General features: G+C 35.6%; 2 protein-coding genes across 2 annotated transcripts; one reads left to right on the forward strand and one right to left on the reverse strand.

Annotated features, from left to right (window-relative positions):
* Positions 1-45,739: 45,739 nt before the first annotated feature.
* On the reverse strand, positions 45,740-216,162 carry ADAM32 (ADAM metallopeptidase domain 32). Its single transcript, XM_061177368.1, has 19 exons — positions 216,050-216,162; positions 213,270-213,348; positions 201,666-201,727; positions 197,973-198,048; positions 195,148-195,224; positions 193,621-193,798; positions 179,001-179,069; positions 175,706-175,777; positions 175,144-175,310; positions 148,251-148,332; positions 128,102-128,238; positions 115,947-116,124; positions 103,310-103,402; positions 101,452-101,650; positions 81,772-81,877; positions 81,233-81,413; positions 77,375-77,458; positions 47,036-47,135; positions 45,740-45,903 (listed from the first exon to the last, which is right to left on the reverse strand). The coding sequence occupies exons 1-19, from the start codon at positions 216,160-216,162 to the stop codon at positions 45,740-45,742; spliced, it is 2,217 nt and encodes a 738-aa protein (XP_061033351.1).
* On the forward strand, positions 118,213-119,462 carry LOC133081482 (L-lactate dehydrogenase B chain-like). Its single transcript, XM_061177622.1, is given in 2 exon segments — positions 118,213-118,881; positions 118,884-119,462. Coding segments are annotated over 2 exon segments (999 nt in total). The 5' UTR covers positions 118,213-118,253; the 3' UTR covers positions 119,255-119,462.
* Positions 216,163-221,691: the final 5,529 nt, after the last annotated feature.

Raw genomic sequence — 221,691 nt, forward strand, 5'->3', positions numbered from 1 at the left:
TGTGCCATACAGCAGGTTCTCATTAATTATCTATTTTATCCATAGTAGTGTATATATGTCAATCCCAATCTCCCAGTTCATCCCACCGCCCCCCCCCCCTTCCCCCTCTTGGTGTCCATACGTTTATTCTTTACATCTGTGTCTCTATTTCTGCCATTTACAGGCAACTCTGCAGGAGCTACATTATCCTGGATTCCATAGTACCTGTTCAGAAAACACATTTTTGCACCTGCTGTCTAGCTTTCGCATGGTATATCCATGTCTGAGGTTGGCAAGGCTGGACCAAGGGTCTAGGCAGCTCAGCTGGGTTCAGGAAACTATTCCACAAGCCAATAAACTGGAGAGGGAGATTTGCAAATGTAGTGGCTGGAAAAGCCACAACCCTTCTCTTCAAATCTTCCTGGAGCTGACCTACTGCAAGTACTTGTCACTCTGGCTGAAATGTGTTGTATTATAGCCATGCACTAGCCGCTTATATTATTGATTGTGAAATATCCTTTCATCTGGATCCACAGAGCGACATGCAAGAAAATAAAGAAGACATAAATAAATGGAAATATCCCATTTTCGTGAATTGGAAGATTTATTACTGTTAAGATCAATACTACCCAAAGCTTTCTACCAGCTAAATGCAGTCATTATCCCAATGGCATTTTTTGCAGAAATTTAAAAACCCATCCTAAAATTCATTCGGAATCTCAAGAAGCCCAAATACCCAAAACAATCAAAGAAAAACATGCAGGTATCACACAAGTTATTTCCGCTCATTCAAGCTTTCAGTAGTCTATTTTTCAAAGAGAACAACCTGTAGTACAAGATTGTTTAAGAAGGCCCAGTTTAAACATCTCTATGGATGAGAATGAAAATAATATGTACAGTACAAATTTAGTCACCTGCCATCAAAAGAAAGACAGTATTTGAGTTGGCAAAAATGATCCCAAACCACATGATTTGGCATCTGAAGACACCTTCTAACAAAAACTATAACCTCCTAATGATAACATTTCTGGGTACAAAGAGAACTACATAAAGCTTTCTGTAATAGTGGGACTTGGTAGGCACAGGCAAGACAGGAGAAAAACAAAGTGTCTCTCAAAAGCCAAATGCTAACTTTCACCCAGTACTCAAAGTTTCTCTCAACTTTGAAGTAAAGTTATGTAGCCAGAATTTTCTCTTCTAGGTTAAAGTTTTTCTCTCAGCTTCTTGGGAAGCTTTGGCTAGGCATCCAAACAGTTTTTAGATCACACTTGTGGTGGGCCTATTTCATGAAACGTAAATTATTTTTTCCTTGAGCAACCAAATAGGAGAAGCACCATTCCTGCCTCCAAATCTCTTCTAGACTTCAGGTGAAAACAGAAAAAAAGAAAAAATAAATGACCCCCAAACCCTGGAAAAGTTCAGTAAGCCCAGAATTATGGAGGATATTCCAATATAATTTATCAAGGAGAACATATAAACCATTGTACGTGAGCTTCAATATTGGAATGGAAGCAAACTTTCTGTAGGCATATTTGGCCAAAGAAGACACAGAGAAGCTAGAAGAGCACAGGGGTTTAATTGAATTTTGTGTGTTTAACAATTCCCTGAACCAAAAAGCCCAAGAAGAAGGTACTGTTACATCTGATTGGCTAAAAGAAAGCCTCGATTAAAAATCACCTTGTAATTAAGTGGTAGTGTTCTCAATTATAGGATTCACAGAGGCCATCAGTGCTGTAACCTAATATGGCCAGGTTAAGGACTGTGGAACTCAACTGATTCAATCATTTGAAAGAGTATTGTGTGAAATATCAAATCCTGAGCATTCACACAGATGCACGTAACTATTCAATTGGATATTCCAGGACTTCTCCAAAGAAGTTAAAATTAAAACCAAATATGTTGACTCGATTAAGGATTGTGAAGAAGCTACTTCCATAATACGTTAGTTAAATACTCAGATCCTATAAACAGAATTTTCTGTCACTGTTTAATTACAGAGAGAAATAATTAGAAAACTGATAGAAATGTCACAGGCCAAGATTCAAAAAGTCTACCTTAGACTTTCATCTTTTAAATATATACTTGGACAGATTCTTACAGAAAGCATTTCTGGGATTAGAGAGACCAGCTGAAAACAGAATAGAAAGGATCCTGATCCTCTTTACAGCCTGCTCATAAGCATCCAAAAAGCCCATGAAGCTCTTGGCCCTTGCTTGAACTTTTGAAAAGAAGACAAGATCTTGGATATTATGAAGTTATAAAGCTTACTAGATCTCCAGCGATCTGAAAACAAGAAGCAAATGCTTCTATAATACTTATTACATTTAAGAAACTATCATGGCAGTCTTTGCCAGTTGAAAAGAATGCAGTCCTCCTCAGAGTGAATATTACAAATGTGCCAAGTTCCAAGATAAATTCTTCGTCACTGAAATTAAGGAAAATGGATCGACGATAATTTTCTCCTCTTCCTTAAAAACTGGTTAGTGTATTTACATATATGTTTGGTGGTTTCATTTTAAAACAAAATTGGATACCTAAGCTTCTGCACCCGTTTCCAATGTGGGAAGGGGGGAAGTTTCCCCCCACCAACAAGCAGTTCTCTGACACCAGCTGGGTGTGCTACTATTCAACTCAATTCTAACACCATTTGTGTGGAGATAGTGCCAGACCCCATAGATGAAGGGTTCAACCCCAAAGGACTGCCCCCTCCCCTCATACTTCAGATACCAATCCCAAATCCACGTTGTCACCTGTGCTTCTGACAAACCAGCTGTCAGCTGGAGGTTCCCACGATGTCCTCCTTGAGTTTGCTACAGTGGCTCACAGAACTCAGAGATAACACATTACTTACTAGATTACCTATTTATTACGAAAGGACTTAACTCAGGAACAGCCAGCTAGAAAAGATGAATAGGGCAAGGTATGGGAAAAAGTCAAAAGCCATCTTGCCTTCTCCAAGTGCACCACTCTCATTGTATCGCCGTGTGTTCACCAACCCAGAAGCTCTCTGAACCCCATCCTTTTGGGTTATTATGGAGGCTTCATTACATAAGCATAATTGATTAAATCATTGGTCACTGGTGATTCAACTCAATCTTCACCTCCTCTCCCCTCCCTGAAGGTGTGGGGGGCGGGTGGTATACATTCATTCAATCACATCTTCTTTATCCATTTATCCATTGATTGACACAATTTGTTTCCATATCTTGCCCGTTGTGAATAATGCTGCAATGAACATGGGAGGGCAGATATTTTTTCGAGATCCTTTTTCCCTTTTATATGGGTATATACCCAGAGGTAGGACGGATGGATCATATGGTAGTTCTATTTTTAATATTTTGAAGAAACTTAATACCATTTTCCATAGTGGCTGTACCAATTTACATTCTAACCAACAGTGCGCAAGTGTTCCCTTTTCTCCACGTCTGTGCCAACACTTCTCTCTTGTCTTTTTGATAATAGCCAATCTAACAGGTGTGAAGTCTCACTTTAGCTTCAATTTGCATTCCCTGATTTGCGTTCGCTGATGATTAGCTATGTTAAGCATCTTTTCATATAGCTGTTGGCCATTTGGATGTCTTCTTTGGAAAAATGTCTCTTCAGGTCTTTGGCCAATTTTTTAATTGAGTTTTTTTTTTGGTATTGAGTTGTATGAGCTGTTTGTATATTTTGGATATTAACCCCTTATTAGTCATATCATTTGCAAATATTTTCTCCCATTCAGTAGGCTGTCTTTTCATTTTGTTGATGGTTTCCTTTGCTGTTCAAAAGATTTAAGTTTAATTAGGTCCCATTTGTTTCTTTTTGCTTTTATTTCCTTTGCTTAAGGAGACAGACCCCAAAAAATATTGCTATGATTGATGTCAAGAGTGATCTGCCTATGTTTTTCTCTAGGAGTTTTATGGTTTCTATTCTTATATTTAGATCTTTACTCCACCTTGAGGGTTGCTTTTTTTTTTTTTTTTTTGTATATGGTGTAGAGAATGTTCTAATTTCATTCTTTTACATGTAGCTGTCTAGTTTTCCCAGCACCGCTTATTGTCTTTTCTCCATTGTATATTCTTGCCTCATTTGTTGTAGATTAATTGACCATAGTTGTGTGAGTTTATTTCTGGGCTTTCTATCCTGTTCCATTGAACTATATTTCCGTTTTTGTGGCTGTACCATACTGTTTTGATTACTGTAGCTTTGTAATATAGTGTGAAGTCAGGGGGCCAGATTCTTGCAGCTCTGTTCTTTGTTCTCAAGATTATTTTGGCTGCTGGGGTCTTTTGTGTTCCCCTACAAATTTTTAAATTATTTGTTCTAGTTCTGTGAAAAATACCATTTTGTGTTTTGATAGGCATTGCATTGACTCTGTAGATTAATTGGTTAGTATGGTCATTTTAACAGCATTAATTCTTCCAATCCATGAACATGAACACAGTGTATCTTTCCATCTGTTTGTGTTGTCTTCAGTTTCTTTCATCAGTGTCTTATAGTTTTCTGAGTACAGGTCTTTTACATCCTTAGGTAGATTTCTTCTAGGTATTTTATTCTTTTTGATGCAATGGTAAATGGGATTGTTTCCTTAATTTCCCTTTATGATAGATCATTGTTGGTATACAGAAATGCAACAGATTTCTGTATATTAATTTTGTATCCTGCAACTTTACTTAATTCATTGATGAGCTATAGTAGTTTTCTGGTGGTGTTTTTAGGGTTTTCTATGTATAGTATCGTGTCATCTGCAAACAGTGACAGTTTTACTTCTTCCTTTCCAATTTGGATTCCTTTTATTTCTTTTTCTCTTCTGATTGCTGTGGCTAAAAATTCCAATACCACATTGAATAAAAGTGGCAAGAGTGGACATCCTTGTCTTGTTCCTGATCTTAGAGGAAATGCTTTCAGCTTTTCACAGTGAGTATGATGTTAACTGTGGGCTTGTCATAAATGACCTTTATTATGTTGAGGTATGTTCCTTCTATGCTTTTTGGAGAGTTTTTATTGTAAATGAATGTTGTATTTTGTCAAAAGCTTATTCTGCATCTCTTGTAATGATAGTACAGTTTTTATTCTTTGATTTATTAATGTGGTGTATCACATTGATTGAATTGTGAATATTGACAAATCCTTGCATCCCTGGGATAAATCCCACTTGATCACAGTGTATGATTCTTTTAATGTATTGTTGGATTTGGTTTGCTAATATTTTGTTGAGAATTTCTGAGTCTATCTTCATCAGTGATATTGACCTATAATTTTCTTTTTTGTGATATCTTTGTCTGGTTTGGTATCAGGGTGATGGTGGCCTCATAGAATGAGTTTGGGACTGTTCCTTCCTCTGCAATTTTTTGGAATAGTTTCAGAAAGGTAGGTGTTAACTCTTCTCTAAATATTTGGTAGAATTCACCTGTGAAACCATCTGGTCCTGGATTTTTGTTTGTTGGGAGTTTTTAAATTACAGATTCAATTTTATTACTGGCAATTGGTCTGTTCATATTTTCTATTTCTTCCTGGTTCAGTCTTGGGAGAGTGTACATTTCCCGACCTTGGAGAAATGGCCTTCTGTAGGAGATGTCCTCTTTGTTCCAGAAGCACACTCCCTTCTCGTCACCCAAGCTCTATGCTCTAGGGGTTCCCCCCTATGTGGGCTGCATGGGTCCTTCGGTTGTGGCAGGCTGATTATGTGGGTGGTCTGTTTGGCTTGGTTGGCCCCTGGTCCAGTTGGTTGTCAGGCCCTGCCTTGTGCAGAGGCTGTCAGCTGCTGGTTGGTGGGGACAGGTCACAAGGCAGCTGACTGCAGAACCCCAGGGGGCCCCAGGGCTAGTGCTGGCTCACTGGTGGGTGAAGCCAGGTCCTGGGGTTAGTGCCAGTCTACTGGCAGGTAGAGCCAGATCGTGGAGTCTGGTTGCAGGGCCCAGGGATCCCAGAGCTAGTGTCAGATTCCTTGGGGTGGGTCGGGGGTGTTGTTCCTGACACAGTTCAGTGTGGGGTCTGGAGTGTCCTGAAGCTTGTGTTGGACTGCTAGTGGGTAGGGCTGGGGCCCAGCTAGTCCTAGGGCAGGGTCTGGCCTGCTTTTGGAGGGCTGGATCCCCCATCTGTGGGATTGTGGTTTTCTTGCATCTAGTATCTGCCCTCTGGTGGGTGAGGCTGGTCCAGAGGCTAGAACAGGCTCTCTGCAGGGCAGGACCAGGGTCCAGGGGTTTCTGGGACTGGTACCTGCCCACTGGTTGGTGGAGCTGGGTCCTGGGCCCTCTGGTAGGAAGGGCCGTGTCTAGAGGGAGCTGTGGGCTCAGGAGATCTTAAGGCAGCCTGTCTGCTGATGGGTAGAGCTATGCTCCCTTGCCCAATTAGTTGCTTGGCCTGAGGGATCCCAGCACTGGTGTCTACAGGCTGTCGGGTGGGCCAGAGCTTGGCATTAATGAGGTAGAGGGAGGATTCAACAATGGCACCTGCCAGCACCAGCATCTATGCGGTAGAAGGAGCCCCTGAGAATGGCTGCTGCCCGTGTCTATGTCCCCAGGATGAGCTGCAGCTGCCCCCTGCCTCTCTAGGAGACTCCAAGACCAGCAGGTAGGTTTGGCCCAGGCTTCTATCAAATTACTTCTTTTGACCTAGGTCCTGGTGCACAAAAGATTTTGTGTGAGCCTTTTAAGCCTTTTTAAAAAAAATAAATTTATTTATTTAAACTATCTATCTATTTATTTATTTATTTTTGGCTGCTTTGGGTCTTCATTGCTGCACATGGGCTTTCTCTAGTTGCGGAGAGCAGGGGCCACTCTTCATTGTGGTGTGCAGGCTTCTCACCGCAGTGGCTTCTTTTGTTATGGATCACGGGCTCTAGGCATGCGGGCCTCAGTAGTTGCGGCATGTGGGCTCAGTAGTTGTGGCACACGGGCTTAGCTGCTCTGCGGCATGTGGGATCTTCCCAGACCAGGGCTCGAACCCATGTCCCCTGCATAGGCAGGCAGATTCTTAACCACTGCACCACCAGGGAAGTCCCTTTTTTTTTTTTTTTTTAAATGGGAAACATTAGTTCATTGGTAAAGGATTTTATTTCACCATAAAAATGCAAACTGGAATAAACACTATCTCTCCTAAGGCAGGCATTACAGCTATTTTTAAGTATTTCTGAGCTTCACTTGGAGAAGCCAAGTTTGCAGCCTTAAATAGAGAGTGAAGTCTCTATTTCTGCCAGTCCTGTGGGACTCCCAAAATTAATCCCTGCTGGCTTTCAAAGCTAAATGCTCTGGGGGCTCATCTTCCTGATGCTGGACCCCTGGGCTGGCAAGCCCGAAGTGGGGCTCAGAACTCTCATTTTTGTGGGAGAAACTCTGCAATATAATTGTTCTCCAGTTTGTGAGTCACCCCCCCGGGGGTATGGGACTTGACTATATCGTGAGTCCACCCCTTCTACCTGTCTTGTTGTGGTTCATTCTTCATGTCTTTAGTTGTAGAAGATCTTTTCCGGTAGGTCCTGGTCTTTTTCATCGATGGTTATTCTGCAGATAGTTGCGATTTTGGTGTGCTCGTGAGAGGAGGTGAAAGAACTCAGGGTCTTTCTACTCTGCCATCTTATAATATTTTTTAAATATTATATTTTGTTTTTGAGTTGTTTGAATTCTTTATACATTTTGAATATTAACCCCTTAATCAGGTATATGATTTGCTAACATTTCCTCCCATTCCCTAAGTTATCTTTTTATTTGTTTCTTTTGCTGTACAGAAGCTTTTTAGTTTGATGTAGTCCCACTTATTTATTTTTGTGTCATAAGCAAAAAATTGTTGCCAAGACCAATGTCAAGGAGATTTTCCCCTATGTTTTCTCCTGGGAGGTTTATAGTTTTAGGTCTTATATTTAATCCTTTAATCCATTTCATGTTAATTTTTATGAGTGGTATAAGACAGGGGTCCAGTTTCATTGATCTGCATGTGGTTATCCAGTTTTCCCAAAACCATTTATTGAAAAGACTATTCTTTCCCTATTGAGTATTCTTGGCTCCTTTGTCAAATATTATTGGACCATATGTACAAGGATTTATTTCTGAGCTCTGGATCTGTTCCATTGGTCTGTGTCTACTCTTATGCCTGTACTACACTGTTTGGTTACTATAGCTTTGTCATATAGCTTGAAATCAGGAAGTGTGATATCTCCAGCTTTGTTCTTCTTTCTAGGGATTGCTTTGGTTACTTCTGGTCTTTTGTGGTTCCATACAAATTTTAGGATTGTTTTTTTCTGTTCCTATGAAAAATGCCATTGGAATTTTGATAGAGATTGCATTGAATCTATAGATGGCTTTGGGTAGTATGGACATTTTAACAATATTAATTCTTCCAATCCATAGACATGGGAGATCTTTCCATTTATTCATGTCTTCTTCAATTGCTTTCATCAAAGTCTTACGGTTTTCTTTGTGCAGATCTTTCACTTCCCTTAGTAAATTTATTCCTAATTATTTTATTGTTTTGATGTATTGTGAATGAGATTGTTTACTTCTTTCTCATATATGTCATTTTTAGTACGTAGGAGTGCAACTGATTTCTGTATGTTGATTTTATATCTTGCAACTTTGTTGGATTTGTTGATCAGTTCTTTGGTTGAGTCTTTAGAATTTTCTTGTATAAGATCATATCTACAAATAAAGACAACTTTACTTCTTCCTTTCTGATTTGGATGCCTTGTATTACTTCATATTTCCTGATTGTTCTAGCTAGGACTTCCAGTACTTAAGAGTGGTGAGAGTGGACACCTTTGTCTTGCTCCTGATCACAGAGGAAACCTTTCAACCTTTCACTGTTGAGTATATTAGTCTTGTCATATATGGCTTTATTATGATGAGGTATGGTCCTTCTGTATATACAATTTGTTGGCTATTACCAAAAAGATAAAGAGAACAAGTATTACCCAGTATGTGTGTGGAGACATTGGAACTGTGGTACACTGTGGGAGAGAATATAAACTGGTACAGCCATTATGGAAAACAATATGGCAGTTCCTCAAAATTAAAAATAGAACACCATATGATCCAGCAATCCTATCTCTGGGCATATATCAGAAGTAAATGAAATCAGTATCTCAAAGAGATATCTGCACAACCATGTTCTTTGCAGCATTGTTCACAGTAGCCAAGATATGGAAACAACCTGTGTCCATAAAGGATAAAGAAAATGTGATATAATTACTCATCCATGAAAAACATGGAAATCCTGTTATTTGTGACAACATGGATGAACCTAGAGGACATTTGCTCAGTGAGATGACACAGAAAGATAAATACTGTATAATCTCACTTATATGTGAAACCTAAAATATATAGAAGCAGAAAGTAGAGTGGTGGTTACCAGGGTTGGAGGGTGTGGGAAATGGGGAAATGTTGGTCAAGAGGTACAAAGTTGCAGTTATGCTGGAGGAGTAAATCTAGAGATCTAATATACAACATGATGACCAAAGTTAGTAATTCTATAATAAAGACTGGAAATTTGCTAAGAGACTAGATTTCAGGTGCTCTCACCACCCAGAAAAGATTGGTACCTATGTGAAGAGATGGATATGTTAGTTAGCTTGACTGTAGTAATAGTCAAGTATATATGTATATCAAATCATCATGTTGTACATCTTAAATATATACAATTTTTATTTTAAAAAATAAAATATAAAGCAGGAAATTCTGGAAGCAAGAGAAAGGCTGAGATCCAAAATTTGAGAATAAACTCATCTAAATCCCTGGCTGACCACTAAACTAGGTATGTATGTGAAAGACCCCAGGAAGCCCGGCAAAAAAAGCAAACAGAAGGATGGGGGTTGAAGACGGTTATTTTGAGACTTTAGTCTGCCATCTTCTCAGTCTGTGGGCTTTCCGAATAAAGTCATATTCCTTGCCTCAAAAAACAAAACAAAACAAAACAAAAAAAGGCAAACAAAAAAGAAGAAAGATGGGGGTCTACTCTTAAAAAGGGCAGAACTGCTCTTGGTGGGATATGTGAGTGTTCTGCACTTTTGACTGAATTTACTCCCCAGCCTTCAAACAGGCTCAGGTGGCAGAAAGTAGGAGCTTTCTGGCTTGAGGTTTCAAAGGTCAAAACTTGGGGCTGTCAAAGAAACTGGAAATTAAAGGAGAAGGGAACTCTGAAAGCTATGGATCTGCAGACAGCTTAAAGCCCTCATATACATGATGACGTGTATATGAAATACTGTGAAAGGCAAGACTGTGTTGACAGAGAGATCATTGGTTGCCTTGGGACTAAAGGTGGAGGAAGGACTGACTGCAAACAAGAACAAAGGAATTTCTGTGGAGTGATGGAAGCATGCTATTTATTGGATGTAGTGGTGATCACATGACAGAATAATTAGCCAACACACATCCATCTGTACATAAAAAACACTCCAGAGAACTCTTGCAAAGAACTATCAGGAACATGTACAAGGCTGTCAGCAGTATCATCTGTGATAGTGGGAGCTGTAAGCAACTTACTTATTAATCACTAAAGAAAATGGAGAAAAATTTTAATAGATGTACAATATGAAATACTGTGTAGCAGTTTGAATGAAATATTTTATAAATATATATTTATAAATATTATAATGTATTTTATATTAATATGTATATACCCATGTGAATTAAATATTACAAACATCAGTATTGATTGAAAATAGTAAAAAAGAATGCATCAAATATGTAGGACGTTATCATGATAAAAATACATACCAAACAACACATATCCAAGGGCATGTATCAAGCACATTAAAATGGGGGTATTTGATTTGGCAGATCAGAACTTTAAAATAAGTGTTATAAACATGTTACAGAATGTGAAGAACAAAATAGACAAAAAGGATTTTAAATCAATAATTTCAACAGAAGAAGGGAAACTAAAAGAAGAACCAAATGGAAATTCTAAGACTTAAAAAAAAATCATTGGATGAGCTTACAGCAGATTGGACACAGCAGAAGAAGGAATCAGTGAGCTTAAGACAGGGCATCAGAAATTATCCAAACTGAATTAAAATAGGAAAAATAATTTAAAAAACAAAACAGAACTTCAGAGAATTATGAGACAGTATCTAATAATCAGGAAAATGTGTAACTGGAGTTCCCTAAGGGAAAAAGAGAATGGGTCAAATGAAAGATCTGAAGACATACTTAATGGCTGAGAATTTTCCAAAATTGTTGAAAGACATTAAGTAATAGATCCAAGAAGTTACTTGAATACAGATTAGGGTAAATTCAAAGAAAAACACCCTTAAGCATATCATGATCAAACTTCCAAAAACCAAAGATATGGAAAAATATCTTAGGAGTGCCTGGGTGTGTGAGGAGACACATTACAATCCAGTATACCAAAAATAATAATAACTGAATTCTCATCAAAAATAATGAAATCCAGAAGATAATAGATTAAATACTGCTGAAAGGGAAAAAATGGCAATTTAGAATTCTGTGTGCAATAATTGTATCTCACTGAAAAGAAAATGAAAAAACTTTTCAAGCAGAAAAAAAAAGATGAAAGAAATTGTCACCATCAGAAGCACATTGTAATACTAGAGAAAGTTATCCAAGCTGAGGGAAGTGATCCCATATGAAAGCACAGATTATAAGAAGAAATGAAGAGCAACAGAAAGGGTAAACGTGGGTAAATATAAAAAGCCATTTAAAAATTTTGAAAACACTATTGACTGCTTCAGGTGAAAATAACAGCAATGTATACATGGAATTTATAAAATATGTAGAATTAAATGTAGTAGCACCAAGGGCAGGAGGAGGTAACAGGAACCATGCTGTTGTAAAGTTCTTTTGTTGTTTGTTAAGTAGGAAAATACTAATTCAAGGTAGACTGTGATGAATTAAGGATACACATTGTAACCTCTGGAAGAGCTACCAAAAAATGTTAATAATATAAAAAAGGACAGCTAAAAACCATAGAAAAGAAAAAGTAGATTATTGCTCAATTAACCTAAAAGAAAAACAGAGGGGGAATAAAAAACCCCCCAAAAACAAAGAAATGTGGGACAAATAGAGAACACGTAACAAAATGATAGACTTTTTAAAACCAACAGTATCAGAAATTATATTAAATGTAAATCCTTTTAACACTCCAATTTAAAAACACTGGCCATAAAAAGAAACGAAACTGAGTTATTTGTAGTGAGGTGGATGCACCTAGAGACTGTCATACAGAGTGAAGTCAGTCAGAAAGAGAAAAGCAAATACCATATGCTAACACATATATATGGAATCTAAAAAAAAAAAAAAGGTTCTGAAGAACTACGGGCAGGACAGGAATAAATACGCAGATGTAGAGAATGGACTTGAGGACACGGGGAGGGAGAAGGGTAAGCTGGGATGAAGTGAGAGAATGGCATGGACATATATACACTACCAAATGTCAAATAGGTAGCTAGTGGGAAGCAGCCACATAGCACAGGGAGATCAGCTTGGTGCTTTGTGACCACCTAGAGGGGTGGGATAGGGAGGGTGGGAGGGAGACGCAAGAGGGAGGAGATATGAGGAAATATGTATATGTAAAGCTGATTCACCTTGTCATACAGCAGAAACTAACACACCATTGTAAAGCAATTATACTCCAATAAAGATGTTAAAAAAATAAAAACACATGAAATAAATACATGAAACACAAATAATATACCTAAAACAAATGACATATCAACAAAAATAATTGGCAACTTTAACACACCTCCCTCAGGAAATGATAGAATAAGAGGAAACAATTAAGAAGATTTTAAAAACAGTGTTAATAAGCCTAACTTGACATTTATATATTTGACAACTACAAAATGCACATTTTTAGTGCACGTGGAACATTCACCAAAAAAGACCATAGGGTGGATCATAAGCAAAACAATAATTTCAAAGTATTGAAATTATGCAGGTATTTTCTCTGACCATGACTGAATTAACTAAAATCAATAAGATTAAACTGAAAATATCCAAATATTTGGAAATGAAACAACACACTTCTAAGTAACTCATAATTCTGAGATCAAACTAAAAATTAGAAAATTATTTGACCTGAAGAATAACGAAAATACAACACATCAAAATTTGTGAAAAGAAGCTAAAGAGATTCATAAAACAAATATATATCTTTAAATGAATTAGAAAAGGTTTAAAATCAAGGACCTAAACATTCACCTCAAGAAGCTAGGGAACAAGCAAATTTAAAAAGGCATAAATCAATGAAACAGAAAACAGAGATGCAATAGAGTATCACCATGGTCAGGAACGAAGAGGGGACATAACTTTGGATCCTACAGACATTGAAAAGGATATTATAAACAACTTTATGTCAAAAGATTGACCATTAAATGAAATAAACTCCTTTAAAAATACAACTTGTGAAAAAAAAAATCACAAGAATAAATGGAAAATCTAAATAGTCCTTTATCTGTTAAAGAAATTGAATCCATAATTTAAAATCTTCCCACAAAGAAAACTCTAGCTTCATTGATGAATTTGGCCAAATATTTAATTGAAAAGCTGAACAATTTTATACACTCTTTGAGAAAATGGAAAATGAGAGATTTTTCCCAACTCGATTTATCAATCTTCATACCAAACTCTGATAAGGGATTAATCTTTGCCCCTGAGACCGAAGCCCAAGCTCTCTGGGTCCTTCTGCCTTCTGGGATTCACCCTGCAGGTCACCCAGCCGAGGGGCAAGAGAAAGGTGGTAAGCAGAGGGAGAGGGAGAGGCCTGGAAGGTAGAGCACAGTCCCCAGAAGGAGCACAGCTTCCCGGAGAAGCCCTGGTTCTGTGGTTGTGGGGAGGGTGAGGTGGTCAAATGACTGTATTAACTGAGATCTGCATGCAGCCAGCCAAGTCCAGTGAGCAGGACCCGGAGAAGGAACACAGTCCGCGCCCAGATCCTTTCCTGAGTGAGAGCAGTTGATGCAGATCCCCGGCATCTGGGGCCCCAGGCAGTAAATCCGAGTGGGTGGTGGAGAGAGCTGTGGAGAGGAGCTCAGGGAGTCAGTGGGAGTTGAGACTGACTATCTGCAGTCAAGGGCCCTGAAATGGCAAAACTGCGCCTCAGGGGAGGAGGAAGAAATAAAAACAGACGCTCCTGCAAATTGGTCCATCTTGGTTTATTGCTTCCTTCAGCTGTGACCAGGGGAGAAAAGGCTGCATTTTCATTTCTCAATGAGATCCCCAGTAATATCCATTGCCTTCTGAAGGAATTATTAGTTACTGTGGAAGAGAACAAAGACACATGTGCTTAGGTATTTAAGTATAACAAATAAATTACCTTCCACTGCAAAACATACAGTTGGCATACTGCCAAGTGAAAAATTCATATGGCAAAAAAAAAAAAAAAGAATTCTAGGAAGAATTTTTACAATTTTGCTTGTGAAATTATTTAGCTGGGAGTAACTTATTTACTAGCAATTGTGATTTCTGGGAAACCATTGTATTTAATCAGAAGTACTTGCAAATGAGAAAATTTAATATTTTTTCCACATGTAACGAAATGTTCTTGACTATAACAAGTCAAGTCTTTGTATGTTTTTAGAAGTTTAAATATATATCAATTTTACTTTTTCCATATCTTGGAGCCAATCATTTTTTTATTTTTTCATATAGTAAACAGCGCTTTGGTTTGGGCACTTGGAAACTCATAGGCCTTGAGCATTTTGCCTACAGTGCCTACTGGATAAAGTGGCTTGATTATGAATTCATTTAAAAGACTAATTTACATACCATATACCTTATTAGAGTCAACTCTAATTCCATTCTGTCCACAAGAGCAAGTTCCCAACAAACTTAAGAGAATTTTACTAAACTGAGGAAAAAAGACTAAAAGTCTTTAAAAAATGATTTAAATACTCATTAATAACAAGATTAGTAAAGATTAAAACATTATTTTTGGTGCAGTACTTTATGAACTCATCTAACCAATAAATATTTAGGAATTAGTTGTGGATTATAAATTTCATTTTAATTTAAAGCAAGTTATTTTAAGAGATAGTTCCTAATGTACTTGCCTACTGTTAAGTGTTTCACTGCTTTTCTGTGACTTGGAGCTAAATAAATAAGGAAATAATGCTTTTATCATGATACAATACAGTCTGACAAAGATATATTTATATGGCGGTTTCTTCTTTCTCTTCAAAATTGTGGTAAAAAAGAAATATCTGCCACATTTCTATTTTTATACTCATTATTACCAGAAGTCAAAATCAAATTCTTCAGCCTCTTTTCCATTTTTATATCCACAGATTTCTACTTCTGATCCCCCAACCAAAAGAATGAAAAAGAATACATTGAAGACAAATTAATTGAGTTTAATTGACAAAAAAGATAATACAGGTAGTAAGATTAGGGAGAGAATTCAGTGATAAGAGTGGCATAATTGTACCCCTCCTATCCTTTCCCTACCTCTGCTATTTTATGTCTTCAAAACTCATAGTAGATTTTTCCTACTATTCTGACCATGAAACTCCCCTATTTAATACAGCTAGTTCTCTCCAAACCAATAAAGGGATTTGTATACATAGATTTGTGAGTCTACTGGATATATAACCCATCGCATTTCTGGCTTTAAAAAAATTTTTTGTCGTGGTAGTGTTTACCCAAGGAGTTGGTTCTACCAACATCTCCCACTGGTTTTCAAAATTTTTTAAACAGGGAAAAAAGGAAAATATAATGGGTGCTATAACAGTAAAGCAGAGCAACTACGTCTGCCTAGCTTATTAAATTTAAAAAAAAGAATAATCCAAGAATGCTTTTTTTGGTATGTGCTAAACACAAGCTAGACTTATGGGTTAACACTCCAGATTACACTCTTCAAATGCAATATATATTGTCCTACGGATGATGACTATCCCTCAGTCTTGAATACCACTTCTAGAAGAGGATGACTGTGCAAATGACATACCCTATAATGAGAGATAATGTGAGGGGACAGCTGGAGTAGTTATAACATCAATTATGTGTGTATGTGAAGTTCAAGATGTATGTGATGTTCATTCACTAAGCAAGTATTTATTGAGCATTTACTCTGCTAGGTGCTAACTACAAATTAGTTCGCAAAATACACGTGGCCATTATCCTCAAGCAATTTCAGAGTGTATGGCAAAGTAATGCTTTATTTAGGTATACAGAAGTTTGGAAGTATTAGAGTGTTTGAGCACTATATCACAAATCCCTTGGTAATGGTGACAGAGTGGAGGTAATAAAGAAAATCAGCTTTTTCCTTCATCCTTCGTTTGGAGAAAATAATATCTATAAAAAGGTAATTATGTTAGGAAACATACAAAAACAACAGAATAAAGGATAGAGAAATGCCAATAGCTTCCCAAATGGAGGGGGTGACTTCATCAGGGACGACAGAAACTATATAATGTGGTGGGGTGTAGCCTGAAAACTTAACCTGTGGGTATGAAGGATATTCTGGAATATCAGTGGATTGAATGTAACTAAAAGAAGACACTTTAAGGAAAAACGCCAGGCGGGACAAGAAAACTAAAACTCTACAAGGGAGAAAAGAAGATTAGCAAATCAGTATATATTAGATGACTTCAGAAGGATCACAAGGCCACACGGGAAACTGAAAACTCAGAGAACCCTTATTAACACAATTGAGCGCTGTTGGACTGAGGTGGGGAATGTGGAAAACGTAGAATTTTAGTGTGTTTATGGTAACTGTCTCTTAGATAAACTCCTCCTGATTGGGGTGATAATTCACTCAATTGTTCATATTGAGTTTGTGGATATAAATGTAATCAAAACAAAAAAGTAATATTTCCCTTTGTATTTCATCATAAAACATGCAAAAATGCTCTATGAGTTAGTATCACAAAATAATTATAAATATCTTGTCTCTCATTAGACAACTAGCTTTTCCCTATGTATCAAAAGAGTAGGCAATCAATAAAAATTTAATAAACTGAAGAAAAGACTGAGTTAATTAATACTCATTCCCAGAATGGAAAATATTAATAAGTTGTTTTTAGTGTAGTACTTTATCAATTGTGGCTGCTCAAAAAATATTAAACAATTTTTTGTTCATTCTTATTTTCAACATATACTTACTTATAAGAAACATTTCCTATGTCGCTTACGTGCTGGTATTTGTTTGGGCACTACTTTCTGAACTCGATCTAAATAAAAATAAAAATGTCCAAAAGTTAATACTAAGAAACCTGCCTACTTTAAGAATGAAGATCAAGCCATTTCATACCAAAACTAACTCTTTTAACACCTGGAGCAGGAAAATAAGTAGCAATCTTATTTACCCAACACCAAGTGCAACACATAGTGCAAAATTTAAATCCTCCAGTGGGGTAACATATCAAGACAGCAGAGATGCATTTTTTTCTTTATCACCTCTAAGCACAGTATATAAGTTTGATTCTGAATGCCTAAATTTGGCCTTCTAGTTACAAGTTAGCTTTTTATTTGCTGACAAGTAAATTGCCACATTTTGCAAATTGACATTCACATTTACTTCTGGGCAAACTAGCAGACTTAACTGACAGAATAAGTTCCCCTTTCTATTCCACAAGGAAAGTTTCCCGTTTCTACTCTGCAGAAAAGCTGAAGATAATAGCGCAAAAATTTAATACCGAACTGAGATTGACAGCCAGAAAAGGCTCTTTGTCTGTCAGTAAAAAATGAAGAAACGAGAAATTCAGAAAGAAAACAGGAGCAAAAGCGGAATGACTACAAGGGACTCTGAATTACTTGTACCCTAAGGGATATGATTTTAATAACCCTAGCTTGGTAGGAGTTTAGGGTACAGATATTTAGATGTTAGAAAGCTAGAGTGAAGCCCAAGCCTGGTAGTCTTGAATGGAGTTAACAAAAGGTATGGCCACTGGGAATGCAATAGGCAAATTGTCTCAGCCATGTGGATGGAAAAGGATCACCTAGAGATGCAGGACCCCAGGCCTCCACCATCTATAGAGGCAGGACCACAATTCCTCAAATTCATTACCCACAAATATGAACTAGCCAGCATAGAAAATATTAAAACATTCATGCCCCAAGACAGGGAAAGCTGAAACATTTCCCTCTTCCTAACGTATGCCTCTACAACTCGGGGTGTGCAGAGTTCCCATGAGAACAATCATTGCCCCTGAGGATGAGCTTACAAGTCTAAATTACAAACAACTGTGTGTTAAGTGCCCACAGGCACAGCACAGCAGAACAAAAAATTCACATATTGAGATCGATGGATAATATAAAAAACCTTTAATAGAAACGTTTAGGATCTCCACAGAGATTCAGTCAGAAGTAAGGCAAGAAAAGGATAGCTGTTAAGAGAATGGGTGATTTGGAAACTAATATGAGGAAATCAGTGCCAGAGAGAGACATGAAAAAGCATAGCATATGAACAGCCTGGTTAACAACTATGGAGGATAAAGTGAGAAGACTCTCCCAAATATAGTCATTTCAGATGTAGAAAAGATAAAGAATGGAAAAGAGGCAATAATTAAAGAGATAATGACTGATTATTTTCCCAGAATTAATGACCTGAATGCTGGTATCTAAAGACTATATGGAATCCAGAGCAGCGTAAATAAAAACAAATTCTATCAGAACATATCATAATAAAATAACAAAACGTTCAAGACAAAGAGGAAATCTTAGAAGTCACTTAGAGTAAACACATTAATTGAAAGGGAATAAATAAGTTAATCAGACTGTCAACTGAGGTCTCATCAATGCCAGTAAATATCACATTACAGCAACACAATACTTTAAAAGAGCTGTGGAAAGTGACTCCCAACCACAAGTCTGTAACCATCTAAGTTGCCTTTCAAAGATGAGTGTGAAAAAGACATGTTCAGACATTTAACATCAAATGCTTATAATCACAGAAACTAAAACTAAAAGGGTTATACTTCAGGAAAAAGGAAATTGAAATCAAAATGAAAAAAAAAAACGGACTCAAGAATGAATTGTGGGAGTTCCCTGGCAGTCCAGTGGTTAGGACTCAGTGTTTTCACTGCTGTGGCCCAGGTTCAGTCCCTGGATGGGGATCTAAGATCCCGCAAGCCATGCAGTGCGGCCAAAAAACTAAAATAAATAAATAAAATAAAATACAGGGTTAAATACCATTTAAAAAAAAGAATGAATAGTGACCAAAGCAATTGGTAAATATGTTGTTAAACCCTAGTAAGTATTCATTTAATATAAAATGATAATAATAATAATAACTGACAAATGGAGGGGGAGTTGTGCAGGTGATCTAATATCCTTCTGTTGTTTAGAAGAAGACTGAAAATATTGAATTTTAGATATTTAAAAAATTAATTAGACCTAAAGTGGTACTAATATAACATATACCGGGATTCATCCCACCTCCCTGCCTTCTTTGACCTCAACAGTCTTTCCCACTGACTTTCTTCCAGAAAAAGATTATTCCAAAAATAAATGACCTGAAAACTATAGTGGATGTTATGTTAGTAAAACATAGCAGTAGAGTCAAGTGACATTCTTTAAATATAAATAAAATTATCCTAAAAATGTTTCCCTGGTGTATACCAAGCCTGAAGACTAGACCAGTGGATTAACATTCCAAATTATACTACTCTAGTTGAAATGTGCATTTACCTATGGGTAATTCTATCATCCCTTACCCAATGTAGGTGAATTAATATCCTAGGAGAGATGAATTATGTTGACAAGGTTTCAGGATGAGAGATAATATAATAAGAGAGGGAGAAATGGGGGCAGTTATAACATTATAGATACATAGATTGTGTGTGTGTCTGTGTGTGTGTGTGTGTGTGTGTATTTGTCTATGTACCTTTGTGTTTGTGGATTTTTTTTTGGTCTGGTTGCCTGTGTGTGGAAAAGATTAAGTAATCATGCATTCATTCAATAAATATTTATTGAGCACTTACCATAAACCAAGAACTCTGCTACATGCTGGCTATACAGTACTATCCTCTACGATAACAGAGTATAATAAGACATACGTCCAAGGTGAGGAAAAAGTAACTGTGTTTGAGGACCATAAGATAACTAACTCCCTGATACTGAGAGGACATAATAATGAAAATCAATTTTTTTAGTTTGGTGAGAGTAACTCATGACTCCATAAGTGTCACTAAAAGGAGAAGATCACAATGTCAAAAGAGAGATAAAGGATAAGAAAAGCAGGAATTGTAATGGAAGAGGAAGACCTCTTCTGGAATAAAAGAAATTAAACAACCCTGTTGTGCAGCCTAGACAGCTTATTCTGTAGATTTGGGTGTGTCTGCTAAGTGTACTTTGGAGGGACCTAGGTAGAATAACACCATCCAAAATTGTTGGATGTAGAAAACTAAACAATTATTGTATTATTATACAGACATATCCACCTTTCAGGAAATGGAAGGAGACCTAATTAAAACTACTTTGTAATCCTGAAAGGCTATGGAATACACAGAATTGTTATTCCTTTACAATCTTTTTCTTCAGCAAATTTTCCCTACGTGACCAGGGTAAGCCCTCATTCAGTTGTTCATGAGCATACATACTGGATTTCTAGAGTCTCCAATTGAAGAAGTAAACTTCCCCATTTATGAGTTAGCACCATAAACATTTCACCAATCATTTATTCCTTTGTTTCTCCAGAATAAACTCCCAACATACATAAACAAACTGAAGAAAAGAAGACATTGATTTATTTAGACAAATACTCACTACTTAAGTTAGCAAATACTAAGAGGAATTTTTTTGTGTGTAGTACCTTATCAATTGTTGCTGCTCAATTAATACTTAGCAATTACTTGTTGATTATCAATTTGTTCATCTTATTTTTTAACACATACTTATTTTAAGAAATCCTTTCTAATTTACTTACCTGACAGTATCTGTTTGGCTACTACTTTCTGATGTGGACCTAAAATGCAAGTGAAAATAATGCTTCTCAGTTAATACTTTAAAAAAGTATGCCTCCATAACAAATGAATGTCAGACCATTTTGTAACCTGTATTAACTCTTTTATACCACTAATCACCACTAATGCATCATTTCAAAAGATTACTAAGTTACAGTATGCAAATAAGTAACATTCTTATTTACCAAAATACCATGTCCATAGAGAATATAAATGTCAAATTCTCAAATAGAGGAGAAAGAAAACAGATTTGTCACTTCCCGGCTCAGAATATATCCTTGATTTTGAATGCCTGATTCTGGCCTTTAGGTTCTAACCTAATGTTTTACCCACTAGTAAACAAATTACTGCAGGTGGTGATTTAAAACCCTCACTGACTTCTAAACAATCAGGCAGACTGGGCTGACAGGGTAATTTCCACCTCCTATTTGACACACAGAGAAATAGTGAAAAAAATAACACAAAATGCTAATGAAAATTTAAGGGAAAGAAGTGACATTTCTAATGATAGTCTGAAAAAAAAAAGAGGATATAGAAAGCACGAAAGCTAAATAGGAACTAAAGCTGAATGACCCTAGAGGTCGGGGAATCAGTTAGGGAGTGGAGCCCACCTGGAAAACTGGAGCTGACCACCTCGTCTAACCTTGGAAGCCATGAAAGGCCATACCACCCACTAAGTGGAGATACTATTATCATGAGTCTTAGAGATGCTGCAGGGAGATTGCTTCAGAAGTATAGATGGAAAAGGATCACCTAGAGACACAGGAATCTTAGGTGCTTAAAATGCTTTAGGGATATGGATGGGAAAAAACATCACATACAGAAAGAGGAATCTTAAGCCTTTACTGTACAGGTTCAGGATACTAATTCATGTTTCCTATGAATTCTAGATCTCCATGTGTAACAAACACCTCAAAAGTTTATGACTGGGAGGGGAGTCTGGGGGAGAATGGATACATGTATATGTATGGCTGAGTCGCTTTGCTGTGCACCTGATACTATCACAACATTGTTAATCGGCTATACTCCAGCATAAAATTAAAAGCTCTTTAAAAAAGTTTATGACTTAGGAGGGTAAAACAAAATAATCTTGACAAGGAGGATTCTACAGAGCAGGATACGCAGAATTCTCATGAGACAATCATTGCTGCTTAACATGGCCTTACAATCAAATAAAAAAGCCAGTAAGAGGTAATGTCCACCTCTTACGGAGTAAACTAATGAATTCATACACTAACAATTATAGGTAACAGGAAAAACTAGGTAACAGGAAAAACTTCAAAAAAAAGAATGTTTAGGATTTCCACAGAGATCAATAAAGGAACAGAATTCATTAAACAAGTAATGACAGAATGAGACCGGCCAAGATGGCAGAATGAAGATACTGACTCACCTTCTCTCACACCAAAATCACAACTATTTGCAGAACAACCATAGATGAAAAAGACCAGAACCTACATGAAAAGATCTACAACTAAAGATATAAAGAAGGAACCACACGAAATGGGTAGGCGTGGCAGAGTCATAATATAGTCAAGACCCATATGTCCCGGATGGGTGATCCACAATGGGAAAATAATTACAATTGCACAGGTCCTCCCCAAGGTGTGAGGTGCCCCACAACAGGATGCCCAGCCCAGGAGTCCTGTGCTGGGAAGATGAGTCCCCAGAACATTTGCTGAAGGCTAATGGGGCTCACTTTCGGGAGACCAGAGGGCTGTGGAAAATAGACTCCATTCTTAAAGGGCACACACAGAATCTCACATGCTCCAGGACGCAGGGCAGAAGCGGTGAGTTGAATGGAGCCTGGGTCAGACCCACCTGCTGATCTTGGAGAGTCTCCCGGAGAGGCAGGAGGCAACCGGAGTTCACCCTGGTGACACAGACACTGACGGCAGCCATTTGGGGGAGCTCGTTCTACCTCGTGGACATCAGTACTGGCAAGTACCATTCTGGAATCCTCTTTCTAGCCTATTAGCCCCAGGACTAGTCCCATGCCCGCCCAACATCCTACAGGCACCAGTACTGGGACAGCTCAGGGCAAGGAAATAATTGGGCAGGGACACAGCCTCACCCACCAGCAGACAGGCTGCCTTAAGACCCCCTGAGCCCACGGCCGCCCCTGGTTATGGCTCTGCCCACCAGAGCGTGCAGGGCCAGGCCCCAAACAGCAGTGCACAGGCACTAGACCCAGGACCCCCATGGTTCTGCAGCCAGAGACCCTGGGACCCAGCTCAACTCCTAAGTAGGCGGGCACCAGCCCCAGAACCCGTAATCCCACCCACTAGAGAGCCTGCTCTAGACTCAGGACCAGGCTCACCCACCAGCAGGTGGACACCAGGCCCAGGACAAGTGCAGCCCCATAGCCTGTGCCCCCCCGACTAGAAGGCCAATACAAGCTTCAGGACACACTGGGCCCTGCAGCCAGCTGTGTCAGGATCTAGCCCCACCCACCAGTGGTCTGACACCAGCTCTGGGACCCCTGGGCACTGTAGGCAGACCCCAGGATTAGCTTTGTCAGTGGGCCAACACTAGCCCCAGGAACTGGCTTCACTCACTGAGGGGTTAGCAACATCTCCAGGATCTCCTAGACCCCAACTCCACCCACCAGTGAGCCAGCACTAGCCTCGGACCCCTGCAGGGTTTCACATCCAGCTGTCTTGCGACCCAGCCCTGCCAACCAACAGCCCACAGCTTCCACACAAGGCGAGGCCTGGCAACCAACCAGACCAGGGACCAGCCAAGCCTATAAAACCACTTACTGTAGCCAGCCTGCCACAACAGAAGGACCCACACAGCCCACATAGGGAGCACCCCTAGAGCATATAGCTCTGGTAATGAACAGGGAGTGTGCTGCTGGGATACATAGGACATCTCCTACAAAAGGTCACTTCTTCAAGATTGGGAAACATAATCAACATACCAGATACATGGAAATCAAAATAGCAAGTTAGGTGAAATGAGGCAACAGAGGAGCAAGTTCCAAACAAAGGACAAAGATAAAACTCAGAAGAACTAAGTGAAATGGATATAGGCAATCTACCCAGGAAAGAATTTAAGGTAATGATCAAAAAGAGGATCAAAGAACTCAGGAGAAGAATGGATGAACAGAGTAAGAAGTTAGAAGTTTTTAACAAAGAGTCTGGAAAATATAAAGAAAAACCAAACAGAGATGAAGAATATAATAACTGAAATGAAAAATACACTAGAAGGAATCAATAGTAGACTAAATGATACAGAGGAATAGATCAGGGAACTGGAAGAAAGAGTAGTGGAAATCACTGATGCTGAACATAAAAAAAAAAAAAAAAAAAAGAAATGAGAACAGTTTAAGAGACCTTCAGGACAACCTCAAGCATATTGACATTCACATGATAGAAGTCCCAGAAGGAGAAGACAGAGAGAAAGGGGCAGAGAACATATTTGAAGACACAGTAGCTGAAAACTTCCCTAACCTGGGAAAGGAAGTAGACATCCAGGTACAGGAATTACGACTGGGTGCTTAAACAGCAGACATCTGTTTCTTAAAATTCTGGAGGCTGGGAAGTCCAAGATCAAGGTGTCAGCAAATTTGGTTCTTGGCGAGAACCTATTTCCTGGCTTGCAGGTGGCCGCTTTCTTGCTGTGTCTTCACATGGTGCAGAGAGAGAAGGAGCTCTGGTCTCTCTTCCTTGTCTTATAAGAACACTAACCCCGTCATGGGGACCCCACTTTCATGACCTCATCTAAACCTAATTTCAGCCCAAATGCCCCAACTCCTAATACCATCAGATTGGGGGATAGGGTTTTAACATGTGAATTTGGGAAGGGGAGACATTCAGTCCATAAGACTACTTAAAAAATCATTCCAAAACTTAGTACCTCAAAACATTTATTATTAACTCTCTTGGTTCATTGAGTTGACTGGGATCAGCTGAGTAGTTCTCATTTGGGGTCTCTCATGCAGTTGTAGTCATGTGTCAGATGGATATCTAAGATAGGTGGATGTTCACATGCTGTCAACTAATGACAACTATCAGCTGGGAGCTCAGTTGGAGCTGTCACCCAAAGTGCCTGCATGTAGCTTCTCCATGTACTGGAGCATCTTGCAGCATGGCAGCTGGGTTCCAAGATGCAAGAGCAAGCATTCCAAAAGGCCCAGGTGACAGTTACGTGACCTCTGTATTAGCTATACATTGGTGATTACATACAGAATCATAAAGAGATTCAACTACTTCTTTTGGTAAGAATCTTTCTTAGGTGGTATTGTGCACTTCCAGTGGAAGGGACGTAATATCTGGTTGTTTGTTTGTCTTTTTATGATAACATCCATTGATGATCAAACATCTAGGTAAAGTAATTCATCAGGAGTTTAAATTTGCATTTTTCAAATACAGAAAGAGGAATTCTGGCTAGACTACAAGTTCTCTTAAAAAGAAATAAATGTCACAGTTATGTGCAGCTTTATGAGAATGGCAATCAAAACCAAGCCATAATGATATAAAGATTTATTGGGTATCTCATCCTGGTTTGGTCATTTTAATAGTCTAAAAATAAATAAGTTCAAAGGGAAGAAAAAAAGGAATAAGTTGTTTTGGCATACTCTTTCCCTGATGCTGTTCAATTACGTCAAAAAGAACCTCATTAAAAAAATTTTTTTGAAGTAAAACATCAGTCCTTAAAGGTTAACAAAAAATTCATTAACCCCACAACCAGGATAGATAACTGTAGTCTTAATCATTGGGTTGCAAGTGCTTGCTTTTTCTTTCCTTTCTCCTTTAAAAAAAATTTTTTTTTAATTAAATAACTAATTTTTTTGGCTGCGTTGGGTCTGTTGCTGTGCGTGCGTTTTCTCTAGTTGTGGCGAGCGGGGGCTACTCTTCGTTGTGGTGCATGGGCTTCTCATTGCTGTGGCTTCTCTTGTTGTGGAGCATGGGCTCTAGGCGCACGGGCTTCAGTAGTTGTGGCTCGTGAGCTCTAGAGCGCAGGCTCAGTAGTTGTGGCGCATGGGCTTAGTTGTTCCATGGCATGTGGGATCTTCCTGGACCAGGGCTAAAATCCATGTCACCTGCATTGGCAGGTGGATTCTTAACCACTGCGCTGCCAGGGAAGCCCTAAAATTTTTTTTAAAATTTAGGTATAGTTGATATACAATATTTTATAAGTTACAGGCGTACAGTATAGTGATTCATAATTTTTAAAGGTTATACTCTATTTATAGTTATTATAAAATATTGGATTTTTTTCCCTGTATTGTACAATATGTCCTAATAGATGACTATAAGGAAACAGAAATACAAATCCAGGAATCAGAGTGTCCCCAAAAGGATCAACCCAAAGAGGAACACAAGACACATTACAATTAAAATGGCAAAAATTAAAGATAAAGAGAGAGTATAAAAAGCAGCATGGGAAAAGCAACAAGTTACATGCAAGGGAACTCCCTTGTATGTACATACATATTAATAAGTACATATTTATTAATAAGTATGCACATATTAATAATTACTTAAATGAAAATGGACTAAATGTTCCAAACAAAATACATAGAGTGGCTGAATGGATACAAAAATAAACCCATATATATGCTGCCTACAAGAGACTCATTCAGTGCTAAAGACACACACAGACTGGAAGTGAGGAGATGGAAAAGGTATTCCATGTAAAAGAAAATTAACAGAAAGTTTGGGAAGCATTACTTATATTAGATAAAATAGACTTTAAAGCAAAGACTGTTAGAAGAGACAAAGAAGAATATGATATAACAATCAAGGGTTCAATCCAAGAAGATATAACAATTGTAAATATATATGCACCCAACATAGGAGCACTCAAATAATTGAAGCAAATTTCAACAAAAATAAATGGAGAAATCGAGAGTAACACAATAATAGTAGGGAATTTTAACACCCAACTTAGATCAACAAACAGATCATCTAGACAGAAAATCAATAAGGAAATATTAAATGACATATTACAACAGATCGACTTAATAGATATATATAGAACATTCCATCCAAAAGCTGAAGAATACACATTCTTTTCAGGTGCACAAGGAAAATTCTCCAGGACAGAGTTCATGCTAAGCCACAAAACAAGCCTCGGTAAATTTAAGAAACATTGAAATCATATCAAGCATCTTTTCGGACCACAACACTACAAGACTAGAAATCAACTATAAGAAAAAAAAACTGCAGAAAACACAAACGCGTGGAGGCTAAACAATATTCTACTAAATATCCAATGGATCACTGAAGAAATCAAAGAGAAGATTAAAAGAAAAATACCTGGAAACAAATGAAAATGAAAACACAACCATCCAAAATCTATGGATGCAACAAAAGCAGCTCTAAGAAGGAAGTTTATAGTTATACAAGCTTACCTAGGGAAACAAGAAAAATCTCAAATAAACAACCTAACCTTATACTTAAAGGAACTAGAAAAAGAAGAACAAAACCCCAAGTAGTAGAAGGAAAGGAACCATAAAGATCAGAGTAGAAATATATGAAATAGAGACAGAAAAAAAAAAATAGAAAAGATCAATGAAACTAAGAGCTGGTTCTTTGAAAATATACACCAAATTGATAAAAACTTTAGCCAGACTCATCAAGAAAAAAAGAGAGAATGCAAATCAATAAAATCAGAAATAAAAGAGAAGTTACAACTGACATCACAGAAATACAAGGATCATAAGAGACTACTAAGAACAACAATATGTCAATAAAATCAACAACCTAGAAGAAATGGACAAACTCCTAGAAATGTACAATATCCCAAGACTGAACCAGGAAGAAATAGAAAATGTGAACAGATCAATAATCAGTAATGAAATTGAAACTGTGATTTTAAAACTCCCAGCAAACAAAAGTCCAGGACCAGACGGTTTTACAGGTGAATCGGACCAAACATTCAGAGAAAAGTTAACACCCATTCTTCTCAAACTATTTCAAAAAATTGCAGAGTAAGGAATGCTTCCAAACTCATTCTACAAGGCCAGCTTCCTCATGATATCAAAACCAGTAAAAAGAAAGAAAGGAAGGAAGGAAGGAAGGAAGAAAAAAGAAAGGAAGGAAGGAAGAAAAAGAAAACTACAGGCCAATATCACTGACGAACACAGATGCAAAAATCCCGGACAAAATATTAGCAAACAAAATCCAACAATACATTAAAAGGATGATACACCATGATCAAGGGGGATTTATCCCAGGGATGCAAGGATGGTTCGTTATCCATAATTCAATCAATGTGATAAGCTACATGAACAAATTGAAGAATAAAAATCATATAATCATATCAATAGGTGCAGAAAAAGATTCTGCGTACAAAATTCAACTTTCATTTCTGATAAAAACTCTCCAGAAAGTGGGCATAGGGGGAACACACCTCAACATAATAAAGGTCACATGTGATAAGCCCACAGCTAACATCATACTCAATGGTGAAAAGCTGAAAGCATTTCCTTTAAGAAAAGGAAGAAGACAAAGATGCCCACTGTCACCACTTTTGTTCAACACAGTAACAGAATTCCTAGCCATAGCAATCAGACAAGAAAAAGAAATAAAAGGAATCCAAGTTGGAAAGGAAGAAGTAAAACTGTCACTTTTTTGCAGATGAAATGATACTATACATAGAAAATTCTCATCAATGAATTCAGTAAAGTTGTGGGATATAAAATTAATATACAGAAATCTGTTGCATTTCTGTATACCAACAATGATCTATCATAAAGAGAAATTAAGGAAACAATCCCATTTACCATTCCATCTAAAAGAATAAAATACCTAGGAAGAAACCTACCTAAGGAGGCAAAAGACCTGTACCCAGAAAACTATGGCACTGATAAAAAGAAATTGAAGATGACACAACAGATAGAAAGATATACTATGTTCTTGGATTGGAAGAATTAATATTGTTAAAATGATCCTATTACCCAAGGCAATGTACAAATTCAATGCAATCCCTATCAAAATACCAATGGCATTTTTCACAGAACTAGAACAAATAATTCTAGAATTTGTATGGAAACACAAAAGACCACTGATAGCCAATACAATCTTGAGAAGGAAGGACAGAGCTGGAGGTATCACACTCCCTAATTTCAGACTATATTACAAAGCTACAGTAATCAAAATAGTTTGGTACTGGCACAAAAACAGACATGTAGATCAGTGGAACAGAATAGAGAGCTCAGAAATAAACCCACACACTTATGGTCAATTAATCTACAAAAAAGGAGGCAAGAATATACAGTGGAGAAAAGACAGTCTTGTCAGTAAGTGGTGCTGGGAAAACTGTACATCTGTATCTAAAAGAATGAGATAGAACATTTATTATACCATATACAAAAATAAACTCAAAATGAATTAAAACCAGAAACCATAAAACTCCTAGAAGAGAATGTAGACAGAACACTCTTTGACATAAATTGTAGCAATATTGTTTTGGATCTGTCTCCTAAGGCAAAGGAAACAAAAGCAAAAATAAACAAATGGGACCTAAGTAAACTTAAAAGGTTTTGCAGAGCAAAGAAAACCAATGAGAAAACAAAAAGACAACCTACTGAATGGGAGAAAATATTTGCAAGTTATATGACCAAAAAGGGGTTAATATACAAAATATATAGTACATCCAACTCAAAATCAAAAAACCAAAGAACCGATTAAAAAAATGTGCAGAAGACTTGAATGACATTTTTTCAAAGAAGATATACACAGGCTAATAGACACATGGAAGGATGCTAAACATCACTAATCATCAGAGAAATGCAAATCAAAACTACAACAAGCTATCATCTCACATCTGTGAGAATGGCTATCATCAAAAAGACCACAAATAACAAATGTTAGTGAGGATGTGAAGTAAAGGGAACCCTCATACACTGTTGGTGGGAATGTAAATTGGTGCAAACACTGTGGAAAACAGTATGAGGTTCGTCAAAAAACTAAAAATAGAACTACCACATGATCTAGTAATTCCACTCCTGAGTATATATTGAAGAAATGAAAATACTACTTCGAAAAGATACACATACCCCAATGCTTGTAGCAGCATTATTTACAATAGCCAAGATATGGAAGCAAACTTGTGTTCATCAACAGATGAATGGATAAACAGGATGTGGTATATTTACACACAATGGAATATTATTCATCCATTAAAAGGAAAGAAATTTTGCCATTTCCAACAATATGGATGGACTTGGAAGGTATTATGCTTAATGAAATAAGTCAGGGAAAGACAAATACTGCATGTTATCACTTATTTGTGTAATATAAAAAATGAAATGAACTAGTGAATATAACAAAAATAGAGTCACATATATAGAGAACAAACTAGTGGTTACCAGTGGAGATAGCAAGGGGGCGAGGGACAAGAGAGGGATAGGCAATTAAGAGGTATCAACTACTATGTATAAAATATATAAGCTACATGGTATATTGTGCAGCACAGGGAATACTGCCAATATTTTATAATAACAATAAATGTAGCATAACCTTTATAAAAATTATTAATCACTATGTTGTATACCTGAAACATATAACTTTGTAAATCAACTATACCTCAATAAAAAAAGAAATGACAGAACTGAAAAAAAAAGAATTGTTGATTTTGAATTGTTTAGGGAAATCACCTAGAACACTAAACAGAATATAAAATATACATAAAAGTCCAGTTAAGAAACATGGAACAATTTAGACACAGAAAATTTAGAATGGGGGAGAGTCAGTATTTGAAGAGAAAAAGTCTAGAACTTTTCCAAAATTGAAGAAAGGTATGAGTCTTCACAGTGAAAGAAAATATTGGGTCCAGTTCATGATTTTTTAAAAAATCTCTACCAGAATACATTATAACAAAATAACAACTCTAAGGACATAGAATACATGTATAGGCTATGTTAGGCATAATTCTAACAATGGCTATGTTAGGCAGAATTCTAAGATTCCCATTCCTTGGTTATTCAAACACTTTTCAAAGTACTGCTCTGAAAAGATTTTGCAAATGTAATTAAAGCTCCAAATCTGTTGGCCTTAAAATACAGAGATTATTTTGGTGGGCCTGACCCAATCAGGTCAGCTCTTTACAAGTAGAGTTTTCTCCTGCTGGTAGAGGAAAGAAATTAAGAGAGAGTCAAAGCCTTTGGAAGACTTATATTACCCTTGTTTCTTTAAAGGTGAAGGGAGGTACATGAGTAGCAATGCAGGTGGCCTCTGGGAGATGGAGGGGCTCCAAGCAGACAGGCAACAAGGAAAGAGATACCTCAGACCTACAGCTGCAAGAAATTGGATTTTTCTTACAACCCAAATGAGCTATGAACCCAGCCTGGCCTTCAGGCCTTCAGGTCAGACTTGTGACAACCCAGCCAAATCCACCTGGATTTCTGACTTACAGAACTTGCACATAGTAAATGAATGTTGTTTAAGTCACTGAGTGTGTGGTAATTTGTTATGCAGCAATAGGAATACAATGACTAGGTAAAACTCATATTAATCATAAAGGAATAAATGAATCAACACACTAACAGAAGATTTATCATCATCAGTAGTAAATGCCACACTACACTGACATATCTTCAAATAGCGAAAGCAAAATAACTCTCAGCATAGAAGTCCATACTACATAAACTCATACTCAAGAGTGAAAATAAAGATAATTTTAGGTGGATAAGATAAATAGTTTACTATACACAGACTCACTGATGGAAATTCTAAGAGAGGTACTTCACCAAAAGGGAGATTGAACATTAAAAAATGGAATTAAATTCAAAAAAGAATAGTGAGTAAATAAGTTACAAATATGTAGTGAGATCCTAGTATGTTTTGATTAAATGTAATAATAATAATGATGACTTATTTGTATCAGGTTAAAATTCAGGAGTAACTGAAAGCCAAATGATAATGCTATGGAAGAGTGAAGAAAAGAGTATAAGGTTTAATGGTCTAAGATCCATAAATTGTTAGAAGAAGATTATAAGTGCTTTCATATCTAAAATTGTAACTTTATCTACATTTAATTTTAATAATTTAATAAATCATAATATAATAACTAAAGAATTAAAGAATATCACTAAAGAATATAACTAGAACATATAATGACCAAATTGATAGAAGGAAAGAAAAAACAATGAAAGCACAATAAATATGATGGAATACATGAAAGTAGAGAAAATACTGAAAAAGCATGATAAATAGAAAAAAACAAAACAAAATGGTAGAATTTAGTTTAAACATATCAGCAAACATATTATAAGTATATAAACATATTCAATTCAACTACTGAGAAACTCTTGAGGTTACATATTTTAAAATTCCATTGGCAGGCTGTTTTCAGGAGACCAAATTAAATAAAAGGTTGAAAGTAAGGGGATGAAAAGTTACATTAGATAATGTAATAGAATAGAATGTAGGTATAGCAGTTATAAAACAGTAAGGACTGAATTTATTGTTAAGAAATATTAATGGGGACAATATGCTATTTATTAATGATTAAAAGAAAAGCACAGCTAAGTCAGTGTAATGAGTCAGTCATGTACAGAACATCAAAAAATCATCTTAAAATTTGTATGGAGACACAAAAGACCCCGAATAGCCAAAGCAGTCTTGAGGGAAAAAAACGGAGCTGGAGGAATCAGACTCCCTGACTTCAGACTATACTACAAAGCTACAGTAATCAAGACAATATGGTACTGGCACAAAAACAGAAACATAGATCAATGGAACAAGATAGAAAGCCCAGAGATAAACCCACGCACCTACGGTCAACTAATCTATGACAAAGGAGGCAAAGATATACGATGGAGAAAAGACAGTTTCTTCAATAAGTGGTGCTGGGAAAACTGGACAGCTACATGTAAAAGAATGAAATTAGAATACTCCCTAACACCATACACAAAAATAAACTCAAAATGGATTACAGACCTAAATGTAAGACTGGACACTATAAAACTCTTAGAGGAAAACATAGGAAGAACACTCTTTGACATAAATCACAGCAAGATCTTTTTTGATCCACCTCCTAGAGTAATGGAAATAAAAACAAAAATAAACAAATGGGACCTAATGAAACTTCAAAGCTTTTGCACAGCAAAGGAAACCATAAACAAGACGAAAAGACAACCCTCAGAATGGGAGAAAATATTTGCAAACGAATCAACGGACAAAGGATTAATCTCCAAAATATATAAACAGCTCATTCAGCTCAATATTAAAGAAACAAACACCCCAATCCAAAAATGGGCAGAAGACCTAAATAGACATTTCTCCAAAGAAGACATACAGACGGCCAAGAAGCACATGAAAAGTTGCTCAACATCACTAATTATTAGAGAAATGCAAATCAAAACTACAATGAGGTATCACCTCACACCAATTAGAATGGGCATCATCAGAAAATCTACAAACAACAAATGCTGGAGAGGGTGTGGAGAAAAGGGAACCCTCTTGCACTGTTGGTGGGAATGTAAATTGATACAGCCACTATAGAGAACAATATGGAGGTTCCTTAAAAAACTAAAAATAGAATTACCATATGACCCAGCAATCCCACTACTGGGCATATACCCAGAGAAAACCGTAATTCAAAAAGACACATGCACCCGAATGTTCATTGCAGCACTATTTACAATAGCCAGGTCATGGAAGCAACCTAAATGCCCATCAACAGACGAATGGATAAAGAAGTTGTGGTACATATATACAATGGAATATTACTCAGCCATAAAAAGGAACGAAACTGAGTCATTTGTTGAGACGTGGATGAATCTAGAGACTGTCATACAGAGTGAAGTAAGTCAGAAAGAGAAAAACAAATATTGTATATTAACGCATGTATGTGGAACCTAGAAAAATGGTACAGATGAGCCGGTTTGCAGGGCAGAAGTTGAGACACAGATGTAGAGAACAGACATATGGACACCAAGGGGGGAAAACTGCGGTGGGGTGGGGATAGTGGTGTGCTGAATTGGGCGATTGGGATTGACATGTATACACTGATGTGTATAAAATTGATGACTAATAAGAACCTGCAGTATAAACAAACAAACAAAACAACTAATACTAAACTTTCATTGGGTTATTTGTATGGAAATATGTTAATATAAATGTTTCAGACATTACATGAAATTTCTAAAAATCTTATATGTTCTGGTATAATGTTATAAGTCATAATCCTAGTTATTACTTTAAAATGTATATCTCAGAAATAACTAACTTTCTTGTCAACTGCATTATTATGAATTTTCATCAAATCTTTAACCGTGGTCATTTTTAAGTCTTTTGTCATTTACAGACAGTTCTGGGTGTACTCTGATGCTTTTGTAAATATGTTCCTGTAAAAGGGTTTCATCTTCAGGAAATTCATGGAAAAGACTCTGACAAGTACAGGTTTCTGGTACCTGACTGTACTGCTGAACTGAATGAATAAGCATTTTCAGAACTCTAATGAAAAACTGATGAGCTCATAAAAGTGCTAACAAAAGATCAAGATGAAAAAAAAAAAATTAATTACATGGGACTGAGTGAACTGATGAGGATGAGTATAATTTTTGTGACTTTCTGGTTGAATTTAAAAAAAGAAAAAATCCCACAAGAACTCAGAGGCAAAGAATATACAAATCAATTTTCACTGCAAAGTAAAGGAGCTGTTGCAGTGGAGGATTACTGGACTGAATGTCAATATTATGACATAGTATGAGTGTGTTTCATGTTTGGTAATTGCAATCATTGTTGCTTTTGTTGTGGTCATCCATGTACAATGCTTGGTGTCAGTCTATTTATCTCTTGTAAAAATAAAATACAGTGTGTGTGAAAAAAAAAAAAAAAAAAAAAAACATTTGCTTGGGGGTGGAAGTGGTGACTTTAAATGCCCTTTGTGTGATCTTACAATGTATGTGTTAGGGAAAGCTCATCTGAGAGAATTTGAAGAATTGTGGGATAATAATTGCTGCAGAATACCACTGTGATCCGAAGTGTAGAAATCTGGGTCATTCACCTTCAGAAGTTTGTTCCAGTCCCAATTACTGTATTACTAGTTCTAAAGCTTTGGAAATGCATGGTAAAGAATAGTCAAGGTTTCAGGTAATTTACAAGCCAATGTAGAAAAACTCCTCCTGAGATAACTGCTTTTGAAATTTGGAACAAGAAAAGCTTTTCACCCCTGAGAAGGTAGTACCCCTCCTCCTTTCAGATAACTGGAATTGTACACGTTCTCAGGTTTCCTTTTGCACCTTGGCTGCCAGGAAACTCAAAACCAAATTTGAAATAGAAATTGCCAAGTTTATATTTATGGTTAGTATCTCAGCGTTCCTTGCTCCTTATTGCTTATTTCTATTGTTTTTTGTTGTAGACTATTTCAAATCTTCTGTCAAAGGAAACTGGGAACAAATGGCTCTGTACATGCATAAGCATGCATTAATAAATAGTAGCTTCTGTTCGTTTATATATAAAAAAAAGAAAGAAAAGCACAGCTAAGTCAGTGTAATTAGTTCTCATCAACCCATAATTATTAGAGAAATTTATACATGAGTTCTGTCATGTACAATATATCAAATGTCAAGCATTTGCTTGTTTGTTTACCCAAGCAGTACATAAATATAACCCAAGTTGGGTAATTTCCAGGCACTACACATCCTTTTTCTTTACTAATTATACAAATCCTATCTTTTATTAGAGTCAGCTATTTTATTCCTTGTTTCCTCAGAGTAGACTTCCAATAAGTATTTATTAAATGAATAAAAGACTAATTTACTAGAAACTAAATTACTATATACTAGTAGCCTGGTTTTCAGTGGATTACTTTACCAAATGTAGCTGTTCAAACAGTATCTAGACATTGTGAATTATTAATTCATTCTTAATTTTCAACATGTGTCTTAAGATGCCTTCCAGTTTACCTACCTGCTAGCATTTCTGTGAGTGCTGCCTTCTGATCTGGATATTAAAAAAAAAAGGAAAATAGTGTCCAAAGTTAGTCCTAAGAGCACTTGCCAACTGCATAAATGTCAGGCCATTTATAAGCAGTATTATCTCTTTTACAAGGTAAGTTACCAAAAAAGAAAATAATGTCCAAGGTCACTGAACAAAGATGCAAATAAATAACATTCTTATTTACTTATATACCTCATCCACAAAGAGTGCATTTCAAACTTGTACTAAAGAAATTATCAAGAAGGCACAAATTTTCTTTTTCCTTATCACTTCTAAACACAGAATATAGGTTTGACCCTGAATTCCTGATTCTGACCTTTATACCCCAACTTTTAACTTTTTATTCATTGATAAAGAAATGCTACATTTTATAAGTTAAAACCCATACTGACTTCTAGACAATCTGACAGAATGAGCTGGTGGGACAATTCCCCTTTCCATTCCTCATAGAGGAGTGCTGAAAAAAAATAAGACAAACAGTTAATACATAACTGAGGTTAACAACAAGAAAAGAATTCTCCTGGCGCTAGTAAAAAATGAAGAAACTGAGAGTTCAAAGGATAAACAGGAGATAAAAGTGAATGATTGCAGGGGCGTCTAAACCAGTGATATGACTTTGGGTCTAGAGATTTAATAGCCATTCCTTAGAAGTTATGAGGCCTTTGCATGCAAGGAAACTAAGTGAGCTCCTTAACTGGAGCCATTTAACCTGGGAGCCATGAATGTCCATACCACCCATTACACAGGGATAGTAAAAATTCTGACCAGTGGCCTTTGGAATGCAGCAGGGAAAGGGGGATATGCAACAGGAATAGATGGGGGAAAATGCATCACTGCAGAGTCCCAAGCCTCCAAAAAATGTACTTTCAGGGCCCCAGTCACACTCCTACAAATTCTTGAACACCATGCATAGCAGCTGTTCCAAATATTTTTGCTTTAAAAGAAGCAAAAATGAAACCACCCACATGTGTATGTCTTCAACACAGGGCATGCAGAATTCTCATGGGAAAAGCATAGACACTGAAAAGAAAAGACACTGAAGAGAAAAGAGGTTTGTACGATTACAAACCCCTAACAGATAATGTCAACAGCCAGAGCAAAACAATGAGTTCACACACCAAGAAATACAAATGATTAAAAAACTTTGAGAATATTTAGAATCTCCACAGAGATTTTTGCAAGAATAGAATCCATAAGTCTAGAACAGGACAGAGAAGGAAGAATTGGTGAAATGAGAGTGATCTGAGGAAATCAAACAGAATGTGAGATGGAGAGAGAGCTATGAAAGTGCAGTTGCAAACCATAAAGACACACTTCCAATTCCGGTCAAGATGGAGTAACAGACTGGATTTACCCTCCTGCCCAAAACAAATGAATATCTGGACAAAATATATTAAATGCTGGTTTTCAGACACTGAATATTAGGCAGGATAGTGATCTATGAGAGAAGGGAATAAAGGTGAGACCTGTGATTGCCCCTTGTTACTGCCTGAGGAGAGTTGCCATCCTGTAGCACAGCAAGGGAAACCCAGGCAAAGCCAGAAGTCTCCCTGAATTGAGGTAATAGGGTGTGGGGATGCCAAGGCAGCTACACTTCTCAGGGCAGAATACCAGAGAAGGAAGGAGGTGCACAGAGAGCTCCTGAGATCTGTGGAGGGTCCTCTTTGAGCGTTCTGCAGAGTACCAATCACTGAATGCAAGTGAAGAAACTCCCTGAGCCAGAGAAAAATTATTAGAAATTAATAAAGGAAGCAATCTCTTGTACTCATATAGGAACAGGAATAGTTTGTGTTCCCACCATCTGAGTTGAAAAATCTCATAATTCACAGTGAGTTTGGTAGAGTTACATAGAAGGGTATTGCCTCCGTAGTGCTAACCATTCTGATCCTGCTTAATGAAGCTTAAAAGCAATGGTGTTAGAACAACTGGATATTCTTATGCAGGAAAAGAAAAACACTCAATTCATACCCATACAAAACTTGGTTCAAATTGGATATAAGCCTAAATGCAAAACCTAAAACTATAAAACTTATAAAAGAAAACATGAGAGAAAATCTTCATGAATTTTGGTTAGGCAAATATTGCCTAGATACAACATCAAAATCATGATCTATAAAAGAAGATATTGATACACTGGATTTCATCAGAATTTAAAACTTTTGCTCTTTAAAAGAGTGAAAAGAAAAGCCTTAGACTAGAAGAATATATTTGCAAATCATATATATAATAAAGCACTTGTATCCAGCATTTATAATGAACACTCAAAATACAATAATAAGAAAACAAACAATCCATTTTTTAAATGATCAAGAAGTTTTGACTGACTCAATAATAAAAAGACAACACAATCAAAAAATGGGGTCTTTCAGCTGAAACTGCCATCTTCTAGTAATTTGTCAAAAAGACCAACACAAAAGAAAAGAGAAGAGGCACCTGCTATACATTCTCTAGACCTTTTAGAAAACATGGGGTTGTTCCTTTGGTCACATACACGGGAATCTACAAAAAAGTGATATTGTAGACAGCAAGGGAACTGGCACTATTTAAAAAAGGAATGTCCCACAAATGTTACAAAAACTGGGAGTCTACAATGTTATCCAGCATGCTGTTGGCATTGTTGAAAACAAACGAATTCAGGGCAAGATTCTTGCCAAGAGAGTTAATGTACTTATTGAGGATATTAAGCACTCTAAGAACCAAGATAGCTCCCTGAAATGAGTGAAGGAAATATGATCAGAAAAAGAAGGAAGCCAAAGGGAAAGGAACGTGGGTTTGACTGAAGCACCAGCCTGCTCCATCCAGAGAAGCACACTTTGTGAGAACCAGTGAGCTGGAACCCATTCCCTATGAAATCATGCCATAATAGGCATAAAAATAAATAAATAAAAGACCTCTGGATTGTAATTTTAATTAATTAATTTAAAATGCGTAAAATATTTGAATACACACTTCTCCAAAGAAGATGTACATCTGACAAATAACCACATGAAACAACTGTCAGCATCATTAGTCATTAGAGAAATGCAAATTAAAACCATAATGAGATGCCACTGCACACTACTGGAATTGCTAAAATTAAAAAAATATATGACCATATAAGTGTTGGTGAGAATGTGGAGGAACTAGAACTCTCACATACTAGTGGTTGGAATATAAGATAGAAGAACTGCTTTGCAAAACAGTTTAGCTCTTTCTTTAGAAGTGAAACATATACCTACCATATTACCCTGTCGTTCCAGTCCTGGGTATTAACTAAGAAAAAGAACGCATATGTTCACATAGAAATTTGTATGTAAATGTTCATAATGGCTTTATTTATAACAGCCAAAAACTGGAATGCATCCAAATAACTATCAACAGATGGAATGGATGAACAAATTATGGTATAATCATACGACTGAATACTTATCAGCAATAAAAGGAAAAAAAAATGATCACACAAGAACATGGATGGATTGCAAAATAATCATGGTGAGTGAAATAGATCAGACAAAAAGAAGAGTACATACTGTATGATTCCATTTATATAAAATTCTAGAAAATGCAAACTAAGAAAGCAGATCAGCAGCAGTATGGGGGGGATAAAGCAGGTGGAAGAGGCAGGAGTGGGGCTTACAAAGGGGCATGAGGAAATTTGGGGGCATGACAGATATCTTCATAATCTTGATCATGGTGATGGTTTCATCAGTGTTACTTTCGAATTATCAAAACATACAAAATTATACACTTAAAATATATGTAATTTACTGTATGTCAATTATACCATGATAGAACTATACATTAGAAAAAGAACAAGCTATTGATACACATAACATCATGGATGAATGTCAAATGCATTATGCCAAGGGAAAGAAGACAGACTCAAAAGATTACATACTACAGTATACGATTCCATTTATACAAAGTTCTGGAATTGGCAAAACTATAGGCAAAGAAGACATCTGTCAGTGCCAGGAGCTGAAGGTGGAGTGAGAGGGAATTTTGAGGTGATGAAATTGTTCTATGTTTTATTGAGGTTGTAGTAAGTGTACGTATTTGTTAAACTCATAGAATTACAAAAACTGAAGAGATTAATTTTACTACATGTAAATTGTATCTCAGCTTTTAAAAGCTTCATTCTTAGTGTCAAAAGAAAAGAAGAAAAAGGAGGAGAAGTATAAAGATGAGGAAGAGAACAACCATCACCATCTACCATGGAGGCTAGAATGGAAGACCCTAAAATATAGGGATTTCAGAAAAATAAAAGGGATAGAATGGGGAAGAATCAATCATTGAAGAGATAATGACTGAGAATCTTCCAGAACTGAAGAAAGATATGATAATTGAAGATTATTGTGAATTCAGAGCTGGAAAAATAAAAACAAACTCATATCAGAACAAGTAATAATTCAGTAACATAATACCTTGGACAAAAGAAAACTTGAGAAGCTAACTTAGAAAAAAAGTGCAGCAAGTATAAAGGTAAAAATGAATTAATTAATCTGACAGCAGACATCTCAACAACAGTAAATGCCAGAATTCAATGGCATCTTAAAAGGGCTGACAGAAATAACTGTCCACCTAAAATTCTATACCCATATAGAATTTCAAGAGTGAAAGTGAAATAAAACCATTTCCAGGCATATAAGGCAAACAGATGATTACACATAGACCATCACTGTAATAACTACCAAAGCAGGTACTTCTCCAAGAAGATTGAACCTAGAACGAAAAAAGCAGGATTCCAAGCCCAGGACCAGATGGCTTCACAGGCGAATTCTATCAAACCTTTAGAGAAGAGCTAACACCTATCCTTCTCAAACTCTTCCAAAATATTGCAGAGGGAGGAACACTCCCAAACTCATTCTATGAGGCCACCATCACCCTGATACCAAAACCAGACAAAGATGTCACAAAGAAAGAAAACTACAGGCCAATATCACTGATGAACATAGATGCAAAAATCCTCAACAAAATACTAGCAAACAGAATCCAACAGCACATTAAAAGGATTATACACCATGATCAAGTGGGGTTTATTCCAGGAATGCAAGGATTCTTCAATATACGCAAATCAATCAACGTGATACATCATATTAACAAATTGAAGGAGAAAAACCATATGATCATCTCAATAGATGCAGAGAAAGCTTTCCACAAAATTCAACACCCATTTATGCTAAAAGCCCTGCAGAAAGTAGGCATAGAGGGAACTTTCCTCAACATAATAAAGGCCATATATGACAAACCCACAGCCAACACTGTCCTCAATGGTGAAAAACTGAAACCATTTCCACTAAGATCAGGAACAAGACAAGGTTGCCCACTCTCACCACTATTATTCAACATAGTTTTGGAAGTGTTAGCCACAGCAATCAGAGAAGAAAAAGAAATAAAAGGAATCCAAATCGGAAAAGAAGAAGTAAAGCTGTCACTGTTTGCAGATGACATGATACTATACATAGAGAATCCTAAAGATGCTACCAGAAAACTACTAGAGCTAATCAATGAATTTGGTAAAGTAGCAGGATACAAAATTAATGCACAGAAATCTCTTGCATTCCTATATACTAATGATGAAAAATCTGAAAGTGAAATTAAGAAAACACTCCCATTTACCATTGCAACAAAAAGAATAAAATATCTAGGAATAAACCTACCTAAGGAGACAAAAGACTTGTATGCAGAAAATTATAGGACACTGATGAAAGAAATTAAAGATGATACAAATAGATGGAGAGATAAACCATGTTCTTGGATTGGAAGCATCAACATTGTGAAAATGACTCTGCTACCCAAAGCAATCTACAGATTCAATGCAATCCCTATCAAACTACCACTGGCATTTTTCACAGAACTAGAAGAAAAAATTTCACAATTTGTATGGAAACACAAAAGACCCCAAATAGCCAAAGCAATCTTGAGAACGAAAAATGGAGCTGAAGGAATCAGGCTCCCTGACTTCAGACTATATTACAAAGCTACAGTAATCAAGACAGTTTGGTACTGGCACCGAAACAGAAATATAGATCAATGGAACAGGATAGAAAGCCCAGAGATAAGCCCACGCACATATGGTCACCTTATCTTTGATAAAGGAGGCAAGCATATACAGTGGAGAAAAGACAGCCTCTTCAATAAGTGGTGCTGGGAAAATTGGACAGGTACATGTAAAAGTATGAAATTAGAACACTCCCTGACACCATACACAAAAATAAACTCAAAATGGATTAAAGACCTAAGTGTAAGGCCAGACACTATCAAACTCTTAGAGGAAAACATAGGCAGAACACTCTATGACATAAATCACAGCAAGATCCTTTTTGACCCACCTCCTAGAGAAATGGAAATAAAAACACAAATAAACAAATGGGACCTAATGAAACTTAAAAGCTTTTGCACAGCAAAGGAAACCATAAACAAGACCAAAAGACAACCCTCAGAATGGGAGAAAATATTTGCAAATGAAGCAACTGACAAAGGATTAATCTCCAAGATTTACAAGCAGCTCATGCAGCTCAATAACAAAAAAAACAAACAACCCAATCCAAAAATGGGCAGAAGACCTAAATAGACATTTCTCCAAAGAAGATATACAGATTGCCAACAGACACATGAAAGAATGCTCAACATCATTAATCATTAGAGAAATGCAAATCAAAACTACAATGAGGTATCATCTCACACCGGTCACAATGGCCATCATCAAAAAATCTAGAAACAATAAATGCTGGAGAGGGTGTGGAGAAAAGGGAACACTCTTGCACTGTTGGTGGGAATGTAAATTGATACAGCCACTATGGAGAACAGTATGGAGGTTCCTTAAAAAACTACAAATAGAACTACCATACGACCCAGCAATCCCACTACTGGGCATATACCCTGAGAAAACCATAATTCAGAAAGAGTCATGTACCAAAATATTCATTGCACCTCTGTTTACAATAGCCAGGACATGGAAGCAACCTAGGTGTCCATCATTGGATGAATGGATAAAGAAGATGTGGCACATATATACAATGGAATATTACTCAGCCATAAAAAGAAATGAAATGGAGGTATTTGTAATGAGGTGGATGGAGTTAGAGTCTGTCATACAGAGTGAAGTAAGTCAGAAAGAGAAAAAGAAATACAGTATGCTAACACATATATATGGAATCTAAGGGAAAAAAAAAGGTCATGAAGAACCTAGTGGCAAGACGGGAATAAAGACAGAGACCTACTAGAGAATGGACTTGAGGATATGGGGAGGGGGAGGGGTGAGATGTGACAGGGTGAGAGAGTGTCATGGACATATATACAGTACCAAATGTAAAATAGATAGCTAGTGGGAAGCAGCCGCATAGCACAGGGAGATCAGCTCGGTGCTTTGTGACCACCTAGAGGGGTGGGATAGGGAGGGTGGGAGGGAGGGAGATGCAAGAGGGAAGAGATATGGGAACATATGTATATGTATAACTGATTCACTTTGTTATAAAGCAGAAGCTAACACACCATTGTAAAGCAATTATACTTCAATAAAGATGTTTAAAAAAAAAAAAAAAAAAAAAGCAGGATTCCAAAAAGAATGGCGATAATTATGGCATTGGTACACAAACCATGTGACAAAATTTCATAATATATACACACACATACTCAAAAATGAGCGTATGTATGTAAACACTGGTAAATATGAATAAGGTCTATAGTTTAATTGATAATATTGTACCAATACCAATTCTCTGGCTGTGAAAATGCGCTATGTTAATGTAAGAGGTTATTACTGAGAAAACCTAAGTGATGAGTGCAACAGAATTCTGTGCTATTTTTGCAACTTTTTATATTTCTTAAATTATTTCAAAACTAAGTTTAAAAAAAGGGAATCATAAAGAATCTGGGAAATATATCAGGAAATCCTAATAAGTATTAACTAAATATAATAATGATAAGAACACAATAACACAAAACTTATTTGGAGGGAACTGAAAAGCCAAATGAAAAACAGATTGAAAAAGATAGGTTAGTGTTAAAGGGCTAAGATCCTTGTGTTATCCAGAAGATTATATACAATGATTAAATTAAGACATTATACAACATTAGCTACAAATGCTAAAAGTTAACAAAAATCATTAAAACAATAAAAACAGAATATAAAAATGTACAAAATAGTAGAAGAGAAAAAGAAAAGAAGAAGAAAAAGCACAATCAAGAAAATGGATTTTGGGAAAAGGAAAAAATGCAAAAAAAAAAAAAAAAGAGGATAGTAAGTAGGAAGAAAATAAGATGGTAAATTTCAATGTGAATATATGCCATCATATATTAAGCATATAAATGTAACAAACTCCACTACTGCATTTCATATAAAGGCTGTTTATAAGATACCAACTAAAATCAAAGAAAGGTTGAAAATAAGGGATGAAAAACATGTAATAGGTAAGTCTAACTTTCAAAGAGCAAGACATATAGCAATATAAGAGTGAGAATAGAATTTAAGATACAATTATTAATGATAAAAAGAAAATACACCAAGAATATATAACTACATTGAACATTATGCATTTAGTCACTGCCTCAGAGTATATAAAGCAGAAGTCTCAACAATCAAAGAGAAAGCCATGACATATTGGAAAACCTTAGTTTGCCTCTCATAGAAAATAAATTATCAAGTAGAGAAAAAATTTAAAAACCCAGTAAGTATAAAGATGATTTGAAACAGCACAATTAAAAAGTTTGTTCTAAAAACAAAGAAAAAAACATACTGTATCACATTAATTGAGGCATGCGTGTCAAGCATACATTTTTACAAAAAAATGACTTCCTTTCTGGTTCCAACATTTAAGAGTCTAAATCATAGAGACAAAGCTTTCCCGATAAGGTAATAAAATTGGAAAATAACTTTTACAGCAACAAAAATAAACCATATAACTGACAACTAAAGACCATGATTTGTTCATGATTTAAATAAGAAATCGTGCTGGAAGTTTCTAATTTTTTTAACTGAATATCAGCTGTATCTTAAAAACTGGAGAATGTAGATGAAATGATATATAAGGGAGAAAGTTTTCACTTTAAAAGCATATTAGGAAAATAAGAAAAATTGAAAATTAATAAACAAAGCATTAGACTCCACAAAGGTAGAATTAACAAACACATAGCAAAGGTGAAGAGAGTAGCAAAGAGGAACAGAGCATAAGTTAAGGATAATAAACACAAGGAAATATAGGGATCTCAACAGAACCACAAATTATATTTTTAAATTACTAATAAAATAGAAAAACCTCTGAGAAGACTGCTCATAAAAAAGAAAAAGGAAAAAAAGGAAAAACAAACAGAATTAGAAGGGTAAACATATGTATAAAGTATAAATATTTAAAATTATATATAATTCTAGATATGGCACAGGGATGTAACCATGTGTAGTAAAAATATGTGATACACACCAGCTTTCAGTGCAGAGGTTGTTCTCCGCAGAGAGGGAGATGGGGATTGCAGCTGTATATACAGCGGTTTATTTCATAAGAGAAACAAAATATTCATGTTTATTTCCAGTGGTGGGCAAACGGTTGTTTGTCACCTTGTTCTGTCTTTGTTTTTGAACTATATTTTTAAATAAAAATATTTTATATACTAAATTATAAATTTGCCTTCTGAAGATTTTTCCCAGAGAATATTTTTAAAATTATTTCTTACATGAGGCAGCAATGCAAACCGAAATATTTCATTTGTGATAAGGCTCATAAATCTGCATTCCAAATAAATACTTCTGGTACTTCTCCTGTAGGTGACACGGATCACTGGGCATTTGAAAGCAATAGATATGGATACATTTTAGTTCTTCCTCTCTCAATTACCAAGGCGATGACATTGGCAAGTTATTAAAACCACATTCCAAAATTTTTGCATCTTTAAAATAAGGATATTCAAAACTATCTCAAATAATTAAATGAGATACTGATGTAGCATTCAAAATTCCTGTAAAATGTAAAGTATTATGGCTGCTCATAATATTTCCTTATATGTGACTAGATTTAAATGGTACTAAAGTTTAACTTCAGAACACAAATTCAATTTACTCGCTACTTTGGGGTTCCTCTTTCTTGCTGAACCACTTTTTCAAAGGCGTCCATGAAACAGCTACTATGGTTGCTACGACGAGAACAGGTAAAGCAATGTAGATACCCAAAAGCCACCGCTTCTTCCCAGCCTTCTCAAAACCTCTTTCCTTGATTAAACCTAAAAATAAAAATACATTAAAAAATCAGAGTAAAAAAATTAAGCTGTCTACTTTTATTTTCAAGTTACAGCAAACTAATTACAATGTTCTTAATTTTTATTGTTATTCAAGGAACATGGAAAAATAATAATAGATTCATAATACTTAAGACTATCTCTATAAACTCTCATTCTAAAAGAATAAAACTAAGTTCCAGAAAGTTCCAACATATTCTACATTATACAGCAGCTACAGCAAAATCCCACTATAAGTGGGACCCCAAAACTTCAATGATATATAATTTATTTGTAAGGTTATCCAACAAACTTGCATTGTTACAAGGTGCATTATCACAGAATTCCACTATATCTGTGCATATCCTGTTTTTCTTTATTAGACTGTTGGCTCTTTGACATTTAGGGATCTGTTTTTACATACAGAGTCACTGCAGTGCTACTAAAACGTCACTGCCATAAAAAATAGGAGACTTGATTCCTAATCCTAATTCTGCAGCTAGTTAGCACTGGGTATTCTTTAAATTCCATGAGGAGTGGGACTTTGTTTTGTTTACTGTATATGCCTAATGCCATATGATGAGCACCTGGTATATATTAGGAATTCAATAAATATTTGCTAAATCAATGAATGAATGACAAAAACTAAAGTCATGGTGAACAAACAGAATATTGTTTTAGCCCCTTCTGTCATCTCTTTAGCAGCAACTAATAGATTTTTATCATTTAAACTATAAACGCCAGACTAAAAACTTATCTTCTATTTTCTTTATTTCTTCTATAACAGACACATATTAACAGTGCTGGACACAGGGTGTGTTGTTTGTATAGAGCTGAGACCACAGGATGAGGCATAAAAGGGGGAAAAGGTTGAAAGACAGTTTAAAGGAGAAAGTCAGACATAAGTAAATAAAAATTTTAAAAGATACCCTCAGCTTCAATCATATTCAAAATTAATATTAGGACAAAAAGCAAGATTAAGAAAGCATATTTGGTGTCTATTTCTTGAGGAAGCCTATTTACCTTTTAATTACAAATACTGGTTTCTTTCAAAGTGGCAAAAATCGAACTTTGTCTTTGTGAAGGTAAGCAATTTGAGAATTTTATTAACTGGACACAAGAAGAGATAGATACTTGCCCTGTCCCCCAGGCAATCTGGAAGATTCTCTGGAGCGCGCTTGGCAATCTGGAGGGCTGTAGCCAGTAGAACAGTTGCACGTCATCTCGGAAGTGCACACCTAGAATCATTTTTTTAATTCAAATGATCATTTAAAAATATTTTCTCATAGAAGGTAAAATTATCAGATGGATCATCAAGCTTACTTTTGTATTTTCATCTAGTGTAATTTTATTTGATTTATTTAGAGAGAGAATTCTACAAATTGAATGCTTGGTTTTTTAGCCTAAAGTGCACACACGCACACACACACGCTATAAAGCAGCTGTAAAGTGAGGCTCACAATATTTGCACCTGGAAAATTTAATACCTTCAAATGTTCACCTGAAAATTTAGTGTGCAATTTCAGAAACACCTACATAAATTCTAATGAAAATGAGACCATTCCAGTGGTGTGTTAGAGCCAGCCAGTATCAGCTTCCAGGGCTGAGTGTGTAACATCTCTTCCCATCTCCAAGTTCAGTGACATCATGGGGTAGTTTGAAGTATTTATACTTACAAATGAGGACTTTATCCTTCCTCACACTAGTTGGTAAACATTTACTAGCATAATACGGCCCTCGACCAGGATCAGGTTTAATTTGTTAGCTTTTGTTTGTTTGATTTTTAAGCAAAGGTTTTTTTGTATTCCAAGAGGGTATCAGATAATTAATTTCTGTAATTAATTAATAATAGCAAACAACTTTATGGTGCTTACTATGTGTGAGTCTCTATTCTGAGCACTTTATATAGATTCACTCATCAAATCCTCACAACAGCCCTATAAGGTTGGGACTATTATTATTCCTACTTTACAGATGAATAAACTGAGGCATAGATATTTAACTTGCCAAAGGTCACATGGCTAGTAAGTGATGGAGACAGGATTTAAACTGAAGCTATCTGGTTTCAGAGTCTCTGCCCTTGACCACTATGCTATGCTACTTCTCAAAATAATATAAAACATCTCTCAATTTCTAAGATCTCAATTTAAGAACATGAATCTAATTTCTTTATTCCATGGCTTAAATGTACAGGAAAAAAGTATTCTGTTTGGGGTATCCATTGCCTTAGCTCTACCACATCACCTTCATGTTGTTGTGTGTGTATGTGTATGTCTACTGTGAAATACCTCACAGAAGTAATGTCGTCCTTCTCAGGAGACACCATGTTGTCACTTTGTCATAATATTGTGTTGTTACTTTTGGATCACTTGGTTAAGGTGCTGTCTTCCAAGTTTTTTCCACTGTAAGTTACCATGCCTCCATTTGTAATTAATAAGCAATTTGTGAGGAGATACTTGTGAGATTATGAAAGTATCTGGGTCCTCGTAAAACTTTCACCCACTAGTTTTAGCATCCATTGATAATTATTTAACTCCATTATTCCTTCTATATTGTTTATACTATAAAAAAGAGTTTTCCCATATCTCCATTTATCTATTCAGTTACTGTTATTGGTAAACATATTACTGATATAGTCAAAGGATCTTTGACAAGGGTGCCAAGACCACTCAATGGGGAAAGGAGAATCACTTCAGCAAATGGTGCTCGGAAAACTAGATACCCAATGCAAAAGAATGAAGTTGGACCCTTATCTCACATCATATATGAAGATTAACTCAAAATGGATTAAACACCTAAATGTAAGACCTAAGACTATAAAACTCCAAGAAGAAAACATAGGGGGAAAGCTTCGTAACATTGGACTTCACAATGATATCTTGGATATGACACTAAAAGCACAAGCAACAAAAGTAAAAATAGACAAATGGCTATACAACGAACTTAAAAACGTTTGTGCATCAAAGGAAACAATCAACAGAGTGAAAAGGCAACCTATAGAACAGAAAACTTGCAAACCATATATCTGATAAAGGGTTAATATCCAGAATATACAATGAAATCCTACAAGTCAACAAAAAAAAATCAAATAACCTAACTTTAAAATGGGCAAAGGACTTGAGTAGATATTTCTCCAAAGATATACAAATGGCCACCAAGAATATGAACAGATGCTCAACACCATTAATCATAAGAGAAATGCAAATGAAAATCACAGCAATAGAAACAACAAACAACTTTGCCTAAATGTGCTATAAATGCCAGAATACATTATTATTGTGTTTACTTTAAAAAGTCAATTGTCTTCTTAAAAGTTTAAATGAGGGCTTCCCTGGTGGCGCAGTGGTTGAGAATCCTCCTGCCAATGCAGGGGACACGGGTTTGAGCTCTGGTCTGGGAAGATCCCACATGCCGCGGAGCAACTAGGCCCGTGAGCCACAATTACTGAGCCTGCGTGTCTGGAGCCTGTGCTCCACAACAAGAGAGGCCGCGATAGTGAGAGGCCCGCGCACCGCGATGAAGAGTGGCCCCCGCTTGCTGCAACTGGGGAGGGCCCTCACACAGAAACGAAGACCCAACACAGCCTTAAATAAATAAATAAATAAATAAAATTAAAAAAAAAAAGTTTAAATGAAATACACTATTTTATATTTATCCACATCTTTTTCATTTCCAGCACCCTTCATTGCTTTGTGTAGATCCACATTTCCATATGACATTATTTTCCTTCCATCTGAATATAGTTTAATATTTCCTTTAGTGCATATCTTCTAGCAACAAATTCTCTCAGATGTTTATATCTGAAAAAATTATTTTATATCCTTAATTTTTGAAATATTTTCATTGGACATAGAACACTAAATGAAAGGTTTTTTCTCACACTTAAATGATGTCATTTAATTTTTTTTGTCCTACATATTTTCTGATAAGAAGCCTGGAGTCATTCTTATCGTTGTTCCTCCAGATGCAATGTGTCTTTCTCCTCCGACTACATTTAAAATATTCCCTTTATTAGGGAAAGCAAGTATGGCAAAATGTTAATCACTGGTAAATCTAAGTGAAGGGTATGTGGATGTTCATTGTAATAGTCTTCAGTGTTTCTGTAGCTTTGAAATTGTTAGGGGAAAAAATGGGGACAAAAGAACATCATATTTTGCTTTCATGTTTGTTTCGGAATGAATAGGATTGACTGAACACCAATAATTTATCTTTTTATAACTAAAGCAACCACCTCTTTTATTAATTGGAAGCTACCTGTTTCAATCAACCTTGGTTGAGTAGAAATCATAGTATAGATATGGATTTTAGGCCTCAAATCTCTGCTCTTGGTCCTTTGTATATTTTTTATTGTCATTTATTATTGTGACAAGCCAAAGTTGAGCATTTGTTCTTGTGTTCAATATTGTTTGTGGGCATTTGAGACTACCTTCATGAATACATTGGTGTAGACTTAATCACTCAATGTCCCTTTTTAATGTAATAGTTTAACCATCACACACATAGCTATTTCAGTAAACCTCTTTATCTGAGAAATATGGTTAAGTGGTTATGGTCTTAAGATAATAGTAATGAACATCTGCTATTTTTTTCTTCCCAGAATCTACACTATTCAGCTGGCAACAGTATCTGAAATTTTCTTGGGGGAAATGAATCCTTTATAAATCGGCAGTGTGGTTACTGTGGGACATGACCCTGCCCAGCTTCGACGCATCACACTTTCCATGCCCAGAGGTTGGTGCATGAACCGGATCAGGCCAATTAGTCAATGTATTGGAACCCTTTAGAAAGAGAAGCTATTTGTTTCAGAGTTACTGCTGGTAGGATTTAAACTTAGAGCTGCTGAATGCCACTTTTATTACCACATGTGTGGAGAGTCTGCATGAAAGTGAATCCTAGAGGGAAGGGAGCCAAATCGAGGGATGGAGGGAGGCAGAATCCTGACAGCATCATCTGAGTCTTGGAATCTAGCCATGCTTGGGCTTTTCAGTTATGTGTATCAGTCAGCAATAATCCTTCTTCTTGATACATTATTAGTTCTTGATTATTTTCATTATTATATATTATATCATTATTCATTCTTAATAAAAGTTGTTCTTCAGCCTAAAAAAAAAAAATACTCCCTTTATTGTTGATTTCAGTAATTTGATTATAAGGTGTCTTGGTATGTATCTGTGTTTTTCTGGCTTGAGATTTATTGAACTTCCTGGAACTTTGAGTTCATGCTTTATCAAATTTTGAAAATTCCTTAAAATGTTTTCTAGCCTCCCCTCTTTCTCTTCTTCTGCAACACTAATTACACATATGCTGAACCATTTGACAGCATCTAATGGGTCACTGATTCATTTTTTTTTCAGTCTTTTTTACGTTTTTTGCTTCAGTTTGAATAGTTTCTATTGCCTTATCTTTAAGTTCACTGACATTTTCTTCTGCTGTGTCAGTTGTGCTGTTAATACCATCCAAAGAATTTTTCATTTCAGTTATGGTGTTTTCCTATTTCCATAAATTCCATGTGCTTTTTTATATCTCCCAGTTCTCTTCTTACCGTGTTAATGTTTTATTTTAAATCCATGAGAATATTTGTAATAGCTTTTTAAAATCCCTGTCAACTAATTATATCATTTTTAACACTGCTGGGTCCATTTCTATTGACTAAATTTTTCTCCTGGTATGGGTCACATAATTCTCCTTCTTTGTATGTTTGTTACTTTCTAAAATGTTATGATGGATACTGTGAATATCATATTGTAGAATGTGTTGTTTTCCTTTAAAGATTGCCATATTGGTGCTGGCAGGCAGTTAAGTTACTTGCAGAACAGCTTGATCAAGGCTTGTTTTTAAACTTTGATAGGGCAGATTTAGAATATCCTTTTCTCTAAGGCTAATTTAGTGCTACTAGTAAAGCATGACTCTTCTGCGATCTCTAGTGAATGTCCCAGGTTTTCAAAAACACCTCTTCACTCTCACTGATTGCAACTCAAATTAACTCCCAGCCTTCTGTAAACATTGATCATTGTTCAGCTTAACAGTTCTGTCATTCTTTCCCTGGTCTTGTGTGGTTTGATCTTCATCAATAGACCCATAAGGACCTCCATGCAAATTTCTGAACCTCTTCCTGCATATCAATGCTTCTTCCCTGGAACACTGCCTCACAGATTCCATCCACTTTAATCTCTCGTAATGCCAATCTCCTTCTCCTCAAGCTACTGAGCCTGCGCTCAGTCCAGATCCCACCCAAGGCGCTGCAGTCCAAAACCTGACAATAGGAAGAGAGCCAGGGAAATCACATCTCTTTTGTTTCCCTTCTCTCAGGGAATAAAGCCCTATGCGGCCTATTGTCTAATATCTGAAAACTGTTGTTTCATACATTTCTTTCCAGCTTTCTACTTGTTTATGGCAAAACTGTGATTAAAGACCCATGTATTCTTCCATACTCCAAAAAATCCATGAACTTCTGAGAAAAGGGTAATTCTTTTAAAAACAGCGGATAGTAGCCTCACTGTTTCTCCACTGTGTCTCTCATGTGAAAAAAAATACAGTGTGTACCCCTAGGGATCTAATTATGGTCTTGAATATCATCCCCTTTTCAAAAGTACCAGAGCTTCTCAGAGTGATTGATTACATAAATAGGGCTGGATAACTCAAGAAGAATCTGAGACACATTGCATCAGAGGGCAAGGTTGACTTCCGAGGTACCTAGGAAATAACCACTATTATTTTCAATTTTCCTTTAAGATCCAGTCAATATAATAAAGCAATAGAAAGAACTGAAAGTACAGCCACTAGAAATAAATGGGTCATTTTATTGTTATTTTCAAGAGATGACTGTCTACCAAAAACCTCACAAATTTTCTATAGTTTAGTAAGTTGCCTGAATAGAAATGAGTATGCAAATATCATTAACTTTCTTACACAGTAAATGTAATGAGGAAAGATCCCTAATCACACCAGTAACAAAACTATGTGATACGTATAAATAATTTTAACAAGGAATATGCAACATCATGTGAAGAAAACATAAAACTATCCTGAAAATAACAAAGACTTGAATAAATAATCCAAAAATGGGATAATTAGAAAATCTGACATATCAATATAAATATTTGATTTTTACCAATAGCTATAAAATGTAAAAAATATTATACTGGTATGAGAATAGATAGGTCAAGAAAATAAAACAGCCATTATACATATTTGACAAATGAATAATATACATGGCACCACATCTTAGACACCAATGGGCAAAAGGCAGGAATAGATAATTTACTGATCAACACATGGTTATTAGACATATGAATATATGTTCAATCTCACTAACAGTCAAAGGAGACAATTAAAACCATAGTGAAGAACTTTCTCTTGTGTATCAAGTTGGCAAATATCAAAAATAAAATAGTACTTAGACTTGAGAGGAAGAAATGAAAGAGGCATTCTCGTATGCCTATTCCCATAGAATAAATTTATAAAACTTACTGGGAAGCATTTAAAAATTTTAGGTTAATATCTTAAAGGGGATTACCCCCTTACACTCTATAATTCTAGTTTTGGGACTCTATCCTATAGAAATAGCAAGAATGCTTACAAATATTTATGTACAAGTTTGTTCATCAAAGCAAATTTTGATAATAATGAAGAATCAAATATCATATGACATTTAACATAACAGAATGGCTAAAATAAAAAAGTTACAGTCATCCCTCAGTATCCAATGGGGATTGGTTCCAGGACCCCTATAGATATCAAAGTCCTTTATATAAACTGCATAGTACAGTTGGCCTTCCATATCTGCAGGTTCCACATCCATGGATATGGAGGGCCAATTGTAAATAATATTGTTTCTTATAACGATTTTTAGGCAATATTTAAAGCATGGAAAAGTTCTTAAGAGAGAAATGCGTGGGATTAAAAAAGCAAGCTATTTCCCTTTATATATAGTACCATGTCTGCTTTGTTGAATCGGTGACTCAATGAATAAATTTGCATTCTCACACAGATAAACACATTTGATGAATGAATGAATAAATGAATTTATACATATGTACACATGTACATACATTGACAAAGAAACAAAGCTTGCAGGAGAAGAGTTAACTCTGTATTGTAAAAAAATATGGTTAATTTTTTGCTTTCTACTTTAGATTTCTAAATTTTCAAAGTCTTCAATGATGAGTAAGTACTACTTATTTCATGGAGAAGAAAAGAATAAGCAATGTCCGTGAATTTGAAGGAGTGAGAACTTAAGATTGTTAGCAGGTCAACAATTGCCCTGTTGGACAAATTTAGGCTCCAGATAAGTTTTATTTGACATGCCCAGAGTGTTCAAAGGAATATTTCTAGATCTCAGGCTCAAGAAGATTGGGAGTAAGGGAGAGGGATGAAGTAGAGGAGGTATTTGTTTACACTGCAAGTAAATTTAAAAGTGTTTGGGCATTTTGGAAAAGAAATATGGCTTTAACAGATTTATATTAGAATTTTAAACATATATACCCTTCAACCAAGCAGTCACACTCCTGGTAATCTTCCCACAGAAATACAGGTGCCAGCATGCAATGACATACGCACAAAAAAATACTTATTAAACCTATATCTACTGACTCGGAAGGATTTAAGTAAAATATTGTTGAATGAAAAAGTAAGACACAGAAAAGTGCAATACCACCTATATCAATCTATAGACAGATATTCATTCAGCAAAGATTTGAGTTCCTACTGTGTGCCAAGCAGAGCTCTGAGCTCTTGCTAATATCAAAGAATATATGTGTATATATTTCTGTACATGATCAAATGAGTCTAGAATAAAAAAAACAGTAACGAAACATGGTAAATTGATAACAAGAGAACAGTCAAAAACTAATGTGATAACACTGGTATAATTTTAAAGTTAAACTTATTAGTGAATTTATTTATGTGTGTGTATATATATGCATGTATACAAACACACATGTGTGTGCACAGAGACGTTTCAAAAAATAAACTACAATAAAGCAACATAACTAGGTAGGTGTGTCAATGGTGACACAAGTAGTTTAATGTCTTTCTTTGTACACCAAATGAAATTTACCCATTGATTTAGTCCATTGGCATATTTAAATTTGTGACCCCTGAAAGAAAGTTTTCAACAGAAAGAATATTTTTAAATTTGGATAGTGCTTTACACTTGTATTCAAATGTGACGGGGTTTTTTTTAACTTACTGACTTCATACTGCAATCTGTTTTTTATTATTCTAATATTTATTATTTTAATATTGTATGATTTGGGGCTTTAAGTTAATTTTCTGAAAGTCAATTCATAGAAAGCCAATTTGCCTAGGCCAATTCACCCAATGTTGACTACCTAACAGTCAATTCATGAAATAGCTATTTAGTATTTTGGAATGCCAAATGATCAAATCTGAGTATTTACTGTTTTTTTAAGCTATTAAATTATACAAGATTGATTGGGTGGGGTGGCTGTCACTGCACTGGAAGATTTCTGTGACGTGTTAGTAAAGCACTCCTTGTCTTCAGAAAAGCATCTTAATAAAATTTCCATTTATATATGCCCAATTTATATTTCTCTAGTTACAGCAGCAGAGATCCACTTTTAAAAATTTTTGTGAGAACAAAACAGTCTGGCACGTAAGTAACTTGGAAGTCACCACTCCATCCTAACAAGTAAAAAGGTGAACAAACTGAAAAATCAACAATTTTTATGTCAGTCAGAGAACTAAGGTCACAGGACAAACTGCTGCCTCCAAAACTGGAGAGGCAGAGAGGCAAACACAGAGATCACGAATTACCAGAGCAGAAACCCCCACGGCAATTAGTACCAGAATAGGAAAAATTCAATAGTCATTGACTTACTGGAGGCTCAGTTTGGTCAAGTCTGAGAGTTAAAAACTCCAGGAGTGTCCAGTTATGGGTGGGCCCCACACTTGTGAGTTTTACCTCCAGGAGCTGGACCAGATTCTCACAGTGAATATCAGAGAAAAATTCCCTTGTATTTCCAGCAGGCGAAGGGGAAAGGAAGCAGTTTTGAAATATACCAGAGTATTCCGTTCTTTTTAACAAGGCCTAACCTTAAGAGAAATTATTATATCAGAGCCGAAAATTACTGAGGTTTTTTTCCAGAACCTAACTGACATAGGTGAAGGGAAATTTCTAACTCTAGCCTACTTAGACATCCTGTCCCACCTAAGAAGGGGGAAAAACTGAGAAACACTTGTGAAATTCACAGACCAAAGATACAGGCTCACTAAAAGACAGACCTAAGGATAGGACTACAGAATGCTTCCCCTCCCCTTCCACACAGCTTACCACTGCATTATTAAAGGCTTAACACTACTGCAGTCCCTTTTACCCAGTCATCATGTCCAGCTATCAAGAAAAAAAAAATCACAGGGCTTATAAAAAAGCAAAACACTCAGTTTTAGCAGACAGAGCAAGCATCAGAGCATCCTATGGCTAGGATGTTGGAAATATCAGACCAGGAATTTGAAACAACAATGATTAATATTCTAAGGGCTCTAATGAATAAAGTAGAGAGCAAACAACTATGGATGGGTAATGTAAGCAGACAGATGGAAATTCTAAGAGAGAATCAAAAAGAAATGCTAGAGAGAAAAACTACAACAGAAATGAAGATGGGATAAGGAGTAGACTTGTCAGAGCTGAGGTAAGAATCTCTGAGTTTAAGGATTTCTCAATAGAAACTTCCAAAACTGAAAAACAAAGAGAAAAAATACTGAAAAAATCCCAGAAATTCCAAGGACTGTGGGACAACAACAAAAGGTATAACTTATGTAGACTGGTAATATTAGAAGGCAAAAAAAGAAAGATATGAAAGATATTTGAATCAATAATGATTGAGAATTTTACAAAATTAAGGTCAGACACCAAACCAAAGATCCAAGAAGCTCAGAAAACGACAAGCAGGATGCATGCCAAAAGTTTACATGACGGTATATCATATTCAAACTTCAGAAAATCAAAGATGAAGGAAAATCATGAAAGAAGCCAAAGGGGACAAAAAACCCATATGTACAGAGGCACAATGATAAAAATTACATTGGATTACTATTCAGAAATAATGCAAGCAAGAAGAGCATGGAGTGAAATATTTAGTGTCTATAAGAAAAGAATCATCAAGCTAGAATTTGGTATCCTGCAAAACTACTCTTTCAAAAATGAAAATGAGACTTTCTCAGACAAATCAAAATTGAGAAATTTGTCACCAGTAAACCTGCTGTGGAAGAAATGATGAAAGAAGATCATCAAAGAGGAGGAAAATTATATAGGTCAGAAAAATCAGATATACATAAGGAAAAATGAGCATTAGAGACAGAGTAAGTGAACATAAAATAAAAAGTTCTGCTGTTCTTCTTAACTGATCTAACAGAAACCAGATTGTTCGAAATAATAATAGCAACAATGTAATCAATTATGCATGTTCCTATGTAAGTAAAATGAATGACAGCGTGATACAAGAGATGGGGGGAGGATATAGATAATTTTCTTACTGCAAGATTACTTACACTACAAGTGGTATAGTGTTACTTGAAAGTGGACTCAGATTAGTTGTAAAATGTATCCTGCAAACACTAGGGCAACCACTAAAAAATGTAAACCAAGACACATAACTGATATGTTAAGAAAGAACAGAAAATGGCATCATATAAAAGGCTCGATTACAACCACAAAAAGAAGAAAGCATGGAAGACAAAAATAAGAACAAAGAACAAAGGCAATAAATAGATAACAGTGACAAATACGGTAGCTATTACCCAACTATATCAATAAGCACTTTGGATGTTAATGTTCTAATATACCAATTAAAAGAAACTGGAGGAGTCCTGTTGAAGATGGTGACATAGGAGGATCCCAAACTCGCCCCCTCCCATGGACATGCTGAATCTACAGCTACTATAGAAAAATTCCCTCTGAAAAAAACTCCAAACACTAGCTGAGTGACTCCAACACACCAGGCGAATGAGAAAACCCACATGGAAGCAGGTAGGCTTCTTACCATAAACCCCACCCCCAGTACAGTAACCCACAACCAGGAGGGAATTCAAAACCCCCAGCTTCTCACAGAGCAGCAAAGGATCTGAACCTCACCTCTGGCACCCCAACTTTTCAGACATGCAACTGAGAAACGAGCCTCACAAAATCCAGCTTGGAAAGCCAACAGGGCTTGCGTCCACGATATCCACAAGGTTATAGCAAGACATAATGTCAGCAGTATGGCGAAGTGAAAATCTACCTTTGTTTTTCCCCTTCAATCTACAACTAGTAAAACAACCACAGTGCAACAAAGTTGTCTCTCCCCGACACACCAGGACACTAGCAAATTCTACACATCTTTACAGCGAAAGGTGGGTAAACTGGAATACAAAGAGAAGGCAGAAACAAGGGAAAGCAGAGGCTGTGTCCACAGTCCTGGCCCTCCAGCCGTGAGAGCTGAGTCTGCAATCACAGAGAACCCAGCAGCAGCAGGGCAGGTGGCATACATGACCCTGGCCTCCTGGCTGCAGCAGCACCTGCAGCCACAGGTAACAGAGCAGTAGCAGCAATGGGACCTGGGACACTGCTCCTCCAGTTGCTGAGGTGCCCATGACTCCAGCCCCCTGCCCCCCAACCCACAGCAGTGGAGCCCACGATCATTAAAACATCAGATATGTCAGAGGCACCAGCATGACCCTGGCCCCCATATTACTCTTCCCTTCCCACGGTGGTGATGGAGCTAGAGACTCAGGCGATCCTGGACAGGAGGGAAGAGCCCACCATCTCAGTGGTCCAGGCAGCAAGGACAGTGACACTGACAGAAACAAGGCACCAACAACCCCAGAGGCACAAGAAGTGATAATGAGGGCACAGGCAACAACTCTGACAGAAGTGGTGGAGGGTGGAAAGTGCAGGCTTTAAAGTATAACCAGAAACTCTGTATCAGAATAGATTTTGTAAAACTTTATTATAACATAAAGATTAAAGGAAAGGAAGTAGAAAAAATGACTATAGCTACTTCAATTTGGTAACAAACTCACAACATAAAAAGAGATAATTTGAGACAACAAAAACACAAAAAGGAAGCGGAAACTGATGGAACCTGTATAGGCAAATGAAGATAAGATGCTATCAGCAGAAAAACAACTATATTATCTATAAGAAATTTTATACAAACCCCAAGGTAACCACAAAACATAAATCTAGAGGAGAGACATGAAACAAAAAAAAAGATGAAACTGAAAAAAATCATAGAAAACCACCAAACCAAAATAGCAGACAGAAACACAAGGATAAAGAAACAATGGAGATATAGAGCAACCAGAAAACAAAATATAAAATGGCTGTATTAAGTCCCCATTTATCAATAATCACCCTAAATGTGAATGGGTTGAATTCACCAGTCAAAAGACACAGAGTGGCAGGACGGATTAAAACACAAGACCTAACTATATGCTGCCTCCAGAAGACTCACCTCACCTCTAAAGAAAACATAGGCTCAAAGTGAAGGGATGGAAGATGACACTCCAAGCCGATAGCAGCCAAAAGAAAAGAAGTGTAGCCATACTCATAACAGACAAAATAGACTTCAATCCAAAAAAGGTAACAAGAGACAAAGATGGACAGTATATAATGATAAAGGGGACAATTCATCAGGAAGACATAACAGTTATTAATATACATGTACCTAACATAGGAGCACTAAAATATATAAAACAATTATTAAAGGACATAAAGGGAAAAATAGACAACAATACAATAATAGTAGGGGACTTTAATACCCCATTGCATTAATGTATCAGACAGAAACTCAACAAAGAAACAGTGGCTTTAAAGGAAACATGAGACCAGATGGTTTTGATAGATTGGTACAGAACATTCCATCCAAATGCATCAGAATGCATTTTATTCTAAAGTGTACATGGAACTTTCTCAAGGATATGTTGGGACACAAGTCTCAATAAATGTAAGAAGATTGAAATCACATCAAGTACCTTTTCCAATCACAATGGTATGAGATAGAAATCAACTATAAGAAGAAAGCTAGAAAAATCACAGCTATGTGGAGACTGAACAACATGCCACTGAATAACTATTGGGTCAAAAAAGAAATAAAAGGAGAGATAAAAAATTACCTGAAGACAAATGAAAATGAAAATATGAAATACCAAAACTATGTAATGCAGCAAAAGCAGCACTAAGAGGGAAGTATATAGCAACACAGGACTACCTCAAGAAACAAGAAAAATCTTAAATAAACAATCTAACCTTGCACCTAAAGGAAAAAGAAAAAGAAAAACAAACAAAACACAAAGTCAGTAGAAGGAAGGATAGGTTGTAATAAAGATCAGAGCAGAAATAAATGAAACAGAGTCTAAAAAGACAATAGAAAATACCAATGAAAATAAGAGCTAGTTTATATTTGAAAAGATAAACAAAATTGACAACCTTTAGCTAGACTCACTGAGGAAAAAAAGAGAGAAGACTCTGATAAATAAAATCAGATATGAAAGAGGAGAAATAACAACAAATAACAACAAACAGAAATACAAAGGATCATGAGAGAATATTATGAATATCTATACACCAACAAATAGGACAGTCTAAAATAAATGGACAGGGCCACGTGTGCCTTGGATGCGGAAGCGTGCGCTCGACTTCCCGTGGCACCCCTTTCCCCTTCACGAGTAGAGCCTGGGTACAGAATGTCACCATCCTTTGCCTGATTTCATCAAACAAGCCTCTGACAGGTCTCCCATCCTTTAGCTTTCACCTGGCTTCAGTCCATCTTCTCCAGGATGACCCACCTGTGTCACTGACAGGGTTTTGGTGCTCTGGCCAGGTGTCAGGGCTGAGCCTCTGAGGTGGGAGAGCTGAGTTCAGGACACTGGTCCACCAGAGACCTCCCAGCCACTCGTAATATCTATCGGCGAGAGCTCTCCCAGCGATCTCGATCTCAACACTAAGACCCAGCTCTACTCAATGACCAGTGGGCTCCAATGCTGGACAACCCATGCAAAACAACTAGCGAGACAGGAACACAACCCCACCCATTAGCAGAGAGGCTGCCTGAAATCATAATAGGTTCACAGACACCGCAAAACACACCACCGGACATGGCGCTGCCCACTAGAAAGAAAAGATCCAGCCTCATCCATCAGAACACAGGCACCAGTCCCCTCCACCAGGAAGCCTACACAACCCATTGAAACAACCTTAACCACTAGAGTCAGACACCTAAAACAACAGGAACTATGAACCTGCAGCCTGTGAAAAGGAGACCCCCTTAACAGTGGGTTAAGCAAAATGAGAAGACAGAGAAATACACAGCAGATGAAGGAGCAAGGTAAAAACCCACCAGACCAAACAAATGAAGAGGAAATAGGCATCTACCTGAAAAAGAATTCAGAGTAATGATAGTAAAGATGATCCAAAATCTTGGAATAGAATGGAGAAAATACAAGAAACGTTTAACAAGGACATAGAAGAACTAAAGAGCAAACAATGATGAACAACACAATAAATGAAATTTTAAAATCCTCTAGAAGGAATCAATAGCAGAATAACTGAGGCAGAAAAAAGGATAAGTGACCTGGAAGATAAAATAGTGGAAATAACTACTGCAGAGCAGAATAAAGAAAAAAGAATGAAAAGAATTGAGGACAGTCTCAGAGACTTCAGGGACAACATTAAACGTACCAACATTCAACTTATAGGGGTCCCATGAGAAGAAGAGAAAAAAGAAAGGGACTGAGAAAATATTTGAAGAGATTATAGTTGAAAACTTCACTAATATGGGAAAGGAAACAGTCAATCAAGTCCAGGAAGCACAGAGAGTCCAACACAGGACAAATCCAAGGAGAAAAACGCCAAGACATGCATTAATCGAACTACCAAAAATTAAATACAAAGAAAAAATATTAAAAGCAGCAAGGGAAAAGCAACAAATAATATACAAGGGAATCCCCATAAGGCTAACAGCTGATCTTTCAGCAGAAACTCTGAAAGCCAGAAGAGTGTGGCAGGACATATTTAAAGTGATGAGAGGGAAAAACCTACAACCAAGATTACTCTACCCAGCAAGGATCTCATTCAGATTCGACGGACAAATTAAAAACTTTACAGACAAGCAAAAGCTAAGAGAATTCAGCACCACCAAACCAGCTTTGAAACAAATGCTAAAGGAACTACTCTAGGCAGGAAGCACAAGAGAAGGAAAAGACCTACAATAACAAACCCAAAACAATTAGGAAAATGGTAATAGGAATATACATATCAATAATTACCTTAAATGTAAATGGATTAAATGCTCCAACCAAAAGACATAGACTGGCTGAATGGATACAAAAATAAGACCCGTATATATGCTGTCTACAAGAGACCCACTTCAGACCTAAGGACACATACAGACTGAAAGTGAGGGGATGGAAAAAGATATTCCATGCAAATGGAAATCAAAAGAAAGCTGGAGTAGCAATTCTCATATCAGACAGAATAGACTTTAAAATAAAGACTATTACAAGAGACAAAGAAGGACACTACGTAATGATAAAGGGATCAATCCAAGAAGATATAACAATTGTAAATACTTATGCACCCAACATAGGAGCACCTCAATACATAAGGCAAATGCTAATAGCCATAAAAGGGGAAATCGACAGTAACACAATAATAGTAGGGGACTGTAACACCCCACTTTCACCAATGGACAGATCATCCAAAATGAAAATAAATAAGGAAACACAAGGTATAAATGACACATTAAACAAGATGGACTTATTTGATATTTATAGGACATTTCATCCAAAAACAACAGAATACACTTTCGTCTCAAGTGCTCATGGAACATTCTCCAGGATAGATCATATCTTGGGTCACAAATCAAGCCTTGGTAAATTTAAGAAAATTGAAAACGTATCAAGCATCTTTTCCAACAAGAATGCTATAAGACTAGATATTACAGGGAAAAAACTGTAAAAAATACAAACACATGGAGGCTAAACAATACACTACTAAATAACCAAGAGATCACTGAAGAAATCAAAGAGGAAATCAAAAAATACCTACAAACAAATGACAATGAAAACACGACTACCAAAAACCTATGGGATGCAGCAAAAGCAGTTCAAGAGGGAAGTTTATAGCAATACAATCCTACCTCAAGAAACAAGAAAAATCTCAAACAAATAACCTAAACTTACACCTAAAGCAATCAGAGAAAGAAGAACAAAACAAACCCCAAAGTTAGCAGAAAGAAAGAAATCATAAAGATCACATCAGAAATAAATGAAAAAGAAATGAAGGAAATGATAGCAAAGATCAATAAAACTAAAAGCTTGTTCTTTGAGAAGATAAACAAAATTGATAAACCATTAGCCAGACTCATCAAGAAAAAATGAGAGAAGATTCAAATCAATAGAATTAGAAATGAAAAAGGAAAAGTAACAACTGACACTGCAGAAATACAAAGGATCATGAAAAATTACTAGAAATAACTATATGCCAATAAAATGGACAACCTGGAAGAAATGGACAAATTCTTAGAAAAGCACAACCTTCCAAGACTGAACCAGGAAGAAATGGAAAATATAAACAGACCAATCACAAGCACTGAAATTGAGACTGTGATTAAAAATCTTCCAACAAACAAAAGCCCAGGACCAGATGGCTTCATAGGCAAATTCTACCAAACATTTAGAGAAGAGCTAATACCTATCCTTCTCAAACTCTTCCAAAATATAGCAGAGGGAGGAACACTGCCAAACTCATTCCAAGAGGCCACCATCACCCTGATACCAAAACCAGGCAAAGATGTCACAAAGAAAGAAAACTACAGGCCAATATCACTGATGAACATAGATGCAAAAATCCTCAACAAAATACTAGCAAACAGAATCCAACAGAACATTAAAAGGATCATACACCATGATCAAGTGGGGTTTATCCCAGGAATGCAAGGATACTTCAATATATGCAAATCAATCAATGTGATAAACCATATTAACAAATTGAAGGAGTCAAACCATATGATCATCTCAATAGATGCAGAAAAAGCTTTCAATAAAATTCAACACCAATTTATGATAAAAACCCTCCAGAAAGTAGGCATACAGGGAACTTACCTCAACATAATAAAGGCCATATATGACAAACCCACAGCCAACATCATTCTCAATGGTGAAAAACTGAAACCATTTCCACTAAGATCAGGAACAAGACAAGGTTTCCCACTCTCACCACTATTATTCAACATAGTTTTGGAAGTTTTAGCCACAGCACTCAGAGAAGAAAAAGAAATAAAAGGAATCCAAATCAGAAAAGAAGGAAAACTACCACTGTCTGCAGAGGACATAATACTATATATAGAGGATCCTAAAGAGGCTATCAGAAAACTACTAGAGCTAATCAATGAATTTGGTGAAGTAGCAGGATACAAAATTAATGCACAGAAATCTCTTGCATTCCTTTACACTAATGATGACAAATCTAAAAGAGAAATTAAGGAAACACTGCCATTTACCATTGCAATAAAAGAATAAAATACTTAAGAATAAACCTACCTAAGGAGACAAAAGACTGGTATGCAGAAAACTATAAGACACTGATGAAAGAAATTAAAGATGATACAAACAGACGGAGAGATATACCATGTTCCTGGATTGGAAGAATCAACATTGTGAAAATGACTATACTACCCAAAGCAATCTACAGGTTCAATGCAGTCCCTATCAAACTACCAATGGCATTTTCCACAGAACTAGAACAAAAAATTTCACAATTTGTATGGAAACACAAAAGACCCCGAATAGCCAAAGCAATCTTGAGAAATGAAAACGGAGGTAGAGGAATCAGGCTCCTGGACTTCAGACTATACTACAAAGCTACAGTAATCAAGACAGTATGCTACTGGCACAAAAACTGAAATATAGATCAATGGAACAGGATAGAAAGCCCAGAGATAAACCCACACACATATGGTCACCTTACCTTTGATAAAGGAGGCAAGAATATATAATGGAGAAAAGACAGCCTCTTCAATAAGTGGTGTTGGGAAAACTGGACAGCTACATGTAAAAGAATGAAATTAGAACACTCCCTAACACCATACACAAAAATAAACTCAAAATGGATTAAAGACCTAAACGTAAGGCCAGACACTATCAAACTGAGGAAATGATAGGCAGAACACTCTATGACATAAATCACAGCAAGATCCTTTTTGACCCACCTCCTAGAGAAAGGGAAATAAAAACAAAAATAAACAAATGGGACCTAATGAAACTTAAAAACTTTTGCACAGCAAAGGAAACCATAAACAAGATGAAAAGACAACCCTCAGAATGGGAGAAAATATTTGCAAATGAAACAACTGACAAAGGATTAATCTCCAAAATATACAAGCAGCTCATGCAGCTCAATATCAAAAAAACAAACAATGCAATCCAAAAATGGGCAGAAGACCTAAACAGACATTTCTCCAAAGAAAATATACAGATTGCCAACAAACACATGAAAGGATGCTCAACATCACTAATCATTAGAGAAATGCAAATCAAAACTACAATGAGGTATCACCTCACACCAGTCAGAATGGCCATCATCAAAAATCTACAATCAATAAATGCTGGAAAGGGTGTGGAGAAAATGGAACCCTCTTGTACTGTTGGTGGGAATGTAAATTGATACAGCCACTATGGAAAACAGTATGGAGGTTCCTTAAAAAACTAAAAATAGGAATACCATATGACCCAGCAATCCCACTACTGGGCATATACCCTGAGAAAACCATAATTCAAAAAGAGTCATGCACCACAACTTTCATTGCAGCACTATTTACAATAGTCAGGACATGGAAGCAACCTAAGTGTCCATCGACAGATGGATGGATAAAGAAGATGTGGCACATATATACAATGGAATATTACCCAGCCATAAAAAGAAATGAAATTGAGTTATTTGTAGTGAGGTGGATGGACCTAGAGTCAGTCATACAGAGTGAAGTAAGTCAGAAAGAGAAAAACAAATACCGTATGATAACACATATATATGGAATCTAAAAAAAAAAAAAAAAAGGTTCTGAAGAACCCAGGGGAAGGACAGGAGTACAGACACAGATGTAGAGAATGGACTTGAGGACACAGGGAGGGGAAGGGTAAGCTGGGACGAAATGAGAGAGTGGCATGGACATATATACACTACCAAATGTAAAATAGATAGCTAGTGGGAAGCAGCCGCATAGCACAGAGAGATCAGCTTGGTGCTTTGTTCCCACCTAGAGGGGTGGGATAGGGAGGGTGGGGGGGGGAGATGCAAGAGGGAAGGGAGATGGGGATATATGTATACGTATAGCTGATTCACTTTGTTATACAGCAGAAACTAACACACCATTGTAAAGCAATTATACTCCAAAAAAGATGTTAAAAAATAAATAAATGAAAATGAAAATGAAAATTAAATAAATGGACATATTCTTAGAATCATACAATCTGTCAAGACTGATTTATGAAAAAACTGAAAATCTTCAAGGCCGATCACTAGTACAGAAATTGAAACAGTAATCAAAAAGCTCCCCAAAACAAAACTCCAGGACCATATGGCTTCACACGTGATTTCTACCAAACATTCAAAGAAGATTTAATACCCATCCTTCTCAAACTCTTCCAAAAAACTGAAGAGGAGGGAATGCTTCCTAACTCATTTTACAAAGCGAACATCACCCTGATACCAAAACCAGAAAAATTGGCAACACATGTACACAAAAAGAAAATTACAAAGCTGTAGTGAAGTAAGAAACAGTTCTTAAAGGGATTGTGCAGACTCACCTTGGTATTCTCCAGGGCCTACTTCAGAGGCAGCAGGTTGAAATGCTCAGTCAAGAGGCATATTTGCTTATCTTAAAGCTCTGGCTTAAGGGGCAGGCATATAATTTAACACATCTAGGGGCCTACTGAAATACTCTCCAAAGACAGAGGCCAGTGGACACCTACTTTGTGCTCTATCCCTGCCTCTTTACAGGTCACTGGGATCTCCCAGGAAGGAGCTTGTGCAAGCATGTAGCACCCAAGATTCTGCAATTCCCGCTTAGGGGATACCCCTTGATCTCCTGGCTCTGGAGGCCAGTGGGACTTGCATTCATGATTCCCAGGGGGCTGTAATAAACAGAAAGACAGTTTTGAGCTGGCAACCACCTCCAGGGCATAGCACCAAGACAGAAGACTGAAATATACCACAGGCCTTTCTATTGAACAGGCTTATTTGCTTGTCTTGAAGCTTCACCCTGAGGGGCAGTCTTCTGGTTTGGCACACATCTAAAGGCCTACTGAGATACTCTCCAGGGATGGATACTAGTTGGCAACATCTCTGCACATCATTAATGTGTAGGTGCCTAACAAAAGAGCCCCAAACTACATGAGGCAAAAACCAATACAACCACAAGGAGAAACAGATGAATCTACTGTAATAGTTGGAGACTTCAAAACCCCACTGTCAGGAATGGACACATCCAGCTGGAAGAAGAAAATCAGTAAGGACACAGTTGAAATCCACAACACCATCAATCAACTGGATATAATTAACATCTACTCACTACTTCATTTAACAACAGGAGAATATACATTCTTCTCTCCTCACATGGAACCCAGATAAACCACATTCTGGGCCGTAAAACACACCTTACCAATATTTAAAAGAAGAGAAATCATACACTGTCTGCTCTCAGATCACAATGGCTTTAAACTAGAAATCAGCACTAGGAAAATACCTGGAAAATTCCCCAACACTTGAAAATTAAACAACACACTTCTATATAACACATGAGTGAAAAAAGAAATATCAAGAGAAAATTTTAAATATGTTGAACTAAATGAAAGAGGAAATACAGTTTATCAAATCTATCTGATGCAGCAAAAGAGGTCCTTAAAGGAAAATTTCTAGCATTGAATGCACACATAAGAAAACAAGAAAGATATAAAATCAATCATCTAAACTTCTACCTTATGAAACTAGAAAATGAACAGTAAATTAATATCAATATGAAAAGAAAAAATAATTAACAGAGCAGAAATCAATGAACTTGAAAACAGAAAATCAATAGAGAAAATCAACAAAACCAAATGTGGATTCTCTGAAAAGATCAATAAAATGGAGACGATTCTAACAGGGCTAAGAAAAAAGAGAGAAGACACAAATTACTAATATCAGACATGAAAGAGGGGACATCACTACAGATCCCATGGACATTAAAAAGATAATAAAGGGATAATATCAAAAACTCTATGCCAACAAATTTGATAACACTGATGAAATAAACCAAGTCCTTGAAAGACAAAATATGACAAAATTCACACAAAAATAAACAATATGAATAGCCTACATTTATTAAATAAATTGAATCAATAATTAATAACCTTCCATAACAAAAAGCATTGGTCCAGCTGGATTTTCTGGTGAATTCTACCAAATATTTAAGAAAGAAATCATACTAATTCTCTACAATTTCTTTCAGAAGTTAGAAGTAGAGTGAATACTTCTTAACACATTTTATAGGCCAGCATTACCCTAGTACAAAACACAGACAAAGACCTTACAAGAAAAGAAAACTACAGACCAGTATCTCTCATGAACGAAGATGCAAAAATCTTCAACAAAATATTAGCAAATCAATTCCAACAACGTATAAGAAATATACACCACAACCAAGAGAATTTTGTCTCAAGTATGGAAGAATTGTTCAACATTTGGAAAATCAGTTAATGTAATCCATCATAAACCAACAGGCTAAAGAATAAAAATCACATGATCATACCACAGTTACAGAAAATTATATGACAAAATTGAATAGCCATTTATGATAAAAGACCATCAGAAAGCTGTTAATAGAAGAAACTTCCTCAACTTGCTAAAGAATATCTTTAAAAAAAAAACCTACAATAACATTATGCTTAATGGTAAGATTAGAAGCCTTCTTGTTAAGATCGGGAACAAAGCAAGGAAGTCTCCTCTCACCATTCCTTTTTAACATCATATTGGAAGAAAAGATGAGAAAATAAAAAGTACATAGATTGGAAAGGAAGAAATAAAACTGACTTTGGGAGTAATGATAGCATCATGGTTGCATAATATTTCTCTCTTTTTGGCTCCTCTGTTCAACAACTAAATTTTGGCATCCATCTATGAACAAAAGCACCTCTGTGGAAGTTGTAGGATCAAGCACCATACACCAAGGGACCCAGGAGGAGTCTTTCCCACCTGTGCATCAAGTAATAGGCAGACAGACCACAGTATAAGCTGTGGAAGAAGCAGGAGCCAGTGAATAGGCCTCAGCCTCTCTTGGTTGTAGTCAGGGAAAACTTGGAGAGTGCTGACTCGGGCAGACACTCATAGACAAGAGAGCCTTGCAGAAGTCCGACCTTCCTGGTAATAGATGCCTGAATTCCTCTGGAGCAAATATATAAATAAATAAGTTTGGATACATTGGAAAGGGTGAGAGTAACCTTACCAGCACCACCCCTCCCTCAATGTGACACAGCATGGGGCTGAACTAGACAGCAGTGACCTCTCAGGGGAAAGGCAAAGCAGTGAGTGAGTGCAAAGCTAACCCAGCTATACAGGACATAGCTGGAGAAATCTATTTCTTTCCCATAGCACCCAGAGTACCGAGACAGCACGTCTATGACTGGGGGACAGATACCAGGAAAGAGGCAGATAAGAATATCAAAGGGCATTAAAGGGACATGGTTCCTGATGAATGCTTTCAGTACTCCAGCAGAAAGCCTGTCCATGAGGTGCTGGGAGAACTTCACCCAAGGATCCCACCACCACCTGACCCACAGGCACCTCCAATGCCCCAAGTGCTAAACCAACAACTCCCCCCACTTTTTGGCCACTCTTTGTATGCACATTTGAGTTCAGTGGCAAAAGCAAGCTCTGGTAGACATGGGGTGCCCTCAGAAAATCAGGCCAGTGTCCTTGGGCAAAGGAGAAAGCACAAACATGAGCTGTAGCACACCTTCTGGAAAACAAAAGAGAGGTTTCCAGCAGCTGGTTTAGTGAGTTTTTAAGAACCATAGAAGACACACAAACTTAAAACTCTGCCACAAAATGGAACACGAAATGTGGAGCAGAGATATCCATAAAGTTAGAGAAAGACCTAGACATAAGCAAGACCAGTGAATAAAATCTCCCACCTGAAGACAACTAGTAAAGATTTAAGGAGGTGACTACTATTTCAAATATAAAAAAAGCAATGCAAAACTGCAAGGAATATAAAGAATCAAGGAAGTATGTCATTACCAAAAGATAACAGTAATACTCCAGTAACTGAACACAAAGATACAGAATTTAGCAATTTAGCTGATAAAGAATTCAAACTAGCTGTTTTTACAAACTCAACTGCCTACAAGAATCAACGGACATACAAGTCAATAAAATCAGGATAAACACGTGGATAAAATGAGAAATTTAACAAAGAGGTAGGAACGATAAAAAAGGACCAAAAAGAAATTCTAGAGATGAAGTATTAAATAAATAAAAAGAAAAATGCAATAGGTCATCTACAGCAGAATAGACCAAACAGAAGATAGAACTGGTGATCTAAAGGACAGGAATTTTTAAATAACCCAGTCAGTGTAGCGAAAGAAAAAATACTGAAAAAGAGAAAACAAATCATATGTGATCTATGGGAAACCATCAAACATACAGATATTAGAATAATTGGAGTTCCAAAAGGAAAAAGAGAGGAAAGGGGGCAGAAAGTCTATTTAAAAAAATAATAGCTGAGAACTTCCCAAACCTGGGAGAGACTGAAACATCCAGTCACAAAGCGAATAGATCACTCCATTATCTCAATGCAAAATGACCTTCTCCAAGATGTATTATAATTACATTGACAGAAATCAAAGACAAAGAGAGAATCATAAAAAAAAGCAAGAGAAAAAAAATTATTGTAATCTACAAATAGAAACCCAGTAGGTATAGGCCAGGACAGAATAAAATGATATATTCAGTGTGTCGAAAGAATAAAAAGGTCAGTCAAGAATACTTTAACTGGCAAACATATCCTTCAAAAGTAAAAGAGAAATAAAAACTCTCCGAGACAAACAAGAACTGAGGAAATTCATCACCACTATACCTGCCTTACAAGAAATGCTTAAAGAATTTCTTCCACCTGAAATAAAAAGATGATAATTAGTAACATGAAAACATACAACACACTCATACAGGTAAATACACAGATTTTAAAAACTAAATCTGTAAGGGAATGGTGTGTTAACTACTGAACAATAGTATACAGGTTAAAGGGAAAAAGTATTAAAATAACTATAATCACTATAATTTGCTAATGCATGCACAATATGAAAAGAGGTAAATTATGACATCAAAAACAAAAAAGAGGGAGATAGTAGGGTAGAGCTTTTGTGTGTGATCAAAGTTAAGTTACAATCAGCTTAAAATGGACTGTTTTATCTATAAGATGCTTTATGTAAACCTCATGGTAACCACGAAGCAAAAACCTATAGTAGATTCATAAAGGATAAACAGAGGGCAATCATAGCATACCACCATGGAAAATCATGAATTCATAAAGGTAGGCAAAAAGAGAAGGAAAAAAAGAATAAGGGAACTAAAACAAACAAACAACAAAAAAACCAGCCAAAAAGTAATGAAAGAGATGGCATTACTAAGTACTTACATATCAATAGTTACCCTAATACATGAAATTAATTAATCAATCAAAGGTCAGAGTGGCTGAATGGATAAAAAAACAAGACCCAACTAAGTCTGCCTTCAAGAGACTCACATAGCCTCCAAGTAAAGAGATGTAAAAATATGTAAATGGAACCCAAAAGAAAGAGGGGGTAGCTATACTTATATCAGACAAAAAAAGGTTTTAAGCCAAAAAATGGTAACAAGACAAAAAGAAGATCATTATATAATTATAAAGTGGTCAACTCTGCAAGATATAACAATTGTGAATATACACACCCAACATCAGAGCACCTAATATACTAAGCAAATACTGAAAGGAGAAATTGACAACAAGACAATAATAGTAAGACACTTCAATACTCCACTTTCAACAACGGAAAGATAATCCAGACAAAAAATCACAAAGAAATGCTGGACCTGAGCTATACTTTATACCAAATCGACCTAACAGATATATATAGAACATTCCACCCAAGAGCAGCAGAATACATATTCTTCTCAAGTGTACATGGAACATTACCAAGGATAGGTCATATAATAAGCCACAATACAAATTTTAGCAAATTTAAGAAAATTGAAAACATACAAAGTATCTACTTGACCAACACGATATGAAACTAGAAATCAACAGCAGGAAAGCTGGAAAATTCACAAACATGTAGAAATTAAACAACACACTCCTGAACAACCAATAGGTCAAGAAAGAAATTAAAAAGGACATTTTAAAATCTCAAAACAAATAAAAATGGAAACAACACAGATAAAAACTGGGGTTCTGTAAAAGCAGCTCTTAGAAATTTATAGCAATAAATGCATATATTAAGAAAATACAAATAATCCTAAAATTTATAAGGAACCATAAAAGACCCAGAATTGCCAAAGCAACCCTAAGGAAAAAGAACAAAGCGGGAGGCATAACCCTCCCAGACTTCAGACAATATTACCAAGCCACAGTAATCAAAACAGTGTGGAATTGGCACAAAAACAGATATATCAATCAATGCAACAGAATAGGCAGCCCAGAAATAAACCTACACAGTTACAGTCAATTAATCTTTGACAAAGGAGGCAAGAATATACCATGGGAAAAAAGACAGTCTCTTCAGCAAGTGGTGCTGGGAAAGTTGGACAGCTTCATGTAATGAATGAAGTTAGAACACAGCCTCAAACCATAAAAAAATTAAACTTGAAATGCCTTAAACACTTAAACATAAGCCTAGAAGAGATCACAGGCAAAACATTCTCTGACATAAAGCGTACCAATGTTTTCTTAGGTCAGTCTCCCAAGACAATAGAAATAGAAACAAAATAAACAAATGAAACCTAATCAAACTTAGAAGCTTTTGCACAGCAAAAGAAACCATCAACAAAATGAAAAGAAAACCTACAGAATGGGAGAAAATATCTGCAAACCATGTGACCAACAAGGGCTTAATTTCCAAAATATACAAACAGCTCATAAAACTAAATATTGAAAGTTTATAGCAATACAGTCATACAGCAGGGAAAAAAAATCTCAAGTAAGCAACCTAACCTTACACCTAAAGCAACTAGAGAAAGGAGAAGAAACAAAACCCAAAGTTAGTAGAAAGAAATAAATCATGAAGATCAGAGCAGAAATAAATGAAATCAGAACAAAGAGACAATAGAAAATATCTATGAAACTAAAAGCTGGTTCTTTGAAAAGATAAACAAAATTGATAAACCTTTAGCCAGACTCATCAAGGAAAGGAAAAAAATAAGGAGAGGTCTCAAATCAATAAAATTAGAAAAGAGAAAGAAGTTACAACTGACACCACAGAAATACAAAGGATCATAAGAGACTATACAGGCCAATAAAATGGAAAACCTAGAAGAAATGGACAAGACTGTACCAGGAAGAAATAGAAAATATGAACAGACCAATCATAAGTTCTAAAATTGAAACTGTAAGTAAAAAACTCCCAACAAACAGAAGTCCAGGACCAGATGGCTTCACAGGCAAATTCTACCAAACATTTAGAGAATAGTCAACACCTACTCTCTGAAACTCTTCCAGAAAACTGCAGAGGAAGGAAGACTCCCAAACTCATTCTGTGAGGGCACCATCACCCCAATACCAAAACCAGAAAAAGATATCACATAAAAAGAAAATTACAGGCCAATATCACTGATGAACATAGATGCAAAAATCCTCAATAAAATACTAGTAAATCAAATCCAACAAAACATTCAAAGAATCATATACCATGATCAAGTGGGATATATCCCAGGGATGAAAGGATTTTTCAGTATCCACAAATCAATCAGTGTGATACACCACATTAGCAAATGGAAGAATAAAAACTATATGATCGTCTCAATAGATCCAGAAAAAGCCTTTGACAAAATTCAACACCCATTTATGATAAAAACTCTTCAGGATGTGGGCATAGAGGGAATATACCTGAACATAATAAAGGCAATATATGACAAGCCCACAGCTAACATCATACTCAATGGTGAAAAGCTGAAAGCATTTCCTCTAAGATAAGGAATAAGACAAGGATGTCCACTCTCACCACTATTGTTCAACATAATTTTGGAAGTCCTAACCATAGCAATCAGAGAAGAAAATGAAATAAAAGGAATACAAATTGGAAGAGAAGAAGTAAAACTGTCACTATTTGCAGATGATATGGTACCATACATAGAAAATCCTGAAGGTGCTACCAGAAAACTACTAGAGTTCATCAATGAATTCAGTAAAGCTGCAGGATACAAAATTAATACATAGAAATCTGTTGCATTTCTATACACTAACAACAAAAGACCAGAAAGAGAAAATAAGGAAACAATTCCATTAACCATCACATCAAAAAGAATAAAATACCTGGGAGTAAACCTACCTAAGGAGGCAAACGACCTGTACTCCGAAAACTGTAAGACGCTGATGCACGAAATCGAATATGATACAAACAGATGGAAAGATATACCATGTTCTTTGATTGGAAGAATAAATATTGTCAAAATGACTATACTACCCAAGGCGATCTACAGACTCAGTGCAATCCCTATCAAAATACCAATGGCATGTTTTGCAGACCTAGAACAACAAAAAATATCTTAAAATCTGTATGGAAACACAAAGACCCTGGAGAGCCAAAGCAACCTTGAGAAAGAAAAACAAAGATGGAGGAATCAGCTCCCTGACTTCAGACTATACTATAAAGCTACAGTCATCAAAACAGTATGGTACTGGCACAATGACAGACTTATAGATCAATGGAACAGGACAGAAAGCCCAGAAATAAACCCATGCACCTATGGTCAATTAATTTGCAACAAAGGAGGCAAGACTATACAATAGAGGAAAAACAGTCACTTCAGTAAATGGTGCTGTGAAAACTGGACAGCTACGTGTAAAAAAATGAAATTAGAACATTCTTTAACACCATACACAAAAATAAGCTCAAAATGGATTAGACCTAAATGTGAGAGAGGACACTGTAAAACTCTTAAAAGAAAACATAGGCGGAACACTCTCTGACATAAATCAAAGCAATATCTTTTTCGATCGGTCTCCCAGAGGAATGGAAATAAAAACAAAAATAAACAAATGGGACCTAATTAAGCTCAAAAGCTTTTGCACAGCAAAGGACACCATAAACAAAACAAAAAGACAACCCATAGAATGGGAGCAAATATTTGGCAATGATGTGACCAACAAGGGATTAGTCTCCAAAATTTACAACCAGCTCGTAAGACTTAATATCATCAAAAGAAAACAACCCAATCAAAACATGGGCCAAAGACCTAAATAGACATTTCTCCAAAGACAACATACAGATGGCCAAGAGGCACATGAAAAGAAGTTCAACATCACTAATTATTAGAGAAATGCAAATCAAAACTACAAAGAGACATCACCTCAAACCAGGCAAAATGGCTATCATCAAAAAAATACACAAATAATAAATGCTGCAGAGGGTGTGGAGAGAAGGGAACCCTCCTACACTTTTGGTGTCAATGTAAATTGGTGCAGCCGCTATGGAGAACAGTATGGAGGTTCCTTAAAAAGCTAAAAATAGAGCTACCATACAATCCTGCAATCCCACTCTTGGACATATATCTGGAGAAAAACATGGTCCGAAAGGATACATGCGCCCCAGTGTTCACTGCAGCACTATTTACAATAGCCAAGACATGGAAGCAACCTAAATGTCCATCAACAGAGGAGTAGATAAAGAAGATGTGGTACATATATACAATGGAATATTACTCAGCCATTAAAAGGAATGAAATAATGCCATTTGCAGCAACATGGATGGACCTAGAGACTGTCATGCTGAGTGAAGTAAGTCAGACAGAGAAAGAGAAATATGATATTGCTTATATGCAGAATCTAAAAAGAAATGATACAAATGAACTTATTTATAAAACAGAAACACTCACAGACTTAGAGAATGAACTTATGGTTACCGGGGTGGAAGGGTGGGGAGAAGGGATAGTTAGGCAGTTGGGGATTGACATGTACACACTGCTATATTTAAAATGGATAACCAACAAGGACCTACTGTATAGCACAGGGAACTCTGCTCAATATTAGGTAACAACCTAAATGGGAAAATAATTTGAAAAAGAATAGGTACATGTATATGTGTGACTGAATCACTTTGTTGTACATCTGAAACTAACACAACATTGTTAATCAACTATATTCCAATATAAAATTAAAAGTTTTAAAAAGAAAGAAAAAATACATGCAGCCCAATATTCACTGCAGCACTATTTACAGTAGCAAAGACATGGAAGCAACCTAAATGTCCATCAACAGTGGAGTGGGTAAAGAAGATGTGGTACACATATACAATGGAATATTCCTCAGCCATAATAAAGAATGAAATAATGCCATTTGCAGCAACATGGGTGGACCTAGGGATTATCATACTAAGTGAAGTAAGTCAGAGAGAGAAAGACAAATATCATATGATATTGCCTATGTGTGGAATCTGAAAAATGGTACAAATGAACTTATTTACAAAACAGAAAGAGTCACAGATGTAGAAAACAAACTTATGGTTACCAAAGGCGAAAGGAGGTGGGGGAGGGATAAATTAAGTATTTGGGATTAACATATACACACTACTGTATATAAAATAGATAACTAATAAGGACTTACTGTATAGCACAGGGAACTCTACTCAGTATTCTATAATAACCTATATGGGAAAAAAATCTAAAAAAGAACAGATATATGTATATGTATAACTGATCCACTTTGCTGTACACCTGAAACTAACACAACATTGTAAATCAACTATACTCCAATTTTTTAAAAAAATGAAAAAAAATAAAATAGGGGTGTTCTACTATCACTTGAGATCGACAATCCAACCTTCTATCCACTGCACTTTTACTTTTTTGGTATGGGAAGTAAATTGGTCTCATTGGGAAAAAAAAAAAAAAGTCTATTACAAAATGAGGGATAAAACCAATAATTTTCCCTCACCCTATAACACACACACTTTAGCTTAATTATCTTCGTGTAACGAACAGGTTAATGTATTTACTGGAATATTTAATACCTCTGAAAAGTGCCCAACTGTAATAATAAATTTGTTAGAGTCATCAGCAATTTAATTCTGTACAATGTCCTCTAAAACATATGGCTACAAATTTAGTAACCCAATTCAGCCCCACATTTTAAGTAGATACAACATGTCCTAGCACACAGTAGGAACCCAATAAACGTTGAATAAATTAACAAATGATGCTGAAAAGTGTCCAAGAGAGGTGAACTGGGAAAACATGAATCATGTGCTTACTTACTCCATGTCCATTGCACTTTAGTGAACAATTATATGATCTGTCTGCAAGTATCCTTGATTCTACACATTCACGATTTACACAAATCTAAAGAAAAACACATAAAAAATTTTTTTCTGAGTTAGAGGAGTCCAGTTATTGTAACATTACCATCAGTAATTTTATAACATAAGACCACAGCCATTCAATGCAGTAAATTTCCATTAAGTACTGCTTTTGCTGTAATCCACAAATTTTTATATGTTGTATTTTCATTTAATTAAAAATATTTTTCAATTTCTCTTGAGATTTCTCCTTTGGCATAAGTGTTATTTAGAAACGTGTAGTGTAAGCTACAAATATTTGGGGATTTTTCCGATAAGTCTAATGTAAACTATGGACTTTGGGTGAGGATGATGTAATAGTGTAGGATTGTGGATAGTGTAGGTGGCTGCACTTCTGTGGGGTAAGTGGTTATAGGAACTCCCTGTATTTTCTGCAACTTTTGATGTGAACCTAAAACTTCCCTAAAAAATAAAGTCTATTTTTTAAAATAAATTTTAAAGAAATGATTCAGGCTTCTGGTATTCGGTTCCCCATTTAAGGAGTTTGGAAGTTGCCACTCCACCCTAACAACAAGTAAAAAGTTGAACAGACTGAAGAAGCAACAACTCTTTTAGGATCCATAAAAGAAGTGATTTGGGGGCAAACCACTGCCCCCAAATTGGAGAGACAGACAAGTGAACACAGGGAGTCACAGCTTACCAGAGAAAAGATTCACAAGCGGAAACCTCCTCAGGTACCCGTGCCAGGGTAGGAAAGTGTGAACTGTAATTGATGAATTGCTGGAGGCTCAATACAGACACCTCTGAGAGTTAGGAACTCCAGGAGAGCCCCACAGTTTTGTGAGATGTACATCCAGGAGCTCAACCGGGTTCTCACAGTAAATATTAGAGAAAAAAATTTCTTGCATTCTGGCAGGAGGAGGGGAAAAGCAACCATTCTGAAGTAGCCAGAGCACTCTGTTCTTAACAAGCTTGCCCTCAGGAGAAACTACTTAACTAGAGCCTAATCTGGTGGTGTTTTATCAGATCCTAACTGATCTGGGGGAAGGGAAATACCCAATTTCAGTCAGCTCTAACCTTCCATGTGTAAGAAGAGAAATACCCAACTCCAGCCCACTCCAGCCATCCTGTCCCATCTAAGGGAGGAGAAAAAACATGAGAAACACTTGTGAAGTTCACAGTCCAGAGGCACAGGTTCACTGAAAGACTCAGACCTGTTCATAGGACTAAAGAACACTTCCCCTTCCCACAACACCTCACCACCACATTTCTAAAGGTCTATTTACAGCAGTTCTTTTATCTGGTTCATCAGGTCCAGCTCTCAAGAAAACAGATAAGGTTATACTAAAAGCTAAAAAACACAATTGGAAAAACAGAGAAAGTATCAGAACCATACATGTCAGGGATACTGAAATTATCAGACCAGGAGTTTAAAACAACTATGATTAATATGCTAAGGGCTCTAATAGATGAAGTAGACAGTATGCAAGAACAGATGGGAGATGGAAGCAGAGAGACAGCAATCCTAAGAAAAAAATAAAAATAAATGCTGGAATGGAAAAAAAAAACCACTGTAACAAAAATGAATAAATGCCTTTAATGGGCTTATTAGTACACTGGACATAGCTGAGGGAAGACTCTGAGCTAGAGGATATATCAATAGAATCCTTGAAAATGAAAAAGCAAAAAGAACACAGACAAAAAAATAACACAGAATATCCAAGGACTGTGGGACAACTACAAAAGGTATAACATATATGTAATGGAAATGCCAGAAGAAAAAGAAAAAGGAACAGAAGAAATATTTGAAACAATAATGACTAAGGATTTCCCCCAAATTAATGTCAGACACCAAACCACAGTTCCAGGAATCTCAGATAACAATAAGCAGGATAAATGCCAAACAAACAAACAAACTAACAAACCCCTACACCTAGGCATATTGTGTTCAAACAGAAAATCAAAGAATAAATCCTGAAAAAAGCAAAAAAATTTTTTAAAGCCTTACCTATAGATTAACAAAGATAAGAATTACATCTGACTTCTCCTCAGAAACCAGGCAGTCAGAAGAGTGGAGCAAAATATTTAAAGTATTGACAGAAAAAAATCCCCAACCTAGAATTCTATATACCGCAAAATTATCCTTCAAAAGTGAAAGAGAGATAAAGGCTGTTCAGACACACAAAAATGGAGGGAATTTTTCACTAAGAGAGCTGTCTTGCAAGACATGTTAAAAGAAGTTCTTAAGAGAGAAGGAAAATAATATAGGTCAGAAACTAATAGGATGTACAACAGCTTTACGTAAACTATTTTCTTTGTGTGATAAGCATGTGTCAATGTAGGTTGATCAATTGTAACAACTGTACCACACTGGTGGGCGATGTTAGTAATGGGGAAGACATGCCTGTGTGGGGCCAAGAGGGCATGTAGGAAATCCCCCTAACATCCTTTCCGTTTTGTTGTGAATCTAAAATTGTTCTTTAAAAACAGTCCAAAAAAATGTTCAGGGCAGGGAAATGGGAGAAACAAATGAAACAAGACTGACATAAAAAAAATCATAATCAAAAAATCACTTTTAATTACAATAGCCTGAAATCTAACAAAACCATCCCTAAGAGCACAGTTTAAATAATATTCTGTATTACTGCACATATCGAAAGTTTGCATAGAAAGAAAATCAATTCAATAATCAGGAGTTTTCACTAAATATGCGCTATTATTCGAGTTCCTAAGAAAGATATTAGAAGTTTTCATTAAAATATACTACAGATATCTAACATTCTATTATGGAATGTATTAAACATCCAAATATTAATTCTTTTAAGTATAAAGTATAATAATCAGAGGATTAAGGATATATTCCCAACTCCCTTATTTCTAGCAATATCAACTTCCCTAAGTTGCAGTTTTCTTAAATGAGTACAATAATACTTTTTCTAAACTATTTGAGATTTGTTTCAAGGTTAAAATGAAATAATGTATGTGAAAATGATTTCCTTTCAAACATGAAATCACAACACTCTTCAGAGAAATGGCCTCACAAAACCCTTTCTAAACCCCAACACCCTAACCCTTTTAAGCCTTTAATGTGTTCAGTCTTCTCATTAGTTCTTGGCCTCTGTGGTGTGTCTAACAACTCCTTTTAGAACGTAGAGATTTTGAAGTAAATTTATTCCCTCTCTGTTTTCTCCAGATTTGGCTGGTTGGTCTCATAGATAACAAATTATAATAACAATAAATAATAATAGCCAACCTATATTTAGCTCTTATTATGTGCTGGGCATTGTGCTAAGCACTTTATACTATTATCTCATTTAATCTTTGCAATAACTCTATAGAGTAAATGTTATTATTATCCCCACTTTACATACAGTTGTGATATCTCAGACTGGTTAGGTAACTTGCAAAATGTCCAAAACTAAGAGGTGAAGACTGATTCTTAGCAGCCCCATCTAAGTTGTGCTCTTATCTACTGGGCTGCAAAGAGACGTATATTACACTAAGTGGGATTTCTTCTTTCTTCTCCAAGAAGAAAAGTGAATTTCCATGTTATGGAATATTTAACTACAAGTACAAGTATTCCCAAGATTTCTCTCTTCCCCACTCCAGCCCCAGAACACTTGGATTTTCCTTGCTCACAACAATGAAATTCTAACGGGGATCAAACAACTCTCATTTCCCTCAGAGACCAATTGAAGCTTATTCATTTTCTCCTTAACCAAATATTTAAGTTTACAAAGCACTAGTAATTAACTGCAATATTTATTAAAGGAATTAATAAAACTAGATTTTTAAAAATAGATTTTAAGTCATTTACCCTCCCAGTATCACAAATAGAGCCATTTTTGACCATCATTGGATCTTCTCTACCCGTCGTCGTGTAATGCATAGTTATACATACAGTATTTCGTACAAAAGCGTAAATCACAGAAGCACCGTCTCGAAGGAAAGGAGTTTGAAAGGGGTAGGTACAAATTAATCTGCCACATATAAGATTCCTGCAAACATAATAAATTATATGATTATTATGCATTAGGCATTTATTAGGAATGCATCAGATTGCTTTCTTTGACAAAAAAGTAAAAATAAACAATGGTTTTAGATTTACGGCAGTATATCTAAGGAAAATGTAACACTTTATTGCTAACATTTAAAGTAAAAAGGAAAGCCATTGATACAGGCTTAATAAGCCTGTAACACAAGAAAGATGCCAAGGCTAGAGATTTTGATTTCAGATTTACTCCCATACACATGTGATACTTGAAACCACTGGAATGAATGACATATATAGAGAAAAACTAAAAACAGAATCTTATAGAACATAAGAGAAGTATCTTTAATATTTGCATAGCATACCTCCATGCACAAAATTTATATCTGCTTCCTTCTCTACCACAGTTCCCAAACCTATCAGTTTGAGACTGTATTTCTTCATAGCAGGCAAATGGAGCATTTTTTGAACCTGTCAAAGTTAGAAATATATTTGGATTAAAACTTCCTTTTTTTCCATCTTCCTCAATTTCCTCATATATTTATGTTTCTTATGCTTTTTTCTCTATCATTATCATCTATTCAAAAGTTTCCTAGTGACGTTGTAAGAAAAGAGAAATGATTAAAGTGAAAAGTAACGCTCATGGTTATTTCTCCTTTTACTTCATTTTCAGTCATTTCCATCACAAAAGATATTATGAGGATAGGGGAGAGCTATAGAAGTGTAAACCTTGAGAGGGCTCTGTGAAAGAAGACAAGAGAGAGAAAACTATACTTGTTCTCCTAGATTCTGAGTAGGAATTTATAAAAAGCCAGGTGTATAAAAAAATCTCATTAAAGAAACCTCGTATCTTCAGAAAGTCTGAAGTGAAGGGACCAAAACTGCCAAACTATAAATTTACCTATTTTTCCTTCATTACTATATTAGTTTTTTTATCATTGTGTAAAAAATTACCAATATATTGGCACCTTAAAACAACACCCACGTCACAGTTTCTGTAAGTCAGGAGCCTGGCAAAGCACAAGCAGGTTCTCTGTGCAGGGTCTCACTAGGCTGAAATAAAGTTCTTGGCTGGGGTTACAGTCTCATTTGAGGGTGGAGTCCTCTTCCAATCTCACTGGTCATTGGAAGAATTCATTTTTTTGCACCCATTGCTCCATTGTCTTACTATCTGCCAGGGATTGCTCTTGGCCCCTCAGGTCCTAGTCACATGGCCCTCTCACAACAATGGCAGCTTATTTCTGCCAAGCCAGCAAGAGAATCTTCTGACATCTTCCAACTTCTAAAGGCTCACATTATTAGGTGAGGCCCCACTCAGAATGATCTCCCTTTTAATTAATTCAAAGTTGACTAATTATGGACCTTAATTACATCTTTAAAATTCCTTCATATTTACTATATAATCTAATCATAGGAATGATATTCCATCATATATTCACTGGTTCTCCCCCATCTCAGAGAGGGGTTTATCCAAGAAATGTACACCAGAAGAATATTGGGGGCCATCTTAGAATTCCACCTAGCACAGTTACCTTCTCCAAAATGAACCTCGCTAAGTCTAACTGCCCATCTATAAAATATAAAAGTAGGTAATAATATCTACCTCAGTGGATTGTTACGAAACTTAATTAAGATGATGTTTATTTAGTCACTCTTTTTTTAAATTAATTAATTTATTTATTTATTTTTGGTTGCGTTGGGTCTTCGTTGCTGTACATGGGCTTTCTCTAGTTGTGGCAAGCGGGGGCTACTCTTCACTGCGGTGCGTGGGCTTCTCATTGCGGTGGCTTCTCTTGTTGCAGAGCACGGGCTCTAGGCTCGCAGGCTGTAGAGCGCAGGCTCAGTAGTTGTGGCGCATGGGCTTAGTTGCTGCACAGCACGTGGGATCTTCCTGGACCAGGGCTCGAACCTGTGTCTCCTGCATTGGCAGGCGGATTTTCAACCACTGCGCCACCAGGGAAGTCCCATATTTAGTCACTCTTAATTCCCATCTAATCCTTCTCCATTTTCTTTTGAGATTAAGAAGGCTTCTCCTATTTACCAGCTCTTTCTATGATTTACATTTTCCCCACTATTCCCTTTAATTTTTTACCTTCTCCTAATTCTATCTCTTTCCACCATTTTTAAACATTGGTCCATCAAAGGTGCTTGTATACGTACCGTGAGGACAGGTAATGGTATTTCTGAGTATTCACAATGTTTATTAGCTCAGTTGTGAATCTGAGAATACCAGGTTAGGAATGCTCTTCATCCAGGCCAATTTTTACTCATTCAAATAGTGCTTCTAAAGGTACCAATGAGCCCTGTATTTAATTTCTCCCTTGAATACCCTCTCTCATTAGTGTTAGGGACTTTCTCTCAGCTCAGTCTGGGTTTTCCAAGGTGATATGGAAACACCAAAAGGGCAACACTTTGAAAATGTGAAATCACATGTCAAATATTTCCTTAAATCCAGTATACTGACCAAGTCTACAAAGTAAGAGAATTTGCCCTTCCATAGTCCAAATAGTGTATTTAGATTCCCTCTAACCTATTATCAAATGCTATGAGGTACCACAAAATAGTAGATGGACTTTCATAGACAGATGTGCATGGCTGGTACTAGGTCGGTAAATGTGGGTGCTGGCAAACTATTGCAAGTAATTTAGGCAAGACTCATAAATAGCACTGCAGAGTAGGGAGTCTGAGGTTATACTCCCTTGACCACTATTAGAGACGACTAGTTTACGTTTCCAGTTAGATGGACTAGAAGGCCACCCCATCTCAATTGTAATAAAGGGAGCCACTGAAATGTTAGCTAAAGTTTTACCTTTCATAACCTGACATCTTTCTCACCTCATCTCATGACTAATAGGCATTTGCAACTTAACATATCCTAAAACCAAATTCTGTTTTACACCCTAGGCTTCTTTATAGGACCATTAGTCAACCAATGTTCAGGCCAAAACTTAGGAAGAATTCTTGATTTCTTTTTTCCCCCCTCACTACCTGCCTCCACCATCTAATCCAAGTATTACGGACACTGCCCCTAAATACAGCCTGAGCATGACCACTTCTCATCTTCTGCACAGCCACCACTCTAGCCTGTGCTATCATCAGTTCTCTTCTAATATGCTACCATAGCTTCTAAACGACTCCCCACTTCCAGTCTCCATAGTACATTCTCCATATCGTAAGTCAGAGTGATCTTTTTTAAAAATAAAAATACATCAGCCTCTTACTTAAATATCTCTAGTGGTTTCCCGTTACATTAAGAATAAAATCCAATTTTCTTGCCATGGTCCTTACTCAGCCTGGTTCACTACCTTTCAGCCACACTGCCCTTCTTTTCATCCTTGAACTCACCAAATTCATTCCTAACTCAGAACCATAACATTTGCTGCATTTCTCTGCCCAAAATGCTCTTTCCTAAGATCATCTTTTGGCTGACTTCTTCTTAATATTAGAGTTTCTACTCAAATTTCACTTCCACACAGAAACCATCTCTGAACACCCTGTCTGAACAGCCTCACCTTCATCATCAGTCTTTTTCCTATCACTCTGTTTGTTGTTGCTTTGTTTGGGGGATTTTTTGTTGTTGTTGTGATCATAACATTCACCAATAATGGAAATGATTACATTTATTTATTTACTTATTTACTAATTTTTTATTGTTTATGCCTGAACCCTTCACTGTAATATAACCTCCATAAGAATAGGAATCTTTTTTTTTTGTCTTTCCCATCACTGGGTTTCCAGTCCTAGAAGAATGCCTTACCCAATTAAGGTGATAAATAAATATTTATTGAATGAATGAAAAAAATCAACACCTTGGGGAACATATTCCATGATCTGTCTTTCTTATGGAGTTTGACAACCAAAATCAAAACCTCCAATAGGAATTATACCTATTCTATTTGAAGCAATAGAGATTTTTAAAGATTAACTTTTGAAACAAACTCCTTAGTGATCTCTCCCAAATTATGTTTCCAATGTCACCTCACTAATTTCATTAGTTTCTGTTTTGTGGCCTTCTAAATATTTTTTATTGAAAGAGGCAATATCAATTCTACATTTTTCAAATAACTTGTAGATAGAACCAATTAAAAATTTCCACAAATTCATGATAAGAAGTAAGAGTTGAAATTTTTTCCTCATGGCTTCTAAAACAGTCCTAAGAGATATTTAAGATAAATAAGCATAAACTTACTTATACAATCTGAAGCCACTTGAGCTATATAATTCTTTTCCATCTCCAATAAACTATAGATTATTACTGTAACACCAGCTGAAATAATGGAGAAATAACTATTTTCAAAGAAGTCCAGGAAATTCATCACTAATTATGAGAATAACAAGAGACAGATTAAATGAAATATTTATTATATTGGCACTCAAGGAAGAAATGTAAGTAAAGCTTATCTCTCTACCTCTTGTTTTCATTTATGTTTATACTCCAGCTTCATTTTTCTGTCTCATTGAGGCCCATCTTTTTCCACGTGGTCAAAAACATAGCTGCCCAAAACTCTGGAGCTTTATTTATGATAATTTTGAGTCCTTAGAGGGAAAACTCTAAGGAGAAGAGAGAAAAGAACAAAAGATGAAGGGAAGAAAAAAGACCTACAAAAACAAACACAAAACAATTAAGAAAATGGCAATAAAAACATACATATTGATAATTACCTTAAATGTAAATGAATTAAATGCTACAACCAAAAGACACAGACTGGCTGAATAAATACAAAAACAAGACCCATATATACACTGTCTACAAGAGAGCCATTTCAGACCTAGGGACACATACAGACTGAAAGTGAGGGGCAAATGGAAATAAAAAGAAAGCTGGAGTAGCAGTACTCATATCAGACAAAATAGACTTTAAAATAAAGACTGTTACAAGAGACAAGGAAGGACACTACATAATGATCAAGGGATCAATTGAAGAAGATGTAGCAGTTGTAAATACAGATGCACCTAACATGCAGCTCAATATATAAGGCAAATGTTAAGCCATAAAAGGGAAAATCGACAGTAACACAATAATTATGGGGGACTTTAACATCGCACTTACACCAAAGGACAGATCATCCAGACAGAATATTAATAAGAAAACACAAGCCTTAAATGAAACATTAGATCAGAGAGATTAATTGATATTTACAGGACATTCCATCTGAAAGCAGCAGTATACATTTTCTTCTCAAGTGCACATGGAACATTCTCCAGGATAGATCAGATCTTGAGTCACAAATCAAGCCTTGGTAAATTTAAGAAAATTGAAATCATATCAAGTATGCTTCCTGACCACAATGCTATGAGATTAGAAATTAAATACAGGAAATGAAACTATAAAAACCACAAACACATGGAGGCTAAACAATATGTTACTAAGTAATCAATGGATCACTGAAGAAATCAAAGAGGAAATCTAAAAATACCTAGAGACAAATGACAACAAAAACACGACCATCCAAAACCTATGGAATGCAGCAAAAGCAGTTCTAAGAAGGAAGTTTACAGCAACACAATCTCACCTCAAGAAACAAGAAAAATCTCAAATAAACAACCTAACCTTACACCTAAAGCAACTAGAGAAAGAAGAACAAACAAAACCCAAAGTTAGTAGAAGGAAAGAAATCATAAAGATCAGAGCAGAAATAAATGAAATAGAGACCAAAAAAACCAATAGCAAAGACCAATGAAACTGAAAGCTGGTTCTTTGAAAAGATAAGCAAAATTGATAAGCCTTTAGCCAGACTCATAAAGAAAAAGGGGAAAGGACTCAAGTCAATAAAACGAAAAAGGAGAAGTCATAATGGACACCACAGAATACAAAGGATCATAAGAGACTATTACAAGCAACTAACCATACCCCAATAAAATGGACAACCTAGAAGAAATGGACAAATTCTTAGAAAGATACAACCTTCCAAGACTGAACCAGGAAGAAATAAAAAATATGAACAGACTAACCACAAGTACTGAAATTGAAACTGTGATTAAAAATCTTCCAACAGGCCTTCTAAATACGTCCTTCCACTCACTTCCTCCTCTTTTCTCTTGTCTGCCATCCTATGTGTGGTTGAATTTGCTCCTCGCCATGTCTTCTCACAAGACTTTCAGGATCAAGTGATTCCTGGCCAAAAACAAAAGCAGAATCATCCCATTCCCCAATGGATTTGAATAAAAACTGGTAATAAAATCAGATACAACTCCAAGAGAAGACATTGGAGAAGAACTAAGCTGGGTCTATAAGGAACCTCACGTGAAGTGTCACACATTTATGCCATCAAGGTCAATTGCGTCTTACCGTATCAGAACATCACTAGTGTCTGGAACAGCTGCCTGTGTTTGATGGGAAAAATGGAATGGCTCTCTCCTCTTTTCTTGATCTTTCCTCACCACTGCTCACTGTGTAGCTCAGTAATAAATATGTGAAATCTTTTGTTGGAAAAAAAAAATCTTCCAACAAAAAAAAGGCAAGGACCAGATGACTTCACAGGCAAATTCTATCAAACATTTAGAAAAGAGTTAACACCTACCCTTCTGAAACTCTTCCAAAAAATTGCGTAGGAAGGAACACTGCCAAGCTCATTCTAAGAGGCCACTATCATCCTGATACCAAAACCAGACAAAGATATCACAAAAAAAGAAAATTACAGACCCATATCACTGATGAACATAGACACAAAAATCCTCAACAAAATACTAGCAAACAGAATCCAACACCACATTAAAAGGATCATACACCATGATCAAGTGGAATTTACCCTAGGGATGAAAGGATTTTTCAATATCCGCAGATCAATCAGTGTGATACACCACATCAACAAATTGAAAAATAAAAACCATATGGTCATCTCAATAGATGCAGAAAGAACTTTTGACAAAATTCAACACTGATTTATGATTTAAAAAAGAAACTCTCCAGAATGTGGGGAGAGGGGGACCTACCTCAACATAATAAAGACCATATATGACAAACCCACAGCAAACATCATTCTCCATGGTGAAAAGCAGAAAGCATTTCCTCTAAGATCAGGAACAAGTCAAGGATGTCCACTCTCGCCACTTTTATTCCACGTAGTTTTGGAAGTCCTAGCCACAGCAATCAGAGAAGGAAAAGAAGTAAAAGGAACACAACTTGGAAAAGAAGTAAAACTGCCACTGTTTGCAGATGACATGATAGTATACATAGAAAACCCTAAAAATGTTACCAGAAAACTACTAGAGCTCATCAATGAATTAGGTAAAGTTGCAGGATACAAAACTAATATAAAGAAATCTGTTGCACACCTATACACTAACAACAAAAGATCAGAAAGAGATATCAAGGAAACAATCCCATTTACTACCGCATCAAAAAGAACAAATTGCCTAGGTATAAACCTACCGAAGGAGGCAAGAGACCTGTACTCCAAAAACTATAAGATACTGATGAAAGAAATAGAAGATGACACAAACAGATGGAGAGATATACCATGTTCTTGGATTGGAAGAATCAATATTGTGAAAATGACTATACTACCCAAAGCAAGCTACAGGTTCAACGCAATCCCTATCAAATTACCGATGGCATTTTTCACAGAATTAGAGCAAAACATTTTACAATTTGTATGGAAACAGGAAAGACCCTGAATGTCCAAAGCAATCTTGAGAAAGAAAAACAAAGCTGGAGGAATCAGGCTCCCTGACTTCAGACTATACTACAAAGCTACAGTCATCAAAACAGTGTGGTACTGGTACAAGAACAGAAATATAGATCAATAGAACAGGATAGAAAATCCAGAAATAAATCCACACACTTATGCTCACCTAATCTACAACAAATGAGGCAAGAATATACAGTGGAGAAAAGAAAGTCTCTTCAATAAGTGGTGCTGGGAAAGCTGGACAGCTACATGTAAAAGAATGAAATTAGAACACACCCTAACACCATACACAAAAATAAACTCAAAATGGATTAAAGACCTAAATGTAAGGCCGGATACTATAAAACTTTTGAGGAAAACATAGGGAGAACACTCTCTGACATAAATTGCAGCAAGATCTTTTTCAATCCACCTCCTAGAGTAATGGAAATAAAAACAAAAATAAACAAATGGGACCTAATTAAACTTAAAAGCTTTTGCACAGCAAAGGAAATGATAAACAAAAGTAAAAGACAACCCTCAGAATGGGAGAAAATATTTGCAAATGAAGCCACCAACAAGGGATTAATCTCTAAAACATACAAACATCTCAGGCAGCTCAATATCAGAAAAAAAAACCAACCCAATCAAAAAATGGGTGGAAGATCTAAATAGACATTTCTCCAAAGAAGACATACAGATGGTTAAAAAGCACATAAAAAGATGCTCAATATCAGTAATTATTATAGATATACAAATCAAAACTACAATGAGGTATCACCACACACAGGTCAAAATGGCCATCATCAAAAATCTACAAACAATAAGTGCTGGAGAGGGTTTGGAGAAAAGGGAACCCTCCTACGCTGTTGGTGGGAATGAAAACTGGTACAGCCACTATGGAGAACAGTATGGAGGTTCCTTAAAAAACTGAAAATAGAGCTACCATATGATCCAGCAATACCAGTCCTGGGCATATATCTGGAGAAAACCATAATTCAAAAAGATACATGCACCCCAATGTTCACTGCAGCACACTATTCACAATAGCCAGGACATGGAAGCAACCTAAATGTCTATCAACAGAGGAATGGATAAAGAAGATGTGGTACATATATACAATGGAATATTACTCAGCCATAAAAAAGAACAAAATAATGTCATTTCCAGCAACAAGGATGGACCTAGAGACTGTCATACTGAGTGAAGTGGGTCAGACACAGAAAGACAAATGTCATATGATATCACTTATATATGGAATCTAAGAAGAGGTTATAAATGAACTTATCTACAAAACAGAAATAGAGTTACAGATGTAGAAAATAAACTTATGGTTTCCAGGGTGTAAGGGGCAGGGGAGGGATAAACTGGAAGATTGGGATAGACATATACACACTACTATATATAAAGTAGGTAACTAATAAGGACCTACTGAATCGCACAAGGAACTCTACTCCATACTCTGTAATAGCACATATGGGAAAAGAATCTAAAAAAGAGTAGATATACATATATGTATAACAGATTCACTCTGCGGTACATGTGAAACTAACAGAACGTTGTAAATCAACTACACTCCAATAAAAATTTTTGAAAAGTTTAAATAAATAAATTAATTAAAATTAAAAAATAAAAGTTAAATCAAAACCTCAGAGAAAAACAGGAAAATAAGTGGATGACTTTGGAGTAGGCAAATACTTCTTAGAAAAACTATAGAAAAAATTTGATGAACTAAACTTCTTCAAAATTAAAGTTTTCTTATCAAAAATCACCATTAAAAATGTACATGGGAAACTGCATATTGGGAAAAAAACACAATACTTATATCTTAAAATGCATTTGAATATAGAATGTATAAATTACACACATAAATAATAAAAAGGCAAAAACCCAATTAAAAATGGGCAAAGATGTGAACACTACAAACGGAAAATATATATATTCCATATATCATATATGTAGTCAATAAGCACCAAATAATGTGCTCAACATCTTTGATATCAATCATGATAGAAATGCAAATTAAAGCCAGAATCAACTACCATTTTACAACCAATACAATGACTAAAATTAAAAAGATTCACAACATCAAATGTCACCAAGAACATGGAGCAACTGAAGCTCTCATGTTGCTGATAGAGATAAGAAGTAGTATAATGACTTTAGAAAACCGTGAGCAGGTTTCTCATAAAATTAAGCACACAGCTACTCTTAAAACAGCAGTTTCACTCCAAACTCTTTACTCAGGAGAAACAAAAACATATATTTACAAAAAGACTTACATATGAAGCCTCATAACACCTCTATTCATAATAGAAAAAAAAAACTAGAAACAATCCAAATGTCCATAAATATGAGAATATAAAAACTATTTGTAGAATATTCATAAGATGAAATACTTCATTATATGAAGTTCAAGAACAGGTAAAATTAATGTATGATAATAGGAAAGATAACCGTTATTGCCTTAAAGGAACTGACTGAAAAGAGATAGAAAGGAAGATAGAAAGGATTACATCAAAATATACACTTCAGATCTATGAAGTTCACTTTATACAATTATATCCCAATTTTTTAAAGTTCATGGTTAATGCTGCTAGTAGAAATATGATATCTGAAAGGTAAATCCATATCCACATTATGTCTCTATTCCAGTGAGAGGAAATTTATATGTTATATGCTGCCCTTTATATGCTGCCCTTTATATGTTGGGAGAGATCTAATGTCATCAAGTTGGCACAGTGGCTGGCCAGTCTGTCATAGCATTGTGCTATATCAGAATCTGAATTTTGGCCCATTGCTGTTGACTTAGCCCATGGTTGTTAACCAAGCAACAAAAGTAATCAGATCATCTTGCTGAGGGAAATTCTATTTTTGAACCCACACATTGTCTCCATCCCTGCAGCCATAAACTCTTTGTACATGGGTTCGCTATGAAAGTACTAGGGTACCTGGAGAAAAATGGTAGCATTCACAGGACAGATAATGTTATTTATCTGATTATACATAGCCTCCTCTATGTGGCATGCCCTGTGTTGAACTTTACATGCAACACAAATATCTTCACATTCCATGCTCTACCTGACAGGCACAACTACATACATCTTCTCCAGAACTTCTTGTCGTCAATTTTTTAATATTATTTTTTCAAGTCCTAATTAATTGCACATGATTAGCCACTGTCAAATATCAATACTGCCTCTGAATTCCTCTCTTTCGGACAAAGTAGAAAACCACATACACTGCTAGAATTCTACACAATAAGAGAATTTTCCTACATCATTTTTCAAAAACACCTCTGAGAGAGGTTATAATCATGCAGAGGGAATCCACTTCCAAGTGGTGTCAAATACTGAGCAGACTCATCTGCACCAGGCCTTAATTTTTTCTTCCTCCAGCAACTAGTTACAGTAAACTTCCCATAAGGCCATAGAAATGCATTGAGAAAGGATTAGCAGATGGCTTAGGACTTTTAGCCACCTGCTCATACAACTTACTTAGATCTTCCTCTTTGATGCTTTGCACATCTTGGTATTTCACATAGCATTGTTCTCATGATGGGCAGCTCAGGTTTCATAATTTGGGGAGAACTGAGATTCATCTGCCTTCCTTAAATATGATGTACTTTCTCCAGGTTGCCACAGTCTCCACAATTCCATCATGACTCCTTGACACAAAGCTGAGAATCAGATTCCCTTTACCATCATGCTTGCACTATTTGTTTGTTTGTTTGTTTTACAATAAATATTTTTCATAACTCATGTCTTGATCTAAAATATTCTTACACTCTACTTCTTGCTATAAGAAACCAGCTCCCATCATAAAGACTGAAAAATGCCAAATATTACCTTTCTAAACCTCCTTTGCAGCCAGATCCTGGGCATGTGGCCCAATCATGGCCAGTGGTCCTGAGGGAAGTTATGCTAAGGATTTCTGGAAAAGATTGTTCTTTCTTGTAAAAGAGATAAGTAGAACTATATAAGCCCCCTTTCCCTATCTTTGAACAAAGAAACTACCAGGTCATCACAAAGGGGAAAGTCAAGAGAATGATGGGGAAGTCATCAAGTCCAGAAACTTGACAATGATGGAAGTCAATGATCAAATTCTAAAAGCATCTCGTCTTTTTCTAATACACATGCAAAATAAATCCCTAATATTTAATCCCTTTTCTTCAGGCAGTCTATTAATGTAGAAAAAAGATCGCTAACTCATATAACATTCAAATCCTCGCTTTGGAGACAGACATACGAGCTGCTTGCAAAAGCAATGTACAGTGGTAAAAGATCCTTTCATTGTTCATTTATTCAATTATTGATCAACTATAGTGTGCCAGGTATTAATCTATGCGCTGGAATTACAGCAATGGACATAAAATTCAGAAGTTAGCTTGGGAGGACTGAGCAAAAATAGGCACTGATTATTGATGGAATTTAGTAATGAGATATCTAGTAGATGTAAGAACAAGAACCATCTAAAAATGAAGACAGATAAATAATCAAGCACTAATTATTGATCATCTGCCAAGACAAACATAGATGTAAAAATCCTTAACAAAATACTAGCAAACTGACTCCAGAAATGCATTAAAAGGATCATACACCATGATCAAGTGGGATTTAGCCCAGGGATGCAAGGATTTTTCAATATCCGCAATTCAATCAATGTGATACACTATATTAACAAGTTGAAAAATAAAAACCATATGATCATCTCAATAGATGCAGAAAAAGCTTTTAATAAAACTGAACATCCATTTATGATAAAAACTCTTCAGAAAGTGGGCACAGATGGAACACACCTCAACATAATAAAGGCCATGTATGACAAACACATAGCTAACATCATACTCAACAGTGAAAAGCTGAAAGCATTCCATCTAAGATCAGAAATAAGACAAGGATGCCCACTCTCACCACTTATATTCAACATAGTTTTGGAAGTCTTAGCCACAGCAATCAGACAAGAAAAAGAAATAAAAGGAATCCAAATTGGAAAAGAAGTAAAACTGTCACTGTTTGCAGATGACATGATACGACACATAGAAAATCCTAAAGAGACTACCAACAAACTCCTAGAGTTCATCAATGAATTTGGTAAAGTTGCTGGATACAAAAATAATATACAGAAATCTGTTGCATGTATATATACTAACAACAAACTATCAGAAAGAGAAATTAAGGAATCAATCCCATTTCCCATCACATCAAAAAAAAAAAGAACCTAGGAATAAACCTACCTAAGGAGGCAAAAGACCTGTACTCAGAAAACTATAAGATGCTGGTGAACGAAACTTAAGATGACACAAACAGATGGAGAGATATACCATGTTCTTGGATTGGAAGAATCAATACTGTTAAAATGACCATTCTACCTAAGGCAATCTACAGATTCAATGCAATCCCTATCAAAATACCAATGGCATTTTTCAAAGAACTAGAAGAAATTTTTTTTAAATTTGTATGGAAACACAAAAGACCCAGAACAGCCTCAACAATCTTGAGAAAGAAGAACGCAGATGGAGGAATCCAGCTCCCTGGCTTCAGACTATACTACAAAGCTACAGTAATCAAAATAGTATGGTACTGGCACAAAAACAGAAATATAGATCACTGGAACAGGATAGAGAGCTCAGAAATAAACTCACTCATCTATGGTCAATTAATCTACAACAAAGGAGGCAAGAGAAAACACAGTCTCTTCAATAAGTGGTGCTTATTGAAAAACTTGACAGCTACATGTAAAAGAATAAAATTAGAACATTCTCTAACACCATATACAAAAATATACTCAAAATGGATTAAAGACCTAAATGTAAGACCAGATACTATGAAACTCCTAGAGGAAAACATAGGCGCAACACTCTTTGACATAAATCAAAACAATGTCTTTTCAGATCCATCTCCTAGAGTAATGGAAATAAAAACAAAAATAAACAAATGGGACCTAATTAAACTTAAAAGCTTTTGCACAGCAAAGGAAACCATAAACAAAATGAAAAGACAACCAACATAATGGGAGAAAATGTTTGCAAATGATGCCACAGACAAGGGCTTAATTTCCAAAACACACAAACAGCTCATACACCTTAATATTAAAAAAAGAAAACAACCCAATTAAAAAATGGGCAGAAGTCCTAAATAGACATTTCTCCAAAGAAGACATACAGTTGGCCAACAGCCACATGAAAGGCTGCTCAACATCGCTAAATATTAGAGAAATGCAAATCAAAAGTGCAACGGGGTATCACCTCACACCAGTCAGAATGGCCATCATTAAAAAGTCTTCAAATAATAAATGCTGGAGAGGGTGTGGAGAAAAGAGAACCCTCCTACACTCTTGGTAGGAATGTAAATTGGTGCAGCCACTACGGAGAACAGTATGGAGGCTCCATACAAAAGTAAAAATAGAGTGACCATATGATCCTGCAATCCCACCCCTGGGCATATATCTGGAGATATAATATATCTAATATAGCTATAATATATAATTATAATTATAATATATATATATATCTAATGTATATATAATATATAATTATAATTATAATATATAATTAGATATAATATATCTAATATAATAGATATAATATATAACCATAATTCAAAATGCATCCTAATGTTCATATGCACCCTAATGTTCACAGCAGCACTATTTATAATAGCCAAGACATGGAAGCAACCCCTAAATGTCCATCAACAGATGAATGGATAAAGAAGATGTGACATATACACACACACACAAATACACACACACACAAATACACACACACACTGGAATATTCCTCAGCCATAAAAAATGAAATAATGCTATTGGCAGCAACATGGGTGGACCTAGAGATTATCATATTAAGTGAACTAAATCAGACAAGACAAACATCACATGATATCACTTATATGTGGAATCTAAAAAAAGGATACAAATGAACTTATTTACAAAGAGAAATAGACTCAAAGACATAGAAAACAAACTTATGGTTACCAACGGGAATAGTGAGCAGGGGGAGATGAAGTAGGATTTGGGGATTAACAAATATACACTACTATATGTAAAACAGGTAAATGACAAGAATCTACTGTATAGCACAGGGAACTATATTCAATACTTTGTAATAACCTATAATGGAAAAGAATCTGTAAAAGAATATATACGTATCACTGAATCACTTTGCTGTGCACTTGAAACTAATACAATATTGTAAATTAACTATACCTCAATTTATGAAAAGGAAATAATGGCTGAGAACATCTCAAATCTGTGGAGAGATCTGTATATTCAAGTTCATGAAGTTCATAGAGTGCCCCAAAATTTCATCCCAAAATGAGCTTCTCCAAGGCACACTATAACAAAACTATTTAAAATCAAGACAAAGAGAATTTTTAAGCAGCAGGAGAAAAATTTTGTCTCATAAAACAGAACACCCATAGGCTATTAGCAGATTTCTCAGCAGAGACCTTGCAGGCCAGCAAAGAACGGGATGATATATTCGAAGTTCTGGAAGAAAGAAACTGCCAACCAAGAACATCTTACCCAGCAAAGTTGTCCTTCAGAAATTATGGTAAGATAAAGACTTTCTCTAATACATAAAACCTAAGGGAATTGATCGCCACTAAACCTGCCTTACAAGAAATGCTGAAAGGAGTTCATCAGGCTGAAATGAAAGGAGCTAATCAGTAACATGAAAACAAAACTATACAACACAGTGCTAAAGGCCAACGATATGGTCAAATTCATAATACTCTAAAACTGTGATATGGCGGCATATTAACTATAGTATATATAACTCTAGTATAAGGTTAAAGGACAGAAGTGTTAAAAATAGCAATACCTACAGTAATTTCTTAATGAATACAGACTGCAAGAACATGTAAATTGTGACATAAAAAACATAAAAGGAGGTGAGAAAAGGAGTACAGTTTTGCTTGCAGTCAAAGTTAAATTATTAACAGCATAAAATAAACTGTTACATATATAAGATGTTTTATGTAAGTCTCATGGTAACCATAAACAAAAACCTAACAGACATACAGAATATTCCACTCAACCACAGCTTAACACACATTCTTCTCAAGCACACATGGAACATTCTCCAGGGTAAATCTTACAATACAGCATAAAACAAGTCTTAGTAAATTTAAGAAGATTGAAGTCATAGAAAATATCTTTTCCAAAAACAATGGTATGAAACTGGAAATTAATAACAGTTGGTGAACTTACCAATATATGGAAATGTATACATTAAAAAAAACACAAAGGATTGTTATAGACTATTACGAACAATTATACACCAACAAATTAGATAACCTAGAAAAAAATGAATAAAATCCCAAAAACATACAACTGACCAAGACTAAATCTTGAAGAAATAGAAAATCAGAACAGACTAATTAGCAGTAAGGAGAATGAATCAGTAATCAAAAACCTCTCAATACAAAAAAGCCCAAGTCAGATGATTTTCCTGGTGAACTATACCAAACATTTAACGAATTAATGCCAATCCTTCTCAAACTCTTCCAAAAAACTGAAGAAAATGGAACACTTCCAATACCATCCTACAATGCCAGCTTTACCCAGATACCAAAGCCCCATAAGAACATACAAGAAAACTACAGAGCGATATCCCAGATAAATACAGATACAAAAATTCTCAACAAAATATTGACAAACCAAATTCAACAGAACATAAAAAGGATCAAACATCATGGGGTAAAACAGCATTTATCCCTGAATGCAAGGATGGTTCAATATATGCAAATCAATAAATGTGATATACCACATTAATAGAATGAAAGATAAAAAAATCATATGACCCTCTCAATAGATGCAGAAAAGGCATTTGATAAAATACAACATCCTTTCATGACAGAAATGATCAACAAATTAAGTTTAAAAGAAACAGACATTAACACAATAAAGGCCATACATAATAAACCCACGGCCAACATCATACTCAATGGTAAAAAGTTAAAAGCTTTTCCTCTAACACTGGGAACAACCTAAGGGTGCTCATTCTCACCACTCCTATTCAACTAGTACTGGAATTTGTAGCAAGGGTAGTTAGGGAAGAAAAAGAAATAAAAGGCATCCAAATTGGAAAAGAAGAAGTAAAATTGTCTTTGTTTACAGACAATATAATCTCATATAGAAAAAATCCTGAATGTTCCACCAAAAAGCTGCCAGAACTAATCAACAAATTCAGTGAAGTTGCAGGATAGAAAATCAACATACGGAAATCAGTTGAATTTCTGTACACTAACAACAAAACAACTGAAAAATTTTAAAAATACCATTCCCAATAGCATCAAAATCAATACGATACTTTGGAATAAATTTAACGAAGTAAGAGATGTATAGCCTGAAAACTACAAGACTTTCATGAAAGAACTGTGAGAAGACAAAAACAAAAGCAAAGATATTCTGTGTTCATGGATCAAAAAAAATGAACTCATAAAGACTTAGATGTAAATCAGAAACCATAAAACACCCAGAAGAAGACACGGGAAAATCCCCTTAACATTGGTCCTGGTAACAACTTTTTGGATATGACACCAAGAGCACTAGCAATAAAGGCAGAAAAATTAAAAGTGGGTCTTCACCAAGCTAAGAAAGTTTTGTACAGCAAAAGAAACAATCAAAAAAATGAAAAGGTAACCTATGGAATGGGAGAAAATATTTTAAAATTATATATCTGATTAAAACCATCTCCAAAATATATAAAGAAGTAGAAGTCAATATGCAAAAAAAAATCGTATTGTAAAATGGGCAAAGTAACTGAATAGACTATTTTCAAAGAGGACATACAAATGGCCAACAGGTACATGACAAGGTGTTCAACATCACTAATCATTAGGGAAATGCAAGTCAAAACCAGAATGTGATATTACCTCACCTGTTAGAATGGCTTTCATCAAAAAGTCAAGAGATAACAAATGTTGGTGAGGATGTGGGGGAAACAGAATATTTGTGGACTGTTTGTGGGAATGTAAATTGGTGCAGCCACTATGAATAACGTTATGGAGATTACTCAGAAAGTTAAAAATAGAACTAGCTTATGATCCTGCAATTCCACTTTCAGTCCACTTCATATCCAAAGGAAATGAAAACAGGATCTCAAAGAGATATCTGTACACCCATGTTCACTGCAGCGTTATTCACAATAGGCAAGATATGGAAACAACCTAAAACTCTGCTGGATTGTAGGGGTTCAGAACAAGCCTCCCCATGATGTACCACTTTGGCATGTGGATTATTTTGAGCTAAAGGCAATTGAGACCCTGCAGGCTCAAGAGAAACTACTACCCTTCCCTTAGCTACCTAGAATAATTTAAATTAGGGATTTTTCCCAGAAAAAGAGTTATTATCAGAGATAAATTCTATCTCAGGGCTTCCCTGGTGGTGCAGTGGTTAAGAATCCGCCTGCCAATGCAGGGGACACAGGTTCGATCCCTGGTCTGGGAAGATCCCACATGCCGTGGAGCAACTAAGCCCGTGAGCCACAACTACTGAGCCTGTGCTCTAGAGCACGCGAGCCACAACTACTGAAGCCCGCGCACCTAGAGCCCATGCTCTGCAACAGGAGAAGCCACTGCAATGAGAAGCTCACGCACCACAACGAAGAGTAGCCCCAGCTCTCCACAACTAGAGCAAGCCCGCTCGCACAGCAATGAAGACCCAACGCAGCCAAAACTTAATTAATTTTTAAAAATAATTTTTTAAAAATTTGATTGTATTTTATAAAAAAAAAAAAAATTCTATCTAACTGGCCCTATCTGTATGACAGGGCAAATATCTAATTACCAAACATCTGCTCTTCTTATTGTCCTGTGAATGACCCTGCTGTCCTTGAAAGCCCCAGGCCCCTATCCCATTCCTTAGCTCAGGATGTCATATACAACTCATTTTACCTTTCTGTCTCTGAACCTCTTATGTATGTGGGATCTCTGACTCTCTCATGTATGTGGAGTTCTCATATGTATGAATTAAAATTTTATATCTCCAGTTAAGCCGTCTTATGTTATTTTAATTATTTGACCTGGTGAAAGAACCAGAGAAGGTAAGGGGGATGGGAAACTTACCCCTTCCTGATAGGATGAATGGGCAAAGAAAATATGAGATATGAATATTATTCAGTCATGAGAAAGAAGGAAATCTTCCCATTTGCAACAACATGGATAAAGCTTGTAGGCATTATGCTAAGTGAAATAAGTCATACGGGGAAAGACAATATGATATCACTTATATGTGGAATCTAATTGAACTCAGAGAAACAAACAGTAGAGCAATAGTTAGCACAGGCTGCAAGGTGGGAAGAATGGGGAGATGTTCATCAAAGGTTACAAACTCCCAGTTATAAGATGAATAAGCTCTTGGAATCTAATGCACAGCATGATGTTTATACTTAATAATACCATATTATATACTTGGAAGTTGCTAAGAGAGTAGATCTTAAATGTTCTCACCATGAAAAAGAAATGGTAATTATGTGACATAACGGAAGTTTAGCTAACACTATGGAGGTAATGATTCTGAAATATATAAAAGTACCAAATCAATACGTTGTACAACTAAAACTTACACAATATTATATGTCAATTGTATCTCAATAAAGCGGGTGGTTGAGGAGACTTAAACTTACCTGAAACTATAAACCTACTAGAAGAAAACATAGAGAGAAAGCTCTTGGACATTAATCTGGGCAACAGTAGGTAAGTGGGACTGCATAAAACTAAAAAACTTCTCAGCAAAGGAAACAATCAACAAAGCAAAAATGAAACCTACAGAATGGGAGAAAATATTAGTAAACCATATATCTGATAAGGGATTAATCTCCAAAATATATGTTACTCATACAGCTCAATAAAAAAGACAAATAATGAGATCTAAAAATAGCACAGGACCTAAATGGACATTTCTTGAAATAAAAGACATACAAATGACCATCAGATATGTGAAAAGGAGCTCAACATCACTAATCATCAGGGAAATGCAAATCAAAACCACAACTCACAGCTTTTAGGATAGCTGTTATCAAAAAGAAAAAGATAATAAGTATTAACAAGGATGTGGAGAAAAGGAAACTTTTATATACTGTTGGTGGGAATGAAAATTGGTACAGCCATTATGGAAAACAGTAGACAGTCTTCTCAAAAATTTAAATGCACTACCTTATGATCCAGTAAGCCTATTCCTGGGTATATATATGCAATGAATATGTTAAGTAGATGACTGCGGCAATTATTTCACAATGTATATGTATATCAAAACATTACGTTGTACACCTTAAACATATTTTTCTCATTTATACCTTAATAAGCTCAAAAAAAATAAAAATAGAGAGTTAAACAGAATAAAGAATTTAAATATATATAATTGCCCATTGTCTTGGTAATGTTAATAAAAATACTGAGCACCAACTACATAGATGTTACAACACAATACCTTTTCCATATATGCTCTCACAACGTGCATCAAGATCTTGGCAGCCTCCATCAAAACAAAAAGCTTCTCCTCCTTTACATTTGTGCCCATTGTGTATAGTTATATCAGTCGGACAGCTTCCTGAGCTTCCATTACAAACCTCAGAAACATCACATTCAGGATGCCCAACGGGCCTACATACAGCACCTGCTTGCATAAACTAATAGAAATTAAAACATAAAAAAGCATTATATATAAGATTGTTGTGTTCATCAATATTTATTTTAAAATTGCTCTAATTCAATTTATAGTTTGATGATGTACTTATTCATTAATGTCTCTTACTGTTTTCTTGTTATAAAGCATTATGATAATCATATTGAAAAAAATTGAATGTTATCAACCAAAACAGGAGATAAGACATATGTACAAGGAAAAGGATGACACAAATATGATATAATGAGAGCCCAAGTTTTGTTTGTGCTTTGGTAGAAGGGAGGAATAGTAGTTTTTAGCTTGGGATAATTATTCCTTTGGGGCAAAAATTATGAAATTTAGATAATTTCCAAATAAAATATACTTATTCAAACCACAGTTTTTAAGTATGGAATATCTGTAATTCTGTGAAAATGTGAAACCTAAATAACTGAGAATGAACAGTGGGAAACCAAAGAGTGATTAAAAGAGGCAGGTCAACTACTGAAGTCTTAGAAAAGAAGGAACCCAATTGTAATTTTTCTCCTGAATTATCCTATGGTTAATTAACACTTTCATGTATATTATTCTGAAATTTTTAAAAATTAATTAATTTATTAATTTATTTATTTATGGCTTTGTTGGGTCTTCGTTTCTGTGCAAGGGCTTTCTCTAGTTGCGGCAAGTGGGGGCCACTCTTCATCGCGGTGCGTGGGCCTCTCACTATCGTGGCCTCTCTTGTTGCGGAGCACAGGCTCCAGACACGCAGGCTCAGTAATTGTGGCTCACGGGCCTAGTTGCTCCGCGGCATGCGGGATCCTCCCAGACCAGGGCTCGAACCCGTGTCCCCTGCATTGGCAGGCAGATTCTCAACCACTGTGCCACCAGGGAAGCCCTGAAATTTTATACAAAGAATCTTAACTGGGCATTTATCTCATACTTCTTAATTGATGACTTCCAGTTTACACTAAAAAGATTATGGAGGTAAGAATTAACCACGACAAGATTCTAGGAGAAAAATAACATAAAACCGCATCAGTCAAAGGATAGTGAAGAACACAGAACAGTGGCAGATTGTTCAATAGAGGGGTTCTCATGTGACGAATCTGTCACCTATATGTTGGAAGAGCTGAAAAGTAAAACAGGGGACAGGAATCAACATCTTCACCATATAAGCTAAAATGTGACATTTAAGTCAAATGATCTTTGTATAACAAATTCCTAGTTTAAATTTTGTGCTAACATGGAGCATTTGGAAAGTGCCACATCTAGTGAGTTTCATTATTTATGCATTTATGGGAAATTGCTGTATCTTTCAGTTACATACTTACAGATACCCATCACAACCTAAAACATAATTTTTATTCACAAAAATATAAATATTGGATAAAATAAATGAAAACAGTCCCTTTTAATGGCGATCTTCTGTTTCAAAAAATTCTGTAATAGCTCTCAGTCAAGGCTTAAAAACAATAGCGTCGTTAGGGAGAATAATGGCATTATAAGGAGGCCTCAACATCCAACTATAATTCATAAAATCAGAAACATCACCCCGAATTTAGTCTTTTTTTCTTTACATGAAAGGTCATTTATTTTGACTTACAGCTAAGTGTCTATGTATTCTAAAGTATCCAAGACATAATTCATTACATACTTAGAAGATAGTAATAAACTAAAATCTTACTTGACAGTTGTTGCAGCATGATCCTCTATCACATTGTGTATTTGGTTTCAGCACACAAGTTTGAGGATTACAACAGCTATCAGGTCCACATTGCTATAAATGAGTGGAAGGCACAAGTAAAAATACATCATGGAAGTGATATAAACTTTGTCAGGAGCTGTGCCACAGGGCTTATTTTTTTATTTGCGGGGTAACAATATGCATGCTGTCAACATTTATAGATTTTTGCATCTCTAAACAATTACAATACTAAGGTGTCATTTTTACTTCAGGTCACAACAGAGTAACTGGTACCTTACTAATTCTTATTCAACTAGAAAGCTGGGCAAAACATATAAAATAACTTTTTAAAGAAACTGAACAATAGAACAGAGTGTAGAATGGTAGTTACCAGTGCCTGAAAGGTGAGAGGAAAGGGGAGACACTGATCAAAGGGTACAAACTTTCATTTATGAGATGAGTTATTTCTCAGGATCTAATGTACAGCTTGATGACTATAGTTAACAATACTGTATTGCATACTTGAAATTTGCTAAGAAGTAGAAGAAGTATTTTCACCAAACCAAAAAAATGATAACTGTGTGAGATGATGTATATGTTAACTGGTTTGATGCAGGAATCATCTCACAATGTGTACATATACGAAAACATCACATTGTATAACTGTACACCTTAAATATATACAATTTTTATTTGCTAATCATACCTCAATAAAGCTGGGGGAAAAAAGGGTGGGTAGACTTTAGATCCACTGCAAAGTTAGAGAGAACAGTCCCCAAGACTGTCCTCATTTCTTTCACCAAACTCAAGTTCAGTGGATTCCCAAAACCACCCTCAGGTTTTATAATTTACTGGAAGAACTCATAGAACTCACTGAAAGCTGTTATACTCACAGTTATGGTTTATTATATGGAAAGGATACAAATTAAAATCAGTCAATAGAAAAAGCACTGAGGACAGAATCCAGGAGAAGCATTAAACATGGAGCTTCTACTGCCTTTATGCCATGGAATCACAGCCATATTACTCTCCCAGCACTGATATGTGATGCTTCCTAACTCATTCTATGAGGTCAGTATTAGCCTAATATCAAGCCCAGACAAAGTAAAATTACATATCAATAAATCTATAGATCTCATCAATAAACCTACAGATCAGTCAATAAATAGATCTCATAAACATAGATGCAAAAATCCTCAACAAAAAATTAGGAAATTGAATCCAACAATGTATAAAAATAATTATATACTACAACCAAATGGGATTTATCACAATTATGCAAGGCTGGTTTATTATGCAAACATCCATTAATATAATCCATCATATTGACAGGCTGAAGAATAAAAATCAGTGACCATAACAATTGCTGTAGAAAAAGCACTTGACAAAATCCAAACTCACTTACACAAAATGTTAGCAAACTAGGAATAGAGGGAACTTATTCAATTGGTAACATCTAGAAAAAAATCTGTGGCTAATATCACAGTTATGGTGAGAAACTATAAGCTTTCCTCCTAAAAAAGAAACAAGGCAAGGATGCCCCCTCTCACTACTCCCTTCAGCATCTTACTGGAAGTCCTAGCTAATGCAATAAGACTAGAAAATGAAGTGAAAATATACAGGTGGGAAAGAAACAAAAACTATTTTTGTCCATAGATTACATGACTGCCTATGTAAAGAAAATACCAAATAATTAGCCAAAGAACAATAACAATAAAAGCCTCCTGTGACTAATAAGTAATTATAGCAAGGTCGCTGGATACAAGGTTAATATACAAAACTCAATTGTTTTCCTTTATACCAACAATGAAAAATAAAAATCTGAAATAAAAAACACAGTATCATTTGCATTAGCACCAAAACAATGAAGTACTTGGGAATAGTCCTAACAAAATTTTACAGGATCAATATAAGAAAAACTACAAAACTTGATGAAGAAAATCAAAGAAGGTATAAATAAATGGAGAGATAGTCCATGTTCATGGATAGGAAAACTAAATATTGTTAAAATGTCAGTTCTTCACAACTTGATGTAGAGATTCAGTGCAATTACAATAAAAAATCCAGCAATTATTTTGTGGACATAGTCAAACTGATTCTAAAGTTTATATGGAAAGGCAAAAGACTCAGAGTAGACAACCTATTGCTGAGGAAGAGAAGGAAGAAGAAAAAGAAGAGGCGGAAGAGGAAGAGGAGGAGGAAAATTGAAGGACCAAAAATACCCAGCTTCAAAACTTAATAAAAACTATAATAGTGGCAATGTAGTATGCACAAAAAAATAGACAAAGAGCTTAGAACAAAATGGAGACCCCAGAAATAGACCTACATAGAGATAACAAAATCTTTGTTAATGGAGTAAATGTAACTCAATGGAGAATTATCAATAAATGGTGTTGGAACAACTGGGCATTCACAAGGAAAATAATGACTCTAGACACTGACCCTACACCTTTCTCACACACACACACACACACACACACACACACACACAAATAATAACTCAAATGGGTCATAAGCCTAAAACTAAAATCCAAACTATAAAACTTCTAGGGGCTTAGATTTACGGGGGTAAATCTCCTCTTAAGTGCTCTTCCACAATAAATAAATAGGAATAATACCAATATTAAACAAATTCTTTCAGAAAGTAGGGGTAAGGGAGCACGTTCCAACTCATTTTATGAGTCCAAAATTACCCTGACACCAAAACCAGAAGAAGAGATTGCAAGAAAAGATAAAACTACAGACAATTCCCTTGTTAAAGTAAGTGCCATAATCCTGAACAAAACATTGGCAAATTTTAAATTTCTATATATACATATAAATTTATATATATTAAATAACCCAAGTGAGGCTAATCTCAGGACTGCATGATGGCTGGGTTAGCACTCAAAAACCAATGAATTAAATGTATCATATTAATAATAGAATAAAAACAGAAAATTCATATGATCAGCTCTATAGACACAGAATTATTTGGCAATATTCAACACTAATTCTTCATTGAAAATTCTCAGCTAACTAAGATTATACTTAATGGAGAGAAATTGAAAGCATTTCCCCTAAGATCAAGAACACGGCAATAACGCCCTCTCTCAGTATGCCTGTTCAGTTTAGTACTGGAAGACCTAGCTAGAGCAATTGGTCAAGACAAAAAAAAATTAAAGTCATCCAAATAAAAAGAGAAGAAGTAAAACTGTGGTTATTTGCTGATGATATGATCCTACATACAGAAAATCTCAAAGAACCAGTCAAAAAACTGTTTGAATTAATCAATGATTTCAGTAGAGTGGCAAGATGCAAAATCAACATACAGAAATCAATCACGTTCCTTTACATTAATAATGAAGCATCTGACAGAGAAATTTAAAAAAAAAACCATCCCATTCACAATAGCATGAAAAACAATAAAATATTTAGGAATAATTTTAACCAAGAAAGTGAAAGATCTGCATAATGAAAACCACAAAACTTTGCTGAAGGAAATCAAAGAAGACATGAAGAAATGGAAAGATACCCCATGTTCATGGATTGGAAGAAATAATATTGTTAAAATGGCTATAGTACCCAAAGCCATCTACAGATTCAACATAATCCCTGTAAAAATACCAAAGGTATTCCTCACAGTAATAGAGAAAACAATCCTAAAATTTGTGTGGAAACTCAAGACTCCAAATAGTGATTCTGAGAAGAAAAAAAAAAAAAACTGGAGGTATCATGCTTCTGAATTTGAAAGTAAACTACAAAGCCATAGTAATAAAAACCATATGTGTGTGAAAGCACAAAAGATCCCCAACAGCCAAATCAATCTTGAGAAAGAAGAACAAAGCTGAAAGTATCACACTCCTTGATTTCAAATTACAGCTGGTCCTCCATATCTGTGGGTTCTGAATCCATGCATTCGACCAACCTTAGATTGAAAATATTCAGAAAAAAATCCATAAAGTTCCAAAAAGCAAAACTTAAATTTGCTGCATTCTGGCAACTATTTACATAGCATTTACATTTTATTTACAACTATTTACATACCATTTACATTGTATTAGGTATTATAAGTAATCTAGAGATGATTTAAAGTATATGGGAGTATGTGGGTAGGTTATATGCCATTTTATAAAAGGGATTTGAATATCCATGGATTTTGGTATACTTTAAGGGTCCTAGAACCAATCACCTGTAGATATCAAGGGATGACTGTTTCCTACAAAGCTACAGTAATCAAAACGGTATGTTTTGTTTCCTACAAAGCCACAATAAGCAAAACAGGATGGTACTAGCACAAAAACAGACTCACAGATCAATGGAACAGAACTGAGAGCACAAAAGTAAACCCATACATACACAGACAATAAACTTACAATGAAGGAACAAAGAATATACAATAGAGAAAGGAGAGTCTCTTCAACAACTGGTGTTGGGAAAACTGTACAGTCACATGCAAAAGAAAGAAACTAGACCAATACCTTACACCATACACAAAAATGAACACAAAATGGATTAATCTGAATATAAGACATGAATCCATAAAATTCCTAGAAGAAAACATAGGGAATAATCTCACTGATATTAATCTCAGTAAGGTTTTTGTGGAACCCACTCCAAAGGCAAGAGAAACAAAAGCAAAATAAACAAATGGGACTATATCAAGCTAAAATTCTTCTTCACAGCAAAGAAAACCATCTCAAAATGAAAAAGCAACTTACTGAATGAAAATATATTTGCAAATCATATATCTGATAAGGGGTTAACATCCAAAATACATAAAGAGCTTATACAACTCAATAACAAAGTACTAAACAACCTGACTAAAAACCAAGCACAGAACCTGAACAGACATTTTTCCAAAGAAAACATACAGATGGCCAACAGGCATATGAAAAGATAATCAACATAACTAATTATTAGGGAAATGCAAATCAAACCACAATGAGATATCACCTCACACCTGTTAGAATAACTATTATCAAAAAGAAAAAATAACAAACGTTGGAGAGGATATGGAAAAAGGGAACCCTAGTACACTGTTAGTGGGACTATAAATCAGTACAGCCACTATGAAAAACAATGGTGATTACTCAAAAAATTAAGAATTGCCATACAACCTAGCTATTCCACTTCTGGGTATTTATCCAAAGAATACAAAAACACTAGTTAGAAAAAATATATGCACTCCTCTGCTTATTGCAGCATTATTTATAACAGCCAAGATGTGGAAACAACCTAAGTGTCCACTGATGGATGAATGGATAAAGAAGACCTAGTATACATACACAGTGGAATACTTACTCATCCATAAAAAGATGAAATCTTGCCTTTTGTGACATGGACGGACCTTGAAGGTATTATGCTAAGTGAAATAAGTCAAATGAAGAAAGACAGATACCATATGATTTCATTCATATCTGAAATCTAAAAACAAAACAAATGAACAAACAAACAAAAATCCACACACACACAAAAGCCAACAAAATAAAACCAAAAAATCTCACAGATGCAGAAATCAGATTAGTGGTTACCAGAAGGGAAGGGGGTTAGGAGGTAAGAGAAACAGGTGAAGGGAGTCAACTATATGGTGATGGATGGTAAGTAGACTTGTGGTGCTGATCACTTTGTAGTGTATACAGATGTTGAATTATAGTGCTGTACACCTGAAACTTATATAATAAAACAAACAAACAAACACCAGTATGGTACTGGGACAAAAATAGACATGTAAACCAATTAAACAGAACAGAAAGCCCAAAACTAAACCACGGCATATATGGTCAACTAATATTCGACAAGGGAGTCAGGAATAACCAATGAGGAAAGGATACTCTCTTCAACAACTGGGAAAACTAGAGAAACACATGCAAAACAATGACAATGACTCCTATCCCACATTACCCGGAAAAATTAACTCAAAGTGGATCAAAGATTTAAACATAAGATCTGATACCATGAAACTCCTAGAAGAAAATGTAGGGGAAAACCTCATTGATACTAGTCTTGGGTATAAATTTTGGGGTGTGATGCCAAATGGACAAACAACAAAAGAAAAAACAACAAATGGGACATCAAACTCAAAAACTTCTGCACCTCAAAAGAAACAATTATCAAAATGGAAAAAACAACCTACAGGATGGGAGAAAATTTTTGCAAACCATATATCAGATAAGGGGTTAATATCCAAACTATATAAAGAACTTACTCAATTTGATAACAACAAAAAAACACTCCAATTTAAAAATGGGCAGAAAAACTAAATACACATTTTTCTAAAGACATACAGATGGCCAACAGGCACATGAAAAGATGCTCAACATCACTAATCATCAAGAAATGGTAATCAAAACCACTATGAGATACCACTTCACACCTGTCAGAATGGCTATCACCAAGAAGACAAGAGACAACAGGTGCTGGCAAGGATGTGGTGAAAAAGGAAGCCTTATACATTGTTGGTGGGAATGTAAATAGGTCCAACCAATTGGTCCACTATGGAAAACAATATGGAGGTTCCTCAAAAAATTAAAAATAGACCTACCATATGATCCAGCAATTCCAGTTCTGGGTGTATACCCAAAGGAAATGAAAACAGAATTTCAAAGAGATATATGCATTTATCACAATAAATCTTGGCTATTTACAATAGCTAAGATATGGAAACAACCCAAATGCCCATCAATGGATTAATGGATAAAAAAGATTTGGTACACATACACAATGGAATGTTATTCTGCCATGAAAATGGAAGCTATCCTCCCATTTTCAACAACATGTGTGGACCTTGAGCACATTATGCTAGTGAGATAAGTCAAACATAGAAAGACAAGAACTGTGTGATATCACTTATATGTGGAATCTTTAAACCTGTGAAAAACAGAGTAAAGTACTGGTTACCAGAGGTTGCGGAGGCAGAGGAGTAAGAGTGATGGTATTTAAGGGTACACACTTGTATCGAGCAATAAATAAGCCACAGAGATCTAATGCACAATATAATGAATATAGACACTAATATTGTACTGTAATTATGTAATGTAATAAATATCACTACATCAGCAATCATATAATATATAAATGTATCACAGTAACACACTGTACAACTTAAGCTTACAATATTACACTTCAAATTTATTCAATTTAAAAAACTCTTAGTTAACTAGAAATAGAAGGAAATTTCCTCAATATGGTAAAGGGCATCTATTTTTTAAAAAAGCTTATATCTAATATCATATTTAATGGTGAAAGTCAGAAAACTTTCCCCCTAAAATAAGAACAAAGCAAAGAAGGCCACTCTCAGCACTTCTAATCAACACTAGAATTCAGGAAAGTCCACTGTAATTTTTATACTATTGTTAGTATAAAATTGTTAAATAAAATTGTTAAATTTTATTTGTTAAATTTTAATTGTTAATTGTTACACAACTGTTAATACAATTGTGATACAATTGTTAAGTAAATGATACAATTGTTAAGTAAAAAATTTAAACACTATCAAAACAAGAAATCTATAGAAGAACTAAAGAAGATCTGAATAAGTGGAGAGATACACAATGTGCATAGAATGGCAGACTTAACATTGGTAAGAAAAGTAATTCCCCCCAAATTGATGTATGAATACAACACAATTCGAATCAAAGTCCCTACATTCACATGCCGGTTCTCCAATTTACATGGAAATAAAATGGTCCTAGAATAGTAAAGCTATTTTGGAAAAGAGGACCAAAGTTGGCTGATTTACACACAATGTTTTCAAGACTTACTGAAAAGTACATTAGTTAAGACAGTGTGGAATTGGCCTAAGGACAGACAAATAAACAGAAAAGAATTCAGGGAAAGACGCATATATACGGTCGTTTATTATCATAGGAACAGGTGTTAACTGTTCTCTAAATGTTTGGTGAATTCACCTGTGAAGCCATCTGGTCCTGGACATTTTTTGTTGGTAGTTTTTTAAAATATTATTACTGATTCAATATCATTACTGGCAATTGGTCTGTTCATATTTTCTGTTTCTTCCTGGTTCAGTCTTAGGAGAGTGCACATTTCTAGGAATATGTACATTTCTTCCACGTTGTCCATTTTACTGGCATATAGTTTGAAGTAATCTCTTATGATCCTTTGAATTTCTGTGGTGTTGGTTGTTGCTTCTCCTTTTTCATTTCTGATTTTATTGATTTGGGCTCTCTCTCTCTTTTTCTTGATGAGTCCGGCTAAAGGTTTATCAATTTTCTTTCTCTTTCTCAAAGAACTACCTCTTAGCTTCATTAACCTATTTTTTTGGTCTCTATTTCATTTATTTCTGCTCTGATTATTATTTCTTTGCTTCTACTAACTTTGGGTTTTGTTTTTTCTTTTTTTAGTTACTTTAGGTGTAAGATTAGGTTGTTTATTTGAGATTTTTCTTGTTTCCTGAGGTAAGCTTGTATCACTAAAAAACTTCCCTCATAGTACTGCTTTTGCTTTGTCTCATGGATTTTGGTTCATTGCATTTTGCTTTCATTTGCCTACAGGTATTTTTTAAATTTCCTAATTGATTTCTTCAGTGATACATTGGTTGTTTAGCAGTATATTGTTTAGCCTTGACATATTTCTGTTTTCTGCACTTTTTTTCTTGTAGTTAATTCCTAGTCTCATAGCATTCTAGTCAGAAAAGAGGTTGGATATGATTTCAATTTTCTTAAATTTACTGAGACTTGTTTGGTGGTCTAACATGTGATCTACCCTGGAGATGTTACAGGGCACCTGAAACAATGTGTATTCTGTTGCTTTGGTGTGGAATGTTCTATATTTACTTCTATTAATTCCATCTGGTCTGATGTGTCACTTAAGACCAGTCTTTCCTTAATGATTTTCTGTCTGGATGTTCCTTCCTTTGATGTAAGTGAGGTGTTAAAGTCCCCTACTATTATTGTGTTACTGTCAGTTTCTCCCCTTTTGTCTGTTAATATTTGCTTTATGTATTTAGGTGTTCCTATGTTAAATGCATATATATTTATAAATGTTGCATCTTCTTGGATTGATCCCTTAATCATTATATAACGTCCTTTGTCTTACAGTCTTTGTTTTGAAGTCTCTTTTGTCTGACATAAGTATTGCTACCTCAGCTGTCTTTTGATTTCCATTTGCATGCAATACCTTTTCTGATTCCCTCACTTTCAGTCTGCATGTGTCTTTAGATCTGAAGTGAGTCTCTTGTAGGCAGTATATATATATGGGTCTTATTGTTTTATCCATTCAGCCATCCTGTTTCTTTTGATTGCAGCATTTAGTACAATTATATTTAAAGTAATTATTGGTAGGTATGTACTTACTGCCATTTTGTTAAGTGCAGGATACAAAATCAATATACAGAAATCTGTTGCATTTCTTTACACTAACAAAGAATTAACAAAAGAGAAATTAAGAAAACAATCCCATTTAGAATTGCATCAAAAAGAATAAAATATCTAGGAACAAATCTAACTAAGGAGGTAAAAGACCTGTATTTGGAATACCATAAGACACTGATGAAAGAAATTGAAGATGACACAGATGGAAAGATATACAGTGTTCATAGACTGGCAGAATTAATATTGCTAAAATGGCCATAGTACCCAAGGCAATCTATACATTCAATGCAATTCCTATCAAAATATTAATGGCATTTTTCACAGAGCTATAACAAATAATTCTAACATTTGTATGGAAACATAAAAGAGTCCAAATAGCCAAAGCAATCTGAAGAAAGAAGAACAGAGCCGGAGGTACCATACTCCTTGATTTCAAACTATAGTACAAAGAGACAGTCATCAAAACAGTATGATACAGGCACAAAAACAGCTACATAGATCAATGGAACAGAATAGAGAGTCCAGAAATAAACCCACACACTTATGGTCAATTAATCTTCAACAAAGGAGGCAAGGATATACAATGGGGAAAAGACAATCTCTTTAGTAAGTAGTGCTGGAAATCTGGACAGCTACATTAAAAGAATAAAACTGAAACATTTTCTTAAACCATGTATTAAAATAAACTCAAAATGGATTAAAGACATAAATATAAGACCAGAAAACATAAAACTCCTAGAAGAAAACCTGGGCAGAACACTCTGACATGAACTGCAACAATATTTTTTGGATCTGTCTCTTAAGGCAAAGGAACCAAAAATAAACAGATGGGACCTAATTAAACTTAAAAGCTTTTGTGCAGCACAGGAAACCACTGACCAAAGCAAAAAACAACTTATTGAATGTGAGAAAATGTTTGCAAATAATGTGCCTGATAAGGAGTTAATATCCAAAATATATAAACAGCTCATACAACTCAATATCCAAAAAACAAATAACCTGATTTAAAAATGGGCAGGAGACCTGAATACACATTTTTCCAAAGAAAACATAAAGATGGCCAATAGGCACATGAAAAGATGCTAACAACACTAATCATTAGGGAAATGCAAATCAAAACCACAATGAGATATCAACTCATACGTGTCAGAATCGCTATCATCAAAAAGATCACAAATAACAAATGTTGGTAAGTAAGTGGAGAAAAGAGAACCATTGTACACTGTTTCCCACTATGAAAAACAGTATGGAGGTTCCTCAAAAAAAACCACTAAAAATCAAGCTACCATATGATCCAGCAATTCCACTCCTGAATATATATCCAAAGAAAACAAAAACATTAATTCAAAAATACACATGCACCCCAATGTTCATAGCAGCATTATTTACAATTGCCAAGATGTGGAAGCAACATAAGTGTCCATCAACAGATGAATGGATAAAGAAGATGTGGTATACATATACAATAGAATATTACTTGGCCATAAAAAAAGAATAAAATTTTGCCATTTGCAACTACATAGATGGACCTAGAGGGTATTATGCTTAGTGAAATAAGTCAGACAGACAAAGACAAGTACTCTATGTTATCACTTATATGTGGAATATAAAAAATAAAACAAATGAATGAATATGACAAAGCAGAAACAGATTCCCAGATATAGAAGTCAAACTACTGGTTACCAGTGGGGAAAGGGAAGAGGGGGAAGATGGGGTAGGGAATTAAGAGGTACAAACTACTATGTATAAAATAAATAAGCTCCAAAAATACATTGTACAGCACAGGGAAATATAGCCCTTTTTTAAATAACAACTGTAAATGAAGTACAGTCTATAAAAATATTTAATCACTATGTTGTATGCCTAAAACTAATATAATATTTTAAATCATTGATACTCAATAAAAGAAAAAGATATATGCACCCATATGTTCATTGCAGCATTATTTACAATAACTAGGATATGGAAGCAAACTAAGTGCCTATCAATAGATAAATGCATAAAGAAGATGTGTTACAAATATACAATGGAATATTACTCAGCCATAAAAAAAAAGAATGAAATTTTACCATTTGTAAAAACACGGATGGACCTAGAGGGTATTATGTTAAGTGAAATAAGTCAGACAGAGAAAAACAAATACCTTATGATTTCACTTTTATGTGGAATCTAAAAATATAACAAATGAACAAACATAGCAAGACAGAAACAGAGTTATAGATACAAAGAACAAACAGGTGGTTGCCAGAGGGAAGGGGTTTGGGGGGAGGAAAGAAATAGGTGAGGGAGATTAAGAGGTACAAAATTCTAGTTGCAAAATAAATGAGTCATGAATATAATATGTACAGTATGGGGAACATAGCCAATAACTATGTAATACCTTTATATGGTGACATATCATAACTAGACTTATCAAGATGATCATTTTGAAATGTATAGAATATTGATTCACTATGTTGTGTAATAGGAATTAACACAGTGTTGTAGGTCAATTTAAAAAATGAAAAAAAATCTCTATCTGAATTGTACCAATGCTTGTGTACATTTACAAAAATTCATCCACCTGTATACTTATATTTGTTGTATTTTATTGTATGCAGATGATGCCTCCAAGAAAACTGATTTAAAAATAGATGAAGAGTAAAAAGGGAGGACTTGTTCAACCAAATGGTGAAACATAATATAAAGGCACAGTATTAAAACAATGTGATATGAGTACAAGTTTGTTCTGACCCATGCATGTATCCAATCCTAATATCATTTCTATCTTATGATCATGAACATTTATGATATTTGCAGTACTGCTGCAAAAACTGAACTGTCTAGAAGCATTACACCCTGGACCTTTTACATTCATTATATTTTCTCTAGGGCTTCTCTATCAAGTGAGTAATCAAAATCACCCAATGTTCAGACTGTAACTTTAACAGTCTTCCCTCCCCATACTGCTGATTCCATTGTGAGGCAATACCCTAAAGGGTACTTGATGGTCTGCTCCCACATTAATCTTCAATAAGACACTTATCAAATGTCCAAAGGTTAAGCACAGGTTTGAAAGATTTTACCTATTTAGTCTGGAACCAAAAGCTCATTGTAGACTTCCCTTTTTTCCTGTCAGCAATAATTTTTTGGGAATATTCTTATATTTGTCCAAAAATCTTCAACCTATTAAATCTAGATGGTATATTCTTGTATGTATTTCAACCTTGATTTCATTACTGCCAATATTTTGCACGGTACTCAGTCATATTTGAGATATATAACATTTATGACAAAGAGTTGAACTAAAACAATAAATTTATCAATTTTCCAATTATCAGACTTACTTCCTCAGTACCACAGTCACAGATTTCATTTCCCTCCACTCTGCCGTTCCCACAGATTGCTGCCGGAGCCCTCTGCATTTGTGGCTTATTCTGAAGACATTGGGCACCCATATTTGAAATGAAATTTTCAAAGTCACTCAAACTGCAACTGCTAAAAGTCTTCACACCACTGGATTGCCTAAAGATGAATCCGTATAATGTCATGGCAGTATACTTCTGAAAACACAATTCTATATTATATAAGTTAATTTCAAAATGTTAAATTCAAGAGGTAATGATAAATGTTCATAACAAGTGCTCAGAGGCCAAAGTCATTCTGCAGGAGGTCATGTGATTTCATTCACTGGAATACATATCTTCTTAAAACAAAATTAAGTTCAATAGGCAAAACTAAACAACCCAACTAGAAAATGGGCAAAGGATTTGGATAGACATTTCCCCAAAGAAGACACATATAAATAACCAACAGGTATATTAAAAGGTTACCAATATAACTAATCATCAGGGAAATGCAAAAAAAAAAAAAAAAGACCTCACACCTGTTAAGATGGCTATGATTCTTTAAAAAATAGATAAACAGTGCTGTCGAGGATGTGGAGAAATTGGAACCCTAGTACATTGTTTATGGAAATGTAAATTGGTCCAGGCTCTTTTGAAAACAGGTGTGAGGTTCCTCAAAAAATTAAAACTAGAACTACCATATGATCCAGCAATCCTACTTCTGGGTATATATCCAAAACTATTGAAATCAGGATATGTAAGTTATATCTGCACTCCCATGTTTATTGCAGCAATATTCACGATAGCAAAGATATGGAGTCAACCTAAATGTCCACTGAAAGATGAATGGATAAAGAAAATGTGGTACTTATCTGCAATGGAATATTATTCAGCCTTAAAAAAAAAGAAGCAAGTCCTGCCATATGCAACAACACAGAAAAACCTCGAGGACATTATGCTAAGTGAAATAAGCTAGTCACAGAAAGTGAAATACTTCATGCTTTCACTTATATGAGATACTTAAAACAGTCAAACCCATAGATGCAGAGTTGCCACGGGGCTAGGAGGAGGGGGAAATGGGGAGTTGTAAAATGGGTATAAAGTTTCAGTTATACAAGATGAATAAATTATAGAGATCTGCTGTTCAACATAGTGCCTGTAGTTAAGTAATAAATTTAAAATTGGTTAAGAGAATTCCTGTTGAGTATTTCAACTACAATAAAAAAAATTACGGACAGATTAGAGAATGACAAAGATGTTGGAGTAGGAAGACTCTAGGCTCACCTCCTCCCATGAGCACATCAAATTTACAACTATTTACAGAGCAATTATTGATGAGAAAGACCAGAAGAGTAGCAGAAAAGATCTTCTACAACTAAAGATATGAAGAAGGAACCACAAGTAGATGGGTGGGAAGGGTGGAGACGTGGTAAAGGCAAGACCCATACCCCTGGGTGGTTGACCCACCAGTGAGCCAGTTCTAGCCTCCCTGAGACCAGCCTCCCCCACCAGCCAGCTCAACACTCGCACAACCTCTCCCACCAGGGGATACCACCAGCCCTGGTATCCCCTGGACTCTGGCCCCACCAACAAGTGGGCAGACACCAGCCCCACCAGGACCATCAGAGCCCTGCAGCCTGCCATGTCAGGACCCAGCTGACCCGCCAGCAGGCCAGCACCAGCCCCAGGACCCTCTGAGCTACACGAGTAGATTAACACCAGCTCTGGGACACCTCGGACCCCTTCATCAGCCAACCTGGGATCCAGCCCTGCTTACTAGCAGGCTGTCAACAGCTTTGGACACATTGGACCATGCAGTAAGCCATGTCAGGAACTGGTCCCACCCACCAGCAGACTGATACTAGATCCAGGACCCCTGGCCCCATAGCCACCCATCCCAATCCCAGGTCCACCCACCACTGGGCCAGCACTAGCCCCAGGACCCCAAGGGTTTCCACAGTCAGCCACCTTGTGACACAGCTCCACCCACCAGTGGCCAGCAGCCTCCGAATAAGGCAGGGACTGGCAACCAACTGGACAGGGGACCAGTCCAGCCAAGTCTACCAGACCAACCACAGTAGTCAGCCCATCACAATAGAAGGACCGTCACAGTCCTCTTAGGGGGACCACTAGAGCATATAGCTCTGGGACCAGAGAGGACTGTGCTGCTGTGACGCATAGGACATCTACAAAAGGTCACTTCTCCAAGTTTGGGAAACAACCAAATACCAGATACATAGAAATAAAAACAGCAAATTAGGTGCAACCCTTACCACCGTCTCAAGAACTTTCTCTCCCCTGGGCACAATGGCAACTCTTAAGGAAAAACTGATCACACCAGTTGCAGAAGAAGAGGCAACGGTCCCAAACAATAAGATCACTGTAGTGGGTGTTAGACAAGTTGGTATGGCATGTGCCATCAGCATTCTGGGAAAGTCTCTGACTGATGAGCTTGCTCCTGTGGATGTTTTGGAAGATAAACTCAAAGGAGAAATGATGGACCTGCAGCATGGGAGCTTATTCCTTCAGACACCAAAAACTGTGGCAGACAAAGATTACTCTGTGACCGCCAATTCTAAGATCGTGGTGGTAACTGCAGGAGTTCACCAGCAAGAGGGGGAAAGTCGTCTGAATCTGGTGCAGAGGAATGTTAATGTCTTCAAGTTCATCATTCCTCAGATCGTCAAGTACAGTCCTGACTGCATCATAATTGTGGTTTCTAGCCCAGTGAATATTCTCACATATGTTACCTGGAAACTAAGTGGATTACCCAAGCACCGTGTGATTGGAAGTGGATGTAATCTGGATTCTGCTAGATATCGTTATCCTATGGCTGAAAAACTTGGCATTCATCCCAGCAGCTGCCACGGATGGATTTTGGGAGAACATGGTGACTCAAGTGTGGCTGTGTGGAGTGGGGTGAATGTGGCAGGTGTTTCCAGGAACTGAATCCAGAAATGGGAACGGATGATGATAGTGAAAATTGGAAGAAAGTGCACAAGATGGTGGTTGAAAGTGCCTATGAAGTCATCAAGCTAAAAGGATACACCAACTGGGCTATTGGATTAAGTGTGGCTGATCTTATTGAATCTATATTGAAAAATCTATCCAGGATTCACCCAGTGTCAACAATGGTGAAGGGGATGTATGGCATTGAAAATGAAGTCTTCTTGAGCCTTCCATGTATCCTGAATGCTCGGGGGTTAACCAGTGTTATCAGCCAGAAGCTGAAGGATGATGAGGTTGCACAACTCAAGAAAAGTGCAGACACCCTCTGGGACATCCAGAAGGACCTAAAGGACCTGTGACTTCTGGCTGCTAGGCTGTAGAAACTTAAAACTACAGTGTGATTAACCATGAGCCTTTAGTTTTCATCCCTGTATGTGGAGCACAGTCTACTCTTATCTTCCTAAGTATGTGAATCTGGGCTCCCAGAATCAAAGCCCAAGCTTGGTTTAATGCTTGCAAGATGAGTCCTTGAACAAATAAAATTAACTATTGTAGTGTGAGAAAAAAAAAAAAAAACAGCAAATTAGGCAACATGAGGCAACAGAGGAATACGTTCCAAATGAAGGAAAAAGATAAAACCCCAAAAGAAGAACTGAGTGAAGTGGAGACAAGCAATCTACTTGATATAGAGTTCAAGGTAACAATCATAAAGATGCTCAAAAAATTTGGGAGAAGAATGGATGAACAGAGTGAAACATGAACAAAGAGTTAGAAAATTCAAAGAAACAAAGAGAGATGAAGAATACAATACTTGAAATAAGAAATCTACCACAAGGAATCAACAATAGATCAGATGATACAGAGGAACAAATCAGTGAGCTAGAATAGAGTAGTGAAAAATCACTGAAGCTGAACAGGAAAAAGAAACATGTATAAAAAGAAATGAGGACAGCTTAAGAGACCTCTGGGACGATATCAAGCATACTAACAGTCACATTATAGTAGTCCCAGAAAGAGAAGATTGAGAGAAAATGGGGCAGAGAACATATTGTATTTGAAGACATAACAGCTGAAGACTTCCTTAACTTGGGAAAGGAAACAGACATCCAGGTACAGGAGTTACAGAGAGTCCCAAAGAGAATCAACCCAAAGAGGAACACACCAAGACACACTGTAGTGAAAGTGACAAAAATTAAAGATAAAGACAGAATATTAAAAGCAGCAAGGAGGGCTTTCCTGGTGGCGCAGTGGTTGAGAATCTGCCTGCCAATGCAGGGGACACGGGTTCGAGCCCTGGTCTGGGAAGATCCCACATGCCGCGGAGCAACTAGGCCTGTGAGCCACAACTACTGAGCCTGCGCGTCTGGAGCCTGTGCTCCGCAACAAGAGAGGCCATGATAATGAGAGGCCCGCGCACCGCGATGAAGAGTGGCCCCCACTTGCCGCAACTGGAGAAAGCCCTCGCACAGAAACGAAGACCCAACACAGCCATAAATAAATAAATAAATAAAAAGCAGCAAGGAAAAAGCAACAAGTTACATACAAGGGAACTCCCATAAGGCTATCATCTGACTTTATAGCAGAAACTCTGCAGGCCAGAAGAGAGTGGCACCGTATATTTAAAGTGATGAAAGGAAGAAAAACTACAATCAAGAATACTCTAGCTGGCAAGGCTTTCATTCAGATTTGATGGCAAGATCAAAAGTTTTACAGACAAGCAAATGCTTATAAAAGAGTACCACCAAACCAGCTTTACAAGAAATGTTAAAGGAACTTCTCTATGTGAAAAAGAAAAGGCCAAAACTAGAAACATGAAAATTACAAAAGAAAAAATCTTATAGGGAAACACAAATATACAATAAAGGTAATAAATCAACAGCTTATAAATCTAGTAGGAAGGTTAAAAGACAAAAGTAGTAAAATCATCTACATCTACAATAAGTAGTTAAGGGATACACAAACAAAAAGGTGATGTCAAAAACAGTAAACATTGGGGGTGGGAAGTAAAAATGCAGGGTTGTTAAAACGTGTTTGAACTTAAGAGATCAGCAACTTAAAACAAGCATATATATATATTGCTATACACAAACCTCATGGTAACAACAAACCAAAAATCTATAGTAGATATACACACAAAAAAGAGAAAGGCATCCAAACATAACACCAAATGTAGGCATCAAATCATAAGAAAACAGAAAAAAAGGAAGAGGACCTCAACAAAAAAGAACTACAAAAACAACTCCGAAACAGTTAACAAAATGGGAATAAGTACATACATATCAATAATTAATTTAAATGTAAATGGACTAAATGCTCCAATCAAAGGCACAGAGTGGTTGAATGGATACAAAAACAACACCCATACATATGCTTCCTACAAGAGACTCACTTCAGATCTAAACATATGACAAATCCACAGCTAATATCATACTCAAATGTGAAAAGCTGAAAGCATTTCCTCCAAGATCAGGAATAAGACAAGGATTTCCACTCTCACCAATTTTATTCAACATATTATTGGAAGTCCTAGCCGCAGCAATCAGACTAGAAAAAGAAATAAAAGGAATCCAAATTGGAAACAAAGAAAGAAAACTGTCACTTTTTGCAGATGACATGATACTATATATAGAAAATCCTAAAGACGCCACCAAAAAACTACTAGAACTGATCAATGAATTCAGTAAATGTGCAGGATACAAAATTAACATACGGAAATGTGATACATTTCTATACATTAACAACAAACTATCAGAAAGAGAAATTAAGAAAACAATCCCATCAACAATTGCTGTTAAAATGATCATACTACCCAAGGAAATCTATAGATTCAATGCAATTTCTATCAAAATATTAATGCCACTTTTCACAGAGCTAGAACAAATAATCATAAAATTTGTATGGAAGCACAACAGACTCCAAATAGCCACAGAAATCTTGAAAAAGAACAGAGTTGGAGGTATCACACTCCCTGATTTCAAACTATGGTACAAAGTGCCCATCATCAAACAAGTATGGTACTGGCACAAAAACAGACACATGGATAAGTGGAACAGAACAGAAAGCCCAGAAATAAACTCACGCACTTATGGTCAATTAATCTATGACAAAGAAGGCAAGAATATAAAATGGAGAAAAGACGGCCTGTTCAATAAATTGTGCTGGGAAAACTGGACAGCTACATGCAAAAGAAACAAACTAGACTACTCTCTCACACTATGTAGAAAAATAAATTCAAAATGGATTAAAGACTTAAATGTAAGACCTTAAACCATAAAACTTCTAGAAGTAAACAGGCAGTAAGCTCTTTAGACATTGATCTTAGTAATATTTTTTTGTATCTGTCTCTTCAGGCAAGGGAAACAAAAGCAAAAATAAATAAATGGGACTGCATCAAACTGAAAAGCTTTTGTACAGTGAAGGAAACTATCAACAAAATGAAATGGTGGCCTATTGAATGGGAGAAGATACTTGCAAATGACATAGCTAATAACAGGTTGATATTTAAAATATACAAGGAACTCATACAATTCAAAGTCAATAAAACAACCCAACTGAAAAAGTGTGTAGAGGACCTGAATAGACCTTTTCCAAAGAAGACATACAGATGGGCAACAGGCATATGAAAATATGCTCAACATCACTAGTCATTACGGAAACTGAATCACAAGAAGATACTACCTCACACCTGTCAGAAGGGTTATTACCAAAAAAGACAACAAATAGCAAGTGTTGGTGAGGATGTGGAGAAAAGGAAACCCTCATGCACTGTTGGTGGGAATGTAAATTGGTACAGTCACTATGAAAAACAGTATGGAGATTCTTCAAAATTTCAAAACAGAACTACCATATGATTTGTCAATCCCACTCCTGTGTATTTATCTGAAGAAACAAAAATGCAAATTAGAAAAGATACATGCATCCCTATGTTCATTAGAGCATTATTTACAATAGTTAAGGTATGGAAGCAACCTAACTGCCCATCAATAGATTAATGGGAATAGAAGATGTGGTGTATATATATATGTGTGTATATATATATATATATATATATATATATACACACACATACACACACACACACACACAGTGGAAAATACTCAGCCATAAAAAAGAATGAAAGCTTGCCATTTGTGATAACACGGATGGAACTAGAGGGCATTATGCTAAGTGAAATAAGCCAGGCAGAGAAAGATAAATACTGTATGATTTCACTTATATGTGGAATCTAAAAAACAAAACGAATGAACTAACAGAGCAAAACAGAAACAGTTACAGAATCAGAGAACAAAGAGGTGGTTTCCAGAGGGGGGGTGGTGGAGGAAAGAAATAGGTGAGGGAGATTAAAAGGTGCAAACTTCTAGCTGCAAAATAAATGAATCACAGGTATAAAATGTACTGTGGGGACTTTCCTGGTGGTCCAGTGGTTAAGACTCTGCACTTCCACTGCAGGGGGCGCCAGTTCGATCCCTGGTCGGGGAACTAAGATCCCACATGCCTCTCAGCACGGCCAAAATAAATAAATAAAGTAAAATATTTAAAATAAAATAAATAAAAGTAAAATATTTAAAATAAAATGAGGAACACAGTAACTATGTACTATCTTTGTATGGTGACATATAACTAGACTTATCATGGTGATCATTTTGAAATGTATAGAAATATCAAATCACTACGTTGTATAACAGGACTAACAAAACAAACAAAAAACTCATAGAAAAAGAAATCAGATGTGTGGGGGGAAGGGGAACTGCATGAAGGCAGTCAAAGTCACAAACGCCCAGTTATAAGTAAGTACTAGGGATGTAATGTACAATATTATAAATATAATTAACATTGCTCTATGTTATATATGAAATTTGTTGAGAGTAAATCCTAAGAGTTCTCATCACATGAAAAAAAAATTTTCTACTTCTTTAATTATTTATCTACATGAGATGATGGATGTTCACTAAACTTACTGTGATAATCATTTCATGATGGATGTAAATCAAATCATTATGCTGTACACCCTAAATTTATACAGTGCTATATGTCAGTTATATTTCAGTAAAACTGGAAGAAAAAACAGAATAGATAAATTTTATTTTTTATATGCATTACAAACTAAATCTACCTAAGAGAAAGTTTTGAGCTTCTGGGTGTGGTTGTATGTAAATTCTTGCATATACAGAAAAAATATGGTTATGTATGTGTATGATACCTCTGCCTAGGTGAAATACAACTGAAATAATGGCGTGGAGAAAACCAAATATCCATTTATGTAAATTCCCAGATGTATATCAACAATTCTTCAAACTTCTATTTCCTCTATCTTTCCCTTGACCAAATTAAAATCAAACTCTTTGAAAGTTTGAATCTCTTCTATTTTAATGGTTTTTCAATGTTTATTCATAGGTTTGTACTACATATATAATATGATAGATAATTCATTGAATTGTAAATTGTTTGAAGCAGGAATTTTGTCATCTTTATGGTTGGTTATCACTTATTACCTGCACAGTTCTAAGCAAACATAGAACCAACTGTCTGTTGATTCTTCCTAATAACAACAAACTTTTGTTAAACAGACTGTACCGTGCTTAGTCCTGAGCTTTCTCAAAGATTTCACAGAAATTGTATATTAATCAAAATTTAACATAATTATGTCCATATACCACTAATAAAAATAACTTCAGACAATACTTCCATAAGATGAGTCATTCTCCGTATGCAGTACAACTTTGTAAGGTAAGGAGGTAACTGACATTTATTGAGCACCTATTATCAGCCAGATATTTTATTCACTTGATTATTTAATCCTCACAACAAACCAGAGAGGTTGGTATTGTCATCAACATTTTATAGAAACTGAATTAAAGTTTAGAGAAGCTAGAAACCTCCTCAAACTCAGATAGTTTGTACATTAGCAGGATCAGTATTCACACACAGTTATCTAAGACTTCAAATTCAGGTACTTTTTACTCAAAATTTCATCTTTGAACAGTAAATAATTCAATAAAATATTTACTATTAAATATTAATATTTTACTATAAACCATAAATTTTGATGATCTTAGCACCAAAACTGAAAGGTGAAGAAAACTTTTAAATAAAAAAACTGTGTAATATTTTTGATCTGGGAACTATTTATAGTTAACTGTATTTAATCCCTAATTATTCACCTTTTCGCTGCCCATATGGCAGTTCTTAACTAAGAATGTGTGTTCCCAAAGTTTACTTGAATCAGTTATCTGAAGTTTTTATTAACATTCATTTGGTTGCAATTTTGCACTCTAAATTCTAATGCTATGTTATTTTGCTCCCAAATTATTTTATAAAGGCTTATTGAAACTATGATATAACTAGCCTAAGTTCTGTATTCAAAGAACAGAGAAATTATGTGACAGAAGGAAATTATGCAAAAAAATGTTGTACTCTCTACCATTTTTCTGAAGTTGGGGTTAGCACTTGACAGCATTTTATAGTATTTCATTTTTCTTTCAGGGTCTGTCTCTTGTCTACACTTCTTTCCCAACATTCCATATTCTCACTGTTCTTGTGTATCCCTACACCACCATTTTAATACCTCCTAGGTCTTTCTACTCCTCAAATAAGAAGAGATACCAGCACACTGGTAAGTAACTTACTTGATTAATTGCATCCTCACAACAACTGTGAGATGTACCTATCATGATCTTCATTTTTCAGATGAGAAAAATAAGGGTTAGGAAAAATAGCAAACAAGTGAAAGATTCCAAAGCCCACATTCCCCTCAATGTATTCCTTACTCCAAGATGGTATCTCCTCTTCCCCAATCAAATTCCCATAGCTTAATAAAATTGGTCTTAGTAAGAAATTAAGAGAAAGCAGTAAGGATAAAACAATTCAATTTCTTTGGATAACTGATAACTCCATACTCCTTCTAAATGTTTTTGCCTTTTTGTAAAATGATGCAACTGGATAGGTAAGCAAACCTTCACCATGAGTTTTCCCTAAGTTCCTACATTCATAGCTTTTGCCATTTTCTATGCTCTTTCCTCCCTCCACTTCTGAACTCATTTGTTTGTGCAGACTATGTTAAAAGTTACCCACTTTTAAAAAGTAGATATAAATTGCATCATCAAAATAATATACTAGAAGTATTACTGAACTAAAGAATGAAGTTTGTACGAATACATTTTAATGTTCTTTTGCTACTTGGTTTAAATTAATTCCAGTATGTTAACTGTCCTCTATATGAAGTCAATATGGAGTAGAGAAAATAACAAAAGCTTTGAGTTAGATAAACCTGTTGACTAGTACCAATCTTGTGACTTATGAGATTTTAAGCAAAGTGATCAAACTCCCTAAGTCTCAGTTTTCTCATCTACAAGATACGGATAGTACCCATCCACTTCTTAGGGTTGTTATGAGGATTAAATGTTAATAAACAAGTAAAGTGCCTAATTCAACTCTTTGGCTTATAGTGAGTACCCAATAAATCATTGGTGACATTACTGATATCAGCTGAAGTTGGCCACTTATTATCTGTATATCCAATGTAGAGTCATTTAGGCTCTCTGTACTCCAGGGCTTTAAAAAAAAAAAAAAACACATGGAAAAAGACAAATGGAAATAATAATATTTGCCTTATTTACTCACATGCCTTCTTTGAAAATTACATAAAATAATGAATGAGATGTACTCTAGAAATGCAAAAGATATATCTATCTACATTTATAGATAGATCTTATATATTCATTTATATATCTTATATATGCATATAAAATTGTTAGATTTTGTAAAAATTAAGATAATACTTGCTCTACACACATCACAAAAGTTTTTTAAGAAACTGGAGAATATGTATGAAAGCAGTTTAAATGTCATAAAGCACCATACAAATCCAAAGGTTTATTAACACAGATTCTGAAGCCGGAATGCCTGGGTTCAAAACTCAGGACTGCCACAACCAGCTCTCTGACCACAGATAGTTATCTTTTTATAATTCAGTTTCTTATCTGTAAAGATGAGAATAATAGGACCTACCCTAAAGAGATGTGAGGATCAAATGACTTAACATATGTGAAGTGTTTGAAATAGTCTCTAGCACATAGCAAGCACAATGTAAATATCTGTTATTTTTATTATCATTAATACCAGACTCTGGGTGACCTACACAAAACATCTTGTCATAGCATACTTGAGAACAGTTGGCCAAATGGACAATAGGCCCAGAATGGTAATTTTCATATTGCTTATATAGCTATATAAATTTTATATTTGATTTAATAAATTTTATTATATTTTATTTATTATACATTTAATTTAATAAAATTATATATTTTATACATATAAAATATTGTTTTTCTATATAATCCATGGAGAACTAAATTGTAATAAAATGTGTGTATATAAAAATATATATGTTTGTGTTTGAGCTATTTTTAGAATGTAACAGTTAACCTTAGGTGGTGCTTAGAAGTAACTATAAAAAGAGCATGTTTTCAGAAATTAATGGCTTGTTTTCACTTTTGACTTTTGATTGTTCTTCAGTTATGAATAGGTCATACTTAACATAGGCCCTTTTTACAAATAAAACTGTAGAATACTAATGACATCTGCTGTAGCCCTTGTACGATATACTATGTGGGGAACACTGGCAAATTTAGAAATCACTGTAACTAATCCATCACATACTTGTAGGATTTTACAATTTAAACAACACTTTCCCATTTTATTTTCTCATTTTATTCTTATATCACTCTGTGAAATAAGAGAACAGGCATAATCATTTCCATTTTAAAGATGACAAAAATAAATCTAAGCAAGGCCTAGTAATGTATCCAAAGTCACACAAATATTATATTCTTTAGATCATAGTTTTTCCACAACATTAATATACTCTAAAAGCAAAACAGAAAATTTTGTCTAAAAACAAAGGCCACTTGTTTTGGCCTACGACATATTTTTAAAGATCCTTATTAAGTGATTTCTTAAAATACACAGCCTATGGAGAATTCCTTTGCTAATGTATCTTGCAGACTGGATTTGCTATCTTTGACTGTTCTTAATGCTAACCTCCCACCATACTACTCTTAGGCTTAAAATCTCATATTTATATTTTGTGGTCCTTGGTCCATTTATAGTTAATTCGTGCTATAAGCAAATACTAAAATTTTTCACTTCAGTTATTTAAAACAAAATAAATACAACAAATAAATAAATCTTATTTTTTAAAAACTTACATGGCTTTTGGACTCATTATGCAGATGGCTCCTGAACATCGACATTTCCTTGGGTCATCATATGATATGCCCAGACTGAGTCCCAGCATCTGGGTGACAATAATTGAAAATGCCTCCAAAGTTATCCCCTTGGGATACTACATTAACAACAAAGAAAATTCAAATAAAAGACAATTCACTGAAGGGTGGTAAAAGTAATATTTTTCTAATTATGAACATTTTATTGTTTTATCGAATACTTAAGAATATGGAAATACAGTTCATTGGACAAGTAAGAAGCTGAAGAGCTTCTTATGAAATTTTATTGCGATGTAAGCATATTGAGCCTATGTCTAGCTTTGCCATGATTTAACAATTGAATGCTTTTAAGATAATTCTTAACTGCCATAACTATATAAAAGGGCTATTTTTACATTAGATTTTTGGCTATATGGACCATGATGTTCCATTTACCTAATTTCTTAGAACAGCTCTCATGTTCATTCAGGAGAGTCCACATGATACTCCACCTCCCAGCTCACAAAGTGGCCACATAACCAAATTCCTCAGTTGTAAGTAAGCTATCTGCTTCCTGCCAAGATTCTCAATGACACAGTAACTAGTATCAGGAGAAACCACAGAAAACAGACCCTCAGGAAAGCATTCTTGTGATTAGGCTGTCACATATTTAACGAGTGCATAAATATCTTCCTTGCCAAGGAGAAATGGGACACTGGTAATTCATGATATGCAATGACATCATCATTTCTCAAATTGTGCCAAATGTGGCATAAGTTAAGGTGCAGGTAGAGGCCAAGTTGTGAGGAACATCAAGGCACTTCGCTGTTATAAAGACAAGCTATAATAAATATTTTGGGGTCAACTGGCTTCTTATGGCAGTGCTAGAGGAAGCACATTATGAAAAACAGAAAGGAAAAACTGTAAATGAACAACTGAGAATGCAAATAGGCAATCAGAAAGCCTCTGCAGGAGCACTGTAGTGACTATCACCTCCTGCAGTTGTCGGTTTGATACAGCTGAGGGCCTAGCTATAAGTACTGTAGGGTTCCAGCTCCAATTTAACTATCAAACCTACCAGGTTTGGTGTGGAAGGAGTCAGAATCTGAAACTTGGGGTGGGAACAACTGGAGTGACATGAACAAATATCCCTGGACGTCCCTTGCCCATAGAGTAAGCCTCCCTCTAAACAATGAAAGAGGGCTTCCCCGGTGGAGCAGTGGTTAAGAATCCGCCTACCAATGCAGGGAACACGGGTTCGAGCCGCAGTCCAGGAAGATCCCACATGCCCCGGAGCAACTAAGCCCGTGCACCACAACTACTGAGCCTGCGCTCTAGAGCCCGCAAGCCACAACTACTGAAGCCCACGTGCCACAACTGCTGAAGCCCACGCGCCTAGAGCCCGTGCTCCACAATGAGAAGCCCATGCACCACAACGAAGAGTAGCCTCCGCTCGCCGCAACTAGAGAAAGCCCACGCGTAGTAACGAAGACCCAACGCAGCCAAAAATAAATAAATTAATTAATTAAAAAAAAAAACAATGAAAGAGCCCCTACATTTAAAAAAATGATACTTTTAATGACAATACCTGGGACATTTGTCTCATCACCCCTCATTGTCTCCAGGTCCATAATAAGAATTAAATTGCAACAGGAGTGATATCACCAAGATGGCAACATAGGTCTTTCCCAACTTCACTCCCCCTAACAAGAACAACAACTAGCAACTATTCATGGACATCACTGAGAAAATCCTAGAACATGGAGGTGAGGCTGAAGCAGCCCCTGTACCAGAGACCAAGACAGACCTCATTAGAAGGTTAGGAGGAGCAGATATACACTGAATGCGTTGCCCCTCCCCAAGACTAGCGCAGCACCACACCGAGAGGTCTTCCCAGAGCCTACAGTCCCTCAAGTGGGAAAAGAGCCTAGAGTGGACATCCAGATCCCCTAGTATTGTGGGTCACTTCTGGGAGCCCCTACTCTGGTCTTACCCCATAAGAATCACAAAGGATGAGTGAGATTTGACCCCTGGGAATCTGATCATGACAGAGAAGGCAGGAGGGGCTTGCAGCAATCAGTGCTTGGATCTTGGCAGGCTGAGTTCCCATCTATAGCACTTGTAGGTGCCAACTGGCAGCTTTGCTCATCTGCAGAGCCAGGACAGTGGAACAGTATGACAAGGGAAGTCAATGAGGTATAGGAATGCCTAATTTGAGTCCTCAGATGAAAAGCCTTGCCAGCCCTGGAACCTGGTCTGCTACCCACCTCCACCCAGTCAGGGGAGCTGTTCATAGCCCTGCCTAATGCCTAGTATAGCTCCCGGCTCCCCCTGACCAGAAGCCTGGTCAGAACACCTGGTAGCTGCACAGAGCAGCAACACTTGAGCAGAGAGTATGGCAGACAGAGTTGACTGTTCACAGAGCAAAGCCTGTGGCACTGTTTGGCCAGGAAACTTGGAGTGCCAGTTAGATTGAGTCAAGACCACAAACAAAGAGCTAAGCTGGTTTTCCCGCTACACCTGGACAAGGACACAAATTCATAGCCCTGCCCACTGCCACATATAGCCTTCGGAAAGCCCAACCAACAAATCTAGCCAGAGCACACAGGAAGCTGTGCCACCCATCCAACAACCCTGCTTACAGTGGCACTTGAACAGAGAGCACAGCCCATCGTTTTCCCCATCTTCAGAGCAAAACCCAGTGGCCCCATGTGTCCAAGGAATTAAGGGCACAGTCTTCTTAATGTGGGTCCACAAACAATGAGCCATGCAGGTCATGTGCTCCCTGTCAGGGCAGGGAAGCTAATTCATCTCCCAGCTACTGCTGAGTAAAGTTCCCTGTCCTGACCTTCTAGGAAGCCTGACCAGTGAATCTAAACAACCACAGAGTATACCCTACTGCCTCGCTTGGGCAGGGAACCACACTATCAGTCCTATCCAACAGTTAATAGCCAGTGGTACCCCCTCCCCTGACCTCAGAGGTTGGGCAGTGGCCTTGCCCAAAAATAGATCCTGCCTGCCCAAGGACATGTCCAGAAACCTAAACTGAGCTGACTGGTGAAGAACTGTCTCTGCCAAAGTGAGCCTGTAAAGTCTGGAAGAGGAGACCAATAACTCAAATGCACAGGTGTCAAAGTAAGGAATGAAGGAGCAAGAAAAATCAGGTGGATGTGACACCATCAAATGAAACTAAAAATGCTGCAAAATAACTAACCCAAAATAAATGGAGATCTATGAAGTGTCAGAGAAATAATTCAGAATAATCTCCTTAAAGAAGTTTAGTGAATTACAAGAACACACAGATGACCAAATGAAATTAGTAAAACAATGAATGAACAAAATAGGTTCAACAAAGGAACAGAAACCATTAAAAAGAGATATCCTAGAGCTGAAAAACATGACTGAAGCATTCAGTAGAGAGCTTCAACAGTAGACTCGACCATGCAGAATAAAGAATCAGTGATCTAGAAGGCAGGAATATTTTAAATTATCCAGTCAGAGGAGCAAAAATTAAAAAAGAATGAAAAAGAAAGAAAGTTTACAGGACTATGGGACAAACACACACACACACACACACACACACACACACACACACACACCAATATCCATATCATGGGAATTCCAAAAAGAAAAGAAAAAGGGACAGAAAGTACATTTAAAGCAATAATGGCTGAAAATTTCCAAAAACTGGGAAAGAAATGGACATCCAAATATATGAGGCACAAAGGACCCCAAATAGGTTGAACCTGAATAGGGCTACACCAGGACACATTATAATTAAAGTGTCAAAAGTAAAGACAAGGAAAGAATTTTGAAAGAAGAGAGGAAAAAAACCAAGGTACATATAAGGGAACCCCCATAAGACTATCAACAGGTTTCTCAACAGAAATATTTCAGGTGAGGAGAGAATGGAATTATATATTCAAAATACTGAAAGAAAAAAAACTGTCAACCAAGAATTCTATGCCCAGCAAAACTGTGCTTCAGAAATGAAGAAGAGATCATGATTCCCAAACAAATAAAAGCTGAGGGAGTTCATCACCACTAGACATGCCTTACAAGAAGTGCGAAAGGGAGTTCTTTGAACTGAAGTAAAATAATGCTAATTAACATCATTAAAACATGAGAAAGTAGCATAAAACTCATTGCTAATGGTAAATATATAGTCAAAGTTAGGTTCTGTAATAGTGTATAATAGTGGTGCATAATTCACTCTAGTCTAAAAGTGAAAAAACAAATATATTAAAAATAATCATAGTACAATATATGTTACAGGATACACAATATAAAAAATATGTATACTATAACATCAATAACTAAAAAAAGAATAAGAACCTGAGGGAGAAGAGAAGTAAAAGTATAAAGTTTAAAAATGCTACTGAGAGGGAGGAGATCAAGATGACAGAGTGGAGGGACCTGGAACTCACCTCCTCCCACAAATACATCAAAAATACATCTACATGCAGACCAAGTCTCACAGAATACCTACTGAAAGCAGGCAGACGATCTCATACAACCAAAGCTGCAAGAAAGATCCCCACATAGTGGAGTAGGATGAAGGGAAAAGGGAGGAGAAGCGGAATTGGGATGGGACCTGTGCCCATGGGAGGGAGCTCAGGAAAGGTTCAGGAAAGGTTTCACCTGGGGTGAAAGAGGAAAGGTTCCCTCACCCCAGGAACCTCCTTCACCAGTTGCGAGGTCTGGTGGGACAAATAGGGAGCTTTAGAGGTTCAAGGGGAGAGTGTGGCCCAGCAGGGTACAGAGAGACCAGCACAGACCACCCTTGCCATGTCACTACACTTTCCACATGCCTGCTGGTGTGCGCAATGGCTGGATTCTGAAACTTGGGCTTCAGTGGACAGTCTGGGGAGAGAACTCAGTTTGGCTGTACAGAGACAGCCCGAAGAGCCTGGAGTGTGGCCCAAGTTGCAACTGGGGGTGCGTGCAGGATGGAGCATGGGTTCACCATAAGAGCCCCATTGTCAACACATGAAAGGAGGGTCATGGGTTTACCATACCAGCCTCTTTGTCAGCATGCTCACAACAGGGCATGGTTCCCACTGCCAAGGGTTTTGCAAACTTTTGGGGCACCCACACGTGGAAGTGGGGGGCTGAAATCTAAGCCAATTATCCATGCTCCCACAGTGGGCAACGTTGGTATGGTGCTGGTGGGATCTCAGGCCGGCGGGTTTTAGGACTAGGACCGCAGATGCATGCCGGACATCTGAGCCAATTATTGGTACTCCCATGGCAGAGATGATTCCAGGTGCCAGAAGCAGCGAACTTCGTGGACACACACACCAAGTGGCAGGCAACATCACAGAGTCACACATCTTGGTGGACAGCACCTGGGGAGGAATGCGCAGCAGCTCCTGTCCCAGAGGGAGTGCTCCAGTCCCATCTACCTCATACTGCAGCTTAGAAATGGATCTGGGGGCTTCTACTCCAACAACTGGGGAGCCGACCCTGTCCCCAACAGGGCTGTGACAACCACAGAGCAAAGAGGAGTCTCTGCCCAACATCCAGTGCAGGCTCTGGCCACAACACCAAGCACACCCCCTTATCAAGGGGACAAGGTCCAGCATACCATGAGAAAGACATGGCAAGCACCCATACCAAAAACAGCCCTTGAGCCAAAAATACTGGACTCACACAGTCTACACAGGGTCACTCCCACATAAAAACAGCCCTTCAGACCACGGTAGATAATGGTTTCTCCTAAATTCATAGAGTCAGAGAACTATATAAGTAAAATGAAAAGGCAGAGCAACTACTCCCAATGAAAAGAACAAGAGAAATCCCCTGAAAAAATAAGCAATGAAACAGACCTCCCAAATCTACCAGAACCCAAGTTCAAAAAAGCAGGTAATAAAAATGCTGAAGGAATTAAGAAAGATTATCAATAGAAATGCACATTACTGAAACAAGGAACTAGAAACTATAAAAAGGAGCCAAATAAAATTAGACAACTCAATTGCCAAGATAAAAACCGAGCTAGGGGAATTCCCTAGCAGTCCAGTGGTTAGGACTCCATGCTTCCACTGCAGGGGGCATGGGTTCAGGGAACTAAGATCCCACAAGCCACGTGGCAAAAAAAAAAAAAAAAAAAAAGAGCTAAAGGCAATAAATAGCAAACTAAATAATGCAGAAGAACAAATAAATGATCTGGAATATAGAATAATAAAAATTAATCAGAACAGCAGATTGAAAGACAAATGAAAAAAAATGAAAGCAACATAAGAGATCTATGGGATAATATAAATCATGCCAATCTACAAATAACAGGAATTCCCGAAGAAGAAAGAGGAAAGGGGATTGAAAATATGCTTTAAGAAATTATGGCTGAAAAACTCCCAAACCTAAAGAAGGAAACAGATATCCAGGTACAGGAAGCACAGAGGGTCTCAAACAAGGTGAATACAAACAGACCTACACCAAGACATATCATAATTAAAATGGCAAAAGATAAAGATAAAGAGAGGGTTCTAAAGGCAACAAGAGAAAAAGAGTCAGTTACAAGGGAACCCACATAAGGCTATCAGCTGATCTCTCTACAGAAACTTTGCAGGCCAGAAGGGAATGGCAAGATATATTCAAAAGCCCTGAAAGGGAAAACTTGCAACCTAGGATACTCTATCAAGCAAGATTATCATTTAGAATAGAAAGAGAGATAAAGGATTTCTCAGACAAGAAAAAACTAAAAGAATACAGCAATACTAAACCTATCCTAAAAGAAATAATGAAAGGTCTTCTGTAAATAGAAAGAAGCAAGAATCTATAGGAAAGGGAAAACTACAATAGGAAAGGCAAATATATAAAAAATATTAAAGATCACTTAAATAAGCCAGTATATAGATTAAAAAACAATCGAAAAGTTCTGTGAAAGCGATTATAACTACAATGAACAGCAAAGAAATAAACATGAAGATGTAAAAAATCACAAAATTTGGGGGAAGGGAGTAAGAAAATGTAGATCTTTTAGAATGTGTTTGAGCTTATATGACTACCAGTCTAAAGCAAGTAGATATAGTTATGGGCTAACATACTTGAAAACCAGGGTAACCACAAATCAAAAACATATAATAGATTCACAAAAACCAAAAACAAAGGAACTCGAGCATAATACAAAAGAAAACCATCAAACCACAAGAGGAAAAACAAAAATAATAAGGAACAAAGAAGAAATACAAAATCAACTGGAAAACAAGGTTTAAAATGGAAATAAATATATACTTCTCAATAATTACTTCAAACATCAATGGAGTAAATGCTCCTATCAAAAGACACAGAGTGGCAGACTGGATAATAAAACAAGAACCTACAATATGCTGCCTACTAGAGAACCACATTAGGGCCAAAGATACATATAGATTGAAAGTGAGGGGTTGGAAAAGATATTTCATGCAAGTGGAAGTGACAAGAAAACAGGGGTAGCAATACTCATATCAGACAAAATAGATTTTAAAACAAAGCCCATAAAGATAATCTCAAAATGGCTTAAAGACTTAAATATAAGACAGGACACCAAAAAACTACTAGAAGAGAACACAGGAAAGACATTCTATGACATCAATTGTAGTGATGTTTTCTTAGGTCAGTCTCCCAAGGCAATAGAAATAAAAGCAAAAATAAACAAGTGGGACCTAATCAAACTTACAAGCTTTTGCATAGCAAAGGAAACCATACAATGAAAAGACAACCTACAGACTGGGAGAAAATATTTGCCAATGATGCTACTGACAAGGGCTTAATTTCTAAATATACAAACAGCTCATACAACTCAATAACAAAAAAACAAACAAACCAATCAAAAAAAGGGCAGAAGACCTAAATAGACATTTCTCCAAAAAAGACATACAGATGGCCAATAAGCACATGAAAAGCTGCTCAACATCACCAATTATCAGAGAAATGCAAATCAAAACTACAATGAGATATCACCTCACACCAGTCAGAATGGCCATCATCAAAAAATCTATAAACAAAGGTGCTGGAGAGAGTGTGGAGAAAAGGGAACCCTCCTACACTGTTAGTGGGAATGTAAATTGGTGCAGCCACTATTGAAAACAGTATGGAGGTTCCTTAAAAAATGAAAAGTAGAGTTACAATAGGATCCAGCAATCCCACTCCTGGGTATATATCTGGAAAAAATGAAAACTCTAATTCAAAAAGATACTTGCACCCCAATGTTCACAGCAGCACTATTAACAATAGCCAAGACGTGGAATCAACTAGTGTCCATCAGTAGATGACTGGCTTAAGAAGATATATATACAATGGAATATTACTCAGCCATAAAAAAGAATGAAATATTGCCATTTGTAGAAACGTGCATGGACCTAGAGAGCATTGGGTTGCCCAAAAAGTGCCTTCAGTTTTTAAGTAAAAATAAAAGACACATTTTTCATTTTCATCAAGAACTTTATTGAACAACATATTCACCATTTTGTTCCACTACCTTCTGCCATTTTCCAGGCAACTTCATAATTCCATCTTCCCAAAACTTTTTATCTTTTTGAGCAAAGAACTGTTCCACATGTCTGTTACAGTCTTCCAGGGAATTGAAATTTTTTCCGTTAAGAAAATTGTGTAAAGACCAAAAAAATGGAAATCCAAAGGTGCAATGTCTGGTGAATACGGCGGATGAATCAGAATGTCCCAGCCAAGATGTAACAGTTTTTGCCTGGTCATCAAAGAAACACGCGGTCTTGCGTTATCCTGATGAAAGATTATGTGTTTTCTGTTAACTAGTTCTGGACGCTTTTCGTCGAGTGCTGCCTTCAGTTGGTCTAATTGGGAGCAGTACTTGTTGGAATTAATCCTTTGGTTTTCCAGAAGGAGCTCATCATAGAGGACTCCCTTCCAATCCCACCACATACACAACATCACCTTCTTTGGATGAAGACCGGCCTTTGGTGTGGTTGGTGGTGGTTCATTTCACTTGCCCCATGATCTCTTCCATTCCACATTACTGTACAGTTTCTACTTTTCACAATTTGTTTTAAAAACAGAACGTTTTCATTACGTTTAAGTAGAGAATTGCATGCGGAAATACGGTCAAGAAGGTTTTTTTCACTTAACTTTTGTGGAACCCAAACCTCAAAGTGATTAAAATAACCAAGCTGGGGCAAATGATTTTCCATGCTTGATTTGGTTATTTTGAGTATGTCGGCTATCTCCCACATGGTATAACGTTGACTATTCTCAATTAATGTCTCGATTTGATCACTATCAACTTCAACTGGTCTACCTGATCATGGAGTGTCGCCCAGCGAGAAATCTCCAGCACAAAACTTTGCAAACCACTTTTGACACGTTCGATCAGTCACAGCACCTTCTCCATACACTGCACAAATCATTTTTTGTGTTTCAGTTGCATTTTTACCTTTCTTGAAATAATAAAGCATAATATGCTGAAAATGTTGCTTTTTTCTTTGATCTTCAATGTTAAAATGACTATACAAAAATTCACCAATTTTGATAAATCTTTTTTTAAATGCACACTGATATGACAGCTGTCACATACAATCTAACAAAATTGTTTCAAATGAAGTTAAAGACAACTAAGTGCTACTACAGCCATCTTACAGAAAAAAACCGAATGAACCTTTTGGCCAACCCAATATTATACTTAGTGAAGTAAGTCATACAGAGAAAGACAAATACTATATGATATCACTTACATGTGGAGTCTAAAAAATAATACAAATGAATCTATATGCAAAACAGAAAAAGAATCAAGGGCATAGAAAACAAACTAATGGTTACCAAAGTGAGAGGGAGTAGGGAGGTACAAAGAAGGAGTATGGAATTAACAGATACAAACTATTATACATAAAACAGATAAGCAATAAGGATCTACTGTATAGCACAGGAAATTACATTCAATACCTTTTAATAACCTATAATGGAATATAATCAGAAAAAATAACTGAATCACCATGTTGTATACCTGAAGCTAACACAATATTGCAAGCAATTATACTTCAATTTAAAAAATGATGGAACTAATAATAGAAACAGAAAAATCTATTAAAATAGTTGGAGACATCAACATCTCTCTATCAGTAATTTACAGATGAAGCAGGTAGAAAATTAGGAGGAATACAGATGACATAAAATTCACTATTAATCAATTTGATCTAATTGATATTTATAGAGTACTCCACTTAACAACAGGAACACATTTTTTTAAGCTCACATAGATCACTCAGCAAGATATGCTGCATTCTGCGTTATAGAACATTCCTTTAAATATTCATAAAAATATAAATAAACCATGTTAAGAGTGTTCTCAAACTACATGGAATTAAACTAAAAATTAACTAAAAATCAAAAACAAAAAGATAGCTGGAATTTTCCCAAAATATGTGGAAAATGAACAGCATGATTCTAGATAATCACCTGGTCAAAGAAGAGTCTCAAGGTCTCTTTGAATTCAATGAAAATGAAAACACAACTTATCTGAATCTGTGGGATATAGTGAAAATAGTCATTAGAGGGAAATGTATAGTGTTAACTGAACACCTTTGTTTTTGGTCTTTATTTTCAGCCATTGTAATTTCCTAAAAGATTAAGAGCAAAAGCGATAAAAGCATTGTTTGTTATAATTGTGGGGTTTTGGTCCCAAAATAGCTCAGGAGAGATAAAAGTGAAAGGAGCATCTTTTGTTATTCATAATATGCCCCTTTCAATCATAGTTTATGTTAATGATGTATTTTTGGAAAGCCCTATGGATGGAGAGGAACCAACTATTTAATTAGAGGGTGGCAACTTTCACCCTGCTCCAGGCCTCTAGTAAGGGAAGAGGGGCTGGAGATTGAGTTCAATCACCAATGGCCAGTGATTACACCAATCATGCTAAGGGACAAAATGAAGCCTCCATAAAAGAACCTGAAGGAGTTCAGGGAGCTTCTGGGTTTGTGAACGCGTGGAGGTATCAGAAGTGCAGCATTCCTGAGAAGGGTACTGAAACTCGGCAATACTTCTCCCATACCTTGCCCTATGCATCTCTTCCATCTGAATGTTCCTGAGTTGTATCCTTTTATAATATTGATAATATAGTAAAAATATATATATAAGGAATATGGCAAAATGAGGAAACAGAGGAATATGTTCCAAACAAGGGAACAAGACAAAACTCCAGAAAAAGAACTAAACAGTGAGAAAAGCAATTTATAGAGTTCAAGGTAATGATCTTAAAGATGCTCAACAAACTCTGGAGAAGAATGGATGAACACAGTGATAATTTCAACAGAGTGAGAAAATATAAAGAGGAACCTAACAGAGCTAAAGAACACAATAACTGAAATTAAGACTATACTATAAGAAATCAACAGTAGATTAGATAATACAGAGGAATAGATCAGCAAACTGCAGGACAGAGTAGTAGATATCACCAAAGCAGGAAAGAAAAAAAAAATTTTTAATGAAAACAGTTTGAGAGAGACCTCTGGGATGACATCAAGCATACTAACATTCCCATTACAGGGGTCCCAGAATGAGAAAAGAGAGAGAAAGGGGCAGAGAACATAATTGAAGAAATAATAGCTGAAATTTTCCCTAACCTGGAGAAAGAAACAGATATCAAGGTCTAAAAAGCACAGAGTCCCAAACAAGATGAACCCAAAGAGGTCTACACCAAGACACATTATAATTAAAATGTCAAAAATTAAAAAGAGAAATATTAAAAGCAGCCAGAAAAAAGCAACCAGTTACATACAAGGAAACTCCCATAAGACTATCAGCTGACTTTTCAGTAGAAACTCTGCAGGCCAAAAGAGAGTGGCATGATGATATATTCAAAGAGATGAAAGAAAAAAACCTACAACCAAGAATACTTTACCAGGCAAGGTTATCATTCAGAATTAAAGGAGAGATAAATGTTTTATGGACAAGCAAAAGCTAAAAGAGTTCACCACAAAACTGGCTTTACAAGAAATGTTGAAGGGACTTCTCTAAGCACAAACAGCCATATCTAGAAACATGAAAGTTATGAAAGGAAAAAAATCTTTTTGGAAAGGCAAACATAGAGTAAAGGTGTAGATCAATTGGTTATAAAGCTAGTAAAAAGGTTAAAATATAAAAGTAGTAAAATCACCTATATCCACAATATGTAGTAAGGGATACACAAAACAAAAAGTGTAAAATATGATGTCAAAAATATTAAACATGGGCAGGGGGAGTGTAAATGCAGGGTTGTTAGAATGCATTCAAACTTAAGAGATCATTGACATAAAATAGTCATGTACATATGTAGGTTGTTATATATGAACTCATGGTAACCACAAACCAAAAACTTATAATAGATACACAAATACAAAAAAGGAAAGTTATCCAAACAAAACACTAAAGATAGCCATCAAATCAAAAGGGAAGAGAGAAAGAAAAGAAGGAACAAAAAAGAGCTACTACAATTAGAAAACAACAAACAAAATGGAAATAAATACGTACTTAGCCATATTTTATTTAAATGTAAATGAACTAAAAGCTCCCAGGAAAAGAAATGGAGTGGCTGAATGGATACAAAAACAAGACCCATATAAATGCTGCCTGCAAGAGACTCACTTCAGCTCTAAAGACATGCACAGACTGAAAGTAAGAGAATGGAAAATGATATTCCATGCAAATAAAAATGAAAAGAAGGCTGGGACAGCAACACATATCAGATGAATAGACTTTAAATCAAAGACTGTAATAAACAAAAAGAACAATACATAATGACAAAGGTATCAATCCAACAAGAAGATATAAAAATTGTAAATACATATGCATCCAACATAGGAAAACCTAAATAGATAAAGCAAATGTTAACAACCTAAAGGGAAAAACTGACAGTAATTCAACATAGCAGGGGACTTTAACACCCTACATACATCAATGGAAAGATCATCCACAGACAAAACCAACAAGGAAACAATGGCCGTAAATGACATACTAGACAGATGTAATTAATAAATATAATAGATAATAGATGAAATTAATAGATTCCATCCAAAAACAGCAGACTATACATTCTTTTCAAGTGCACATGGAGCACTCTCCTGGATAGATCACATGCTAGGCTACAAAAAACGATTCAATAAATTTAGGGAGACTAAAATCATATCAAGCATCTGTCCTCACCACAGGACATAAGATTAAAAATCATCAACAAAAAAAATTGCAAAAAATACAAACATGTGGAGTGTAAAAAATATGCTACTAAACAACAAATGGGTCACTGGGGAAATCAAGAGGAAATCAAAATATACCTTGAGACAAATGAAAATGGAAACACAATGACATAAAATCTATAGGATGAAGCAAAAGCAGTTCTAAGAGGGAAGATTATAGCACTACAAGCCTACCTCAATTAACCAGAAAAATATCAAACGATATAACCTTAAACCTAAAAGACTAGGCGAAGTATAAACAAAGCCCAAAGTTAGGAGAAAGAAGGAAATCATAAAGATCAGAGGGGAAATCAATGAAATAGAGACAAAAAGCAAACAAACAAAGAAACAAAAAACAATAGAAAAGATCCATGAAACTAAGAGCTGGTTCTTTGAAAAGATTTTTAAAAATTGATAAACCTTTCACCAGGCTCATCCAGAAAAAAGAGGGAGCCCAAATAAAATCAGTAACTAAAGAGAATTTACAACAGACACTACAGAAATATAAAGTATCATGAGGGATTACTACAAACAATTATATACCAACAAGCTGAACAAACTAGAAGTAATGGATAAATTCCCAGAAATGTACAATCTTCCAAGACTGAATTAAGAAGAAATAGAAAATCTAAAAAGACCAATTACCAGTAATAAAATTGAATCAAAACCCAAAAGAGTCCCAAAAAACAAAAGTCCAGGACCCTAACAGCTTCACAGGCCAATTCTACCAAACACCTATCCTTCCAAAATTTTGAAGAGGAAGGAATGTTTACAAACTCATTCTACAAGGTCAGCATCATTCTGAATCCAAAACCAGACAAAGACACCATACACACACACACACACACACACACACACAGAGAAATTACAGGCCGATATCACTAATAAACATAGGTGTAAAAATCCTCAACAAAATATTAGCAAACCAAATTCAACAATATATTAAAAGGATCATACACCATGATCATGTGGGATTTATCCCAGGGATGCAAGGATGGTTCAGTATCTGCCAATCAATCAGTGTGATACACCATATTAACAAATTGAAGAATAAAAGTCACATGATCATCTCAATAGATGCACAAAAAGCTTTTGACAAAATTCAACACCCATTTATGATTTTAAAAAAAACTTTCAACAAAGTTGGTATAGAGGAAACATACATCAACATAATAAAGGTCATATACGTCAAACCCACAGCTAATATCATACTCAACAGTGAAAAGCTGAAGGCATTTCCTCTAAGATTAGGAGCAAGACAAGGATGTCCACTCTTGCCACTTTTATTCAACATAGTATTAGAAGTCCTAGCCACAGCAATTAGACTAAAAAAAGAAATAAAAGGAATCCAAATTGGAAAGGAAGAAGCAAAACTGTCACTGTTTGAAGATGACATGATACTATATGCAGAAAATCCTAAAGATGCCACAAAAAACTATTAGACCTAATAAATGAATTCAGTTAAGTTCCAGGATACAAAACTAATATACAGAAATCTGTTGTTGCATTTCTATATACTAACAATGAACTATCAGAAAGAAATTTTAAGAAAACAATCTCCTTTAAAATTGCATTAAAAAAAATACCTAGGAATAAATCTAACCAAGGAGGTATAAGAACCATACTCAGAAAACTATAAAACACTGATGAAAGAAACTGAAGACAACACATATAAATAGAAAGCTATATGGGTTCATGGACTGGAAGAATTAATATTGTTAAAATGACCATACTAGCCAAGGCAATCTACTTGGCTTCAATTATCCCTATCAAAACACCAATGGCGTTTTTCACAGAGTTGGAACAAATACTTCTAAAATTTGTGTGGAAACACAAAAGTCCCAGAACAGTCAAAGCAATCTTGATAAAGAACAAAGTTGAAGTTATCATGTTCCCTGATTTCAAATTATACTACAAAGCTACAGTAACCAAAACAGTATGGTCCTGGTACAAAAACAGACACATAGATTAATGGAACAGAATTGAAGGTCCAGAAATAAACCCTAGCTTATATGGTCAGTTAAGCTATGACAAAGGAGGCAAGAATAATTAATGGGAAAAAGACAGTCTCTTCAATAAGTGGTGTTGGGACAATTGGACAGGTACATGCAAAAGAATGAAACTGGACTACTTTCTCACACCATATACAATAAAAAAAAAAAACCACAAAAACTTGAAATGGATTAAAAACTTAAATGTAACACCAGAAACCATGAAACTCCTGGAACAAAACATAGGAAGTATGCTCTTTGACATCAATCTTAGCAATATTTTTGTACCTGTCTCCTCAAGCAAGGAAAATAAAAGTAACAATAAACAAATGGTACTACATCAAATTAAAAAGCTTTTGCATAGTGAAGAAAACCAACGACAAAATTAAAAGGTAAACTACTAAGTGGGAGAAAATATTTGCAAACAATATATATAATAAGCGGTTAATATTCAAAATATACAAAGAACTCACACATCTCAACATCAAAAAAACCCCTGAAAACCTGATTTAAAAATGGGCAGAGGACCTGAATAGACATTTTCCCAAAGAAGACATACAGATGGCCAACAGACACATGAAAAGATGCTCAAAAACACTAATCGTCAAGGAAATTAAAATCAAAACCACAGTGAGAAACCACCTCACACCTGTCAAAATGTCTGTCATCAAAAAGACAAAAACAAGTGTTGGCAATGATGTGGAGAAAAGGGAGCCCCTGTGCATTGTTGATGGGACTGTAAATTGGTGCAGCCGCTATGGAAAACAGTATGGAGGTTCCTCTTAAAATTAAAACTTGGACTGCATATAATCCAACAATTTCACTTGTGGGTGTTTTTCCAAAGAAAACAAAAACACTAATACTAAACGATATGTACCCCAATGTTCACTGCAGCATTATTTACCATAGCCATGATATGGAAGCAACCTAAGTATCCATTGTTAGATGAGCGGATAAAGAAGATATGACATGTGTGTATATACATATACATACATACATATATATATGTATGTATATGTATATACACACACACACATACACACACAGTAGATTAATACTCAGCCAATAAAATCTTGCCATTTGCACCTACTGTATAGCACAGGGAACTCTGCTCAATATTATGTAACAACCCAAATGGGAAAAGAATTTGAAAAAGAATAAATACATGCATATGTATAACTGAATCACTTTGCTGTACACCTGAAACTAACACAACATTGTTAATCACCTATACACCAATATAAAATAAAAAGTCAAAAAAAATTAAAAATAAATTTTAAAAAAATCTTGCCATTTGTTGTACAGATGAACCTGTTTACAAGGCAGAAATAGAGACACAGACATAGTGAACAAATGTATGGACACCAAGGGGGGAAAGGGGGCGGGAGGGTGGGATGAACTGGGAGATTGGGACTGACATATATACACATTTATACAATATGTATAAAATAGGTAACTAATGAGAACTTGCTGTATAGCACACGGAACTCTACTCAATGCTCTGTGGTGACCTAAATGGGAAGGAAATCCAAAAAAGAGAAGATATATGTATACATACAGCTGATTCACTTCACTGTACAGCAGAAACTAACACGACATTGTAAAACAACTATACACCCCCCCAATAAAAATCTTGCCATTGGCAAAAACATGGAAGGTCTATCTGGAGAGTATTACACTGAGTGAAATAAGTCAGACAGAGAAAGACAAATATGTATGCTCTCACTTATATTTGAAATCTAAAAACAAAAGAAACAAACAAAAGAAAATGAAAACAAACTCAGGTAGCAAAGACAGATGGGTGGCTGCCAGAGGGGAGGGGGTGGGGTGGTGGTGAAATAGGTAAAGTGGATTAAGAAGTACAAACCTCCAGTTATAAAATAAATAAGCCATGGGGGTATAATATACAGCATATGAAATAAGGTCAATAATATTAACTTCGTATGGGGACAGACAATTACTAGACTTGTCATGACTTTTTGTAAGGTATGCAAATATCAAATCACTATGTAGTACACCTGAAACTAACATAATGTTGTACGTCAACTACATTTCAATTTACAAAAAGATCAAATGGAAATTGGAAGAGTTATGTATAGAGATGTTTATTAAATATTGTTTGTAATGGCAAAAATAGAAACAACCAAAATTCCCATGAAAAGCATAAAGGATACAGTGTGGCATTCATATAATAAAGTATCAAGCACCAATGCAAAAAATTTACTAGGCACAAAGGATTTTGAGGACAGTGAAACTACTCTCTATGACACTATAATGCTAGATATATGTCATTATATATTTGTCAAAACTCACACAATGTATAACACCAAAATGAACCTTAATGTAAGCTGTGAACTTTTGGTGGTTGTAATGTGTCAGTGTAGGTCCATCATCTGTAACAAATGCACCTCTCTGGTGTGGACGCTAACAGTGAGGGAGGTTATGTGTGTAGGGGGGCAAGGACTATATGGGATATCTCTGTACTTCCCTCTTAATTTTGCTATGAACCTAAAATTTCTCTTAAAAAACAAAGTCTTTTAAAAATTAACTGTAATTCCATTAAATCTCAAAATTATAAGTGGAAACCAAAACAATCTATTTGCAGAATGATACAGCAGGATACAATTTATATTATGTTTAAAGCATAAAAAACAATTCTTGTTTAGAGACATATTCAATTGTGGTAAAAGTATAAGAGCTTTTAAACAAAGAAATATAAAGGTTTATAAAAATATAAGTATAAAAGCTTTGTAAAAGCATCATTCCTTGAATTCAACTCCTCTAATAATTCTATCCTACATCCTGCCTCACCCACTCATTCCTATGGTTCACACTCTAGACCTTGTCAACAGATTTTTATCAATAACTGCAAGCCCTCTGTCATCTCTGTGCATCCCACATCCTGACCACTTGCTGTCTCTCCTGATAACTCCACTAGCACCTCAACTACAACAATCTGCATACCCATCAGCACAACCAAACCATGGTTCCTACGTTTTCACTGTTCCTAATCTCCTTACTGACTTCTCTCCTCCTTTAAGCAGTTCAGATTCTCTTACAAACACCCTCAATTTCCTTGCCATCCTTGCACTTCATAATGAGTTGACAAAAACACAATACATCAATCTTCAGAATGCTGAGAGAGAAGGATGTTAGAACTAGGATTCTAAACCTAGTCAAATTATCAATCAAATGTGGAGGGAGAGCAAAAGTGTTTTCATTAATAAAATAACAGTGTTTGCCACTTATATACACTGTGTTCAAAATTTTTTAAACTTGAAGTTATTCTAGAAAAAGAGCAAAGAATTCCAAGAAAAGGAAGATGAAGTTTAATTTTCTGTGGCAGTTGGTTCCACCCACAGAAGTAAAATAAGTTAGAAAAAAATTGAGAAGCTCCATTAGACCTCTTTTGGCTATCAAAGCTTTACCAGAATAACAACTTATTTATTTCTTGATTCAGAGTTAATATCATTTTTATATTCATAATACCATAAAATAATATTTATTGATTTAACTTAAAAATCAACCTGTAGACAAAGTACAAAAGTTCTATAAAATAAATTATAAATTTTATAACTCTTAACAATGGATATGAGAAGTGTACTATTTTACATGTCTCATTTTTCATAGCAAATAATCAATGGACTGTGCTTAAGGTAAAAAGATTTTTTTAAATAATTAATATAAATAATAAAAACATAAATACATTAAGATGGTAATATATTATGCAATAATATTTAATATATTATATATTATTGTGTATTATATATTGTATAACATCTATAATATATAATTATATATATTATGTATATACATATAATATTTAAGAATGTGTTTAATATAGATTACTAATATTATAAGTATTAATAAAGTAATAAAAACTTCACAATATATATGACAAATAGAGAGAGTAGGTTAAATATGTCAAAGATAATATTACCAATGTTGTCTAAAGTTTATTAATCAAAGTAGGGGTCAAAGTATATATATTTTAAATAAATAAACTTAACTACCAGAGAATTTAAATAGAAATTATAAATTCTCATAGGACTTCATGAAGGGGATAAAGAAGAGAGTTTTGCTAACAAACTTTGCTTTTTATAGCTACAATTTAAACAATTTTACATATACATGCATGCATGCATAAATTCTGTAATAAAAATAATTGGAAGAGTATCAGAAATAAAAATATGCATGTAAAATTCCATTTTTGCAAAAACATATAGTGGGGAGCCACAGTAACAGATAAAAACCCAAAGTAGGAGATACATATTAATCAAAATGTTAACAATGATTATTGCTTCATCCCTCGGAAGATGCCAGATTATATAAGTTTCCATTTATGTTTCTATATGTTCTTTTAAAAATGGACATGAATAACATAAATTACTTTGTAATTTTAAAATACTATATAGTACTTAAACTTATTTTTAAAAAGGATGAATAGGTGGGGGAAAGGCTCAATGAATTACTTCTCTTTCAGTGATGCATCTAATTATACCAATAATTTATTTAAATATAAAATATTTATAAGAACTATAAATATTTAAAATAGACATAAAAGTTTCTTTTAAATATTATGTAGAAAAATTTGAAACATTTTAATGGATTTTTATCATACTTTTTGGTTGATCATTTGTTTTGATTTTGAAGTTAATTTATCTATAAGACTATTTTTCCAATTTTATACTTACAAGAAAAAAAAATCTATTTTGGTTACAGAAATATCTTTACGGATAATTTTTCATAATGCACTCTTCTATATAATAAGGAATACATGTGTATTTATTATATTTTTATTCCACTTTAACTTCCAAATAATTGCAATAAGACACTTGTACTTCAGAATACTATTCCTTCTACATACTTCAAAGTTTTCAGAGTGACGGAATATAAATGCAATCTCTAAATGTAAATATAAATGTGAAGTGTATAAAATATATGCTGTAATGCTGGGTAATTTTTAAATGTATTTTTTTCAAATAATAAGATTAAGTAATTACATACCAAAGCAATTCCTGCAGAATAACTGGTAACACACATCTTTCCAGGAAATGCTGCTCCCACATAATCTGGATAATCTCTATAGCTAAATAAATAAGTATATAATTATAGTTAATTTTGACAAACAATTCACATGTGATAACTCCTGCTAGTAATTTGTCTGTAGTTCATAAAATTCTAGTCTGAAGCAAATTGAAGTACAATCTTTCCGTATGTCTTCAACTGTTTCAAATTTGTAAAATAGTCTTAATTAAATGAGATTAAGCAATCTGGGTTTCTAAAACATATCCAATGGATCCAAGTTATTGATGACTTTACTGTTCTTGTGATGTTTGGTTAGGGTTACCAAAGCCTTGATCAAACATTTCAATCAAAGCATTTTGTTGAATTACAATGAAAAATAGTTTTAATGTATGGATTAAAAGTTTTCACTCAAATGTAGAAAAGCTCACCATTTTCTCACTGGAATGATTTTATTGTTTTACAACTTAACATTATTTTTTTCTGCTTTGAGAAGAAGAGTCCATATAAACTGCCATATAATAATAGCACTATTCTCATGGATTTACATTAACTATTCTATTTAATCCTCAAATCCAGCCAGTGAATTAGATACTATTTTTTCCCCACTGAACAAATCAAACATCAGATGGGAAGTACAAGTAACTTGCTCAGGGCAGCACAGTTAAGTGCTGCTGAAGGATATGAACTTGGACAGTTTGAATCCAGAGCCATACTCTCAATCACTAAGATACAGATGCTCCAAACATATCCTGCCATCTTTAGAGCCCCAGCCAAAACGAACATTCCAAGACGTGTGTAAAAAAGCTTGGTACACAATTCTCAATTTGAAATGCCTCCTCAGTCTCAACTGCACTTCACTTCACAATTGCACTGTCTCTCCACTGCTCCCTTATTCTGCCTCGCTGATATTGTTTATACGTAAGCACTTGTTTCCAAGTATTCGCCTTTAACACCCAACTTTGGCTTTACATTCCAGTATCAAAGTATTGTTTACACTCTTTCTTCATTCAAGATAGTTCTCCCAATAGATAAGACTTTCCCCCAAACTCTATGCATACTCCTGATGAGCTGGATTCAATAATAGCTATTTTTTACTTAATACGGCCCACCCAGTCTCCACATCAAATCAGTTATCAAGATTTACTGTTTTACTTCAACTTTTCTTGTATCCCTCCCCTCCTTCAGAGGTTCAGCTCCAGTTATAACTATGAATTCCATACTCTTTGAAAATAACTATTATTTAGCCCCATGTCTCTAGGCATATTGTTTCCATAACCTGGAATGCTTTCCACCTCCTTTCACTGAATTTAAACATTCCTGGGACTTCCCTGGTGGTCCAGTGGTAAAGAATCTGCCTTCCAATGCAGGGCATGAGGGTTCGATCCCTGGTCGGGGAACTGAGATCCCACATGTCACGGGGCAAGTAAGCCGGCACACCACAACTAGAGAGTAGCCCGCGCACTGCAACGAACATCCCGAGTGCCGCAACTAAGACCCGTTGCAGCCAAAAATTTTTAAAAAAATTAATTATATTAATAAGTAAAAACAATAAATATTTTTTAAAAATTCCTCAATCTGCCTTCTCACTTCTAATTTGATTGGCACTTCTTTAATTTGGCCCTTTTGTTATATGTTACTTTGAGTCTCTCTCTCACTCTTGCTCTTGCTCTCACTCTCATTGTTTCTTCCTCCTGTAAACTATAAACAAGTAGAGATAATGTACCAACATTAATCTTCTGGAGTGACATCAGCAAGATGGCAGAATAGGAGTTTTTTAGCCCTCATCTCTCCATAGAAACAACAATTTTGACAAACACCCACAGATGTGGCCCAAGATCCAAGGAAAGGTCCCACGCCACACTGGAGCAAAAAATCCAAGAATAGACACATTGAAGAAGGTAAAAACAGTTTCACTTTACCCATGTCACCATTCCCCCAAGGCAGCACAGCTCAGTGCCAAGAGAGCTGCCTTCAGCCATGATTTCCCCCACAAGGGAAGGTGAGAGTATAGTGAATACTGCCAGCCATGCAAGATGATGCCAAAGAGGCCCACTTTTTAAACGTCCATTGAGAGATGAATGGATAAAGAAAATGTGATGTACATATACAGTGGAATATAATTCAGCCTCAAGAAAGAAGGAAATCCTGACATTTACAACATGGATAAACCTGAAGGACATTATGCTAAGTGAAATAAGCCAGACATAAAAAGGCAAGTACTGTATGATCACACTTATGTGTGGAATCTAAAATAGTCCAACTCATAAAAGCAGCAAGTAGAATAGTGGTTGCCAGGGGTTGGGAGATGGAGGAAATGGGGAGATGGTCAAAGGTACAAAGTTCCAATTATGTTGGATGAATAAGTCTTGGAGGCCTAATGTACAGCATGATGATTATAGTTAATAATACTGCATTGTATATGTGAAATTTGCTAGAGAAGATCTTAAGATTTCTCACGGCACACCAAAGAATGTTAACTATGTAAGGTGGTGTATATGTTAATTAGCTTATGATTTCATATATCAAATATCACATTGTACTCCTTAAATATGTATAATTTTTATTTGTCAATTATACCTCAATAAAGCTGTAAAAGAATAAAAATAATAAAAGCAAATATAGGGAAACTGAGGCAGAGAGCATCAATTGCCCTAGGGGACAGGGCTGAAGTTAAATGCAGGCAGTTGGCCTCCAGAGTTTAAATTTGAATCACTATGCAATATTATCTCAATAAACATTTGTTGAATAAAGGACAGATTGTAAAAGGTTAAAAAATTAAGCTTGCTATGTTCATTGTTCCTACTGTAGGACCTAAACCAGATTATAAATTTCTGGAGTACAAAGACCATAGAGAATTACTGTTATTTATCATAATTTCATAGTATTTATTCTAGGACATTACTCATATGCAAAGTATGTTGATGCATTAAAATAACATCAAGGGATCAAGAAGGGGTATTACTCAATTTCAAGGAGGCTGACTGTACCATAATTTCTACATTTCTAATGGGATAAATTCTCTCACCAATTTCACTTATTACTGTAACAAATTTCAACATCCTATTAAAAGGATAATACATCATGTCAAAATTGAGATTGATTCTAGGAATGCAAGATGGTTCAAGGTTAGGAAATATATCACTATAATTATTTCTATTGAATGCCAATAAGAATATCTTAAGTCATCCCTATAAAAGCTGAAAGATTATTTTTCTTTTTTTTTAAGATTTTTTGATGTGGACCATTTTTAAAGTCTTTATTGAATTTGTTACAATATTGCTTCTGTTTTATGCTTTGGTGTTTTGGTCCTGAGGCATGTGGGATCTTAGCTCCCCGACCAGGGATCAAACCCACACCCCCTGCATTGGAAGGTGAAGTATTAATCACTGGACTGCCAGGGAAGTCCCTGAAAGATTATTTTTCAAATTGTTGGTATAGTATGAATCTATGAATATTGCCTTACTATTATTCAAATTCTAAAATATGCATGTGCACACACACAGAGCCAAACCTACATTTTAGCCCCCAAAGCTAAAAAGTATTACTCAATGAGGTAACATTCCCTAAAGTAAAGAAGAAAACAGACATGACCCATGTTACCATTATTACTACTACTAGTTAAAACTGTACTAAACTAGCCAAAGCAATAAGAACAGAGAAAGAAACTGAAAATATAAAAATAAAGAGAAAGAGATAAAACTACCTGTATTTGCAAATGGTATAATTATATGTGGGAAAAAACCAATGTAATAGACTTAAGAATGATTAAAAACAAAGAAATTTAGTAAGGCAATAGGATATAAAATCAATATGAAACTAAGGTAATTTTACAAACAAAAACAATATATAGTTAGCAGATAGAAGATACATTTACAACAGCAAACAGAAAGACAATATACCTAAGAAAAGTTATCAATAAATGTATAAAACCTATGAGAAATTAACTTCTGAAGACGAAAAACTGGAAAGACAAAATGTGAGATGTGAAGACTAAACAGTTCTCTATAGCTCAATTTATAAATTTAACATAGTCTTAAAAAATAGGAGCTAGACATGTTGATTCTAAAATTACCATGGAAAATAAATTTAAAACTTCCCTCATACCCATGAAGTGGGAAGGCCTTTCTAATTATGACTCAAACTCTAGAAACCATCAAATAAAAACCTGATGAATCCTGCCTTAAAAAAAAAAGTATTTTGTATGGCAGTTAAAAAATACACACGAAAAGCCAAGCCAAAAGACAAATTAAGAAAGAAAACTACTTCTCATTGCAAGGCAAAGAAATTTATCTTTTTATCTATATCTGTGTTGAAATTGATGTCTAAATGCATCTATCCCTATCTATCTAGATATCTAGCTATCTACCATCAGGCTCATGAAAAAGAAATGAAAATTAAAACTATACCAAGATACCATTTCTCATGTACCAAAGGTGGAAAAAAAACTTGACCATACACTTTGTTGGCTAGACTGTGGGGAAACAGACCCTTCTCATATGTTATTGATAAGTGTGCAAAGCACTAAAATCAGTGCCAAAATCTGGTATTAGCTATCAAAATTAGAATTATACTACCTAGAAATATCACTCCTGGGAATCTGCCTTGTAGATACACATGCACATATAAAAATGACACACGTAAGGTTTTTTTCACTGTAAGATTTTTTTAAAATAATAAAATATTGGAATCAAGCCAAGTACCAATTATTAAAGAACTAGTTAAATAAACTACACACAATTTTTAGACCCTATTATAAACTGGTTAAAAATAAGTAAGGGCTCTGTGTTCTGATATGAAGAAGACTCTGAGATATATTAAGTTAATAAAACGAGGACAGAATAAGAGTTACATAACATGCATCCTCTTGTTTCAGAAAGGATACAGAATAAGAATAAATACACTTATTTTCATATTTTTGCACAAAGACCACTAAGAGAATACAGAAGTCACTAATAAAAATGATTTAACTCCTTGGGACCAGGAAGCAAAGGATGTAGGCGGCAGACTGGAAGTAAGAATTTTCTGTAAAGGCGGTAATTAGTGCTAACCACTTGCTACATTGAGAACAGTGTTATTTCAGGGAATGGATGGGACAGTCATTCTGTAATGCATTTAGAGAAGTGTTTAAAAACACATGTATATCTCTTTGTATCATCTTCTATTTCTTTCATCACTGTCTTATAGTTTTTGGAGTACAAAACTGTACTCTTTTGCCTTCTTAGGTACGTTCATTCCTAGGTATTTTATTCTTTTTGATGCGATGGTAAATGGGGTTGTTTCCTTAATTTCTTTTTCTGATCTTTTGTTGTTAGTGTATAGAAATGCAACAGATTTCTGTGTATTAATTTTGTATCTTGCAACTTTACCAAACTCATTGACGAGCTCTAGTAGTTTTCTGGTAGCATCTTTAGGATTTTCTATGTATAGTATCATGTCATCTGCAAACACTGACAGTTTTACTTCTTTTTCAATTTGGATTCCTTTTATTTCTTTTTCTTCTCCGATTGCAGTGGCTAGGACTTCCAAAACTATGTTGAATAAGAGTGGTGAGAGTGGACATCCTTGTCTTGTTCCTGATCTTAGAGGAAATGCTTTCAGTTTTTCACCATTGAGAATGATGTTTGCTGTGGATTTGTCATATATGGCCTTTATTATGTTGAGATAGGTTCCCTCTATGCTAACTTTCTGGAGAGTTTTTATCATAAATGGGTAATTGAATTTTTTCAAAAGCTTTTTCTGCATCTATTGAGATGATCATATGGTTTTTCTTCTTTAATTTGTTAATATGGTGTATCACATTGATTGATTTATGTATACTGAAGAATCCTTGCATACCTGGAAAAATCCCACTTGATCATGGTGTGTGATCCTTTTAATGTGTTGTTGGATTCTGTGTGCTAGTATTTTGTTGAGGATTTTTGCATCTATGTTCATCAGTGATATTTGCCTGTAATTTTCTTTTTTTGTGACATCTTTGTCTGGTTTTGGTATCAGGGTGATGGTGGCCTCATAGAACGAGTTTGGGAGTGTTCCTCCTTCTGCAATTTTTTGGAAGGGTTTGACAAGAAATGGTGTTAGCTCTTCTCTAAATGTTTGGTAGAATTCGCCTGTGAAGCCATATGGTCCTGGACTTGTTTGTTGGAAGATTTTTAATTACAGTTTCAATTTCATTACTTGTGATTGGTTTGTTTATACTTTCTATTTCTTCCTGGTTCAGTCTTGAAAGGTTGTACCTTTCTAAGAATTTGTCCATTTCTTCAGGTTGTCTTTTTTTTTGGCATATAGTTGCTTCTAGTAGTCTCTTATGATCCTTTGTATTTCTGCAGTGTCGGTTGTAATTTCTCCTTTTTTATTTCTAATTTTATTGATTTGAATCCTCTCCCTTTTTTTCTTGATGAGTCTGGCTAAAGGTTTATCAATTTTGTTTATCGTATCAAAGAACCAACTTTTAGTTTTATTGATCTTTGCTATTGTTTTCTTCATTTCTATTCCATTTATTTCTGCTCTGATCTTTATGATTTCTTTCCTTCTACTACCTTTGGGGGTTTTTTTGTTCTTCTTTCTCTAGTTGCTTTAGGTGTAAGTTTAGATTGTTTGAGATTTTTCTTGTTTCACGAGGTGAGATTGAATTGCTATAAACTTCCCTCTTAGAACTGCTTTTGCTGCATCCCATAGATTTTGGGTCATCGTGTTTTCATTTTCATCTGTTTCTATGTATTTTTTTATTTCCTCTTTGATTTCTTCAGTGATCTCTTGGTTATTCAGTAGTGAATGGTTTACCCTCCATGTGTTTGTGTTTCTTACAGATTTTTTCCTGTAACTGATTTCTAATCTCATAGCACTGTGGTCAGAAAAGATGCTTGATACAATTTCAATTTTCTTAAAATTACCGAGGTTTGATTTGTGACCCAAGATTTGATCTATCCTGGAGAATGTTCCGTGTGCATTTGAGAAGAATGTGTATTCTGCCACTTTTGGGTAGAATGTCCCATAAATATCAGATAAGCCTATCTGGTCTATTGTGTCATTTAAAGCTTGTGTTTCCTTATTTATTTTCTGTCTGGACAATCTGTCCATTGGTGTAAGTGGGGTGTTAAAGTCCCCCACTAGTATTGTGTTCCTATTGATTTCCCCTTTTATGGCTGTTAGCCCTTGCCTAATGTACTGAGATGCTCCTATGTTGGGTGCATATATAATTGTTATATCTTCTTCTTGGATTGTTCTGGTAATCATTTTGTCGTGTCCTTCCTCGTCTCTTGTAACAGTCTTTGTTTTAAAGTCTATTTTATCTGATGTGAGTATTGCTATTCCAGCTTTCTTTTGATTTCCATTTGCATGTAATATCTTTTTCCATCCCCTCACTTTCAGTCTGTATGTGTCCCTAGGTCTAAAGTGGGTCTCTTATAGATGGCATATATTAGGGTCTTGTTTTTGTATCCATTCAGCCAGTCTGTGTGTTTTGGTTGGAGCATTTAATCCATTTACATTCAAGGTAATTATCAATATCTATGTTCTTATTACCATTTTCTTAATTGTTTTGGGAGGTCTTTTTCTTCTCTTGTGTTTCCTGCCTGGAGAAGTTCCTTTAGCATTTGTTGTAAAGCTGGTTTGGTGGTGCTTAATTCTCTTAGCTTTTGCTTATCTGTAAAGCTTTTGATTTCTCTGTCGAATCTGAATGAGAGCCTTGTTGTGTAGAGTGTTCGTGGTTGTAGGTTTTTCCTTTTCATCACTTTAAGTATATCCTGCCACTCTCTTCTGGCCTGTAGAGTTTCTGCTGAAAAATCAGCTGATTTGTAATAACCTATAAGGGATAAGGATCTGAAGAAGAATATATATATATATGTATGTATATCTGAATTACTTTGCTGTATACCTGAAACTAACACAACACTGTAAATCAACTATATTTCAATAAAAAATAAAATAAAAACACATGTAATAAAGATGATTATAAAAGTGTAAAAAAATTCTAAGAATTTTCTGTGTATAATTTTCTACATAGGTTTGACTTTTGAATAATATAAATGTGTTATCAATTCAGAAACATAACATTAAGTTTTGGAACAAAGCTAAATAAATCAATATCAAATCTCACATAAATTTGATAATAAAGAAAGGATTTATTTCAAGAGACTTTGTAGTAAAGTTCTTTGCATATCTTTAGTAAGATATATTCAAAAAACAATCGTTGGTTAAAGCAATACATAGTCATGTGAATGACATGAGAAATCTATACTTTCAGAGAAAGAGAAGACATAATGATCAAATTAAAGAAGCTTGGTAAAAATACCATTATGCTAATTATAATTAGATCAGGTTAAACTGACTACAAATATCCATATGAACTCATAATTTTTGCATTTAAAAAATTAATTTATAACTTCATACAATAAGATTTATTTTTTAATGTATAGTGTTGTTTTGACTAAAGCATACACTCATATAATTACACCATAATTAAGATATAGAGCAGTTCCATTAACCCCCAAATTTTCCCCATACACCTCCCCCTACACCAAGCTATTGGCAACTGATCTGTTTTTCGGTTCCTATGTTTTGCCTTTTCCAGAAAATACATGTATGTTATACATGCACGTGTGTTTAGTGTGTGTGTGTATGTGTGTCTGTGTATAAAATTGATTCTTTCACTCAGCAAAATAAATTTGAGATTGATCCTTGGTGTTTGTTACACGTATCAATAGTTCATTTATCTTTATTTTTGAGTAGTGATTCATTGTATAGATAAATCATAATTTGTTTATCCATTTACCAGTAAGGACATTTGGGTTGTTTCCAGTTTGGGGTGCTTATTAATAAAGTCACTATAAACATTCTCTTACAGGTTTTTTTTAAACAGGTTTTTATTTCACTGCAGTAAATATCTCAGAGTGGTATTACCAGCTATGTTTAACTTCATAGGAAACAGCCAAACTGTTTTCCAAAGGAACTGTACCATTTTGTATTACCACCAGCAATGCAGAAGAGTGTCCTCCATATTCTCCAGCAGGTGGCATTGTCAGGTTTTTGTTTTGTTTTGTTTTAGCCACTATAAGAATGTAATAGTTTCTCATTTTGGTTTTAATTTAGATTTTCCTAAAGAATAATAATGTTGAGCATCTTTTCATGTTTATTTACCATCTGTATAATTATTTGGTGAATGACAAATACTTTATCCACTTTTTATTGTTTTTATTATTATTATTATTGAGTTTTAACTTTTTTAAGCCTTCAGGTACATGTCCCTTATCTAATAAGTGATTTCAAAATATTTTCTGTGAGTATTTGGCTGTGACTTGTCTTTTCATTTTCTTAAAGTATATAACAAAGGGCAGTAATTTGATTAAATTCTTACCTTCACTATATCAATTTTTCACTTTAGGAATCATGCTTTTGGTGTTACCCCTAAAAAAAATCTTTGCCTAATCCAAAGTTACAAAGATTCCTCTACCATGTCTTTTTCTAAAAGTTTTATAGTTTTAAGTTTTGGTTATTTAGATCTATCACTCATTTTGAGTTGTTATATATGTTATAAGGTATAGATGGAGGTCATTTTGCATATGAATAACCAGTTATTCAGCACCAATTCTTGAAAAGACTATACTTCCTCCATGTAATTGCTTTTGCACTTTCGTGAAAAATCATTTGACCTTATATGTGTGAGTCCATTTTGGGTCTATCTTCCTGTGAATAACACACTGTCTTGATTACTGTAGCATTATAAAAACTATCTAAATCAAGTAGCGTAAGTTATCCATACGTGTTATTTTTTTTTTGGAAATTTTTTTGGTTATTCTAAGTTCTTGCCTTTCCACATAAGCGTTAGAATCAGCTTCTCAGTTGCTACAAAATATAGTACTGGAATGTTGATTGGAACTGCGTAGAATCTATACATCAGTTTAGAGAGAACTGACAACTTAACAATACTGAGGCTTCCAATCAATGAACATGATATATATGTCCATTTCCTTAGGTCTTCTTTGATTTCTTTCATCAACATTTTACAGTTTTCAGTATACAGATCTTTCTCACATTATGCTAACAATATCTAAGTATTTCACGTCTTTAGTGCTGTTATTTTCTCTTTTTTTTGAACACAGAATGAAAACAATTTTATTTACTTATTATTAAAACATATTTGACACATAAAATTATGCATATTTAAGGTATACAATATGTGAATTTGATGCATTTATATATTGTAATATGATTGCAATTGTAGCAATAATTAGCACCTCTATCACATCACATAATTATTATTTCTTTTTAGAGGTTGGAATAATTAAATTGTAGGCCCTTAGCAAGTTTGAAAATTATAATACAATATCATTGTCTATATTCACTATACTGTGTATTAGATCTCTAGGTCTTATTTCCTACTTGCTGCAGATTTGTACTCTGAAACAACATTAGTTCTATCATAAATGGTTCATTTTAGTTACATTTCAAATATTTTATTGCTAGCATATAAAAATCAGATTCATTTTTGTAAATTGACTTTGAAACATGCAAACTTGCTGAATTCAGTTATTAAATCCAGTAGCTTTTTTGTAGACTCTGGGATTTTCTAGGTAGACAATCACATCATCTATAAATCCATATGCCTTTTATTTTATTTTCTTGCCTTACTGAACAGGCTAAGATCTCTAGTGTGGTGTTGAAGACCAGTGGTGAGAGCAAACATCTTTGCATGTTGCCAAACCAGAGAAAGAATACAAAAGTGAAAATTACAGGCCAATGTCCCTCCTGAAAATAGACACAAAAATACTTAATAGCATAGCAAATAGAATTCAGCAATATATAAAAAGAATAAAACACCATGGCCTTGTGGGGTTTACTCCAGGAAAGCAAGGCTGGTTTAATATTTGAAAATCAATCAATGTAATCCATCATGTTAACAGGTTAAAGAAGAAAAACTACATGATCATATCCATTGATGCAGTAAAAACATCTGACAAGTTCAACACTCACCCTTGACAAAAAAAAAAAAAAAAAAACTCTCAGAAAAATAGAAATAGAGGATAACTTTCTAAAAATTGATAAAGAGCTTCTGCAAAAAAAAACCCTACCGCTAACATTATACTTACGTTGCAAACTGAAGACTTTCCTATTAAAATTTGTAATAAAGCAAGGATGTGAGCTATCACCACACTTATTCAACACAGTACTAAAAAAGAAAAGGAAATAAAAGGCATATAGATGAGAAAGGAAAAAATAAAACTGTCTCTATTTGTAGATGACAGATTGCAGATGGCAGATTGTCTATGTAAAAAAATCCTAGGTAATCCACAAAAATACTCTTAGAACTAGTAAGTGAGCTCATCAAGGTTACAGGAAATAACAGGTAAATATTCAAAAATCAACTGTGTTCCTATTTAGTAGCAATGAACACTGAAACATTGACATTAAACATACAATACCTTTTACAATTGCTCTAAAAAAGAAATACTTTGGTATAAATTTTACAAAGTATGTACAGGACTTGGATGCTGTGAACTATAAACTGCTGATGAAAGAAATCAAAGGTCTAAAAAAATGGAGAGACATAGAGTGTTCATGGGCTGGAAGAGTCAACATATTACAGATGTCAATTCTGCCCCAAATGATATATAGGTTTGGCCCAATTCCCAGGAAAAATTTTTTGTAGCTATAGTTAATATTTTTTTAAAATTTATGTGGAAAAGCAAAGGCATTAGATAGCTAAAATACTTTAGAAAAAGAAGAATAAAGAGACAGAAATCTGTCTAGCAATTTCAAGACTTATTATATAGGTACAGTGATCAAGACTCTATGTTATTGGTAGAGGGATAGACCTATGGATCAATGGAACAGGATAGAGAACCCAGAAATAGATCTATATAAATATGCCCAACTGATTATTGACAAAGATGCAAAAGCACTTCAGTGGAATAAGGATGGCCTTTCCAATAAATGGTACAGGAACAAATGGAAATCCATAGGTTAAAAAATGATTAGAGTCAAACTAATCCTCAGACTCTACACAAAAATTAACTCAAAGTGGATCATAGACTCAAATATGAAATGTAAAACTATAAAACTTTCAGAAAAATGTAGGAAAAACTCTTCAGGATCTAAGGCTAAGCAAAGACGCTATGCACCTTACATGACGCATAAAATTAAAAATTGATATATTGGACTTCAAAAAAATTATTAACTTTTCACTTCAAAAGACCCAGGTAAGAGGATAACAAAGCAAACTACTGACTGGGAGAAAATACTTGCAAATCATATATTATATCTGACAAAGAATTAGTTTCTCATATATACAAAGAACCCCAAAACTCAGTAGTAAGAAAACAAGCAGTTCAGTTAGAAGACAGACAAAACACATGAGCAGACGTTTCAACAAAAAGGATATGTAGATGGCAGAAAAGCAGATAAAAATATTTTCAACATCATTAGCCATTTGGAAAATGCAAATTAAAACCATAATTAGATATCACCACATAACTATCAAACAATAAAATTAAAAATAATGAGAAAACCAAACATGGTAAGCGATGCATACTCATATAATGCTGGCCAGAATGTAAAATGGTAGTCACTGAAAAAAAATTTGGTAGTTTCTTTAAAAACTAACTAAAAAACGAAATATGCAACTACTGTATGACACAACAATTATACTCCTAGGTATCTGCATCTTAAAAATAAAAACTGATATTCCCATAAAAACTTGTACATAAATGTTCATCATAGCTTGATTTATAAAAGCCCGAAAGTAAAATATATATATATCCTTCAATGTGTAAACAGTTAAACAAATTGAGTACATACATATGATAGAATACTACTCAGCAATAAAAGGTGCTGATATGTGGAAAACCTTGTTTGATTTTTTAGAGTATTATGCTGAGTAAAAACACGCCAATCCCTAAAGGTTACATAGGATATAATGCCACTTAAGTAACATTCTTGAAATGATAATATACAAATAGAGAACAAATTAGTGGCTACCAGTGGACATGGATGGAGAAAAGGCTTATAGGAGGAAGTAGGTATGGCTATAAAAGGGAAAAATGAGGAATCTCTTTGGCGATAAAAAATGATCTATGCCTTTACTGTATCAGTGTCAAATTCCCATTTATGGTATTGTACTATTGCTTTGTAAGATGTTAACACTGATGGAAACTGTTTAAAGAGTACGAGGCCACTCTATATTATTTTTTCATTGGTATAATTGACTTATAATTTTAGTTTCAGTTGTCCAACATAATGACTTGATATATGTATATATTGTGAAATGATCGATCATTATGATAACCCTAGTTAGCATCCATCACCACACAAAGTTAATTATTTTTCTTGTGATGAGAACTGTTAAGATCTGCTCTCTCAGCAACTTTCAAATGGACAGCACAGTGTTATTAACTATAGTCACCATGCTGTATATTACATCCCCATGAGTTATTAGTTTTATAACTGAAGTTGTACCTTTTCATCACCTTTACCCACTTCACTCAACCACACCCCAACCTCTGGCAATCACCAATTTATTCTGTATAAGTTCAGGGTTTTGTTTTGTTTTGTATTTTTTTGGTTAAACATACAACTAAGATCATGCAATATTTGTCTTTCTCTGTCTGATTTATTTCACTTAGCAAAATACCCGTAAGGCCTATACATGTCGTCACAAACGGCAAGATTTCCTTCTTTTTATGGTTGGATAACACTTCATTATGTATATAAACATATTGTTTTCTTTATCCATTCATCCATCACTGGACATATAGGTTGATTCCATGTCTGTCTATATCAATATCAAATAAAGTAGACTGTAATTCCAGAAGCATTGGTAGATCATATAATTCTTTCAATAGATGAAGAAAAAACGTCTGATAAAATTTAATATTCATTCATGATTTTTAAAAACCTCTTAGCAAACATAACACAGGAAACTTTTTATTTGATAAATAGCATCTACAAAACCTGTACGGCAATTTTATACTTAATATTGATACAAGAAACAGCTCAAATAAACAACCTAAACTTACACCTAAAGCAATTAGAGAAAGAAGAACAAAAGAAACCCAAAGTTAGCAGAAGGAAAGAAATCATAAAGATCAGTTCAGAAATAAATGAAAAAGAAGAAATTATACCAAAAATCAATAAAACTAAAAGCTGGTTCTTTGAGAAGATAAACAAATTTGATAAACCATTAGCCAGACTCATAAAGAGAAAAAGGGAAAAGACTCAAATCAACAGAATTAGAAATGAAAAAGAAGTAACAACAGACACTGCAGAAATACAAAGGATCATGAGAGATTACTACAAGCAACTATATGCCAATAAAATGGACAACCTGGAAGAAATGGACAAATTCTTAGAAAAGCACAACCTTCTGAGACTGAACCAGGAAGAAACAGAAAATATAAACAGACCAATCACAAGCACTGAAATTGACACTATGATTAAAAATCTTCCAACAAACAAAAGCTAAGGAGCAGATGGCTTCACAGGTGAATTCTATCAAACATTTAGAGAACAGCTAACACCTATCCTTCTCAAACTCTTCCAAAATATACAAGAGGAAGGAACACTCCCAAACTCATTCTACAAGGCCACCATCACCCTAATACCAAAACCAGACAAAGATGCCACAAAAAAAGAAAACTACAGGCCAATATCTCTGATGAACATAGATGCAAAAATCCTCAACAAAATACTAGCAAAGAGCATCCAACAGCACATTAAAAGGATCATACACCATGATCAAGTGGGGTTTACCCAGGAATGCAAGGATACTTCAATATAAGCAAATCAATCAATGTGATACAACATATAACAAATTGAAGGATAAAAACCATATGATCATCACAATAGATGCAGAACAAGCTTTCGACAAAATTCAACACCCAGTTATGATAAAAACTCTCCAGAAAGTATGCATAGAGGGAACCTACCTCAACATAATAAAGGCCGTATATGACAAACCCAGAGCCAACATTGTTCTCAATGGTGAAAAACTGAAACCATTTCCTCTAAGATCAGGAACAAGACAAGGTTGTCCACTCTCATCACTATTATTTAACATAGTTTTGCAAGTTTTAGCCACAGCAATCAGAGAAGAAAAAGAAATAAAAGGAATCCAAATCGGAAAAGAAGTAAGACTGTCACTGTTTGCAGATGACATGATACTATACATAGAGAATCCTAAAGATGCTACCAGAAAACTACTAGAACTAATCAATGAATTTGGTAGAGTAGCAGGATACAAAATTAATGCATAGAAATCTCTTGCATTTCTATACACTAATGATCAAAAATCTGAAAGAAAAATTAAGGAAACACTCTCATTTACCACTGCAACAAAAAGAATAAAATACTTAGGAATAAACTTACCTAAGGAGACAAAAGACCTGTATGCAGAAAACTATAAGACACTGATGAAAGAAATTAAAGATGATACAAACAGATGGAGAGACATACCATGTCTTGGATTGGAAGAATCAACATTGTGAAAATGACTACACTACCCAAAGCAATCTACAGATTCAGTGAAATCCCTGTCAAACTACCAATGGCATTTTTCACAGAACTAGAACAAAAAATTGCATAATTTGTATGGAAACACAAAAGACCCCGAATAGCCAAAACTATCTTGAGAAAGAAAAACGGAGCTAGAGGAATCAGGCTCCCTGACTTCAGACTATACTACAAAGCTACAGTAATCAACACAGTATGGTACTGGCACAAAAACAGAAATATAGATCAATGGAACAGGATAGAACACCCAGAGATAAACCCATGCACATATGGTCACCTTATCTTTGATAAAGGAGGCAAGAGTATGCAATGGAGAAAAGACAGCCTCTTCAATAAGTGGTGTTGGGAAAACTGTACAGCTACATGTAAAAGAATGAAATTAGAACACTTCCTAACACCATACACAAAAATAAACTCAAAATGGACTAAAGACCTAAATCTAAGGCCAGACACTATAAAACTCTTAGAGGAAAACACAGGAAGAACACTCTATGACATAAATCACAGCAAGATCCTTTTTGACCCACCTCCTAGAGAAATGGAAATAAGAACAAAAATAAACAAATGGGACCTAATGAAACTTAAAAGCTTTTGCACAGCAAAGGAAACCATAAACAAGACGAAAAGACAACCCTCAGAATGGGAGAAAATATTTGCAAACGAAGCAACTGACAAAGGATTAATCTCCAAAATATACAAGCAGCTCATGCAGCTCAATATCAAAAAAACAAACACCCCAATCCAAAAATGGGCAGAAGACCTAAATAGACATTTCTCCAAAGAAGATATACAGATTGCCAACAAACACATGAAAAGATGCTCAACATCACTAATCATTAGACTTCTCTAATCATTAGAGAAATGCAAATCAAAACTACAATGAGGTATCACCTCACACAGGTCAGAATGGCCATCATCAAAAAATCTACAAACAATAAATGCTGGAGAGAGTGTGGAGAAAAGGGAACCCTCTTGCACTCTTGGTGGGAATGTAAATTGGTACAGCCACTATGGAGAACAGTATGGAGGGTCCTTAAAAAACTAAAAATAGAACTACCATATGACCCAGCAATCCCACTACTGGGCATATACCCTGAGAAAACCATAATTCAAAAAGAGTCAGGCACCACAATGTTAATTGCAGCACTATTTACAATAGTCAGGACATGGAAGCAACCTAAGTGTCCATCGACAGATGAATGGATAAAGAAGATGTGGCACATATATACAATGGAATATTACTCAGCCATAAAAAGAAATGAAATTGAGTCATTTGTAGTGAGGTGGATGGACTTAGAGTCTGTCATACAGAGTGAAGTAAATCAGAAAGAGAAAAACAAATACCATATGCTAACACATATATATGGAATCTAAAAGAAAAAAAAATGTTTCTGATGAACCTATGGGCTGGACAGGTATAAAGACACAGACGTAGAGAATGGACTTGAGGACACGAGGAGGGGAAACGGTAAGCTGGGACGAAGTAAGAGAGTAGCATTGACATATATACACTACCAAATGTAAAATAGATAGCTAGTGGGAAGCAGCTGCATCGCACAGAGAGATTAGCTCAGTGCTTTGCGACCACCTAGAGGAGTGGGATAGGGAGGGTGGGAGGGAGACACAAGAGAGAGGGGACATGGGGATATATGTATGCATATAGCCGATTCACTTTGTTATACAGCAGAAACTAACACAATACTGTAAAGCAATTATACTCCAATAAAGATGTTTAAAAAAAAAACAATCAGAGCTGAAAAATACAATAACTGAAATAACAAATACACCAGAAGGAATCAACAGCAGATTAGACGATAGAGAGAATGGATCAGCATTCTGGAAGGCAGAGTAGTGGAAATCACCCAAGTTAAAAAGAAAAAAGAAAAAACTTTAATGATACTAGATTAAGGAGCTCTGGGGCAACATGAAGTGACATTCACGGTCATATTATTGGCGTCCAAGAAAAAGAAGAAAAAAAGAAAGAGGCAGTGAAATTATATGAAAAAATAATAGATTAAAAAATTCCCTAACCTAAGGAAGAAAACAGACATCCAGGTCCAGGAATCACAGAGAGAACCCAACAAGATGAACTCCAAAATGTCCACACCAAGAAATGTTGTAATTAAAATGTCAAAATTAAAAGATAAAGAAGACCTTTATAACAAAAAGAGAAAAGCAAATAATCAAGTACAAGGAAACTCCCATAAGACTATCATCTGACTTTTCAGTGAAAACTCTGAAGGCCAGAAGGCAGTGACGTGATATATTCAAAGTAATGAAAGGGAAAAACCTAAAACCAAGAATACTCTACCTGGCAAGGATATCATTCAGATTTGAAGGAGAGATAAAGAGTTTTACAGATGAGCAAAAGCTACAAGAGTTCAGCACCACTAAAAAAGAAAAAAGAAATGCTAAAGGACACTTCTGCAAGCAAATAAGGGCACAACTAGAAATAAGTAAAATTATGAAAGGAAAAATCTCACTAGTAAAGAGAAACAGATAGTAAAGAATAAGGATCAACAACATATAAAGCTAAGTAGGAAGGTTACAAGATAAAAGTATTAAAGTTATCTGTATCCACAACAAGTAGTTAAGGCATACACAAAACAGAAATGATGTAAAATATGACATCAAAAAAAAATGTAGGAATAATAAAATGTAGAACTGTAAGAATGTGTTGTAGCTTAACAGATGCTCAACTTAAATATATATAATCTATATATATATATATATATATACACACACATATATATATATTCCATCCATAAACAGTAGAATACACATTCTTTTAAAGAGCACATGGAACATTCTCCAGGACACATCACCTGGTAGGCACAAAACAAGTTTCAGTAAATTTAAGAATGAAGTCATAGCAAGCAACTCCTCCAGCCACAACAGTATGAGACTAGAAATTAACCAAAAGAAAACAGCTGCAGAAAACAGAAACACGTGGAGTCTAAACAACATGCTACTAAACAAGCAACGGGTTGTTGAAGAAATTACAGAGGAAATCACAAAATACTTTGAAACAAATGAAAATAAAAACACAACATTTCAAAATTTTGGGGTCACAGCGAAAGCAGTTCTAAGAGGGAAGTTTATAGTTATACAGGCCTATCTCAGGAAACAAGAAAAATCTCAAATAAACAACCTAACCTTACACCAAAGGAATGAGAAAGTTAGTAGAAGGAAGGTAATAATAAAGAACAGAGGGAGAGTCAGGGCAAGATGGCGGAAGAGTAAGACGCGGAGATCACCTTCCTTCCCACAGATACAGTAGAAATACATCTACATGTGGAACTGCTCCTACAGAACACCCACTGAACGGTGGCAGAAGACGTCAGACCTCCCAAAAGGCAAGAAAATCCCCACGTACTTGGGTAGGGCAAAAGAAAAAAGAAATAACAGAGACAAAAGAATAGGGACGGGACCTGCACCACTGGGAGGGAGCTGTGAAGGAGGAAAGGTTTCCACACACTAGGAAGCCCCTTCGTGGGCAGAGACTGCGGGTGGCAGAGGGGGGAAGCGTCAGAGCCACGGAGGAGAGCGCAGCCACAGGGGTGCGGAGGGCAAAGCGGAGAGATTCCCGCACAGAGGATCGGCGCCAAGCAGCACTCACCAGCCCGAGAGGCTTGTCTGCTCAGCCGCTGGGGCACGCGGGGGCTGGGAGCTGAGGCTCAGGCTTCAGTGCTAGCCGGGAGGGAGTCCGGGAAAAAGACTGCAGCTGCTGAAGAGGCAAGAGACTTTTTCTTGCCTCTTTGTTTCGCAGCGCGCAAGGAGAGGGGATTCAGAGCGCCGCCTAAACGAGCTCCAGAGACGGGCGCGAGCCGCGGCTATCAGCGCGGATCCCACAGCAACAGGGGCTCAGAGGGAAAAACGGAGAGATTCCTGCACAGAGGCTCGGCGCCGAGCAGCACTCACCAGCCCGAGAGGCTTGTCTGCTCACCCGCCAGGGCGGGCGGGGGCTGGGAGCTGAGGCTCGGGCTTCGGTCAGATCGCAGGGAGAGGACTGGGGTTGGCGGCGTGAACACAGCCTGAAGGGGCTAGCGCACCACAGCTAGCTGGGAGGGAGCCCGAGAAAAAGTCTGCAGCTGCCGAAGAGGCAAGAGACTTTTTCTTGCCTCGTTGTTTCGCGGCGCGCAAGGAGAGGGGATTCAGAGCGCTGCTTAAACGAACTCCAGAGACAGGCGCGAGCCGTGGCTATCAGCGCGGACCCCAGAGGCGGGCGCGAGAAGCGGCTATCAGCGCGGACCCCAGAGGCGGGCATGAGACGCTAAGGCTGCTGCTGCCGCCACCAAAAAGCCTGTGTGCGAGCACAGGTCACTCTCCACACCGCCCCTCCCAGGAGCCAGTACAGCCCGCCACGGCCAGGCCCCCGTGATCCGGGGACAACTTCCCCAGGAGAGCGCATGGCGCGCCTCAGGCTGCTGCAACGTCACGCCGGCTTCTGCCGCCGCAGGGTCGCCCCGCCTCCTCTGTACCGCTCCCTCCCCCCAGCCTGACTGAGCCAGAGCCCCCGAATCAGCTGCTCCTTTAACCCCGTTCTGTCTGGGCGGGGAACAGACGCCCTCAGGCGACCTACATGCAGAGGCGGGTCCAAATCCAAAGCTGAACCCCGGGAGCTATACGAACAAAGAAGAGAAAGGGAAATCTCTCCCAGCAGCCTCAGAAGCAGTGGATTAAAGCTCCACAAACAACTCGATGTGCCTGCATCTGTTGAATACCTGAATAGACAACGAATCATCCCAAATTTAGGAGGTGGACTTTGGGAGCAGGATATATTAATTTTTCCCCTTTTCCTTTTTTTGTGAGTGTATATGTGTATGCTTCTGGGTGAGATTTTGTCTGTATAGCTTTGCTCTCACCGTTAGTCCTAGGGTTAGGCCCATCCTTTTTTTTTTTTTTTTTTACTTAAAAATTTTTTTTTCTTTTTTCCCTAATAAATGTTTTCTTAATAATTTTTTCCTTATTTTCTATTTTTAAAAAATTAAAAAAAAAATTTTTAGTAAGTTTTTTCATATTTTTTACTTTAAAAAATTAAAAAATTTTTTTTCTTAATAAATTTTTTCTTAATAATTTTTTCTTATTTTTTATTATAAAAAATTAATAAATCTATTTTAAAAATTAAAAAATTTTTTTTTAATAAATTTATTCTTAATAATTTTTTTTCTTATTTTTTATTATAATAGCTTTATTTTATTTTATTTTACCCTCTTTCTTTCTTTCTTTCTATTTTTTCTCCCTTTTATTCTGAGCCGTGCAGATGAAAGGCTCTTGGTGCTCCAGCCAGGCATCAGGGCTGTGCCTCTGAGGTGGGAGAGCCAACTTCAGGACACTGGTCCACAAGAGACCTCCCAGCTCCACGTAATACCAAACGGCGAAAATCTCTCAGAGATCTCCATCTCAACATCAAGACCCAGCTTCACTCAACGACCAGCAAGCTACAGTGCTGGACACCCTATGCCAAACAACTAGCAAGACAGGAACACAGCCCCATCCATTAACAGAGAGGCTGCCTAAAATCATAATAAGGCCACAGACACCCCAAAACACACCACCAGACGTGGACGTGCCCACCAGAAAGACAAGATCCAGCCTCATCCACCAGAACACAGGCACTAGTTCCCTCCACCAGGAAACCTACACAACCCACTGAACCAACCTTAGCCACTGGGGACAGATACCAAAAACAACGGGAACTACGAACCTGCAGCCTGTGAAAAGGAGACCCCAAACACAGTAAGATAAGCAAAATGAGAAGACAGAAAAACACACAGCAGATGAAGGAGCAGAGTCAAAACACACCAGACCTAACAAATGAAGAGGAAATAGGTAGTCTACCTGAAAAAGAATTCAGAATAATGATAGTAAGGATGATCCAAAATCTTGGAAATAGAATAGACAAAATGCAAGAAACATTTAACAAGGACGTAGAAGAACTAAAGAGGAACCAAGCAACGATGAAAAACACAATAAATGAAATTGAAAGACAGCCTCTTCAATAAGTGGTGCTGGGAAAATTGGACAGATACATGTAAAAGTATGAAATTAGAACACTCCCTGACACCATACACAAAAATAAACTCAAAATGGATTAAAGACCTAAGTGTAAGGCCAGACACTATCAAACTCTTAGAGGAAAACATAGGCAGAACACTCTATGACATCAATCACAGCAAGATTCTTTTTGACACAGCTCCTAGAGAAATGGAAATAAAAACACAAATAAACAAATGGGACCTAATGAAACTTAAAAGCTTTTGCACAGCAAAGGAAACCATAAACAAGACCAAAAGACAACCGTCAGAATGGGAGAAAATATTTGCAAATGAAGCAACTGACAAAGGATTAATCTCCAAGATTTACAAGCAGCTCATGCAGCTCAATAACAAAAAAACGAACAACCCAATCCAAAAATGGGCAGAAGACCTAAATAGACATATCTCCAAAGAAGATATACAGATTGCCAACAGACACATGAAAGAATGCTCAACATCATTAATCATTAGAGAAATGCAAATCAAAACTACAATGAGATATCATCTCACACCGGTCAGATTGGCCATCATCAAAAAATCTAGAAACAATAAATGCTGGAGAGGGTGTGGAGGAAAGGGAACACTCTTGCACTGTTGGTGGGAATGTAAATTGATACAGCCACTATGGAGAACAGTATGGAGGTTCCTTAAAAAACTAAAAATAGAACTACCATACGACCCAGCAATCCCACTACTGGGCATATACCCTGAGAAAACCATAGTTCAAAAAGAGTCATGTACCAAAATGTTCATTGCAGCTCTGTTTACAATAGCCAGGACATGGAAGCAACCTAGGTGTCCATCATCGGATGAATGGATAAAGAAGATGTGGCACATATGTACAATGGAATATTACTCAGCCATAAAAAGAAATGAAATGGAGGTATTTGTAATGAGGTGGATGGAGTTAGAGTCTGTCATACAGAGTGAAGTAAGTCAGAAAGAGAAAAAGAAATACAGTATGCTAACACATATATATGGAATCTAAGGAAAAAAAAAAAAAGGTCATGAAGAACCTAGTGGCAAGACGGGAATAAAGACACAGACCTACTAGAGAATGGACTTGAGGATATGGGGAGGGGTGAGATGTGACAGGGTGAGAGAGTGTCATGGACATATATACACTACCAAATGTAAAATAGATAGCTAGTGGGAAGCAGCCGCATAGCACAGGGAGATCAGCTCGGTGCTTTGTGACCACCTAGAGGGGTGGGATAGGGAAGGTGGGAGGGAGGGAGATGCAAGAGGGAAGAGATATGGGAACATATGTATATGTATAACTGATTCACTTTGTTATAAAGCAGAAAGTAACACACCATTGTAAAGCAATTATACTTCAATAAAGATGTTTAAAAAAAAAAAAAAAAAAGAACAGAGAGGAAATCAATGAAATAGAGATGAAGAAAAAAATAGGAAAGATCAATGAAACTAAGAACTTGTTCTTTAAAAAGATAATTGATAAACCTTTAGCCAGACTCATCAAGAAAAAAAGGGCCCCAATCAATAAAATCAGACATGAATAGGGAGATGTTACAATAGACACCACAGAAATACAAAGGATAAGAGACTACTATGAACAACTATATGCCAATAAAATAGATAACCTAGTAGAAATGGACAAACTCCTAGAAATGTACAATCTCCCAAGACTGAACCAGGAAAAAATAAAAAGACCGATTAAAAGTGCTGAAATTGAAACAGTAATTTAAAAACTCCCAACAAACAAAAGTCCAGGACCAGAAGGTTTCACAGGTGAATCCTACCAAACATTTAGAGACGAGTGAACAGCTATCCTTCTAGAACTATTCCAAAAAACTGCAGAGGAAGGAACACTTCCAAACTCATTCCATGATGAGTTCTATGAACTCATCCTATGATGAGGTCATCATCACCCTGATACCAAAACCAGACAAAGATATCACAAAAAAAGTAAATTATAGGCCAATATCACTGATGAATGCAGATACAAAAATCCTGAACAAAATATTAGCAAACCAAATCCAACAATACATTAAAAGAATCATACACCATGATGAAGTGGGATTATCTCAGGAGACAAGGATAGTTCAATATCCATGAATCAATCAATGTGATAAACATTAACAAATTGAAGAGTAAAGTAATACAGTTATTTGAATCAATGGAGAAAAAGTTTTTGACAAAATTTAACATCATTTTATGATCAAAAACTCTCAACAAAGTGGGTAAAAAAGAACATACCTGAACATAATAAAGGCCATATATGACAAACCCACAAATAACATCATACCCAAGAGTGAAAAGCTGGCAGCATTACCTCTAAGACTGGGAACATGTCAAGGATGCCCACTCTCACCACTTTTATTCAACACAGTATTGGTAGTCCTAGCCACAGCAATCAAACTAGAAAAAGAAATAAAAGGAATCCAAATTGGAAAAGATGAAGTAAAACTGTCACTGTTTGCAGATGACATGATAGTATATATAGAAAATCCTAAAGATGCCACAAAAAAACTATTAGAACTCATCAATGAATTTAGTAAAGTTGCAGGATACAAAATTAATGTAAAGAAATCAGTTGTGTTTCTATACACTAATAAAGTCTATCAGAAAGAGACGTTAAGAAAACGATCTCATTTACAATCACATCAAAAAATTAAAAGACACAGGAATAAATCTAAGCAACATGTAAAAGACCTGTACTCAGAAAACTAATAAAACACTGATGAAAGAAATTGAAGAGAATGTAAACAGATGGAAAGACATATATGTTCATGTACTGGAAGAATTATTATGTTAAAATCTCATACAATCTACAGATTCAGTGCAATGCTTTATCAAAATACCAATGGCACTTTTCACAAAATTTGAACAAAGAATACTGTAATTTGGATGGATCTTCAAAAGACCCCAATAGCTTAAGCAATCTTGAGAAAAAGAACAAAGCTGGAGACAACTCATTCTCTGATTTCAAACTATACTACAAAGCTATATTAATCAAAATAGTATGGTACTGGCAAAAAAAAAACCAGACACGTATATCCATGAAACAGAATAGAGAACCCAGAAATAAATACAAGTTTATATGGTTGATAATCTATGACAAAGGAGGTATGAACATACGATGGGGAACTGACAGCCTCTTCAATAAGTGGTGGTGGGACAACTGGACAGCCACATGCAAAAGACTGAAACTGGACCGCTTTCTCACACCATATTCAAAAAAACCTCAAAATGGATTAAGGAATTAAATGTAAGTCCTGAAACCTTAAAAAATCCTAGAAGAAAACATAGGAAATATGCTCTTGATATCAGTCTTGGCAGTATTTCTTATATCTGTCTTCTCAGGCAAGGAAAGCAAAAGCAAAAATAAACAAATGGGACCACATCAAACAAAAATGCTTTGCACAATGAAGGAAAATATCAACAAAATGAAAAGGCAACCTATTGAGTGGGAGAAGATATTTGCAAATGATATATCTGATAAGGGATTAATTTCCAAAATATACAAAGAACTCATACAACTCAACACTAAAAAATCAAATATCCTGATTTAAAAATGGGTAGAAGAGGGACTTCCCTGGTGGCACAGTGGTTAAGAATCCACCTGCCAATGCAGAGGACACGGTTTTGAGCCTGGTCCAGGAAGATCCTACATGCCGCGGAGCAACTAAGCCGGTGCACCACAACTACTGAGCCTGCATGCCACAACTACTGAAGCCTGCGCGCCTAGAGTCCATGCTCCGCAACAAGAGAAGTCACCGCAATGAGAAGCCCGTGCACCACAACAAAGAGTAGCCCCCACTCACCGCAACTACAGAAAGCTCACGTGCAGCAACGAAGACCCAACACAGCCAAAAATAAAATATAAATAAATTAATTTTTAAAAAAGAAATTAAAAATTTTTTTAAATAAAAATAAAAATGGGCAGAAGACCTGAAAAGATAGTTTTCCAAAGAAGACATATAGATAGCCAAGAGATACATGAAAAGATGCTCAATATCACTAATCATCAAGGAAGTGCAAATCAAAACCACCATGAGATATCACTTCACACCTGTCAGAATGACTAGCATCAAAAAGTCTACAAATAACAAATTGATATATAGATTTACCTCTTTAAACATTTCAAGAGGTTGTTTGTGGGACTTAACAAATGTTTGCCAAAAGTGGTAAATTCATGGCAAAACTGGCTAACTGGAAGAAAATTAAATTTTACTTCTCTTTTGTGTTATGTAAAAATTAGACTAAGATGTATCACAAATTTATTTATAAAAAGTAATTATATTTATTCTTTAAAAAAAATCTGCAGACTAAAATTAGGGCTAGGAGAGATCTTCATCAAACAGGAAATCCAAAAAACAAAAACAAACAAATGAAAAAAACAGGAAATCCAGAAGTAAAAAAAGAAAAGATTAACAAATTTGGCCCTATAAACATAAAAGATTTTATGGAGCAAAAAAAAATTTAATATCTATAGTAAAATTATAGACATGGAAAAACGTATTTTTTATATACATAAACAAAGGATTAATATCTAAACATTCAATAAGCGCTTACAAATTACAACAAAGTTGTCAAATAACATGAAAAGGCAATTCCAGAAGGACAGATCCAAATGATCAACAAACATATGAAAAGACGCTCAAATCTACTAGTCTTTGGAGAAAGCAAATTAAAAAACGTTAACATCAATTTATATTCATCAGACTGGCAAAAAATGAAAAGAAACACAGCACATTATTGGCAGAGATGTGGGGAAAAGATTAATCTTACACACGCAAAAGGAAATATTGATATTATCATGCCAACTTAAATATATGTATATGCAGATTTATTGAAAGACATGCTGATCATAATTGCTGGTAAATTTTATATGAATAAAATTATAAGTATACAGTTATAATTGATTGTTAGAAAACTAACATTTAAAAATAATGCAGAAAATTCAGTAGGATAAAATATTTTAACCTACTTTACCAAGGCTTTGATCAAAACTCATAACAAAGATATAAACTTCACAAGATAAATCCCATCTCTTTATGTAGTGATTAAGATTATGGGCTCTGGAGTTACAAACTGTGGGTTCAAAACCTAGACACACCAATCAAGAGTCCTTAGTTGGTTTAACCTCCTGAAATATCAATCTCCTCAATAGTAAGTGTTGATAAGCACAGAAATAAATTTTAGCAATCTTCTTCTACTGTCTGACAACCAGAAAGAGAGCATGAGGTCTGAATGAGTGCATGATAATCAAAGTATGAATAGTCAGAAATGAACAACAATTCCCTAATTTAAGCTACATCAATATCACAAATCTTTGATTTCTAAGAAGACTGAAACATTATACTTACATGAATAGATATGCAATATCATGAGGCCTTAGGGTAAGATAAGACTTTTTCCATTCTAAAAATCTATGCAATAATTCATCTGCCTCACCAACAGTAGAGATCTTATTTTTATCTGACCACAATTCCAAAGATGACAGCACAATAGCAATTTTAAATGGGGTAAACATCTAAAAACAGAAGAGATAAATACATGAAAAAATTAATTTTTATGTTATTTTATAATAACCAAGAAATTAATTGAATGTTTTAACAAATCCACCCTCAATGTATATGGATAACTTTATTCAGAAATGCCACGTCAGCCGCGGAGCAACTCAGTCCATGTGCCACAACTACTGAAGCCTGTGCGCCTAGAGCCCGTGCACCGCAACGAAGAGTAGCCCCCGCTCACCACAACTAGAGAAAGCCCACGCACAGCAAAAAAGACCCAACGCAGCCAAAAATAAATAAATAAAATAAATATATTTTTTAAAAAAAGAAATTGCCATGTCAAGTTAATGCAAATTATAATTTCAAAACTAGTACGAATTTTCCTAACTAGTATGAAAAGGAAAATACTTACTGAATTTACAAGGCCAATAATTTCGATGACTTTATTTGTTACCACCATGCTATCAGAGCCCAGGTTATCATACTGAAAAACAGAATTAATTTAAAATTTAAATATCATTTGTTATGTAATATGTTTGAGATCTACTCTCTCAGGTTGAGGCTGCTTTGGGGTTAGAACACTTCAAAATAAGACAGTAACAATTAAAATAGGAATATAAATTGGATCACTCACACATGCTACTATGTAAAATTGTATAGCCACTCTGAAAGATAGTTTGGCAACTTCTTTCAAAACAAATAATGGACCTAGAAATTGCACTCCTGGGCATTTATCCTAAAGAAGTAAAAACTGATGCTCACAAAAACCCATACATGAGTGGAAACAACTCCTATGTCCTTCAGTGGTTAACAGGTTAAACAAACTGTGGTACATTTATAACACGGAATACGATTCAGTAATAAAAAGTAACTGAACTGTTGATATATGGAACAGCCTGGGTAAACCTCATGAAAATTATGCTAAGTATAAACAGATCTCAAAAGGATACATACTATATGTTAACATTTATGCAATATTCCTGAAATCACAGATGGAGAATAGATGAGTGATTACCAGAGGTCAAGAAGTAAGGAAGTGGGTAGAGATGTGGTGACTCCAAAGGGATAACACAGAGAGTCTTGTGATGGTACTGTTCAGTGTATTGGTCATGGTGGTGGTAGTTATGAACGGCTACATATGTGATACTACCACATAAAACCACACACACATACACACACAAATGAGTGTGTATATAACTGCTGAAATCTGAATAAGCTCTGAAGAATGTGTCAATGTTAAATTCCTTGTCTATAAAAAAACTCTCTAAAGTACATTATCCCTTGGATATTACACAGGACCCTCAAGTTCAACATATCCAAAACTACGCTCATTATCCTCCCTCAAAAATATGCTCCCACTTAGATTTCCACTTCTTTAGTGAATGCTCTTATCACTTATGACCTCCCACATTTATTATACTATATGTTCTGTGACAGCAAAACTTTTTCTGTTTTGTTCACTGCTCCATCCTCAATAAATAGAACAGTAACTGGCATCTAGGTGATGCTTAATATATGTATTAAATGAATTAATAAATCAAATCAATTTACAAGTTCTTCTAATTCACCCTCATTAGTAACTTTTAAAATTGTCCTTTCCTGTCTATTCCTAACACTATTAATTTGTAAAACTTCACCTTGATTACTGGAATAGTCTCTTAAACGCTTTATCTTACTCCAATTTTTACACCACCATTCCTGTCCCTACGCTATTGCAGAAATGATTCTAAATGTAAATATGAACACATCATTACCCTGCTTAAAATCTTTCATTGACTCTCTATTACCTTTAGGATAAAATCCAAATATCATGTCAATTCTTCAATTCATCTCTTTCCCTTTCCCTTCTTCAACCCTGTGTATGAATCATACTAAACTTCTTGCAATTACCTTAAAAGAACAATCTCTCATATTTATGCACTCTTGCAAAGAAAGGTTTCGCACTGAGTCTTCCCTGGCCCCATCCTCCACCCATTGCCCAAACCAACCAAACCAGAACACAGCCTCCAACCATCTCCTTTACCAGGTTCTCACACTCCAATTCCCCTGCCCTAATCATCCAAGGGCAAGGTAGCAAAAAATGTGAAACAACCTCTATTCTCCAGAACCCACTGCAATTTTTCAAGTTAGCCAATGCTAAACCTGTTTACCTTGTTTCGCTATTCCTTCCCACAGAAATCACAATAAAGGCTCCTGCCATGTTTTCCTATTGCTCCCTCTGTCTCCTGACCTACTCTGGTGCTTCTCCATGTGGCATGATGTGGTATGCCCTTTCCTCCTGGGAACTGCGAATAACAAACTAACCTTCCAATAGTAATCATCTCCTGATCTGTTGGCATCAGCATACCTGAATAATAATAAAACCTACATTTTAAAACACCTACTTACATGCTCTTACAAAACCTCAGGTTACAGCTGTGTGTCTCCATGCCTTTCTCCATTAATGCACTGTGTTTTTATAGTACCATAAACTTCCCTCAACCTGGCACTGAATTCACTAGGCTACAACTGTGGATTTAAAATTTGTGAAGTGATTGAAGACATCACTATTCTTCTTTATATGCCCAATATCTAGTAACACAGATGTCATACTGGCTCAATGTTTGTTTTATTAAAGAATACATAAACATAAATATTTGTAAGAACATAAAAAAGAGATGTTTAATGAGCATTATATGGCTGACAAACCTGGCAATTTAGACAAGAAGCTTTTAAAACAACTCTCAAAATTTGTAACATAATCCTGAAACAAAATAATTTTCATAAACCAAAATATTCCCTGGAAATTTAGTCATCTTTACTAGAAATATCTCAACTTTCTCTTAAATGTTCCCTTTGCCCTTTTCCCTAATACTCTAATAAGTCAAGTATTTTAATATCCTTCTCCAAATCTCTCCTGTCTCTGACCCTCAACTCTGGCTTCCTGACAAGCTCTACAATCCTATGAATAGAAATGGAAATTCACATTCTCTGTAGTATTCCATAGATGTGACAATCAAATACTTATCTTCAAAATAAAACCTGGAAAGTATATTTTATCCCTGTTTTCTGAAATCTTTGAAATACAGGAGAAATAAAACCACACCCTATTGAGTACAAACTGAGTTATCACCTCAAGGGTCTGAAGTTCAGAGATCCTCAAATTGTTTATGGGAATAAGGAATCTAGAGGTGCCTTTTGACTAGACTCAATCAGACTTGAGTCAACAGACTCAAACAGTTGCACCATTAAAAACCACTAAAAAAAAAATCTTGACATTTTAATGTAAGCAGTTCTCATAAATAGTTATACTATCATCGTTGCTGTGCCAATAAATATCTTATAGGGCAAAAGATTCTCTAGACTACATGCTGCTCTTCAAGTACCCTAAAACAAGAATTAAAGCTTAAAGAATTTCACTTAAAAAAATCACCATTAAAAATTTTTGTGGATTGAGAGGGGCCCTAAAGATGTGAAGTACCAGCAAAAAAAAAAAAAAAAAAAAAAATCATTTTGTTATGCAGGTTATGTAAAGATTTCAAATAAAACATTTCTGATAGAACTAATGTAATTTTGAATATTTGATTCTTCAAATAGAAGATGTCTCCACTGTTCTCTGGGAGCGACATGGAAGTAAGAAGACTGGAATCTTTAAGTTCCTTTCTAGTTAGGGATAATCATACATTCATATCAAATATTCAAAAGCAAAGAAGAAGCAAAATACATACCAAAACTTTGTCCACCACAACATGCATTTCTACATAAAGAGGAATTAAATCGGAAACAGCTGATTCTGGCTAGAAAAAAAGAATAGCAGCATTTAAAAACTTAAAAACTTTCACAAATTGTTTACTCTGAACTTTTAAAATATTTTTCCACCTTTACTGAGTCATAGTTGAAATATATATATATATATATATATATATACTTAAGCTATAAGACTTGATGTTTTGATATACATATACAATGTGAAATAACTGCCACAATCAAGCTAATTAACATATCCACTCTCACATAGTTACTATTTTCTTTTTTCGTGTGTGTGTGTGTGTGTGTGTGTGTGTGTGTAGTGAGAACACATAAAATCAACCCTCTTAGAAAATTTAAAGTTTACAATACAATATTGCTAACTACAGTTACACTGATGTTTATAAAATCTCCGGAACTTATTCATCTTGCATAGCTCAAACTTTATATGCTTTGACCAACATTTCCCCATTTCTCTTTGTCTGCAGCCCCTGGCAAACACCACCGTACTTTCTGTGTCTATGAGTTTGACTATTGTAGATTCCAGTAGTGAGATGTTGCAGTATTTGTCTTTCTCTGTCTGGCTTATTTTACTAACAACATCCTCAAGGTTCATCCATACTGCCACAAATGGCAGGATTTTCTTCTTTTTAAGGCTGAATAATATACCATTATATATACATATAACAATTTACTTATCCATTCATCCATCAATAGATACTTAGATTGTTTCCGTATTTCTGCTACTGCAAATAATGCTTCAATGAACACAGAGGTGCATATATGTTTCAAGTTAGTGTATTTGTTTTCTACTAGGAAGATTTATGATTTCAGGTCTTACATTCAAGTCTTTAATTAATTTTGAGTTAAATTTTGTGTATGGTGTAAAACAGTGATCCATTTATTCTTCTGCATGTTGCTGTCCAGTTTTCCTAATACCATTTATTGAAAAGTCTGTCCTTTCCCCACGGTATATTCTTGGTTCCTTTATCATAAATTAATTGACCATATATGTTTAGGTTTATTTCTGTGTTCTCTATTCTGTTCCACTGATCTATATGTCTCTTTTCATGCCAATATAATACTATCTTAATTAATAAAGCTTTGTAATATAGTTTGAAATCAGAGAGTCTGAAGCCTCCAGCTTTGTTTTCTTTCTCAAGATTGTTCTGGCTATTTGATGTCTGTGTTTCCATACAAATTTATAGGATTATCTTCCTATTTCTTTGAAAAATAGCATGGGAATTTTGATGGGGATTGCAATGAATATGTAGATTACTTAGGGTAGTACAGAAATTTTAACAATCCTGATTCTCCCAATCCATGAGCATGGAATATCTTTCCATTTATTTGGGTCTTCTTCAATTTCTTTCATCAGTATCTTGTAATTTTCAATATATAGTTCTTTTACCTCCTTGGTTAAATTTATTCCTTGGTATTATATCCTTTTTGATGCATTATAAATCGCATTGTTTATTTCTATTTCTGACAGTTTCTTATTGGTGTATATAAACACAACAGATTTCCACACATTAGTTTTGTATCCTGAAAATTTACTGAATTTGTTTATTAGTTCTAACAGTTTTTCATGGAGTAGTTAGGGTGTTCTATATATAATATCATGTCATCTGCAAATAGTGACAGTTTTACTTCTTCCTTTCCAATTTGAATGCATGTCATTTGGTTTTCTTACCCAATTACTGTGGTGAGAACTTCCAATTCTATGTTGAATAAAAGTGGCGAAAGTGGGCATCCTTGACATGTTCCTGATCTTAGAGGAAATGCTTTCAGCTTTTCACCGTTGAGTATGTTAGCTGTGGGCATGTCATATATGGTCTTTATTATGTTGAAGTATGTTCCCTCTATATCCACTTTGTTGAGAGTTTTTATTATACATGGATGCTGAATTTTTTCAAACGCTTTTTCTGCATCTATTTAGATGATCATGATTTTTATCCTTCATTTTGTTAATGTGGGATATCACATTAATTGATTTGCTGATGTTGAACCATTTTTTCATCCTTGCAATAAACCCCACTTCAGCATGGTGTATGATTCTTTCAATGTTTTCTTTTCTTTTAATGTTTTAATGTTGAATTTGGTTTGCTATTATCTTTTTAAAGATCTTTACATCTATGTTCATCAGGGATACTGGCCAGTAATTTTCTTTTCTTTCTTTTTTTTTTTTTTTTTGTGGTATCCTTGTCTGGGGTTTGGTATCAGGGTATGCTGGCCTTGTAAAATGAATTTGGAAGTGTTCCCCCTTCATCTATTCTTTCAAAAAGGAGTTTGAGGATTGGTATTAATTATTCTTTAAATGTTTGGTACAGTTCACCAGTGAATTGTATAAGTGTGGTCTTGGACTTTTGTTTGTTAGCATATTTTTGACTACTGATTAAATCCCCTTACCAGTAATTGGTCTATTCAGATTATCTATTTCACCATAATTCAGTCTTGGTAGGTTAGGTGTTTCTAGAAATTTATCCATTTCTTCTGGGTTGCCTAATTTTTTAAAACTGAAGTATAGTTGATTGACAATGTTGTGTTACTTTCAGGTGTACAGCAAAGTGATTCATATATATATATATATATATATATATATATATATATATATATATATATTTAATATATATAACATATAATATATATGTATTCTTTTTCAGATTCTTTTCCCTTATAGGTTATTACAAAATACTGAGTATAGTTCCCTGTGCTATATAGTAGGTTCTTGTTGGTTATCTATTTTATATATTGTTGTGTATATATGTTAATCCCAAACTCCCAATTTTTCCCTCCCCAGGTTGCCTAATTTGTTGACATATAATTCTTCCTAGTAGTCTATATTTCTGTGGGATCAGTTGTAACATCTCTTTCATTTTTTATTTTATGATTTCTCTTTTTCTCTTGGTGAGTCTAGCTAAAGGTTTGTCAATTTTATCTTTTCAAAGAACCAGCTCTCAGCTTCACTGATCTTCTCTATTGTCCTTTTGGAATCTGTTTTCATTTATTTCTGCCCTACATTTGTCATGTCCTCCCTTCTACTAATCCTGTGTTTCATTTGTTCTTTTTCTAGTTCCTTGAGGTATAAAATTAGGTTATTAGTGACTTTTCTTGTTTCTTGACGTAGGCCATTTATCGCTAAGAACTTCCCTCGTAGAACTGCTTTTGCTGCATCCCACAAATTTTTGGTATATGCTATTTCCACTTTCTTTTGTCTCAAGGTATTTTTTAAAATTTCTCCTTTGATTTTTCTTTGGCCCATTTGTTGTTCAGTAGCATACTGTTTAAACTCCACATATTTGTGAATTATCCAGATTTCTTCATGTAAATAATTTCCAGTTTCATACCACTGTGGTCAATAAAGATGCTTCATATGTCATCAATCCTCTTAAATTTATTAAGACTGTTTTGTGGCCTAACATGATCTCTCCTGGAAAATGTTCCATGTGAACTTCAGAAGAATGTGTATTCTGTTGCTTTTACATGGAGTATTCTGTATATATCTGTTAAGTCCATCATTCCAATGTGTCATTTAAGGCCGATGTTTCCTTATTGATTTTCTGTCCGGATGATCTATCCATTGATGTAAGTGGGATATTAAAATTCCCTACTATTATTATATTGCTGTCTATTTCTCCCTTTAGGTCAGTTAATATTTGCTTTATATATTTAGGTTATCCTATGTTGGGTACATAAATACTTACAAATGTTATATCTTCTTGTTAAATTGACCCTTATATCATTATGTAACACCCATTCTTGTCTCTTATTACAATCTTTTTTTTTTACACCTATTTTGTCTGATATAATTGTAGCTACTCCAGCTTTCTTTTGGTTTCCATTGGCATGGAAATCTTTTTCCATCACTTCATTCTCAGTCTCTGTGTGTCCTTACATCAAAAGTCTCTTGTAGGTAGAATATAGATGGGTCTTGTTTTTTTAATCCATGTAGCCACTCTATGTCTTTGATTGGAGAACTCAGTCAATTTACATTTAAAGTAATTACTGATAGGTAGAGAAATGAGAGAACTCAAATAAAATTTAAAAGTAATTATTGCCATTTTATTAAGTGTTTACTGGCTGTTTGTTTCTTCTTCTCTTGCTCTCTTCCTTTGTGGTTTGATGACTTTCTTTAGTAATATACTTATATTACTTTCTTTTTATTGTTTGTATATTTACTATAGGTTTTTGCTATTTGTAAGCCATGAAGCTTACAAATAACAACTTATATATAAGTCTATTGTAAGTTGATAACAACTTAAGTTTGTTGACAAAGCTCAACATTTTTACTCCCTGCCACATTTTATGTTTTTTATGTCATATTTTATCTTTTTTTTTTTTTTTAAAGTTTTTATTGATTGATTGATTGATTGCTTGATTGCTATGTTGTGTCTTCGTTTCTGTGCTAGGGCTTTCTCTAGTTGCAGCAAGCGGGGGCCACTCTTCATCGCGGTGCGCGGGCCCCTCACCATCGCGGCCTCTCCTGTTGCGGAGCACAGGCTCCAGACGCGCAGGCTCAGCAGTTGTGGCTCACGGGTCTAGCCGCTCCGCGGCACGTGGGATCTTCCCAGACCAGGGCGCGAACCCGTGTCCCCTGCATTAGCAGGCAGACTCCCAACCACTGTGCCACCAGGGAAGCCCCCATATTTTATCTTTTTATCTTGCGTATCCCTTAACTAATTATTGTAATCATAGTTATTACTATTTTTACTACTTTCATCTTTTAACCTTCATAGTACCTTTGTAACTGATTAATCCACTCCCTTTGCTATATATTTACCTTTCTGGTGAGAGTTATTATTTCATGTTTTCTTGGAAAAATTTAATGTGAGTTCCAGTTCAAGATGGCAAAATATGAAGATCCTGAAATCAACTCCTCCCAAAGACCTACTGAGTCTACAGCTACATACAGAACAACTTCCTCTTTTAAAAAACCTAAAGTCTGGCTGAGTGGTAACTATACATCAGGCAAATGAGAAGAAAAGCACAGTGAATCGGGTAGGATGTACTAAGACACACTCTTACCGTAAATACCACCCTCAGTGCTATGACCCACAACCTGGAGAAAATTCTAAACCTGGAGCTTCTGTCTGAGGAGTGAAGGGTTTGAACCTCACATTGGGCACCACAACTTTTAGGACCTGCACCTGAGAGACAAGCCCCAAAACAATGAACTTTGAAAACCAATGGGGCTTGAGTCCCCAGACTCACAAGATTGTGTCAGTCTGGGAACCAGGTCAAAAAGGGTCCAGGCACTTGGACTTACCTTCTGCAGGGCCCAGCTCAGAGGGAGCTAGTCATGCCCAGACTTAAAGTAAAGGAAATTCCCTTGCTTATATTAAGGTGCCAGCCTGAGAGGCAGGCATCTAATTAGCACACACATCCAGTGATGAAGAGTTGCAGGTACCATCTTCGTGCTTTCCCTTTTCCATGCTCCAGAGCACTGTATCTCCCAGAAGAGAGCTTTTACATGCATCCGGTGCACCGATCTTTGCAGCTGACTCCCTGGGGACATTACTTGACTGTCTGACTCTGGAAGCCAAAGGAGCTTGCATTCCTAATCCCATGGGACTGTAATAATCATAAAGGAGCTCACACCCCTGTTAGGCACACCAATTTTTGTGGCTGCTACCCAGGAATACCTCTACATCACCTGGCTCTGGCAGCCAGTGGGGCTTATACTTGTGGGTCCCATAGGACTGTAGCTAACAGAGAAAGAATTCTTAAACAACTACCAGGCCCTAGCACAGCAAGACACAAAAGATCCAAGACCTCAGTCTTTCTGTTACAGAGGCCTGTTAGCTAATCATCATGGCTGCAGCCTGAGAGGCAGACTTCTAATTAAACACACATCTATGGGCTAAGTGTCATGCTTTCCAGACACCGCAGAGGGTGAGTGCTATCTTCAAGAACTCCCTCTGCTACCCTCCAGAGATCCAGTTTTTCCTGCAAGGGAATTTTACATGCAATTGATGCCCTAGTTTTTAAAACTAGTGCCCCAGTTTTTGCAGCTACCACCTAGGGAATGCTCCTTGATTGCCTGGCTCTGGTGGCTAGGGGGCTTGCATTTCTGAGACCCACAGGACTGTAGCAATTGAAGAGATGGTTCTTGGCAAGCTGCCAGTTGCACAGCACTGTGGAAAAAACAGTCTGAGGTACTCCGCAGTCTTTCTGTGAGGGAGGTCACTTTGCTTGTTCTGGTGCTTCACCCTCAGTGGAAGGCTTCAGGTTTAGCACACATCCAGTGAACTACAGAGCTTCCCTCAAGGAATGTAGTCTATGGACACCATCTTGGTATACTCCCTCTGCCTTGTTTCAGCTCTCCAACAGCTCCCAGAAAAGAGCTTATACACTCATCTGGAGCCCCAGTTTTTGTGACTGCTATGGAGGGGACACTGCTGGATACCCTGGAGAGCAGGGCATACACTTGCAATCCCACAGGACTATATATATTTGCCTACTTTTAAAAGCTGCTGCCTGAGGATGTGGTTTCCAAACAGCCAGAATCTAAGTGGTAAGAACCTCCCCTTCAGGACACTGGCAGGTCTTGCCACATTCTCAACTACTGGGAGCTATTAAAAATATAATATGCTACTTGGATAAGCACAAAGCTTTGTCATCTTTGAGAGGTGACAAAGAGCTGGGGGGAGGGTTTCACCTCCTACACAAGGACACTCCAAGACTAGGAGAGGTGGCTGTTCCATCTACCATATAAAAAGCAACACAGAAAGTCAAGCAAAATGAAGAAACAGAGGAATATGTTCCAACTGGAAGAAAAAGATAAAACCTCATTAAAAAAACTTAATGAAATGGAGACATGTAATTTACCTGATGAAGAGTTTAAAGTAATGGTCATAAAGATGCTCACTGAACTGGGGAGAAGAGTGAATGGACACAGTGAGGAGAACGTCAACACAGAGAGAGAAAATATAAGAAAGTACCAAAGAGAAGTCAGAAAACTGAACAATATAATAACAACTGAAAAATACACTAGAGAGGTTCAATGTTGGAGTAGATGAAGCAGAAGAAAAAAAAATCAGTCAACTCAAAGACAATGTGGTGGAACTCGCACAATCAGAGAAACAAAAAGAAAAAAAAGAATTTAAAATAGGAAAGATAGCATAAGGGGTTATGGAACAACAACAAACTAACAAACATTTGCATTTACAGAAGTCCCAGAAGGAGAAGAGAATGGGGCAGAAATTTTGTTTGAAAACACAATGGCTGAAAACTTCCCTAACATGTGTAAGGAAACAGACATTCAGCCCCAGGAAGCCCAGAATCTTTCAAATAAGAACGCAAAGAGACCCACACCAAAACACATTATAATTTAAATGTCAAAAGTTAATTAGGAGACCTTCAAGATGGTGGAAGAGTAAGACGTGGAGATCACCTTCCTCCCCACAAATACATGAGAAATACATCTACATGTGGAACAACTCCTACAGAACACCTCCTGAATGCTGGCAGAAGACCTCAGACTTCTCAAAAGGCAAGAAACTCCCCACGTACCTGGGTAGGGCAAAGGAAAAAAGAAAAAACAGAGACAAAAGAATAGGGACAGGATCTGCACCACTGGGAGGGAGCTGTGAAGGAGGAAAAGTTTCCACACACTAGGAAGCCCCTTCACTGGTGGAGACGAGGGGTGGCGGGGGGAAGCTTCGGAGCCACGGAGGAGAGCGCAGCAACAGGGGTGCGGAGGGCAAAGCAGAGAGATTCACGCACAGAGGATCGGTGCTGACCAGCACTCACCAGCCCAAGAGGCGTCTCTTCTCACCCGCTGGGGTGGGTGGGGGCTGGGAGCTGAGGCTCCAGCTTCAGAGTTCAGATCCCAGGGAGAGGACTGGGGTTGGCTGTGTGAACACAGCCTGAAGGGGACTAGTGCGCCACAGCTAGATGGGAGGGAGTCCGAGAAAAAGTCTGGACCTGTCCAAGAGGCAAGAGTCAATTGTTTTGGGGTGCGCGAGGAGAGAGGATTCAGAGCAACATCTAAACAAGTTCCAGAGATGGGCATGAGCCGCGGCTAGCAGCGCGGACACCAGAGACGGGCATGAAAGGCTAAGGCTGCTATGGCAGCCACCGAAAATCCTGTGTGCAAGCACAGGTCAATATCCACACCTCCCCTCCTGGGAGCCTGTGCAGCACACCACTGCCAGGGTCCCGTGATCCAGGGACAAGTTCCCCAGGAGAACACACAGCACACCTCAGGCTGGTGCAACATCATGTTGGCCTCTGCTGCTGCAGGCTCGCCCTGCATTCTGTACCCCTCCCTCCCCACCCCACCCCCCCCCGCCTGAGTGAGCCAGAGCTCCCTAATCAGCTGCTACTTTAACCCCGTCCTATCTGAGCAAAGAACAGACACCCTCAGGTAACCTACACACAGAGGCAGGGCCAAATCCAAAGCTGAACCCCAGGAGCTGTGCGAACAAAGAAGAGAAAGGGAAATCTCTCCCAGCAGCCTCAGAAGCAGTGGATTAAAGCTCCACAATCAACCTGATGTACCCTGCAACTGTGGAATACCTAAATAGAAAACAAATCATCCCAAAATTGAGGCAGTGGACTTTGGGAGCAACGATATATATATTTTTTCCTTTCTCTCTTTTTGTGAGTGTGTATGTGTATGCTTCTTTGTGTGATTTTGTCTGTATAGCTTTGCTTTTACCATTTGTCCTAGGGTTCTGTCTGTTTTTTTCTTTTTTTTGTTTTTTTAAGTATAGTTTTTAGTGCCTGTTATCCTTGGTGGATTTGTTTTTTGGTTTGCTTGCTCTCTTCTTTCTTTCTTCCTTTTTTTTTCTTTTTTTTTTTTTTATTACTTTTTAATATTTTTATTTTTCATAATTATTTTCTATTTTTTATTTTAAAAACTTTATTTTATTATTTTTTTCTTTCTTTCTTTCTTTTTTTCTCCTTTTCTTCTGAGCCATGTGACTGACAGGGTCTTGGTGCTCCGGCCAGGTGTCAGGCCTGTGCCTCTGAGGTGGGAGAGCCGAGTTCAGGACATTGGTCCACCAGAGACCTCCCGGCTCCACGTAATATCAAACAGCAAAAGCTCCCCCAGAGATCTCCATCTCAACGCTAAGACCCAGCTCCACTCAATGACCAGCAAGCTACAGTGCTGGACCCCCCTATGCCAAACAACTAGCAAGACAGGAACACAACCCCATCCATTAGCAGAGAGGCTGCCTAAAATCATAATAAGGTCACAGACACCCCAAAACACACCACCGGACACAGACCTGCCCACCAGAAAGACAAGATCCAGCCTCATCCATCAGAATACAGGCACTAGTCCCCTCCACCAGGAAGCATACACAACCTACTGAACCAACCTTAACCACTGGGGGCAGGCACCAAAAACAGCAGGAACTACAACCTGCAGCCTGAGAAAAGGAGACCCCAAACCCAGTAAGTTAAGCAAAATGAGAAGACAGAGAAACACACAGCAGATGAAGGAGCAAGGCAAAAACCCATGAGACCAAACAAATGAAGAGGAAATAGGCAGTATACCTGAAAAAGAATTCAGAGTAATGATAGGAAAGATGATCCAAAATCTTGGAAATAGAATGCAGAAAATACAAGAAACGTTTAACAAGGACATGGAAGAACTAAAGAGCAAACAAACAATGATGAACAACACAATAAATGAAATTAAAAATTCTCTAGAAGGAATCAATAGCAGAGTAACTGATGCAGAAGAACGGATAAGTGACCTGGAAGATAAAATAGTGGAAATAATTACCACAGAGCAGAATAAAGAAAAAAGAATGAAAAGAATTGAGGACAGTCTCAGAGACCTCTGGGACAACATTAAACACACCAACATTCAAATTGTAGGGGTCCCAGAAGAAAAAGAGAAAAAGAAAGGGTCTGAGAAAATATTTGAAGAGATTATAGTGGAAAACTTCCCTAATATGGGAAAGGAAATAGTCAATCAAGTCCAAGAAGCACAGAGAGTCCCATACAGGATAAATCCAAGGAGAAACACGCCAAGACACATATTAATCACACTACCAAAAATTAAATACAAAGAAAAAATATTAAAAGCAGCAAGGGAAAAACAACAAATAACATACAAGGGAACACCCATAAGGTTAACAGCTAATCTTTCAGCAGAAACGCTGCAAGCCAGAACAGAGTGGCAGGACATATTTAAAGTGATGAAAGGGAAAAACCTACAACCAAGATTACTCTACTCAGCAAGGATCTCATTCAGATTCGACGGACAAATTAAAACCTTTACAGACAAGCAAAAGCTAAGAGAATTCAGCACCACCAAACCAGCTTTACAACAAATGCTAAAGGAACTTCTCTAGGCAGCAAACACAAGAGAAGGAAAAGACCTGCAATAACAAACCCAAAGCAATTAAGAAAATGGTAATAGAAACATACATATCAATAACTACCTTAAATGTAAATGGATTAAATGCTCCAACCAAAAGACACAGACTGGCTGAATGGATACAAAAATAAGACCCGTACATATGCTGTCTACAAGAGACTCACTTCAGACCTAGGGACACATACAGACAGAAAGTGAGAGGATGGAAAAAGATATTCCATGCAAATGGAAATCAAAAGGAAGCTGGAGTAGCAATTCTCATACCAGACAAAATAGACTTTAAAGTAAAGACTATTACAAGAGACAAAGAAGGACACTATATAATGATCAAGGGATCAATCCAAGAAGAAGATATAACAATTGTAAATATTTATGCACCAAGCACAGGAGCACCTCAATACATAAGGCAAATGCTAACAGCCATAAAAGGGGAAATTGACAGTAACACAATCATCGTAGGGGATTTTAACACCCCACTTTCACCAATGGACAGATCATCCAAAATGAAAATAAATAAGGAAACACAAGCTTTAAATGATACATTAAACAAGATGGACTTAGTTGATATTTATAGGACATTCTATCCAAAAACAATAGAATACACTTTCTTCTCAAGTGCTCATGGAACATTTTCCAGGATAGATCATATCTTGGGTGACAAATCAAGCCTTGGGAAATTTAAGAAAATTGAAATCGTATCAACTATCTTTTCCAACCACAACGCTGTAATACGAGATATCAATTACAGGGAAAAACCTGTAAAAAATACAAACAGATGGAGGCTAAACAATACACTACTAAATAACCAAGACATCACTGAAGAAATCAAAGAGGAAATCAAAAAATACCTAGAACCAAATGACAATGAAAACACGACACCCAAAACCTATGGAATGCAGCAAAAGCAGTTCTAAGATAGAAGTTTATAGCAATACAAGCCTACCTCAAGAAACAAGAAACATCTCAAATAAACAACTTAACCTTACACCTAAAGCAATTAGAGAAAGAAGAACAAAAAAAACCCAAAGTTAGCAGAAAGAAAGAAATCATAAAGATCAGATCAGAAATAAATGAAAAAGAAATGAAGGAATAAAACTAAAAGCTGGTTCTTTGAGAAGATAAACAAAATTGATAAACCATTAGCCAGACTCATCAAGAAAAAAAGGGAAAAGACTCAAATCAATAGAACTAGAAATGAAAAAGGAGAAGTAACAACTAACACTGCAGAAATACAAAGGATCATGAGAGATTACTACAAGCAACTATATGCCAATAAAATGGACAACCTGGAAGAAATGGACAAATATTTAAAAAGCACAACCTTCCGAGACTGAACCAGGAAGAAATAGAAAATATGAACAGACCAATCACAAGCACTGAAATTGACACTGTGATTAAAAATCTTCCAACAAACAAAAGCCCAGGACTAGATAGCTTCACAGGCGAATTCTATCAAACATTTAGAGAAGAGCTAACACTTATCCTTCTCAAACTCTTCCAAAATATAGCAGAGGGAGGAACACCCCCCAACTCATTCTACAAGGCCACCATCACCCTGATACCAAACCCAGACAAAGATGTCACAAAGAAAGAAAACTACAGGCCAATATCACTGATGAACATAGATGCAAAAATTCTCAACAAACCACTAGCAAACAGGATCCAACAGAACATTAAAAGGATCCTACACCATGATCAAGTGGGGTTTATCCCAGGAATGCAAGGATACTTCAATATATGCAAATCAATCAATGTGATAAACCATATTAACAAATTGAAGGAGTCAAACCATATGATCATCTCAATAGATGCAGAAAAAGCTTTCAATAAAATTCAACACCAATTTATGATAAAAACCCTCCAGAAAGTAGGCATACAGGGAACTTACCTCAACATAATAAAGGCCATATATGACAAACCCAGAGCCAACATCATTCTCAATGGTGAAAAACTGAAACCATTTCCTCTAAGATCAGGAAGAAGACAAGGTTGCCCACTCTCACCACTCTTACTCAACACAGTTTTGGAAGTTTTAGCCACAGCAATCAGAGAAGAAAATGAAATAAAAGGAATCCAAATTGAAAAAGAAGAAGTAAATCTGTCACTGTTTGCAGATGACATGATACTATACATAGAGAATCCTAAAGATGCTACCAGAAAACTACTAGAGCTGATCAATGAATTTGGTAATGTAGCAGGATACAAAATTAATGCACAGAATTCTCTTGCATTCCTATACACTGGTGATGAAAAATCTGAAAGAGAAATTAAGAAAACATTGCCATTTAGCATTGCAACAAAAAGAATAAAATACCTAGGAATAAACTTACCTTAGGAGACAAAAGACCTGTATGCAGAAAACTATAAGACACTGATGAAAGAAATTAAAGATGATACAAACAGATGGAGAGATATACCATGTTCTTGGATTGGAAGAATCAACACTGTGAAAATGACTATACTACCCAAAGCAATCTACAGATTCAATGCAATCCCTATCAAACCACCAATGGCATTTTTCATAGAACTAGAAATAAAAATTTCACAATTTGTATGGAAACACAAAAGACCCCGAATAGCCAAAGCAATTTGAGAAAGAAAAACGGACCTGGAGGAATCATGCTCCCTGACTTTAGACTATACTACAAAGCTATAGTAATCAAGACAGTATGGTACTGGCACAAAAACAGAAATACAGATCAATGGAACAGGATAGAAAGCCCAGAGATAAACTCACGCACATATGGTCACCTTATTTTTGATAAAGGAGGCAAGAATATATAATGGAGAAAAGACAGCCCCTTCAATAAATGGTGCTGGGAAAAATGGACAGCTACAGGTTAAAAAATGACATTAGAACACTCCCTAACACCATACACAAAAATAAACTCAAAATGGATTAAAGACCTAAATGCAAGGCCAGACACTATAAAACTCTTAGAGGAAAACATAGGCAGAACACTCTATGACATCAATCACAGCAAGATCATTTTTGACCCACCTCCTAGAGGAATGGAAATAAAAACAAAAATAAACAAATGGGACCTAATGAAACTTAAAAGCTTTTGCACAGCAAAGGAAACCATAAACAAGATGAAAAGACAACCCTCAGAATGGGAGAAAATATTTGCAAATGAAGCAACTGACAAAGGATTAATCTCCCAAATTTACCAGCTGCTCATGCAGCTCAATATCAAAAAAACAAACCACCCAATCAAAAATGGGCAGAAGACCTAAATAGACATTTCTCCAAAGAAGATATACAGATTGCCAAAAAACACATGAAAGGATGCTCAACATCACTAATCATTAGAGAAACGCAAATCAAAACTACAATGAGGTATATCACCTCACACCAGTCAGAATGGCCATCATCAAAAAATCTACAAACAATAAATGCTGGAGAGGGTGTGGAGAAAAAGGAACCCTCTTGCACTGTTGGTGGGAGTGTAAATTGATACAGGCACTATGGAGAACAGTATGGAGGTTCCTTAAAAAACTAAAAATAGAACTACCATACAACCCAGCAATCCCACTACTGGGCATATACCCTGAGAAAACTATCATTCAAAAAGAGTCATGTACGACAATGTTCATTGCAGCTCTATTTACAATAGCCAGGACATGGAGGCAACCTAACTGTCCATCAACAGATGACTGGTTAAAGAAGATGTGGCACATATATACAATGGAATATTACTCAGCCATAAAAAGAAATGAATTTGAGTTATTTGTAGTGAGGTGGATGGACTTAGAGTCTGTCATACAGAGTGAAGTAAGTCAGAAAGAGAAAAACAAATACCGTATGCTAACACATATATATGGAATCTAAAAAAAAAAAGGTTCTGAAGAACCTAAGGGCAGGACAGGAATAAAGACGCAGACATAGAGAATGGACTTGAGGACATGGGGAAGGGAAAGGGTAAGCTGGGACAAAGTGAGAGAGTGGCATGGACATATATATACTGCCAAATGTAAAATAGATAGCTAGTGGGAAGCAGCCACATAGCACAGGGAGATCAGCTCAGTGCTTTGTAACCAACTAGAGGGGTGGGATATGGAGTGTGGGAAGGAGATGCAAGAGGGAGGAGATATATATGGGGATATATGTATATGTATAGCTGATCCACTTTGTTTTAAAGCAGAAACTAACACATCATTGTAAAGCAATTATACTCCAATAAAGATGTTAAAAAAGAAAATAAATAAATAAATAAAAGCAATAAGTGCCTTGAAAGAGTAATAAAGCATACATAACTCACTTTTTCACTTATAAAAATATTATAGTCCATTGGGTTTTGTTCTGTGTCTTGGTTATTTTCAGTAAGAACTGCAAATTCATTGTTTTCATTTCCTAATTTATAAAGAAGATGCTTAAATTCAACTGCAGATTCCATAGGCTCAATTCCATAAGAAACATTTTCAAACTGCAATATTCCTCTGTAAAATTAAGGATAAAATTCCAAGTGTTTTTAATAAATTCTATATTATAAAACTCTGACAGGATTCCTAAAAAAAGGAGGAGGAGGAGGAGGAGGAGGAGGAGGAAGGAAAGAGGCGGAGAAGGAGGAGAAGGAGGGGGAGGAGGAGTGGGAGAAGAAAGATACAGAATGTTTTTGAGCTCAGTATTTTGACCCAAACTCTTTATGTTTTGGAGGTGACTCTGAAGAGATAAAAAAAGGTCTTCCCCAATCCAAAAAACTAACTTTCCATTTAATTTTCTTTATAGTTATAAACGCAGCACAAATTATGTAATCAGTTGCTAGGTATGAAAGTATACAGTATTACTGTGATCAAGTCATTCCCCTGTCCCCCAAGTCAGTAATTTAATGAAAGCAACAGCAAATAGAAATCTGTATAAATTTCTTTCTGTTTTGTACTGCAATGATTACATTGCTTGCATAAAAAAAGGATACATAATCAGTAATTTTATTCATAAAAATAAAATTCAGCAGTAATTAGAAGAAGGCATTTACGAATTTTGTTTATGTACCTAGTCTGAATAAGAAATTAAAAGCTAAATTTTAAAGAGTAAACAACTTTTATAAGTATTCTTCCTTGAATACAGGTAACAGTTCAAGTGACTACTCTCTAAAAACCAAATTTCAGAATTCCATGTAAAAAGCACTGAGTAAAATTCGTTTGTGGAAACAAGGATCCTACACTATAAAATGAAGGTGAAGAATATCCTGACAGAATGGAAAACTCTCCAAGCACTAGAAAGGAAACCCTACAGTTCTTAGAGAGATTAAGATAGTGATATTACTAGAAAAATGAGTACTATAATAATACTTATTTGTTTATATAGAAGTGCTTCCTCTCTCTGAAGATGATTTCCCTTTGTGAAAGAACATGCTTTGTTTATTTATTTTTACATCTCCAAACCAGGCCAGTAGCTGGTACATGGTAGGTATCAAAAATACTCTATTTGCTGAAAAAATAAGCAACCCGAAACTTAGCTCTTCCAACTTGCTATAGTCAAACACGGTCAACTGTCATTTCTGTACTAAAGAAGAAACAAGATACAGAGCAAGGACACCAGAAAATCTAAACCTTCGAGGAAGTTAGACATGTCTCTGGTCAGTGGGGAAAGTAAAGAGAAATCAGAGAAGAAACATTCAGAGGAAGAGAGTATTATTATTATTATTATTATTATTATTATTATTAATTGAATAATCTCCACATGGGAATCCTCTACCATTTCCACACTTAGTATAAACTAACAAATTCTCTGCAGACAAATATCATAACCATGGTGTCTGCATATCAACGACAAAAAAATACATAACCTCAGTCCAGAGCAGGTGCTAAGTGTGACAACAGAATTCAGGTATCCTTCAATATATCCTTGGTAGTAGCATTGAGTCTAGGGGGGAAAATATAAAGTGGTTACCTAGGAGTTGACAAAACTTTCTAATGATTTCTTAACTTCTTACACTTAATAGAACTTTCTGAATATTTTTCACAGGCTATATACAGTTTATATCAGTATGAATAAAGTGACATTCAGAAAAAAAGTCTCCCCATATTTGCCACTTTCACTATATTAACTACTCTTTTCAGATCAATACTTGAGATTATTATTTTACACCCTGCTTCCAAAGTTTTATCCCATATTTTAGGTAAAATTATTTTCCAATATATAAATTTAGGTCATCAATTAAGAGACAAAGATTGTGAGTATGGATTTCCTTTAAATTCTGATATTCTGCTAAAAAGAAACATCTAAAATTTAAGGGCACAAAAAGACTGAAGAGCTAGAAAAAGATATACCACACCAACACAAACCAAAAGGATGATTCTGAAGCGATACTAATACAGGAAATGTAGACTTTAAGGCAAGAAGCATTACTAGAGATAAAGAGGGACATTTCATAATGATACATGCATTTCAATTCACCAGGAAGATATAAATATTCCAAGTTTGTATTCATTTAATAACATAGCGTCAAACTATAAAAAGCCAAAACTGAAATAATAATAAAAATAAATGCATAATCATACTAAAAGATTTTTAAGCATATATATTTCTGTCAGTAACTGATAAATCTAGCATTCAGAATCTATAGAAGATTTGAACAGAATGTTAACCTAACACAGGTAAAACCCTACTTAAAAACTATATATAATATACTTTTTTTTGCACAGAGTTCTTTTTTTTAACCATTTTTTTATTGAAGTGTAGTTAATTTACAATGTTGTGTTAGCTTCAGGTGTACATCAAAGTGATTCAGTTATACATACATACACACACCTATATGTGTATCCTTTTTCAGATTCTTTTCCATTATAGGTTATCACAAGACACTGAATATACTGTGCTGTACAGTAGGTCCCTGTCGTTTATCTATTTTATACATAGTCATGTGTATATGTTAATCCTTAACTCCTAATTTATCTCCCCCTCCACCCGCCGCTATCCTTTCTGGTAACCATAAGTTTGTTTACTATGTCTGTGAGTCTATTTCCATTTTATAAATAAGTTCATTTATATAATTATTTTAGATTCCACATATAAGTGATATCATGTGATATTAGTCTTTCTCTGTCTTACTTCACTTAACATGATAATCTCTAGGTCCATCTATGTTGCTGCAAATGGCATTATTTCATTCTTTTTTTATAGCTGAGTAATATTCCATTGAATACACTTTCTTTTTAAAGAACATGTAACATTTACCAAAATGAAACCATATTCTGGGCCATGAAACACAAAAACAAATTGTAAAGGACTGAAATCACACCAAGTTCAGTCTCTGACCACAGTACAATTAACATAGAGACATAGAAAACATTATCACAGGCAAAAAAGGAAAATTATATAATTTCCAAGATAGTGCTATAAATTTTGGTATAAATCAATGTATGTTTTCTTATTAACACATGCCTTTATGTTAGAACTATGGGGAGAAAGAAGGAGCAATAAAAGGAAAATAATGGTCCTTTCCAATAGAAGTGAAGTAACATATTTCAGTAATTCAACAAATTTTTATTATATGCTATGTGCCAGGCATTTTTCTAGGCACTAGGGATGCATCATTGAATAAAACAGACCAAAACCTCTGGCGAAATGAAGATTATATTGCACTGAAAAAACAGAAAATAAATAGATAAAATATATGGTACATCATATATTGATAACCACTATGGAGAAAAACAAAACAGGTAAGGTAAGAGAGTAATAAGGTTAAGAGTGCCATTTAAAATAGGGGTTAGTGAAAGACTAATAGGATGGTTTTGAGCAAAGACCTGAAGGAAATGAGGGAGAAAAACATTGTATCTTGGGAAAGAGCAAACATCTGGATCAGAAGAAATAGAAAGTGAAAATTTCTTGAAAGGAGAACACGTCTGGTATGTTTGAAGAATAGCAAGGAAACCAACGCGACTGGAACAGAATAAGCAAGGTAGAGAATAACTGGAAATGAGGTCATAGAAGTAAAGAGAACCAGACTGTGTAAAGCCTGTAGGATACTAAAATGACTTTGGTTTTCACTTTGTGAATGACAAATCATCCCATGGAGGCTACTGAAGAGAGAAGTGACATGATCTGACCAGGTTTTAATAGGATTGATCTGGTTGCCATTTTGGGAACTAACTGAGGAGGTGAGCAAGGTGTGGAAGCAGGGAGATTATTCCGGAAGTTATAGCAATAATCCAAACTAGATATAATGTTTACTTGTTTACAGTGGTATCAGCAGATAGAGACAGAGGAAGAGGGTGGATTCTTAGTACATAATTTGAAAGGTGGAGTCAATATGATTCATTGATGGATGAGATAGGGACTAAAATAAAAGGAAAGGATTTCAATCTATGATTTCAGATTCAATAATATTTGTACCTGTTTTTATTATTACTTAATGTATATTCATTTATTCAACAAAATATAAACTAATTAATTAATTAAATTGTGCCTATGTTCTAGGCAGAGTAGAAGGTAAGTCAATCTAGTTTGTCTTTAATTTACCAAGACTTCAAGAAATCCTAATAATGGGTGAAATGAGGCATAAGTGGATCACTTAAATACATCCCCTGTGAATAGAGTCTTCTGTATTAGCAAAGTATTCAATGTAAAAAGGGTTTTAAAATTCTTTGAAATACAAAATTTAAATCTTACCTGAATATTTGAAGAATGAGAATTCACAGATCCTTGATTATACAAATAAACCATGAAATGATCTGCTAAAAAAAATCTGAATATAAAAAAAGAATGAGAGAATTTTAAGTTATTCTTTTTGAAACATGTAAAGCAGTAGTCAGCAAACTTAAATCCCTCAACCCGAATCTGACCTACCTTCTGCATTTGTAAATAAAAATTTATTTGAACACAGCCATACCCACTCACTTATATATGGTTTATGGCAGCTTTCACGCTACAACAGCAGAGTTGAGTCATTTTGACAAAGATATTATCATCCTCAGAGCCTAAAATATTTACTATCTGGGCCTTTAAAGAAAAAGTTTGCCAATCCCTGACAAAGGTAGTATCTTCCTTTGACCTGTATGTAATCTTTATTCAAAACAATAAGCATTTACTAAAAATAAGTTTCCTATCTTATACTCCTTTAAAAAATAAGAAGAGACTACAAGACGAGAGAAAAGCATTTTAAAATTTACAAAGATATGAAATGGGTGTAGGATTATGAGAGTTTTCTATTCTTTCATTCGTTCTTTTTAAATTTTTATTCATTTATTTATTTGTTTTGGCTCCGTTGGGTCTTCGTTGCTGCGCGTGGGCTTCCTCTAGTTGCGGTGAGCGGGGGCTACTCTTCATTGCGGCGTGTGAATTTCTCATTGCCGTGGCTTCTCTTGTTGCAGAGCACGGGCTCTAAGTGCGTGGGCTTCAGTAGTTGTGGCATGCGGGCTCAGTAGTTGTGGCTCGCAGGCTCTAGAGCACAGGCTCAGTAGTTGTGGTGCACGGGCTTAGTTGCTCCACAGCATGTGGGATCTTCCCAGACCAGGGCTCGAACCCATGTCCCCTGCACTGGCAAGTGGTTTCTTAACCACTGTGTCACCAGGGAATTCCCTATTCTTTCATTCTTTCTCAATTTTACTATCATAAATGTATATTACTATAATGAAGTGGAAGAGTATTCTGTAAAAGTCATACTAACCAGAACATAGGTGTTGAAACTACAAGTCTAAGTTCAACCTTCTCTGGTATCATTCCCTGTCCTTACTATGCTATTTTACTTATGCTTTCTCACCTGGTGCTCACTCCTCAATCCAATGTAATGTAACTAGAGCACCCAGTCTAGCTTCTGCTGGGAATCCTCCATTAAAACAAATGCCGTAGAGATTACTAATGACCCGCTTGTTGTTAAATCCAAAAAGCAGTTTGAGTCAAGTAGAACTACTCTAACACACTGTTGACCACACTCTCCTTCTTTAAAACATCTACACTTCAACTTCAATCATACAATTTACCTCTGGTTTCCCTCATATCTTTTTGTCTACTTTTATAAGTCCCTTCATCTGGATCCTTACTTCTTCACTTAAATGCTTCCATGGCCTTCAATTCTGGTTGTTTTTCCTCCTCATCATTAATATTCACCCCCACCTCTGTATCTTGTTCATTTCTGGTGCCTCATTTATACCCATATAAAAAAGATGGCTCTGAAACCCACACCTCTCTCGCATGACCTAAACTAAATATAACTGGCTATTTGGGGTCTTCTGTGGTTCCATACAAATTTTAGGATTATTTGTTCTACTTCTGTGAAAAATGCATGAGTATTTTGATAGGGATTGGACTGAATCTGTAGATTGCCTTGGTTAGTGGTATGGACATTTTCACAATATTAATTCTTCCAACGCATAAGCATATATCTTTACATTTATTTGTGTTCTCTTCAATTTCTTTATCAATGTCTTACAGCTTTCAGAGTACAGGTCTTTCACCTCCCTTCGTTAAATTTGTTCCCACGTATTTTTTTCTTTTTGATGCAATTGTAAATGGGATTGTTTTCTTGATTTCTTTTTCTGATATTTCATTATTAGTGTATAGAAATGCAACAGATTTCTGTATATTAATTTTGTATCCTGAAGCTTTACTGAATTCATTTATTAGTTCTAATAGCTTTTTGGTGGAGTCTGTAGGGTTTTCTATGTTATCCTGCCATCTGTAAATAGTGACCATTTTAGTTCTCCCCTTCCAATGTGGATGCATATTATTTCTTTTTAATTGCTATGGTTAGGACTTCCAATACTGTGTTGAATAAAAGTGGTGAGAGGGGGCATCCTTGTCTTATTCCTGGTCTTAGAGGTAAAGCTTTCAGCTTTTCATCATTGAGTATGATGTTAGCTGTGGGTTTGTCATAAATGGCCTTTAATATATAAGTGAAGAGGATTAACAGGTATGAACTACCAGTTATAAAATAAGTAAGTCATAGGGATGCAATGTACAACACAGGGAATACAGTCAATATAATGTAATTATGTGGTTTGTAATGTATAAAAATATAGAATCACTATATTGTACACCTGAAAATAATATGATATTGTAAGACAACTATACTTCAATCAATCAATCAATCAAACTGCCACTGGACATTTCTCCTGGATATCCCCTGACGCAGACGTGCTCTTCTCTTTCACTGCCCCACCAAATCTGTGCTACCACTATGTCCAATCTGTTATCTAATCTTTTTTTCTGCCACCTCAGTTATGTCTTAAAAAAAAAAGAAAGAAATCCTACATGGTCATAATTATACTTCTCATTATTTCCCATATAACTTTCTTGCAATAGCTTCCTATGACTTCCTATAGTCATGGTGTCCTAATTATTATACAGGTAATTTCCAAAAACAGAGTATATACATGCTCTATCCATCTCCCAAGCTCCAGTCCCTCTATTTCTTACTATTGCTTATAGTTTCAATAAGATACTCAAATACAATATGAGTTCTCTCTTTCCCTCTTATGCACTTGGAAAGTTCTTTGAGTTGTCATTTACTATTCTTCCCTTCTGTCTAAAGGAGTAGGTTAACACTTCTTTTACTCAATGCCATTCTTTGGCATATAACAACAAAATCAATCACTTGTTTATACTTCTCTCTTTAAGAAACTTCCTCTCAGCCAAAATACTTCGTTTTTTTCTTCCTTAAAAAGCATTCATATTCTTCTTTCTTTTTTTCTCTGCCAAACATTTCTGAAAAAGTCATTTTCACTTAATACTTTCAGTTTCCCACAATTCACCTCTCCTTAATACCATGTAGTCTAGTTCTACACCCAAAATTTAACTGAAATCTACTTCTTGAAAGTTACAAATTGCTTCCAAGCCAGCCTTTCTCAACTGGGTTTCCAAGAGAGAATTAAACCCTACAGAAAGTTATTTAAAATATGTTCACAATTCTCTTAGGCATGGTATGTAGCTGGTACTATTTTCCATAAATTATTCACCAGTTTCCAGAACACTGTATGATCTAATTTCTATATTAAATCCCTTATTTCATTTTCCTGGTGGTGAGCCTGCCTCCCTGATCAAACCCTAACTGATACAGTTACAGACTTACTTCTTTCTTATCACATCCTGCCCTGATTATATAGGTCCTGCTGGTTCTGCCAACTTAAGATCATATAGATTAATCTTCAGGAGACAAGTCCCTATTTTTCCTGTTCCTAACCCCCCTATTCACAAAAGACTATGAGGCATTAAGACCAAAAAATTAATTCACAGGAGAGCAACTGTTCATCTGAGACAATTAAAATTTTAATAACAAGTACATTATTTTTAATACTCTATTTTTATTATAAGTAAATAAACTCATATAAATCAAATTAAATCTAAAAGTAAAGAATAAAAAATTACCTTTGCTTAAGGTGCACGGTATACGGTTTCTCATCTATTGGAATAATATAGGATACCTGTTCCTAGAGAATCCAGAACAACTGAGAGTGAAGATAAATGTAATAGAAGAAGGGAAACAACAATTTTACATTGACTAATCCCTCCATATAATGCTTAAAATGTCTCAGACTATGTGTGATTTAAAATCTGCAATAATATATCAAAAATTATAATATTTATTTATTATATTATCCATTCTTACTATATCCACAAAAACAAGTCCAATCTAAGGAGTTGTATAGCACTAGAAATCTATATGTGACTGAATTTTAAACTCTTCTAAAAGAAGAGGCGATGTGCCATGCTGTAATGCCTACTCAGGTAGCATCATTGGGATAATAAGGTACTCTACATCAGTGAAGCTTAACTTAATCTATTAGGCACAAAAATTATTTATTTTAACCATTTTCCTGAAATGTATGGCCTGCTTCCCATATTTTTAAACAGAAGACCCTTGAACAAAATTTGGCATAGTTTTTTTTACTCCATCCCAATTATTCTCAATTTAAAATATGGATGGCAATGAGTTGCAATATCAGTTGGTCAGTGAACCTAAGTGATGAGATTTTATCTTGCAAAAGAGAACATGTGAAAAGCCAGAGTTAGAACATCATTAAAAAGAAAACTTAGTTAAAGCATATAAAAACCAAGAAGACACAAATACCACAACACAAAAAAAGATAAGCCTTTACGGATCTGTGAAAATAAGAAGCAACCAGGAGACAATACAAATCAAAAAATAATAAGGCAAGTTGTTAAAAGGTCTAGTAAATGATCAAAAATGAAACAGGAAGGTTAACATCACTGGCGTTATTAAGTCAAGTGGATACCATGTACCTGCTGCTATGATGTGATGAGAAGAGCACTTTACCTCTACGGTAATCTTCCCTAAAACTCATAACCTCAGTCTAATCATGATAAAACATCAGAGAAATCCAAACTGAGGGACGTTCTACAAAATATCTGACCAATATTCTTTAAAAATGACAAGGTCATGAAACAGAAAAACAGAGCAAAGGAGACTGGGGAGACATAAAAACTAACAGCAATGTAGTATCCTGAATTAGATCCTGGAACAGGAAAAGAACATTAGTGGAAAAACTGGTGAAATGCAAATAAATCCTATAATTTGTTAATAGTAAGGTATCAATGTTAATTTCTTATTTTTGATAAATGTATCAACATGGTTATATAAGATGTTAACTTTAGGGGAAACTGAGTGAACATATATGGGAATTCAAGGTAGCATCTTTGCAAATTCTTAATAAATCTAAAATCATTCCAAAATTTTTAAAGTTTTTTTTAAGTAAAACCAGAAATAAATTGAAGAAAGAAGCAAAACAGGTATATGTCAGATATAAGGCAGAAATACCAAACATAGGATACTGATACTGAAGCAGCAACATGTCCTAGCTGTAAAATTTACATGAGTGAAAAAAAATTCCCCTTAGAGATCTGAATGTAATAACTGAACAGAGATGCTGGAGAATTTTTATCTCTTTCTAAAGTGGACCTGATGCACAAGTCCCCCAAAGTACTTCTTGGATGAATATTTTTCTCAAAATGAAAACATAATAATTATTAAGATGTTAGTATACCAGATATACTCCCTCTAACTATACCGTGAGAGGTAGCATGACATGCATTCTCTCTGCAGACTATGTACAGAAAATTAGCTAGATCTTTAAAGACTGTAGAGAGGTTGATCAATGGAGGCCATAAGAGAATTTATTGAATAATACCAGCAAATATGTGTTTTAATTTTTAATAACAGGCTTTCAATGATTAAGAAATTCAATCCCTTCTGGAACTTTTATTTGTAAAGTGTTAACAATAATTTCAACACTTTCAGAAAACACTTTTCCTGTTCACTCACTCATATGGTTCCAAAATCACTCATCTTCAATGGAACAGGATAGAAAGTCCAGAGATAAACCCACGCACCTGGAGTCACCTAATCTATGACAAAGTGGACAATGGAGAAAAGATAGTCTCTTCAATAAGTGGTGCTGGGAAAACTGGACAGCTACATGTAAAAGAATGAAATTAGGACATTCTCTAACACCATACACAAAAATAAAATCAAAATGGATTAAACACCTAAATGTAAGACCGGACACTATAAAACTCTTAGAGGAAAACAGAGGCAGAACATTCTTTGACATAAATCGCAGCAATATCTTTTTGATCCACCTCCTAGAGTAATGAAAATAAAAACCAAAAAAACTAAATGGGACCTAATTAAACTTAAGAGCTTTTGCACAGCAAAGGAAACCATAAATGAAACAAAAAGACAGCCCACAGAATGGGAGAAAATATTTGCAAACAAAGCAACCGACAATTGCCAAAATATACGAACAGCTCATGCAGCTTTATATCAAAACAACAAACGACCCAATCAAAAAATGGGTGGAAGATCTAAATAGACCTTTCTCCAAAGAATATATACAGATGGCAAAGAGGCAAATGAAAGGATGCTCAACAACACTAATTATTAGAGAAATGCAAATCAAAACTACAGTGAGGTATCACCTCACACCAGTCAGAATGGCCACCATCAAAAAATCTACAAACAATAAATGCTGGAGAGGGTATGGAGAAAAGGGAACCCTCCTACACTGTTGGTGGGAATGTAAATTGGTACAGCCACTATGGAGAACAGTATGGAGGTTCCTTAAAAAACTAAAAATAGAGCTACCATATGACCCAGCAATCCCAGTCCTGGGCATATATCCAGAGAAAACCATAATTCAAAAAGATACATGCACCCCAATGTTCGTTGCAGCCCTATTTACAATAGCCAGGACATGGAAGCAACCTAAATATCCATCAATGGATGAATGGATAAAGATGTGGTACATATATACAATGGAATATTACTCAGCCATAAAAAAGAATGAAATAATGCCATTTGCAATGACATGGATGGACCTAGAGATTGTCATTCTGAGTGAAGTAAATCAGACAGAGAAAGACAAATATCATATGATATTGCTTACATGTGGAATCTAAAAAAATGGTACAAATGAACTTATTTACAAAACAGAGAGTCACAAATATAGAAGACAAACTTATGGTTACCAAGGAGGAAGAGGGGGATAAATTGGGAGCTTGGGACTGACATATACAAACTACTATATATAAAATAGATAACTAATAAGAACCTACTGTATAGCACAGGGAACGTTACTCAATACTCTGTAATGACCTATATGGGAAAAGAATCTAAAAAAGAGAGGATATATGTATAACTGATTCACTTTGCTGTACAGCAGAAAATAACACATTTTAAATCAACTATACTCCAATAAAAATTAATTTTCAATAAAAAATCATAGGATTCCAGGAAAAAAAATATCACTCATCTTCAAAAAACATATTTTAGTAAAGGTCTGGAAACCCTGTAGACCTTTAAGCATTGGGGGCCTCAGAAGAAGTAGATTTATCTGAATTTACAGTGACCTACATTGAGAATTTATCTTTCTGTTTAATAAAAACTACGGACTAGTCAATTAGTGTCAGGTTTCCTAGAAGCAGGGTCTGAAATGAGGATACTTTTGTCAGTGCTTTATTTAGGGCGCACTCTCTGGAGGAACCTGCAAGGAAGTAAGAGGAGCAAAATAGGGAGGAAGATAAAGCTAAAGAAGATATGATTTCAGGTAAATTCTAGCCTTAGCCTGATACTTCGGGAGAACTCTAGAGTAAAAATTGTGCCTCATGCAAGAGGGAAGAGATATGGGAATATATGTATATGTATAACTGATTCACTCTGTTATAAAATGGAAACTAACACACCATTGTAAAGCAATTATACTCCAATAAAAAAAAAAAAATTGTGCCTCAGAGTCTTTCCCACCTGAGACAATGGAGCTGGGCTTTTAGACCCATGTAACAATTAGGCATTGGCTGAAGGGTTACCCTGGGGGATGGGGTCGAGTAACTCCCAGGCAGCTCAATAACTGAAAGGCAATTCTCCAGAGAAGGTTACTAACTCTTGCAGTAGTATCTCAAGAGCCAGGGAACAAACAACCCAAACTGAAATTATAAAGGGATTCTGGCCAGGGACTGGGGGTTGAAAATTATAGCTGAAAAGTTCCCAAACCTGAAAAAGAAACAGAAATTCGGGTGCAGGAAGCACAGAGGACCCCAAACAAGATGAACCCAAAGAGACTACATCAAGACATATATGATAATTAAAATGGCAAAAGATTAAGATAAAAGGAGAATTTGAAAGGCAGCAAGAGAAAGATAATTGGGAGACTGGGATTGATATATATACACTAATATGTATAAAATACATAACTAATAAAAAAAAAAAGAGAAAGGTAGAATCATACACAAGGGAACTCCCATAAGGCTATCAGCTGATTATTCTGTGGAAACCTGGTGGGCCAAAAGGGAGTGACATGATATATTCAAAGTCCTGAAAAGGAAAACCTGCAAACTAGGATACTCTACGGAGCAAAATTATCATTTAGAATTGGAGGAGAGATAAAGAACTTCTTAGACAAGCAAAAATTAAAAGAACTCATCAATATTAAACATACCATAAGAGAAATGTTAAAGGGTCTTCTCTAAGTGAAAAAGAAAGGCTGTAATAAGAAGTAAGAATCTACAGGAAAGGAAAAATCCCACTAGTAAAGGCAAATATACAGTAAAGGCTGAGGATCAACAACTTAAATAAACTAGCATGAAGACTGAAAGACAAAAAACTGTAAAATCAAACTTAACTACAATAATCAGTAATGGATAAACATGAAGATGTAAAATATGACAACAATAATAAAAAATGTGGGGGAGGGGAGTAAAAAAATGTAGCTCTTTAAGAATGTGTTTGAACTTAAAGGACTACCTGTTTAAAAAAAGTAGAGTTATAGGTCAACATATATGAACCCCATGGTCACAACAAATCAAAAACCTACAATAGATACACAAAAACTACAGCAAAAGGAACACAAACATAACACTAAAGAAAATCATCAAACCACAAGGGAAGAAACAAAAAAAAGAAGAAATACAGAGAACAACTACAAAAACAACCAGAAAACAAGTAACAAAAGGGCCATAAGTACACATCTATCAATAATTACTTTAAATGTCAATGGATTAAATGGTCCAATCAAAAGACATAAGGTGGCTAACTATATTAAAAAAACAAGACCCATCTATATGCTGCTTACAAGAGAATTGCTTCAGAGCTAAAGACACACACAGACTGAAAGTGAAGGGATGGAAATACATATTTCATGCACATAGTGACAACAAGAAAGAGGGGGGTAGCAATTCTCGTATCAGACAAAATAGACTTTAAAACAAAGTCTAAAACAAAAGACAAAGAAGGGCATTATATAATGATAAAGGGATCAATACAAGAAGAGGATATTACACTGATTAACATATATGCACCTAATACCTGCATTGGGTGCATGTTTTTATATAAGTTTTATATATTTTATTATTTTATATTTATATAAATATACAAAGCAAACATTAACAGACATAAAGGGAGAAATTAACAACAATATAATAATAGTAGGGGACTTTAACACCTCACTTACATCAATGAACAGATCATCCAGACAGAAAAAATAAGGGAACAGTGGCCTTAAATGGCATAATAACCAGTTGGACTTAATAGATATCTACAGGACATTCTATCCAAAATCATCAGAATACACATTCTTTTCAAGCACAGATGGAATGTTCTCCAGGACAGATCACACACTAGGCCATAAAACAAATTTCAACAATTTAAGGATAAAAATTATATCAAGCATTTTTTCTGACCACAACGTTATGAAATTAGAAATCAATTACAGGAAGAAAAATGAGAAAAGCACAAACGCATGGAGACTAAATATGCTACTAAAAAACCAATGGGTCAATGAAAAAATCAAAGAGAAATCAGAAAATACCTCAATACAAATGAAAGTAAAAACACAACTTTCCAAAATCTATGGGATGTGGCAAAAGCAGTTCTAAAAAGGAAGTTTATAGAAATACACGCTGACCTCAAAAAATATGAAAAACATCAAACAAACAACTAACCTACCATCTAAAGGAATTAGAAAAAGAAGGACAAATAAAGACCAAAGTTAGCAGAAGGAATGAAATAATAAAGATCACAGAGAGAATAAATAGAGATTAAAAAAAAATGAAAGGATCAAGGAACAAAGAGCTGGTGTTTGTAAAGATAAAAAATTGATGAACTTTTAGCCAGGCTCATCAAGAAAACAAGAGGAGACCCAAATAAACAAAATCAGGCATGAAATAGGTGAAATAACAACCAATATCACAGAGATACAAAAAATCATAAGAGAGAGAGAATACTACAGTTACATGCCAACAAACTCAACAACCTAGAAGAAATGGACAAATCTCTAGAAACATACAAGCTTCCGAGACTGAGTCAGGAAGAAATAGACAATGTGAACAGACAGATCACTATTGGTGAAATTGGATTTGTAATTTTTAAAAACTTTCAGCAAGCAAAACTCCAGGACCAGATGGCTTCACAGGGGAATTCTACCAAACATACAGAGAAGAGTTAATACCTATCCTTCTCAAACTATTTCAAAAAAATGAAAAGGATGAAACACTCACAAATTAATTCTACAAGAGCATCATCACCCAGATACCAAAACCAAAGACACTACAAAAAACAAAATTACACCCCAATACCGCTGATGAATATAGATGCAAAAATTCTCAACAAAATACAAACAAACCAAACACAATATACAGAAAGGATCAAACACCATGATCAAGTAAGATTTAGTCCAGGAAGGCAAGGATGGTTCAATATTTGAAAATCAATCAATCTGATACACCACATTAACAAAAGGAAGCATAAAAATCACATATTCACCTCAATTAATGCACAAAAGTCATCTGACAAAATTCAACATCTATTCATGATAAAAACTCTCAGCAAAGTTGACATAGAGAGAACATATCTCAACATAATAAAGGCCATTTATGACAAACCCACATCTTACATCTACTCAATGGTGAAAAGCAAAAAGCCTTTCCTCTAAAATCAGGAACCGGACAAGAATGCCCACTCTCACCACTCCTATTCAACATAGTATTGGAAGTCCTAGCCACAACAGTCAGACAAGACAAAGAAATAAAAGGCATCCAGATTGGAAGGGAAGAAGTAAAACTGTCACTATTTGCAGATGATATGATACTATATAAAGAAAACCTTTAAGTCTCCACCAAAAAACTATTAGAACTAATAAATGAATTCAGTAAAGTTGCAGGACACAAAATTAACATACAGAAATCTGTTGCTTTTCTACACACTAATAATAAACTATCATAAAGAAAAAGCAAGAAAACAATTGTGTTTAAAATTGCATCACAAAGAATAAAATACCTAAGAATAAACGTAACCAAGGAGGTGAAAATACTCTGAAAATTATAAAAGATTGTTGAAGGAAACTGAAGACGATACGAAGAAATGGAAAGTTATCCTGTGTTCTTGGATTAGAAGAATTAATATTGTTAAAATGTCCATACTACTCAAAGTAATCCAGAGATTTAATGCAATCCCTATCAAAATACCCATGACATTTTTCACAGAACTAGAACAAATAATCCTAAAATTTATATGGAACCACAAAAGACACCGAATAGCCAAAGCAATCTTGAGAAAGACGAACAGAGCGGGAAGTATCATGCTCCCTGACTTCAAGCTGTACTGCAAAGCTACATTAATCAAAACAGCATGGTACTGGCACAAAAACAGACACATAGATCAATGCGTGAGAGCAGCCCAGAAATAAACCCATGAACTTACAGTTAATTACAACAAAGGGGGCAAGAAACAATGGAGAAAAGACAGTCTCTTCAATAAGTGGTGTTGGGAAAACTGGACAGTTACATGTAAAAGAATGAAATTAGAATATTTCCTTACACCATATAGAAAAGTAAACTCAAAATGGATTAAAGACCTCAATGTAAGACCGGAAACCATAAAACTTTTAGAAGAGAACATAGGCAGAACACTCTTTGACTTAAATTATAGCAATATTTTTCAAATCTGTCTCCTAAGGCAAAAGAAACAAAAGCAAAAATAAACAAATGGACCCTAATTAAACTTAAAATCTTTTGCACAGCAATGGAAACCATCAACAAAATGAAAAAACAACTAGTAAATGGGAGAAAATATTTGCAAATGATACACGTGATAAGGGATTAATATCCAACATATATAAACAGCTCATACAACTCAATAGCAAAAAAACCCAAACAACCCAATCAAAAAACAGGCAGAAGACCTGAACAGACATTTTCCAAAAATGGCCTACAGATGGCCAATAGGCACATGAAAAAATGTTCAACATCACTAATCATCAGAAAAATGCAACTCAAAACCACAATGAGATATCATTGCTATACACTCAATGTTACAGACATTCGGTTTATTTTTTATATTCCACATATAAGTGATAACACAGAGAATTTGTCTTTACTTACTGACTTATTTCTCTAAGCATAATACCCTCTAAGTCCATCTGCTTTGTTGCAAATGGCAGAACTTCACTCTTTTTTATGGTTGAATAATATTCCATTGTATGTATATGTATGTATGTGTGTATATATCTTTATCCCTTCATCTGTTGATGGACACTTAGGTTGCTTCCATATCTTGGCTATTGTAAATAATGCTGCTAAGAATATTGGGGTGCATGTAACTTTTCAAATTAGTGTTTTCAGGGTTTTTTTTGGATATGTATACAGAAGTGGAATTGCTTAATTATATGGTAGTTCTATTTTCAGTTTTTCTGAGGAATCTCCAACTGTATTCCATGGTGATTGCACCATGTGTACAAACAGAAACAGACTCACAGATATAGAGAACAAATTAGTGGTTACCAGTGGGGAGAAGGAAGTGGGGAGGGGCAGGATAAGGGTACGGAATTAAAAAGTACAAATTACTATGCATAAAATAAGTAAGCAACAAGGCTATATTGTACAACACAGGGATATGCGGCCATTATTTTGTAATAACTTTAAATGGAGTATAATCTATAAAAATATTGAATCACTATGTTGTACACCTGAAACTAATATATGATAAATCAACTATACTGCAATTTAAAAATCAGTCAATCAATCAATCAGGAGATGTAAGGTACACATAGGGAATATAGTCAATAATACTGTAACAAACAAAAATGAGATAGCACCTCACTCTTGTCAGAATGGCTATCATCAAAAAGTCTACAAATAACAAATGTTGGCAAGGATGTGGAGAAAAGGGAATACTTGTATACTGTTGGTGGGAATGTAAGTTGGTGCAGACACTCTGGAACACAGTTGGAGGTTCCTCAAAAAACTAAAAATAGAACTACTGTATGATCCAGCAGTTCCACTTCAGGTATATATCTGGGAAAAACAAAACACTAATTTGAAAGGATACATGCACCCCAATGTTCATAGCAGCACCATTTACAATAGCCAAGACATGGAAGCAACCCAAGTGCCCATCAACAGATGACAGGATTAAGAAGATGTAGTATATATATATACAATGGAATATAACTCAGCCATAAAAAAGAATGAAATTCTGCCATTTGCAGCCATAAGGATGAACCTAGAGAATATTATGCTTATGAAATAAGTCAGAGAGAGACAAATACTTATGATATCACTTATATGTGGAATCTAAAAAATACAAATGAATGTATATGCAAAACAGAAATAGACTCACAGATATAGAAAACAAACTTGTGGTTACCTAGGGGAGAGGGAAACAGGTAGGGACAAATTAGGGATATGGGATTAACAGATACAAACTCCTATGTATAAAATAGATAAGCAACAGGATATACTGTATAGCATAGGAAATTATAGCCATTATCTTGTAATAACCTATAATGGAGGACAATCTGTAAAAATACTGAATCACTATGCTGTACATCTGAAACTAATACAATATTGTAAAACAACTATACTTCAGTAAATAAATACATACATATATACCAGGATGAATAAATTTTAAAAAATAATTATAATTGTATACCAACTTTGTAGGGTGACAGATGGTAACCGGACTTATTGTGGTAATCTGAAAATACTGGTAAAAAAATACTGAATCACTGCATAGTACACCTGAAACTAATATAATATATACTAATTATAGCCCAATAAATATGTTAAAAATAATAATAGGTTAAAAAATTAAAATGGGCAAATAATTTAATACACATTTCACTAAAAAGGTATTTAGATAGCTAGTAGGTCATGAAAGATGCTCTACAGCATTTTTCATTAGAGAAATGCAAATATAAGCTACAATGAGATATCAGTACACACCCGTTAGAATAAATTTAATCAAAACAGACAACATCAGGTGTTGACAAGTATGTGGAAAAACTGAATCATCATATATTGCTGATGGGAAATGTAAACTAGTAAGTCACTATGGAAAATAGTTTGGCAGTTTATTACTATGACAAGCATAAACCTACCATACAACACAGTAATTTCACTTCTAAGAATCTACCCAAGAGAAAGAAAACTATATGTCCATACATAAATATTCATAGTAGAAAGACTCAAAATAGTCAATATCTGAAAACAATCTTGAATTTAACTGGTAAATGGATAAACAAAATGTGTTATCCACATCTATTAAGAAATAAAAAATTTATGAAATATTGATAAATGTTGCAAAATGGATAATCTTAAGTGAAAGAAGCTCAACGCAAAGTCCTACATAGCACATATTTCATTTTTATGAAATTTCTAGAAAACGCAAAATTATAGAAACACAAAACAGATCAGCAGTTGCCAAGGGCTGGGGATGGAAGCAGAGAAAAACTGCACATAGGCAGGAAGGAACTTAAGGCAATCAAAATGTTCTAAAACTGGATTGTGGTAATGTTTACATAATTCTATTCATGTACTAATGATCATTGAGTTGTACACTTACAATGGGTGAATTCTGTGGTATATAAATTATATTTCATTAAAACTGGTAAAAATAAAGTGTTATCAAAAGATTGGCCACTTATAAGCAAGGCTTGCTTTTTTGTATTTCTTTTTTTATCTCCTAAGGCTCTTAGCATGTAGTTATGCACACAAGTCCAGAGAAATATCTGTTAAATAAATCAATGAATAAGATGAAATACTGCCCTTTCTAACAAAAATAATAGAAGAAAGGGTTTATACTCTCTGAGAACTGGTAGGTACAAGGGTAGAGATTAAGGAAGCAGGTTTTAGTTAAAACAGATTCTCCTTAACCATCTTGGAGAAAATTATTCTCTTCATTTGAATCATCTAGATAGATACCATTCAGATAAGACCCTAATTCTTTTACATTATATTCTCTCTTTGAACTTTAAAAAATGGTTTTACCATGAGGAAATGACAAACGTTAGACAAATTAGAACATTCTGATTTATATGTTTGCTCTCACCATCAAAACTTTAAATTCCTTATCAGTAGTAATATTGGTTAGTTATACTCATACTATAATGGAATTGATGTATTTCACTGCTATGTAATAAAAATAAGAAATTTCATATAACAACATTATGGAAAATCTCTTACATTTTCTACTTTTGAATTATCACTTCTATTTGCTTGGATTTTCTCTGGAAATATAATTTGTAGAAATGAATTTTGAAAACCTGAAGAAAGAAAAAAAACAGTTAATAACTGTGTTTTAAACTTGACTAAACATTTGTTCAGGTTCTTTTATAAGATTTGCTTATGCAAATATGAGTCATCACTGTGTACTCCTGTAAAAATCTTGAGAACACTTTGTTTAAAAACAGATAAGATAGCTATGAAAGACTAAAAGGGGGCACGGAGAGGTATTCAACTTATACAAAATTTGCTGTTCCTGAAGAAAAGCAAACAAATGAATTAAAAAATAATCAAATATATACTTCAAGAAGACTTTCCTGAAATAAAAGATTTGAAACAATAGACTAGAAAGTACACTGCATTTCAGGAATAACTGATAACAATTAATTAAAACTGAGACATATTCTACTAAAGTTATTGGATGTCTAAGATAAAGAAAGAATCCTATGGGCATATGAGCAAAAAGGAAAAGAGAAAATCATATTGGGCATAAGAAAAGAAAAGCAGGTTGGCTTGAGATTCTTTAAAAACATTATTCAATGTTAAAAAACTGAAGAACTATGTCTTTAAAAAAATATTCAGGAAAAGAAAGTTTGGACCCAATAATTTTATACCCAGCAAAACTGTCATTCAAATATACAGGCAAGGGACAGCTATTTACAAGCAAAAAATCCAGGAAAATAGTTCACAAGTGCCTGTAACAAAAGGCAGGCAAACTTCTCCCAATAAAGGCATCAATAGAGTTGAGGTAAAAGGCCTAGCTGTGAGCATTAAAATAAACTTAAATATAGTATAAAGGCCAAAACAATGGTGGGAATCATCACTATTTAATAGGATGCAAGTGTTATAAACTATGATGATAACGACATAACAACATATTCAATAATGTCAGGAAGGGTAGCAGAAGAAGAGAAATACCATATGTGAATACTGTTTTCCTTAAATTTATTGCAGTGTGGTTCCAAAAAATGTTAAAAAGCTGAAAATCAAGTGGTAAAAGTAGAAACATATTGTTTAATGGTATAAAAGAACTAAGATTTTTTAAAGCTATAGTCATATAATAAAGAGGAGAGCACGAGGTGGAAAGAAGTAGTAAGAAATAAGTTTCCTTACACTCACAGTGAGGAATCACTAGTTACTACCTAAATAAAAAATTAAATCTATTATATAAAACAGATTATAAATATTCCAAATTAAGAAAAAAAAAGCATACAAACACAAGGCATCCAGAAAATAAATGAAAAAGTCACATATTTTTATGTTGAAAACATTTACCAAAAAAGAAAAGCATGAAATCAGAAAAGTATGATATAAATAAGAAGCACTAAGATTAAATATCTCAGTCATATCAGTAAATGTGAGTAGGATGAAGTGACCAACCTAAAGAAAAACTCTCATACTGGAGACAGACTCTTATCAGCCCAGAGGCGGGACCAGAGGAATCTACGAAAAAACTTTACCTCATTAGTTTTCACCCATATATTTACCTTCCCAGTTTGCTGCCCTTGGAAGCCTAAAACTGCCTTCCTATGTCTGTCACTTCTCTACAAATTTAATGTTTTTTGTTGAAGATAAGCTGGAACTCAAAGCTGCCATTTTGAGTTACTTTTGGTTTAAGTTTCTCCCATGATGCATGCTGTATACATTAATAAGCTATTTTTCTGTTATCAAAAAAAAACAAAAGAAAAATTCTCAGATTGGATACACAAAATCAAAACCCGATTACTTGGACCTTTGGTGGAATATTAAACACTGGCTTTAAACTAATAATGATTTTTTTTTTTTTTTGGCTGTGTCTGGTTGCGGCATGTGGGATCTTCATTGCGGCATGCAGGATCTTTCATTGTGACGCTCGGGCTCTTAGTTGCAGCGTGCGGGCTTCTCTCTAGTTGTGGCATGTGGATTTTCTATCTCTAGTTGTGGCGCTCAGGCTCCAGAGCGCACGGGCTCTGTAGTTTATGGCACGTGGGCTCTCTAGTTGAGGCGTGCGGGCTCAGTAGTTGTGGCTCATGGGCTCAGTTGCCCCACGGCATGTGGGATCTTAGTTCCCCAACCAGGGATCGAACCCACGTCCGCTGCATTGGAAGGTGGATTCTTTACCACTGGACCACTGAAGAAGTCCCCTAATGATGATTTCTGAGTACCTAAAATAAGACTGTGGTCCACTTCAGGAAAAGATATATGATTAGGAGGAGAAGTCAGGTGATGAATGGAAGTTATTAGGTTCACATCCATGAACACACTCATGGGTCTACAAGTTCATCCTATCATAATCTGCCCAATTATGGAACAGTGTGTCAAAATAGATATAATCAGTAACTTGTGGAATGCCCATCTGTCTCCCTGACCCATAGAATGAGGATTGTTATGGTAGGGAGGGCCAAATGGAAAACTCTGAATATCGCCTGCACCATCACCAAAACATTAAACCAAAAATCCTTCTATACCAAGAAAGTATATACAAGGGCAATGATTTCTGTTATTTTACTTGTTTGATCTGTGCAAATGATAGATAAGCAATAGAGAATGACAATGAGTTGTCTTAAGTGTAATCAGGTAATGATTGCAATAACAAATATTGTTCCAAATATGGTCTCTTTACTGAACCAAATCAACACAGGCATTGGCACCTGTATGTAGCCATTGATAGAAAAAGGTGCTGTTTTCTCTATCCCAATAAGCAGGATATTCCAGGAGCAAGTTTCCATTTTTGCTTAGTAGTGATGACAGTATACCTTCACCAATCATATTGCCTCAGATGCCTCAGATCTTTATCATCTGGTTCTTCTTCTACCTGGACCCTAAAAATCTCACTGTCTGTGGTAGATGGAATAATGCCCCCAAAGATGTCCATGTCCTAATCCCCAGAACCAGTTAGGTTACATGGCAAAACAGAATTAAGGTTGCTAATCAACTGACCTTAAAATATGAAAATTATCCTGGGTTAACTGTGGTCTTAATTTAATCACAAGGGTTCTGAACAGTAGAAGAAAGAGCCAGAAAAGAGAACCAGAGAGATGGCCATGTGGGAAGAACTCAGCCCAATACCACTGAGTTTGAAGATGGAGGAAAGGGGCCATGAGCCAAAAAAAATGCAAACAGCCATTAGAATCTGGAAAAGACAAGGAAACAGATTGTCTCCTGCAGCTTCCAGAAGGAACAGGGCACTGCTAACACCTTGATTTTACCCAATGAGACCCATTTTACAGAACTGTAAGATAATAAATTTGTGTTGTTTAAGCTATTAAGTTTGTGATAACTTGTTACAACAACAATAGGAAACTAACATATCATCTAAGAGAAAGACCTGAAGTAGCAGGTACATTAGATGCCTTGAAGAAGCAGGTGTGCCAGAGTCTTAACACACATGCACACACACACACACACACACACACACAAATCCACCTATAATGGTCTAGTGGTCTAAACCACACTTGAAAATATCCTCCATAATAAATGGTAAGAGGCAGAACACTTGGTAGACCATTTTGGATTTTGGAGGCAATATATATCATATGTAGCTATGTTGCTTTGACCATTTTTACTGAACAAACCATAGGCTGCCAGATTTGTAAGATGCCAGAGTACTAGACTCCTCAGCTACCTGAGTCTACTATGCAAGGAGCTCTACTGTTTTTCCTTTATGACCAGGAGAAACTATATTACACTTAGGGTCTGTGACAGAGCCTGTGTTAAGCCCCTCTAGGAGAATCACAGCAGAGGCTCCTGAGGTTTGTAAGCAAAGACGTACCCTCATTGGTATATGCTGTGGATTGAATGATGGTGCCCCAAAAGATACGTCCACTCAGAACCTGTGGCTATAACCTTATAACCCTGCAAAGAAAAAAGGGTCTTTGCAAGGTGTAATTAAGTTAAGGATCTCAAGATGAGACCATTCCAGATTAGAGTGGACCCTAAATCCAATGACTAATATCCTATAAGTAAGAGCAGGGGAAAACACACACAGAGGAGACAGCAATATAAAGATAGAGGCAGAGACTGGAGTAACATGTCTCCAAGCCAAGGAACGCACAGGATTGCTGGCAGCCATCAGAAGCTAGGAGAGAAGCATGGAACAGATTCTCCCTCAGAGCCTCCAAAAGTAATCAACACTGCCAATACCCTGATTTTGGACTTCTGGCCTCCAGAACCAGAAGGGGAAAAAAATTCTGTTGTTTTAAACCACCCAGTTTGTGGTACTTTGTTATGGCAGCCACAGGAATCTAATATAGTATGTAAGTATATTTCTTTTATGAAAGCCTGTAGCTCACTACTGGGCTCTGATAGAGGCTAAAATTCAGACCATGTGATCTTCAGACTATATGATCTTGCAACCTGAACCACTCTTCACAGACTGACATCATCAGGCATTTGCAGGAGTACTAATCAAATGGAAGTGTTATATATATATATGGTTGGGTTTGAACAGGTCCTAAAAGCTTTAAGTTGCATAACCAGGTGATTAATACTCCAGTAGGCCTACTCCTATCACATTTGCATCATTTCTTAAAACCTACATTTATGGTATCCTATGACCAGCTAACTGAAGGAGGGAAAGTAGATGTATGATATGCCAATAGTACACAAAAGTAAGTCCACGGGTATAATCTTAAAAACTCATAGATAGTTGGCCCTAAAAGAGAATAGAGCGAAGTAAATTCTCCCCGTAACTAGAATTTCACATGGTACACTTACTTGTCTAGTTTTCCTGTATAAGAACTGATTACATTAAATGAGGCAGAAGCAAGTTATTATGTTGTTTCTTGAAAGTTTAAGAATGTTACCAACCTTAAGAAGGGTGAATATGGATGTTAAGTAGCCCATCTAGAGGTGGACTGTGGGATACTGTAGAGAGGTTCAATCATTCAAACTATTTCTACCTTGTCTCCCTGTGCTATTAGACATTGGAAACCTAACAACTCTATACCAGACTCCACTGCAATTAAGGTGCTGGCATGTTACTAGTTCCTGCTATTCATACACCCAAAAAAAACTTAGTTGCAGAAGTGAGCACTGTCAGATGGCAGCCACGTGTGAATATCTGGTCCGTCTGACATTTGTAGTAATAGAATTATCTGGTCCTTTTGGACTGCTGGGACAGACATTCTGCTGCCTAGCCCAAACACCATAGTGGTATTTTCAATAGAATACTCTTCCGGTATAGTTCCCACGGTATCACTAGATATTCTTCCCTGCGTTGTGACCCTAGCCACATTGTAGCATCTATGTAGCATCTAAACCTGTCTCTTTGGTACTTTCTAAGGTTTTGTGATCCTAACATTCTTTTGTATGTGATATTATATATCTGGAAAACCCAAAAGAATCATCATAACTATTATTTTAAAAAGAGGGTTTAGTAATGTGACTAGAAACAAAATTAATATATAAACCAATCATTTCCCTATACACAAATAAAATAGTTAGAAAATAACCATTTACAATAACAACAAAAAGTGTAAAATACCCATGTAAATAAATTCCTAAAGGAATATATATAATTTAAATTTTAAAAAAACTTTAAATTCTAAAATGGTTCATAAAAAAAGTCAAATAAATTGAAAGCTATATCCAATTCTCGGAATATAAAGATAGCAATTTTCTTTAAATTAATTTATAAATTTTATGAAATCCAATGGAAAAGTCTACAGGAGTTTTTTGAAACAACATAAGATGATTCTAAAGTTCACATGCTCAAAAAAAAAAAAAATAGAAATTGACCAAAATTTTCTGACAAAGACAATTAGAGGGATGTAAGCTAGAAATAGAAGGAAATTGCCTTAACTAGAAAAAGTATCAAAAAGCAAACATTAAAAATTGTAAATTATGGAATACTACAGAGAAATTCAAATAAAACTAGGTAACAAAGTCTATTATCACTGCCATTTTCAAAAATGGTCTGAATGCCCTAGTTAATATGATAAAATGATAACAAGAAAGAAGGGCATAAACGTTAGAAAGGAAAAAACAATATGTCATTATTTGCAAATGATATAACTATCTACTTAAAAGTACTTAGAGAATCAATAGGAAAACTCTAAACTACTATAATTAAATCAACTGAAATAGGCATCATCAAAAAAAATTAATGAAATAGGATATATGACAAGGTAGGCTTTCAAATCACTGGGGGAAATATAGTCAATGGATAGTGGCAGGAAGACTGAATATCCATTTGGAAAGTAATTAAGTTGGATTCATACATATGTGTGTATATATATATATATATATATAAAGAATAAATAAAATTTATTTATATGTTTCTCTATATACTATGTACATAAATACATATATATTCAAAATCGATTAAGATTCAAAGCCCAGAAGTCTTAAAGGAAAAGATAAACATATTTGCATACACAGAAATCTTTTTAAAATCTTTAAAGATGTAGGAAAGATTGGAAGAAAATACAAAGTATAAAAGCCAAACGATTAACATCCATAATATGATTTATGATTAAAGGTGGCTGACTCACTACATGTTTATCTCTTCTCTCAGTGAAAACCCTCTAAAAATAGACAAAGGAAAGATGCTATCATCAGCTAAGAGGTCTCAAACAATTTTCTGGAAGATAAGCTAACGATGGAAGTGTGATCATTGTTGAGAGATTCTAGAAAAATTCTAAAACAGAAATCAGATGTGATAGATACAATAGAAAGTATTCTTTCCCATTGGTATACTTCTTAGGAACTAACTCTAGACTTAGCCATGTAACTTACTTGGGTCAATTAGACAATAGCAAATGTAACAGAAGCAAACCTGAAAAGTGCTTGTGCACTGTGGCTTGCCCTCTCACTGCCTTGGAATCCTGAAAGCACATGTAAACAAGCCTGAGCTAGCCTACAGGAGGGTGAGAGACTATGTGAAAGGGAGCCAAGGCACCCTAGCTGAACACAGTCCAACAGACAGACCAGTGCGTGAGACCATCTGGATCATCCAGCTGCCAACCAACTCAGGAGCTGATGACAGATCCAGCAAAGAGCACAGATGAGCCACAGATGACCTAAGCCAGTTCAAACCAGAACAACAGCCCCACCAGCCCATAGAATCATGTGCTAGAACAGAGGCTGATGAAGGTGAAGTTCAGTTTTAAATAGGGCTCACTGAGAAGATGGCATCTGGGCAAAGAACTGAAGAAGGTGAGGAGGGGAACAAATGAATATCTTTGGCAGACCATCCCAGGAAGAAAAAGTATCAAGTGTAAAGGTCTTTGGGAGGAACTGCCTGGCATGTTTGAAAAGCAGCAAGGGAGCTACTGTTGTTGGAGTAGCATGAGCAGTGAGGAAGAGAGTAAGGGCTGAGGCCAGAGAGGAGACAAGCTGCTGAGATCCTGTAGGGCATTACAGGTCAGAGTTAGCACTTTAATTTTTATTCTTGGTGAGATAAGAAACCATTGCAAGATTTTGAGCAGAGGGTGGACATGAGCTGACTTAGATTTTAACAAGAAAACTTTATGTTGAGAATAGGCTGAAGGATGGTGTGTTAGTTATCTATTGCTGCATAACAAATTATCCCAAAATTTAGCAGCTTAAAATAGTGAACATTTATTAATCACTAGTGTCCTTAGGTCAGGTCTAACACCACAGGTTAGTGTCCTTGGGCACAGCTTAACTGAATGCCTCTGGCTCAGTGTCTCTCACAAAGCTGCAGTCAAAGTGTAGGCCAGGGCTGCAACCATTTCAAGGCTTGACTAGCACAGGATCCACTTCAAAGCTCATGCACTTAGCTGTTGGCAGGTGTTGGGTCTTTCCAGGCTGTTAATGAGAAAGCTCAGTTCCATGCCACACAGGCCTCTCCATAAGGCTACTCACAATATGACAACTTGCTTCCCTCAGAACAAGGGCTCAAAAAAGAGAGACTGAAAGTGGGCACCCAGGACAAAAGACACAGTCTTTCTGTATCCTAATCTCACCAGAGACATCCCATCATCCTGACCACATTTTATTCACTAGAAACAAACCATAAACCACAGCTCACATTTAAGAGGAGGGAATTACACAAGGGCGTGATTACCAGGATGTGGGAAACATTGGTAGCCATCTCACAGGCTGCCTAAGAGAGTGCAAGAGAAGAAATATAAATTTGGAGTTATCAGTATCAACATGGTACTAAAAGCCATAGACTAAATAAAATCGAGTAGGGAAGGAGCCAATTCAATGAGTAGATTTTTTGTATGCTGATTCAAACAATGCGTGGACATTATTTTCTAGGTGATTACAAACTGTAAGGAAACTCATTACACTCATGAAACAATTGAAAATTTGAACACAGACTGAATATTGGGTGATAGAAGAAACCGTTAATTTCTAAGCCATGATCATGATACTGTGGTTATATTTTTTGGCCATTTAGCAATATATATTGAAATACTTAGACACGAAATGA

The sequence above is a fragment of the Eubalaena glacialis genome, chromosome 20 (assembly GCF_028564815.1).
Source record: "Eubalaena glacialis isolate mEubGla1 chromosome 20, mEubGla1.1.hap2.+ XY, whole genome shotgun sequence".
NCBI classification, from domain to species: domain Eukaryota; kingdom Metazoa; phylum Chordata; class Mammalia; order Artiodactyla; family Balaenidae; genus Eubalaena; species Eubalaena glacialis.

Coding starts and splice junctions, on each gene's coding strand:
- ADAM32 (XM_061177368.1), bottom strand. CDS start 216,162: ATGGACATCTTTGGGGGCATTATTCCATCTACCACAGACAGTGAGATT. Junction 201,728..213,269: donor ATAATTCAAAAGTAGAAAAT/GTAAGAGATTTT, acceptor TGGATTCTCTAG/GAACAGGTATCCTATATTAT. Junction 101,651..103,309: donor CATGCTGCAACAACTGTCAA/GTAAGATTTTAG, acceptor AATTTCTATTAG/TTTATGCAAGCAGGTGCTGT.